At 43.0% G+C, this 256,377-nt stretch overlaps 2 protein-coding genes and 1 long non-coding RNA gene across 8 annotated transcripts; 1 reads left to right on the top strand and 2 right to left on the bottom strand.

Annotated features, from left to right (window-relative positions):
• Nucleotides 1-15,736: 15,736 nt before the first annotated feature.
• Nucleotides 15,737-65,482, bottom strand: TINAGL1 (tubulointerstitial nephritis antigen like 1). 3 transcript variants are annotated; one of them, XM_034413356.3, is made up of 13 exons: nt 64,994-65,246; nt 61,794-61,880; nt 59,910-60,242; nt 56,283-56,346; nt 44,412-44,504; nt 43,415-43,529; nt 40,777-40,900; nt 37,350-37,500; nt 36,255-36,444; nt 34,209-34,254; nt 31,187-31,310; nt 22,611-22,656; nt 15,737-19,554 (listed from the first exon to the last, which is right to left on the bottom strand). In XM_034413356.3, exons 3-13 carry the CDS (start codon nt 60,208-60,210, stop codon nt 19,411-19,413), a joined length of 1,398 nt encoding a protein of 465 aa, XP_034269247.1. In that variant the 5' UTR covers nt 60,211-60,242; nt 61,794-61,880; nt 64,994-65,246; the 3' UTR covers nt 15,737-19,410. The 3 variants fall into 3 exon arrangements, with proteins under 3 accessions (XP_034269247.1, XP_034269245.1, XP_034269244.1); XM_034413354.3 differs by lacking the exon at nt 64,994-65,246 and adding an exon at nt 62,861-62,936; XM_034413353.3 differs by lacking the exon at nt 61,794-61,880 and having other exon boundaries at nt 64,994-65,482.
• Nucleotides 63,009-109,003, top strand: LOC117663302 (uncharacterized). The gene is made up of 4 exons (XR_015729520.1): nt 63,009-63,660; nt 105,211-105,274; nt 107,889-108,106; nt 108,882-109,003. It is a non-coding gene; the product is annotated as an uncharacterized LOC117663302 (long non-coding RNA).
• Nucleotides 92,761-253,558, bottom strand: KCNQ4 (potassium voltage-gated channel subfamily Q member 4). 4 transcript variants are annotated; one of them, XM_087876806.1, is made up of 15 exons: nt 252,602-253,508; nt 176,003-176,093; nt 161,039-161,165; nt 158,740-158,915; nt 155,465-155,590; nt 153,480-153,590; nt 151,442-151,537; nt 136,753-136,841; nt 131,489-131,644; nt 119,742-119,959; nt 118,895-118,997; nt 117,661-117,792; nt 116,446-116,581; nt 95,957-96,080; nt 92,761-93,034 (listed from the first exon to the last, which is right to left on the bottom strand). In XM_087876806.1, exons 1-15 carry the CDS (start codon nt 252,946-252,948, stop codon nt 92,997-92,999), a joined length of 2,070 nt encoding a protein of 689 aa, XP_087732932.1. In that variant the 5' UTR covers nt 252,949-253,508; the 3' UTR covers nt 92,761-92,996. The 4 variants fall into 4 exon arrangements, with proteins under 4 accessions (XP_087732932.1, XP_060547398.2, XP_087732931.1 ...); XM_060691415.2 differs by lacking the exon at nt 92,761-93,034 and having other exon boundaries at nt 94,582-96,080; XM_087876805.1 differs by lacking the exons at nt 92,761-93,034; nt 95,957-96,080 and adding an exon at nt 98,811-99,789 and having other exon boundaries at nt 252,602-253,558.
• Nucleotides 253,559-256,377: the final 2,819 nt, after the last annotated feature.

Genomic DNA, 256,377 nt, shown 5'->3' with positions numbered 1-256,377 from the left:
GAAGTGGGGTTACTCTTCCAAAGCACAAAAGACACCATAGAGAAAGGATTTAAGGAAATTATGGAAAAATGGAAAATACCATATGAGGGATGATGAGTAAAGAACACGACCTCCAGGAAAGGGAGGAGTCAGCAGAAGAAACGAAGGAAGAAGACAAAGAGGAGATAACAATGAAAACAACAGTGATTGATGAATTAAATCAGAGGGAAAATGTATTAAGAGAGTTGGAAGAGGCAGGGGGTTGGACTAGAAGACCTCCAAGGTCCCTTCCAACTCTGTTATTCTATTCTATTCTATTCTATTCTATTCTATTCTATTCTATTCTATTCTATTCTATTCTATTCTATTCTATTTCAAAGGGAGATAGGGGTCTGGGAAGAAATATTGGGAACTAGGCAATGGAAGAGGATAGAGGTGGGAGAAATACCCAGATTGAACAGCCAAGAAGCAGATTCTGACAGAAATAGAGATCGAGGAGAGGAATTTGGGAGGCAAGTTTTTTTTAAAAAAGCATAGCAATTAAAGTATTGAAGCGGACAAGGGACGACGCATAGATGATTTTTCTTCTCTGTTGTTTTGATTTGCTATCCTTTTTCTCGCTCTTTATTTTCTTTTTTTAAGCTGGTGACCTGATTAAAAGGTAGGATAGAAAGAAAATGTGTTTTTTTAGTAAAAGGTGATATCAGCGGTGAAATCCACCTACCTTTGCTACCGGTTCGGGAATGGGAGTGGGCGCGCAGAGGGTCAAAAATGGGACATAAGGACATCCCAGCAGGTGGGTGGAGCTTCCCGCTACCGGTTTGCATGAGCCAGATCAATCCGGTCAGATTTCACCGCTGGGTGATATGATTAAAAGTTAGAATAAGTGATAGAAATAAGAGAAGGGGGAATGTTACTGTATCAGGGGTGAAATCTAAAATTTGTTACTACCGGTTCTGTGGGTATCCAGCTTTCCTTCTGCGCAGAAATAAAATATTGGATCCCAGGTTCCTCTATCAGCGCGATTATTGGCCCATCGTGCTGGGTAAAATGAACCAGTGTTGGGCTGGGCTAACTATGCATGCAGTAGATCTCTTTTAATAGAAGATGCTTAAGGCATCATAAACGGGGTCACGCTCCCTCCAAGCTGGATGCTGTTATTGCTCATCAATTCCAATGGACACGTTAAAGAGCTGCCTTGCCATCACATTGGAGTAAAGGCAGTGTTGTGACCTAGGCTTCCCGAGTCATTAAAACACACGAGTAGTCCCAAAAACCTCTTTTATTGCAACAGCTGTGAATTACGTTCATTCACAGCTGAATCCCAATTAGTTGCAAAAAGTCCTTTGGGAGAAGTCCTTCGGGATAATCACCCACCTTTATCTCCCTTGACACTCTGCCAAAGACCTACCTGGCAAAGCCCCACGGATTCCAGAATCAAACAGAGATGCCGACTGGGAACAGAATTAACAACATTGCTTTTCTGCAAAGGGCCCACGTGCCTTTGCTCCTCTTTTAAGCCTGATTGGAGGGGGGGGCAATCATCTCCAGGCCTTACTCCAGAGTCATCCCTTTAGTTTTAACTGTTCTTTCCTTTTGGCAGCTCTGCGCATGCGCGCACTAGGAACAGGCTCCCCCTGTTCCTCTGCCTCTCTGATATCTGACTCTGGAGGCTCCAGAGTCCACGCATAACTCCCAGATGGCCCTGGCCCCATCTCTGCCTCTGACGCACAGCCCCTCGTCCGAGCCTTCCCCAGACTCCAGGACTGGCCCATGTTCCTCCCCAGCCTCCTCATTGTCCGACTCCGCTGCCAGCTCCCCAGGCTGCTGGCAGACTACAACAGGCAGCAGAAACCTGCTCAGGAGAATGCTGTGCGGAAAGGACCCAGCATATGAAAATTGAATTTTGCTTAGATAGCATTAACATCAAGCCCAACAGGATAGTTTTGAAACAGAACAGAGACTCATGGCGAGAGCACTATGGGCAGCCTCCTCAGAGGGCAGAGATTTCACAGATGAATGGCCTGGCCCTGTATCAATCCAGGACCTTTGCCCTTCCTCCCAGCAAAGCAAATAAAAGGCAGTTCAAGGCTCAAAGTCATGCAGAGCAGCAGCCTGCAGCCTTATAGGGAACTTTAATTATGGAAATAATTTATAGCACACTAAGACACCCCCCAGAATACAATTTGGGAGTTGCTGCTAGATGAGTTAACCCTTGAAATCTCCCTGGAGTCAATTCCTGGTTATGCAGTTTTCATGGCAACACTACGTAAGTGGCCTGACCTTCCTTCTGGAATGGCCATTTTGACTTCCCAGCCTAAACTCAACGTATCCTAAACAAGATGGATAAAGAGAGAGAAAGGGAGAATGGATAAATAATAGATAGAGATGAATGAATAGTTGGATGTATGGATCAGGAGTGGGTTCTACTTACCTTTACTACTGGTTTGCCTCGTGCCTGTGTGCTCTCTTCTGAGCATGCGCAGATCACCTATGATGACGTCCGGGTCAGTGGGCGGAGCCTCCCATTGGTTTTACTACCAGTTCTTAAAAACCGGTCCAAACCGGAGGCAACTCACCAGTGGCATGGGCGATAGAGAGCTAACAGAGAGATTGATTAGATAGATGATAGATAGATGATAGATAGATAGATAGATAGATGATAGATAGATAGATGATAGATAGATAGATAGATAGATAGATGATAGATAGATAGATAGATAGATAGATAGATAGATAGATGATAGATAGATGATAGATAGATAGATAGATAGATGATAGATAGATGATAGATAGATAGATAGATAGATAGATAGATGATAGATAGATAGATAGATAGATAGATAGATAGATAGATGATAGATAGATGATAGATAGATAGATAGATAGATGATAGATAGATGATAGATAGATAGATAGATAGATAGATAGATAGATAGATAGATAGATGATAGATAGATAGATGATAGATAGATGATAGATAGATAGATAGATAGATAGATAGATAGATAGATAGATAGATGATAGATAGATGATAGATAGATAGATAGATAGATGATAGATAGATAGATGATAGATAGATAGATAGATAGATAGATAGATAGATGATAGATAGATAGATAGATAGATAGATAGATAGATAGATAGATGATAGATAGATAGATAGATGATAGATCGATAGATGATAGATAGATGATAGATAGATAGATAGATAGATAGATAGATAGATAGATAGATAGATGATAGATAGATAGATGATAGATAGATGATAGATAGATAGATAGATAGATAGATGATAGATAGATAGATAGATAGATAGATAGATAGATGATAGATAGATAGATGATAGATAGATGATAGATAGATAGATAGATAGATAGATAGATGATAGATAGATAGATAGATAGATAGATGATAGATAGATGATAGATAGATAGATAGATAGATGATAGATAGATAGATGATAGATAGATGATAGATAGATAGATAGATAGATAGATAGATAGATATAGATAGATAGATGATAGATAGATAGATGATAGATAGATGATAGATAGATAGATAGATAGATAGATAGATAGATAGATGATAGATAGATAGATGATAGATAGATAGATAGATAGATAGATAGATAGATAGATAGATGATAGATAGATAGATAGATAGATAGATAGATAGATGATAGATAGATAGATGATAGATAGATAGATAGATAGATAGATAGATAGATAGATAGATGATAGATAGATAGATAGATAGATGATAGATAGATAGATAGATAGATAGATAGATGATAGATAGATAGATAGATAGATAGATAGATAGATGATAGATAGATAGATAGATAGATAGATAGATGATAGATAGATAGATAGATAGATAGATAGATAGATAGATAGATAGACAGACAGACAGACAGACATCATGGATGCATAATAGATAAGAGAAAGAGATGAAAAAATGATAGATAGAGATGATAGATGAATGAATGGATGGATTGATAATGATAAAGAGAGATGAGAGAGAAAATAGAGAGAAGATGGATGGGTAAATAGGTAGATCATAGGTAATAGATAATAGAGAGTTAATAGAGAGAGATAGTTATAGAGAGATTGATAAGGAGAAATGATGAATTGATGGAGAGAGAGAGAGAGAAAGAGAGAGAGAGAGAGAAAAAAAATGGACAGATATAGTACCTATGCATGCCATAAACAGAAAAACCCAAATGTAATTTTCGAAAAATAGAGAACTTGCAAGTTAGGGAAAAACAGCTTACAGCACAGAAAAATCTGTGTGCTGGCATAATTGCTTAGAGATTCCTTTTGTATTTATACCACGAATTAAGAATAAAAAGAAATAACTGTCACATCAGATTAATGCAGAATTTTCTCATCCATCTCTTTAGCTATGAATCATCTTCATCAACCCAGACATTATAGTCTGATCAAAGAAAAGCAAGCCAGATCATTTCAAAGATGGGGTGCCTGTTTGAACTGCCTTTGGCTGGGTTAGATGTGGCCCTAAAATCAACCCTTTTCTATGTGGTTTTCCCCTGAGTTCAAACACTTTCAATCCACACTAATACACTACAATTTCTATGGATTATTTTGCTTTTGGCATCTTGGCATTTTCTCTTTTGGACCACAGACATCCTCTCCTCACATCACCTACAGAAAATATTTTAATTTTCAATCCCCAATCCTGCTTCTCTTCTCCCAAAATACTCTCCAAATCTTGGCAGAAGCCCATGAGAGATTTCAGTGTGTCTCTAGCCCCACCTGCAGGATAGAAGCTGAACTGCATATCTGGGACCTCATCAGAAGGTGCTCTGATGTTCCATAACGAACAAAATACGATTTGTGGCCCTACAGGCTGTCAAAATAGTATAAATCCCTAGTAGGCAATTAAGGGCTGGGTGTAAATTTCAGTGACTGGTTTCTATAAGCTCACACAAACCACTATTAAATTTATATTGAGGTGGCCAACTGAAGTTAGGCAGCAGGAAGGGGTGTTTCAGTGATAAGCAGTGATTTTAGTAATAAAAATGGACTTCAGCAATTTCAAGATTTCTTGGCATTTTGAAAGCTGTGTTGGATTTTGAAAAGTGTTCCCGTTGAAAAGTTGTGTTTTCTATTTCCTGCTTCCATGCAACCTTTCCCAGTTCTTCCCTTGGGTTCACACTATACATTTGTGCAGCAAAGTTGCAAACTTAATTTAACTTCAGTTTCTACCATTGTTGCTCAAACCAGGGGTGAAATCCAGCAGGTTCTGACAGGTTCTGGAGAACCGGTAGCGGAAATTTTGAGCAGTTTGGAGAAATGGCAAGTACCACCTCTGGCTGGCCCCAGAGTGGGGTGGGAATGGGGATTTTGCAGTATCCTTCCCCTGCCATGCCCACCAAGCCACAGCCACAGAACTGGTAGCAAAAATAAAATAAAATAAAAGTGGATTTCACCACTGTCTCAAACTGTGGTGTGAACCAGACCTTGTGAGGGTGGGGGGATAGTTTATGATTCAGTGTATTGTGGAAAGCCAGAAAATATATTGCAGAGAGTGAAAAGTTGTGAGTTACAATGGGTAAACATCAGGTTCTAGATCTCAGAAGATGGGCCATTTGTCTATGTGCCTAGCTCACCCCCTGACATCTTTCTCTAAACCCAGTGAGAATTAAGGTGCCTTTCGAAGTAAATCTATAATTTTTCCTAATCTGATGTGGTGTTTTAGTGGTTTGCTCTGTTTTAACTGCTGATATAGTTAAAGAGCCGAGGTGGTGCAGTGGTTAGAGTGCAGTACTGCAGCTACTTCAGCTGACTGCTAGTTCATTTTCTTTTCATTTTTTTCATTTTATTTAATTTGTATACCGCCCTACTCCCGAAAGACTCAGGGCGGTGAACAGGCACAGAATAAAACACATAGAATACAAAAATTAAGAGCAGAAGTAAAATCAAATTAAATCAATTTAGCCCAAGACAAATTTAAAACCCCGGGTAAGAACAAATTAAAATTTACATGAAAATTTACATGAAAAAAAAAAATGGGAAAAGTTAGGCCAGACCAGCCTGGTGAAATAAAAAGGTCTTAAGAGCGCGGTGGAAGGTGTGTAGATCCGGGATCCTCCGTATCTCCGGGGGGAGCTCGTTCCAGATAGTAGGTGCCCCCACAGAGAAGGCTCTCCCCCTGGGGGCTGCCAGCCGACATTGTTTGGCCAACGGCACCCGGAGGAGTCCCTCTCTGTGAGAGCGTACTGGCTGGTGGGAGGCCATTTGCGGCAGCAGGCGGTCCCGTAAATAACCAGGCCCTAAGCCAAGGAGCGCTCTAAAGGTGGTAACCAAAACCTTGAAGCGCACCCGGAAGACCACCGGGAGCCAGTGCAGGAAAGGTGTTACATGGGAGCGCCACGTCGCTCCCATAACCACCCGCGCGGCCACACTCTGCGCCAGTTGGAGCCTCTGGGTGCTCCTCAAGGGGAGCCCCATGTAGAGAGCATTACAGTAGTCCAGGCGGGAAGTGACGAGGGCATGAGTTCAGTAGGTCAGCAGATCAAATCTCACCGGCTCAAGGTTGACCCAGCCTTCCATCCTTCCGAGGTGGGTAAAATGAGGACTCAGATTGTTGGGGGCAATATGCTAATGCTAATGCAATATGCTATACGCTAACTTTGTTAACTTTGTAAACCCCTTAGAGAGGGCTGTAAAGCACTATGAAGCGGTATAGAAGTCTAAATAATAATAATAATAATAATAATAATAATAATAATAATAATAGTAATAAATCGTGAGAGAGCCAGTTTGGTCTAGTGATTAAAGTGCTGGTCTAGAAACCAGAAGACTGTGAGTTCTAGTCCCGCTTTAGGCATGAAAGCTGGCTGGGTGACTTTGGGCCAATCACCAGAATATGGTGAGTACTTAGTCCCGCCCTAGGCATGAAAGTTGACTTGGGTGATTTTGGGCCAATCACCAGGAGACGGTGAGTTCTAGTCCCAGTTTAGGCATGAAAGCCAGCTGGGTGATCTTGGAACCACTTTCCCTTTCTCAGCTCAACCCACCTCACAAGGTTGTGGTTATAGGGGAAATAGGAAGGAGTATTAGATATGCTCTAATTTTAGTTATGCCTTGGGTTGTTTATAAACAAAATTACAAAGAATGTAAATAAAAAATTCAAAGTATCACAATTGATTAATTTCTAGAGAAAATCTAGAGCAAGCGTTTCTCAATCTCAGCCACATTAAGATGGGTGGACTTCTTTCTTTATTCTTTATTGGCCAAGTGTGATTGGACACACAAGGAATTTGTCTTTGGTACATAGGCTTTCAGTGTTCAACTCCCACAATTTCCTCAGCCAGCATGGGAGTTGTAGTCCGCCCGAGGTTGAGAAATACTGCTCTAAATGTGTTTAGCAGAGTAGATTACATATTCTCGGCAAAGAAAGACATTTCTATCAGTGTTTAAAATGCAAGGAGATTAAGTGACACATAGATATGCACACTGGGAAAATCTGGACTACACATCAATTACTGCAGACATTCAAATCCGTCCCGAAGGCAAACCCTCCTACTTATTCATGTGGATTCACACATTTATTTAGGATATATTTAATTGTCCTTTAACAAAAGCTCCCAGAGCAACCTAACATAAAACGATAAAAGCAATAAAGAGCTAAATGGAAGGAAGCAGTCAGAAAAAGAAGTTAAGACAAAATCAAACCTGCAGGACAGAAAAACAAAGGGTTGGACATCTGCTGACCTTAAGGCCTACGATACTCAGGTAAACTGATCGAAATGACCCAACATCAGTGTGGGTGCCAGGTGGGCCTGGCTGAGAAGAGGCTGAATTTCTCCACCATCTGGACTCAGCCTTTCTGTCTCTGGTCAATCGTTCAACAAGATTGTAGTGGGAAATGTTTTTTACATTTATGTTTTTGGTGTCAACTAGAAAGAGATTATATTTTCCAACAAAGGATTTTTTTAAAAAAAGTTCCACTGCAACAGACAAGATTTTAAAACTGCAAAAACCCACATTCTACTAAAAATGGTTCTTTCCAGGAACATGTGGCTGCAGTTCATAGCCAAAATGTTGCATCTTCTCCTGCCTATGTGCCTATTTCACTGTATTTCAGACATCAATACATTAGAGAAGGTCCAGAGATATTTTACTAGAAGAGTACTCAAATCCTCTGCTCAAAATAAAATTCCCTATTCCACCAGGCTTTAAATTTTAGGCCTGGATAGCCCTGAACTACGCCGTCTACCTTCCGACCTAGGCTTAGTACACAAGATTATCTACCATAATGTCCTACCTGTTAATGAATACTTTAACTTCAACCGTAATAACACAAGGTCTATCAGTAGATTCAGACTCAATGTAATTCGCTCTAATCTTGATTGTAGGAAATATGACTTCTGCAATAGAGTAGTAAATGTCTGGAACACTCTACCTGATCCTGTTGTTAGTCTCTCTAACCCCCATACCTTTTACCTTAAACTGTCTACCGTGGACCTTTCACATTTCTTAAGAGGTCCCTAAGGGGGAGTGCATAAGTGCACCAGTGTGCCTACCGTCCCTGTCCTACTGTCTCCATTTATATGTAATCATTCTATGTGTTTATGGCTATGTTTTGCCTATTTTATGTGATTTCATCTTGCTTGTGTAGGAAGTTAGCACCCACCCCTTTCCTAGAAGAATGAAATATTTTAGGAAATATTAAAAAGGTAGAATATTATGTTTCCCTGGATGAGAAATGGAGAAGCATGTTTTAAAAATGAAGGAGCTCCCACCTTCTTGCCCCCCACACCCTTTGTCAATGGGCCAGGGGCAGAAACTCAATTCCCTCCCATCTGTGTCAATGGACCATCATCTGCAACACAATAGGACTCATCTAGCAACAGAAACTCACTAGATGGCACCTGGGAAGATTACATCAGCCAGCAAGGCTAGCTAGCTAAGACCCTCACCCCTGGGAGTCTGACAACCAATCAGGATACTCTTTCGGGGCCCCAGGAAGTTCAAAGCCAGAGAGGGCATAAAATCCGGGGACTCGCTGCATCTCGGCCCTTTTCTGTTCAGGAACTCAAACCATGTGATCCTGTCCACTATTAAACCATCTTTCCAAGCAGCCTCCATGTTTCGGGTGTCTTTTTCCCCACTTGGATCTGAACCCAGAAGGATATTTCTTCTAACACTTGGAATATTCTCCATCCAGTTCCATTTCCTTTGGATGCTGTTTGATTCTGGAAGAAATACTGGATTCTTTCTTTCATTAAGCATTTTTTAGGAATGTATGGGGCTGCTGCTATCGATACCTTATTTGGCAAGGGTTGGCTAAGCTGAGAAGTTTTTTTTCCCTACCTGGTGTCAGAGTGAGAAACTTAGTTCCCCAAACTATCCCCTATCACCTGGAGAAAAAGCTCTCATTAAATTCAGAAGATGGCAAGGAATCTTTCTCTTTGTTTGCACACAATGAGCCAAATGTCCTGTATGATAAATGCGTTGCCCTAGTTTCTCCAGTGAGCCATATGCAAGTGAGCCACCGGGGGCAGTGTCTACCATGAGTTCAATTCAGCGTTCTATTTCCCCCTATTCAGCCTGCAATATGCAAAGAGATCCACCACAAGGCAGAGCTCTCCAAATCTGGCAACTTTAAGACTTGTGGACTCCGACTCCACAAGACCTGTTGAATTCCACAAATCTTAAAAGTTGCAAAGTTTGGAGACTCCTGTTCTACAGCTTCAATATTTACCCTTTTATGGCTCTGAAGCCTGCAATACTCATGTAAGTCATCAGGGGGCAGTATCTCCTATATGATGAATATATTGCCTTTTTTCCTCATTGAGAAAGGCAAGTGAAACACCAGGGGGCACTACGTCCTATAGCAGTGATGGCTAACCTTTTTGCCATCGCGTGCCAGGAGCGGGGGGGAGGAGGGGGTTGCACCCATGCGTGGCCACACCCATAATTCTATGCGCCCCACCCCATGCATGTGCGTGCAACCGCCCTGCTCTCCCCCCCCCACTTCTGGCACCCGATGGCACGGTGGGCCCAGTAAGCCCGTTTTTCTCTCCCCCCCAGCCTCCAGAGCCTTTCTCATCTCAGAGAGTCCAGGCTTTTTAGGTTGTCTGAATTAAGTTTGATTGAAGCCTGGACTCTCTGAGATGATGTAATGAGGAAGTTTGTGCTGGGCCATTCCTCTTGTGTCTTAATGGCTTTCTTAGTTTGGATCTTGAGTGAGAACTGATCCTACTATTCTACCTGCCCTGTTTTCCCCAAAATAAGACACCCCCTGATAATAAGCCCAATTGGGCTTTTGAGCGCGGGGCAATAAGGCCAAGTACTTATTTCAGGGTTCAAAAAAAATATAAGACAGGGTCTTGTTTTCGGGAAAACACAGTAATTCTGCCTTTGTTCAAAATACCCTGTCTTGAATGAATTACCAAATCCATATTTCTAAAAGCTGGCCTCAGTTTAGTACCTGCTTGGGGGGGCAGGGAATTGTCCTGCTCTGAGTTTCTGTTTCCTTTAAGATTTTCTATTTCTCTTTTAGGGGAAATATAATATTCGGCCCTTTTAAATGTTTCTCAAAGTATTCCATTCTTCTAGGAGAGGGGTGGGTGCTAACTTTCTATGGGAGTTTAGGCTATTAGAAAGGAACGCCAAAATTTTGGAAGAATCCGTTACAAAAACACCATTGAGTAAAACAGTAAGAACCGTAAGAGGTTTGAGAAATGCCATCAGAGACAGAAGGAGGAGGAGGAGGAGATGGTTTTGGAAATGCATTCAGAGGCAGTAATCTTAACAGTAACAGAGTTGGAAGGGACCTTGGAGGTCATCTAGTCCATCCCCCTGCTCACACAGGAGACCTGTACTAGGGATTTGAACCGCCAAACTGCCAACCTTTCTGATCGGCAAGCTCGGTGTCTTAGCCACTGAGCCACCTAGTCTGCTTAGCTCAAACTGATCTGGCAGTTCTGTGGGACCACTTATTTTTTCTGGTCCTTGGGGCTTGGTGCCTACTCTGCAGGAGACCAGAATCCTGGTTTCTGCAGCGACTTAAAAAAAAAAAAAACAAGCTTGGTTTTCTGATCAACTTAGAGAAGATAAACCTGAAATTGATCAGGCCAGCCCTGGTCCAATTCATGTCACTGAAAGTCTAATCAAGGGGTCTGTTGCACTGGTGGTCCACAAGAAAATTTTGGTGGTCCGCAGAAAAATTATTTGCATTTTTTATATTGCACTAAATTAGGGGTCCTCAAACTACGGCCCCTGGGCCGGATACGTGCAATGAACGTTTGTGTTGCTGCAGAGAGTCTCCCCCTTTGGAGTGTTTTTGTGTCGGTCAGAGGGGGAAAGAAACTTGGGATCTGCTTCAGCCTCCTGGTGTGGGGCTTTGGGCGAAGGCTGGAGGGAAGCGCCGCTGGTGGCGAAGAGCTGGAGGGCCTCGTTCCAGTGGGAACAAGTCACTTTTTTTTCAGTCCTGCTGTTACTTCGAATGGTTCCTAAACAAATGGTTGTAAGTCGAGGTTGTAAAGAAAGGGAAAATTGTTGTCCTTCTAATAAAAATATGGAACTTGTCTCTCAAATATGGCTTAGTGCCAGAGCATGAGAATTTGGCCAAGTTTTAAAAAGAGAACATTTTTTTTTTTTAGGGAGACAAGGAGAGATCCAGGAAATTACAGGTCAGTCATTTTAACATCAATTCCAGGAACTTTAGGAGAAACAATACACTTAACAAAAATAACTCCTACAGAGGAAGAGTCCTTTCTGATGGACAACCAACCGCCATGAACGCTGCAAGGATTGAGTCTGCCTCGCAATCAACGGGCACCAGAATAGAGGCAACCCAGGGGTGAAATCCAGCAGGTTCTGACAGGTTCTGGAGAACCAGTAGCGAACAGTTTGAGCAGTTTGGCGAACCGGCAAATGCCACCTCTGTCTGGCTCCAGAGTGGGGTGGGCATGGAGATTTTGCAATATCCTTCCCCCTGGAGTGGGGAGGGAATGGGGAGGGAATGGGGATTTTGCAGTATCCTTCCCCTGGAGTGAGTGGGAATGGAGATTTTGCAGTATCCTTCCGTTGCCATGCTCACCAAGCCACTTCCACAGAACCGGTAGTAAAAAAAAATGGATTTCACCACTGAGGCAACCCTATTAATGTTGAATGGTTTCCCTTTCAAAGGACCTTTGACAGAGTTTGCCTGGAGTAAACTGAATTGCTCATAGATGGGAGTCCTCAACTTACAGCAGTTTGTTTAGTGTCCGTTCAAAATTACATCACTGAAAAATGTGACTTAGGATCATTTTTCACATTTATAACCATTGCGGTTTTCCCTATGGCAGGGGTCAGCAACCTGTGGCTCTGGAGCCGCATGTGGCTCTCTGGCCCCCTGCTGTGGCTCCCTGACACTCAAAATATGCATCACAACCGCCAATGTACGACACCTGCCGGCAGACAATTTATTGAGCTTTTCAAACCCCCCGGTAGGCCAACCACGGATAAATCCAAGAAAAGAAAAGTTTCAGAAGAAAACAGAACATTTAATTCAACTACATATGCTAGTTTTGTGGCCGCTCAAGAAATAGTCAGGCACGGGAAGGGTTTTGTGTCTCCCGGTGTTTTCTTTTCTGTGGGAAACAGGTCCAAATGGCTCTTTCAGTGTTTAAGGTTGCAGACCCCTGGCCTATGGTCACCCAATCAAAATTCAGAGGTGTGGCACCTGACCCATATTTATGACGGTTACAGTGTCCTTGGGGGAGTGGTGACTTTCTGACAAAGTCAACGGGGAAGCCAAGATTCACTTAAGAAGCGTGTTACTAATGTAACAACTGCAGTGATTCACTTGACAACCGTGAACAAGAAAAGTCATTAAAATGGAGCAAATTTCACTTATAACAAATGTCCCACTTAACAACAGACATTCTGGTCTCAGTTGTGGCCGTAAACCGAGGACTACCTGCAAAAGAAACTGAATCTTCTGAAAGTTCCAGTGCTTCTTCATTTTTTGAGGAAATTTTATTTATTTATTTAAAACAACTATATAGCATTATGTATAACATACATTATATCTATAAAATTTGCTATATGGTATTATGATATATATGGTATATGTATATTATGATAATGTAATGTTGTATTACATATAATGTTATAGCGATAGTGTTTGACTTACAACCATTTGTTTAGTGGCCCCTGAAAGTTGAAACGGCATGGGAAACTGTGACTTACGACCAGTCCTCATAGAACTGTCATAGCATTCCCACCGTCACATGGTCAAAATTTGGGCACTTGGTCCTGACAGCTGTGGCAGAGGCAGTTGTAGCCTCATGTGAATGCCATTTGACACCTTCTCAGCCGGTTTCTGTCCTGCAAAGTCATAGGAAAAAGCCAGGCCCACTTAACAAGTGCAGTCATCCTCTTAACAACCAGGGAACTTGCTTGGCAACTGAAATTCTGCTCCCAGTTGTGGTCCTAAGACATTGAGCTCGTCGATCGAAAGGTCGGCAGCTCAACGGTTCGAATCTCGAGTGCCGCATAATGGGGTGAGCTCCCATTCTTTGTCCCAGCTTCTGCCAACCTAGCAGTTTGAAAGCACATTAAAAAAATGCAAGTAGAAAAATAGGGACCACCTTTGGTGGGAAGGGAACAGCGTTCTGTGCGCCTTTAGCGTTTAGTCTTGCTGGCCACATGACCACGGAGATGTCTTCGGATAGCGCTGGCTCTTTGGCTTTGAAACGGAGATTAGCACCACTCCCTAGAGTAGGGAACGACTAGCACATAGGTGCGAGGGGAACCTTTACCTTTACTAAAGTTTAAAAGAACCAATGAGTTGTGTGAATGAAACTACTAGCTCTTCAACGAATATGTTGTGTAGAAACATCATCCCAGTCTACTTGAAGGTTATAGCTTGTAGGGAAACTAGAGGATAAAAACTGTGCAGTTCCTGCCAGAAAATCAGAATAAATCCCCCTATAGTCAGGAACAACTAGCATGTATGTGCGAGGGGAACCTTTACCTTTACCTTACCTGTGTTTGTGTGTGTGTGATTGTGATAGAGAGTGATGGAACAAACCGACTGTGACTCCTTGCCTATTTGTGTTGGCTTTGTGTGCCCTGATTAAGTGGTCAGCATTCAAAACAACGCTCAAGGACAAAACAGATCTTCCCTTGTAGCTTGAAAGAGCCAAACACAGTGGAGAGGAAGAAGGGGCCTCAGCACACACGTAGACACACGTGCACACACAAACATGCACGTTCTCACACACACACACATGCATGCACATACACACCTGGATGTGTATTTGCACACACACACACACACACACAGATACACACTGTCCCTACAGCCAATGCTCTGGGTTGCCCTCTTTTTGGCGCTAAGGGCTGCAAAGGAGGATTTCCAAGGTGACAACATCCCAGCACAACAGGAAGCGAGACAAAGGCAGGAGTCCTTATCTCGGCTGCCCAGCTTCCCAGGCTTGGCCTTTCCACCCATGAAAGCATTCCGATGGAGAGGAAGGGAGCCAAGTATGCAAGTCCCCCCCCTTTCCTAAATGAGGAGTTGAGCAGGGGTGCAGGGGCCAAAGAAGCTGCTTCTGAGCCTTTACTGGCGGTGATCCTTCTGATTTGGCTTCATTTTACGGTGCTTAACGTGCAACCCGTCATTTGGAGGTCCACCTAAGACACCGGGATCTGCTCTAATTCAGATGTAACAGTGGCATTTTCAACTATTTCATTTGTACTTTTTTTTTTTGTTTTGGCAACCCCAGCAACTTCAATCTGGATAATATCTGGATTTTCAGGCTTTCTTTCCCTTCGCAGCCAAAGAAAATGTACTCTTGCATTCCGCTGCTGATTTGCTATAAGGAGCCCTTATAGGGAAGGGAAGAGTGATGGGAAAACTAGAAACTTGGTATCCTCGTCACAAATTTATCGCGCTCCTGGGGGACAAGGAAAATATGAACAAAATGCCAATTTTCCTACAGCAAAGCTCTGTTTTAAGTCTCCCACTTTCACTCCCTTCATACTTTTTATTTACAGCAGGGGGCAGCACTAAGTCAAAGCAGACTGAGCCCCAAGCAGGGAGAACAGCAAGGAATTGTACAAACTGTACAGAAATTCGAAAAGCGTCCTAAAAGGAGGCCAGGGCAAAGCATATCTGAATTACCAAGAAAGCTATATAGGTATTTCACCAGGAACCAGCCCACTTCATAGGGATCTCTCCCCCCCTCTTTTAATCATCTCTTATCTATCATCTACCATATCTTATTTATCTGTCATCTCTCTCTCTCTCTCTCTCTCTCTCCTCTATCTATCTATCTATCTATCTATCTATCTATCTATCTATCTATCTATCTATCTATCTATCTATCTATCTATCTATCTATCTATCTACTGTATCAATCATCTCTCTCATCTCTCATCTATCTATCTGTCTATCTATCTATCTATCTATCTATCTATCTATCTATCTATCTATTTAATCTTTATTATCTCTCTCCCTTTCTCTCTTCTAATATTTCTACTCTGCTACCTAATGCTAATCTATATCCGTCGCATTTTCAGGCTTCAATGCCTTTGTGAAAATTCAGTAGTTCTTCATGGAGAAAAGAAAAAAAAAACCTCTCTACAAATAACTTTTGCAGTTCATCAACTACTAATTCTACAAGCTTTAAAAAATTTAGCCTAATCATCACATTTAATTCAGGAAGGGACCTAGATAAAACTTAGCTGAGAATCTAGGACAGGGCTGATAAACTAATCACACACAATTCCTGCCAGCATCTTCGATGCACTTTATTCACAAGAAACAAATAAACAAAAGCAAAATAATAAATACTGAAATTGAACTGCAGATGTTTCATGCTTAGTCAAGGTAGCAGTATTTTTCTTTTCCAGGAATAAAGATTTTTATCTGATAAGGGAATATATATATATATATGACATTTACCACCTGGGGAATTATGTTGGAGTTTTCCTTATTCACTCAGGTGTCATCTTTGATTAGGGAACAGGAAATTTTCAGAAGTTAAGTGGGATTAAAGTCCTGGGAGACATGAGACTTCTAAAACATCCCAAGGGTGCAGACCTAGACTGGGAAGTTGAAAAGGAATCTGAAAAAGGTCAATTGTCAACTACTTCCATAACGTAGCCAAGGAAACTGCCCAGGTATAGTTTAAGGATCACATCAGTGGTGGGATTCTACCGGTTCTACCTGGTTCGGGAAAACCGGTAGCGGCGGCGGTAAGAGGCTCCATCCACCTGCCCAGACATCATCACAGACTCTCTGCACATGCACAGAAGGCTCTGTGCATGCTCAGAGGTGGCGCGTGCTCACATTTGCGAACCGGTAGTGAAGGTAAGTGAATACCACTACTGGGTCACATCAGAGCTCAACTGAAAGGAGATTTTACCCTTTGGATACACATCTGAATCTTCACTTCTAGAGCACAGGCCCTAAGCAATGGATAGAATATACAGATAGGCTAGCATGGAAGGGGTTAGTCCTAGCCAAAGTTAGTGGCTGCAAAACTTACCTAAAATGGAATTACGGCTGCCTGTGGATGGTGGTTGCATGTCTACAGCCCTGTTTCAATTCACCGGAAGGAAATTCATCTTTGTTTGGCCTGGATTGGCCAAATGAAGGCCAATTAGACCAAATAATAATATATATATTAAGTGTTTTTCTATCGAGAGCTCTTGTGGCTCAGAGGTTAATTCAACTACCTAACATGCAGGAAGCCCAAGTTCAAATCCAGGTAAGGGTATGGCTAGCTGATGAGAGCTAAATAGCTTGAAATAGGTCTACACTACCCTCCCTTTATTTCTTTATCAGCAAAATATAAATTTTATATATTTATATATTTAAATAGGCATAAAAACGCCCCGCATTGAGAAAGCTTACTAGGACAGGACAGATTCAAGCCCAGCCTGATAAAGCTAGCTTTTTATCCTGCTTTGCACAATTATGTTTCAGTGGATCTGTTACAAATCTAGCAGCTGCGTTTAGGGACCATGCTTCCTTGCATTGGTTTTCATTTGATTTTGTCCTTTGGAAGCTTAGCATACAGTACAAGTCCATCTTGTGGGCTTTCTACCAATTGTTCCAATCCATAAAATGGGTGTTTTCAGTAACCAAGTTGAAAGCATCAAGGGAAGTTCCTCTTCTTTCAAATGCAGGCAGCTAAGCAGCCCATTAGACCAGCTTCTAATTGCAGCCTGAAAGCTAACCTTGATTGGTCCCCGTCTCCCCCCCCTCCCCCCCAGGACAACTAGGCCGAGATTCCCCTAATCTCTGCTTTGATCAGGTATTAGGAGAGGAAGCTCCATTTTCTCCCTTCATCCTCACATAAAAGAGTTTTCCGGCTCCATGGGAGGACTGCTAGCACAGGCACTTCTTCCAAAGCTCCCTGCCTCGGTCATGCGTGAACACGGGCCTTTTAATGCGCTTTTTTTCCCGCTTCTTTCAGACAAATGGCAGCCGCTCGGTGTTTACACTGGCGCTTGCAAAGTTTGCAGAATGGGACAAAACCAACCTGCCTGGCTGGCTGAAGGCCTCCCCTTTCAGCAGCCTTAAGTTCTCAACAAAGGGCCGCTAAGCCAAGGGAGGCTTAGCAGCCAGAGACTCTCACGCCAGCACGGAAGGTGCAGAGACGGGCATCCAAAATCAAAAGAGAAAAAGGAAAAGAAAAAGAGGAAAGGCAGTGGGGTAAATGGAGAGTGGCTTCAGGCAGGAGGATAAAAGTTTTCACGATGGGTCAGAGCCATGATGGTGCACCCGAGTCATCGGACTCAGCAAAAGTGGGCTTTCAGCTACGCGGCAGGGAAATGGGAAAAATAAAAATAAAAAATCCATGGGAGTTGAAACCAGGCAGAGGAGAGACAGGAGGAGGAGAATTTCCTCCTATTTTCCAGTTGAGATGGACCTAAAACAGGTGGCCTGGGGGCTGATTTGAGCTTTAGGCTTGGAAAGTCAACTGAAGGACTTTGGCAAAGCACCCAGCTGCTGAAGCTGTGGTGGAATTGCATTGTCTTTGGGGCAGCAATACCTCATGGTGGGCTGAACCAGGAAGCTTAAGAAACACAGGAAGTCCTCCTTCCATTGTCATGACACACAAGCAAAGCAGCTTGACCTCATCCTGGTGCTCTCCAGAGATTTGTGCCTTGATGTCCATAGATGGCCATGTTAGAAATTGTGGGGCTCGGAAGCCCAACCTAGCTGAGAAGGACTGTTGGAGAAAGGCGGGTGTGGCCTAAAGGGTATCAGATACTTATTTCACTTTGATTACTTTGATTACTGCCTTGAGTAGGGGTTAAACTAGAAGACCTCTGAGGCAGTGGTGAAATCCAAATTTTTTTTACTACCAGTTCTGTAGGTGTGGCTTGGTGGGCATGGTGTAGCTTGGTGGACATGGTAAGGGAAGGATACTGCAAAATCTCCATTCCCACCCCACTCTGGAGCCACCCAAAGGTGGTATTTGCTGGTTCTCCGAACTACTCAAAATTTCCGCTACCAGTTCTCCAGAACCTGTCAGAACCTGCTGGATTTCACCCCTGCCCTGAGGTCTCTTCTAATCCTGTCATTCTATGTTCTAAGATAGGATCGGCAAGAAACAACTTGTTCCATGTTGACAGAAAATCAAGGCTAAGCCAGCCTCCCCCAAGGCTAAGCTTGGCCTCTATCGAAATGGGTTGATTTCAGCCTATATAGCTATTCTTGAAACTCTTAGGACATGTTGCAGACACATAAAATGAGGCAAGGTTTCTTTCATCTAATTCATCCGCCATTTTGGAGTCCATGGCCAGACATACCTGCTAGGACTAAAAAGCCACTCATCCGTAGATTTACTACCTGAGATGCTTGAAAATTTGGCCCAAGAGGATGACAACTCTTTATTTTACCATGGTTGCCTCTGGGGAAGGTCATGCTAGAGAGGTCATCACTTCCAAGAAGGTTCTGTAAGGTAGATCACAGGAAAGACTTAAAAAAATATATGTTGGTTGGTCTCCCAGTCAGCAGGTTTCTTCAGATTACCTGCAACTTTCCATCCTTGGTAGGGAATCCTGGCAAGGTTTGCTTCTGATATCTCCAGGTCCCTTTGGTTGTGGGTATGTGAGTTATACATAACAAAATGTCAGATTGGATATCTTCTCTTGGTCCTTTGCAAGAAACTGTTTAGCACTTTGGTAGCCATTTCAGAAGTTCTCAGGTTTTTCCTCCCCACCATCTGAGGAAGGATCCTCCAAAGACTTCCCAGGTCCAAAATCCACATGATGGTTCTAGGCTTCCCCCAGAACAGAGACAAAGTCTTTGGAGGCCAAACCCATAGTAGTTGTGTCCTGTGACTGTTCTAGATACCAGATGCTTTGAGGAGAAGGAAACATAGGGCCAACAGAAGGAAAGAAATTCTTCCTGTTATCACAATGCAAGGTTGAAGGGTTCTTCTCATTTCTTGTGGTGCATATCTTCCATTCCAACCCGGCCCCAGACGCCCACCACAAAGGATTCGATCTCACACTCATTGATTCCTCTGGCAATGCGGAAGTAGCCATGTTCACCCCACGCCTTGCCCCAGGAGTTGGCTGCAATCTGAAGACAGAGAGAGAATAGGCTATGAAAGGGGTTTCCAACAGAAGAGCATTGATGTTTGTCTAATACTGGAGTTTTACATTTGTATACTTTTTAAAATGCTTACAACAACCCTCAAGCACAGGTCAATAGGGAACCATTGATCAATAGTGAGAGCCAGTTTGATAACTAATCATCTGAATTGGTCTCTCCGCATGTCATCCTTAGTGAAGCATGTAAACCAGCATCTGCATTTCCTACGTTGGATGAAGAGAGCACATTTTTCTCCTCCTGTCCTGGCCACTTTCTACAGAGGCACAATTGAGAGCATTTTAACAAACTGCATCCCTATTTGGTCTGGTGGCTGCAGTGCCTCAGATAGAAAGTCCATACAGAGAGTGGTGAGGACAGTGGAGAAGATTATAGGAAGCTCGCTTCTCGTTATTCAGGATACTGCTTATAAGCTCCATGTGCTTTGAGCTCAGAGCATTGTTAGAAACCCCACACGCCCACTTCATGGTCTGTTTCTGTTTCTCCCCTCTTGCCATGTACATGTATACATCCGAACTAGACCGTATTGTTTCTCTATGTCATATAATATATGTGGGTATATGCATATTTATTTATTTAGTCATGTTTATGTGGTACAAGATTTTATTTTAATGTATGCTGATTAGTGTACATTCAAAGTGACAATAAAGTTAGTCTAAGTCTAGAGGTTAAAGAACCAAGATAGAACGCAGCAGTCTGTGAGTTCTAGGCCCACCTTAGCTACGGAGGTCAGTCGGGTGGGTTTGGGCCAGCCTCTCTATCTCAGCTCACCTCACCTCGCAGGGTTGTTGTTGTTGTGTGGAAAACCAGAGGAGAAAGGTATGTTGGATATGTTTGCCGCCTTGAGTTATTTGTAAAAATAAAGGCAGGCTATAAATAACATGAATGAATAAACCAGTGTAGCCCTGTGTCTATGAACGTGAATCTGGGCAACTCCAGGAGACGGGAGGACAGGGGAGCCTGACATGCTATGGTCCATGGGATCACAAAGAGTTGGACACGCCTTCCTGACTGAACAACAACAAGAATTATGACGAAGGCGCTGGATGTCATCTCAAATGGGGGGTCTTGAATTAAGAGGAGAAAGGAAGAAATGAATAATAGCATCGGTGTGATGATATCTTCATGCCATTACCTTGATTTGTGTAATTGCCTTGATTTGTAGACCCTGGGACCAATGGTGACATTTCATGATGATGTCACTACACATCTGGATTGTTTAACAATACTGTAATTTGTTACAGGCATTTTATTTATTTATTTATTTATTTATTTATTTATTTATTTATTTATTTATTTATTTATTTATTTATTTATTTCAATTGGTTACAGGCATTGTTTTGTGGGAGCTTCCTTATAGAGATTAAGTATCATATATCCTAGGTCAATGATGGCTAACCTTTTTGCCATCGCATGCCAAAAGTGGGGGGAGTGCGGGGGGTTGCTCACGTGCGTACCCACACCTATAATTCTATGCCCCCTGCCCCCTGTGCATGCATTTGCAGCCCCCCGCGCTCCCCCCACTTTTGGCATGCGATGGCAAGGTAGGCCCATTTTTCGCTCTCCTCAGGCTCCAGAGCCTTTCTAGGAGGCTGGGGAGGGCAAAAATTGCCTTCCCAACTCCCCTGGAGGCCCTCCGGAGGCCGGAAACAGTCTTTTTCCTGACTTCCAGTGGGCCCAAAAGGCCCGAAAACCAGCTGGCCAGCGTGCACATGCACACCGGAGCTGAGGTCACGTGCCCACCGATATAGCTCCACGTGCCACCTGTGGCATGCGTGCCATAGGTTCGCCATTATGGTCCTAGGTAGTCCTCGATTTACAACTGTAATGGAGCCGTCCATCATGTTTGTAAATTGTGATTGGGTCAGGTGACTGACTCAATTTTATGACCTTTTTTTGCAGCGGTCATTAACTAAACCCTGCGGTCATTAATCAAAGCAATGGCTTGCTATGGGCTGGTGTTGGCAAAACTGTTGTAAAATGTGGTCATACTACAAGCAGCTGTAAATGCAGGAGGGATGCTGAGCACCCAAAATGCAGTCATGTGATTGTCTGTGGAGGGGGGCGGTCTGGACAGACCCAGATGTTGGAACTTCAGAACTGCCATAGGGAGGTCCATAATATCTTTGAACAATCGCTAAATGACCAGTTGTAAGTTGAGGATAAGGATAAGTTCTGGTCACTAAAGGAATCTAGTTAGGATAATAGGCCAGATTTTTTCAGAAGTCTAGTAATTTCCAGATGTATGGCCCTCAACTCCCAGAATTCTTTGCATTGGCTGAGGATTCTGGGAGTTGAAGTCCACGTGGCTTAAAGTTACCAAGACTGAGAAACACTGGCCGAGATGGAAACCTCTGCCTGACCTGGTTAAGTGAACTGTATTGAATTGTGATATTGTGAACCAGGGGTGAAATACTCCCGGTTCAGACTGGATCACCCGATCCGGTAGCGATGGAGGCGGATAGTTCGGAGAACCGGTAGCAAAAATCCCTGCCCCCCCCATTCCCAGCTGAGCTGCACAATCATCAGAGGCTTTTTTTTTACTTTTAAAAGCATTTTTTCTACAACCTCTTCTGCTGAAAAAATGCTTTTAAAAGTAAAAAAAAAGCCTCTGATGATTGTGCAGCTCAGCTGGGATAATCAAAGGCTTTTAAAAGAAAAAAACCCTCTGCCGATCAGGCAACTCAGCTGGGATCGGCAGAGCCTTTTGAAAGCATTTTTTACAACCTCTTTGCCAAAGAGGTTGTAGAAAAAATGCTTTTAAAAGTTACCAAAAAAAAATTGGCCACGCCCACCCAGTCACATTACCCACCACCACCACCAAGCCACGCCCACAGAACCAGTAGTAACAAATTTTAGATTTCACCACTGAGTTGAAGCCCACGTGTCTTATAGTTACCAAGACTGAGAAACACTGAGGGTTTCTAGATGGAAACCTCTGCCTGACCTGGTTAAGTGAACTGTGTTGAATTGTGATATTGTGAACTTATTGACAGAAGGAATACATCTTTGGTGATGGCACTCACCCAATATTTCCCTTTTGACCCATCCGGCTTCCGTTCTTCTCCCCATCTGTGGTTTAAAAAAAAAAGAGTTACATAAAAAAATAATAGAATATGAATATGAAGAGATATGTATATTAGGGGATTTCAATGCAATAATGGACAATGAGTTGGACTATAAACCTACAAAATTAAATAGGAAGATAAGAAAAACATTGCCAAAAACTTTTCCCACAATGATAGATAAATTAAGTCTACAATATGCTTGGAGGCGAAGCCATGCAAAAGAAAAGCAGTACACATTTTACTCAAATAGACATCTATCGTGGTCAAGAATAGACATGATGTGGATGTCAACAGAATTAATAGCTAAAATACAAGAAATTGATATTGGAATAAATGTATGGGCAGACCACAATCCAATAATAATGACATGGAAAGGGAAAAAAGGAAAAATGAGATGAACAGCTAACACATCTGTAAGGTTGCAAGATGGAGAAGACAAAGAGGAAGTAGGCAATCTAATCTTTTCAAGGTGGATATTAGGAGTTTTGAAAACTATACACGAAAGCACGGAAAAGAAACTGGAATGAACATGGAATAGAAAAATTAAAAGAAATGCAGACTCAATGGGCAATATTGACAATGTGCCATCATCACTGCTTCAAATTTTAGCAGCTACGTGGATTTTCTTCATGACAATCTGTCCCTAATCTGGTCCTTCAGATCTTCCAACATTGTACCCATCACCCCTATAACAAAGTCCATCCAATTTCCTGCCAATCATCAATTTTCTCCACTTTCCTTCTACCTTTCCCAGAATGACAAACTTCTCCAGAGAGCTAGAACTTTTCACACAATGTGTTCAAACAAGGAAAATTTGAGCCTGGACATTTGAGCCTCCAGTGAGAATTCTGGAATAATTTATGATCATAGGCCCAACCATTTTACTGTGTCCCTTTAAAATGTAGTCATTTTCAACAAGTTCGGCTATATATAAATTCTACTAATAAACACAGGTAGTCTTTACCTTAAGATGGATGGTTAGGAAATAGGAAAAAATAAATACATAAATAAAATGATTGGTCACTTAGCAACCATTCCAGGTTCCGTCAGATCTACTTGAGGGATACTTACAACCCAGATTTGAAGTTGCAACAGTCAGCCCCCCTCCCCCCAGTCATGTGATTGCACTTTGGGTGCCTTAGTAACCAGACTGCATTTATGGCCATTTGCAGCATCCCATGGTCACCGGGGTCACATTTTACAACTGTTTTACTGAAAACCAACATTTACTTCCAGTTTCCGGCCAAAGTGTGCCCATAACAAACCCTCAGCTTTCACTTAATGAGTGCAGCTGTTAGAGTTTGCAGCAATCCAACCAGCACACAAGTAAACAATTCAGCAGGATCCATTTATGTAAGAAAGTTCTTTATATACAATACCCATGCAGCAAAAGCCAGAACCAGAACTCAGATGTCAGCGTTCCAAATTATGTTCTCCTCCAGCGCTGACATGAATGAAAGAGGGAGAAGCTTTGCTTTAATGCTGAGATGAACTTTTACCTAGTTCCCTGCTCTTTAGTACATAGCGTTACCTGGGTGACAGAGGGAGGGGGGAAATTCCTGTGAAAAGAAAGTGCTTGGGACGAAGAGATGGGTCTGCACGATGGCCAATGAGACATTGGGGTTGAAGAACGGAAAGGGAGGGGTTTGGAAGGAGGGGCCAGTTTTGGCTGCACAAAGAGTTCAGGGATGTCGTTCTCCTCTTCTTAAATAATAAAAAGATTCATTAGAGACCTTGTGTTTGAGAATGAAGTTTATTTAAGATAGCAACGAAACCTGACATCAGAATCCAGAAGTACAGAATCAATATAATCATAGAAGCACTCGTATATATACAGATCAGTGAACCTAAGCCATGCCCAGGCTCCGAGCCATCTGGGTCACCAAACAGTCCCCATTGGCTGACCTGTTACCATGTCTATTCCAATTCATGAACCCTTATACACTGACGCAGCCATTTGCTTAACAACCACAGCGATTCACTTCATGACCATCACAAAAAGATTATAAAATTGGGTGGGTCACATGACACACCTGCTTTAAAACTGCCACGAGGTACAATCGTGATGGACAGGCTCCATTACGGTTGTAACTCAAGGACTACCTGTACACCCTGAATAAATAAGATTCCCACAGGTAGACTCCTTCTTCATGATTCACCTTGACTTCCCGCTGTGCAAGTGGTCTGCTGCAAACCACAGTTGGTCAGGAACCTTTGGGGGAAATGCTCCTGGTTCGGACCGGATCACCTGATCCGGTAGCGATGGCGGCGGCTGGTAGCAAAATCCCTGCCCCTCCCCCATGCCCAGCTGAGCCGCGCGATCATCAGAGGCTTTTTTTACTTTTAAAAGCATTTTTTCTACAACCTCTTCGGCCGAAGAAGTTGTTTAAAAAATACTTTTAAAAGGCTCTGACGATCTCAGCTGAGTTGCCTGATCATCAGAGGCTTTTTTTTTTCTTTTAAAAGCATTTTTTCTATAACCTCTTCGCGTGAAGAGGTTATAAAAAAAAATGCTTTTAAAAGGTAAAAAAAGCCTCTGACGATCCCAGGTGAGCCGCACGATCGTTGCGCGCCACAGCTGATCAGAGGAGCATAGCAGCATTTTGATATTCTTGATGAAATGAGTAACCGGGACAATCCTGTATTTGCTGCAGCTCAGAATTCAGGATAAAATGAAGCACATGGGCTGCCTGAAGCAAAGGTTTCCTCAGAGCAGTGGTGGGTTTCAAATTTTTTTACTACCGGTTCTGTGGGTGTGGCTTGGTGGGAGTGGCATGGCTTGGTGGGCGTGGCAGGGGAAGGAGACTGTAAAATCTCCATTCTCTCCCCAATCCAGGGGAAGGATACTGCAAAATCCTCATTTCCTCCCGATCAGCTGGGACTCTGGAGGCAGAGAATAGATGAGGGCGGGGCCAGTCAGTATTTTTACTACCGGTTCTCCAAACTACTCAAAATTTCTGCTACCGGTTCTCCAGAACTGGTCAGAACCTGCTGAAACCCACCTCTGCCTCAGAGCACTACATTTCAAACATGACTGGGGAATTCTAGAACTTGAAGTCCACCATCTTCAAGTGGCCAAGTTTGGAAAACACTGTCCTGAACTCATCCAAGTAGCGTGGTGGTACAAGGGGCTCAGTTCTCCAGATTACAACATAGAATCATAGAGCTGGAAGGGAGCTCAGAGGTCTTTTATTCCAATCCCCTGTTCAGTCAATTCCATCCCAGCCAAATGGTTCTCCAGTATATTTTTGAAAACTCCAGTGATGAAGCACACTTAATTCTGGGAGTTAAGCTGTTCCATTGATTAATTGTTCTCCCAGTCAGGAAATTTCTTCTTACTTCAAAGTTGGACCTCTCTTTAACAAGCCTCCATCCATTAGGTAACGGTAAAGATTCCCCTCGCATATATGTGCTAGTCATTCCCGACTCTAGGGGGCAGTGCTCATCTCCGTTTCAAAGCCGAAGAGCCAGCGCTGTCCGAAGACGTCTCCATGGTCATGTGGCCGGCATGACTCAATACCAAAGGTGCACAGAACACTGTTCCCTTCCCACCAAAGGTGATCCCTATTTTTCTACTTGCATTTTTTACGTGCTTTCGAACTTCTAGGTTGGCAGAAGCTGGGACAAGACACGGGAGCTCACCCCGTTACACGGCACTAGGGATTCGAACCACTGAACTGACGACCTTCCGATTGACAAGCTCAGTGTCTTAACCACTGAGCCACTCCATCCATTACTTTTTTGTGCAAATGCTGAGTGTTTTCCTGGATGGCTTTTGTGATCACCAATGTGAGGACAATGCAGCTCTGTTTGGGAAATTCAGGGAACTGAAGACCACACATCTTAAATTTGCCAAGTCTGGTGGTGGTGGTGGGGGGGAACCTCTGGCTTATCGCTTTGCAGCTTTCCTGATCTGCTGCAATCCAGTTCAAATTTTCCCTCAAGTGTTGCCCAAATGGTTCAGAAGCTGAGATGCAAAGATTGCCTTTAAAAGGCAACTGTGGTGTGTGTGTGTGTGTGTATGTGTGTGTGTGTGTGTGTGTGTGTGTATAGAAGGCATCATTGGAGGAAAGTTGGCTGACTTGTGAGGAATCCAGCTGCCAAGACTGTACTCTTGGCAGGGATCCAGAAGGTTTAATCATCTGCATTTCACAGCACAAAAGATTCGAAATATTTTCCACGACGCAGATAAAAACAGGCCAACTCTTTCATCCATACTCAGCACCAAAACAGAGATAAATACCAGCTTCGGACCATCCTGCCTGCTTCATTTTCATGACCGAGTTTGATCAAGTTCTAGACAGAGAAATTCTCATTTGTGTGGGTTTTTTGCCCCTAATGCTCCTCGAAGAACAATTTCTAGCAATTAATAATATTTATTCAGAAAATGACCAGCAAAATTTAAAAGAACCAACCAAACAAAATCAGAGTGAAGCAAATAAATATAATAAATCAGCAGCTAGCAAAGACCAGTTATGTCTTGCTTTCATTGAGGCAATAGAACATTTAGCTACTCCACACATAATCAATGGTTTTAGACCCTAAAGGAGAAAGTTCATCTAAAATTGATCTGGCCATCCAGGTTATTTATCTATTAAGGGTACAATGTAGATTGACCTAATGTCTCTGTAAAAAGGACAATGTTGTAAGACGTGTGAGACGGTTTCAACCTCCTTGTCATCACAGGGGCTAATAGGGGCAGCCACAGGGATTGTACCATATCTGTCTTGATGAAGTGCAGAGGGAAAAACGTTAAATCTAACTTTAAAGAATGCGATTGTCAGCTTAGGGAAGGTTAGATTTAGCAAGCAATTTTCTGGTCCCTGTGAGCTCCTGTTGATCATATTGAGGGAGCCTATTAACTTCAAGTAAGGGACGTGGTGTGGCTCAGTGGCTAAGACACTGAGCTTGTCAATGGAAAGGTCGGCAGTTCAGCGGTTCGAATCCCTAGTGCCATGTAATGGCGTGAGCTCTCGTGACTTGTCCCAGCTTCTGCCAACATAACAGTTTGAAAGTGCAAATAGAAAAATAGGGACCACCTTTGGTGGGAAGGTAAGAGTGTTCCATGCACCTTTGGCATTGAGTCATGCCGGATGTCTTCGGACAGCACTGGCTCTTTGGCTTTGAAATGGAGATGAGCACTGCCCCCTAGAGTCAGGAACGACTAGCACATATGTGCGAGGGGAACCTTTACCTTTACCTTTATTATAAATCGCAATAAATAAATAAATAAATAAATAAATAAATAAATAAATAAATAAATAAATAAATTAACTTCAATCTGAAATTCCACATCCCTTCTTCTTTAAATAATGAATGACTTGGCTTGACTGTTCCTAATATGATTTGATTGCTTATTTGTACCCTATGACTATCATTAAGTGTTGTACCTTATGATTCTTGATGAACGTATCTTTTCTTTTATGTACATTGAGAACATATGCACCAAGACAAATTCCTTGTGTGTCCAATCACACTTGGCCAATAAAGAATTATTAATAAAGAGCCCTTAAAACCTGCCTCTTTCCCCAAGCTTACACCAAATCTATTTGGAGTAGTGGTGAAGATGATGGCCTAGAAACCAGGAGATGGTGAGTTCTAGCTAGTCCCAACTTAAATATGAAAGTTGGCTGGGTGACTTTGACCAATCACCAAGAAAGGTGGACTTTGGACCACTCACCAAAATGATGGTGAATTCTAGCCCCACCTTAGGTACAAAAATTGGCTGGAAGACTTTGGGCTAATGACCAGGAGATGGTGAGTTCTAGTTCCCCCTTAGTCATGAAAGCCAGCTGGGTGTCTTTTGGCCAATCTTTCTCTCTGAGCCCAACCTACCTCACAGTGGGAAAAATAGGAGGAAGAAAGAGTATTAGGTATATTTGCTGCAGAATGTTAAAAAATGATAAATAAATAAAATAGATGGCAGATTTTTGTAGATAATTTTGATTGTGATAATTTTGTGTTATTTTTATATTTTATGTATTCTATGCTTTTACATTCATATTGTATGTTGCCCAAACTCAGGATGGAGTTGGGCAATCTATGAATTAATTAAATAAATAAATAAATAAATAAATAAATAAATAAATAAATAAATAAATAAATAAATAAATAACAAGCTAACTAGTCTGTTTTTAAACCATCCAAATGAATAGTAATCATCATTTCATCTTGGGATAATACTTACCTTTTACAGATAAAATAATGCAAAGGTATTTCAAGGAAAGAACATAAATCTGGACGATTAAAAAAATGAATATTTAAACAACAGTAGTGTAAAAGCTGTCCAAAAAAACTGTTTTAAAAAATCAATTTGAAATCACCTGTTATCAATGTGCTATCAGTAAATGGCAGATGCTAACAGCTGCAGGACTCTGCCTGGCAATTGTGTGGGTGACAGTAGCTATCTAAAATGAACAGGTTGAGATAAATTCATCACGGTGGCCAGGAACATAGAGAAGAGAGAGAGAAATAAATGACTTTCTTTTCAGCTGTCATATAGAAGGGGCAATAAAGGAACACATCTCATAGGTTAATGGTGTGTAGTGTGAGAGGAAGTTATTCATTTCGCCTGTCTAAAATCTTTTGCTCAGCATTGCCAGCTGACTCTCAGTCTGGTTACAGAGAAAAAGCTATGAGAACTATGTTTTTACTCCATGCCGTACATGACTTGATCAACTTCAATCTTTAGTTGACTTTTTCTAAGTGGGAGGATCCCAAACTTCCTAGCCTTTTCTTAACTAAAAATGTTCCAGTTGCCCCTTTCCAGCCTGTTATTGTCGCTTTAGTCCTTTTTCAACCAGAATGTACAGAGTATCCTAACATAGACATATAACAGATTTGTAGAAGACAGGGGCGTCCTCAAAGGACGAGTATAAAAGTAAAAATTATGGTTGTGATGGTGTGGTTGAAAATCTGCCTGTTTTTTTATAGCAATAGCACTTAGACTTATATACTGCTTCACAGTGCTTTGCAGCCCTTTCTAAGCGATTTACAGAGTCAGCCTATTGCCCCCAACAATCTGGGTCCTCATTTTGCCGACTTCGGAAGGATGGAAGACTAAGTCAACTTTCAGCTAGTCAGAATCGAACTCCTGGCAATGAGCAGAGTCAGACAGCAATACTGCATTCTAATCACTGCACTCTCACAGCTCTTTATAGGTGACACTAAGTATGTATGAGACAGAGTATGTGTGTTTGTGTACATGCATTTTTATTAGTACTATCATTTTGCAAAATTTCTACCTGCATTTGGAGTTGCATTACCTTTTGTTTCCTCAATGAAAATGGGTTAGTATGAAGTTATAAATCACCTAGGATTGACACCTGGAAATTTTAACAAATACTAAGTAGTATACTGTTATAATGTATTTGTCAGCACTTCAACCTGCATTTACTCTAGTGCTGTAGAGAGGGGGCAGAGGGGGCAGCTGGCAAGAGGACGCTTGACATTTCACCTACTTATTTTCCTTGAAGATAATATCCCCTAGGAGATGAGAGGGAGGGGAGGACATTCCTGGGAGCTTAAGTAGTAGATATGGGGAGAGTGATTAGGAAGAAGGCCAATGAGACGCAGAGATTTGGGGAACGGAAAGGGAAGTTTTGGGGTCAGGAAGTCAGAGTTGGCTACGACATGATCGGGGGCAGATTGTCATGCTTAATAAAATGAAAGATTTCTTCAAAGACTATCTGTTTGGAAATGCAATTTATTTTATTTGAGACGATATCGAAACCTGACAGTATTAAAAATATCGATAGAGTCGAAACAGAGTTCTGGCTGGTTCTGAAAGACTGGATTGGGGTAGACAGAGAGCAAAATTTATTGCTCTAGAACAGGAAAATAATGAATTTCTAACACATTTCTAGGGCCAATAAATAATTGGTAGGATGATGAATTTGAGAAAAGCCAGATGTAAATAAAGCTACAAACCTCCAGAGAAGGCCCATAATTTCATATATGCAGGTAGACTCACTGGAGAAGAGCCTAATGCTGGGAAAGACTGAGAGCAAAAGAAGAACGGGACGGCAGAGAACGAGGTGGCTGGATGGAGTCACTGAAGCAGTCGGCGTGAGCTTAAATGGACTCCAGAGGATGGTAGAGGACAGGAAGGCCTGGAGGAATGTATCCATGGGGTTGTGATGGGTCGAACACGACTTCACAACTAACAACAACAAGCACTCAACTTACAATGGTAATAGAACCTGCCCATATGACTGACCTGATTTTATGACTTTTTTGTGATGGTCATTAAGCAAACGCCGTGGTTGTTAATGCTATGGTCCTTAAGCAAACCCATTGTCATTATGAGGCATTTTTGCTGAAAACTGGAAATAAATGCTGGATTTCAGCAAAAACATCATAAATCAAGTCAAAAACTAACTGTAGTTTTGAGTTTTCCTGACACTGTTATCTACTGCTGGAACCGCAGTGCCAAAGCAAACACAACTTTGACATTTCTCATTAGACAAAGTATTCACTCACAAAGGGACACCTTGGATTTGGGTTTCTCATTGACTTCTAGTGATCTCACTCACCCAGTAATTTTGACAGAATGGGTACCATGTCGACGGTACTGCTCTGGCTTCCCAGCTGCTACTGGAGTATGCTGATAAATCCCACTTTGATACACAAAGAAGTCTTCATGCACTTCCATGATGGCTGCAGAGGAATGGAAAGGAGGTAAATTATGGATCTAGGCTAGAAAAGGATCTGACATGAGCACTCTATTCTTCATAACTCAAATACCAATATTTCTGGGCTCACCCACACTACAAAAGTTAGGGAACTTCTAAAGCTTCTAAAGATCAGCCATAACTGCACCTTAGGGTATCTTCCACCCCGATTTCCAAGATGTCTGGTTTTCCCCAGTTCAAGGAGAGAGGCAATTTAGATCTAAGGAGAAATTTCCTGACAGTTAGAACAATTAATAAGTGGAACAACTTGCCTGCAGAAGTTGTGAATGCCCCAACACTGGAAATTTTTAAGAAGATGTTGGAAAACCATTTGTCTGAAGTGGTGTAGGGTTTCCTGCCTAGGCAGGGGGTTGGACTAGAAGATCTCCAAGGTCCTTCCAGCTCTGTTATTCTATTCTATTCAACTCATAAGAACCCAACCTTGGAAAGTTAAGGATGCCCACTTAAGGAAGTGGGACGGAGGAGGGGCAGGAGGGTCACAGCAGGGTGAAATCCAGTAGGTTCTGATAGAGAACCGGTAGCAGAAACTTTGAGTAGTTTGGAGAACCGGCAAATACCACCTCTGGCTGGCCCCAGAGTGGGAAGGAAATGGAGATTTTGCAGTATCCTTCCCCTGCCATGCCCACTAAGCCTCATCACGCTCACCAAGCCACGCCCACAGAACCAGTAGTAAAAAAAAATTGGATTTCACCACTGGGTCACAGGAATATTGTGGACTGTTCCAACCAAAAAGCATTAAAATAGCATGCAAAGAACAGCTTTGGGCATCCAACAGGTTGGAAAGTTTGTTTCCTCAGCTTGCTTCTGAGTTGCCATAATGCCAGTGGTATTTAATCCTGAGAGGTTTTAGAAGCAAGCCTGGGCTGTTTCCTGATTCATTATTGGCCCAGATTACTATGGCTGCAAATGACTGTCCAGAGAGAGTGTTGCTCATTTTCCTTTTCCTGGTGACCTCCTGGGCAAGTCCACACAGGTTTTTAATAACATTATGGAAAAGTTTTCTTATTGCTTTCTTCCTGGAGTTTTTGTTCTTTTGGCTTTCTTGGTATTTCCTTGGTAGACAGCCCTGGTATTTTCCATTTCCCACTGAAATGAGAACCAGTTAAATCCTGGTTAATTTTGAGCCCAACCAAGCTTTGCTAGGCGCCACCACTTTCTTGCCCAGCCGGCCTTTGTTCACCCAGGTTTAGGCTTCAGCATGTTGTGGGAATCCAATGATAGTCAATTATCTGTGGCTAAGAATGGCTCCTTAAAAAAAAAACAGATCTCCTTTGACTCCTTCATTTATTTAATATTATGTTGTCTTTGGTTTTCTGTTATAGCCCAATTCAAGGATATTTCCTTTTGCCTTCTGGAGAACAGAAAAGTGGATTGTTGCTTTCTAAGCAGCTTAAGATTTGAGAGACTGTTGGGTAAATAGTTAGCTGCAAACTTCTCCATTATAGGTGAGCATAACTTCACCAAATCATAAGCAGGCTGTTACAAAGAAAATTAGAATGTCTGTATGGGAATAAATAAGTTAAATACAAAAAAAAAATATTGCTGGAATTAGCTTTCTTAGATCGCAAGATCTAAAATGGACACCCAACATCAAAAACGTTATCAAAAAAGCACAACAAATAATGTTCTTTCTGCGCCGACTCAGAAAGCTCAAACTGCCCAAGGAGCTGCTGATCCAGTTCTACAGAGGAATTATTGAGTCTGTCATCTGCACCTCTATAACTGTCTGGTTTGGTTCTGCAACCCAAGACAGACACAGACTTCAGAGGATAATTAGAACTGCAGAAAAAACAATGGCTACCAACCTGCCTTCCATTGAGGACCTGTATCCTGCACGAGTCAAAAAGAGGGCTGTGAAAATATTTACAGACCCTTCACATCCTGGACATAAACTGTTTCAACTCCTACTCTCAAAATGACGCTATAGAGCACTGCACACTAGAACAACTAGACACATGATCAGTTTTTCCCCCGAATACCATCACTCTGCTTAACAACTAATTCCCACAACACTGTCAAATTATTTACTAAGTCTGCATTACTATTAACCTTCTCATCGTTCCCACCACCCATCTCCTTCCATTTATGATTGTATGACTGTAACCTTGTTGCTGGTATCCTTACGATTTATATTGATATTGTTTCCTGATTGCTTATTTGTACCCTATGACTATCATTAAGTGTTGCACCTTATGATTCTTGATGAATGTATCTTTTCTTTTATGTACTCTGAGAGCGTATGCACCAAGACAAATTCCTTGTGTGTCCAATCATACTTGGCCAATAAAGACATTCTATCTATTCTAGCTATCTAGATTCTTTCCATGCATAATTCTCACGGAGTTCTCTTTAGTAAGATTTATTGAGATGAAGTCAATAAGGTTACAAGAATTCCAGCCACTGGATTATTTCCAATTTAAAACCATTACATCCCTGTGAATTTTAGGGCAGAGACAGTGGTGAGATTCAGCCAGTTTGCATCATTTCGGGAGAACCGGTTGTTAACCTCTGAGCAGTTTGGCAAACTGGTTGTTGGAAGAAATCATTAGGGCGGAGAACCAGTTGTTAAATTACTTGAATCCCATCACTGGGCAGAGACCTTCTGATTTTCTTTCTGGCAACCTTCCTACAATCTCATGAGAAAGAAGGTCTGCTCACTGACATTGGAGGAGCTTGCAACGGATTATTTACATAGCGATCTCTTGATTCTTAGTAGTCTTGAAATAAATCATTTCCAAAAAAAAAAAAAAAAAAACCCCAGATATTTTACTAATAAAGGGGCAACTCAGCCACCGCTTTGCAGTACAAATCGTTTCTCCTTTGTGTGTCTTTCCACCCTGATGGGTATTTCAGAGAGCCTCACCTTGCACAGGTCCATTTTCCATTAACTCCTTCATGATCTCTTTCTCCTGCAAAGAAATGACAGATGTTAGATCAGTAGAGAATCAAAAGCAATTATTTATTTCTCATGGCTTCTCCTTAGACGAGGAGCTTATGTTCTGATCAATTTAAGGGCCAAGTTGATCCTATTAACATGTTTTTCTACTTTGGTGCTTCCCAGTGTCCATCATCATCATTAACCCCCATGGTTAGTCAGGGGATTGATGTATACTGTAATACTGGCATTTAGAGAGTGCCTGATTGAACTGAAAATTGATATATAATCATGCTGATATTACTTAATAATGGAGACTACCAAGGACTCCCTTAACTTTCTTCACTTTTCTCCCAAGAATTTCAACATAAGTTTTCAGAGATGCAAAAAGTTAGCTCAGGGGCAGGTTCAATTTCAGAGTTCCTTGCTTTGCTGGGCTTAGGTAGCCCATTGTCCTACCAAAATAGAGCCTGGTGCATCCAGTTTTGACATGCTGTATCAAAATGGGTGACCATATTCTCCCAGTCTTAGTGGAGTTAAGCCACTGACTACAGGTAATCCTTAACATATGACCATAAGAATGGTGGTGGAACAATGGTTAGAATGCAGTACTGAAGGCTATCTCTGCTGACTACCAGCTGCCAGCAGTTCGCAGTTCGATCCTGACATGGCTCAAGGTTGACTCAGGCTTCCATCCTTCCAAGGTCAATAAAATAATGACCCAGATTGTTGGGGGATGATAGGCTGATTCTGTAAACCGCTTAGAGAGGGCTGTAAAGCATTGTGAAGTGGTATATAAGTCTAACTGCTATTGCTAAGTGCTATAGGTCACCCATGTGACCTACCCATTTTACTATCTTTTTTGAAGCAGTCGTTAAGCAAACACCATGGTTGTTAAGCAACAATTGCAGTTGTTAAGTGACTATTGTGTTTGTTAAGTGAACCAACTATTCACTATGGGCCAGTTTTGCTAAAAAAACAGAAATAAATGCTGTTGTTTTGGCAAAACCTTTAATTAGAGATGTTGTTTTATTGTCCTATTAATTTTTTCCTTCCCCAATAGCAAATTGTTGCTGTAAACTAGTTCACTTTTTTATTATACCCTTTTTATTGTAAAGATTGATCAAAGACTGTAATAAATTTGATTTGCTGACCACTCCTCCAGGGGTGAAATCTACTTACCTTCCCTACCAGTTCGGAAGGGCATGCGCCCCGCGGGTGCTAGCTTCACTCGCATGTGCATGTGCATCAAATGTGCGCGCCGACCCTCTGTGCATGCGCAAACCCTTCTGTGCATGCGCAGAGGGTAAAAAACAGGTTACTTCCTGGTTAAAACCAGGAAGTAACAATGGCTGGGCGGGTGGGAAGCGCCTTGAGCTGCCGTCGCTACCGATTCGTCGAACCAGCGAATCGAGCTGAACCGGGAGCATTTCACCCCTGCAGTGTTCTACTTAAATCAAATAACAATGCCTAGTCTTATTTCCATTTCCCATAGACCCTGACCCCTCCTCAGAGATTTTACCAGCATGCTAATAAGAATAAAAAGGAGCCTTGATGGCACAGCGGACTAAAGTGCTTTTTAAAGTAGCACTTAGCTGCCAGCTGCCTGCAATTATTGCGCATTCAAATCTCACCAGGCTCAAGGTTGACTCAGCCTTCCATCCTTCCGAGGTAGGTAAAATGAGAACCCGATTTATGGGGGTAATAAGCTGACTTTGTATAAAATAGAACACTGCTTGGGGGGGGGGGGCGAAAGCCCTACTAAACAGGTATATAGAAAAATATGAAGGCTATTGCTTAATGCATTGTAAGCCGCCCTGAGTCTCCGGAGAAGGGCGGCATATAAATCGAAGAAAGAAAGAAAGAAAGAAAGAAAGAAAGAAAGAAAGAAAGAAAGAAAGAAAGAAAGGAAGGAAGGAAGGAAGGAAGGAAGGAAGGAAAGAAAGAAAGAAAGAAAGAAAGAAAGAAAGAAAGAAAGAAAGAAAGAAAGAAAGAAAGAAAGAAAGAAAGAAAGAAAGAAAAGGCAGGACTTACATTTGAGGAGAGACGATATGCAGGTGTGGATTGGTAGATCTCATTGGAGTCAGTTTGTGAGTTGGGGCAACGTGCTGTGGCTTGCCTCTTCCCCCTGCCAGTGGACCGGGTGTGCATCATGCAAGGTGGACTAGCATGAGAGCTCTCCTTTTCCTGGCTGGTAAAGGGGTAGCATTCATCGGTCACCACCCTAGAAGGCCCAAGGGAGAAAAGAGAATAGTTTGGAGGTGTCTTGGAACTCAGGACTCATGACCAGGCTCACTTCCAAAGATCAAACTGTTTGTGAGCTAGCTTAGCAGTGCTTGAAGATCATGGTGATAAATAGCAACCTAGAAAAATGTGATCCAGACTGTTGACTAACACAAAGCCATTGAACCATAGAATCATATGCTGTCCACCCTCTACCCTATGTTCTCTAAACATCTTTCTCCTGAACTTCTGCAGGAAACCAAAGATTGCCATACAGAATACAGAACAACAGAGTTGGATTGAACATTGTAGGTCTTCTAGTCCAACCCCCTGCCCAAGGAGACCTTACACCATCCTGGAGAAATGACTGTCCAATCTTTTTTTTTTTTTGAAGCCCTCCAGTGATGGAGCATCCAAAACTCTGGGAGTTAAGTTTTCCATTGATTAATTGTTGTCACTGTCAGGAAATTTCTCCTTAGTTCCAGCCAGAGGTGGGCTTCAGCAGTTCTGGAGAACCGGTAGTGGAAATTTTGAGTAGTTTGGAGAACAGGTAGTAAAAATTCTGACTGGCCCCGCCCCCATCTATTCGCTGCCTCCCGAGTCCCAGCTGATCGGGAGGAAATGGGGATTTTGCAGTATCCTTCCCCTGGAGTGGGCTGGGAATGGAGATTTCACAGTATCCTTCCCCTGCCATGCCCACCAAGCCATGCCAAGCCCACCAAGGCACACCCACAGAACCGGTAGTAAAAAAATTTGAAACCCACCAATGGTTCCAGCCATAGTCTAGTCTAGTATGTTGTACTCTTGGAAATGAATGTCCCTTTCACTATTTCCATGCTGCTGGCCTCACATAAAAATCCGAATTGTCCCAAGCTCATTTGCAGAAAAGGACCATCGACCACTCACCCCCTCCTGCGCAGGAACCACCAGGCTCCATCCACGCGGCCTCCATTGCAACCTTGTTGGTGGCGAGTGTTGCAAGACAGCAGGTTCTGGGGGGACAAGGCAGGTGTCATGTGTCCCATGGAGTGGATCGAGATCCGGTCAGAGGCCACCGCTGGAGAGAAAAAAGAAACTTGTGGTTAGAAACCTGTTGTGTTCCTTCCATCCAACTCTCCAGCTGCAGATCCAGGATTGAAGAACAGGAAAGGGGGAACTGAAGGTCAGTGAAGAGAGGGACAAAAACATTTGAAGTGCAAGTCCATAAGCATGAGAAAAAGGAATCGGATCGTGCTTCAGAAGGCTAATGCAAAACACATCCATATGTATCTCTAGACCAGTGGTGAAATGTAAAATTTGTTTCTACCGGTTCTGTGGGCGTGGCTTGGGGGGGTAATGTGACTGAGTGAGTGTGGCCAACTTTTTCTTTTTAACTTTTAAAAGCATTTTTTCTACAACCTCTTCCGAAGAGGATGCTTTTAAAAGCCTCTGATGATCCTAGCTGAGTTGCCTGATCATCAGAGGCTTTTTTTTTCTTTTAAAAACATTTTTTCTACAGCCTCTTCAGCCTAAGAGGTTGTAAAAAAAAATGTTTTTCAAAGACTCTGATGATCAGGCAACTCAGCTGGGATCGTCAGAGGCTTTTAAAAGCATTTTTTTCAGCCTCTGATGATCGCGCGGCTCAGCTGGGCATGGGGGGTGGGGCAGGGATTTTTGCTACTGGTTCTCCGAACTACCCGCCGCCATCGCTACTGGATCGGGTGATCTGGTCTGAACTGGGAGTATTTCACCCCTGCTCTAGACCCTGCAAGTACTTAAGAGATTTTCAGAAGCCAATCAAGGCTAAGTAGGAAGAAGAAATTCTCCTGGAAGTCAACAAGTCTTTGGAGTCAACAAATCCAAAGAAACTGAGGGCCCTGTAATTTGATTCAGGTGCAGATGATATGGAGCTATAAATGGACTGAGTATAGATACTCGTTGACTTACAGTCATAATTGGAACCAGAATTTCCACTGTTCAGCAAGTCAGTTGCTTAGCTGGTCAAATCCAATTTCATGACCATTTTTTTTTGCCACATTGTTAAGTGAATCGCTGCAATTGTTAAGTGAAGCACAGGTTTGTTATGCGAATCTGGCTTCCCTCAATGACTTTGCTTGTCGGAAGCAAAGCCTCTGAAGCAGGGGTGGGTTCTAAATTTTTTTACTACCGGTTCTGTGGGCATTGCTTATTTTGTGGGTGTGGCTTGATGGTCATGTGACAATTCTTTAGGATTTAGCAGAGGTACTGGTCTACCAGGCTTTTAACTGCTTGCAGAGCTGTACCGGTCTACTCATTTGTTTTTGGAGGCACCGGTCTACTCATTTGTTTTTGGAGGCACTGGTCTACACATTCATTTTTGGAGGCACCGGTCTACTCATTTGTTTTTGGAGGCACTGGTCTACACATTCGTTTTTGGAGGCACCAGTCTACTCATTTGTTTTTGGAGGCACTGGTCTACTCATTTGTTTTTGGAGGCACTGGTCTACTCATTTGTTTTTGGAGGCACTGGTCTACTCATTCGTTTTTGGAGGCACCAGTCTACTCATTTGTTTTTGGAGGCACTGGTCTACTCATTTGTTTTTGGAGGCACTGGTCTACTCATTTGTTTTTGGAGGCACCGGTCTACTCATTTGTTTTTGGAGGCACTGGTCTACCCATTTGTTTTTGGAGGCACTGGTCTACTCATTTGTTTTTGGAGGCACTGGTCTACTCATTTGTTTTTGGAGGCACCAGTCTACTCATTTGTTTTTGGAGGCACTGGTCTACACATTCGTTTTTGGAGGCACTGGTCTACTCATTTGTTTTTGGAGGCACCAGTCTACTCATTTGTTTTTGGAGGCACTGGTCTACCACCACACTGCCTTTTAATACTGATCAGCTATAGGGCAGCCCTTTGAAGCCCCGCGGCAAGAGTTTAAACATTTTTTTTCCTTCTAGCTGATCAGCTGGGACTCAGGAGGCAGCAATAGATTGGGGCTGGGGCCAAATAAAAGGTAAGAATAACATGGGGGGGCGGAGGGGGGCGGGAGGGCCCAGCTCCCGAACAAAGAGAACCGGTTCGGTGACGTCATATCGTCACCGCTACTCGCTCGGCCAAACCGGGCCAAACCAGGAGGAACCCACCACTGCTCTGAAGGTCACCAATCAAGATCACCTGACCCCAGAATGCTTCAATCATTGTAAATACATGCCAATTGCCTACCATCCCAATTTTGATCATGTGACCATGGGGTTACTGCGAGGATCATAGGTGCCAGGACCGGTTGTAAATCTCATTTTTCAATGTCGTTGGAACTTCAAATGATCACTAAATGAATGGATTGTAAATCAAGGACTATCTCATAAGTCTGTCTTTCAATGTGCTTAAGTAGGAAATGAGAACTGGCAACCTTTTGAAGGCCAAGGCCAGTCATTCATGCCTTAAGGAGCTACATGCCACCAAGTGGGTGGGGGCCATACCACCTATGAAGTTGGAATAGGTTTGGAGGATGTATTTTTTAAAAAAAAATATATATTTTGAGAGCCCTCAAAGGGCATAAGAAGCTGTTGTGACCTAGGCTCACTTAGTCATTATAGGACACAATTAGTCTCAAACAAAACTATTTTATTATAACAGCTGAGAATTACTTCATTCCCAGCTTAGTCCAAATTAATTCCAAAACAAGTCCTTCAGAAAAAGTCCTTCGGGCTTATCACAAGCCTTTATCTCCTTTGGCATCCTGCCAAAGGCCTTTCTTGGCAAAGCCCCACAAAGTTCAGAAACAAGAGATGCCGACTAGAAAACAGATTTAGCAACGTTGCTTTCCTACAAAGAGCCCAAGAGCCATTGCTGCTCTTTTAAGCCTTATGGGAGGGGCCAATCATCTCCTGGCCTTACTCCTGAGTCGTCCCTTTTCCTTTAGCTGCTCTTGCCTTCTGGCAGCTCTGCGCATGCGTGCACTAGGAACAGGCTCCTCCTGTTCCTCTGCCTCTCTGCTGTCCAACTCTGGAGGCTCCGGAGTCCGCAAATCACTCCCAGATGGCCTGGCCCCATCTCTGCCTCTGACGCAGAGCCCTCATCTGGGCCTTCTCCAGACTCCAGGACTGGCCCATGGTCCTCCCCAGCCACCTCACTGTCCGACTCTGCTGCTAGCTCTGTGGGCTGCTGGTGGACCACAACAGAAGCAGACAATAGTTTGCACACCACAGTGGAGGACAACTTACCCTACTTACCCTGCACAGTCATTTGTCTAAATGGTATAAGGACTGCTATGTTGGGCAAGGGTTGGACTAGAAGACCTCTAAGGTTCCTTCTAGTCCTAGGATTCTATGATTCTATACTCAGGCTGTCACATTTGCATCCAAGGGTTGCTACCTGCTGTGGAAAAGGCCCAGGATCCCGCACAGTTGCCTTGATCGAGAGGCTCATGGATCATCCCAGACCATTTATCGGCAGCATTGAAATGGGAAGGGAGCACTTCATTGATGGCCATGTTGATCTGCAGAGGAAAGCAGAAAGAGAATGAATCACTCAATAAAAACAACAATTTTCCCAGGAGTCGTAGGAAAAGTGTGATGGGGGGGGGAAGGGCTATGAACATTCTGAGATCCCAACCAGATCCCCCACAGCAGGAACTGCTGTTCCATAAAACTTTCCGCAAAATGGTTGTTCTCCTTTATGGCAACTTGGAATGGAGACACTCAACCCTTGTCAATAACAGAGCAAGAGGAGCAGTGGTACAAGGAGGGTAAAAAGTTTAAGATGAGCAGCCACAACAGTATGATTGGAGCTCCACTTTTTTAGATATGTTGTGAAAGACACATACGAAGAAGAGGTTGAACTTACATTGCAGCGTCAAACCTACCATTTTTCTATTTTGAACCCTACCCCGCAGAGTATCTACTCCAATGTTTATCAAGGTGGCAACTTTAAGCTGTGTGGACTTCAACTCCCAGAATTCCCCAACCAGCATACCAGTTCGGGAATTCTGGGAGTTGAAGTCCACACAGTTTAAGATTGCCAAAATTGAGAAATACCAGGGGTGAAATCCAGCAGGTTCTGACAGGTTCTGGAGAATCGGTAGCGGAAATTTTGAGTAGTTTGGAGAACCGGCAAATACCACCTCTGGCTGGCCCCAGAATGGGGGGGGAATGGAGATTTTGCAATATCCTTCCCCCAAGAGTGGGGAGGGAATGGGGATTTTGCAATATCTTTCCCCCAGGAGTGGGGAGGGAATGGGAATTTTGCAGTATCCTTCCCCTGGAGTGGGGAGGGAAAGGGGATTTTGCAATATCCCTCCCCCTGGAGTGGGGTGGGAATGGAGCTTTTGCAGTATCCTTCCCCTGCCACGCCCACCAAGCCATGCCCACAGAACCTGTAGTAAAAAAAAAATAGATTTCACCACTGAGAAATACTGATCTATTCAATCAACAATATGCTTTTCTCTTGTCCATTTCTCAAAGTAACAACAATTTTCAGAATAGATTTAGGATTTAGCAGGAACTTGAGCAAGTTTTGCAATCCTTTTATTGATGAATATGCAGGCTGTAAGAGGACAAGTGGTGGAGTCTACACACATTTCCACACCCCTAGGCAGCAGCAGGGTGGTATCAGATCCCCAAGGCTGTAGGCTTACAAAACATCTCAATGTTCAAAGCATTTTTCTCTTTCATGGGACAGATTCCAAAACATGATATTTTCGTTCCTGACCTTCTTGCCACTCCTGTTATTGATTCAAGAGATTACAACCAGCATTCCACGTTTTGTAGAGATGCCAAAGCTGAGGGGTGCGTTTGTATGTGTATGCGTGTGTCTTCCCTTCAATGTGTACATTGCAACAGTCTGGACATTCTACTGTGTCAAATGCCAGAAGTCAACATAATGGAACAGCACTCTTCCTAGTCCTTGGATATCACTGCTACAAATGTGGCATGAAATATTTACTATATTCCGCTTAGATTCGACTTTTCCTCCGAGGATTTTAAAACACTGAAGAGCTATCTTGGTACAACATAGCAAACTGAACCTGGATTTACTGAATGGACCCAGTTCCTTCAATTCCCACAAAAACCACCGCCATAAAGCATTTGCCCTTCAAGGGCTCTGTGAATCAAATGATGTCTGTCTCCTCTCCTTCTTGTTTTATTCAGGTAATTTCAAGACTGGTCCTAATACTTCCACACAATTCATTTACCTAATTATTTAACTAACCAGTTTCTGGACTAATGTACTACACTGAATCTTTACATAATCAAAATCAAAGCAAACCCATATTGCACTCATAGGCCACATAGACCATATCAACCAATCTAAAAGATGGTAGACTAAGTTTGCAGCTTGGTTCTCATAACAAAGGGGATCTAATTATGAATTAATTCACTTTCTGGATTTGTGTAATACCCTAAACCACAAACACCCATCTACTCTCCCTTCCAAAAACCTTAACTAAAGTTTAAAAAAGGGGATGCGGTGGTTCAGGGACTAAGACGCTGAGCTTGTCGATCGAAAGGTCGGCAGTTCAGCGGTTCGAATCCCTAGTGCAGCGTAATGAGGTGAGCTCCCGTTACTTGTCCCAGCTTCTGTCAACCTAGCAGTTCAAAAGCACGTTAAAAAATGCAAGTAGAAAAATAAGGACCACCTTTGGTGGGAAGGGAACAGTGTTCCGTGCCCCTTTGGCATTTAGTCATGCCAGCCACATGACCACGTAGATGTCTTCGGACAGCGCTGGCTCTTCAGCTTTGAAACGGAGATGAGCATCGCCCCCTAGAGTCGGGAACGACTAGCATATATGTGCGGGAACCTTTACCTTTACTAAAGTTTAAAAGAACCAATGGGTTGTGTGAATGAAACTACTAGCTCTTCAAAGAATATGTTGTGTAGAAACATCATCCCAGTCTACTTGAAGATTATAGCTTGTAGGGATGAAACTAGAGGATGAAAACTGTGCACCCCAGGTGAAGTTCCTGCCAGAAAATCAGAATAAATCTAACAAATAAATGAGAAAACCACTTACATGAAGCTCATTCATATTCATGACAGATGTGGGAGGCTTGATGGTGCCAAGTCGATACCGAATGCCCTCCTCCAGTGTCATCCCCCAGAACTGGCTGTAGTTGGAAGCTCTCCAGCTAAAGAAAGACAGAAGACAATCTGCTAAAAAGACAAAGCTTGTCTCTGCCAAGGAAGAATACTCAGAATGAGCCATGGTAACATTTCCATCTCAGGTTGTAACATCTGGAATCTGTTGTAAGATGAGTTTGGTTCCCTCTTTCCTGGTTGCTAATTAGCTCAGAATGAAAAGCAGAAGTCCTGCTCTTCCTGGAGCCTGAACTAGTGAATGGGTTAAGCATCTAAGGCAGGGGTCCCGGACAGTGGTGGGTTGCTCCTGGTTCGGACCGGTTCGCAAGAACCGGTAGTAAAACCGGAGGGAGGCCCCACCCACTGCCCTGGATGTTGTCATCAGCGATCTGTGCATGTGCAGAAGTAAGGCACACACGCGAGCGAAGCTGGCATACGCGCGCGATCCCGTTGTGAACCGGTAGCAAAAGTAAGTAGAACCCACTTCTGGTCCTACACCTCTGGACCGCAGCCCACTAGTGGGCTGTGAGGAATTTGGAACTGGGTCACAGAAACAACAGGAGAGCACATACACATACACGTTCATCCCCACTTGTGTGAGCAACGGGCAAGCACATGCATGCACACACCATTCGCATGAGTGGCAGGAGCATGTGTGTGCTGCTCATGCAAACGGAGCTGCCTGTGTGCATGTGTGCAAATGCAGACCCATCCCCTCTCCACAAAGCCGGAAAAGTTGGGGAACTCAGATCTAAGGCAGCTGGTTTGTTCCAACTGGTTCAGAAAACATGAGCCTTAATTCCCAGCGATGGTTTTACAAACGCCCATGGTTTTGATTTTGAATTGATCTACAAAAGCATCTGGGATGCGACCCAAATTCTTCAGTTCAGCCCATGCTCCATCAATTCAAAGAATAGAATTTTTGTTCTTACCCATAATTCCCTCTGTTGATGGCATCGATCATGTCCCCATTGATAAGACAGACACGGTTTTCACACTCCCATTTGCCATGCCCATTGCAAGTACTGTGGAGAAAAGACGCAGAAAGGATCATTAAGGACTCAAAAGGAGACTGAGTTAATCCCAAACCCAAATCTGAGATCTGCAATTATAGGTAATCCTCAATGTGTGACCAAAATTGGGACCAGAACTTCCATTGCGAAGCAAGACAGCTGTTAAATCAGTCATACCTCATATTATAATCTTTTCTCGCACGTTTATAAGCAAATCACTGCTGTTTTTAAATGAATAATCTGTTGTTAGGCAAATGTGACTTTCCCTCATTGGCTTTGCTTGTCAGAAGCGGCTGGGAAGCTTGCAAAGGATGATCAGGTGATGCTGCAACCATTATAAATACGTGCCAAGCGCCTGAATTTTGATCACATGACTGGGTGGAGTGATATGAAGGTTGTAAGTGCAAGAACCCATCGTAAATCACTTTTTCAGTGCCATTGTAATTTCAAACAGTTGCTAAATGAATGGTTGTAAATCGAGGATTCTCTGTATATTTAGATGACATGTTTTTGACCTGTTGTTGGTTTGGGAGTATCAAATAAGGCAATGCCTGGTGTTTCACGCAACTGTCAAGATAGGAGTAGAGCAGTCCAAGATGGGGGAAAGAGTGGGAAAAGAAGGAAAGGAAGATGAAGGGAAGTATTGTGGCCCGTAGGCAGCCTGTGCAGTTAGTAGCTGATTCTGACAGCGAGGAGGCTGGTGTGGTGCTGCGCCAGCAGCCTGTGCAGCTGGCACTCGAGTCGGACAATGAGGAGGCTGGAGAAGATGTGGTGCCAGAGGCCGGGATTCAGCCAGGGCCTTCAGAACCTCCAGAAGCTCCCATAAGTGAAGAGGACGAAGAGGAGGAGCCTCTTCTCGATGCACGGGCATGCAGAGCTGCCTAAAGGCAGGAGTGGCTCCTCAGGAGGAGGTCTCCTCGAGAGTAAGGCTTGGGGCTAATTGGCCACTCCCTTAATCTATTTAAAGAGGAATGCCGACTGAAGCAATTTGCAGGGAACAACTTCGTTCACATACCTTCGTGTCTTGTCTTGCTTATCTTATCAGCTTCCTGCAAATTGCTTCTGGGAATTCTGCCAACCATAGTAAGCTTTCAGTCATTATTCTTTGAATTCTTGACGGCTGTTAATGCAATTAATTAACAGCCGTTGTTGTAAAAGACTGGTTTATTTAGTAAACTAAGGTTTGAACGGACTTTGTGTGTGCTGCGTTCTTTGGGGTCCATAGCTGGGGCAGAACAGGAAGGGAAGGGAAGGGAAGGGAAGGGAAGGGAAGGGAAGGGAAGGGAAGGGACGGGACGGGACGGGAAGGGAAGGAAAGGAAAGGAAAGGAAAGGAAAGGAAAGGAAAGGAAAGGAAAGGAAAGGAAAGGAAAGGAAAGGAAAGGGGGCAGGACTGATCGAGAGATAGCCAAAACTTTGTGCCAAACTACATGTTACACAGAACAGATTTTTACCTGATTTTTTCCATTGGCTGCATTCAGACTCTTAATCTGATTAACCCATTCTCTGACTTTGCACATACTATATTGAGAAGGATTGGGGTAAAAATGTTTTTATCATAATGAACTGTTCAAGATTAAAACCAACCAACCAACCAACCTAATCTAGCATATTGTGCCAAACAGCTGCATGGGTTGGCACCAATCTTCTTAAGGGGGTTGAGTGAAACCATACATCATACCACAAAAAAAAAAAAACTTTTGGACTACTTAAACAAGTGTTCATCAAATATGGCAACTTTACGTGGACCTCAGTTCCCAGAATTCCCCAGCCAGCATGCTGAGGAACACTGATTTAAACCAATAATACAAAAGTAACAGCTCAGGGACCATGTGTGATCTGGCAAGTATCCAGAATGCCTCAACACTTTTAGACTTCAGCGATTCCTGTACCATTTAGTGAGGCCATCTAACAAAGATCAAATAATCTCCTGCTGTTTGTTTCCAGGAAACGGAACCAAGACGGATGAAGGAGGTGTGGGGAGTGCGAGGAGGGCTCAGCAATAATTAATTGTTTTGTTTTTTATCTTTGGTGGAGGAAATAAAATTTAAAAATAAAAGGATATTTTTAAAAAGCTCTTTCCACTGGGATCTCAGCTCCACCACCTTTTCAAGGGCAGATCTTGACTTGCTGTGCAAGAGGTAAAGCTACCAGCCTGGACGACATCTTCAAATCACGCTGTTTGAAGAAGTTGAAGAACATTCTCAGAGACTCTTCCCATCTTTTTGGACTGTTGCCTTCTGGCAGAAGATACAGAACAATTAAAACTCAGACCACATGTTTTCTGAATAGTTTTTATCCCAGAGCTATAATTGCACTCAACAATGAACTCAAGGGCAACCATCAGTGAGCTGTTGGACAACATTACTTGTTCTGTTGTGTGGATGTTTGGGTGGTTTAAGGGTGGGGAATTTCTGGTGGGTGGGGTTGTGTTTGGGGATTGTTATGTGTGTTGGACCTGGTCTTTGGGTGTTAAGTGAATTTCATTGTATGGGTATACTGTGTATACACGTACAATGACAATAAAGTTGTTATTATTATTATTGGTTAATCTTTAGTGAGATTCACAGCCTTTGAGGCTGGTTAATAGCTCAGCAGCTCAAGTCCTAACCAAAGACCTAGGAACTGTTAAGGTATCGTCAGAGGATGTAAGCTGTTCCGAGTAAGGTGGTTTTTTGTAGAGTCAAAATGTTCAAGTCCAGTAAATTTAGAATTTCTAAATAGCGGGGTAGCCCTTTGGGGATTGCTCCAAGGGCTCCAATTACAATTGGGACAACACACGATTTCTTTTTCCACAGTCGCTCAACTTCAATTTGCAAGTCCCGGTACTTTGTGATTTTTTCTTGCTGCTTATCTTCAATCCGTGCATCACCAGGTATTGCAATGTCAATGAACCATACTTTTTTCTTTTCAACTACTGTTATGTCAGGTGTGTTGTGGACCAAGTGCCTGTCAGTCTGAATCCTAAAGTCCCACAAGATCTTGAGTTTCTCATTCTCTAAAACTTTCTCAACCTGATGTTCCCAGTGTTTTTTGCTGTATTCAAATCCAAACTTCTGGCACAATTTCCAGTGAATGATTTTAGCAACACGGTCATGGCGTTGTAGGTAGTCAGTTTGTGAAATTTTGCTGCACCCACTGATCAGGTGGTCGACTGTCTCATCTTTTTCATTGCAGAGGCGGCATTTGCTGTTGGTGGTAACATGTTGAATTTTTGCCTTCATGCAGTTTGTGGCTAGGGCTTGTTCTTGAGCTGCCAAAATAAAGCTTTCTGTTTCTTTTTTCAGTACTCCTGATCTTAACCAGTTCCAAGTTAGTTTCTGGTCAGCTTTGCCTTCAATACTTTTCAAGTATTGGCCATGCAGAGCTTTGTGTTTCCAATTTTCAGCTCGCTGCTCAATTACTTCTTTCTTATATTCTGCTTTTGTTTTAGTTGTCTTTAAAAGGCCTCCTTTATTTACTTCCTTAATCATTGGTTCTTCACTTTTCTGGATGTAATCATTCAAGCTGCGTTTTTCTTCTTCCACAGTCTGCTTTACTAGTAGGAGTCCTCGACCACCCTCTGCTCTTGGTAAATATAATCGGTCAACATCACTTTTAGGGTGCAAGGCATGATTCATTGTCATAAGCTTCCTTGTTTTTCTGTCCAAATTGTCTAACTCCATCTGGGTCCAGTCAATTATTCCTGCAGAGTATCTAATCACAGGTATAGCCCAGGTATTTATGGCTTTTATGATGTTTCCTCCACTCAATTTGGACATTAACATATTATTATTATTATTATTATTATTATTATTATTATTATTATTATTATTATTATTATTACAGTATACATAGCAAACGAGATGACCATGTTGAATTTCGTATCCCAAATCACTAGTCGAACACTTCCCAAGTGTTTAGGACTGTGTGATGTATTGGCGGATTATGCGAGCAGATCCCAGTAAGGTGGCCTTCTGCAGCTGACCAATGGTGATCTTGTCAGCGCCAATTGTTTTTAAGCGCTTGCCTAGGTCTTTAGGCACAGCCCCCAGTGTGCCCAGTACCACTGGAACCACCTGCACTGGTTTATGCCAGAGTCTCTGCAGTTCGATTCTCAAGTCCTGATATCTGGTGACTTTTTCATGTTGTTTCTCATCGATTCTGCTGTCACCAAGTATGGCAATGTCTATTATTATTATTATTATTATTATTATTATTATTATTATTATTATTATTATTATTTATGAATTGCCCTAAAAACTCATTTGTGTGTTTGTTTCTTTTTTTTTATTGAAAAAGTTTTCAAATACAAATTTTCCCCCCATTTTTCTCCCCCCCTCCTCCCTAACCCCCCCTCACCACCCATCCCCCCCTGTGACTTCTTCACAACAAAAACCTAATTCATAACAGATTATATAATATTTTACCATCCCCTTACTCCCTCCTCTAAATACTGACCCTTACTTGCTAATAATATTATTAATATTGTTAATTCCCCCTTTTACCATACATTTCAAAAAAAAAAACCATTCTACTATAACATTGTATGATAACTTCTAATTTAGCATAATATTATTATAACTCCCAATTTAGCAATAATCTGCCCTTTTTCTCCTCCCCCAAACTTATATCTGTATATTATTACAACATTTCAAAACAACCTTCCACTTTAAAACTATATAATAAATCCTACTTTAACATTTAATCTTTTGTGTATATTAATATAACATTTCAAAGCAGCCTTCCCCATAAATCCTAATTTAACATTTATTCAATGTGTGTTTGTTTCTTGAGCGACTGTGTCCATGTGCTCCGTTGGCAAACCTACTGCAAAAAAGCTGCTGGGTCTAGAACGGGAGTGCAAAGGTTTAACAGCAGGAGAAGTAAATGGGGTTTAAAAGGAAGACTACATTCAGTCTTCAAGCTGCTGTTTCTTTTCAGGCCAATGTTCTGGGTCAGACAGGCATAAGGACACACGCAAGCTGCAACATTCCCCTTTACTCCTGTGTGTTTGATGTAAGTTACTAAAAAAGGAAAAAAATGACATCAGTCCTTTCCTGCCCATCAATAATCTTTGGAGAGAAGTGGAGACAGGGGCACCCCCTCCTTCCCACTTCTCCTTTATGCATTGCCCATTCAGTCTCCTTCATGTCAAGTACAATTCCTGCTGACATCATGGATGGAGTGAGGTGGTTTTCTTGGCAGCCACACAGAGTAGGTCGGCCATGGCTTTCTCTTAGGAAGCATTTTGACTTCCAGATTGCAGCCTTAACAATCCTTGAAAAGCTTCTATTCACCTTCTTCCTGGGTCTTTCAAACCTCCTTGGTTTTTAGGGATCTACCAAGCTCAACTAATTGGGCATCCACTAGACCAGTGTTTCTCAACCTTGGTAGCTTGAAGATGGGTGGACTGGGGGATTCTGGGAGTTGAAGTCCACCCATCTTCAAGCTACCAAGGTTGAGAAACACTGCACTAGACCTTAGATACAGTGGTGAAATCCATTTTTTTTTACTACCAGTTAGGTGGCTGAGTGGCTAAGACACTGAGCTTGTCGATCAGAAAGGTTGGCAGTTCGGCGGGTCGAATCCCTCGTATAGTTCTCCTGCATGAGCAGGGGTTGGATTAGATGACCTCCAAGGTCCCTTCCAACTCTGTAACTGTTACCTGTGGGCATGGCTTGGTGGGTGGGCGTGGCTTGGTGGGCATGGCAAGGGAAGGATAATGCAAAATCCCCATTCCCTCCCCACTCTGGGGCCAGCCAGAGGTGATATTTGCCGGTTCTCTGAACTGCTCAAAATTTCCGCTACCGGTTCTCTAGAACCTGTCAGAACCTGCTGGATTTCACCCCTGCTTAGATAGCACAATGGGATCTAGTCCATTTCATAATTCTTTCATCAGATTCATCATGCCCAAGTTATAATCGCCATGCTTGGTGTTCCCATGTGATGCTTTGGTGTACTTTCTCCCAGTAGCTTCCTAGCAGGAGTAAACCCAATAATTTCATTCTGACTTTGTATAAAAGCTGACTTTGTATAAAATAAACAAAAGTATGAAGGCTATTGCTTAACGCACTGTAAGCCGCCCTGAGTCTCCGGAGAAGGGCGGCATATGAATCAAATTAAAAAAAAAAAATTCTGTATTTATTTGTATCCCACCTTTATTATTTTGATAAATAACTCAAGGTGGCAAATATACCTAACAGCCTTTTTCCCACATCAACAAACCTGTGACATGAGTTGTGCTGCAAAAGAGTGACTGATTCAACTGGCTTTCATGCCTAAAGCAGAACTAGAACTCACAACTTCTTGGTGATTGGCCCAAAGTTATCCTACCAGCTTTCATGCCTAAGGCAGGACTAGAACTCATGATCGGCTGGTTTCTAGCTTGCCGCCTTCACCACTAGACCAAATTAGCTCTCTTAGTATAAGTACTGAGCATGGACTACAAGCTACAAAAGTCTGAATTAGATAAGCAGTCAGGGAACTAAGTGGATTTTTTTTGGGAAAAAAATAACTTTAATTGTCAGACCGATTGCACCGTTAAGGCTGTGGCCTAACGTTCTGGAAAAACAGCTTTCCTGCAATTTCACTTCATTAAAACTAGTTCTACTTACTTAACTTTATTATGGGTCACAGACACAGAGCACATAAAAGGAAATACAATATCTAATACACAATATGGCATGCGTAACAGAAGGCTGGTAGTCATGCTTAGTCTGCTGTCAATAACACACAAATTCTACAGGCTGCAAATATAAACTTTGCAAATGAAGAGAGAACTTCAGATATTTTTACTCCCAAAGAAGCTGCACTTAGGCTTTTTCTGTCCAGCCTGGAAATAGGCTAGTCAGTGGTGAAATCCTGCCAGTTCTGTCCAGTTCGCGCGAACCGGTAGTGCCGGCGGCATGTGGTTTGATGAACTGGTAGCGGCAGTAGCACGAGGCTCCGCCCACCCGCCCGGACGTCATTACTTCCTGGCTTTAACCCTCTGCACATGTGCAAAGCCTTCTGTGCATGCGCAGAGGGTCAAAACTCAGACGTGACAATGGGGCAAGGGGAGCGAGTGCACGCACGCGATGTGCACACTTCTGAACCAGTAGGGAAGGTAAGTAGATTTCACCCCGTGGCTAGTTCTACTGCATGAGAAGCAAGGAAGAAATCCTTGCTAACTCCTGTAATTGACTGGGGGGCAGGATATCTCCTCTCTCCTCAAACTTTCCCTTTTTTCCCTTTATTTATTTGCTTCTGTTCCCACACAAAATATCCTTGAATATTGCTAGGATCCTGTTTCAATTTGTTTAATGTGCCTTCAGAACTAGGCACTTCAGTGCCTAATCAGGGAACCTGAGGGTCAGTTTGCTATAGTGGTTAAGGCACCAGGCTAAAAACTGGGATAATGGGAATTCTAGTCCTGCCTTGGGCACAAAGCCAACTGGGTAATTCTGGGCCAGTCCCTCTCCCTCTTGGCCCTAAGAAGAAGGCAATGGCAAGCCACTTCCAAAATCTTGCCAAGAAAACTGCAGGGAACCTTCCAAAACAAAGTGGGTTTAGCAGCTTTCTGACCCCAACTACAGAGACAGCAGTAGCTTTGCTTCCCAAGAAATCCCTATTATTTTTTATGGATGAACTAATTTCTAGTTTTGAAGCCTCGTTAAGCTTGGATTTACACAGTTTAAACCTAATAGAGCGGTGTTTCTCAACCTTGGAAGCTTGAAGATGGGTGGACTTCAACTCCCAGAATCCCCCAGCCAGTGCTGCTGGCTGGGGGATTCTGGGAGTTGAAGTCCACCCATCTTCAAGCTACCAAGGTTGAGAAATGCTGTAATAGAGGAAGGTATTAGCTGGGGAGTAGAACAGGAGAAGAGAGCCAGTCTAGTGGTTAAGCACTGGAATAGAGACCAGGAGACCAGTGGTGGTCGCTCCTGGTTTGGTCCGGTTCTATAGAACCGGTAGTAAAACCGGTGGGAGGCTCCTCCCACCCGCCACGATGTCATCATGGGTGAACTGCGCATGAGCAGAAGCACACACGAGCGAGCAAAGCGCACATGCACACGCGGTCCCATTGTGAACCGGTAGTAAAGATAATTAGAACCCACCCCTGCAGGACACTGTGAGTTCTAGTCCTGCCTTAGCCATGAATGCCAGCTGGGTGACCTCTGTCTCACTCTCTCACCCTAGGAAGAAGGCAATGGCAAACGACTTCCAAAATCTTTCCAAGAAAACTGCAAGGATCTGTCCAGGCAGTTGCCAGGAGTCAACACTGACTCAAAGGTGCATGTACATACACACACACACTCATACACGTTAAGATCTTGGTCTCTGGTTTTCAAAAGCTGGAGTTATCAGAAAAGTCTTGCTGAAACAAGCTAAGATATCGACTTAGAAGTTCATTGCTGTTGAGGGTGCCTGTTGAGGATGGTAATATTGAGGAAAGGTGCCCCCAACCCAGAAATACCATTGAAACGTTAAAACCAGAGGTGGTATTCAGCTGGTTCTGACCGGTTCTGGCGAACCGGTAGCAGAAATTTTGAGTAGTTCAGAGAACCTGCAAATACCACCTCTGGCTGGCCCTGCCCCCATCTATTCTCTGCCTCCCGAGTCCCAGCTGAACGGGAGGAAATGGGGATTTTGCAGTAACCTTCCCCTGCCATGCCCACCAAACCATGCCCACCAAGTCATGCCACGCCCACCAAGCCACGCCCACAGAACCGGTAGTAAAAAAAATTGAAACCCACCACTGGTTAAAACCTTTCATGGACCTTTGCCTTCATGAATTTAGCCCTGCCCCTCTTTGTTGTTGTTGTTAGTTGCGAAGTCCTGTCCAACCCATCGCGGCCCCCTGGACAACGTTCCTCCAGGCCTTCCTGTCCTCTACCATCCTTTGGAGTCCATTTAAACTCACGCCGACTGCTTCAGTGACTCCATCCAGCCACCTCATTCTCTATCGTCCCCTTCTTCTTTTGCCCTCAATCTTTCCCAGCATTAAGCTCTTCTCCAGTGAGTCCTTCCTCCTCATTAGATGGCCAAAGTATTGTACTAGCCCCTCTTAAAGCCATTCAGGTTAATGGCCATCACCAGGATATGCAGTAATGAGAGGTCCTTGGTGCTCTCTGAGCTTGTTTTCTTACAGATATTTCATTACCCAACTAGGTAATGTCATCAGTGCTACCAGTAACAGTGTTAGTTTGGGTAATGAAATGTCCTGCAAGGAAACATCCAAGCTCAGAAAGCACCAAGGACCTCTCACTTCCAGCTACAAATATTCTTCTTTATCGGTGCAGAAATGAATTTTACAGAATAATGGCATGGAAATTCTGACGTGATATTAAATATCATCCTCTACGTCTGGCTTCCTTTGAAGGGCGCTGTCCAAATTTGGCTTTGCTGGCTGGCTGGGAAAGGGAGTCACGGTCCAACACATCTGGCAGGGCCCAGGTTGGGGATGGTAACTGTGCAGGCTGCATCTGGGGGATGGAGCTGCATTTAAGCAGCCACCTTGGCCATGTGGAATACAACTCTCCCTTTCACAGAAGATTAAGAAACACTGATTAAAAACTTTTTGCCTCTTTGACAAGGAGCCCCAAGCAGTATTAGCTACCCTTCATGCAATGCTTGGCATTTTCATTTGGTCCAAAAATCCATACCCTCCCCCCTTCTTCCCTCCCCCTAACCCTCCAGTGACAGCAAACGTTTCTCCTTTTATGGACTGGGTTAGCAAAAAGCAGCTCGTACGTTTTTCTGAGAGTTGGTGCTGAGAGAGGCCGGTTTCTGGAAGCATCCCAAGGTGGGAAGTCCTTTAAGGAAATGCCAGCTGGAAACCAGACTTTCTGAAGTCTGGTGCTTCTGAGGTCAAGAGAGAGACCCAGCTTGGCCAGTTGGTGGCTCCGATTCTGGCTTGCAGATCAGAACTCTCCTGATTCGACACCTGCTTCGAAGAACAGCCCCAGATTCAGCAGGGAAGAAATTCTCTCCCATGATTTTGAAAGAATAATCCCACCTTTTCTGAACTGATTGTTGACAAAATTAAGATTGTTGTTTCCATTTCATCCACTTTAGCCTGTGGCTGTATTCATATAATCGCCCAGAGTCCCTTGGGAGTTGGGCAGCATAGAAATGTGACAAAATAAATAAATAAATAAATAAACAAACCCTCTGAACTGGGACAGTGAACAATCTAGCTGTGATTCAATTTCTGAAACCTAGTTGATTTTCACTTGGTTGTTGTTGTTTTTTTTCCTCTAACACAGCTAAGTGGTGGTGTGAATCCAGGCTGTTCCTTGGTTTAGGACTCAGCATCTTGGCTAAATCCAGAAATCAGTTCCTCAAGGAACTGTATTGAGCAGTTTGTATGAAAGGCAGTCAGTGGAAATGAGACGGATGGCAGCTGAAACTCCAGTTTCAAAGCTGTCGTGCCCAGTTCTGTTCAGTGTATCTGTGTGGCTCGGAGTAGTCAGGAGCCCCGGGCACTTGGGAACGCACATAATTCAAATTCCTCTCCATTTCAAAGTTTCTCCCCTTTGCTCCCAACCATAAACAGACCCACAGGCCCTACTAGGAAGTACACCCCCACCCTAGACCTTTAAGGCAGTCCTTGGCCTTATGGCCTTCATTCCTTTTATAGGACCTCTAAGCTCATTTCAGAGGGGGAAGGCATTGGAAACAAGGGTGGGGCAAGAGAGGGAGAATCGGGAGAATGGAAAGAATGGAAAAAGAGATGAGGAGATGTGCCTTGCCTTCATTTTGTCTTTTTTTTTTTAATACTATGGAACTACAACACCCAGAGTCCCCACTCTTAAGTGTTGGCAGGGAATTCTCAGAACACAACTTCCAGATCTATTATGTAGAGATCGGCAGTTTTGCAGCCCTTCAAACTCATGGGCATCGCACTGATTTGGGGAGGACTGTCAGCTGTATTAAGTTACAGTTCTCGTTATTCTTCAGCCCACAGAATCACTGAGTGGGTGTTGTAGTCCAATACTTCTGGAAGGGATTCCGATTAAAAAAGGCTGCTTTGGACTGCACATTGACTCATTAACCCACAACAAGCCCAAGGTTAGAATCTGGTTTTCCCTGAACAGATGGTGGGTTGAGAAAAGTCCTTGAACAAACCAGGTTTGTTGCTTCTCTTCAACCCCCTATTTGACTGGGAGGTGGGAAGCTACCATGTTACATTTCCCAGAGCATCCAGCATCACATAACTCCAAGGCATGATAGGAGATTAAAAATGGGAAGATTTCAATTAGGGGTGTCCAACCTTGGCGACTTTAAGACGTGGACTTCAGCTCCCAGAATTCTATACTGGCTGGGGAATTCTGGGACTTGAAGTCACAAATCTTAAACTTGCCAAGGTTGGACATGCCTGATTTAAATGAGGACTTTCTAACCACTTTGCCATTTTCTCTGGCCATCCAGTAACATGGGGGACCACGACCACCTCCAGAGCTGGCCCTGATCCAGAGTATTTGAACTTTTAACCACAAGGAGTCCCTTTCTATTTTTCCAAGGAAGTGCTGCAAAATTTCTTCCAATGTATTGTGGGATTCTGGTTCATTTTTTTTGGCTCTTGTGGGAATACAGTCCTTGACTTGGTAACATTTGTTTAACAACCATCCAAAGTTACAACAGCACTGGAAAAAGGGACTTATAACCAATCCTCGTGCTTACAACCATCACAGCATCCCTGCAATCACTCATCAAAATTCAGCACTTGGCAACCAATGTGTATTCACAACAGGTGTAGCATCCTGTCTGCCAGAGCAAAACTGAGAGAAGAAACAGACTGAGAGCCCAAACAAAACTAAAGACTTACCATAGGTTGCAATTATCACGGTAAGTTGCTCCAGCATGGAACTTGATACCATTGCGAATGCAGTCTGGGGGGGAAAAAAAGATGCCAGAACAAAGAGAGTTAGTCTACAGAACTCTATATATTGTAAGATGGCGCAGCATTTAGACCAGAACTGTCCAACCTTGGCAACTTTCAGATTTATGGACTTCAACTCCCAAAATCCCCCAGCTGGCCATGCTGGCTAGGGTATTCTTGGGGTTGAAGCCAGTGGTGGGTTTCAATTTTTTTTACTACCGGTTCTGTGGGTGTGCCTTGGTGGGCGTGGCATGGCTTGGTGGGCATGGGAGGGGAAGGCTATTGCAAAACCTCCATTCCCACCCCACTCCAGGGGAAGGATACTGTAAAATCTCCATTCCCTCTCCGATCCAGGTGAAGGATACTGCAAAATCCCCATTTCCTCCTGATCAGCTGGGACTTGGGAGGCAGAGAATAGATGGGGGCAGGGCCAGTCAGAATTTTTACTACCTGTTCTCCAAACTACTCAAAATTTCTACTACCGGTTCTCCAGAACTGGTCAGAACCTGCTGAAACCCACCTCTGGTTGAAGTCCACAAGTCTTAAAAGTTGTCACGGCTGCAGACTCTGATTCAGATTAATTTTTTGAAGAGGCAGCAAAGTCCTTGTTCTGCTATTAGCCAAAATCATGGATATGTGCGTATGTATGTATGTATGTATGTATGTATGTATGTACGTACGTATGCCTGTGGCATCACATGCATCATGTAATGGCACAAATGGCATGAATTGTGTGGTTGATATCAGTTGCAAGGCAAATTACACCATCTGGATGACTTTTGCAATGGCATCACAATGCCAGTGAGGCCGCCACAGTTTGTCCTGAATGCTTATGATACAATGGCTTGCGGAAAACCTGGCTTATTATGGGGTGATCTTTCATTCAGGGGAACTAGAGGTTGGAGACTTTCCCCTTTGGCAGGCAATCTCTCCCCTCTTGCATCTGGAATACACTGTTCCTTAGAACAGTATTTGCGCAGGTGGTAGCCTCTGGGCGATCACTTCCAGGATTCCAGGCAACAGGCCCTGGACATTCCAGATCAGGGGTCTCCAACCTTGGCAACTTTAAGACTTGTGGACTTCAACTCCCAGAGTTTTCTAATTTTGGCCTCCCACTCCCTTTTTCATCTGAACAATTACTTATAGTTTCAGGACCCCACTCCCTCATAAATATACATGGATCAGAAAAATGCCTGAGCTTTTTAACCTATCCAAAGGGTGGTGGGAAGCTTGTAAAAGTTAAACTGTATTTAAAACCCCACCATTATTCAACAAGGTTGGGTGGAAATGGATCCAAAGTTTGATTTGATCCAAGACTTCCACCCAGAAAAACATTTTGAAGGTTAAACTTCAGGTCTTGAAAATGTAAAGGGTTGTACTGAGACCTCAGCTGCATGGAACAGGACATCTTTCAATCACAGAATGTTCAAATCCAATTTAATTTTTAAATTCCCTGGCTTAACTTTTGGGAACTATTTCTCTACAGTTCTCAGAAGAGTGGTAGACCAGACAGGCATTTCCTTACCTGCAGGATTTTTTTGCCTAATAACTTATTATGGTTTGCCGCATAGTCAGTCAGATGTTTAGATTGGGTTACACTTCAAGACACCTGTTACTATTGATATTACCTTTGCTTTCTTTTGCCACGATCATTCTACTATTTGCAGATTTTTAGATTTTGTTACTTTCTCTATTCTTTCTCTTCTATTCTGCTATCTCTTAAAGCAGCATTTGGGTTAATATCCTGGGTTTAGAGAAAAGGCAGATTGCTGAGAGCATCACTTCCAGCCTCTTCATTAGGAATCCAGTAGAAAGAGAGCTATTGTACCAAAGCAAGAAAATCAGATTTTCCTTATTGGGGGCCAAGGAAGATGAAGGTTGCTGCAGAAGTGACTTGTATCCATGGTGGGACTGATTGTGGTTGTTGGAAAGGCTGTTTCATAAACCCAGGAATGACCTCTGAAATGTGGGTGGGTGGAAACCCATATGGATTTAGCAAGCAACAATACAACTGTACATTCACACTGCTCAATTTTTGAACTTATTTATAAAGGTTTATAAATCCTAAGGGTGAACACTCCTTAAACAAAAATGAGTGACTAGTTTGTAATATTATATATCAATTAAATAATAGTTGTGATGCCCCTCCCCTCCACAACATGTCAGTTTCTCTCATTGTCTTTTAACGGATGCATTATTTATTTTTAATCCTTAGTGAGCCACCAGAGTTGTTCACAAGTCTGTAGCTTTAAAAATTGAAATAATAAATAAATACAAAGCTATATTACTGTACTACTATTGCAGAAAAGAACATTATAAATCCTTTAAAAAAAGAAAAACAAAGTAAAAAGGGAAAAAAAATATAAAACAAAACTTCTTTTAAAAAGTACATTCGCATACACACAGAGAGGGCAAAAAAGTATATTGAATGGCAAGTGTGGAATTCTTTGTGCTTTCCAAGTTTCTTCTTGGTAGACACTATCAAGAAGAAAACCACACTCCCATCCAATGCTGAAAGAGCAAATCTGTTATATATAAACAGACAGCAAACCTCACTCCCTTTCAGCACTGATGTTATTACCTAGTTGGGTAATGAAACATCTGCAGGAAAACAACCAAGCTCAGAGAACACCATTGGCCCCACAGTTCATCCCCGAACTACAAATATTCTCTTTTATTGAATTGCAAGTATAAACAAACAAACAAACAACTAATGGCAAGTAACAGCCCAGGATAAGACTGGTGGTAAGAGAAGGTGTAAGACTATAAGATTTAAAGACCTTCTTTCCATTCTGATCAGTCCTGCATTCACCATTAGAGTAAGGATGTGCTTAGGATACCAAGGGAAAGGGAAACCACAGAGTCCCCCCCCCAATCACGCCATCACTCTGCTAAATAAATAATTCCCTCAATACTGTCAAATTAGTTACTAAGTCTGCATTACTATTAATCTTCTCATCGTTCCTATCACCCATCTCCTCCCGCTTATGACTGTATGACTGTAACCTTGTTGCTGGTATCCTTACGATTTATATTGTTTCCCTATGACTATCATTAAGTGTTGTACCTTATGATTCTTGACGAATGTATCTTTTCTTTTATGTATACTGAGAGCGTATGCACCAAGACAAATTCCTTGTGTGTCCAATCACACTTGGCCAATAAAGAATTCTATTTATTCTATTCTATTCCATTCCATTCCATTCCATTCCATTCCATTCCATTCCATTCCATTCCATTCCATTCTATTCTATTCTATTCTATTCTATTCTATTCTATTCTATTCTATTCTCTATTATTTATTCTTTTTCTAATTCTAATTCTAATTCCGTTCCATTCCATTCCATTCTATTCTATCCTCTATTCTTAATTCTAATTCTAATTCTATTCTAATTTTTTCACCGTTTTCAGCCCTGAAGGAATCTTAGCATCTTGTCACTTAACCAATGGAAGGGCCAAGGGGAACAGGCTTGGGGTATCCATCAGTTGGCCTTAATCCAGACCTTATTCTGATTCAGCAGGAAATTCCTGCAGTACCTTCAAATCAGGTGTAACTTCAGATCCACAGCTTACCTTTCTGCACTGGATATGGTGGTTCAATGCCCAAACAGTATTCCCAAAAATCAGGGCAACAGTCAGAGATGGTTCGGTTGCAGAAGAGATCACAGTAGCAAAGGGTATCAAAGTAGGGGATGGTGCAGGCGTCATCCCTCCCGTGACAACAAGCATCCTGCCGGCCACAGTACGAGCCTTCTGCATCCCGTATCCCCTGTTCGTGCAATCCAGGTGCCAGTTCCCTCCGTGTACGATGCACCCGAGCAGGAAGTGTCTCACCCATCAACAGCAAGGTGCACAGAAGAATCCAGCTTTTCATGGTGTCTTCTGAGTTACTGAATCCCAGGTGTTCTGGAGAGAGGAGACAAATAAATCTGGAATCACATAGCACAACTTCTACCTAGCCCAGTCTGCTAAGAACAGACCCCCTTGGAAAGATATGAATTGCCCACAGGTGAACTGGAAAGCACTGGGAGAAGCATTGATTCTTTTGCAAGTATGTTTCCTAAACTGGATCATCAGGAAGCAGAGGGCAAATATTCTCCTAAGAAATTTTGCTAACTATAATCACATACAACCTGAGGTAAATCCTTCAAGATAGATCAGACCAGGAATTCAATAACATGCAGGTCAAATGTTTTTGTTGTAAAGCTATAGGAATAGAATCTTTTTGTCTGAATATGTTTCCCCCTCCCTCCCTTTATCTTTGGGAGAACTAGGAAGGGTCATGTGTGAGATGCTTCCTCAAGTTACATTCCTGTTCAAACTCAAGTTCCTTTTATCTGGACAATATCTTGGTAGCAATTTTTCCTCCTGTCCCTCAAGGCCATTTCCTCTTTCTTCTACTCCTGGTTTTCACCTGGATTAGAAATTCCAGGACAATAGGGGAACCAACTACCTGGAAGGTAGGACTAGCCCATTCGTTCTGTATTACAGCCATCAAAACTACATGAAGGCATCCCTGTCAGGTGCAAGCAACCAGATCCATATATGAAGGGTTCAGGTTCATTGTATTTTACCTATAATACAAGAATCTCCCCAGGCTACTTGCCTTCTCTTGTGAATAAACAGATAAGGACCCATGGAATCTGCCTTCCATTGAGGACCTGTATACTGCCCGAGTCAAAAAGAGGGCTGTGAAAATATTTATAGACCCCTCGCATCCTGGACATAAACTGTTTCAACTCCTACCCTCAAAACGATGCTATAGAGCACTGCACACCAGAACAACTAGACACAAGAGCAGTTTTTTCCCAAATGCCATCACTCTGCTAAACAAATAATTCCCTCAACACTGTCAAACTATTCACTAAGTCTGCACTACTATTAATCTTCTCATCGTTCCCACCACCATCTCCTCCCACTTATGACTGTATGACTGTAACTTTGTTGCTTGTATCCTTACAATTTATATCGACTGTTTCCTAATATGATTTGATTGCTTATCTGTTCTCTAAGACTATCGTTAAGTGTTGTACCTTCTGATTCTTGATGAATGTATCTTTTCTTTTATGTACTCTGAGAGCATATGCACCAAGACAAATATCTTGTGTGTCCAATCACATTTGGCCAATAAAAATTCTATTCTATTCTATTCTATTCTATTCTATTCTATTCTATTCTATTCTATTCTATTCTATTCTATTCTATTCTATTCTATTCTATTCTAAGAGGGTGTCAAACCTTGGTCTCTTGCTGCTGTGCAACAACTCAAGACTAACTCCCCGCTTGATCCCTCCTCCTTGCCTGGCTGGGAGTTTCCCGACAGTCCAGGGAGTCACCAGGAGTTAAGGTCAAGAATACCTTTGCTTCTAACCAAATATTCTACAAGTCCCCCTTGGAGTCTCTTGTCCTGTCCTTTCTAGCACTTTAGCATGGGTAAGTTTTCGGTGAGTGTTTTACCTATAAAATTCCAAATCCGGCCTTAATCATTGTCATGTCCATCGCTGGCCCCACCATGTCTCTTGAGCACTGGCTTCCTAACCAGCTCTTCAAAAGAAAGATTATATTCAGGTCATTGTCCTGTTTACACAGTCACCCAGAAAAGCAAGCAAAAAGTTTGAACTCTCAACCTGAAAGAGCTCACTTGAACTGGGAGGGGAAAAGATACTCAGAAGCTGGTATGTCACAGCAAGTTAATTCTATTACTCTTAGGCTCCTTCAGCTTCTCACTTTACCTTCACCAGTTGGTTGGTTTCAAAATTTTTGTACTACCAGTTCTGTGGGCGTGGCTTGGTGGGCATGGCAGGGGAAGGATACTGTAAAATCTCCATTCCCTCCCCACTCCAGGGGAAGGATACTGTAAAATCCCCATTCCCTCCCCACTCCAGGGGAAGGATACTGTAAAATCCCCATTCCCTCCCCACTCCAGGGGAAGGATACTGTAAAATCCCCATTCCCTCCCCACTCCAGGGGAAGGATACTGTAAAATCCCCATTCCCTCCCCACTCCAGGGGAAGGATACTGTAAAATCCCCATTCCCTCCCCACTCCAGGGGAAGGATACTGCAAAATCCCCATTCCCTCCCCACTCCAGGGGAAGGATACTGCAAAATCCCCATTCCCTCCCCACTCCAGGGGAAGGATACTGTAAAATCCCCATTTCCTCCTGATCAGCTGGGACTCGGGAGGCAGAGACTAGATGGGGGTGGGGCCAGTCAGAATTTTTACTACCGGTTCTCCGAACTACTCAACATTTCTGCTACCGGTTCTCCAGAACTGGTCAGAACCTGCTGAAACCCATCTCTAATGTGAACTAATCAAAAAGCAGAAAACTACAAACCTAGAACACCCAAATAAACCTGCTTGGGGGAAAGGTGTTCGTACAGAAGAAAATCTGGGCTTGAAGTCCTGCATCCCCTGTTTCGGAAGCCATGTGCCAGGTAGCCACTATCTCCACCCCTTTCCAAGGAAAGCCTCTCCTGCCCTTCCCCAACTTCCCCAAACCTTCCCCTCATAAGGAATGAAGACCTCCTGGATGATCTCAGCCTGTAGCAATGCAGTAGAGTCACCAATTCCAAAAGCAGAGGCAGCAGCGGTGGCCACCAACTCCGGAGGAAGGAGCTAAAGGTCAAAAGCCAAGGAAGGCATTTCCTCTGCCTTTCTCGTCCACCTTTCACTTGGTCTTCCGGGATGCAGGGGGAGTCCCACCGAGCTTCGAGTTTCATTTTGATTAACTTTGCTCCCTGACCTCTCTCAGCAAAGTCCAAGGCAACCGAAGGTTTGCTTTTATACACATGTGCCTTATCTGCCCCGACCAGCAGTGTGAACTGTGGGATCTCTGGCTTCAGAGGTATGTTCAAGCTCAGAAAGGATTCGTTTCTTTCTTTCGCTTCATTTCAGAAGCATTTTGACAGGGGCAGCAGGAATATGCAGCAATCTCAGAAGTCTAGACTGATCTACTAGAGACCTCCCAAGTCCCTCTGGTGACCCAAGGAAGGTTTATAGAGTTCTTAAAAGCTGCACTGATGGCCATCTAGTCAACAGGTCTGTTTTGCTGCCCCACCCAGCTACACCGGATGAAGGAAATCTACGCCTGGCCGGCCACTCAAATGCAAACATCAGCTGCATGTTTTAAACTGAATACATGGCAATCTGTCTAAGTGCTCAGAGTCCACCTCTACTTGAATGCTTAACTAATATGGATTTTTTTTTTTTTAAAAAAAACCCAATTCTGAAGCTTTAGAATAGCACTGGGAAAATGGTTTATAAAATGGGGAAATGCCCTTCTAAAATGCTTTGCATGCCACTTCTGTCACCTTGGGAGAAAGGTAAGTGTATTCTTTCTGAAATGATTCTCCTAACCTTTTGGTTTTTTTAGATCTTGATGAGCTTCCTCTGACAGAAAGGGGATAAAAATCAAGGACATCATCATTTAGGGCTGATCGATCAATCCATTCTTTTGTTTCAGTACTCCTGAGTCTTAAAGAAATGCATGGGGTATTTTTATTCAATAAAGGAGAATATTTGTAGTAGCTCAAGGTTGAAATGAAGGGTCCTTGGTGCTCTCTGAGGTTGGCTGTTTTCTTGCAGATGTTACCCAAACTAGGTAACAACACTCACTGGTGATATTACCTAGTTTGGGTAATGAAACACCTGCAAGAAAACAGCCAAGCTCAGAGAGCACTAAGTACCCCTCATTTTAGAAATGCCTTTCTCCAATATTGTTACTGGCAAGTAGCGTTGCATTCTTTCTTGCCTGTTCAGCATTTTAATCACCTGCTGTGCCCATTTAAGCCAGTTCCGCTTGATCAAACACCAGGGCTGGGTTCACACACTGCCCTTCACCTGCTTTCAGAATTAACCCATTTTCGGGAAGGAGAATCACCCAATGCACTATTCCTGAAACGATCCAAATTGCTTGGAGTTCGCACAAGGCGCTCAGCTATCTCAAAAAACGAACCGTTCACATTCACCAAGCTTGGCATAGAGCAGAAAAAGCAAAGGCAGTTTTGTTTTTTTTTAAAAAAAAGTTAAGGTTAGGCGTGCTTGAGACTCCAGCCAAGAGACCACACCTTCACAAAGCTCCAGAAGGAACAGAGATTTCGGCTTTGAGGGGGTCCAAACCGGAAAACTTTGCAATGGAAAATCAGGAGTTTTCTTTCTTTTATTAAAAGGCACCAGCGCTCTGCTCACTTCATCAGATGCCTCTGTGAGGGGCAGCTCCTGAAAGTTTGTGCCATTTAATAAAATTTGTCTGCGGAAAACGGTGCTATTAGACATCCTCAGATTTTTCTCGCCAGGCAAATTAACACCGCTCTCCTTGCGAAGGAGTTCTCCTTTCAGATTCGGAAGTAGATAGGAAGATGCATACCCAAAGGACGACTTAGCATCTTCTGGAGGGGATGTCCTTCTTCACCTTTCAAAACGGGGAGCATCAGCGGACGAAACCCCCTTCTAGCTACTGGCCAAATCTCGGGAGCCCTGCTTTCCTCCCGGCTCCTGAGACTGCATTCCCCATCATCCCCACCCCCTCCCCGGGCCCTAACCTGCCTGTAAGCATCAGAGGAAAGCAAGGCGGAGAAGGCGAAAGAAGAGAAAGTGAAGTGGGAAGGGGGGGGGAGGGAGAGAGAGGGAATTTTGCCCCGCCAAAACGCTTTGTACCTGGCGCGTCTCTGCGCAAACGAAGCGCTCGGTCTCTCCGTCTCTGCCTGAGCGCGCCGGGCCAAAGTCAGGCGTCGCAGGCGCGCGTCCCTTTCCCCTGGTCGTCCCGGCCCTCGCCCTTATATGGAGTCGGGGACTCCCAGCCCACCTCCCCTCCCTCGGGCCCTCCCTTCCTGCACACTTCGGAGCCCCGAGAGAGGGAGCCAGGTAGGGCTGGCGGGCTGGTGGGCAGACTGACTGGACTCGCTCCTGAGATCCAGTGGCAGAATTCGAGGCTCAATCCGAGCGCGGCTCGGTGCCAACCTCGCCCGCCGGCCTTGAAGCAGCCGCTCTCCAACTTCGGCTTCTCCTGGAAACCGCTGCAGCTGCGATAAGCTACTGAGGATGCGGTCAAAAAAGTCAGGATGGCGACCGCAGCGGTTTTTATACGCATCGCATATCTTGTGGGCATCCTACAATAGGAAGGGGCATCGCGTGAGCCTCCGCAACGGGTCGTTGTAGACCACTCTGGCGCATCCAAAGCAGCAGAGGGCAGGACAAGCAACAATGGTTGGAAAACTAATCAAGGAGAGAAGCAACCTGGAATTAAGGAGAAACTTCCTAACAGTGAGGACAATTGACCACTGGAACAGCTCGCCTCCAGAAATCGTGGGCGCTCCGTCACTGGAGGTTTTTAAGAAGAGATTGGACAGCCACTTGTCTGAGATTGTAGAGGTCCTCCTGCTTGAGCATGGGGCTGGACTAGAAGACCTCCAAGGTCCCTTCCAGCTCTATTCTATTCTATTCATCTTTGGAGACCCACCTCTAATGAGCCCCCCCCCCCCGCTGGCTCATTTGATACTATCAATGGGCCAAACTGGCTTACCTCCCCAAGTCGGGTGATCCTGGAAGGAGAGGGGGGTGGGAAGGAGAGACAAGGGAACCCTTCCAGGTGGTCAATGCCCAAAGCTTCATGGCACTGTGGGATGGTGCTCAGGAACCCCTTAATTGTGTGGCGTTAAGCACATAATGCATTTGCTTGCCATACCAGGCTTGACTGTGGCTAACATACAGAAGACTCCTTCCTCCTATTTTCTTCACAACAACAACCCTGTGAGATGACTTGGACCAGAGGTGGGTTTCAGCAGGTTCTGACTAGTTCTAGAGAACCGGTAGTGGAAAGTTTGAGTAGTTCGGGGAACACGTAAATACCACCTCTTACTGGCCCCGCCCGCATCTATTCTCTGCCTCCCAAGTCCCAGCTGATCGGGAGGAAATGGGGATTTTGCAGTAGCCTTCCCCCAGGAGTGGGGACAGAATGGAGATTTTACAGTATCCTTCCCCTGCCACGCCCACCAAGCCATGCCATGCCATGCAACACCCACCAAGCCACACCCACAGAACCGGTAGTAAAAAAATTTGAAACCCACCACTGGCTTGGACTGAGAATGACTGGCCCAAAATCACCTAGCTGACTTTATGCCTAAGGGGGAACTACAACTCACCATCTCCTGGCGATTGGGCCAAAGTCATCCAGCCAGTTTTCATAGCTAAGGCAGAACTAGAACTCTCTGTTTTCTGGCTTCTAGCCTGATGTCTTAACCACTAGACCAGTGGTCCCCAACTGTTCCAGCATGATGGACTGGTGGAGGTGAGGAGATGGTTCTGTGCAAGAAGCAGGCATGTGTGTTCACATGCACAGGTCCATTTGCACAAGTGGAGCTGCACATGTGTGCTCGCCCACCGCTTGTGCGGACTCGGTTCCGAACGGGCCATGGCCCCGTAGTTGGCTGCGGCCCAGAGATTGTGGATCTCTGCACTAGACAAACATGAATACAGCCTGACTCAGAGTCAACTCTGACTCTGCTCACAATAATCAAAGTAAAGAAATGTATTTATGTAAGAAAATGTATATGGCCACCCAACTCACTCTCAGTGACTCCAGGCAGTTTACAACAATACATTGCAACAGAACTGGTAGAAGATGAAGAAGGCAATGAAGCAAAGGGTCCCACTCTCTCTCTTATACCAAAGCCTGGGTGAAAAGACTTCATGGCAGGGGTGAAATCCAGCAGGTTCTGACAGGTTCGGGAGAACTGGCAGCAGAAATTTTGAGCAGTTCGGAGAACCGGTAGTGGAAATTTTGAATAGTTCAGAGAACTGGCAAATACCATCTCTGGCTGGCCCCAGGGTGGGGTGGGAATGGGGATTTTGCAGTATCCTTCCCCTGGAGTGGGGTGGGAATGGGGATTTTGCAGTATCCTTCCCCTGGAGTGGTGTGGGAATGGGGATTTTGCAGTATCCTTCCCCTGGAGTGGGGAGGGAATGGAGATTTTGCAGTATCCTTTTCCTGCCATGCCCACCAAGCCACGCCCACCAAGCAACACCAAGCCCACCAAGTCACGCCCACCAAGTCACGCCCACAGAACTGGTAGTAAACAATTTTGGATTTCACCACTGCTTCATGGCACTTGTAAATAACAACAAGGAGGCTGGGGAGTGCAAGGGCTGCTGCAGGGAAGGCGCACTTCTGGGATTCTGAGGAATGATATGGTTGAATTGAAGGATTAAGGAATACTCAAAGGAACCCAGAGCATGTAGTGGGAAACAGGCCATCTTGCAAGTAAAACTGGGCCCCATGTTGTGTAGGGCAAGGGTCCCCAACCCCCGATCCATGGATTGGTACCAGTCCGTCGCCCATTGGGAACCAGGCTGTGCAACCAGCAGGTGAGTGCGTGAAGCTTCATTTGGGCATGCACTGGAGCTAGTTGCGCATGTGAAATTATCTCCTTCCTCCTACCAAAGGTGCGGTGTTGCCCCTTGCTGCTGTCGTTGCCACTGCCGCTACCTGTTCTGCCCCAGCTATGGACCCCAAAGAATGCAGCATACACGAAGTCTGTACAATCCTTAGTTTACTAAATTTTCAAACAAAGGCTGTTAATTTATTGTTAATTGTTTTTTTTCAAACAAAGGCTGTTAATTAACTTTCTTAACAGCCTGCAAGAATCCAAAGAATAAATAATCTTAATCTTACTATGGTTGTCAAAAAACCCAGAAGCAATTTGCAGAGAATTAAGATCAAGGCACGAAGGAGAGGGAACGAAGTTGTTCCCTGCAAATTGCTTCAGTCGGCGTTCCTCCTTAAATAGGCTAAGGGAGTGGCCAATTAACCCCAAGCCTTACTCTCGAGGAGACCTCCTCCTGAGAGCCACTCCTGCCTGTTGGCAGCTCTGCGCACCCGTGCATCGAGAAGAGGCTCCTCCTCTTCGTCCTCTTCACTTATGGGAGCTTCTGGAGGTTCTGAAGGACCTGGCTGAATCTCCGCCTCTGACACCACATCTTCTCCAGCCTCCTCACTGTCTGACTCGAATGCCAGCCTCACAGGCTGCTGACTCAACACCACACCAGCCTCCTCGCTGTCCGAATCAACCATCAGCTGCACAGGCCACTGACGGGCCACAACACTACCGGTCCATGGAGCCAGAAAGGTTGGGGACCACTGCTGTTCGACTTACATCAGTTCATTTAGTGATGGTTCAAAATTATAACGGTGCTGAAAAAGATGAGTTTATGGCCGTTTTTCACACTTAACGACCGTCCCCTGAATCCCCATGGTCACGTGATCAAAATTAAGACGCTTGGCAACGTATGACAGTCGCAGTGTTCCAGGGTCACGTGATCCCCTTTTGCAACCTTCTGAACAAGCGAAGTCCATGGGGAAGCTAGATTCACTTAACAACCGTGTCACTAGCTTCATGACTGCAGTAATTCGCTTAACAACAGTGGGAAGAAAGGTGGTAAAAATGGGGCAAAATTCACTTAACAACAGAAATGTTGGGCTCAATTCAGAGGTGGGTTTCAGCAGGTTCTGACCAGTTCTTGAGAACCGGTAGCCAAAAGTTTGAGTAGTTCGGAGAATAGATAAATACCACCTCTGACTGTCCCCACCCCCATCTATTCTCTGCCTTCTGAGTCCCAGCTGATTGGGAGGAAATGGAGATTTTGCAGTAACCTTCCTCTGGAGTGGGGTGGGAATGGGGATTTTGCAGTATCCTTCCCCTGGAGTGGGGTGGGAATGGGGATTTTGCAATATCCTTCCCCTGGAATAGGGAGGGAATGGGGATTTTGCAGTATCCTTCCCCTGGAGTGGGGAGGGTGTGGAGATTTTGCAGTATCCTTCCCCAGGAGTGGGGAGGGTGTGGAGTGTTGCAATATTTTCAGGATCAGACTCAATAAAGATAATTGGAGTTAGAGCTTTAAATATATTTCTTTTTAATTATGATAGGCATTCTATATTCACTGAATATTCAAGGTAGAAGCGACGAGAATGGTGAGGGTGGCTCCTTATATATACAAGGGGTGGAGCTAGGAATGGGAGTGGTAAGTTATGAATACATTAAAGTCCAAAGAATAAGTTAACCTCTGATGTTCCATATATACATTATTTACACATTGGAGAATAAGGCATTTACATCTGACAAATCCCCCTCTAAATGCCGGTTCGTTACACAACACCAATTACATTCTGATTCAGGACAATATAATACATATAATTTAGAAGTTAAATATTTGTGTTGTTTAGAAGGTAAGGGTTTTGTTAATATGTCAGCTAATTGTTCAGAAGTATCGCAATGTATTGCTTTAATGAATCCGTCTTGAGACAGTTGTCTCACATGCTTAAACTTTATATCAATATGCCTGGACCTTTGTCCAATTGCATCGGATCTGGATATTTCAATGGCCGCTTTATTGTCTTCATGCATAATAAATGGTAAGGTGGGTTTCTTCCAAACATCAGTGATCAGATCATTGAACCATACAAGGTTATTTGCAGCCTTGGACAAACAAACATATTCCGCTTCTGTAGTAGAAGTGGCTACTAGTTCTTGTTTACCAGTATACCAGTAAACTGGACAATCATTCAATAGAAAAACATAACCAGAAGTACTCTTTCTGCATGATGTATCACCAGCCCAATCTGCATCAGCATAACAAGTAATTTTTGGTTCTCTGTCATTATTGGGTTCCAACATTAAACAAAAATCTAATGTACCCTTCAGATATCTTAGAATTCTTTTGACAGCTTCCCAATGATACAAGGTTGGTTTACTAACATATCTTGACAATAGATTGAGAGGTAATGCAATATCTGGCCTAGTCCAATTAGATATATAAAGGAGTGAACCTATAACTGATCTGTAAAATGTGTTGTCTTTAAACTCAGGGGAAGATTCATCAGTGTTTCTAAGGAAATCAGTTTGCATAGGGGTGTCACAGGGGCACCTGTGTTAGCATTATTTAAGTTACATTTGTTTAGGAGTTCGATGATTTTATCTTTCTGTGTAAGTTTGAATCCCCTTTTAGTTTTGTTAATTTGCACACCAAGGTATTTATTCACTTTACCCAGAGATTTCAGTGAGAAGTGTTCATTTAACTTATTTACAAAGATTTCCCTGCTCTCTTTATGCTTTCCAATGTATAAAATATCGTCCACGTAAATTAATACAAATTCAATATGATCATTACTCTTTTTTACAAAGAAACAGTTATCAGCAGTGGTGGCGTTGAAATCCATGGTCTTAAGTACTTTTACCAAGCAATCGTACCATCTTTTGCCGGATTGCTTTAATCCGTACAGACTCTTATTTAATAACCAAATTTCGTTCTTATTAGTGTATTGACTGTGTGGTGCTCTTACATATATTTCCTTATCTAATTTTGCATGTAAGTATGCGGTCTGTATGTCATATTGGAATACGTCCAGATTGAGTGCAGATGCTACTACAAGGGCTGTTTTGACACTCTCTGTTCTCACTGTGGGTGAATATGTATCAGTATAGTCTTCTGGATATTTTTGTGCATAGCCTTGTGCAACTAGTCTAGCCTTGTATAAGGTATTGCCTCCTTCTAAGTTCTTAATTTTATAAATCCACCTGGTACCTATAATTGTTTTATCCTTAGGTGCGATCGCAGGTGTGAATACATTTAATCCTTGTAAACTTTCCATCTCTTTTTCCATAGCTAGTTCCCATTTTTCTCTTTCTTCATGTGGAAGTTTCAATACTTCTTCATATGTATTAGGTGTTATTTGTTCTCCATTCATATGCATTATGTAATCTTTGTATTTATTTGGTATTTGGTTTCTATTGTTTCTAATAGTTCTTTCAGGCTTGCTATGGTTATCATGCAAATATCTAGCTTCCTTTTTTGTTAATGTGTCTGTCTTTATTTTATGCTGACTATTAGTCCAAGTTTTGGTTTTGTTCTTACTTTTGTTAATATTTTGATTTTCTGTTGTTCCTTCCTCGCAAGATATCGTATCTTTACATTTATTAGGAAATATTTCATTAAGGTGCAATTTTGACCAATTGGCCTGTTCATGGAACACAGCTGTTCTGGATACTATAAATTTGTTATTACTATCAATAAATCTGTACCCTTTGGTTCCAGTTTCGTATCCCATGAATCTTAATCTCCTGGATACGTTTTCTCCCTTTCTCCTCAATTGTTTAGGTATGTGTACGTCTGCAGTGACTCCAAATATGTGCATGTGTGATAATTTGGGTTTTCTATTGTACATCACCTCATATGGTGTCTTATTCACAATACTGGACCAGGTTCTATTTTGAGTGTAATTCGAATAATGTAATGCCTCTGACCAAAATTGTTTGCCTAAACCAGCATCCTCTAATGTGCACCTAATCATGGTTTGTAGTGTGGAATTTTTCCTCTCTGCAACTCCATTTTGAAATGCAGAAAAAGGATTGGACGTGAAATGTAACATTCCTCTATCCTTTAACCATTGGGAGAATTCTTTAGACATGAACTCACATCCCCTATCTGTCATAATTTGCTTTATTCTGATATTATGTTGTGTTTCTATACGTTTGTAGAATTCCTTAAATTTCTGAAATGTTTCATCCTTGTGCTTTAATGTGTAAACAAAACCATATCGGCTGTAGTCATCCACTATTGTTAGGAAGTAACGTTTTCTATAGGTAATTGAGGGACTTAATGGACCAACTAAGTCCATGTGTACCAAATCAAAAATATTGTTAGTTGATCTGTTAGATTTTTTTGGTCTGGGACTGGTTTTTAGTTTGGTGGACTTACATACTGAGCATTCCAAATAATTTTCACAATTTTTTATTTTGACACCTTCTGCGTGTTCAGTCATTTTTTGTACTACAGGAAAGCTTGCATGTCCTAACTTCCTGTGTAAGATGTGAGCACACTCATCATGAATTGGTTTACCTATTTTTGGTTTCTTTTCCTTGTATGTATTTTTGTGATCATGAGTTATTCTACACTCATCATTGTCACTGTTACTGACATTTTCATCATCTGCTTCAATACAATCTTCCATATTTGAATCAATGTTATGTAAACATCTTTCTATAGTTATCAGATAGGGTAGACCTCCTTTTATCATTACAGTACCTACATTTGTTTTGTTCTTTTCTATAGTTGCTTTCCCCTTTGAGAAAACTATATTGATATCAGATTCTCTGCTTAATTTTATGGCACTTAGTATGTTGTGAGGTATTTCTGGGATTAATAATACCCCCTCTATTTTCCCTAGACCAGGCAAGGTCACATTTCCTTTGCCTAGTACTTGAACCTTTTCTTGATTAGCTACCTTTATCACAAACTTATCTTCTATAAATGAAGATAATATACTTTTGTTGTTGGTGGTGTGATTTGTTGCACCAGAATCAATAAGCCAATTGTTATTCTCATCCTGCTGTGTTCTGATGCTGTCTTGTTTATTTAGCCCATTCAGTGACCCAGATTTCCTCTCTTTTGAATTTTCTCTACCCCCTCTACCTTCTTTGTAATTTGGTGGGCTTCTATATTTGTGTCTATCTGTGGAAGATTGTCTGTAATTATATTTGCTCCTATATTCTGGTCTATGTCTCTCTCTTGAGGCTTTGGGGCAGTCTCTTCTACTATGTTCCCTGGATCCACAATTGTAACATCTAAAGGCCTCATTATGTTTATCTTGAAAGACTACTTTCCTAAAAGGTTTGTGGTCTGTTTGGTTACTGGATCGATTTTTTCTTGAATTGTCTTCTGCTATCAATTTGTTAGATAGACTTTCTATGGATAAATATCCCAAATTAATGGTATCTAAGTGTGACATAAAGCTATCCCATGATGGATCAAGTGAATTGATAATAACACTTTTCATTGTTTGATCTGAAATCACTTCCCCCCTCAATTGTAGCTCAGCTCTTATTTTGTTTAGATTTATCAAATGCTCACTTATAGAAACCCCTGGTTTTACTCTAGAGGAAAAGAAATCCTTAGACATTCTTGTGGTTGTAGCTACGCTATCGCTGTGAAATAGATTAAACATGCATTGAATTATTTCTGATACAGTTAGGTTTGGTTTGATGCTATGATACATTGCAGGGGACACGCTAGATATTATTATGAAAAATGCTCTATGATGTAAACAATCTATTTTTAAAGTCCAAGGTCTTCTTGGAGGGCTAGTTATAAAGAATAGTAAATTTTCTTTCATGAAAATAACCTGAAGCTGTTGGTACCACTCTTGTAAATTAATGCCATCAATTCTAAGTTTTGGGAAGTCACTGGGTAAGTTACCTACATTATTCTGTCCATTACTTACAACCTGGGGCAGTCCGTGATCTCTCAAGTGCAGGAAATTACAGAACGGCATTGGGATGCTTGCAATGAGTCTGCGCGGTTCTCTGGCCAGTTCAAGTCCTTCTGGGTCGTCTACGTAGTTTCGCACATGCGCGTTGCTCATTTCTTCTTTGGTGGCGTCGTGGAAGGTTCTCTCCCTTTCAGCTCTCTCGATCCGCTCCTCCTCAGATGAGTCGGTCTCTGGCTCGGTTTTTGGGGTTCTGGTGGTGGTGACGGTTCTTTTCTTCTTTTTGTGTGCGTTGGTATTCAATTTTGTCTGTGGTGTAGGGCGAAATCGGCATGGCTCTCTGGGCTCGGGCGTCGTCGCTTTCGAAGTCAGGATGGGAGCGTGCAGGTCTTGAGTCGCCGGTTTGATTTCTTGCTTCTTCGTAGATGTCTTGGTAATCTTCAGTCTTGGCCCAAAAGCAGCAAAAAGCGTTTTCATTGCTGATTTTACTTGAGATTTTGTTAAATCGTCTTCACTTTCTGATTTTGGATCATCTGAAGAGTTTGAGACTTCTTTCTCACTTTCTTCGTCTGATAGTGTTTTTCGCGCCAGAAATTTTGAACTGAGCGTTTTGATTGGCTCTGCTTCGTTCTCTTTTGAAGTTCGTTGAAACCAAGATGGCTGCCATTCAAAATTTCGCGCGGGATCACATCTTTTCTTTTTAACAACTATTTTCTCAGTAGTCATCTCACTTACGGTTTTTTGATCTTTGGGTTTTTCTTTAATGACGTTTTTCTCTCTCGCTGCTCCGCTGTTCTTCAGCATCTCCTGGAGGTCCGCGATGAGACTTTCATCATTCTTTTGGCTTTTTAGTATCTTTAATATCTCTGACCTGAGTTCGTTATTTTCTATTTCGATTTCTTTCTGGTCATTATTTTCACTCATTAGTTCTTCTTCTTCAGTGGTGTATTCTTCGGATTCTCTCGAAATCGCATTGGTGGATTCGTTGATCATCTCTTGATCAGTTTCTATTTCTTTGCTGTAGGCCCTGGTGTTGGGCCTATCTTTCTTGGACATTTTTAATTACTTATTGAGTCAATTAACCATCCTCTGCTACCAGCTTGTTGCAATATTTTCAGGATCAGACTCAATAAAGATAATTGGAGTTAGAGCTTTAAATATATTTCTTTTTAATTATGATAGGCATTCTATATTCACTGAATATTCAAGGTAGAAGCGACGAGAATGGTGAGGGTGGCTCCTTATATATACAAGGGGTGGAGCTAGGAATGGGAGTGGTAAGTTATGAATACATTAAAGTCCAAAGAATAAGTTAACCTCTGATGTTCCATATATACATTATTTACACATTGGAGAATAAGGCATTTACATCTGACATGGAGATTTTACAGTATCCTTCCCCTGCCATGCCCACAAGTCATGCCATGCCCACCAAGCCACGCCCACAGAACTGGTAGCAAAAAAAATTGAATCCCCCTGGCTCAATTGTGGTCGTAAATCTAGGACTACCTGTAAAGAATTACCAGAAGAAACTGGCACCCAGTACAGCTCACAAAGCAGTGGTGTCCCAGGAGCATCCTGAGGCAAGTCCATAACTGCATTCCACACACTGGACCAGCTGAGCAAATGAATTATTTCCTGGGCAAGGTTGAGGCTTCAAGGAGTATTAACAGGGATCAAAAGAAACACCTATTCGCTCTTGGCAGACCTAAATCTCACTTCCACCCAAGCAGATTCTTTTCTTTCTTATTTTCTTTTTTAAAAAATAGTCTTTATTCAACCTTTTTTAATTTTTAAAGCATTTTTATAGCTTTCAACTATCGGTAACACTTCAAATTTCATAATTCCAATTTATGGCCTATTATTTTATACATTATGTACACCTTTAAATATATAATATCCTTTACTATAATCTATTTTTGTTCTTCATTAACATCGATTTTATATATTCTTTATATATATATATATATTATATATTATATATATATATATATATATATATATATATATATATATATATATATATATATATATATATATATATATGTTTTCTCAGGTTTTCGCGTGTGTTTGTATGTAGGTCTTTGGTTATTCGGGTCTTCTCCCACGTAAAATTGGAAGTGTCTTGGCGACGTTTCGACGAAGTCTCATTCGTCATCTTCAGGCTGGTTTTCTCGGCTTCGTGCTTCCAGGAGCAAGACCCGAATAACCAAAGACCCATATATATATATGGGTCTTTGGTTATTCGGGTCTTGCTCGAATATATGTGTATATATATATATATACACACACACATATTTCTTTTATCCTTTAACAAGTTTTATCATATTTATAAAAATATATAATTTTCAATTTAACGTACTTTCTATATCATCTTTATGCATCAATTTTACTTCTCATTTCAAGCATTTCATGTAAATTAGGGAGTGACCCTAACAGTTTGAGATCATATATTTTCATAACAGGGATGTTATCATTCAGTATTATTTTTAATTTATTGTATGTCTATTGCTGGTCGATGACCGTAATAAAGTTTTTATTCTTATTCTCATTTCAAGCCATTGATACTACATATTCCAACTTTTGTAATACTCTGATTCCTCTCTATCTTTAAGCTCCATGGTTAATTTATCCATTTCTGCAAAATCGAGGACTTTTTTTTATTAACATTGCGTTTGATGGCATATTTTCCTGTTTCCAATTCTGGGCAAATGTAATTCTTACTGCTGTTGTAATATGAAGTATAATATATTGAGTCCTTTTACTTACATTTCCTTTTATAATACCCAATAAGAACAACTCTGGCTTCATCTCAATTTTTTGTTCTGTAATTTCTTCTAACCATTTTTTAATTTTCATCCAATATTTCTGGGCTTTTGGGCAGGTCCACCACATGTGATAGAATGTCCCTTGTTGGTGGTTACATCGAGCAAATTCTTTTCACGGGCATTTTTGCTTCATTCAACAAATTCCCCTTTTGTTAAGAGACCACAGACACTACTCCTACCCTTTCTGCCAACATTTGCACATCTTGTAACTTTTCCCCTTCTTTACTTAAATCCATTCTCCCTTTCTGCGGGGTGGTGAATTCAGTAACTTGTTTAAATAGATTAAGGGATGGGTTTCTCTTCTCCACCTGGTTAAATAACTTTTTAGATCTAGACTTAAATTTTTTCGAGAAGAGATCTTCCCTAGATAAAAATATGTTTTAAAGTAGGGTGGTAAGGAGGTTAGGAAGCAGACAGAAATTCATTCCTGGAGATGTGATGGATGAATAGGCATTAGTTGCACGAGTCAAATAGGACCTCCATGTTTGGAAACGGCATAACTCAGTTAATCAGGGAGAAAAAAAATAGTTTCAAAAACCCTCTAAGCTCCATGTTCTTTTTACCTGCTTCACTGAATGGACCAAGTGGATCAGGGGTGAAATCCAACAGGCTCTGACCGGTTCTGGAGAACTGGCAGCGGAAATTTTGAATAGTTCGGAGAACCGGCAAATACCACCTCTGGCTGGCCCCAGAGTGGGGTGGGAATGAGGATTTTGCAGTATTCTTCCCCTGCCATGCCCGCCAAGCCATGCCCACAGAACCGGTAGTAAAAAAATTTGAATCCCAATACTGAAATGGATTCTCAGGTGTAAAAGTGAAAAAATTGCAGGTGGGGTGCAGTCTGTAGGACGGTGTTTTCAAATTTAGCAATTTTAAGCTGCAACTCCCAGAATTCCCCAACCAGCCAGGCTGCAGAATTCTGAGAATTCTGGTTGAAGTCTATACAGCTTAAAATTGCTAAAGTTGAAAAACACAATAATAGAGTAATACAATCTACAGTGAAAGAAGACTCATCTTTATTTAGCACGCACTGTCACACACGCACGCACACACACACACACGGGGTGGTGGTGGGGAAAGAGACTTTAATTTCAGAGGAAGGAACAGGATGAATTGAAGTTGCCCCTCACCTGTTGGGGGGGGGGAATCACCCGATAATCCAATTCTGCTCAAATTTCCATTGACAGGTTGCTGCCCTCCCTCCCAGCAGAATTTAGAGGCAATATCTGTGCTTCAAAGCCAGATTTCTTCCCCAGAGTGAGTAAAGCTATTTTAGCAAAGGATAACTGGTGGGTTTCAAATTTTTTTACTACTGGTTCTGTGGGTGTGGCTTGGTATGGGCATAGAATGGCTTGGTGGGCGTGGCAGGGGAAGGATACTGTAAAATCTCCATTCCCACCCCACTCCAGGGGAAGGATACTGCAAAATCCCCATTTCCTCCTGATCAGCTGGGACTTGGGAGGCAGAGAATAGATGGAGGCGGGGCCAGTCCGAATTTTTACTACCGGTTCTCCAAACTGCTCAAAATTTCTGCTACCGGTTCTCCAGAACTTGTCTGAACCTGCTGAAACCCACCTCTGCAAAGGATGTTTCAAAGGGAGGATTCCCCAGCCTGGTAGCTACACCCTCATTTTGCTGTAAAGTGTGCCACACCGCGTGCCATCTCAGACGACAGTCTGTGCTAAGGCAGAATGACATAATGCCTGGCGGTGTGAATGCAAGTGCAAGCCCTGCGCACGGAAACCGGGGATTTGTGCGATTTAAAATTAAAATCTATAGGCAGGCTGCCAACAGTGACCTCAGGAAGTTGAAGGGGAGTCAGACAGGCTGGTGGCTGCTGGTTCAGGCTGGTTAGAATAGGAAAAGAAACGGGTGGATTTAGCTAAATTCAGAACTGGCCAGAGCTTGGCCTATTTTTTTTTTAATAAGGTGACCAATAGTCCTCCTTTAGGGAGGACAATCCTTCTTTTGTAAGTTCTGTCCTCTCTCGAAAAGTGTCCTCCTACATGTCCTCCTTTTCGATATTTGAAGACTAATCTGTAAATCTCTTCTTCCTGATTCATGAAGTATCTCTCATTTTTAGAGGGCGGTTGAGTAAGGCTGTCCGATCAACGCACATAGAAACTGTTATCCTCACTTGTTTAGATAAATAGCCAGTAGTAGCAATACTACTGTGTTTTCCCAAAAATAAGACCCTGTCTTATATTTTTTTGAACCCCAAAATAAGCGCTTGGCCTTATTTTCGGGGAGGTCTTATTATTTTGGGGTGTGTGGAGCAACATGGGGCTCCTCTTGCCATCTTACCTGATTTTTAGCTCTGCGTTTAAATATTTTTGGGGAGGGCTTATTTTTGGGAAAAGGCTTATTTTAGCGCATGCGCTCAAAAGCCCGATTGGGCTTATTATCAGGGGATGTCTTATTTTCAGGGAAACAGGGTAATTGGTGGGAATCTGGGTCCAAATAATCATGCATTATTCCATCAATTCAATAGTTTTTGTGAAGTGAATATCTTAGAGGAGCCCTTGTATACAAGAGAATTTAAGGATCCAAAATATAACTGGGCAGGTTTATCTACCAGATAGATCAGAGGTCTCCAACCTTGGCAACTTTAAGCCTGGCAGACTTCAACTCCCAGAATTCCCCAGTCTCCCCAGTTGGAGACCCCTGAGATAGATGACTGCTCCAGGGGTGGGTTCTAATTTTTTTTAGTACCGGTTCTGTGGGTGTGGCTTATTTTGTGGACGTGGCTTGGTGGGGGGGGGGTAATGTGACTGGGTGGGCATGGCCAACTTTTTTTTTTTACTTTTAAAAGCATTTTTTTCTACAACCTTAAGAGGTTACAGAGAACAATGCTTTGAAAAGCCTCTGCCAATCAGGCAACTCAACTGGGATCGTCAGAGGCTTTTCAAAGCATTTTTTTTACCACCTCTTCGGCTGAAGAGGTTGCAGAAAACAATGCTTTGAAAAGCCTCTGACGATCCCAGCTGAGCCGCGGGATCTTCAGAGGCTTTTTTTTTTTACTTTTAAAAGCATTTTTTTGGCTGAAGAGGTTGTAGAAAAAATGCTTTTAAAAGTAAAAAAAAAAAGCCTCTGATACATGTGTGAGGGGAACCTTACCTTACCTTAACCTAACTAAATTTGCAACACAAGTAACTCTCAATTTAAAACTGGTCACTTAGTGACCATTTGAAGTTGCTGTGAATACCCCCCCTCCCAACAAAGGGACTTACAAACCAGTTCCAAACTTCCAATGGCTGCCCCTTCCCTTCCATGGTCACGTGATTGCATGTCGGGCACTCGGCAACCGTACTGCATCTATGCTCAGTTGCAGCATCCCACAGTCACATGGCCACATTTTATGACATTTTTGCTGAAAACCAGCATTTATTTCTGGTTTTCAGCAAAAATGGCATATAGCAAACAATGGATCCAACATTATAAGCATGGTGCTTGCTTAATGACCACCACAGAAAAAGATTCTAAAATTGGGTTGGTCACCTGGGTGATCTGCTTTACAACTGTCATAACTTATGACTGTAATGGGCAGTTACAGTCTTACTATGGTCGTAAGTCGGATATGTCCTACTGTCCATCTGCCCACCTCACTCTTTCCCAGGGTTGCCCAACCTTGGCAGCTTTAAGACTTGTGGACTTCAACTCCCAGAATTCCCAGCATGGCTGACTGGGGAATTCTGGGAACTGAAGTCCACACGTCTTAATGTTGCAAAGTTTGGACACTTCTGTTCTAGTCTCTTTGGAAGATAACAGTGGTTTCCTCTGCGTGGCCTAGGATAGACCTGCCAATGCCCCGTTGCACAATTCCAAATGTGAAGTTCTATTGCAGCAATGTTCTCATTGCACAACAGCACAACTGTCACTTTTGCATTACAAAGGAGAAATTAAGGAGAACTGAAAGCCAGTTTTTGTAAAGAGCTGGGGGAACTGTCTTCTAAGAAAAGGACAAAGGAAGCCACCTGTTCTGAGTAAACCGTGATGGCCCAGCCTTACCCGGGCTGGTGAGCCTAGGAAAATGCAAAATGGCATCCCTGAGTCAACCCTTGAGGTCAAGTCCGAACAAATGTTACTGAAGCAAGACCTTCTATAGCATCACTTCCCTTCTTCTCTCTCGCTCTTGCCAAACAAAGAAAGAAAATGCAGAACAGAAAAGTCAGAAGTGGCTGAAAAATGCAGTCAGGTGAACCTTTGAAATTTTTCCACTGACTGAGTGTGCAACGTGCAATGTGCTGAATTTGCTTGCTAAACTAACCCGCTTTCTGGATTCCCCAATATGTAAGATGGTAAACTAATCAATCATGCTGGCTTCATGCCCTGAGACCACAATTGTTGTGGTCCGCCAGCGGTCTGAAGAGCTGGCAGCAGAGTTGGACAGTGAGGAGGCTGGGGAGGAACATGGGCCAGTCCTGGAGTCTGGGGAAGCTCAGACAAGGGCTCTGCATCAAAGGCAGAGAAAGGGCATTTGGGAGGCCTCCGGACATGTGCTGCCTCCGGAGCTCGGAGTCGGATCTCAGCGAGGCAGAGGAACAGGGGGAGCCTGTTCCCAGTGCGCGCATGCGCAGAGCTGCCAGAAGGCAAGAACAGTTAAAACAAAAGGGACGACTCGGGAGTAGGACTTGGAGATGATTGGCCCTTCCCATAAGACTTAAAAGAGGAGCGAAGGCACATGGGCCTTTGCAGGAATCAACATTGTTAAATCTGTGCAAAGTTTAAAGCCTGAAGCTCTGTTTGATTCTGGACTGAGTGTGGCTTGGCCAATTAGGTCTTTGGCAGCGTGTCAAGCGAAATAAAGGTGGAAGATTATCAGCTTTATCCCGAAGGACTCTTTACAACTATTTGGGACTCATCTGTGAATGAACAGAATTCACAGCTGTTAAAATAAAACAGGTTTTTGGGACTACTCGTGTGTTTTACTGACTCAGGAAGCCTAGGTCAGAACGACAATGACCCAAAACTGATAAAAATAAATGTTTAAAATTCACACTAAACTATAATTTAAAAGAAAAAAAAATATAAGATGATGTATCATTTGTATTAAACACTGGATAAGTTATCTAGAATGCATAAAGGTATTTCAAATGAATGTTGAAAATATAAATGCAAAGATGGGACCTTGTATCATTTATGGTGGGTATGTGATAAAGCATAGAAATATTGGAGTAGGATTCATATTTTAACACAGAAAATTCTTAAAGCGAAGATAAAGATGAAACCAGAAACTTTTCTTCTGGGTTTAATGGAAAAAAAACTTGGGGGAAAAAATTTGGAACTTTGATCTTATATATGTTGATGTCAGCAAGACTACAGTAGGCTGTAGTCTTGGAAGGAAGGACAGTTCGATTCCCACCATGGTCAAAAGGCTACAGAAGCTGATGCAGTTGGCAGAGATGGCTAAATTCACTGTTTTGATCAAAGAAAAGAATATAAGTACTTTTGTTGTCACACGGAGACCGTTTCTGGACTTTGTGTTCGAGGTGGAAAAAAATGAAACTTTGACTTTGGGTTTTACTGATTAGATAGATTTGTTGTTATACAAATGGTTAGTTTATACTATTATGGAAAAATAAAAAAGTTGAGGTTAGATGTGAATGCTTTATTCTACTGCAACAGTCGGAAGTCAACACTTTTTTTTCTTTCCCCCTTCCCCTCCTCACTTTTCTTTCCCCTTCTCCCCCTCCCCACTGTGTCTTCCTATTTGCTTTTGTATTTTTTTTTAAATTTCATTCTATAATGTAATAAAATGTTGCAGGGACATGGTGGCTCAGTGGCTAAGATGCTGAGCTTGTCGATCAAAAGATTGGCAGTTCAGCGGTTCGAATCTCTAGTGCCGTGTAACGGGGTGAGCTCCCGTTACTTGTCCCAGCTTCTGCCAACCTAGCAGTTCGAAAGCACATAACAAATGCAAGTAGAAAAATAAGGACCACCTTTGGTGGGAAGGGAACAGTGTTCCGTGCCTCTTTGGCATTGAGTCATGCCGGCCACATGACCATGGAGACATCTTCGGACAGCGCTGGCTCTTCGGCTTTGAAACGGAGATGAGCACCACCCCCTAGAGTCGGGAAAGACTAGCACATATGTGCGAGGGGAACCTTTACCTTTACCTAATAAAATGTTATTTAAAAAATTTAAAAGAAGAAAATGGATGTGGTGACATGGCAAGGCACTCCCACCCCAATGTAAGTGCATGGGTCATCACAGTTTGCCCTCAATGTACATTTGGTCGTCTGCTGTCCAGTTGTGCCCCATGTCCTCCAACACATCTTTCTCTTGGGCTTCTGCAGGAAACCAAGGATTGCCATAAGGTAAGGTAAAGGTAAAGGTTCCCTTCGCACATATGTGCTAGTCTTTCCCGACTTTCCCGCATCCCCTAAGGATTGGCATACAGAATAACAAAGTGGAAGGGACATTCAAAACAGAAGAGCCTATGCAATTCTAGACAAATGGCTGTCCAATCCAGTGATGGAGCACTCACAACTTCTGAAAGTAAATCATTCTACTGATTAATTGTTCTCACCATCAGGAAATTTCTTCTTGGTTCTAGGTTGGATCTCTTTTTAATGATCTTTTACCCATCACTTCTTGTCTTGGGGTGTTTGGGAGAATTGGTTGAACCCCTCTTTTTTGTGACAGCCCCTTAGATATTGGAAGATTGCTATCACATCACCCCTAGTCATTCCCAGTTCCTACAATCGTTCTTCATATGTTTTAACCTCCAGACTCTTAATTATCTTTCTTGCTTTGTGCAAGATTGTGTGAATTTATTCTCTATAGTGCCCAAGGGCAGAACTAGATGACGTCATCAGTGTTACAAGGAAACAACCAACTCAGAAAGCTCCAAGGATCCCACAGAAGAAATCCAACATTTCCATTGACAAGTTAGGCTTCCATCCCTTGGCCGAGAGAGATTCCCCTTGGATGCGTACATTGCAAAGGGCAGTTAGTTGCACACATGAATTGTGAAAGGCACCAGCTCTCATCTTTGACTGTCATTTTAACGGACCGTCATTATGGATCTCTTCCAAGCTTTATTCGCCTTCATCTTTTCATTTCTGTTTATTTAACCAGCTACCCTCTTTGCTGGAGCCCTGTCTGCCTTTCACGCTACAGGGAAGATGCTTAACAAAACATTTTGAGAGCGCCTAAACGAAAGCTTCTAAAGCAGCAGAAAACTGGCTTTAGCTGCTTTCTCAGCAAGATGGCATGGCTGGTAGGTACCCTCCTTATTTTCTTTTCTTGCCAGGCAAAAAAACACATCCCTTCTTCATTGTTTTCACACCCGGCTCAATTTCCAATGGCCAATTTGCGTCAGACCAGAAGGCAGTATATATTGCATGATTTCCCAAAACTATTTATTGCTTGGTATTTTTATTTTATACTCATTTTCTTCAATTTAAAAAAAAAATCCAGACATGTCCATGATTCCAAAAGAGTTTATTTACTGGGTAGTTTAGAAAAATAATCAGGCATTCTGTCATTGATGCACAGAGTTGCTTTTGAAATGTTGAAAAATTTCTCTAGCATGAAGCAGAGGTCTAATGCAGGATATCCGACCTGTGTACTCCCAGCTAACTAAGCTTCTTCTGATCTACCTGGCTTATTTGTTTAGAAGATGTTTTTAAAAGGAAAAAAAAGGTATTAAAACTTCAGCTTTCTAGCTCTATTTTTATTTACACAGATGTTCTCCAGAGGCCCCATGGACGTCTTAGGAAATGAAACAGCTGGATGGTGGGAGGCCAGAGCTTTTCTGGGGAGGGCAATCACTTGTCCTCAAAAGATGAGAACAAAATGGGGAAGGAGAAACCTCATGAGATGTTGCTAGATGGGGGAGCATCTACACCAGCTTGTCTTCTTGCCTTCTGCAGGTGTCTGTAGGCCCGTTTTATTTATTTATTTATTCATTCATTTATTTATTTATTTATTTATTTATTTATTTATTTGTTTGTTTATTTATTTGTTTATTTATTGTTTTGTTTTGATTTATATGCTGCCCTTCTCCGGAGACTCAGGGCGGCTTACAATGCGTTAAGAGTTTTACTACTCTTTTAGAAATAGAGGAATCCTCAACTTACCTCTGTTAGTTTAGTGACCATTCAAAGTTAAAACAGCACTGATAAAAATGACTTATGACTGTTTTTCCAACTTCTGACCATTACACCATTCCAGTGGTGGGACTCAATTTTTTTTTACTACCGGTTCTGTGGGCGTGGCTTGGTGGGTATGGCAGGGGAAGGTTACTGTAAAATCTCCATTCCCTCCCCACTCCAGGGGAAAATTACTGCAAAATCCCCATTTCCTTCTGATCAGCTGGGACTAGGGAGCAGAGAATAGATGTGGGCAGAACCAGTCAGAGGCGGTATTTACCAGTTCTCCGAATCACTCAAAATTTCCACTACCGGTTCTCCAGAACCGATCAGAACCTGCTGAATACCACCTCTACACCATTCCCTGTGGTGACAGGGTCAAAATTAAAATGCCTGGCTATTGGCATGTATTTATGACAGTTGTAATGTCCTGGGGTCATGTGATTACTTTTGGTGACCTTCTGACAAGCAAAGTCAATGGGGAAGCCAGATTCACTTAACACAATGATTCACTTAACAACTGTGGCAAGAAACATCGTAAAGCAGGGCAAAACTCACTTAACAACTGTCTTGCTTAGCAGTGAAAAGTTTGGACTCAGTTGTGATCATAAGTCAAGGACTACCTGTAGAAGATTCCTTTCCGAGTGGTCCATTTTCAAAGAGCTGCAATACTTTATTCTTCAAATCTGCCTACAAGCAATTACTTGTTCCTATAATAGAATAATTCCTCACCCCCACTCTTCCCCCAGCTTTGAAATAATTTCAGCCATTGTTTCCTGAAAACAGGAAAGTGATACAGGAAGACCGTTCTTTTAACCCAGAAAGTGCTGATCCAAGTGAGGAATCTCCCAGAGCTTAACTGTGTCGGGACCAATTGGAAATCTCTGACAATGGACCAATTGGGGTGCAAGACTTGGACTGGGTTTCCCTCTTTGCTTTTGCTGTCAAAGAACGCTTGATCTTGATTTCCAACTGAGAATTCCAGGAGAGTTAAATATTCACCAGGATGACGTTGTTAGAGCAAAAAATAAAAATAAAAATGTACAGAATGCCAGGAAATATGACTCATCGGTGAAGGGCACGTGCCTCTAGACATGCTTATCTGCAAGACCACGGAGGATGGGGTGGGGTGAAGAAACGGAGATACCAAAGAAGGGCCTTGGTTTCTTCCACCCATGTTCTCTGTACCAAGTCTGTGCCATGTGAATAATTAACTTCTGTAACTCAGTCATAATTTTTAGCTGTTGGTCTTGCAAAACCTTCTCAAGGCATCTTTCTAGTTGTTTAAAGAATGACGAGTCCAATCAAAAAAATCGCCTTCCTGGTGTTCAGCATTACTTTGATGCCTCATCTCTTCCATATTTACTCTGTTGAAGAAGCACTTTTTATATTCATTTTTGACCTATGAACACATGGTAGCAGTGCTGAGCCCAGAGTTCCTGGAAAGCTTGAATAGTCAGCCACAGATTCACGTGAGCCATTTCAAACTATTTAAAAAGACAGTGTGGGACAATCCTGCCTTCCTATCACCCATATGTGAGCATCAAATATGGTATGAAAAGGGAGGGGTGTGATCTTTAAAAACTGAGCACATGTTGAAATTTGACACAGTTCAGAAAAATCTCTAAATGGGGATCCCCATTTTTGGACACCTTCTAGCAGTGGTGGGTTGCTACCGGTTCTCCCCAGTTCTTGAGAACCAGTAGTGGAAATTTTGAGTAGTTCGGAGAACCGGTAAATACCACCTCTGCCTGGCCCTGCCCCCAATCTATTTGCTGCTCCCAAGTCCCAGTTGATCAGCTAGAAGGAAAAAATCAGGGCTCACTTGACAAAGAAGAGAGAGAGAAAAAAAACAAGACACCTTAGCTTTAAATTGGGAAGCCAAGAAGCCTCCCATCTGATTGGCTACAACCGATCCGCTCCTTGTAAACCGCTCAGTGGTGGTAGATTAGCAACTGAGGCCAAGCTGCCTGAAAGTGGTTTCCGATGCTTTCGGTGGTGGCAGAGCGGCAAAAAACTGTTTTTGCCACGGCACTTCAAAGGGCCACCCTACTGCTGATCAGCGGTAAAAGGCAGTGTGGTGGTAGACCAGTGCCCTCCAAAAATAAATAGGTAGACCAGAATGCTCCACCGGTATGCTCCAAGAACAAATGGGTAGACTGGTACAGCTCTGCAAGCAGTTAAAAGCCTGGTAGACCAGTACCTCTGCTAAATCCTAAAGAATTGTTTATCACATGACCATCAAACCTTGCCCACATAATAAATCACGCCCACAGAACCAGTAGTAAAAAAATTAGAACCCACCCCTGCCTTCTAGGTGCAGTGATTTCAAGTTCTAGGGTATTTCCTGATGATCAAACTTTCTGTTGCCCACTTCTGATATTAACTGAGGATGCAAATTGGGGCTGCTTTGATATAAAGGTTTCCCTGTCCAGTCATGTCCAATTCCAGGGCATGGTGCTCATCCCCATTTCTTTAGCCAAGGGAGCCAGTGTTGTCCAAATACATTTTTCTTGGTCATCTGACCAGCGTGACTATATGCCAAAGGCATACGGAATACTGTAATCTTCCCACCGAAGTGATACCTATTCATCTACTCGCATTTTCATGTTTTCAAACTGCTAGGTGGAGAGGAGCTGGGGTGAGGACAGGAGCTCACCCCATTACGTGATGTTTGGATCTTGAACCCAGGCTATCAGTTTTCCAACTGACAAGTTCAGTGTCTTAAACCACTATGCTGCTTTGATACCATGTTTCCGCAAAAAAAAAAAAGACCGGGTCTTATATTAATTTTTGCTCCAAAAGACGCATTAGGTCTTATTTTCCAGTTAGGGCTTATTTTGGGGGAAATACAGTACTAAATGTGTCCGTCTGGGTGACAATCTTAACTAGGGCTTATTTTTGGGCTAGAACTTATATTATGAGCATCTTGAAAAATCAAGCTAGGGCTTTTATTTTTGGGTTTGGTGTCAGGCGGTCCTCCTTTCAGTACTCAAGAAAGAAAAACCCCGACTCCATTTTCATAGAGAAAGGTACTTTTACTGAGTATGAACTGAATGCAACCAAAGAAAAGCAAGGTCTGAGGCAATAGGCGCGAAAATCACATATAGAAAACATCCTTAGAACCCTCCCCACAATTGTCCAGTGAGGATTATCCAATCCGCATCCCCCCCTAGGGGCTATGTGGGGTGCAGCTTCCGATGGTGCCATTCTCCTGGTGTGCCACGATGATCGACCTTGAGTCAGTGGTGGGATTCAGCCAGTTCGCACCACTTCGGGAGAACCGGTTGTTAACTTTCTGAGCAGTTTGGTGAACTGATTGTTGGAAGAAATCATTAGGGCAGAGAACCGGTTGTTAAATTATTTGAATCCCACCACTGCCTTGAGTGGTTATCAGTGTTCTTTCCAGCTGCATAGAAAACGCTGAAGAAAACTTTCTTCCCTCTTCTCCACCAGCTCACTTCCCCCCTTCCAGACATTCAAACAGCTCCCCTCTCCCCCCATTACAATGGCAGCTGAGCAATCAAGCAATAAAACAAGTGATGGCTGACATTGGATCTTATTTTCAGGGAAACACGATCTTTTCTTCTGCGCATGCTCCAACATGGCGATGCCGGCCTGAGTCGCTGTCAGGACGGGCAGCATTTTGGGGGTTTCGGGGTTTCTTGGGGCTGTCAGGACCATCGGCAGCTCCACCCCCGCCTGGGAGAGTTTCCCCTCAACCTGTTGAGGGCTTTTTCGCCCTCCGGAATGCTTGGGTGAGGGGAGGCAAAGAAGAACGCCGCGGGAGGCTGCAGGATGCCGCGAGGCGCCCCGTGAGGAGGATCAGGGAAATTGGCTGCAGCGATGCCGGCTTCTTCCCCGCTCACTGGTCGGCGGCTGTCAGAACAGCGGCGACGACGTGGCAGGACCAATGGTGCCAATGGTGGACTGAGGGCGTTCTGGCACTGGCGGTGGAGTTGCGGAGTTGCAGCGGCAATGGCAGCCGCTGCGCAGCGATTGGGAGGGGATGTTTTAGCTGGATAAAGATGGCTGCGAAAAAGGGTGAGGTGGAAGTTGTTGGACATTCGATGCTGGCGGAGAGGCAAAGCGGAGGTCGCCAACGGAGGCATGATATGGCTCAAATGACGAGAGGGGATGGAAAGATCTGGGGTTGGAGAGTCCGGTGGATGGCTCTGGGATGGGGCCTCCATGGGTGGCCTCTCCTCCCCCTCCTCCCCCCCCTTTCTGGCCCTGTTATCGGCCTGGGAGTCAGCCTTCCTCCCCCCCTCCCCCTCTCCTCTCCCTTGTGTATACATCTATCCTCCTACGGAATTACTGGGCAACTACTGGGCAGCTTTATTTGTACCCCGCTTCAAATCAAATCAAATCATATTAATTACTTCCATCGAAACTCCCGGCAGATGGCGACTTGGACAGTATTTTGTGGACCCTGAGGGAAGTTGGCTGTTTGAACCATCTTTTATCAGAAGGGATGATACCATCAAATTCCTTGCCTTTTGGACATCTGGCCGGCCACTGTGAGAGGGTGGCTGGGAAAAAATTTTTCTCCCGCTGACTGTATAAACCAACTCCTTCCGCTGCTGTGAGAGAGCAGGGGATTCCGGGTTGCTGCTTATAAAAAGACCTTCTGTCCTAGGACTCTGTGGACCCTACCAAACTGCTTTCTCATTCTGATCTTATTTGATGTACTCGGCGGCGGAGCTATGTGCACTGCGAGACTCCCCCCTCTCGCAGGTTTGGCCCTCCACTCTATCGAGGGCCTACCTTAATGACGGGCTTTGGAACCCCGAGAGGTGGCATGGTGCGAGAAGGGGGTTGAGGGGTTTTTTAGCTAAATTTTTAACCAAAATTTTAAGGGGACCCGGGAGGAAGGGAGGGGGTTGTAAAAGTGGACCCGGGGGGGTTCAGATAGCAACTGAGCGGGGTGATGGGTCGATTGGCTGCAACAGAGGGGTCGTGAAAGGAAATTTAACCGGGGAGCAGGGGGATGATAGGATGGGCTGTGTAATTGAAACAATGAGTGGGAGGGGCAGGTATGACTGGCGCAGGGGGCCATATCATGTGCTGGGGGTGTGCACATGCTGTTTACAAGTAATTACGCACCCTGGCCCCCAATGCGCGACTCGTGTCCTCGGTTGTGCAGAGTCTCAGGCCCAGGGTCCGCGGCTGATGTTGTGTAATGCCAGGTCGGTCGTTAATAAAGCCCCCCTCATTTGTGATCTTATTTTAGAGGGGGGTGCGGACCTGGCAGGTATTACGGAGACCTGGTTGGGCCAAGAGGGGGGGGTCCCCCTCGTTGAAATGTGCCCACCAGGTTTCCATGCATTTCATCAGCCAAGGGCCCAGGGGAGGGGTGGGGGAGTGGCGGTGATTATTAGGGAGAGTCTTTGTCCGAGGGAGACCACTGTTCCTCAGATAGCTGGATGTGAGTCCCTCTTTGTGAAGTGGGGCCATGGGGTGCAGATGGGTTTGCTGACTGCGTACCTGGCTCCCTGCCACGTGGCAGCGACCCTGCCCGAGCTACTCGATGTCATTGCCGGGGTGGCGGTTGACACCCCCAGACTTATTGTCATGGGGGATTTCAACCTTCCGTCTGCGGGTGAGGCGTCAGAGGCGGCCCGGGAGTTCATGGCTTCCATGACGGCCATGGACCTGACCCAGTTAGTTCAAGGCCCAACTCACATAGGGGGACACACTCTGGACCTGATTTTTGTCTCTGGTCAGTGGTTGAATGATCTTGGTAGAGGGGACCTAGACATCAAACCCTTGTCATGGACAGATCATTCGCTCCTTCACTTAGACTTTCCTACCGCTTTCCCCCGCCGCAGGGAGACGGAACCAACCAAATGGTTCCGTCCCAGGCGCCTGATGGACCCCGAAAGGTTCATGATGGAGCTTGGGCCGTTTCCTGAGACTCTGGCACACGACTCGACCGAAGAGCTGGTGGCCGCCTGGGAGAGTGCGGCCGCCGGAGCTTTGGACCGCGTCGTGCCTTTGCGGCCTCTGACCCGATGCCGATCTCAATTGGCTCCTTGGTTCTCTGAGGAGCTAAGAGAGATGAAGCGTCGGAAAAGACGCCTAGAGAGCATTTGGAGGACTAGTCAATCCGATTCCGACCGGACACAGGTGAGGTCTTATATCAAGACCTACCTAGTGGCGATAAAAGCGGCAAAATCTAACCATTTCTCCGCTCTTATCGCATCTGCAGAGAACCGCCCAGCCGCCCTGTTTAGGGTGACCCACTCCCTTCTTCGGGGGGGAGTGCAGGAAGATCCCTTGCAGGGCCGCGCTGAGGATTTTGTGCAATTCCTGCATGATAAAGTCGCTCGGATTCGGGATGGCTTGGACTCCGATTGGATGAGTCCAGGGGAGGAGACAAGGGCAGGCCTTGAGAATATTATCTGGGAGGAGTTTGATCCTGTGGCTCCCGAGGATGTGGACAGGGTTCTGGGTAGGATTAGTGCCGCCACATGTTTATTGGACCCGTGTCCCTCCTGGTTGGTACTGGCCTCCCAGGAGGTTGCACGAGGCTGGCTCCAGGGGATTATAACTGCTTCTCTGAGTGAGGGTGCCTTTCCCGCCGCCTTGAAAGAGGCGGTGGTGAGGCCCCTCCTCAAGAAGCCTTCCCTGGACCCGGCTGAATTAGCTAACTACCGTCCGGTCTCCAACCTTCGTTTTGTGGCGAAGGTTGTTGAGAGTGTGGTGGCACGACAACTGCCCGGGCACCTGGATGAAGCTATCTATCTAGACCTGTGCCAGTTGGGCTTCAGGCAGGGGCACAGCACAGAAACGGCATTGGTCGCGTTGGTGGATGATCTCTGGAGGGCTCGGGACAGGGGTTGCTCCTCTGTCCTAGTCCTATTAGATCTCTCAGCGGCTTTTGATACCATCGACCATGGTATCATGCTGCGGCGGTTAAGAGGGTTAGGAATAGGGGGCACCGTTCTGCGGTGGTTCTCCTCCTTCCTCTCCGACCGCTCGCAGTTCGTGTTGGCAGGGGGGCAGAGGTCGACCTCGAGGCATCTCGCATGGGGAGTGCCACAAGGGTCGGTCCTCTCGCCCCTTCTGTTCAACATTTATGTGAAGCCACTGGGTGAGATCATCCGTGGTTTTGGGGTGAAGTGTCATCTGTATGCTGATGATACTCAGCTGTACATCTCCACCCCAGACCACCCCAACGATGCCCTTGATGTGATGTCTCGCTGCCTGGAGGCCGTGCGGGTCTGGATGGGGAGGAACAGGCTCAGACTCAACCCGTCCAAGACCGAGTGGCTGTGGCTGCCGGCGTCCCGATATAGTCAGCAGGTGCCATCGCTGACTATTGGGGGTGAATCTTTGCCCCCCACAGAGAGGGCTCGCAATCTGGGTGTCCTCCTGGACGCACGGCTGTCTTTAGAAGAGCATATGACGGCCGTGGCCAGGGGGGCCTTTTATCAGGTTCGCCTGATCCGCCAGTTGCAGCCCTTTCTGGACCGGGACGCCTTGCGCACGGTCACTCATGCCCTTGTCACCTCCCGGCTGGACTATTGTAATGCTCTCTACATGGGGCTCCCCTTGAAGAGCACTCGGAGGCTCCAACTGGTCCAGAATGCGGCCACGCGGGTGGTTATGGGCGCAACTCGTTGTGCCCGCGTGACACCCCTCCTGCGCGAGCTGCACTGGCTCCCAGTGGTCTTCCGGGTGCGATTCAAGGTGTTGGTTACCACCTTTAAAGCGCTCCATGGCATAGGACCCAGGTACCTTCGAGACCGTCTTCTGCCACCAATAGCCTCCCACCGAACCAGTCCGCTCCCACAGAGAGGGTCTCCTCAGGGTGCCATCAGCCAAGTTATGTCGGCTGGCGACACCCAGGGGGAGGGCCTTCTCTGTGGGAGCCCCAGCCCTGTGGAATGAACTGCCCCCGGAAATACGCAAGATCTCCGACCTCCGGGTGTTTCGTTGTGCATTGAAGACCCTGTTGTTCCGCCAGGCCGGGCTATCGACATGATAATTTTAAATTGGGGTATTTTAAATTTTTGGGGTTTTAAATCGGCCAAATCTATTTAATTATTTTAATTTTTAATTATTGTTGTGTCTTGTGTTTTTAAATTGGCTGTACACCGCCCTGAGTCCTTCGGGAGAAGGGCGGTATAGAAATAAAATTATTATTATTATTATTATTATTATTATTATTATTATTATTATTATTATTATTATTATTATTATTATTATTATATATACTACTAAAACATTTGTGTTTGTTTGCAATCTCCAATTGGGTGAAATGGTGCATCATAGGGCAAACGTTTTTGAATCAATGTACCTCAAAGGGGCTAATTTAAAGAATGCATCCAAAATCCAGCTTCTGTGGAATTGAAATTTGGCAACGTTGTGGCCACTTCAGTGCTACCGCAGTCAGCCACAGTAACATGATCATCATTTGCAACACTACTTGCCAGCTTCCTACAAGGAAAGTCAATGGGGAAGCTGGCAGGAAGTCAGAAGATGCGCCTACTGTCATTGCTTTTTTGCCCATCTGTAAAATAAGGAAAGGTTTAGGTAAGGAAATATCTCTGAAATGCAATGGGACACAGGTTATCTAGTTGCTTACAAATCTGTAGAACTCATGTAGAACCATCAGCCAATCAGCATTTGTCATTCCTGGTCAATACTGGTGCAGAAATAAGTGCTCAGCTGTTATCTAGGAACTGGTATTTTCTCCTTCCTTCTCAGTGTCACACAGAAAGCCTTCTAACTTAAAAATAATAATAAAATGGTCAATTACTAGTATTTCTCCTTGGCATAGTGGTGGCAACACTCATTATCTTGGTATGATGATTGTTTCTTGTGTAAGCATGCCTGGATCCCAGGAATGGGGAAGTGAGAGGCCCAGCGTCCCCTTCCATAGCAGCACAGACTCTATAGGATGATTTGGTCTAGTGAGAGACCCAGAGAGAGCAGTTTGGTCTGGCGGTTAAGTCACCAGGCTAGAAAACAGGAGACTGTGAGTTCAAGTCCTGCCTTAGCCATGAAAGCCAGTTGGGTGACTCTGAGTCAGTCACTTTCTCTCAGCCCAACTCACCTCATCTTACAGGGTGGTTGTTGTGGGGAAAATTAGAGAAGAAAGGTGTGCTGGATCTGTTTGTCGCCTTATATTATTTGTAAAAATAATAAAGGTGGAATACAAACAAACAAACAAACAAACAAATAAATAAATAAATAAATAAAATGCATTTCAAGCAGCAATATGTTCTAGTTCCTGCAGCTGAATTTCCTGCTGTTTTCCTCCTTTAATGATGTCCAACACAGGGCCCCCATGTCAGGAAAGGACTTACTCACAGCATGATGTGATCAACAGGGGGCTCACTCTATACCTTGTTGGTTCTCTAACAGTGTTTCTCAACCTTGACCTCTGTGCTGGCTGGGGAATTCTGGGAGTTGAAGTCCACACATCTTAAAGTGGCCAAGGTCACAACACTGATCTATACTAAGATCTGGAAATCCACCAGCAAGCCTGGCAATTGCAGAGAACTTTAGGAGTTGAAGTACACACATCTGGAGACTGAACAGATTGGGGAAAGCTATACTAAAACAATGGCACTTCACTTGGTAATTGACTTAGGTCTGATGGATTTTTGAAGACTGTAACTTTATTTATGTATTTATTTACTTACCAAATCCAGAGCAACTTAAAACAATGTCCTAAAATGCTGTACCATTTTACACAGTTACACAATACACAAGAACTATATCAGTAGTACATGTAATTATTAGATAATAATAAATTTCCTCAAAATAAAGATGGCAAACTGTCATTCCTTAAGGACCTTCTTTCTGGAAGAGTCTGGTCTAAAAGCTTCTAGAGCCGTAATGGCGAACCTATGGTACACGTGCCACAGGTGACACATGGAGCCATATTGATGGGCACACGAGCTCAGCTCCGGCACACATGTGTGCACTGTCCAACTGATTTTCAGGCCTTCTGGGCTCACCGGAAGTAGGGAAACAGGCTGTTTCCTGCCTCCGGAGAGCCTGAGGGGGCTGGGGAAGGCCCATTTTTTGCTCTCCCCAGGCTCCAGAGCCTTTCTAGGAGAGGCTGGGGAGGGTGGAAATGGCTCATTTGCTGACTTCCGGTGGGATTGGAAGGCCTGTTTTTTGCTCTCCCCAGGCTCCAGAGCCTTTCTAGGAGCCTGGGGAGGGCAAAAACGGCCTTCCCCACCCCCACTTCCACCCCCAGAGGCCCTCAGGAGGCCAGAAATGGCCTGTTTGCCAACTTCCAGTGGGACCGTTTGCCAATGTCCGGTGGGACCCCCCTGTGCTCTCCCGTTTTTGGCAAAAAGGTTAGCCCCACTGTTCTAGAGGATCATCACAGAGGAGACCAGACTGATTCATCTCTAGAATTGGGTACCAACTCAAATACTCAGACCATTTTAGGTGGGTCAATTCCATTTGGAGTCAGTCATCCTACAAGGATCTGTTATGCCAGGTAGAGCTGGCTTTATAAATCAAAATCATTTGACTTGCACTTAGACATTTACTGGTAGCAAGTGCAAGTTCTGCAAGACAGGTATAGTGTGTTCATAACGATTAATAAGTGGGCTACCACATTTTGAACCAATTCAAATTGCAAGTACTGTAGTCTTCAAAAGCAGACCCGTGTAGAGTTCTCTGCAGTAGTTTAATAGCATGGGAACAAGGGCATAAGCCAGTGTAACCTGGTCCTAGAAAACCAGTCGTTTTCATTTTTTCAACATTGGCAAGTCAGTCCTCAGAGTGTGGAACACCATTGTCCCAAACAGTTGAACCTTTGATGGTAAGAATGACTCTATAGAGCACTGGACACCAGGACAACTAGACACAAGAACAGTTGTCCCCCGAACGCCATCACTTTGCTAAACAAATAATTCCCTCAACACTCTCAAACTATTTACTAAGTCTGCATTACTATTAATCTTTTCATCGTTCCCATCACCCATCTCCTTCCACTTATGACTGTATGACTGTAACTTTGTTGTTTGTATCCTTACGATTTATAGTGATTGTTTCCTGATTGCTTATTTGTACCCTATGACTATCATTAAGTGTTGTACCTTCTGATTCTTGATGAACGTATCTTTTCTTTTATGCACACTGAGAGCCTATGCACCAAGACAAATTCCTTGTGTGCCCAATCACACTTGGCCAATAAAAAATTCTATTCTATTCTATTCTATTCTATTCTATTCTATTCTATTCTATTCTATTCTATTCTATTCTATTCTATTCTACAGAACCGCTGAATGTTGGACTAGATTGAGAGAAAAGAGAATGACCAGGGAGACTTTATCTTGCCTGCATGACAATGGCTACGGCTAATTCCAGGAAGAAATGTCCTTATTGAAAGAGGGGAGTTTTGCTTTTCCCCAGAGGCCCATGAGGAACACAAGAGGTAAAAGACTTCTCATCCGCTCTCTCTTACCATCAAAAGTACATGAGCTGCGGATATGAGTCTCCAAGTGGTTGGACCTTCCTGAGAGACAAGCCAACACCCTTGTCTCCTTCCCAGGCAGTGGAATTGCTACTTCTACATTTTCCCATTTTTCCTGTGAAGAGAAAGGAACCTTGTGGATTAGAGTTCAATCAAAATAGCATAAACATTACTTACTGGCGATGACCTTTTTTTAAGGACAAGGTCTCTGGAACGCTTGCAAGGACACTAAAGCAACAGCAGCAGGACAATTCTTCCAATGCCATTTTTAGGACCAGCTTTATATAACTGACTTCCAAGAGGAAGAAGTAATCATAACTATCCAACACTTGCATAGGTTAGGTGATAAAATGGAAAAAACAGATCTAGGTCAAACATGTGCCCAGAATTAAACACGAGTCCAAGTTTTTCAGAGGTATGCATTGAAAGATTATATTTGTCCCACCAATGGTTGTCTGTGCACTTATTGCTATCACAAACTTTGCAGCACTATATTGTTAGGAAGGCACACACACACACAACCAGAACACAATTTCTGAGTGCTAAAAACATGCAGAAAGGAAAGTGGCGGGGGTGGGGGTGGAATAAAGGCTCAAGAATTGCATATTGATAATTGCATGTGGTCTTATCAGGCAATGCACTGCAAGAACCAAGCCTGGTCTTGGATGATAATCTAAAAGATGAGTGAAAGCATCTTGCAAAACTTACTGAATCATTACTTAAGAAGAGAGATGGAGCAGAAATGACTGTGCTTGGAAACGTCCCCCACTGTATTGATCATGCTTAGATTGAAAGGACTATGATTAGGATTCCATGAGTTGTAAATATAAGCTTTTCAACCCCTTTGTCCATCTTACATTGACCAACAGGAAATAGTACGTGACCAATTTCATCCTCAATGGAACTGATCAGATAATACATGGCCTATCCTATGAGAGTCAAACCCAGGGGTGAAATGCTCCCGGTTCGGACCGAATCGGCCGATCCAGTAGCGATGGAGGCGGGTGGTTCGGAGAACCGGTGGCAAAAATCCCTGTACCACCCCCCCCCATTGCCCAGCTGAGCGGCACAATCATCAGGGGCTTTTTTTATTATTTTTAAAAGCATTTTTTCTACAACCTCTTTGGCCAAAAAAAATGCTTTTAAAAGTAAAAAAAAAAAAAAAGCCTCTGATGATCGCGCGGCTCAGCTGGGATCATCAGAGACTTTTTTTAAAAAAAGAAAGAAAGCCTCTGCTGATCAGGCAAGTCAGCTGGGATCATCAGAGGCTTTAAAAGCATTTCTTTTACAACCTTTACAAAGAAGAGGTTGTAGAAAAAATGGTTTTAAAAGTAAAAAAAAAAAAAAAAGTTGGACATGCCCACTCAGTCATATTACCCCCCCCCAGCCACGCCCACAGAACCAGTAGTAACAAATTTTACGTTTCACCACTGGTCAAACCCTCTACAGCAGGGGTGTCTGCTACAACTGGTGGCCTGTGGGCCGATGCGTCACATGCAGGCCACGCCCACCCCAGCTCCGCAAAGGGGAAAAATGTCACGATACGTCATGTGATGCCACGAGTTTGACAATCGTGCTCTACAGGTATCATTGCACTTTAGATGACTATATACAATCATTAGCTTTAGAAATTATCCAGGACCTATGCTCATCTAGCTAGCTAGCTAGCTAGCTAGCTCTATCTATCTATCTGTTGTCTATCATCTATCTATCCCTCTATCATCAACTGTCTGTCTGCCTCTCTCTCTCTCTCTCTCCATCCATCATCTAATCTAATCTAATCTAATCTAATCTAATCTAATCATCTATCATCTATCCATCCATCCATCATCTGCTTATCACCCATCTCTCTCTACCTAGCTACCTAGATATCTCTGTCTATATATCATTTATGTATATATGTATGTATGTATGTGTGTGTGTGTGTCTATCTATCATCCATCTATCCATCCATCCATCCATCCATCCATCCATCATCTACTTATCCCCCCCCCCCTCTCTCTCTCTCTCATCTCATCACTGAGAGCTTAAGATAAAATGGACCAATACCATTCTAATAGATGTTCCTTTTTGAAGATGTACAGTTATATTCCTGGTTTCTTTGTGAGAGGAACACCTCTTCAAAATCTGAAGTCAACATCCCTGTGAGCTTGTGTGCAGTTTTGAACAAACCTTCATATGTGTGAAGAATACAAAGTCTCAGTCCTACCTTTCTGCCTCCCTCTTCTCCCATCTCACTAGCAGTGCACTGAAATGCATCATTAGATAGTTTTAATTGTTAGCAACAAAATTATTAATGTGACCCGTCATACCAAAATAATGAGATGGGTTACATGAAGGTAAAGTTTTGAAAACACAAGGATAAAACCAGGGAGTTCCATATCACCTGAACAATTCAGAGAAGCAGAGGATGATTGAGGAAACTCCAATGGAAGGAAATCCAGAGCAGAAGATTTCTGCATTCACAGAAGACATAATTTGAATTTATTTATGATTGTAATCAATCATCAATATGTTCTCTCCCAAAGATCTTACCAGAAGCAAAGTTTCACAAATATCTGAGATCTAAGTCTTATATATTATTATTATTATTATTATTATTATTATTATTATTATTATTATTATTATTATTATTATTACTACTACTACTACTACTACTACTACTACTACTACTACTACCCCTTGAATGTTTCTCAACCTTGGCAACTTTAAGATGTGTGGACTTCAACTCCCAGAATACCTTAGCCAATATGCTGGGAATTCTGGGAATTAAAAATCCACACATCCCAAAGTTGTCAAGATTGAGAAACGCTGGCCTGCCGGAAACTCAGGTGAACTCTAGATGTTTGTTTGTTAGTTTGTTTGTTTATTTGTACAAGGAAACAAGTAACAGTATAGACATAGACATGGACACATGAAAAAAAATTGGCACAAATAAAAGGATATAAATAGGCAAAACATAGCCATAAACACATATAATGATTACATATCAATGGGAACAGTAGGATAGGGATGGTAGGCACGCTGGTGCGCTTATGCACACCCCGTTAGGGACCTCTTAAGTAGTGGTGGGTTTCAAATTTTTTTACTACCGGTTCTATGGGTGTAGCTTGGTAGGCATGGCATGGCTTGGTGGGCATGGCTTGATGGGCATGGCAGGAGAAGGATACCGTAAAATCTTCATTCCCTCTCAAATCCAGGGGAAGGTTACTGCAAAATCCCCATTTCCTCCCAATCAGCTGTGACTTGGGAGGCAGAGAAGAGATGTGGGCGGGGCCAGTCAGAATTTTTACTACCGGTTCTCCGATCTACTCAAAATTTCCGCTACCGGTTCTCCAGAACTGGTCAGAACCCGCTGAAACTCACCTCTGCTCTTAAGGAACATGAAAGGTCCACGGTAGACAGTTTAAGGTAAAAGGTATGGGGGTTAGAGAGACTAACAACCGGATCAGGTAGAGTGTTCCAGACATTTACTACTCTATTGCAGAAGTCATATTTCCTACAATCAAGATTAGAGCATTTAGTTTGAATCTATTGGTAGCCCTTGTATTATTATGGTTGAAATTAAAGTACTCATTTACAGGTAAATAATCTTATGAACTAAGCATAGGTTGGAACATAGAAGGAGTAATTCGAGGCTATCCAGACCTAAAATTTCAAGCCTGGTGGTATAGGGAATGTTCTTCAAATGAACCAGGGAACAGCGATTGAGCAATGTCAGTCCAGATATCAGAACCTTCTTCTTGATGTGGCTGCTGATCCACTGATATTCTTGGAGTGCGCTCAGGTTGTAAATCCTCAAGCAACTTTTGACACAGCTCCCCCTGGTAGACGAATGAAAGTGCAAATAAATTCCACAGAGGTTAACAAAGGTGCTCCTTTGAAAATTTAGAAATATGTCGGTGGAAGATCCGCTCTGATCTACGAGCTGTCAAATGCTGGCCTGGGCATGCTAAATAAAGCCCTTGCTTTATGCTTGTCCATTAATAATCTTTATTCTTTGAAGGGAACATTATTATTGTTGTTATTGTTCAAAACCTCAGCATTGGGGGCACATTTGGATAGATGTGTGACTGGCCCTCTATGAGGGAGATGGGCAGTTTCGGAATTTGATAAATAAACAAACATACATCAATCAGCCCAGAACAAACAAATGGCATTTGCTTAATGACCACAGAGATCACTTTACAACTGTTGCATTTGCTCAATGACCACTGCAAACAAGTTCATAAAATCAGGTCAGTCACATGACCGATCCCATTTATAATGATCACGAGTTAAAACCGTGATGGGCAAATTTTGTTACTATCTGCAATGAGATAGAGGACATAAGTCAATTGCAACGAGAAATGCCAAAAAAAAATGCCTATACTGATGCCGCAGCTTCTGAGTCCTCTTCAAATTAGGGATTCTTGGTGCTTTCTGAGCTTGGCTGTTTTTTTTTCAGACATTTCATTGCCCAAACTAGGTAACATAATCAGTTACCTAGTAAGGAGTGGGGTTTGTGAATTAAAGTAGAGCATCAAGAACCCCTCATTTCAACCCTGAGCTACAGTTGTTCTCTTTTATCAGCTCTTCAAATTATACAAATGTTGTGTCAAACTGAATAGGAAAAATGGTTTCCCCCTCCGTGGCATCTATCAACTGAAGATGGACCCGCTGACTGCCCCTCCCCCTCCTCCCAGAGAATTCATGTTCCCAAAGACGTCCCCAGATAGTTCAGGCATTCAGAGACTGAAGCTCTGAACTCTGTCAAACAACAGCCCTGTTCTTTTCCTGGCTAACCAGAGGAAACTCACGTCTGCCCAGAATGGTCACACAAAACCTACATTGTCCTGATGCACATTTTCTTGAGATGCTTCTGAAGTCAGAGCCTGTGGAATGAGTGGGTGAATGTGACAAATATGACTCTTGGGAAGGGGGGAAAAAGAGATGTGCGAGAGCCTGAAGTTGGCACAGGGATGGTGTAATGGTATGTGAGAATGACCTTGGGAAACAAGGGGAGGGGATGCTGCCTAGGGAACTATTAAACAAGAGAGGCAGTAGCTCCCAGTGGCTAAAAGGCCAGAGGGAAAAACTGAGGAAGGATCTTCCCTAAAGGATCAAGCAGTTAAAAGTGCCGGTGGGAGTTTGTACCTTGTTGTGGTCCACCAGCAGCCTGCAGAGCTGGCAGCAGAGTCTGTTCTGCCCCAGCTCCGGATTTCTGAGGATATTGACACACACCAACAGTCCTTATCAAATTTATTAAGTAGCAAGAATAAACAAGACCGGCAAAGGTTGGCAACCAGCCCAGAAAACAAGATATGATAAACCAAAATATTCTGATAGTAAATACGAGTTGTTTCCAGCAAGAAAGCACTAGCTGCGTGCAACTTAAATAGGCTAAGGGAGTGACCAATTATCCTCAAGCCCTACTCTCGAATAGACCTCCTCCTCCTGAGAAGCCACTCCTGCCTTTGGGCAGCCGTTCGTGCTCGAGCATTGAGGAGAGGCTCCTCTACTTCGCTCTCTCCACTTGAAGGAACCTCTGGAGGTTCTGAAGGCCCTGGCTGAGTCTCTGCCTCTGGCACCAAATCCTCTTCAGCCTCCTGGCTGTCCGATGCGAGCACTGGCTGTGCAGCTGCTGGTGCAACACCACATCAGCCTCCTCGTCATCGGGATCACCCACAATCCGCGCAGGCTGCTGGCGGGCCACAACAGAGTCAGACAGTGAGGAGGCTGGGGAGAAACATGGGCCAGTCCTGGAGTCTGGGGAAGGCCCGGACGAGGGCTCTGCATCAGAGGCAGAGATGGGGCCAGAGCCATCTGGGAGTGATGCACGGACTCCGGAGCCCCCAGAGTCAGACATCAGAGAGGCAGAAGAACAGGAGAAGCCTGTTCCTAGTGCACGCATGTGAAGAGCTGCCAAAAGGGAAGAGCAGCTAAAGGAAAAGGGACGACTCGGGACTAAGGCCAGGAGATGATTGGCCCCTCCCATAAGGCTTAAAGGAGGAGCAAAGGCACTTGGGCCTTTTGTAGGAAAGCAACGTTGCTAACTCTGTTTCCAGTCAGCATTTCTTGCTTGTTTCTGAACTCTGTGGAGCTTTGCCAAGTAAGGCCTTTGGCAAGGTGTCAAAGAAGATAAAGGTTGGTGATTATCCCAAAGGACTTCTTCCGAAGGATTTATTTTGCAACTAATTGGGACTCAGCTGGGAATGAACGTAATTCTCAGCTGTTAAAATAAAATAGGGGTTTTTTGGAACTAATTGTGTCTTGTGATGACTCAGTAAGCCTAGGTCACAACATACCTTCAGACATGCAAGGTTCTGTTAATGCAGCCTTACAATAAAGTAGGATTAGCTCATCTAGTCATGTTTCCTGTTTGGTTTACCCAGGAGAGCTGACATCAATCTTGCAAGTCTAAAAGTACAGACCTCCCACTGCCACTTTTAACCTTCTGATCCATCAGGACAGGTCCTTCCAAGAGTGTCTTCTGCTGACTGTTAAGCCACTGGAGGTTCCTCCCCTTTTTTGTCTGATTGTTTTGTCTGATTATGGATAAGACTAAAAAGTAAGCATAGTAGGGAGCCGGTTTGGTATAGTGGTGAAGTCACCAGCCTAGAAATCAGGAGACTGGGAGTTCTAGTCTTGATTTAGGCAAGAAGCCAAATGGGTGACTTTGGGCCAGTCCCTCTCTCTCAGCCCCGGGAAGAAGAAAACAAGGGTAATCCACTTTCCAAAATCTTGCCAAGAAAACTGCAGGGACTGGTCTAGCAGTCACCAGGAGTCAACACTGACTCAAAGGAATTAAAACAACAACAACAACAACAAAACAAGGAATAAAAGTACATAAACATAAAATTAATACAACAATAATATAAATAACAGTGACAATCACTAAGATTAGGTCTTATCATCAGTCATAGATGGGACAAATACTATAGAATGAATGAATAGAAGCACAACATTGGACAACGGAAGGATACATCAGAAGGAAAAGAAATAAAGGGAGACTAGTATAGATCTATTTCAAACTATTTAGCTCTCATCAGCTAGCCATAACCTTACTTGGATTTGAACTTGAGCTGCCTGCATGTTAGGCAGTTGTATTAACCTCTGAGCCACAAGTTCTCCCTTCATTATCTTGAGCCAGGGGAGAGATTAGGTGTTTTTCTATCGAGATACCTGGTCCCTCCCACATGCTGGGGTAGACCAGGTGTCTCGATAGAAAAACACTATGTATGTATGTATGTATGTATGTATGTATGTATGTATGTATGTATTCCACCCTGGCAACTTTAAGGTGCATGACAACTCCCAGAATTTCCTAGCCAACATGCATCTGAAAGTTGCCAAGGTTCAGAATTCCTGATATGCAGTAGACAGCCCCTCTTACTAACGTCTTTAGCCATCTATGAAATTGTTCTTATCTGCTTTTTTCTCCATTGATTTTTTTATCTTTTGTTCATGCTTGACCATTCATTGCCTTTTATCTAAACTGTAGGTCATTGCACAATTCTTTGCTCCCAATTAACTTCTACAGAACTTCCATTTTCCCTTTCATGTTTGGTTTGGTTCCACTTTCGCTTTGGAACTTTCTCTTGTTCCTTTAAGCTGGGCCTATCTCTTTGATAAGTTGTCTTATCTTATTAAGTTTATGTCTGATTAGTTTTTTGAATTGTTTCTGTTGCACTGAAATAGAAACGTCCCAATGCTGAATGAGCTTTCACTGACATAGAGTATAAAGGTGCTTTTTCAACTGAATGTTGCCTTTTGAAAAAGCACATTTGGGACAAACATAACCAGAATGACTGAGAATCTCCACAGACAAGGCAGAGTATAGATAATCCTCAATTTACAACCATTGTAGAAAAAGGGAGGAAGCCACACTTGGAATATTGAGTCCAGTTCTGATCACCATGATACAGAAAAAATGCTGAGACCCTAGAAAGAGTGGAGAAAAGAGCAACAAGGGTCTGGAGGCTAATTTGTACAATGAACGGTTAAGGGAACGAAGTATGTCTAGTCTAACAAAGAGAAGGATTAGAATGTACACAATAGCTGTCTTCTAGTATTTGAGAGGCTGTCACAGAGAAGACAGGAGGTCAACCTATTCTCCAAAGCACTTGAGAACAGGACAAGAAGAAATGGGTGGAAGATCATTAAAGAGAGATCCTAACTGGAACTATGGAGAAATTTCCTGACAGTGAGAGCAATTAATAAATGGACAGGTTGCTCTCCAAAGTTGTGGGTGCTCCTTCACTCCATCCTCCATTTGTCCAGGATAGTACATGGTCTCCTGTCTTGAGGCAGGGGCTTGGACTAGAAGACTTCCAAGATCCCTTCCAGTCCTATGATTCTGGGATTCATTGCAATGATTATGGCCATTATCTTGACTTCTTTGATCCCCTGTGGACACCCCCAAGGAATTCAGCTCAAATCGACATTGCAATATTCAGTCCCATCTTGAGGAAGACTGAATCAGGCATTGATATAATCAGCCCAAGCTCTCTATTTATAGATTGTAAATTGTAATTTGCTTTGCCTGTACATACCATGCTCATTATTTTATGATTTGTTATGTGGTGGTCTCTTCATTAGAATGAATAAATGGGGACTTTAAAAATATTGCCAGTATTTTGGAATGTGGTAAATGGATCCTGTGCAGAGGTGGGTTTCAGCAGGTTCTGACCAGTTCTGGAGAACCGGTAGGGGAAATTTTGAGTAGTTTGGAGAACCGGTAGTAAAAATTCTGACTGGCCCCGTCCCCATCTATTCTCTGCCTCCCAAATCCCAGCTGATCAGGAGGAAATGGGGATTTTGCAGTAACCTTCCCCTGGATTGGGGAGGGGATAGAGATTTTACAGTATTCTTCCCCTGCCACGCCCACCAAGCCACACCCACAGAACCGGTAGTAAAAATTTTTGAAACCCACCACTGATCCTGTGCTGTAAACCACACTGATTGATGCAGAGAAGACATATTAGTTGGAAAGCATAGCTATGTTGTATCTGTAAATCAGTAGAATTTTAGCAAGCCTGGTGATTTTTGCAGATTGCTTTCTTCTCAATTTCACTCTGTCTATTTTTAATACAGAGATGTTTTCTGTAGGAATTCCCGGAAGACGTTTGTTCCAGCATTTCCTATATTTGCCAGCAAAATCGAAGTAAAAATGCATTACATGTCCATTCTTCATTTTAATGATGTTTATGCCTTTATTATTTTTTTATAATTTCACTAGTATTTTATCCTGCCTTTTCTTACAGGAATGTAAAGAAGAGAGACATGTCCACTCCACCCTTGTTTTACTGGACAACGTAACCCTGGCAGGTAGGTGGGTCCTTTTTCTTAGCTAATACAATCCTGGGTTGTATCAACAGAGGCATAGAATCAAGAACACGTGAAGTATTAGTACGACTTTATAAAACCCTATTAAGACCACACCTAGAATACAGCAACCAGTTTTGGTCACCATTTTACAAAAAAAGATGTTGAGACTTTGGAAAAAGTTCAGAGAAGAGCAACTAAGATGATCAAAGGCCTGGAGATTAAAACATATTATTTATTTATTTATTTATTTATTTATTTATTTATTTATTTATTTATTTATTTATTTATTTAAATTTGTATCCCGCCCTTCTCCTAGTGGACTCAGGGCGGTGCACAGCCAGAACTAAAACACATAATACAAAATTTAAAATTTTAAAAAGAATTATATGACTTTGGCCCAAAAATTTAAAACATTCAAACTAAAACCTATTGACAATTTAAAAGGCTAAAAAAAGGGGGGGGTTAATTTAATTTAATTTAATTAATTCAATTTATATGCCGCCCCTCTCCGAAGACTCAGGGCGGCTACAGGATTTGGGTTTGGCTAGTCTAAGGAAAAGAAAAGAAAAGGGGTGACATGATAGCAGTATTCCAGGGGCTACCACAAAGAAGAGCGGGCGGGGTTCAAATTATTCTACAAAGCACCAGAGGGCAGGACAAGAAACAATGGTTGGAAACTGATCAAAGAGAGAAGCAACCTGGAATTAAGGAGAAACTTCCTAACTGCAAGGAAAATTAACCAGTGGAACAGCTCGCCTTCAGAAATTATGAGCGCTCCATCACTGGAGGTTTTTAAGAAGAGACTAGACAGTCACTTATTTCAAATAGTATAGGTTCTCCTGCTTGAGCAGGGGGCTAGACTGGAAGACCTCCAAGGTCCCTTCCAGCTCTATTTTATTCTAAGTGAGACAAAGTGATGAACCCAAAGACACACAGTGAGTTCCATAGACTAGTAGGGCTGAGAAGCAGGTTCCTCTGGTCCAAATACAGGTAGATCTTGACTTAGCAACCACTCAAAGTTCTGATGGACCCAAAAAAGCTACTTATGACCAGTATTTTAAATTCTAGCAGCTGTCCCCCCCCCCCGGGTCATGAGCCGAGGTGGCGCAGTGGTTAGAGTGCAGTACTGCAGCTACTTCAGCTGACTGCTAGTCCAGCAGATCAGCAGATCAAATCTCAGCGGCTCAAGGTTGACTCAGCCTTCCATCCTTCCGAGGTGGGTAAAATGAGGACCCAGATTGTTGGGGGCAATATGCTAATTAGCATACTATCTTTGGTGTAAGCCGCCCAGAGTCCTCGGAGAGTGGGCGGCATAGAAATACGAATAATAAATAAATAATAAATAAATAATAAATGATAGCATTTTGGGTACTTGGCAATTAGCCGGCATTTACAGCTATTTGTAGCATCCTACACTCATGTCACCACAAATTTTTTTGCTGGAAACCAGCATTTACTTCTGGTTTCCAGGGAGAAATGAGGGTTGTAGAGAGTAGGTTTGCTTAATGACCTTGGCATTTGCTTAATGATTGTTCCAAAAAGGTTACAAAATCAGGTGCAGTCATGTGATGACTTGCTTCAGTGGTGAAATCTGAACTGGTTTACTACCAGCTCTCTGGCCACGCATGTGTGCAGTGTGCCAAATGCGCGCTCCGTGCACACATGCCCAGTGCATGCCAAACATGAACTGCGCATGTGTGCACATAGTGCACGCCAAAAGGAAGCTTGGGAAGGTAAGTAGAACAGCGCGAGGAGGTGATCAGCTGCGGCGCACGATCATGGGAACCTTTTAAAAAACTTTTTAAAAACATTTTTTACTACCGACTCCGGCAAATAGGCAGTAAAAAAATGCTTTTAAAAAGTAAAAAAGAGGTTCCGATGATTGCACAGCACAGCTGGGGTTTTTTTACTTTTGAAAGCATTTTTTTTACTACCTCTTCGCCCAAACCAGTAGTAAAAAAATACTTTTAAAAGTTTAAAAAAAGGCTCTGACGATCACAGCTGTGCCGCACGATCATCGGAACCTTTTTTTAACCTTTTAAAAGCATTTTTTTTACTACCAGTTCAGGCAAATAGGTAGTAAAAAAATGCTTTAAATTTTTTTTTAAAAAAAAAGCTCCGATGATCGTGCAGCACAGCTGTGATCGTTGGAGCCTTGTTTTTTTACTTTTTTAAAGCATTTTTTTACTATCTATTCGCCCAAGCCAGTAGTAAAAAAATGCCTAAAAAGTTTTTTTTTAAAAAGTTCTGACGATCAGCTGAGCAACACACTTTTTTACTTTTCTAGCATTTTTTTACTTTATGCTTTAAAAAGTAAAAGAAAAGAAAAAGTTCCGACGATCGCGCATTGCTCAGCTGATCATTGGAACTTTTTAAATATATTTTTTACTACCGGTTCGGTGAACCGGTAGCATTTTTTACTACCGGTTTGGGCAAACCGGCCCAAACTGTAGCATTTCACCCCTGACTTAACAACAGGCATGATTTACATGAATCATAACTATAATTTCAGGCTCAATTATGGTTGTAAGACAAGCAGTACCAGTACCATGCCTGAGACTCATATGGTTCATGGTTTATTTTGGTCCATTAGTTGTTTCTTTGTTTTTTGCAGGTCTAGAGTCAACAGCAGTGTCAACACTGAGCTTCCTGGAAATATTTTCTCTGATAAAACATTCCAAGGGGTGTGTAGAGCTCACTCTGGCCTTGTTTGCAGAATGAAGCCTGCAATAAAACTCTTGGCTGGACCAATATAGAAACCCCTGGGAGTGAATAATTTGAGTCCTCCTGTCAGAAAACTCACAAAAGAGAGGGAGGGGCAGAGCAGAAAAGGTAGGCAGAAGGGCCAATCAAGGGCATGGTTGGTGGTGAAAGGGGTGGAACACTTATCAAAAAGTGTTTTTTTTTCTTTCTTTTCTCTCTTTCTTTTTTTTGGAGGGAATACTGTATAGAATAGAAGCAGTCTTTGAAAACCTGGGTATGGGAGATAATAAAATAAAATAAAATAAAATAAAATAAAATAAAATAAAATAAAATAAATAATAAAATTTGTGCTAATCAGCTCTCACCTGTTATTTGGGCTTTTGTTGCTGTTGTTGAGCTAAGGGGAAGTCTGCTCTTTTGTTGATAAACTGCTTTATCCCCAATAATCCCCCCTCATTATTTCACCATCCCAGCAGGGCTATCAATAGTTTTATTGCAAATTTTATACCCTTAAAACATTCCAGAATTAGTAACAGTCGTAACTCAAATCCTACAATTTGGTAAATAAGAGAGAAAACAGGGGAATGGTCCTCACATCCAGATAATTCATGTTGCTTATAGAGATTTTCAAAACATATTTTATGGGTATTTTCCTAGTTTCCCACAGGAATTGGAAAGCCAGTTAATTTAAATAAATAATAAAATTAAATAATAAAATTAAAAGGTGCCCCAAAAGCAATAGTGAGTAATGATGTTAATACAACCTTCATGATGCCAAATGATATAAACAGTAATTTATATCATTCCACCAATGGTTTAGGGTTACTATGAAGGTACTATAAACCCTCAATGGGGAAAGGAACTGAGCTTTTCACAAAGCCAAATGTCTTTTTCATACCAATAGGAAATGCACTTCATTTCACCTGGAAAAAGAATGCTCCCATTTGTTTGCCAGAAATCCCTAAATCCAGGAATCTCAAATTAGGATGCTTGAGGTCACTCATTAGGGAAGAAGAGAAGAAGACATGATAAAGGTACCAAACCTATTTTTGCATAATATATTTCTCACTCCCCCCCTCCCTCCCTCTCTCCCTCTCCCTCCCTCCCTCTCTTCTTCTCCCTCTCTCTCTCTGTCTGTGTCTGGGTATTCCTTTTGTCTTTCACCCATGTGTTTAAAAACAGTTTAGAAAAGCAATGGCTCCGCTTAGAGGCAATGAAAAGGAATAACCAGAGGCTTTTTGTTGTTTTATTCAGTTTTGCTAAACTGAAGGGAGCCTTTTATTGGTAGGATTCACATAGCAGCTAAGAGAGAGGACAGGAGAGATGGTCTTGATAAGAAGGGAAACCCAACGGGAAACAAATAAGTTATGCATGTGATAGACCAGCGTTTTTCAAACTTAGCATCTTTCAGATCTTTAGATTTCACCTACCAGGATTCCCCAGCCAGTACGGGAGGAGTTTGCTACCTGGGTATTTTGACCAGGGTGGGAAGATGCTCTAGAGCAGGGGTCTCCAAACTTGGCAACTTTAAGACTTACGGACTTCAATTCCCAGATTTGCCAAGTTTGGAGATCCCTGCTCTAGACAGAAGACCATCCCTCGTTAAAGACTTTTAGATACTAGCCAGCACCTTAAATTATATTGGCAAACAATGTGGCATCCACAATATTAGTAGCTGTGCTAAAGTGGTTCTCATCCACTAACATGATAGCCAGAGATGGGTTTCAGCAGGTTCTGACCAGTTCTGGAGAACTGGTAGCGGAAATTTTGAGTAATTCGGAGAACTGGTAAATACCACCTCTGGCTGGCCCCGCCCCCATCTATTCTCTGCCTCCCGAGCCCCAGCTGATTGAGAGGAAATAGGGATTTTGCAGTCATCTTCCACTGGATTGGGGAGGGAATTTATTTATTTATTTATTGCGATTTATATGCCGCCTTTCTCCCTAGGGACTCAAGGCGGCTTACAAAATGACAACTTCAATACAAATCACAATACAATACCAAATTAAAATCAGTAACCCAATTAAAAAACGATTTAAAATTATACCAGTGTACCCCCAAACGAATCAGTTTAATTGGCGGAAGAGCCACGTCTTCAGCTCGCAACGGAAGGAAAGAAGGTCGGGGGCTGTCCTGAGCTCAGTGGGCAATCCATTCCAGAGGGTCGGGGCTCCCACAGAGAACGCCCTCCCCCTGGGGGTCGTCAGCTGACATTGTTTGGCCGACGGCACCCTGAGGAGGCCGACTCTGTGAGAGCGCACAGGACGATGGGAGAATGGCTGGAGATGGTCCTGCAAGTACCCCGGGCCTAAGCCTTGAAGAGCTTTATAGGTGAGCACCAGCACCTTGAAACGTATCCGGAGTGCTACCGGTAGCCAGTGCAGCTCACACAGGAGAGGTGTTACACGGGAGTATCTAGATGCCCCCATAACTACCCGCGCGGCTGCATTTTGGACTAGCTGAAGCCTCCGGACACATCCCAAGGGCAGCCCCATGTAGAGGGTGTTACAGTAGTCCAACCTAGAGGTAACAAGGGCGTGAGTGACCGTGGCGAGGGCATCCTGGTCTAGGAACGGGCGCAACTGGCGCACAAGATGGACCTGTGTGAAGGCCCCCCTGGTTACGGCCGTCAGATGGTCATCTAAAGACAGCCGAGAATCCAGGAGGACACCCAATGAAGATTTTACGGTATCCTTCCCCTGCCACGCCCACCAAGCCATGCCACGCCCACCAAGCCATGCCACGCCCACCAAGTCACACCCACAGAACTGGTAGTAAAAAATTTTGAAACCCACCACTGATGCTAGCCATTCGCCCTCCCCTTTTTTTGTGTGTGCACCAGCTGAAGTTTCAAAATAGTCTTCAGGGGCAGCTCCACGTGGAAATCTTTGCAGTACTGCAATAATGTCAAGAAGGAATGAGGGTGTAAGGTCCTCTTGCTAAAACCTTCCATTCCATATATTAAGTTATACTCTGATCCATTTGTACAATGTAAACATAAACCAAATACTGTATTATGCCCAGTTTGGATCTTTGTCAACCAACCCTCCATTTATGTTTGAAAATGTTGGCTGCTGTGCAGTTTGATCTTCTCTTCAGATCATTGGCAGTAGGAGAAGGAAGAGGAGGAGGAGGAGGAGGAGGAGGGGGGGGGGGGAAGAGGAGGAGGCTTTTTGCTCTACCATCCAACCATAGTACCTTTCCTTCCCAGACCACTTTTTCAGCCTTGTAACAGCAAGTCAGAGGACACTTGTTCTTCTCCAGCCCTTCACCTCACTTTAGAAAAATTAAAGAACCATCCTTTTCCAGATATTCATTTCTCCCAACAAAGATCCCATAGAATCTCCCATGAGCAAAGAAGTAATGAGACACACAGGCAGTCATCTACTGAAAATTTTAATGAAACAAATAAGTTAATAAGTTAATAAAGTGAGGTAACTATGCATTGTCTCAGAAACAAAATTTATTAGGAAAACTACCCCGAGGCCCACCTTATTGTCTTTGGCTGGTCAAAGCCATCCCCTGCTCCCTTCCTCCCCCTCTTGCCCTTCACCATGCAGCCCCTCCCCTATTTCTGGAGATGACCATCCTGGATGAAGACTTGGGTGTGCTCTCCAACGAGGGTGTATTCAGTGCATTGAGAGGAGAAGAGTCATAGTCTGATGGGGGAGAAGCTGGGAACAGCTCTCGCCATTTCTTCAAGACACATGCATGGACATGCAAAGTGAAGATGCAGTTGGGCAAGTGGGGGACTTTGGACATGCAGCCTAAAGGAGATGTGAAATGAAAGCTGGGCGTGTTCTATGGAACAACTCAACCACAATGGTGTTGGCAGAGTTAGCTCTGAGAAGATGGGAAAGTCTTCCAGATTTAATTCTGTTCTCTCCCAGTAAGTTAGCATTCTCCCACCAGATGCCTTCCAGATACGTTCTATCACCATTCCCATAATGCCCACTAGCTGCCATGCGAGCTATAGCTCAATACAATTGGAAAGCCAGTATCTATGCAGCAATCATAAAAGTGAGAATGACAAATGAAGACATTCAATAGAAAAACAGGACTTCTGTTGGTTCTCTTGTTTAAAGTTAACAAGACAACCCACCAAGGAGCAGATTTTGGTAGCTAAGCAGTGATCCAAGCAAAAGGACTGGAAGGAAGGGGCTGTTTGGACTCAGAACATGTTCTGGGATGGGTCTGTGGTTCAAAAAAATCCAAGTGAATGACCATTGGGAAGAAAACCGTAACCACAATCTGTGCCAGGAGCATGAGTAGAGACTCAACAAAGAAGTCACAGACAATCCTGGCTGATGATCTATTCATACATTGCATTGTATTCAACATAAACCTAAGAATGTTCTGTTTTTCAAATGCTGGGCTCCTAAACACTGAATGTGCCAAGATGGTCTGCTTGTGTTATTGATCTTTCCCAAGTAAAGCACACTCAAGACCAAAGTCCCCCATGAAAGCTGCAGAAGTTAAAACTTAGGCAGATGGGCAAGGGGGAAGGTGAGATCTGAAGGGCATCATCAGGTGGAATAATGGAATAATTGGAACAATGGTGCTTCATATCCTAAAACGGTATTCCTCAATCCTAGCCACTTTAAGATGTCTGGACTTCAACTCCCAGAATTCCCCAGATGAATTCTGGGAGTTGAAGTCTAGACATCTTAAAGTGGCTAAGGTTGAGGAACATTGTCTTAGAAAGACTGCAAGGGAGAATGCCTCCAGAAAAACCCTGGATGGAAATTGTAATCCAGGGATCTTCTACTAGTAATAGAAAGGATGTGCTCACAGCTGGTAGGAAATTTGAGTCTAAAGTAATGATCCCCCAACGTGTGGACCCCAGATATGTTAAATTTCAAAAGCCCAAGCAGTCATATTAGAAACATCATCCAACCCAACTGGAGGACCTCAGCTTGGGGAGGGCTACTCAAAAGCTACACCAGAGCACTGATAATTCTACAAGTGTATAGTACCTGAGCCAAGCTCTACCTTAATTCACTGTTGTTGAATGAATGGGAAACTCACACACACATACAAATACACACACGCAATTCCCTGGGAGAGAGCAATACTCAACTCTCCCTCCAGAGACAGCAAGCTGATGAAATTCCCCCTGAGAACACCAGGACCCATGATTCTACTCTTGGCTACCTGAATTGAGTTTCCTTCAAGGGTGCACATAGAAACCCCCAAATCCCTGCTTACTTCCCAGACAGAGAAGGCACCTTAACCACTGCTAAAGATTGGTTTCAGGTTGCATATTCAAGACAGTTGCATATAGTGGTGCCCATCTCCCCCTAAACATGTTTCCATTACGTGGCAAGTTCCACTGTGTGCTCATGAACCCGGGGGGTGGGGCATAAAGTGATGCCTGCTACCTGGTGGAACGGGGAGCTAAAAGAGAAGTAGAAAGGTGCTTGAAGGCTGCCAAGAGTAGGGTTAGGCATTGCCAGTCATTAATTGCTTCTAAATGCAAAGACAAGAAACCACATTCAGTCAAGTTGCAACGTCCCTTGTCGAGCACGGCTGAAGAAAAGAGTAACCTAGCTTTTGCATAGCTGAATAAAAAGACATCGTCAACCTGGGTTGCCCAGTAAAGTCAACGTCTAGAGTCGGTGGTTGTCATGTCATGGCTGTCACCATTTGCATGGTTTTCCTTGATGGGTTGGCCATCACAATGACTCAAGAGTCCAAAGTGGCCATTTCATCTTGACTGCTCTTTGTCAAAAGAGAATTGATTTCCTCGGTAGCCTAGAGGCACCTGAAAACTCTGGAGTTAACTGGGAACCATGGCAGATGTCTACAGGAGGCTGAGAGGTGAAAGACAGATTCCTCTGCCCATTACTTCAGGCTAACAAGGCTTGCCTCCCAACAGAGAAAGCTGCTGACTGAGTTTTACATTCTATCACGACCACTGGGGGAAGCCCAGAAACACTGGCGAAGTTACGGCTGACAGCTGATGGGTGCTGGGACCACCCTGCTGCTTCAGAGGCCTAACAATTTGTCTACATTTGCTCTAAATGCTCTGGTGCTAGTGGCTTTGCCCCCAATTGGAAGACTTCAAGTAAAGTTGAGGTGATCGTTCTGGTGCAAAGGCAGACGAATCTGATGGGGAAACACCAACAAGGTGAGGCTGGAGAAGATTTCGGCTCAGTCGAGCACGGTCCATAAGAGTAGTCAGGAATTGTCTCCCAAGTTCTCCTTTGAACGAAAGACTCCCTCCCAGCCTCTCCTCCCCGCATGTAGCTGGTGTGTGGCTGTTACACAGCTAGTCTGGAGAGGCCATGTTAGTCAATGTTGGTGCTAGCCGATCGGGAGATGTTCAAGGTCTGAGCTGAGACAGAGATGTCTTCATGGTCCACGGGACTATGATAGTCAGAGGTGATGTCCGGTTCCCCACTGCGAACTGGTATAGCAGTCAAGCTAATGGAGTTGATGGAACCCTTCCGTAGGCACTGGGAGTAAACGCCTAGCAACAAGTCCAGCTTGTGCTCAATAGACTCAACCTGGAGAGAGAGAGGGAGGGAGAGGGAGGGAGGGAGGAGGGGAGAGGGGGAGGGAGGAAAGGAAGGAAGGAAGGAGGGGGAGAGAGCAAGAGGGAGGGAAGGAGAGAGGCAGTGGGAGGGAGGGAGGGAGAGAGGGAGGGAGAATGGGAGGGGAGGGAGGGAGAAGGAGAGAGAGAGAGAGAGAAAGAGAAAGATGAAAAACTCCCCAAGCTCTAAAACAGAGGTCTTGGTAGCTTGGTAGCTTTAAGATTTATGGACTTCAACTCCCAGAATTCTCTAGTCAGCTGGCTGGAGAATTCTGGGAGTTGAAGTCCACAAGTCTTAAAGCTGCCAAGTTTGGGGACCCCCTGCTCTAAAACATGGATCTAAGTTATGAGGTTGGACATTTATTCTTCAGAATCAGCAGCTATAAAATGAAGGGAATTCAGGTGCATAAACAGGGAGTGGGGGATGTCCAAGAATTTGATAAGGCAATGGTGAAAAAGGAGCAAAGCTTCAGCATTCATATAGGTAGGTCTGAGATTTTTTAGATTTGGGGCAGAAAATCTTTAATTTTGTTTTTAACTGTGCAAATCCTATTCTTCCATTTTCACTACAGGCCGAGTGCCTTATTCCAGGAAAAAATACCCCAAAGCATCATCAAACTTGGGCTGTAACCTGTGTAGGGCAACCACAAGTTGGGCCCAGAATTTTGGGGCAGTCATTAAGCAAGTCACCATGTGACCAGACTCAATTTTATGACTGTTTTAACAATGATTGCAAAGTGAGTCGCTCTGGTCATTAAGCAGTCCATGTGGTCATTAAGAGAACACAGCATATTCAACGGGCTGCCAGAAAACAGCAAAAAAAGTTGCAAATTGCATGTTTGGCAGAATTAAAAGTCATGTGGATGCAAGGGGCAGCACAACATTTAAAATGATCAGAACTGCCTTCCAGACCAGGGGTCTCCAACCTTGGCAACTTTAAGACTTGTGGACTTCAACTCCCAGAATTCTGGGAGTTGAAAAGCTCAATAAATAGCATACCGGTGGGTGTCACCCATTGGTGGTTGTGATGCATATTTTGAGTGACAGGGAGCCGCAGCAGAGGGGTGAAAGAGCTACATGCGGCTCCAGAGCCACAGGTTGCTGACCCCTGTGTTGGGCAAACCCATAAAAAGAATTAATTCAGCAATCAGGTTGAGCATATTAGAGTCATACAGCCTCTTCTTTCCTAAGAAGAGGATGACGAGGATCAATTCCTGGCTTGTGAACCAAGATCTAAGAAGCCTCCAGTGGAAGCTACAGTGACGTCACATATGACATGAAATCTTGATGCACACAATGCAAGTTACCCATTCATGCCATCTGCATGAAAATGTCATCATCCCCTTGAGGTCACTTGTGGCTACCTCCACAGATGCTCATGATGCCTTAAGGGGTTGAACTAGAATTGAAGAGGTCCAAGTTCAAGTCCATCCTTAGCTATGGAATCACCCCACTTTCAGACCAACTCATTTTTAAAGGGAAAAATGAAGGAATGCATGTTGCGAATACCATCAAGACAGTGGTGGGTTTCAAATTTTTTTACTACCGGTTCTGTGGGCGTGGTTTGGTGGGTGTGGCAGGGGAAGGATACTGTAAAATCTCCATTCTGTCCCCAATCCACGGGAAGGTTACTGCAAAATCCCCATTTCCTTCTGATCACCTGGGACTCGGGAGGCGGAGACTAGATGGGGGCGGGGCCAGTCAGAATTTTTACTATCGGTTCTTGGAACTACTCAAAATTTCCGCTACCGGTCCTCTAGAACTGGTCAGAACCTACTGAAACCCACCTCTGCAGCAAGAGCTCTTAGACAAAAGGGGGATGGAAATCTAATTATCCAAGAAATGAAATTTAAGATCCAAGCAGTGGCCTGATCACATCATGTATAAGGAGCCCACCTCCCTTTACCCATGTACCTCCCAGGCCCAGCCTTACCTGCTTTTCCACTTTTAGTACTCGGCCCATCATGCTGAGATCATCCACCAGATCGACCTCCAATGGTGCTTTTTCCCCTTTCTCCCGTGTCTTCTTATCCATGGTGAGACCTCCCCGGCCCACAATCTGATCCACACTGGAAAGAGTGAAGGGAGAGATGTGGGGGAGATGATATCAGGTGAAACAAAATGAGGCTATCTGGGTCACTTGGGAAACTAGATCAAGACAAGGACAGTGGTGAAATCCATTTTTTTTACTACCAGTTCTGTGGGCATGGCTTGGTGGGTGTGGTTTGGCTTGGTGGGTGTGGCTTGGTGGGCGTGGCAGGTGAAGGATACTGCAAAATCCCCATTCCCTCCCCACTCCTGGGGGAAGGATATTGCAAAATCCACATTCCCTCCCCACTCTTGGGAAAAGAATATTGCAAAATCCTCATTCCCTCCCCACTCCTGGGGGAAGGATATTGCAAAATCTCCATTCCCACCCCACTCTGGGACTAGCCAGAGGTGGTATTTGCTGGTTCTCCAATTTCCGCTACCGGTTCTCCAAACTACTCAAAATTTTCACTACCGGTTCTCCGAATTACTCAAAATTTCTGCTACCGGTTCTCCAGAACCTGTCAGAACCTGCTGGATTTTGCCCCTGGGCAAGAACATTAGGTCCACCTCTGAGAATTCCACCTGAAAGGGCTTTTTCTGTCTAAAAGTGATTCTGTCACTTTCTAATATACTCCAGAACTGTGTATCCCCAACATCTCTGCATAAAAATAATTGCAACAGTTCTCCCAAAACCTAAGTCTTTAATACCGTGTTTCCCCAAAAATAAGACCTGTCTTATATTTTTTGAACCCTGAAATAAGTGCTTGGCCTTATTGCCATGCGCTCAAAGGCCCAATTGGGCTTATTATCAGGGGCTGTCTTATTTTGGGGAAAACAGGGTAGCAGAAGGTGGGGAAGGACCAACTGCTTTTGCTTTTCTGCCCAAGTGGCTGTGCAGATGTTGACCATCTTTTTATATTTGTCACTGGGATTCTCTCACAGTCTCTTGTCTGCAGCTGCATCATAAGCCTATGAAAGAAACTCAACCAATCTGTAGTTGCTTCTGACCCTGCTCCCCAGTTGTAGTCTTGCCACCAGCACCATCACTAGTTTTGGCTTTTCAAGATGCTGGGAAAAATAACCCTGGGCACCACTGAGCACCAGTATTTCTCCTCACCGTGTCTGGAGACTTTTGATTCTGCCAAGCATGTCCAGGTGGCCAGCTGAGTATTGCTCAATCACATCCTTAACATCATATGGTCTCAGGGTCTCCTTGAACTTTCTTTTGGCTACTAGGAATTTAAGAATTCTGCAAGAAAACATGCTTATTTTTAAAAAAATTAAAATGCAAGGCACCAAAACCTGGAGGAGAGATCTAGGTAACCTTTTACTGGTCTGGGTAACCTTGCATGGCATATTCCCATTTAGTACCGGTAAGTGCTTTTCAGAACTGCTGGTGGGGAGGGAACTCCTTAACCACAGATGCCAAAAATGCAACCTGAAAGCAGGAGATGCTGTGGCCCAATCTTCTTCAACCCAGTGTCCCCAGATTTAATCAGATTTTAAGCCTATAGAACAAATAGACTTTCATATTTAGGAGTTTCAGGTCAACCACTTCAACTGAAGTTCAACAAAGACCACAGCAAATTCTAAAACATTAACTAAATGACTCAGGTATAATCACCCAACCACTCTGCTCTCCATTTTAAAGGACCAAAAATTTAAAGGCAAAAATTGCATCAGTGTCAAAGAGTGTAGAATTGTTGAGCCTACCAAAGGCTTTCCTACTTGAACAAAATCAAGCACAATTTTTAAGATCTATTCTGGGGCTGGCCTGAATACAGTGGCAGTAGTAGTCAGAGCCAAAACAATTACCCCCACTCCATCTATCCTAAGAGTAATTCAAGTATTTTGTTATTGCTGGAGCAATCTCCCAATGGAACTTGATAGACTACCAAAAATGCCTTGAAGGACAAATGGACACACTTCAACCCATCTCATGGATCAATCAACTTCAAGGAGCAAAAGAGAGATCATCACATCTTCTAATTGTGAATTTCACTGTCATTCCTTTCTTACTGCTAATGTACAACTGGAATCTCTCCCTTAGTTTCAGGGATTTCTCCAGGGCAAGTCTGCCTAAAGTATATATTCAGCATGAGACCCTTTCCCTTCTTCCTTTAAAGCCAACTCTAATTGGCTTTAATGTCAATTTCTTTAATCTCAATTTCTCTTGAGAGCAACATCTAGGCTACAAAAAGGCTATTCTATTTGGCTGTGCAATCCCAAATGCTGAAACTTTGATTTGAGAGGACCAGATGCTTCAAAGCAAAGGAAGGATTTCTCCAGAGGCCACCTTGTGAACCCAAACCTGGAGTTCTTAGCTTTGATTCCAGCTTTACAGAACTCACCTGACTGCTCGGATCAAGGTCTTTACAGTAGGCATGATGTCTTCAAAAGTCAAGTCACATTGATGGGTCTTCTCCTCACTACTTTCCTCTGTAGGACCATCAGCTGTGGATGGAAACATGACTTGGTGGGAGGACTAGCCTCTAGGTCAGGGTTTCCCAACTTTAGTCATTTCAAGATATGTGGACTTCAGCTCCCAGATTTCTTCAGCCACTGTGTTGGCTTTGAAATTCTGAGACTTGGATTCCAAACATCTTAAAAGTTGCTGAGGTTGGAATGCACTGTCCTAGGGGAAATGTGTGGAATATAAACATAAGAAACTATTTAATAAAATATACCAAATAGTAAAACTACCACTCCCTTGGATTGCAAGGCGATCAAACCGGTCAGTCCTAGAGGAGATCAACCCTGACTGACTGCTCTTTAGAAGGCCAGATCCTGAAGAGGAAACTCAAGTACTTTGGCCACCTAATGAGAAGGAAGGACTCACTGGAGAAGAGCCTAATGCTGGGAAAGATTGAGGGCAAAAGAAGAAGGGGACGACAGAGAAGGAGATGGCTGGATGGAGTCACTAAAGCAGTCGGCGTGAGCTCAAATGGACTCTAAGGGATGGTAGAGGACAGGAAGGCCTGGAGGAACATTGTCCATGGGGTCGCAGACACGACTTTGCAACTAACAACAATAACAAAAACTACCACATTTCGAACTCTTCAGAAACATAAGAAGAGATGGAATAAACACAAATAATTCTTAGCAAGCTTGGTTGATTTCCTCTTAAAATCAACTATTATGAATTAAAACCATATGAAAATTTCCCAACCTCCAGCTTTGGGTACTTCCAAAATTTACCATCCACTGGTGTCCGAGGCTTCAGTCTCAATGAGGTCCGGAACTTGGTCCTGTCATTGAAGCTCCAGCTCTTCTGTACCTTGCTGGGGCTGATGCCTTCGTTGACGTTCTCTGTACTGGGGGAGCGATGGAGTGGAGGCACCAGATGCTGCTTCCCCCGGCTACCTTGCTTCTGAGAATTGCTCACTCGGATGCGGTCTTTGAGTCCCATTTTATTGCTGGAAAGGGTTTAGAGTGGAAGTTAACTGAGGAACGTGTGAACTGGGGAGGATGCAAAGCCACAGCTGAAGGGGGCCCTAGACTCAAATCTGCTGCACTCCTCTGCTTACCCTTTGAACAGGTTACAGTTTTGATCACAACAGGCTCATTGGCCCTGAAATCCTATACAGCTCAGATAGTCCTCAACTTACAACTGTAACTGAGCCCAGAATTCAATTATAAGCCATACTGGTTGTTAAAAGGGTCACCACACGACTGTGCCTGATTTTATGACTTTCTGAGGCAGTTGTTAAGTGAATCATGCCTGTTATTAAATGAGCACCATAGTCACGAATACTAATAGCAATAGCACTTAAGACTTATATTCCTCTCCACAGCCCTCTCTAAGCGGTTTACAGAATCAGCATATTGACCCCAACATTCTGGGTCCTCATTTTACTGACCTTGGAAAGATGGAAGTCTGAGTCAACTTTGAGTCATTCAGAATCGAACTCCTGGAGTGAGCAGTGAGTTAGCCTGCAGTACTGCATTCTAACCACTAAGAGATCTATTGTGTACAATGAGCGTTTTTTGCTGGAAATTTGAAGTAAATGCCTATTTCCAGCAAAAAAAAAACAAAAAACAAAACCATCATAAATCACAGTCATATGACTGTGGGATCCTGCAAATGAGGATACCAAGTGTCCAAAATCAACCACATGACTGCAGTGGGGAGGGTCTTATTGAGACTTTATATCTAGGTTGTAAATAGCTCCATGGGGGTCTGTCATAACTTTGAATGGTCGTAATTTGAGGTCTTTATGTAGAAACCCCTAAACATGGATGAGAATCAGAAGGAAAGTTTGGTCCCCAAATATAAACACTTGGAATAAAATAACTAAGTATTTTAGCAGATCAGCATTCAAACCTGAAATAATACTTTAGTCAATGAGAACTTCTATCCTGCACTATTTTTTTTTTCTGTATACACAGTAATACTATAGTATGTCTAAGCTGCCTCCTTATGTTTGCTTCTGTTTCGCTGTGCAGTGACAGTCTGCCATGAACTCTCAGGAGGGTTGACAGGACAGGCAATGCTTTGGGGAAAATGAAAGTGACTTCTGTATCTCCCTGAGATGCTGCTTCAAAGTCAACCAACTGGGAAAGGAAAGGAGCTGCATACTAACCTACACTTGAAGTGACTATTCTGAAAACATCTTGCTTGAACCTGATTGGTCATTGGCAAGGGGGGGCGGTCAGCAATGGGAGGCAGTTAAGTGAGGGAAAGGTTGAATTTAGGGGGTTTGGTGCATGATTCTCAGTTCTGGCTATGCATTACTGCTGTACACTTAAAACTATACTTTTGTCAACAAATGGAGCTAAGGATCATTTCCACTTAAATAAGTGTTTCTCAACCTTGGTAGCTTGAAGATGGGTGGACTTCAACTCCCAGAAACCCCCAGCCAGCGCTGCTGGCTGGGGGATTCTGGGAGTTGAAGTCCGCCCATCTTCAAGCTACCAAGGCTGAGAAACACTGACTTAGATATTTAAGTAGTGGCAGGACTGAGAGTGTGTCAACTTGATCCTCTTGTAGGAACCTTGGTTTTGCTTTTCTGGAGATGTGCTCAACGATTCCCCTTCCGATTGAGGGGCCAAGGATTGTTAACTAACATATATCTCTCCCACTACCACCAACTTGTCTTTGCAGGTAGAAAACAAGCATATAAGGAAGGTAAGGTTTCCCCTGTAGCACTAGTTTTCTGTAAAAGATTAAATAAAAAGTCTCAATAAAATATTTTTAAAAATATTTTTTTTAAAAAAAAAAAGTCTCCATGCAAATCCACACCAACTTCTCTGCAGCACCCACCTCATTGTAGAATTTATGACTTTGGTGCAGTGCCTTCATTATCCATTTGTAGGGACTACAGGTTGGACCACAAGTCAAGCAGCTGATTTCAGTTAGAGAAAGGATAGAGGAAAAGGGCCCAAACTAGCTCATGCCACAACTCCATTCATAGTCCGGAGCCCTTTCCAAAATACTTGCAATACAGATTGAAAGGAAACAAGCAAACAAATCAAACATGAAACGTTAGAACAATTAAAAGATGAAGAGACTGAAAGACCCAACAAGACCAGGGATGCCTGCAGAGGAGATGTTTGGAAGCTCAGCAAGCTCAACACAAGATAAGCTGGCTGAGAGCTTTATTTAAGATAAGGCCAATAAACCAAGAACATCTTCCTTGATAGCAAGGGAAGGCCTACAGCCCAAGCAAATGTGGCTGTGGAAGGAAGAAGCCATTTTCCCCAGATAACACTTCTCCTTCCTTCCTAACAAGATATTTGACCCAACAGAAGAGAATACAGTGTAGCTCAGGATTGAACTGTGGAGTCCTTGATGCTCTCTGAGCTTGGTTGTTTCCTTGCAAACATTTCATTACCTGACTTAGGTAACCTCATCAGTGCTAGCTTTCTTTTGCTAGAAGAGACAGGGGTTTGCTCTCTACCCCGTTTCCCTGAAAATAAGACATCCCCTGATAATAAGCCTAATTGGGCTTTTGAGCCCATGCGCTAAAATAAGCCCTCCCTCCCGAAAATAAGCCCTCCCCGAAAATATTTAAACGCAGAGCTGGAAATCAGGTAAGACGGCAAGAGGAGCCCCATCTTGCTCCATGAGCCCCAAAATAATAAGACCTCCCCGAAAATAAGGCCAAGCGCTTATTTCGGGGTTCAAAAAATATAAGACAGGGTCTTATTTTGGGGAAAACATTTATTTATTGGTTCGATTTATATGCCGCCCTTCTCCGGAGACTCAGGGCAGCTTACAATGCGTTAAGCAATAGCCTTCATACTTTTGTATATACCTGCTTAGTGGGGCTTTTGCCCCCCCCCCAAGCAGTGTTCTTTTTTATACAAAGTCAGCTTATTGCCCCCACAATCCGGGTCCTCATTTTACCTACCTCGGAAGGATGGAAGGCTGAGTCAACCTTGAGCCTGGTGAGATTCGAACTCGCAGTAATTGCAGGCAGCTGGCAGCTAAGTGCTACTTAACAGCACTTTAGTCTGCTGCACCACCAAGGCTCTTCCAAGGCTATATACAAGTGACTTGTCCCTCCTAGGTTATGATCTTATTTAGTTGGGTAATGAAATGTCTGTAGGAAAACAACCAAGCTCAGAGAGCACCAAGGATCCTATGCTTGTCCCAATTTGCCTATTTGTTCAAAGTATCGGGGAGGATTCAGATGGAGATGGGTCTGTGGGGGACAAGAGCTAAAAAAAAAAAATCTAGATGGCAGCTACAACCATGTGATTGAAGCCCTGTGTCCTTTTTACATGCACATCACTTGCAACTATTTGTTGTGGCCTCGCCCTCTGAGCCTGTCCCATCGGAGGAAGAAAGCTCCGAGCATGAGGAAGAGGAGTCAGACAGGCCTCCCTCTCCAGGCCCCTCCCCTCTGGCATTGTCTCAGGTGCCGGCCGAGGGAGAGGAGATCAGTAGGGAGACAGCTGGCTCGGATCAGAGTGACGAAGAAACATCATTCCTGGACGCACGCCTCCGAAGGCGTGATAAACGTTTGCAGCAGCTTAGGAGGCATGCTAGGGATTAGAACTGAGTCACTGGACCACACCCCAGAGACTATATAATAGAGGGTGGTGGTCAGTGATCCTTGTGACGAACAAAAGTAAACCTTGGATAGTCACTAAAGCCTCGTTCGGAACTGCGGAGAGAAATATTGTTTCTGCTTGGACTTTTTGCACGTTAAGTACCTTATCTTTCTGTTTGTGAAAATAAAGGCATTTGGCAGACGGTGTGTCTATCACTGCCAAGTGGGAGATAAGACCTGGGTGCGTTCCAAAGTGTTTCCTTAACCCTCGGCTGGCTGCGTTTGTGTGTGTGTGGGTACGGGGACAGATCACTATTAGGTAGATAAATATTTTGTTTCACACAAGTGCAAAGGGGATTGTGGGTAGTGGTGGTGGTGAAAAATCTCAAGCCACATCAGTAATAAAGTCCTGCCCAGGGGTGAAATCCAGCAGGTTCTGACAGATTCTGGAGAACAGGTAGCGGAAATTTTGAGTAGTTCAGAGAACCGGCAAATACCACCTCTGTCTGGCCCCAGAGTGGGGTGGGATTGGGGAGGGAATGGAGATTTTGCAATATCCTTTCCCCCGGAGTGGGGAGAGAATGGGGATTTTGCAATATCCTTCCCCCAGGAGTGGGGTGGGAATGGAGATTTTGCAGTATCCTTCCCCTGGAGTGGGGAGAGAATGGAAATTTTGCAATATCCTTCCCCCAGGAGTGGGGAGGGAATGGGGATTTTGCAATATCCTTCCCCCCGGAGTGGGGAGGGAATGGGGATTTTGCAATATCCTTCCCCCGGAATGAGGATTTTGCAACATCCTTCCCCCGGAGTGGGGTGGGAATGGAGATTTTGCAATATCCTTCCCCTGTCACGCCCACCAAACCACGCCCACCAAGCCGCGCCCACAGAACCGGTAGTAAAATATTTGAATTTCACCACCGGTCCTGCCCCTTTCTGAAATGTGTTGCATGTGCAATGAATGTAAAAAAAAAAAGGAGGGGCTTCAATCACAGCATTGCAGTTATATCCTTCCAGAGGAATCTAACCCCTGTTAACCCTAATCAAAACTAACATATGTTTCAGTTACTAACTTTAGCTAACTCTACCTGAGGTAGTTTGCACTCTCAAGAACCATGGAAATGTTTGCGCTAGCAGAACGTTCAGCTTTATGAATTTGTTCAACTAACCAAATCACTTGGGTTCATATCACAACCCTAAGTCACTGGAAAAATTAACCAAGTTAAACCTAACCAATTGTAGCATTTTTAGTAGCCACAGCCAAATAGATGAAATAGGACAGCTTTATGATATGCCATCTCAGATGGTGTCTTTTTGGATGAGGGATCCAGAACCAAAATGCAAAACACAAATTGCTTTTCCTTTTCAAGGATGTTTGGTCCCTCAGTTCTGCTCAGAACCAAAGAGAGAACTCCACAGATCCAAATGGCACTTGACCTAACAGATCCAGCAATGGCTTGGCCAAGAATTTGACTTCGGTGGCAGAGCTTCTTTTTCTTCCCACCCAAGCAGAAAACGGTAATTTCTGACCTCACTGTTAAATTTCTTCGCTAACCATTTCCCACGGGCCTAAGATAAACATAAATTATAATCCCTTGCTCGCAACCATTGTCTCCATCCTACTCAGCTTCAAGCATGCACTGAATAGCACTTTGGGCTCATGTCTTGATCAAGGGTATCCACCAGGTATGATGATTAAAGGTGGCCACAATAGTAAAATCAAAGTTCTGGATGGACCATTGCACCTAGAAAACAGGCAAATCTTCATGTCCCTGTCATTAACCACCAGCCTGAAGACATTTCTCTTTCTCTTCTTCTTGAGTTGGACAATTCTGCTTCCAGCTGGCAAATAGAAGATTACAAAAACAAAAACTGGTGGCTATCACCTCCTTCTTCCTGTTTGATTTTGCTTGCCATCATTCCTTTTGGCAGAGAGGAAAGGCATAGCAGCCTTAAAAGGCTGATTGGTCACCAAATGGGAAGAGTCAAAAATCTAGAATGATGGGTTGGTGAAAGGGGATGACACAGTAGAACAGTGTCTTTGTGTGTATGTGTCAGGAGTGGGGAAATCCCAGCATCTGAGAAGAAGGAAGGATAGAATTTTACCATCTGTAAAAAAAAAAACAACTGTTCCCTATAGCTCTTAGGGAACTGGCAAAATCAGAAGCCCCTGATTTTGTGGACATGGAAAGTTGTGCAATGTCAGCTTAGCCCCCAATGTAGAATTGCCTGTGATCCAAAGGAGATGAAACGGTTCTTACTGGACTGAAGGGGCATCCAATGAAATAGGAAAGGTTGCCTCACCCATGCCTAGCATAAAGAAATCACCGCATTGTGGACCTCAAGGCCATCTATAGCTCAAAGCATGAAGAAATGCCTCCAGATTTATAGGAACTGCAAGGTCCAGGAAATTAATTCCTCTTTTCAGCAAGGGTCTGAGAATGGTGGAATGAAAGCAAGATAAAATTGGCATGCAGAAATGCCAGTTGCCAAACTTGGTTCAGAGAGAGAGTTTGGTGTAGCAGTGAAGCATCGAACTAGAAACCAGGAGATCAGGAGTTCTAGTCTCACCTTAAGCACAAAGATAACTGGGTGACCTTGAGTCAGTCCCACTGTCTCAACCCTAAGAAAGGATGAAATGGCAACCATCTTGCCAAGAAAATTGCAGGGACTTGTCCAAGGCAGCTGCCAAGAGTCCATCTTGGCTCAAAGGTACCACCCACATCACAAAAAAAAAAAACCCTTGGTTAGCTATCTTAGAGCCATTAATGGACATAATTCTCACTGCGCAGCTGGCTAAGCAAGGAATCACAAGTGGCCTTTTTCTCCATAAAGTTTGTTTAACAAAATATCCTGTTTGCAATGGGGTTTAAAGCTGCAGGTATGATTTGAACTTAGGGAAATAGTTGATATTTCAGAAATCCCATCCCATTCCCAAGTAACACCTAAGCAACATTTTTTGACCAATCCTCCAACAAGCACCAGGTTTTTATTGGATACCTTTCGTGCGTTGTTCCCCCAACGTGGCTTCATCCAGCTGTGTTGGACTACAGTGGCCCAAAAGCAGTAGTTTAGGGATGAAGGGCTGTAGTACAAGAGATTTGGAGGACAACTTTGGGAAAAATGCCTTAGTATTTCAAAAAGAGAAAATGACAAGAACTGAATTGCTATACTTGCTTTACAGAGGTGACTCTATACCAGTTCAGGAGCCAATGGATTGATTCTTGGGAATTGTTTTCCTCACTCCCAAGAAATATTTTTGTCATGCTGCAGTAGCTTTCATAATTCAAGAAGATACATTCCTGTGTTCTAAAGCTACTAGACCTGCCACATGTCTGGCTCGCTTTTGCTACATTAGCCCTGTGAAGATCTGAGATCTCCACCTGAAACAAGCTATGAAGGAATAAGGTAGCCGCAACAGCACTGGTCTCTGGTCACAGCCATGGCCCAGCAGATTCCAAAAAGAGAAGTGAAGACCTCTTTTTTTTAATGAATCACAGGCGGATAGTTTGTCATCTAATTTGCAAGAATGTCTTTGCACAATGACTGGAGGCATTGTGAAAGGGTCACTCTGGGAGGCACCATCACAATGATCATTCACCTGCTAATTTCTCACCATCTTGCAAGAATGCACCGTTGAGATCATCCACATTTCCCATGGAGGAAAACTGGCAGCTCTTTTTGGGCTGTCTTACTGGGCAGCATGGTCATCAGTGTTGATTTTCTTGAGGAACTTCAAAGCAACTCTGCATTCTCAGGTGAGTTGCCTTTTTCCAGGAAGGGCAGAGGACCCTGTTTTTTCCACCTTGGATTGGAGATTGTTCCAACAGCCAGTTTTCAATCTCCAGAATTCCCCGTTCCTTTAGTCTTTCCCCCCATGCAGCTCAATTAAGAAAACTGGAATAACTTCAGGGCCAGCCCTAGGGTAAAATTTCCAACAAGGTCAGATTCCTTCTTCAGCTGAACATAGTTTGGGTGAGACTTCTCCCATGACAATCGCCAAGTCTTAATGTCATGGACAGAAGAAAAAGGGCATGAAATTGTACATAATCAAGATTCTTTCAATACCTTTTACTGTATGGTTCAATTTGACAAGCCAATGGACTAAGTCTAAATCTTTCCAGGACTGCTAGATTATCCAGCCAAGGTGTTCATGGATTGCATCCATATCTCAAATCCAAATCTGTCCATTTGTAAGAATTGGAATCACTACATCTGGAAGGAGGAGGGAGAAGTTCCTGTCTTCATGCATTCATGTTTCCAAGTGGCTACCACTGGCCCTAAGAGTTATTCCAGACCCAGAATATAATCAGGCAGCTACACGAAGGTAAATCTCCAGCACAGCTTTATACTTTTGTCTGAAAGTAGAACCTGAGGAAACCAATCTTTCTGATTTGAGATTTGGGAGTATGAAAAATCAGAGAGAAACACAAAAACTCCCAAAATAAACTGAAGCGAGGTTGAGGTACAAAGTGTCATGATGGTGGCCCACTAGATTACTATCTTGGCCTGAAATGATTAATCGCATTCCATATTAGACCAAACCTTCAACCATCAGGTACTGTTGTCCATTAGGTTTACTCTCCACGACTCAAGGAACATAGAACCCTTTTAGAATCATTTCATAGTTGGTTGCTTTGGGAACCTGGACAAATTCTCCTGCCCTACATTTTAAACATCCTAAGAAATCCATAGCATGTTGAAGTGTTTTGACTTCTTTTAATTAATCCAGCTAGTCTCTTAGTGTCATCAGAGGTCAACATAATGTGGCTGGGATGGTTGGGGCAAGGATGCAGAAGAGAAAAGAAGCAGAAAGTTTTAGAAGAAAGGAAGAATTCAGAAAGTGTTAAGTAGGAAGTGGGGTCCCTGGATTCTTTGTCTTCTGTCCCAATGTGGCCCATGTTGAATCCAAGTGCATTTGTTTTGAATCTTGCTCGAAAGCTGCACTGGAGACATACCATTATTTTTTTTCAGGAGAGCAAACGTATCTCCACCCTAGAAGGGCATCATAACAAGTGGGAAGGAAGGACATCCCCATGCACTTCTCCATTGCACATGATTTTTACAGCATGCCCTCTCGGATATTAAAAAAAAGGGAAGGGTTTGAATCAATGGGACAACATAATGCAAATAGAGTATGAACATCAAGTCAAGTCCCCAAACATCTCCTGGACAGCAGATCCAAAGCCTCGGTACCTCTGTTTCCAGCCGGTGGGAATCCGAAAGAAATTTCTTTTACTACTAAAGATCTGGCTAGAGAGAGGAGAAGGAAAACAAAAACAAAAACAAAAAAACCAAGAACAAAAAGAAGAGGGGGGGAAGAGAAGACAAGAAGGAAAAAGAAAGGAAGAGAGGGGAAAAGGTTAGTAAGGGGAAGGACAGAGGGGAAAGCCATGCTGAGGCCAACAGGACTTGATGAATGTTGTGAGAGCACCATCCACAGAACACCTCACTCAGGACATCCCAAAATTCACTATGATTCCCAATCCCATCATTGATATGGACAATTCACTTGGCCTCCATGAAACAAGCCAGCATCACCAGAGCTTGCTGGAGGAAAGCTTGGTTTTAAAAATGATCAGCGTAGTTCAGATCTGGAAATGGGCATATTGGCCAAGAAGATCACATTACTCATGTTCTTCTTGTCTATTGATAGCTCTTCCCAATATCTCCATTAAAGGGTCCTCCTCTTGACTTGTGAGGAAACCCAAAATAGAATAGCGTTTTCTGTTCTGTCAATCCCAATTGCTTCTTACAATCAGTTTACAACCAGTCCTCTGCTCTGAGACCTGGCTGCTTTTTAATATGAGTTTAACAGGTCTTCTGCACAGGCAATGAGCAAATAGGATGTCTCTCTGTTGCTTTCCTGGGTAACCATTCCCTAGACCTGTCATCGTTTCTTTATGCTTCTTTTGAACATAAGTTCATTGCTCTTCTGGAAGAGTGCTCAGTAGCCTTAGGACCACTGTTGATAGGTGCTGGGAAAACTATGCTAGGGAGCAACAGAGAAGCGCCTCTCATTTCTACTTTCTTGTGTGACTTCCACATCACCACTGATGGGGAGATGCTATTCAAGTTGATCTAAGCTTCTGAATCAGGTATAAGAGGTGATTCTACTTTGAAAGCCTGTTGTCCAAATCAAAATAGACCTGGAAGACTCTTCCCATGGAGTGAAGAGTCAACCTAAAGTGTCCATCTGACTGCACCAACAGAATGCTTGGTGAAATATGCAGTGGTGGGATTCAAATAATTTAACAACTGGTTCTCTGCCCTAATGACTGGCTGGGTGGATGTGGCCATGATGGGTGTGGCCAGGGGGTGTGACAGGCAGCACTTGGCCTCCTGCAACCCACTGGGAGCAAAAATAGGCCGCGGGGGGCATGCGCCCTCCCCGTGCCCCATTTTGGGTCTAGTAGGCCTCCCTGCAGCCTCCTGGGAGCAAAAACAAGCCGTGGGGGAAGGGGAGGGGCAGAGAGGGGAGGGGCCAACCAGCAATTCAACAACCGGTTCCGCTGAAGTGGTGCGAACCGGTTGAATCCCACCACTGGAAATATATCAGCTTGTGTTCATAACAAAGCTTGTAAAGGTATTATGGGGGAAATATTTTTTTTACACTGGAACAGCCAAAGGTGATTTAACACTAATGTCCTGGGTTAGGGACATGATGAAGACATGTGGACATGTCTATGGAGATTCTCAATCATTCAGTTCATTATTGTCCCAAAGGTGCTTTTTCTAAAAGCAACTGGACTTGATTTTTTTTCAGTTCAGTTCCAAAATTGTTAGATTATACTAATTATATTGTTTCTTGCAAATATAATTATAAATCATGTTTAAACCTTATGGGGGCTTAAGACAACCTTTCCCCCTTAAAAACCCTATTCCTTCAAGAAAAAAACAATCTCATGGAGACTTTTTTTTCCTACTTGGAGAAGTGAAGAGAGAAAACACTACCCTTCCTCACATCCCTGATTCAGATGTTTGGTCTTTCCACTTCCGGTGACACCACAATGTGAATTAGAAATATCACTTGAGGACCTAAGGAATTATTGTAAAATGTGGGCCCTGGTTTCCTGATTTGACCTCCCTTGTCTCTAAGCATTGATGCAGCAAACAATTCCCTTAGTCCCCTTGAGTTATTTCCATTTTCAGTGCTGCTTCTCCTTTCACCCTCCCCAACACGTTATTGCCCCCTACCTCAGCAGGAGATTCAGACCACCAGCACCTCTTGTAGGAAAACCTACCGTCCTGCTGCCTCCCTCTCTCTGAGGAGGGAATAAAAGCAGACGCCGCCATTTTAAAGGGAAGGGTTACCTTAGGCGCAAACACTTGGGTGACGGAGCTTCTTCTTCTATCCAGCTTCCGGAAATGAATAGGGAATGGAGAAGTGATGAGAAGATGGTCAGAGAAATAGGAATCAAGGGAGGCAGAGAGGAGGAGGAGAGAGAGAAAAGATGATGAAATGAGGTGGACTGCAAAGGAGACTTGGAAGAAGGTGGAAACAGTCCAGACCCAGCCATACTGACTCTCTTTCTGGAAAGAAACTGGTGCTGAAAATGTTTTGCCACAAGTCCTGCTAGAAAATGAGATTCTGGGTTAGCCATGATGTTGTGTGTGTTGGGTTCATCTTTTTGGTGGCACCACCTAGATTTCTCCCTTGAAAATGTAACTATGAAAATGATCCCAGGGTGGGGGTGTAACGATGGCCTCCAGCCAGAAGAAAGAGATAAAGAATTGTGCATGGTTCTGCCTTTCTTTCAAGGGTCAAGGAGGAACCCAACGGAAGCCAACTCAACTCGTACCACATGTAGAAACAAACAAAGGAGTAAAACCAGGAGGGAGCAGCAGCACAAGACAGAGTCCACACACCAGAGAGAAAGAGAGAGAGAGAGAAGGGCATGAGACACACCAGGGGCACGAAAACGTGCAAGGAGGTGGCATCAACCCTACCTTTCTCCTGTGCAAAAAGTAGGAGTGGAGGCTTTCAGGCCAGAGGTGAAGGAGTGATACGACGGTGGAGCTCCATCAGGAAATTTCCTCACCTGAGAGATCCTAAGCCCTCCGTTGCGAGCTCGGTGCAAGTTTTCAAACATAGGGACCAGTTCTCTAGGGTTGGGTTCAAATAAAAACATGGAGAAATTAAAAGCTTTCAAATGGGAGAGAAAGGTGGGAAAACAAGCAAGCAAGCAAAAAAAGTAGAATGTCAAGGAAAGTCTTAAAATGGAAGGGGATTAAGAGAGAGAGAGAGAAACAGAGAGAGAGAAACAGAGAGAAAGAGACAGAGAGAAAGAGACAGAGAGAGAGAGGCAGAGAGAAAGGCAGGAAGGAGAAGCAATGAAAAACCTAGCAGAAATTTAACAAAATTAAAACAAACATATTTGTGGACCACTGCCCATAAATTCTTCAGGAAAAACTTGTTTTTTTTCCCATAGGAGAAAATAATAGGAATCACCTAATGGTTTTGTTTTCTTGATTGACTTATCTGGATAGACTACATTGATTGGCATTGCTTCTAGAATTACGGTACACGTCTAATGGGTTACACTGGCCTCTGTTCACATGTTTAATTTAACTCCAAATCTAATTTAGAAATTAATCCATTTCTTAGTTTGTGGAATATGTGGAACTATAAATCAGCCAAATGGCTTACATGCATAAAATACACTAAGCCACAAAAAGTGAACGATCAAACTGTCTAAACTTAGCAAACAAAGCCAAATTTGTAAGTAATTTGGTTAAGTGTGTTGTAGAAACACTAATTTATGAGCACAAGTTCCAATTTTGGGAGGACAGGTGAACAAGTTGTCATGAATTACCATAATTTTGTTCCGAGTGTAATCCAAGCTGCAACCCAGACATTCTTCAGATCTGTAGAACATTTGATTCAGAACTATCTAAGGCAACAGTACCAATCAATGAATCTTACCATTAATTGAAATATTCAGTCTTCAATGCTAAACAATGCCCCATTTCATACTGTTGGATTGTTCGTCATTGATAGTGTTCAGTAATAAACATTATTGAATTCAGGATGGCTATGAAACTTATTCTATATATGTCTCCCAAGGGCAGGTAAGCATACAATAAATATACATGGCAACTGAAATTAGTTCAAAAGGTTTGCAAAAGGAAGAAGCAAGACAAAAGGGATGAAAAGCTAATGCTGGCCAGACTTCCATATTGGACTTTGGCTTGGAAAATAATTTGATATGGAACTAATCCCACAGAAGAACTGTCAATTCTTCCTCATTGGATGTCTTCAAGTAAAAGATGGAGTGCTGGACTGTTCCACCAACTCTAGATTGTGGGCTCCTTGGTACTCTCCAAACTTGGTTGCTTTCTTGCAGATGTTTCATTACCCAACTAGGTAACATCATCAGTGCTAGAAGGGAGTGGGGTTTGCTCTCACTTTATATACAAGTGGCTTGCCCTGTCAGTGTTGGTGGAAATATTCTCGGCGGTTCCTTGACTAGCCTGTTGTTCCTTGTTTGACTATTCGTTTGAGCTGGTATTTTCTTGATTGGGATATTGTTTACTTTTCCATTGTTGGTCTAGTGTTAATTTTGGTGTTAATATCTGCTTATCTGTGTGTTAATTGCTGGCAAGGTTTTTTTTTTTGTTGTTGTTGTTCTTTTGTTTCCTTTTTAGCTTTTTTATTGCCTTTTTGGAGTGGTTTATCTCAATGTGCCTGTTGATGGCTGATCTGTCTATGTGCCAGGTTCCCAGAAATTCTCTAGCATTTTTGGACTTAGCTTGGTTTTGGATGCTCAGTTTCCCAGTTGAAATTATGGTGATGTCTATCCATGTGTTGTGCAATTAAGGAGTCTTCATCATGTCTTTTGACTGCTAGTTGGTGTTTCTGGATGCATTCTGTTAGTCTTCTGCCTATTTGTCCTGTATGTCAGAGATCACCAAGGACCCTACAGATCAGTCTTGAGCTACAAATATTCTCTTCTGTTGATACAAATCTAGATTCACTATACTCAATAGCAACAAGAAGGCTAATAAGATCTCCTCCATATCTGACTCTAGGGCCAAGCAGAATCTGAATTTAGGAGTCAGAGTCAAAGAGTACTGGATAGCCAATATGGCTTGAATATAAGGGCATAGCCCAAAAATGATCTAAGAATTACAACTGGCGGAGAGTGCTTTGCTTATAAAGTATGTGCTATTGGTGCTAAGTTATATTGACTTTCACATCATTACTGTTAAGCTCTAAAATTATTTGCATCAATGGGTCAAGTATAAGTAATTTGAAGCAAATACTAGGAGGGTTTTCCTTTTTCATAATGATGTTTCTCTACAGAGGACACAAAGAACTTCCAACTCATAAGATCTTCCATTTGGACCAGTGTAAATTGGGGTGGAGATCATAGTCATCATTAAAACAACACTACTCCAGATCAGTGGTTTGTCCATGAAGGAAGAAAATAGGTCTCCATACCATGGCCAGGTGCTCTGGACTATCCTATATATATTTTTGGGGGGGAGGGGGAGAAAGAAAGATGGGGTGCAATTTCATGACCAGACCACTGAATAGGGGAAGATGTCTTCTCCCTGATGTTTGGCCAATGTTAATCTTTGGAAGTTTCCACTTAAGCAATACTATCCATCATAAAGGGGGCAGGTTTTGCATAATCTATTCTTTCTCCTTAGTGCAGAAACAGTAGCCTTCCTGGAAAAAAAAAAAGTTTTCTTATGAATTTGGTCAAACCCACCAAAATTTGCATTCAGCACTGAATGAGTCTGCAATTCAAAAAGCTTCACGATGCAGCTTCCAAGCCAGTGTCATGTACATTCAGACAAAAGTCCTTGAGATAAAGATGCTTGGTATTGTATTTTTTTTTAATGTCTTCCCCCCTAAAAAATGTCAGATATTTTGAAACAGGGAAAAAAGTGAAATGACAGCCTAGGCCTCCTGATTCTTCTTTTAATCCATCTTTCCACATAAGGGGAAAGTGTAGCCGGTGATAATAAATCTACTGCAAATCTTCTCTTCCCTTATTACACTGGTTAATGCAATTTGTGATTTACCAAGCCACACACGGTAGTCGTGTGGCATGGAAGTGTATGGAAGTAAATCAAGGGTGTCATCTTCTTGGTCTCCTTGTTTATTCAAAAGATCCATGGGAAGGACCCTATGCCAAAAGTAGCCAATCATGAGCTGTAGAAACTTTGGTCCTTGTTACCACATTTCTTCTCACTTACTTTCCCCACTTCTATCTTCCTTCCTATCACCTTCTCCTGTTCTTGGAGGAGGATCTAATGTCAAGATGTCTATCATGCCTGCATGATTCAAGTTCCACCCCTTTTTACATGCAGATGCCATCTTGCCATTTTTATTTCTCCCCAGGTGGACACTCAGACCCTCCAAATACAAGTTTCCCCTTATTCTATAAGGGACACAACCATGAGTTTAAGTAATTGTGGTTTCCAGTTCTAGTAGGAATGAACTGGTGAAGTGGAGTTGAAGTCCCACCTTTGGGGAAGGACATGATGTGGTGTTCTTTTGGTGAGATCAGCCTCTTGCACATAGTGTTCTCAAAGTCAATTAGTGCTATCTGTCTTGGAGGTGCTGAGCCAACTCCCCACTTAAACACAACTCCTAAAACAGGGATGGCCATGGGCATCACAATCTGCAAGATAGTAAGGATGGTGTCGCTAATGAAGCCCCACCCCTTTTAAATATATGCACGCATTATGTTCCATTGTGATGCTACATCTGTCACTTTACAGATGTTAGCACTCCCCATAGATGCCTCTCGATGCTTCTCAGTGAAATTCCTGAGTATGCCCACTCAGTCCCTCTGCTAGTTGCTTTTGGATGTACAAGCCACAGCTTTCCCCCTCAAATAATCATTTTTAATTGTTGTTTTGTGCTGCTTCTGCCTGTTTGGTCTTTAGTTTTGTTTTGATTTTTGAAGGTAGTCACTTGATTCCACAGAATTTGTCTCCTTTGTATTTTCATCTTGTTCTATGTTGAAGACAACTGCAAACCTTCTTGTGTACTAAACATTAGAAAAGTGGGAGATGCATTTAGAAAAATAAGACACAGAGGTTCTTGTGGGCTGCCACAGGCTTCTGCTTGAGACTATGAAAACGTGGTCAAATAAGTCTTGCAAGAGGGTGGCTTTTTGATTGAATAAATTATGCTTAACAATAATATTCTACCCTGCATGTATATGCACGTGTGACCCCATGCATGTCTACATGTATGCAAAGGTCCAGAATCACACTCCCATTAATAGCCCAGTTCCTACCCTCATACCTCTCCATTAGTCTCCATTGCAGCTTCCACCACCTAGAAGATCCTGGAGCCCAGTTTGAGTGGAGGAAACATCACATGTTATGAAAGATGTGGATGGAATTATGATGCCTTATGAAGAGGGCACAGAATCTGAACATTCAAAACCCAGCAAACATGTTCAAAGGAAGGGATTTTCGAAGCCTCAGCCTCACTGGTTAATCCTTTCCCCATGGCCAGTTCCTTCTTCTGCAATGAAGCATAATTAATCTACCACCTTCTCCTGATGGATGGGATTTAAACATTGGGATTGGATAAGAACTGATTTATCAAAGGAGCTCTGTGTAAGGCAATGGCCACTTGCAAGGGAGTTGAAGGCCAGATGAAAGGCACTTCGCTATCTGTCAAAGCAGAAAACAACATCTCCCCACCATCAAAAGATAGTTAGAAAGAAGATCAATGGGATCAAAGAAGCTAAAGGACACATGCATCCAATTTCTAGATTCTGTAACCTAATCCTGCTTTCCTTTCCAAAAATTTAATGAATTAGACTCCAAGAGAATCTAGCATTCTTGACTGTGGGCAGCTGCTAAAGTTGCCTGACACTCACCTTGAACCAACACAAGAATATCAGGCACCAAATATCCACCATCTACCACGGATAGATGCCAGGAGAACAAGGCCACCATACAATCCCCATTAATTTCTCTGCCCTGTTCTCCCATAAAGTGACTCATTAATTTCCCTGGAAATGTGGCAGCAACCAGAGTAGGAAAAAGAGGCATATTTAACCCTACCGATTACTCGCACAAGTTTGGCTCTCTCTGATCTATTTTCCCTACTTCGGTCCATCTCTTTGCAATTACCATCAACTTGCTCTTTCTGTTTCGTTGGTTATGATTTCCAAGGAACACCTGCCCCCAAGCTCTAACTGCCATCCCTTGAACCCCCAATGTAACTTCACACATACCTAAAAGATGGAAGCATGCTGTCATAGTAACACCAGGTAGCAGTCAGGTAGGATCGGTTGATGTCTGTGGAGTAGAGGCGCCAAGCAGCCTAAATCAAGGAGGAAGAACAGGAGAAGAGAGAGAGGTCAGAGCTAGACCAATTTAAGAGGGCTTCCTCTAATGTCTCCACCCAGCCTTAATGAAACAGGTAAGTAGAGTGGACCCCAATCCCACCCCTGGCATTCCTGGTTTGATGCATTTCCTTGGCGAAAGATCCCCAAGGGAAGGCTCAGATGCTCCAAGGAACAAGGTCATATGCATAGCACAGCCAGAGACAATTGGAAAGTCAGAACTTGAATGAAGAGATTAAAAATAATTTAATTAAAAGATTAAAGCTTCAAATAAAAGCATAATGGCCTTATCTTGCTAAACTCTAACCCCGGCTATAAAACACAGGCAGTATTTCTCCCAATGAGCTGCTTTTTCTCATCATCAGTCACCATCATTGGGTATTAATTCAGCCAAATTTATTTAATTCATTTTATTCGATTTTAAATTTTGTATATCTATGTGTTTTATTTCATGGCTGTGCACCGCCCTGAGTCCTTCGGGAGTAGGGCGGTATAGAAATTCAATAAATAATAATAATCATCATCATCATAAAGGGAGTCTTACCAAGAAGTCAAATAAGTAAAGATGACAAAAATACAACTCATAACTATGACAAATTTCAAAAGATGCAATAGCTTAAAGCAATGGCAGCATCCAGCTTCATGGCCCTTAATAAATACTTTAAACAATCAGCATGAAATATTGCTATTGTTCTCTTTGCTGGTTTTTCTGTCAGTATAGAGAAGCTAGGAGCAGGAGGAGAACTGGAGGAAATAGTGAACTGGTACCAAAAGAAACAGAAATGGGGTAGTGATGCTGCTCATCATCACGACCATCTTCACAAACCAGAATCCTGGTGCCTGGTGCTTTTTTTCTCCCCTTCTTCTAATCAGCATCCTGCTTATGATGAATTAACCAGGTTGACCTTCCTCCTAATCTCATCACTGTAAAACTGAGGCTATGACTTTGGTTAGAAGTGGCTCATGAAATCATAGTTAAGGGAAAACGTGGCATCCATTGTCTAGGTTGGCTGTCAGTATGTACGTGAAACCAAGTTAAATAGTAGGAAGGGAAAGGGAATAAATATTACTCTGACAAGTCCTGTAGTGGAGGGTAGAAATATTCACCAGATTGGATATTTCTAAATCAGAAATCCACAGACTATGGTACAGTGTCCACACAGGTCAAAAATGGAGACAACTTTTTTCTCTTGAGTTTGACAACATCTGCATGACCTTGTCAATGACTGTGTTTTCTGAATTGGACTCAAACAAAAAGCCCCCTTTTAAATAGGTTTTGTCACAGAGATGGGTAAAGTTGGTGCATCTCCTGAAGCTTTGCCCTACAACCCCCATCTTTCCAACCAAGAAGACCAGAAAAGCCTCCTTCATTTCTTTCAACATCTCAATACTAGGCTGTCTTCATTTCACACCTCTTGGAGGACATAGGCCAAGACCAAAGCCATGGAGATGATTGGACCTGGGCAGGGGTGGGTTCTACTTACCTTTACTGCCAGTTCACAATGAAATCATGTGCGCCTTGCTTCTGCGTATGCGCAGATCACTGATGATGACATCTGGGGCAGTGGATGGGGCCTCCTTCTGGTTTTACTATCGGTTCTTGCGAACCAGTTTGAACCAAGGGCAACCCACCACTGGACTTGGGGTGTTCCACATATAGGATTATTACTAAGAATGTGTGGAGACCAGGGGTGAAATCCAGCAGGTTCTGAAAGGTTCTGGAGAACCAGTAGTGGAAATTTTGAGTAGTTCAGAAAACCAGCAAATACCACCTCTGGCTGGCCCCAGAGTGAGGTGGGAATGGAGATTTTGCAGTAACCTTCCCCTGCCATGCCCACCAAGCCACGCCCACCAAGCCACACAATGCCCACCAAGCCATGCCCACAGAACCAGTAGTAAAATAATTTGGATTTCACCACTGGTGGAGACCTTCTCTCTCTCTCCCCCCCTCTCTCAAGAACTCTCAAATTGCAGCCACTCTAAATCTGGAGCTGCTTCTGCTGAGCTTTTTCTGGCTGATTGAGGGAAGGTGGGCGGGGGGGACTCCATTAGAGATTAATTATCAAGGAGAAAGAACAGGCAGACATATCCTGACCTTCTGGAAAAGAGGGGCTGTGTGAATTGGCTGTTGGTATCAGATGGGAAGAGAACAGCATCCTCACTCAGGAAAGAGGAGGGCAGAGCTGTGTCCCTAAGATAGTCTTGTGTGCCAAAACAACTGCGTGCATCCCTTTTGTCTTGCCCACCATCCATTTCCAGCTGTTGTTGGAGGCCTGTCAGCCCAGGAGTTGAATGGCAGGGCAAGGCTGCCAGAAGGAGACCTTTTGTTGCATGGATCCTCTGGACCACAGAGATAATGTGGTGTCAGAAGTTCCATCTTTCTGACCACAATAGCAAAGGAACCAATCCAGACAGGAGAATGATAGGGCAGAATATTGCCGGATCAGAAGTCATTCTTCAACATAGAGTGCAAAGCCAGAGAAGCCAGAAAAAGGATATTTGGATTTGAGTTTGCGGCTGGGGAAGGAAATGGGACTGGAAAGGAGGTCATGAATTAGGAACTGCACAGGAACTGTACAAAGCATAACTCAAAAGATGGAAAAATAAGGAAATACTCATAATGAAACAATGGATTGTGAAGGTGGCAGAGCTAACAGACAATACCCCTCAACACTGTCAAACTATTTACTAAGTCTGCACTACTATTAATCTTCTCATTGTTCCCACCACCCATCTCCTTCCACTTATGACTGTATGACTGTAACTTTGTTGCTTGTATCCTTACGATTTATATTGATATTGTTTCCTGATTGCTTATTTGTACCCTATGACTATCATTAAGTGTTGTACCTTCTGATTCTTGATGAACGTATCTTTTCTTTTATGCACACTGAGAGCGTATGCATCAAGACAAATTCCTTGTGTGTCCAATCACACTTGGCCAATAAAAAATTCTATTCTGTTCTGTTCTGTTCTATTCTATTCTATTCTATTCTATTCTATTCTATTCTATTCTATTCTATTCTATTCTATTCTTTATCCTAATTCTAATTCTAATTCTAATTCTATTCTATTCTATTCTATTCTATTCTTTATCCTAATTCTAATTCTAATTCTAATTCTAATTCTCTTCTGTTCTCTTCTATTCTATTCTTTATCCTAATTCTAATTCTATTCTATTCTATTTTATCCTAATTCTAATTCTAATTCTATTCTATCCTATTCTATTCTATTCTATTCAATTCTATTCTATTCTATTCTAATCTTCATTCCTATGTTATTCTATTCTATTCTATTCTATTCTATTCTATTTGACTTGTTTGACTAAGGAGTGAATAACAGTTACTTTTAGAGAAGTCTGGAAACCCTTTATGAATTTTTTTTCTGCTGAAAATGGTGAAAAAGGAATTGGTGACTTTGGGATTTATTGATGAAAATGTTGTGTTTATGGGGAGGAAAAGAGACCCATGACATGCAATTTGTGACCGTTGCAAAGAAGATTCTTTAATTATCTTTCTTTTTCTTTTGTTATCGTCCCTTGTTCTTTTGTTTTTTTATAACTTTCTTCTTTCTACTTTCTTTTTTTTTTTTTAGTATTTCCACAGCTTTCTAAATCTTATGTAAAATGTTCTCTTAATAAAAATTATTTTAAAAAAAGAAAGAAGAAGAAGAAGCAAACTGCTAACTCAGGGTCTCAGCTACTTTTGGAGGAAGGCAGGGGGTCAGGAAGACTTCCAAGGAAATTTTAGAAATTTACTTGCTCAGCAGTAGAGCACTAGGCTTTGCAATTATTCTTCCAAATGCTGAAGAGGTTGTCCAAAAAAAAAAAATTACACCAGTAATTTTTTAATTTGTGATGGTCATGTGATATAACTCTTTGATGATTTTTTTTTTTTTTTTTTTTTTGCAGATTTTGCAAATGTCATCACTAAGCAAAGAATTGAACGCTCTTCAGCGTTAGGCTTATTAGACTTCTTTACAGGACCAAACCATCAGCTTAAAAATAAAAAACTTATTATCTGTTTAATTTTAGCAGCAGCCAAAACAATCATTACGCAACATTGGAAAACTCTACATAAAACGATTGAATTGTGGATTAGCAATGCCTGTTCAATTGCCACGTTAGGAAAAAAAAAAATCTCAGATAAAATAATGAGACTTCAGAGACAAAAAATAGGTCTGTTGGATATGTCTGCCACCTCGAGTTATTGGTAAAATGAATAAAGGTGTGATAGAAATAAATAAATAAATTAAACACCAGAGTTTTATTGGATTTTATGGTTTACCTTAATAGCAGTAGATTATGCCTTGGTATCCCCTTTATTTATGGTACATTATATATATATATATATATATATATATATATATATATATATATATATATATGTGTGTGTGTGTGTGTGTGTGTGTGTGTGTGTGTGTGTGTGTGTGTGTATAGTTAATATTTCGGGTTTCTTCCCGTGTAATTGTGGATATATCCCTAAAAGGGTAGAAGCGACGTTTCGGCAGAATCCCATCTGCCATCATCAGGCTTATGCCAGTAGTCATTTTGCACTAACTGACGTTGGAATTTCAAATCTGGTGCTGGTATTCAATGGCAGGATAATCAGAGAAGCAATAGAAATGGAAAAAAGACCATATTGCATGAATAAACGGGATGACACTTCACGTCTGCCTACTATTTGGAAACCTGCTCTCATAGATAGACGAATCTTGACACCATATGTGGAACATGGACCAAACATTGCACAAAAAAATCCCAACCAAATCATATTCAAACCAGCCACAAAGATAAAGCCCTGCCACCTAGTGGAGAAAAACCGACCATACACCCGAAGCCAAGCCAATAAACACATACTGGGACTCCCAACCAATCAGAATGAAAAGGTGGAGCCATCCCAGAATACCAGCACCAGATTTGAAATTCCAACGTCAGTTAGTGCAAAATGACTACTGGCATAAGCCTGATGATGGCAGATGGGATTCTGCCGAAACGTCGCTTCTACCCTTTTAGGGATATATCCACAATTACACGGGAAGAAACCCGAAATATTTTTTTTTTTTTTATTGCAAAAGTTTTACAATTACATTTTCACCCCTTTTTTTCACCCCCCCACCTCCCTCCCCAAACTTCCCGTCCTCCCTAACCCTCCCTAACCCTCCCCCCCCAGACTTCCCTATTATGTACTCATAACTAATAACACTGATATATATACCTGAACCCATCCCTCCCCCTACATAATTTTCCCTCTTTGTCTCTTTATATTAAAATATTTCTAATACATTGTTTTCAAATAAAAGCTATTTGATACTTTCTAATTTGGTATTTGTTCTGAACATATTCTATCCACCTTTTCCATTCCCATTCATAAGTCTCTTGTGAACAATCTTTTAAATATGCTGAAATCTTCGCCATCTCTGCAAAACTAGCCATCTTCGAAGTCCATTCCTCGATAGTAGGCAAAGCTTCATTCTTCCAATATTTACCTATCAACAATCTTGCTGCTGTTATCATATACAATATTAATTTTGTTTCATCCCGTGTAAAACCCTTAACTATGCCCAATAAAAACAATTGTGGAGAAAATTGAATTTTTTTCTTCAAAACATTCTGCATGACCCACCATATTTTTATCCAAAAAGCCTTAACTTTCCTACAGGTCCACCAAACATGATAATACGTAGCATCCAAACATTCACATCTCCAACATTTTGGCTGAACATTAGGGTACATACATGACAACTTTTTAGGATCTAGATGCCATCTATAAAACATTTTATAAAAATTTTCCCTCAAATTCTGCGACTGTGTAAATTTAACATTCTGAACCCAAATTTTTTCCCATGTTTCCAACATCACTGGTTCTTCAAAATTTTGTGCCCACTTAATCATACAATCTTTAACTAATTCCGTTTCTGAATCCCTTTCTAGCAAAACATTGTAAAGCCTTTTAATATGCATTGGACCTTTCTCTCTTATATGTCTAACCAATTCTTCCTCATGCAACATAATACCAGTTTTTTGGTCCTCTTTCCATCTCAATTGTAATTGATTATATTGTAACCAGGTTAAATTAATCCCTTCGTCCAACAGTGTCTGCAATGTCTTCAACTGCCATCTGCCCGCATCTGTAAAAAGAACCTCTTTGTATAAAAACCCCCCGAGTGACATTATATTTGTATTCCACAAGGTATGACCAAGATCCAGCCATAGCGGTATTTTATAATCCCATTTGAGTCGGTGCTTCTTCCAAACTCTCATCAAAGAGTCTCTAAGTATATGACTTTTAAATACTTTATCAACTTTGTCATCATAAAATAGGTAAGCATGCCATCCAAATTCAAGATCAAAACTTTCTGCATTCAATATTCCAGCCTTTTTACTTCCAAACCAATCACTTGTTAAAGTTAAAGCTGCTGCATCATAGTATAACTGTAGGTTTGGAAGTTTAAGGCCTCCTCTTTCTGGAACATCTTGCATAATTTTCAATTTCACTCTCGGCTTTTTCTCGTTCCAGACAAACTTATTAAGTCCAGTTTGCCAAACTTTCAGTTGTTTATCACTTTTAAGCACCGGAATCATTTGAAACAAAAACAGAAATCTTGGCAAAATGTTCATCTTAACTGCTGCTATTCTTCCAAGTAAAGACAGTTGCAGCTTTTTCCAAGTCTCCATGTCTTTCTGAACCTCTCGCCACAACACCTCATAGTTATTTTGAAACAATTTCATGTTTGATTCTGCAACCTGAACTCCAAGATATTTTACCTTAGGTACAATTTCAAAACCTGCCCTCCTTTCAAACTCATGTTTACGATCTTGTGTCATATTTTTGACTATCATTTTAGTCTTTTTTGAGTTCACTCTGAAACCTGAAACTCTACCATAGTCTTGTATAATGTCGTTCATCAAGATTATTGATTCCATTGGTTGTGATAGGGTAACCACCAGATCATCTGCAAATGCCTTTACTCTATAATCCTCTTGCCTTATCATTATGCCTTTCAAAATTTTTGAGTCCCGTATTGTATTTAGCAAGACTTCCAATGTTAAAATAAATAAAAGTGGGGACAACGGACATCCCTGTCTTGTTCCTTTTTCAATTTTAAACTCTGTCGTCAAACTTCCATTAATAATAATCTGTGCTTTTTGCTCTTGATAAATTGCTGAAATTGCCTGTGTAAACTGGTCCCCAAAGCCCATCTTTTTTAAAGTCTTTAGTAGAAAATTCCAATCCACTCTATCAAAGGCCTTCTCCGCATCCAAAAAGACCAGCACTGCAGAAATCTGTTTATTCTTATCAAGATATTCCAATAAGTCTATTACTTGCCTTACATTGTCCTTCATATATCTACCCTCAATAAATCCCGCTTGGTCCTCATGAATCACCTTTTGGATTACTGGCATCAACCTGTTGGCTAATACCTTCGCGTAAATTTTATAGTCTGTGTTCAAAAGAGATATTGGTCTGTAGTTCTCTGGTTTTTTAGGACCAACTTGTTCTTTTGGTATCAAAGATATATAAGCAGTTGTCCAGGATGGGGGTATTTTACCCCCTTGTTGAATATTACAAAATAAATCTCTAAGTTGTCCCACCATTTCAGCTTGTAAAGTTTTGTAATACACTGCAGTCAAACCATCCGTGCCAGGAGCTTTGGCTGTTTTTAGCTGTTTAATTGCTGCTGTTATCTCCTCCTCTGTTATAGGATAATTCATTCTTTCCTTTTGTTGATCAGTAATTTTTGTAACTCTCTTATCCTTTAAATATTTTTCTATAAGTCCATTCTGCACCTCATCTTTGGCATATAGTTTAGTATAATAATCCACAAAAGCTTCTTTAATTAGTTTTTGTTGAAAGATTTCTTTTCCTCCAATATCAATACTATCAATAGTCCGTATACTTTGTTTTTTCCTCAATGTGTAAGCCAACCATCTGCCCGGTTTATTAGCATTGCAAAATGTATTATACTTCGCGTATTGTAAACTTGTTGCAACTTGTTCCGCCATAAGCATTTGGAATTGGTCTTTCAAAAGTTTTATAGCACTTCGTATTCTTTCATCTGTTGGGTTTTTAATAAGTAACTGTTCTTTATTCTTTATTTCCATTTCCAACTCAGATCTTTTCTTTTGTCGGAACAGTCTATGTTTAGAATTCATGTAGATAAGTACCCCTCTCATATAAGCTTTACTTGCATCCCAAACAATTTCAACTGGGGTACCTTTATTCAAATTTATTTCAAAAAATTCTTTCAAATGCTTTTTAAGTTCTATTATATTTTTTTCATATCTAAACAGGTTCTCATTTAATCTCCAAGAACGTCTCTCAACCTTATCCATCTCGATTTCTATCCATACAGGACTATGATCAGTCAAAATTCTTGGAAAAATCTTTGTTCTTTTTGTCTTAACAAGTAGATCATTTGACAACAAGATAAAATCAATCCTAGAAAAAGATCTATGTCTATCAGAAAAAAAAGTGTAATCCAATTCATTTGGGTTATGTATTCTCCAAACATCTTTTAGTTCCATATCTTCTTTCATATCAAAAAAGGTCTGTGGTAATCTAATTCTAGACTTTGCCAAGCTCTTTTTATCTAATTTAGAATCAATTACTCCATTCCAATCTCCCATAATTAAAATAGATCTGTAGTCCCATTGCAATATTTTAGTATGTAACATCTTGTAAAAATAATCCTGTTGTTGGTTGGGAGCATAAATTCCAATCAAAAGAATTTGACCATTTGCTGTAAACAATTCAATTGCTACAAATCTACCATCTTGATCTACTTCTATAACTTTTGCTGTTAATTTTTTATTTACATAAATAACCACACCATTCTTTTTCTGCGAAGTTGAAGATATATAATGTGCTCCTAGTTTTGAGTTTATCAAATATTTTTGATCTTGAGTTGTAATGTGCGTTTCTTGTAAACATATTATATCATTATTAAATTGTTTCAAATATGTAAATAATTTTTTCCTTTTCTGTGCTGAATTCAACCCATTGACATTCCAAGATAAACACTTAAAGGTCATTAGCCTCTTCATGGAGCGCGGAGCAATATGCTTGAAGTTGATCCACAAGCTTCGATCTCGCTCCTCCCATAGCGCCAATCTCTTGTGCAGTGCTCTTAACTGCCTTCTTGTCTTGTCTTTCCTGTTGTTGTTGTTGCTTCTGTTTAAGTAGCTTGGATTGAGCTCTAGTTATACGTTGATCTTTAACTTCAGTCAACTGAATCAAATCCAAAATTGGAGAAGAATCCAGCGATGGCTCACTCAGAATACCTCCTTCTGCACCTTGCACATTTTCTAATTCCTGCTTAGACTGTTCTTTCAATTGCCTCTCTTCACTCTCCTTAATCTCCAGAACTGTAGATGTACGTGGAGATGGTGTTCTTTCCATAAGAATAGTACTGTAAAAGTGTTGCGCCTTCTCCACGGTATTCAACCGATATCCTTCTCCCTTATATCTGAAAATTACCCCAGCTGGTGCGTCCCACCGGAAGGGTATCTGTAAATTTTTCAATTCCTTAACAAGAAAACCAAATTCTTTTCTAGCTTTCAGCATTTTAGGAGGTAACTCTTTAAAAATTACAAGCCGTGAGCCCCCCACTTGTATAGAGGTGTGAAAAGATTTTTGCAGGATATCATTTCTAATTTCTCTCTCAGTAAAGTATATGACCACATCTCTGGGTAATTGTCTTTGCCTGGCCACCCAAGAGTTCACTCTGTAAATTTTATCTATTTTATGAAATACCAAATCAGGATTAACTTGTAAAATCTTAGCCAGGGCTTCAGAGCAAACTTGTCTCAAGTCCTGTCTTTCCTCCTCTCGAATTCCCCGAAGCCGTATGGCAAATTCCATCGCCCGGAATTGTATCATAACAATCTCATCTTCAATTCTCTGCATTTTATTGTCAACTTCATCAATTTTATAATCATTGTCTTTCATCCTAACATTAACTTCTGATTTAAATTCTTCAACTTTAAAATCAACTTTCCCAATAAAATCTGCCAGGCCAGACGCCACTTCTGATATTTTTTTGGTCACCATAATTTGATTCTGTTTCACCATGTCTTTAATTTCATTAATTTCCTGCAAAAATTCCTGATGTGATTTTTGAAGTTCCTGTTGTGATTCTTGAAATTTATCATCCAAAGTTTTAGAAATAAATTCTTTTAAATCTGCCACATCAAATTCTTTTTTCTGAGTTTGTAGCTGTTGAGCAGGGGGAAGTTGCGTTTGCTGTTTGTGTGTGGGGGATCCCCCCCTAATGCCTTCCCTTCCTGCTTCTTTGAAGCCATCCTGGCTCGTGATCTAGTTTTTCTAAAGAGGGAGGTTCCTTTTCCTTTCCCTCCTGCACAAAGACTTCTAAAAAAGTCCCCCAGATTTGATCAAACAAGGGTTAAAATAAAGCAAAGTCCAATATTGAAAGGGGAAAAAATTTCCCAGTTATTTCTCTTATAACAAGCGAGGCAGCTTAGTAGCAACTTGGAAACTTTGTAGCAAAACAAAGTAACTTCACCAATCCACACTCGCTGGCTCGTTAACTCTGAAGCTAGGCGCCATGTTTTTTCAAAGCACTTTCACTCATTTGCATTTTCTCAGATTGAAAAGTCAACAAAGTGCTAATACTTGCGTTTCCAAATTTCAGGATTCAGGTAGTTTCGCTGTTTATTAAAGCTGGTTCTTTCGCTTTAAGTTTCCTGCAGCCGGCTTGTTCTGCAGAAGCAGAATCGTCCCACGCCGCCCGGAGTCTCAGCAGGTTGGAAGGGAGCCGCGCCTGTTTCCTCCCCAGAAACGATTCCCTGGGGGGTTACAGGGGCTCGACCTGTGCCCTGCTATCTCTCCTCCAACAATCCTCAGGATTTTGAAGTTTTCGAGCCGCTTCTCGATCGCGAAGCGGCTCTACAGGCGGCGGGGCTGGCGGAGCTTCAAAGAGCGCCGCCGTCGCCGAAGACAAGGAAACCGGAAGTCCCCAAGAAACCCGAAATATTAACTATACACACATACATACCCGTGAAAACTTACATAAATATATACACACATATATATATTTTTTTTATTCTACTGCACGGAAAAAAGTCAGAAGTCATCACTTATTTCCCCTTTCTTCTTGCACTTCTTTCTTCTTTAACATTGGCTTCTAATTTGTATTTTATCTTATAAGAAACTTTAATATTTTTAGAAGACCTCGTAATAATCTTTTTTGCATTTTATATAGCAATAGCACTTAAACCTATATACTACTAAGAGCCTTGGTAATACAGGGATTTAAGGCACCCTGTTATTAAGCTGGTTATTAAGACCAGCTGCCTGCAATTATTGCAGGGTTCGAATCTCGCCAAGGCTCAAGGTTGACTCAGCCTTCCATCCTTTCTAAGGTAGGTAAATTGAGGACCCAGTTGTGGGGGCAATAAGCTGACTTTGTATAAATATACAAAAGGATGAAGGCTATTGCTGAGCACATTGTAAGCCGCCCTGAGTCTTTGGAGAAGGGCAGCATATAAATCAAATTTAAAAAAAAAAAAAACTTCACGGTGCTTTACAGCCCTTTCTAAGCGGTTTACCAATTCAGCCTCTTGCCCCCTACAATCTGGGTCCTCATTTTACCGGCCTCGGAAAGATGGAAGCCTGAGTGAACCTTGAGCCGGTCAGGATCAAACTCCTGGCAGTGAGCAGAGTAAGCCTGCAATACTGCATTCTAACCACTGCGTCACCATATATCTTTTTTTCTTTATACATACAGTTATGTTAATGCAATTACCTGATATTGCTTTTTTTAAAAAAATTAAGTTAAAACACAATATGCCTTGCCTTGAAAGCTCTTAGGTTCCAACTGGGGCACACACCCACACACCAGTTAGAAAGGCTGTGTTTTGGGGTTCAGACAAAGAGTGCGGCCTGGTGGAATGCTTCCTACATATTTACTTAAAGGGCAGTATCTCCTGATTAGACACAAGGGCTCTTTTCTTTCCATTCTATGGCTTTTATCCAAAGATTCTACAGATTTCATTAGGGAGTTTACCCACAATCCAGTTTTTTACTACTGGTTCTGTGGGCGTGGCTTGGTGAGCATGGTGTGGCTTGGTGGGCATGGCTTGGTGGGCATGGCAGGGGAAGGATATTTCAAAATCTCCATTCCCACTCCAGGGGAAGGATACTGCAAAATCTCCATTCCCACCCCACTCTGGGGCCAGCCAGAGGTGGTATTTGCTGGTTCTCCAGACTACTCAACATTTCTGCTACCGGTTCTCCAGAACCTGTCAGAACCTGCTGGATTTCACCCCTGTCACAATCCTTTTCAGAGAACCCCCTCCTCCCATCTTTGGCTATGCTCTGCTAGTCAGACACGCCCAGAGTAAAGTCTTAACTCAACATTAGTAGAAAACTCGACTGGCAGAATAATTTCTGTCCTTATTACCCATCCCTCTTCTGCCCACCCCACCTGTTTTTCCAGGCAGTTCCAATCACCTGACTTTCCTCCAAGGAAAGAGATGACACAGCTAGATAATTTTACTTACCCTGAAGCTGCCCTTGGATGGTGTCCAAATGAGGGGGGGCAGAGATTACTTTATCACTAGTGCAGCTAAGGACAATTTAAGGTGTTCTCATTGCAATGCTGGGTATGGGGCTAAAAGCAGGGTCTGTAGTTAAGGCAAATAAAGGTGTTTCTACAAGTGGGAAGAGTTGGTAGAGCTTTCCATGGCAATGTGCAGAGGGGGTGGGGCAGGGATGAAATCCACCAGGTTCTGGAGAACTGGTAGTGGACATTTTGAGTAGTTTGGAGAACCGGTAGCGGAAATTTTGAATAGTTTTAAGTACCGGCAAATGCCACCTCTGGCTAGTCCCAGAGTGGGGAGGGAATGGAGATTTTGCAATATCCTTCCCCTGGAGTGGGGTGGGAATGGAGATTTTGCAGTATCCTTCCTCTGCCATGTCCACCAAGCCATGCCCACAGAACCGGTAGTAAAAAAATTTGAATTTCACCACTGGGGTGGGGAATGGCTTCGAAGACAGAAGAAAGGGTGGCCACCAAAGTAACTATCAGATAAGAAGGACTTGAAACCAGGCCAAGAAATTAACTTGAGAAAACATCTCGGACAAGCCCCTCTTTAATTTACATTGAAGGAGGTGGACAAGACTTGCAAAATTCTGTTACTATAGGTGTTACAATAAAAACAGTTCAGACATACAAAGCCTTCTTTCTTACTCTCATCTACTTTGTAGGGCTGACATGTGGGCAGAAATCCTGCCCCGGCTCTGCCAGGAAAGAGAAGAACTTATTTTTACAGGTATCACTTGGTATCTACCTCCTCCTGTAGTCCTAGAGGTTCAGGAATGAAAAAGCTACAGGAAAATTTAAATCTGACCTGTCAATCAGACTTAAACCTTTCAGTACAGATCAGGGGTGAAATGCTACCAGTTCACCCGAACCGGTAGTAAAAAATGCTACTGGTTTGCCGAACCAGTAGTAAAAAATGTAAAAAAAAAAAAAGTGCCAATGATCAGCTGAGCGACATGCGATCGTCGGAATTTATTTTTTTTAACTTTTTTAGCATTTTTTTACTACCAGTTCAGGTGAATAGGTAGTAAAAAATGCTTTAAAAAAGTTTTTAAAAAGGCTCCGACGATCACAGCTGTGCTGTGCGATCGTCGGAACCTTTTTTTTTTTTTTTTACTTTTTTAAAGCATTTTTTACTACCTATTTGCCCGAGCCGGTAGTAAAAAATGCTTTTAAATTTTTTTTAAAAAGGTCCACATGTGCGCCACAGCTGATCAACACCCCTCCCCCACACTGTTTTACTTACCTTCCCAAGCCTCCTTTTGGTGCGCACTGCATATGCGCACATGCAGTGCACATTTGGCGCATGGCATGCATGTGTGGCCAGCGAACCAGTAGTAAACCGGTTCAAATTTCACCACTGGTACAGGTAATAGATAGAGCCACATGCCTCTAGCATATGCCAGCTGCCAACTGAACTGCTAAGAGAAGAAAGGAGCTTTGCCAATTCTCTTCTCCTGAAGAAATAAAATTTTCATTCAAACAAAGAGAATTGTGGCAGAGTACCTCATAACTCCAGGAATGTAGGAAAATGAAATAAGGATCATTGAGAAAAAAACATAGGGATTTCTACTATGCAATGTTTTTCAACCTGGACAACTTGAAGACATATAGACTTCAGGTACCAGAATTCACCAGTCAGCCATGGTGTATGGAGAATTCTGGGAACTGAAGTCCACACATCTTACAAGTTGCCAGGTTGAAAAATACTGTGCTAGAGAGAGAGAGAGAGAGACAGAAGGGCCAACCACCACATTCAGACATGCATGTGTAGGCACATCATTATATCTGCAATACTTTGAAGAGGCTGTGCTTTTCACAAATATACATGCGTTTGTTAATATTATCCAATAGTTATGGAATGGAGCTCCAGAGCACAAACCTGCAATTGCTTGAGGAAAGAAACTTATTCAAACAGTCTTTGGCTTCTAGCATTCAACACATTCTTTAAACAAGGAGGGAAGGAGGAAAAAAGAGGGGGGGGGGAAATCCAGGATCTTCCTTCCTTACTCACTTGGATCAAGTTTGCTGCAGGTGTTCTTCTCTTCTCAAAATGTTTTTGTCGATGTTGCTCTTGGACTTTGAGAGCAAACCCTGAGCCTAAAATTCCCTGTGTGAAAAGACAAGCAACAATGGACCCTTCAAAACAGCAGTTAAGTTCTAACTAAAAGGAAGCTCTAAGAAATTGGGGAATTTGTACTATTTGTTGAGAAAAAGCCAGCCATCTAGGATGATGAGAGGTCAAATGTCTAAGCCAAAGAGATTCCCAATATTTCAGCATCTTTCTCAGGGGCTTAAAGACCTTCCAGACAGTCAGCTCATGGGGACAACGAGCGCACAACTATGAAATTCTTCTTCTCCTCATTTTTTGTAAAAAAAGACAAAAACTACAGATAATTATCAGCAGCTAGCTAGCTAGCTTGGAGACAGCCACTTTGGTGACTTACAGTGGTGAAGGCACCAGGCTAGAAACTGGGAGACTGTGAATTCTAATCCCACTTTAGACACTAAGCCAGTTGGGTGACCTTAAACCAGTAACTTTCTCTCACCCCTAGGAAAGGAGGCAAGTGCAAACCATTTTTTAAAAAAAACTTGTTAAGAAAATTGCAGGGACTTGTCCAGGCAATCTACAAGAATTGGACATTATTGGGAAAGCTAACTTGGACTGATCTCAAAAAAGCTAAGATGGGTCTAACTTGGTTACTCCTTGAGTGAGAGAGTTCTTGAAGACCCCCGGGGCTATAGAGGGCATTAGAAAGTTTAAAAAATATCCCAGAAGGAGATTAATGACAAACCATTAAACACACACATTCATGTAGTCAATGGGAATCAAATTCAAGGAGCTTTTCTCCTTTTCTCTAAGGAGCTCGGGGTTGTGTGATTCAGATCACATCTTATTTTTATCCCCAAACAACCTTATGAATTGATTATAACTGAGACTGATGGGGTGGTGGATCACTGGCTAAAAGAGAGCAGGGAGTAAAAAGCCATGTCACATAGACTTGCTCTGTTGGAGGAAACATCCTAGATGAGTTTAACGAAACCTTATCTACTGGTCCCCAAGGGAATGTAGCCAGACTGACAAAATTCTTCTAATATAGGTGATCAACAATAAAGAAACTGCTTTGGCTTATTCATGAAATTATTCTGGTTTCTTGCACCTGATAGATGGGCCTGAAATTATCTAGTGAGATTCCATGGTTGAATGAGAACTTGCACATAGAGGTCTATGTTCTCTGTCACAACCAATCTACTACCCTGAGTAGTAGTAACCGCCTATCCCTGAAGCCTGGCCTAGGAGAATACTAGCATTTCCTGTGTCGGATGAGGACAGCACATCTTTCTCCTTCTGTCCTGGCCACTTTTTACAGAGGCACAATTGAAAGTGTTTTAACAAACTCCATCACTGTTTGGTTTAGTGGCAGCAGTGCCTCAGATAGAAAGTCCATACAGAGAGTGGTAAGGACAGCAGAGAAGATTATAGGAAGCTCGCTTCCTGTTATTCAGGATACTGCTTATAAGTGCTATGTGCTTAGAGCCCGAAGCATTGTTAGAGACCCCACACACCCACTTTACGGTCTGTTTCTGTTGCTCCCATCTAGGAGGAGCTTCCAAAGTATTTCTAGCAGGACTGCCAGATTCTGTAACAGCTTTGTTCCCTATGCCATCCATCTGGTAAACTCACAATATTCATTTTTCTCACCATGTACATGTATACAATCGAACTAGACTATTGTTTCTCTGTGTCGTATAATATATGTGGGTATTTGCATAATTTTGTATTTATTTATTTATTTTGTCATGTTTATGTAGTGTATATTGGAAGTGGTGAGCCTCGGAGAGCTGCATGCAATGAAATTTCATTTTAATGTATGCTGATTAGTGATTCAAAGTGACAATGTAGTTATTTAAAGTCTAAATTCTAAATCTCCCTAGGGCAGCTATGCTGGCTGGGGAATTCTGGGAGTTGAAGTCCACAAGTCTTAAAGGTCCCAAGTTTGGAGACCCCTGCCCTAGGGACTCAAGCATTCTTCCTTCTCATGGGGACTCACCGCAGGAAGGGCAAAGAAGGAGATTCCCAGCAAGGCGAAGCAGGCTGTCAGCACCCGGCCCAGCCATGTTTTCGGAACCTTGTCCCCGTAGCCGATAGTGGTGAGTGTGATCTGAAATCACAGAAGCAGATAAATTTTATAGGCACCTTTTTCTTAGGGCTTCATTACAGCAAGTATGGTAGCTAAATTTTGTGTTGCTGTAATGAAAGCAAGATATAATTGGTTAAAGACATATCCATCTTTGTTTTAAATATTACTTTTGGCCCAGTACATCTTAACTGATAACTTATAAGGATCTATAGTTTTTATTTTATAATTTATAATCACGAATGTTTTATATTTAATTATGACCCAGGTAATAACTATATAACCTAATAATGGAGGAGTGAATAAATGTTATGTGATTCATTCTGCTAGTTGTTAGTATACTATAGTTGTGGTCCGCCAATGGCCTGTGGAGCTGGCAGCAGAGTCGGACAGTGAGGAGGCTGGGGAGGAACATGGGCCAGTCCTGGACTCTGGGGAAGGCTCGGATGAGGGCTCTGCATCGGAGGCAGAGAAAGGGCCATCTGGGAGGTACGTGCTGTCTCCGGAGCCTCCAGAGTCGGACCTCAGCGAAGCAGAGGAACGGGGGAGCATGTTCCCAGTGCGTGCATGCGCAGAGCTGCCAGAAGGCAAAAACAATTAAAACAAAAGGGATGACTCAGGAGTAGGGCTTGGAGATTATTGGCCCCTCCCACAAGATTTAAAAGAGGAACAAAGGCACGTGGGCCTTTGCAGGAAGCAACGTTGTTAATTCTGTGCAGTTTAAAGCCTGAAGCTCTGTTTGATTCTGGACTCCGTGTGACTTTGCTAATTAGGTCTTTGGCAGCGTGTCAAAGGAGATAAAGGTGGGTAATTATCAGCTTTATCCCAAAGGACTCTTTACAACTATTTGGGACTCATCTGTGAATGAACAGAATTCACAGCTGTTAAAATAAAAGGCTTTTGGGACTGCTCGTGTGTTTTACTGACTCAGGAAGCCTAGGTCGGAACAACTATTGTTTTGTATGCTTTTGCTTTTTTACATTTTTGCTGGTCAGCGTCCCAAAAAATATTATTGATTGGTTGATACCATGACCATTTCTTTCCTGGCATTTTCCATCCCTCTGGACCCACAGCAAAATCCACTGCTCCTGATTCCTGCCCCAATTTATTTATATGTATTAAAAATGTACCTGCATGGCACAGGGTTCTTGATAGAAAAAAAAAAGAAAAATATCTTACAAAGGAGATATCTCTGTTAGGGAATGACAATACTAGTTGCTGGTTGGGTTGCAGACTTTCAATTTACAGAGTTTGTTTCCCAGTCTAGCTGTCCATCTCATTTCCATATCTTGAAGATTAGCCATCCCCAACTTGATCTTCTCCTGATGTGTTGGGACATCAACTCAGCATTGGAGGCATTTCCAGGAGTTCCAGTTCCAACACAACCGGAGGTCCCAAATAGGGATACAGATATCCAGATCATACTGGATCAGAGGTGGGTTTCAGCAGGTTCTGACCAGTTCTGGAGAACCAGTAGCGGAAATTTTGAGTAGTTCAGAGAATCAGTAGTAAAAATTCTGACTGGTCCCACCCCCATCTATTCTCTGCCTCCCGAGTCCCAGTTGATTGGGAGAAAATGGGGATTTTGCAGTAACTTTCCCCTGGAGTGGGGAGGGAATGGAGATTTTACAGTATCCTTCCCCTGGAGTGGGGTGGGAATGGAGATTTTATAGTATCCTTTCCCTGCCATGCCCACCAAGCCATGCCCACAGAACCAGTTGTAAAAATTTTTGAAACCCACCACTGATCTGGATGGCTCCGAATGCAATCCTGTGCTGATCCTGATGTTTTTGGTAGCTTTCTACTATTCATTCCCATGTCAGTTTGTTCTTAGGTTTTCAGTTCTTCCTCTTGCCTAGCCAAAAAGGGGCCAGATTTTTTTTTAAAGACACACTTACCGTACCCCACCACAGGGAGTCTGCATAGGTGAGAAAATCATCATTGGCATCTTTTTCCACCAGGTAAACCAGGAAAGAGGAAAAGATAAGGACAAGGAACCCAATGTACCATGCTGTGATCAGCTCCTGCCAGAATCCACCAGAGAAAAGTAGATTTCAGCAACAGAAACCAAGAGAAAAGACAGAAACCTGCCTAAGGGTCCTCACCATCGTCACTGAACTCAAAACAGAATGCATAGTTCTTCTTCCCATGTCACCCGCACAGCTCCAATCTACAGGTAGTCCTCGGCTTACAACAGTTCGTTTAGTGACCATTCAAAGTTACAACGGCACTGAAAACAGTGATTTGTGACCGTTTTTCAAAGGTCCACCCTCTGTAGCATCTGCACGATCGTGTGATCAAAATTCGGACACTCGGCAACTGGTTTATACTTACTTATGGTGGAAATGTCCTAAGGTCATGGGATCCCCTTTTGCGACCTTTGGACGAGCGAAGTCAGTGGGGAAGCTGGATTCACTTAACAATCAGATTACTAATTTATCAACTGCAGCAATTCACGTAACAACTGTGGCAAGAAAGGTGGTAAAATGGGGCAAAGTCCACTTAACAAGAGAAATTTGGGGCTCCCTTGTGGTTGTACGTCGAGGACTACCTCTACCAAGCTGTAAACGGACTTGAACTTTTCTGGTCCTGTTTACCAATTTCTCCATTCCACCACCCTGGCCTACTGGAAAAACTAAGGAAATGCCAAAGGCTTCACCAAGGTTCAGTCTGCATACCTGAAAGTTAAGGGAAGAAAGGAGCTAATAAACCCCATTTCATCTCTATTTTCCTACACTGAGGAAAAGCACCTGACTTGTTCATGCATTGGCAGGTAGATAAGATGCCAGTAGAAGTGACAGGGTTACTGGATAGCTAGGCAAAGTTGGGAATTGGACATGAATGCCAACTGATTGACCCTGTCTCCTTTCATCCCTCACACTAATACATGATTGATGATACAGGGAGAAATAAAAATGCCAAGAAAGGTCACATTATTTAAAAAAAAGAAAAGAAAAGAAAAGGACCATCTGCCTGAATCATGGAACGTTCTTGTATTACTACAGACACAGACACAGACACAAAACACAGACACACCTGGTGATTCCCTGGGGCATTTGAGAATTGGAAGCTTTCCCTAGGGAGCTCTAATGTTACTATACTTTCATCTGTCTGGTTTCTAATTGATTCCACTTTGTAGAGACTGTCACACTTATGGAAAGACCCTATCACATCTGCACAACACTTGCACAATCCCTGTTCAGTACAGGTTTTCCAGTTGAGCTTTCTCAAGGTGATGCAATAACTGCATGTCCATCTTTTCTTGGTGCCAGGGAACCACTGGATATTTTCCACCACACACCTAGAACTACATGGCATGGGCATGGGGATGGGGGTACGGCAGAGGTGGTATTCAGCCGGTTCGCACCACTTCGTACGAATGATTGGCAGAAATTTGGCCAAGGTCACTGAACCGGTAGCAATGGCCGGCTGGCCAAGCCCCCGAACTGGTCCCCCAGTCACCGCTCGCTCGCTCGCCCCACCCGCCATGTTCGTCGCCACCATGCTCTTCATGCACATGTATCCCATTGCCTTGCAAGTTCAATGGGATGCGCATGCACAAAGAATATGACGGCAATGGCAGCAGCTTTTTCCGTGACCTCTGGTACTTTTTGGCAGCCTGCAGCCAGCCACTGCCTCTTTGAGAGCCAGCCACTTTCTTTCTTTGCCAGCCACTTTCCAGTAGCAGCACCTGACTGGGGGCCGCTGAAAACTCCAGTCAGCTCTGGACCAGCTGCCACGGAAGGTAAGCAGCCCGAACAAAGAGGCAGTGGTGGGGGAGGAAGTGGGGCAAGGGCTGGGGCCGCTAAAGGAGGGGAAACAGGGGCGACTGGTGAAGGGAAGGCGGGGATAGATAGGTGGAAATTCCAACAATTTCCCTACGTCTTCCTGTGGGCGTGGATAGGTGAGGGAGGTCATGTGACTGAGTGGGCTTGAGTGACATCAAGTTGGGCATGCCCACTCAGTCACATGCCCCCCCACCTAGCCACGCCCACAGGAAAAGGTAGGAAATTTTTTGGAACCCACCACTGTGGGACGGGGCTGCAGAATACAGTGAAAGAGAGTCAATGTGAAAGCTAGCTTTCTTGCAAAGAGGCATGGACCTCGTTAGAGATACCTCCAGGAAATTTCAGTCATTTCCTCTCAGGAACTGGATGCTTCCCTGCAAAATCAGGACCCAAGTGGAGTAAATAAGTTACAGCATTGCAGAGACAAGCAGTCTAGTTCTGACAGAGATCAGCTTCTACCACCAGGAAGAATCTAGGTCCATGTGCATGCAGAGGCTGAAAACTTATTTCTCCTGCTCTTTCGTAATGGATTCTTTTTCCCTATTGTACTCCTGCTGGCTGACTGGTGGCAACTGGCCTGTGCTTCCAAAATGGTTCTCTGTGTAGTCCTCATCTTCTGCTTTGAGAACTCCAACCTTCATACCTCATCACTCCCTCCATCTGCCAACATAACTGGAGAATATCAATGAGGATGGAGCCCAAAGAGGAACACAGTAGTTCAAAAGACAGACAGTCCCATGCGCAAGAGAACGATGAGCTCCATTGGTTGCATGCAACAATAACTTTTAAAAAGAACTTATGAAATAATTGTTTCTTTCTGATAGCCTAATAAGGGCTGGAAGTACTTGCTAACTGGAAAACATTGAGTGTCAAATGAAGAAAAAAAATGGGGTATGGAAAGATGAAAAAACAATGAAAAAATAAAAAAAAACATTCTGGAGAAGAGCATATAGGTTGGCCTAAATATGAGCATGAAGATTCCTGCTGGAAGAAAGTAAATCTGTGATATTTTGCTGTAGAACTTGCTGCTTCCTGATCTCAATGTGGAATCATCTGGAACTTCTCAGGAATCTCTCTGCATTGCACTGGTGGCCCTCTATGGAACTACATTTCCCAGCAGCCCTTGGCCAGTGTGACCAACGGTATCTCTGAAACGCTGGAAAGCCATTGATTCTCCAGTCTTCTCTGCTTTTACACAAGAACTTCTTCTGGGATGAAGCAGATTTGGGGACAATCCCTGAACTTCCCGTTGTGTTCGGTTATTTCAATTCCCTGCAATTCCCTCTCCCAAAATGGAAATAGAAGAAAAAACAAGTGTCTTTATTTCCGTCTCTGAGAGCAGTTTTCTGTGCCTTGCTTGAGCTGCTACGCCTCCAGGGACTCACCTTGCTATGGGCATAGACCACTGAGCCAAGAAGCTTCCAAGTACCGCCACGGCGGTCCATGCGCACCATGCGTAAGATCTGCAGGAAGCGCATGCTGCGTAGGGCCGAGGTAGCAAAGATGTTCCCCTGGGTGCCAGCTGCAATGACGGCCAGAGAAGCAATAAAGACGATGAAATCTGAAGCACAGGAAGAGAAAGGAAAGAGAGGGCAACTTACAATCTGTGATCTAAGCAGTAGCTTGATGGATGCATTGCCCAGACATCAGTTCCTTGGGTGCAAAGCAAAGAAACCAACCTTTAAAGAGGAGCTAAAAGTCACCATTCGATCAAGCATACCCTTACACTCGTTGTCCTCTATGGGAGTTGTCCTCTATAAGAGATGGTGCCTCTGAATTATAAAAGCAGATGAAAAATATGATGTTCTCCACAATACGAGGTTGCTCTTCTGTGTCGTTTGGGTAGTTCTGAAATCCCTAGGGAACCTTAAAATATAAATTAGCTTGGTGGACTTAAGTATCAGTCAAGGATTCAAAATCAATAGTCAAAAACAACGGTGGTCTGAAATAGCCTCTGGGTATCTACAGAACCATGGCTAATCAGGAGAAAATAAATGGCAGCTGTAAGATGAAAGGCACCATCTCTATAACCGTATCACAGAGTAGAGACATCTGAGATGACATCAAGGTTTTTGCACAACAAAAACGTTCAGTCTTTTAAAATCTCTTTGGGGTTAAAGGCTGGGTAGAAATAATTAAGGGTTTTCTTAACAATTATGCGCATAACTATCAGAAGGACAAACCCAGGCTTGAGAAGAACATAATTCACTTGATATTGGGGGGACCAGGTATGTTTCCTGCATCCAGACTTTTCTGATAACCACAGCAATGGGGAGAAGGTGTCTTCCCATCTTGGCCCCAAGAATATCCTGCTCCCAGTCCATTCCACCTATTTTCTCTGATTTAAAGAGAACATGGAACTTCATTTGGGTAACATAGTCAATTCTCCTTCAGGCACAATTTCCTGGAAGATTCATGGATAACCTATGTCAGTGTTTTGGTGACAATACAGAAGTGGTTTTCCATTGTTGTTTTCCTCAACATCTTTGTCTAACCTTGATATTCCCTGGTCCTGTCCCAGCCAGGTCCTAAATAGATCCAAACCCATTTAGTTCCTGTGGAGACCAAGTTGGCCAAATGCTTTTGTCTTCTACTCAAATGGTAAAGGAGGTCAGATTTGGGGGTTATACAAACTCCATGAACTGCATAGTTCAGATGACTTTGGGTGAGGCAGATTTAAGTGCTATAGTTTACATATCTGGTGGGCAGAGAAGAAACTCTGCAAAGATGGGCTTTCCAGGGGTTGCTGAATTTAAACACAAGCGGCTTTTTCAAATGTTTGGAAATAACCGGAGTTGAAATCTTACATACTTTGAAGTCATCAGCCTAGAAGTCATTTTACATACCTGGAAGTCACCATGCTAAGCAGCGGTGAAATGTAAATTTTGTTACTACTGGTTCTGTGGGCATGGCTTGGTGGTGGTGGTGGTAATGTGACTGGGTGGGCGTGGCCAACTTTTTTTTTACTTTTAAAACTATTTTTTCTACAACCTCTTCAGCCGAAGAGGTTGTAAAAAAATGCTTTTAAAAGGCTCTGCCGATCAGGCAACTCAGCTGGGATCGTCAGAGGCTTTTAAAAGCATTTTTTCTACAACCTCTTCAGAGGTTGTAGAAAAAATGCTTTTAAAAACCTCTGACGATCCCAGCTGAGCCATGTGATCATCAGAGACTTTTTTTTATTATTTTTAAAACCATTTTTTCTACAACCTCTTTGGTGGAAAAAATGCTTTTAAAAATAAAAAAAAAGCCTCTGATGATTACGCGGCTCAGCTGGGCATGGGGGGGGGGCCAGGGATTTTTGCTACCGGTTCTCTGAACCACCCGCCTCCATCGCTACCAGATCAGGCGATCCGATCCGAACCGGGAACATTTCACCCCTGATGCTAAATGTCTAGAGTAAGCACCGAGCACCTAGACAAACTTACTTACTGTAGTTTTTATTTAGGAGTTGTGTTTATTAATGTGTGGTTCGATGCGTTGAGTGCATCTGGAAAATAGGACAACTCCATGTGTCATGTGAATGTAACCAATAAGAGTCAACAACTACAAATGGCAGTTGCACAGCTATCTGGAGTACAGAATAATGGACCTTTTTCCATTCTCATTCCTCCTCTTCCCCCCAATAATGATGGGACACATCAAGAATCCTTCTGACACGCCTCTTTGTCCCCATCAGATGCTTACCGATGACACAAAAAGGTTTGCGCGCAAACCGGAAACGACCTTGCCATCCTCGATAGCGACAGCAGCAGCCCGCCGACCAGACACGGACAATGTATTCCACTCCAAAAACAACAATCATGACAAATTCCTACAAGGAGAAAAGAAAGGCAGAAAAAGCCAATGTGAGAGTTTTTTTGCACGGAGAGCAAGCACAGAAAGAGTGGTCACGAAAGCCCCAATTTACTTGGAACACTTTAGAACAGGGGTCTCCAACCTTGGCAATTTTAAGCCTGGAGGACTTCAACTCCCAGAATTCCCCAACCAGCAAATATAAGACAAGGTCTTTTTTTGAGGAAAGCACGATAGGTAGGTAGGTAGGTAGGTAGGTAGGTAGGTAGGTAGATACTGTAGGTAGGTAGGTAGGTAGCAGTGGTGGGATTCAAATAATTTAACAACCGGTTCTCTGCCTAATGATTTCTTCCAACAACCAGTTCACCAAACTGCTCAGAAAGTTAACAACCAGTTCTCCCAAAGTGATGCAAACTGGCTGAATCCCACCACTGGTAGGTAGGTAGGTAGGTAGGTAGGTAGGTAGGTAGGTAGGTAGATAGATAGATAGATAGATAGATAGATAGATAGATAGATAGATAGATAGATAGATAGATAGACAGACAGACAGACAGACAGACAGACAGACAGACAGACAGACAGACAGATGATAGATAGATAATAGACAGACAGATGATAGGCAATATATTTAATAAAAAAATTAAAATATTGCTAAGGAGTTATTTGCAAGAATTTTGGAATAAAGAACAGGACTGTTACATATTAACAAACCAGTGGCAAATATTCTTATAGAATATTCAGAATGTTTTTTTATCATAAGGTGAGACTAATTCAAACAAAAAAAATTTTTTTTTTCTACCTTACCTTTATGAGAGCTTTTTAAAGGCCTGGTTGTTGACCTGTTAGCCCTTTGAGATAGTTCAGGCAGGAAGCACCACAATAAATCCTGGCCCTATCTTTATTGTAGAGTTATAATAACAGAATGACAGTATTTCTCTCATCCTTTCTTTTTACTCTCTAGAAAAACAGAGAGAGGTCCTTCTGAAATGCTCCCCATGCCTTCCCCTCTTCTGTGGATGATATATATTTTACATGTCAGTTGTCCAGTCTGTGGCTCTTTCTTCCATCTCCCAAGGTCATTGCCACATACCATTACACAACCTCCTTATTATTGAAAAGTGTAAATGGCTGACAGGAGACGGGTCTGTCCCAATATTGCCCTGTTTCAATTCAAAACCCATCAGTGAGTTCAGCTGGTCAAAAAAGATCAATACCTTTAAAGATGTGGATGTACTTTTGAATTACTAAGGAAAGACTTATGGACGTATTACTATATGAAGACTTGAACATTTAATTGAACAGTGGGGGGTTGGGGGCAGGAGTGGGGCTTACTGTTTGATGTCATAATGACAGTGTGAGTCCAAATTTAATATCCAGGATGGTTAATATAGGATTGCTTTTTTGTTTACAAAATGACTCTTTATTGATATAGCGCAAAGACAAATCAATATTGTTCAGTGTGCTCAAGGTTTAAGCATGCCTTGAAAAATTAGGCCGAATAATTTCCCATACGTGAATCACCATACATCATGCTTTTGCTGTTTCTCTTTTAACTTTTCTCCCTCGTCTCTCCACGTCTGTCTGCCATTCTTCTTCTTTCTTTTGATTTTGAAAACATTTTTTCTGTATTTTAAAGGTAGCAAATAAAAGAAACTAAAAAGAGAAAGAGAAAAGATATTCTACCTTTGAATACCTAACAAAATAGCCCACCCTCTGGAATCAACTTCCCTTGGGGCTTCGGTTGGCCCCTGACCTTCACACCTTTCGCCGCGAATTAAAAACTTGGTTATTCGAGTCCCCCGGCCTGGACTGATGGGGTTTTTACAGGTTTTTAATTGTATCTGATTTAATTAGGCATTTTAATTTGTATTATGGATTGTGGTTTTATTGTTGTGAGCCGCCCTGAGTCCGTTGGAGATAGGGCGGCATATAAGCCTAATAAAATAAATAAATATAAATAAATAAAATGAAATTCAATGTAGAGGAAAGTAAAGTCTTACACTTAGGTAAGAAAAACCAAAAGTATACATATAAACTGGGGGGAACCAGGCTTAATAGCAGTGATTGTGAGAGGGATCGTGGAGCCTTAGTGGACAATCAGCTAAATATGAATCAGCTGTGTGCAGCGGCAGCTAAAAAAGCCAACACAATCCTAAATTGCATTAACAGAGGGATACAATCAAGGTCAAGTGAGGTACTAATACCACTCTATAAAGCCTTAGTAAGACCACACCTAGAGTACTGCATCCAGTTTTGGTCACCACACTATAAAAAGATGTTGAGACTCTAGAAAAAGTGCAGAGGAGAGCAACCAGGATGATTAGGGGACTGGAGACTAAAACATATGAAGAACATTTGCAGGAACTGGGCATGGCTAGTCTAGTGAAGGGAAGGACCAGGGGAGACATGATAGCCGTCTTCCCATATTTGAGGGGCTGCCACAGAGAGGAGGGGTCAAGCTGTTTTCCAAAGCCCCCGAAGGCCAGACAAGGAATAATGGATGGAAACTGACCAAGGAGAGATTCAACCTAGAAATGAAGAGGAACTTTCTGACAGTGAGAACAATCAACCCATGGAACAGAAATTGCCTTCAGAAGTTGTGGGAGCTTCATCACTTGAGACTTTCAAGAAAAGATTGGACTGCCATTTGTCAGAAATGGTGTAGGGCAGTGATGGCTAACCTTTTTGCCATCACGTGCCAGGAAGGGGGGGAGATTTGTGCGTGTGCGTGCCCACACCCATAATTCTATGCGCCCCGCCCCGCCCCCTCCCCCCCGGTCCTGTAGGGTCTCCTGCTTGAGCGGGGGGTTGGACTAGATGACCTATAAGGTCCCTTCCAACTCTGTTAAATCTGTTAAATCAAAGGCTGAGGGAATTACATTTGAATTTCACAACCCATTTGCCCATTTCCAAAGACATCTAGCAATCTGAATTTCCGCTGACTTGGAAAAACTTGTCACGGGGGAAAGGTCAGATAAAACTCTACTTCTGTTCTTCTTATCAAGGAACTCTCTTCTTCTCTTTTATAGTTGCCACCGTGGTGTTAATGACCCAGCATTTTGACCAGACTGCACAGAGGCCACAATCAGAAACGAGAACTCCAAAAGGGCAGGATGGCATAGGGAGCTGTTTGCTAAATATAAATGTGCTCGTTGCAACTCATTGATCCTCCCCACACAAAGGCCGGACCTCAGCAAAGACATCTTTGGAGCACAGGGTGGCATTTCATGCTGCTGCTGCAGATTCACTTTGGAGCAGACATTTTGGGGACACGTCAGGAGAAAACTTGGCGTGCAAAGGCCTCCATGGAGGCAACGTTCCCTGGGGAACAATTTGCTTTCCTGATGGGGATCTTTTCAAAAGCTGCCTGGGGCTAATACCAACTGTGACTGGTCATCTGGTTATGAGGCTTTGCCCTCCCTTGAATCCTTGGGAAGTTGTGAAAGCTCACTCAGGTAAACTGCTCAAGGTAAATAGGGGGCTACAAAAGATGGATAGTTCAGGTCTGATGAGACATAAAGTGACCATTTAAGGCAAAGGTCTTCAAACTTGGCAGCTTTAAGACTTGTGGACTTCAACTCCCAGAATTCTCCAGCTGGCTGGAGAATTCTGGGAGTTGGTCCACAGGTCTTAAAGCTGCCAAGTTTGGGAACCCCTGATTTAAGGTGTGGAAGAGACCATCGGAGAGAAGTGGGGTGGTGGGAACAGGAGAAGACAACCGAGTTGAAGGAGAATCCATAACAACTGAGAGTTCAACCCTCTTGTTCCTGAGTTCTCCTCCTTATCTAGTTAGCCAACACAGTTCATGTTTTAGGATGATGGGAGGCGGATTCTAAATGAGGATCAATCAATCAATCCTTTTGATGACAGCATTAAATTGATGCACTAAATCCAGAAACTGATTCTGCAATCTTCCAGCTTCTCAGGCTGGTCTGTCATCTTTTTTAAAAAATGTCTTTCCAGGATCAAGAGTTTCTCTTCTCTGATATTTTTCCATTTATTCCTCAGTTCTTTATCACAAGTTAACGCTAAGATATGAGCAGGGGTAAAATGTTCCCGGTTCGGCCTGCTTTGGCCGAACCGGTAGCGATGATGGCTGGTGGTTCGGAGAACCGGTAGCGATAGTAGCTCGAGGTTCCACCCACCCACCCAGTCGTCATTACTTCCTGGTTTTAACCAGGAAATAATCTGTTTTTTACCCTCTGCGCATGCACAGAGGTCGGTGCGTGCACTTCCAAACCTGTAGAGAAGGTAAGTAGATTTCACCCCTGGATCTGAGGCTACCCAGTATTTCTGTTTATGCTTAATCTGACTATTTTGAATAGCAGAAGCTGTTGTGATTAAGATAGGGCCCTTTGCATTCGAAGTAAGGGCTCTACCAGAGGCCTATGGCTTTTCTCCCGGATGGTGGACAAATGGGCACAAATGCCCATCATTCCTGCTCCAATGGGAAATGCAAAAACCTGGCCCTGCAGTCTTGCCCCCCAACTGGTCTCCCTGCATCCCTCCTTGCATGAATCAGAAAGGGCCTGTTTTCCTGCAGTGTCAGCTGTGGCCTCCTTGTCACCTCCCTCTCTATTTTTGTACAAACAGGTACCTATTTTGCTTACTACGGGAAAGTCACACGGACCTTCTTAATTTAGTTTTCATCTCCGTTAGAAGAAAACTAGTGTCAGCTATTTCTGAGAGTTTGGGGAAAAGTTGCTTAAAAAGAGAGGTATCTTTCTTTCTGAGATTTTCCTTCCTTCCTTCCTTCCTTCCTTCCTTCCTTCCTTCCTTCCTTCCTCCCTCCCTCCCTCCCTTCCTTCCTAGCTCTTTCCTAGCTCTTCCTTCCCCCCATCTTCCTTCCTTCCTTCCTTCCTTCCTTCCTTCCTTCCTTCCTTCCTTCCTTCCTCCCTCCCTCCCTCCCTCCCTCCCTCCCTTCCTTCCTAGCTCTTTCCTGGCTCTTCCTTCCCCCCCATCTTCCTTCCTTCCTTCCTTCCTTCCTTCCTTCCTTCCTTCCTTCCTTCCTTCCTTCCTTCCTTTTCTTCCAACTGTCACTTGTTTTTTTTTCCCCTGTGCAGATGAAAACAAGCAAGTTGTGCTGATGGCGGAAACATCCAATTCATTTGTCTTTCTTCTTCAGCCAGTCCCTTCCATGAAACGGGACTTTCCTTCTTCCCTTCCTAAGAAGTAGTAAGAGATCATCCTATTTCCAACAGTGAAGGCTTCACTGAATGTTTCTGAATGCTGCAGGAATTATTTATTTATTTGTTTATTTATTTATTTATTTATTTATTTGTTTATTTGTTTATTTATTTATTTATTTATTTATTTATTTATTTATTTAATTTATTTATTTATCAAAAACCACATAAAAACATCATCTTTCCAAACGAATTTTTTTCAAAATCTCAATATATGACAAATGTTCTTTCCTCTAACAAAAAACAAGTATATGTATATTTTAGCCAAATTTCATTTCATATATAATATTTCATCTCCATGCTTTATTATCTATCCATTGATAAAATAGCTCCCATATCAAATAATATTGTTTATCTTCCTGTTCTCTTATTTCAAATGTCAATCTACTCATTTCAGCACAGTCCAATATTTTCTTAATAATTTCTTCATCAGTAATTATCTTCTCTCCTTTCCAATTTTTTGCAAATACAATTCTAGCTGCTGTTAAAATATTCACAATTAAATATTGTAATTCTTTATTAAATGTCTCTGGTAAGATCCCTAATAAAAATTTCTCTGGTTTAAGATCAATATGTCTCTTAGTCATTTTTTCCAACCACGTGTGTATCTTACTCCAATATCTCTTTGCATCTCCGCATGTCCACCACATGTGGTAATAGGATCCTGGAGTCTGATTTTATTTATTTATTTATTTATTTATTGTTGAACTCTGACTCATGTCTTCGTTGATCATCTCTTGTCTCCTCTCTGGTCTCTTCACTTTCTAATCCTATCAGGTCCATCTGGTGTCCTTCCTGTCCCTGCTTGCCAGTGCCTCCTCCTCCTCCTTTAAACCTTCTCCCAGTTCCTTGTCCCTTAATTGCAGACCAAGCTTCCTCCCATCCCTGCATCCATCACTCTGTTTTCCTGGTGCCTCCCTGCCAATTATGTTCACTTATCCAGCTTCATCATCCAAAGCTCTCCGAGGAATTCTCTTTCCCCAATCAGTACCACCTCATTGCCCTTGCTGCCTTTCCTTGCAGGGGCTTTAAAATTGTCGTTTCTGCAGGAGCCTCTTAAATCCCTCTGCAAACAAGCCCAAACTCAAACTCTTGCTGTCTTTAATTTGTGGTAGGTCAGCTGGAACAAGTGCCCTTAAATTGCTGCTTTGTGACAAAAGTGCCATTCAGCCCTGCGATACTAGAGCAATAAATCAATAATTACAAGATCTAATAAACATTTGCATTCCTCTCCTTCTGCCACAAAGTATGTTTTTTTCTGCTAGAGTTTCTCTTTTTGAAGGTAGCTGAAATTTTGGGGCTGAGGATGGAGTTTTCCTTATTTCCGGCCTTGCCAAATCGGTCTCTCCCCTCTAACTTTCTCCCACACACAGCTATTAATCCCAACCATAACCTTTCATTAGTGCCAATGGGAGATTTCCTTTTTGGGAAATCTAATAGCAAGAGGGGCTGCACTGGAGCGGAAAAGAGTTACCTCGTCCTTCTGAAATGCTTTACAGGTAGTCCTTGACTTACGACCATCCGTTCAGTGAGCATTTGAAGTTATGACGGCATTGGGAAAAAAAAAGACTTATAACCAGTCCTCAGAGTTGTAATCATCTCAGCATCCCTGCGGCTATGTGATCAAAATTCACGTCCTAGGCAACTGACATGTATTTACAGCAGTTGCAACATTGGGGGGAGGATGTCACATGATCACCCTTTGCAATCTTCCCAGTGGGGCATTCAGCCAGCAAAGTCACGGGTGAAAGATGGTTTCTTTTAACAACCGTGTGATTCACTTAATGAGCACAGCAAATAAGGTTATAAAACTGAGTGTAACTCAATGACATCACTTCGCAATAGAAATTCCAATTGTGGTTGGAAGTCAAGAACTATCTGTAGTGCCCTCTCTACGTCTGTATTTTTATATATTAGCCACTAGGAGGCAGTACTGGTTCAACTTGGTCTGGACTCAGAAGCTAAGCGGTGCCTCTGACTTGGATGGGAGACCACGATGAAATCCCAGCATTGGAAGCAAAACTGGGGATTCTGGAAAAATAAGGAAACAAAAGAATCTCAGGAGGAAAGTTTATCTCTTCCATAAAATGCTTCCATGCTGTTTCCAAGAAAGCTGCACAGATCTCTCCCTAAAGATACCAGAAGTCAAGCTTAGCATCAGTGGTGAAATCCACTTACCTTCGCTACTGGTTCAGGAACGGGAGTGCACGGCATGTGCAGGGGGTCAAAAATGGGACGTAATGATGTCCTGGCAGATGGGCAGAGCCTCCCGGCGCTACCAGTTCGTGTGAGCTGGATATATCCGGCTGGATTTCACCACTGCTTAGCATCCAATTTTAACAGCAGAATAGGCATCCTCCAGACTAAACTCTTTAGGTTAACTCTGTCTCTCAGGCAGCCTGTTAGAGGCCAAAGAGAGGGGCAATAGAATAACTGAGTTCTAGTTATTCTAAAACTCACACCTAATGGACAGAATCTTGCCAAATTGAAGTTATAACCTTCTAACCTGTTACTTACATATAACTTGAGAGATATTAATGTGTGGCTACCCTGAATCTCTTTCCTCCTCCACCCTCTAGTTCAGGATTGTGCATTCATCCAATGTTCTCAAGGAGTTCCAATGAGTGACTTTCCAGGATCTCTTTCTTTCAAGGCCAACCAAGACTTTTGGTTGGAATTTCTAGGAGTACCACTGCCTGCTTACCTTCCGCGGTGGCTGGTCCAGAGTCCGGAAGGCAAGCTGACCAGAATTTTTGGTGGCCCCCAGCCAGCTGCCGCTGCTGGAAAGTGGCTGGCAAAGAAGCCAGGCCACCAAAAAGTACCAGTGGAAAAAGCTGCTGCTGTCATTGCCATGTTCTTCAAGCATGCGCATCCCATTGGACTTGCAAGATAATGGGATGCGTGTGTGTGAAGAACATGGCGGTGACGAACATGGCGGCCGGGATGAGCGAGTGGCGACTGGGAGACCAGTTCAGACATGGTTCAGACATGGTTCAAGACATGGTCAGCCGGTCATCGCTAACGGTTCGACGACCTTGGCCAAATTTCTGCCAACTGTTTGCACAAACCGGTGTGAACCGGTAGCAACCGACCACTGGGAATTTGGTGGAGTCTCTTATCAACTCCAAGGTCTCTCCATCACCCACCCAGCTGGATTGCCCCAGCTCTTGAAGATCTGCTTTCATTTCTTAAAGAGAGATCCTCACAAAGGAGCCTCCTCTCAGTCCAGGATGGCCCAAGATCAGGGGTGGGTTCTACTTAACTTTACTAGCAGTTCGGATCGTGTCCGCACCCACACATGCTCTTCTGCACATGCGCAGAAGCTTCTGCATATGCGCAGATCACCTATGATGACATCCGGGTCAGCGCGTGGAACCTCCCGCTGGTTTTACTACCGGTTCTTGCGAGATCCATCAGGAAAGTGGTGCTTCCACTGGAGAAGGGAAGAAGCTCTTGTATGCATTCATTCAGAGGTGCAGAGCAGAACAGCTTAGGTAACATCTGCAGGATTGCCCCTCCTATTCAGCCAAGGGGCTCTCCACCTCTGGGGCTATTTCTGCTTTAGCTCCCAGAGTGGACAAGCCTTGTCCAGCAGGATATGGTCAAAAAAGTCAAGACAGTGTGAAGTTCCATTAATGTTTATGGATATCACACCCGCAATTGCTTTTTTAAAAAATTAACTTGTGTTTAAAATTGTTAAAATAATAAAATAATGAAATGAAATGAAAAAGTCTACCCTTAACAGTAACAATGTACTGCAGAAATACTCTTTGGAATAATGGTGTAATGCAGTGGTGAAATCCAAATCTTTTTACTACCGGTTCTGTGGGCGTGGTTTGGTGGATGTGATGTGACTTGGTGGGCGTGGCTTGGTGGGTGTGGTAGGGGAAGGATATTGCAAAATCTCCATTCCCACTCCACTCCAGGGGAAGAATACTGCAAAATCCCCATTCCCTCCCCACTCTGGGGCCAGCCAGAGGTGGTATTTGCCAGTTCTCCGAACTACTCAAAATTTCCGCTACCGGTTCTCCAGAACCTGTCAGAACCTGCTGAATTTCACCCCTGGTGTAATGGTATGCAGGAAAGACCTTGGGAGAAGGGAGGCAGAACTAGGGAACTGTCAGATAAGAGTTGGGGAGCCCACAGCTGCATAACGGGCAGAAAAAAGAAATACAGAAAAGAAGTTTGCTAATTTCTCTGGCTGTAAAAGAGAGGGCAGGAGATTTCTACATTCAGACTTGTAAGATTCTGTTAATGTAGCTTTACAATAATGTTGAATTAGCTCATGATGTCTGTTTCCTGTCTGATTTACCTGGGAAGGCTGACAGGTTATTTGAAACTGAATGATTTGGAACTGAGTCTCTACTCTCCAGAGGTTCATTTTGTCCTAGCCCTGCTGGCCTTTTATACAGTGTTAAAAACCTGCTTTTCCCTCAGGCATTCAGGCTAGGATGCTAAATGCATCCATCTTGGAAGATGCTATGATATGGCTTGACAAACAGATGGTATGTCTGGGCTTTTAAAATTGTTAATGGTCATTTTTGTTGACTGTTCTTACTGCCATGTTAGCTCAACACAGCCACCCCAGCAAAATAAATAAATACTACATATTTATACATACAAATATTACAGGTTTATATTAATATATAAATATTTCAGTGGTTGAATCAGTGTTCCTCAACTTCAGTGACTTTAAAATTGTGAATTTGCTGGCTGGGGAATTCTGGGATCCATACATTTTAAACAGTAGTGAGTTTCAATTTCGGCCACTACCTGTTCGCTCGTGGGCGCATACATGCTCAATGCTTCTGCACACGTGCGCAACACTTCTGCACATGTGTGTGGCTTCTGCACATACGCAGAGATGTCCAGGTGGGTGTGCAGAGCCTCCCACTGCCACCGCTTCCAGTTTGCATGATCCGGGGCGAACCAGTAGCAACCCGCCACTGATTTTAAAGCAGCTGAATTTGAGAAAAACTGGACTATATGAACTGAGCAAACCACCAAAAACAAACCCATTAATTAAGAAAAAGTGCTGAGCTTGTCAATTGAAAGGTCAGCAGTTCGAATCCCTAGTGCTGTGTAACGGGGTGAGCTCCCGTTCCTTGTCCCAACTTCTGCCAACCTAGCAGTTCGAAAGCACGTAAAAAAATGCACATAGAAAAATAGGAACCACCTTTGGTGGGAAGGTAACAGCGTTCCGTGCACCTTTGGCATTTATTCATGCCAGCCACATGGCCACAGAGACGTCTTCGGACAGCGCTGGGTCTTCGGCTGTGAAACGGAGATAAGCACTGCCCCCTAGAGTCGGGAACGACTAGCACATATGTGCGAGGGAAACCTTTACCTTTACCTTAAAGCCCACAAAATAAATATAAATACCTATCATGTATAGAGTTAATTCAATTGGTATTAGGCCCAAGCATACAGATAGGACTCTGTGGGACAGAGAGATCCAATCAAGTTCAGTCCGATGGTGGATTGCTACCAGTTTGCCCCAGTTCGGGCAAACCGGTAGCAGTGGCAGTGGGAGGTTCCACCCACCTACCCAAATATGATCTGTGTATAGATTGGATAGATAAATGTATTAATAGTAAGTAAGAAATATGGGGAGAATATTATAATAAATGAATAATATGGGGAGAATGTTATAACAAATAAATGGAAAATATTAAGAAATGATGAAGGTCAGAGGAGTAAGAAGAAGAAACCACAAAAGATGTACCTAGATGATATACTGAATGATTGATTATGTATTGTATGTTTGTTTGTTTTTAAAATAAAAAAAATCATTAAAAAATACGATCTGCGTATGTGCAGAAGTGGTACACGAGTGAGTGAAGTGAGCGTGCGTACGCACGCAAGGTAAGTGAAACTCACCTCTGGTTCAGTCCTTTATTTACTTACAGCTAATGGACAGAATCTTGCCAAACTGAAGTTATAACCTTTTAACCTGTTACTTACATATAACTTGAGAGATATTAATGTGTGGCTACCCTGAATCTCTTCCCTCCTCCCCCATCTACTCAGGATTGTGCAATCTCTTGATCTGGGTCTCTTTCTGGGAAACCTCTATGTTGCCACCACCCTCTGCCCAGGGCTTCTCCAGGTGCACATTCCATTACAGTTGAGCTTATTATCAAACCAGGATCATGGAGCCACACCAGATGTCATCTTCTCTCCCAAAATATTCCAAAATGAGAGACCAGACACATGTCTGGATTGCCAACAGTTGGAAGAGAAAAGAGTGAATCTCTGCAGATCTTATTCCTGCTGCACAGGAAGCTATGGATCAATGGGTGTGAAGTACTTCTAGGGCAAAGAACCAGGGCTGAAATCCAGCAGGTTCTGACAGGTTCTGGAGAACCGGTAGTGGAAATTTTGAGCAGTTTGGAGAATCAGCAAATACCACCTCTGGCTGGCCCCAGAGTATGGAGGGAATGGAGATTTTGCAGTATCTTTCCCCTGCCACACCCACCAAGCCACTCTCACCAAGCCATGCCCACAAAACCAGTAGTAAAAAAAATTGGATTTCACCACTGCAAAGAACCCATTCAATCTGTTTCTGTAGGAGCTGCAGGCCCATCAAAATCTCATGGGGAAGGAAGACACAGGATCCTGCCTCCAAACAACCAGTCTGCGAGCTATATCTGGTGGGCAGGCATGTTAATCCGAAGCTGTTGTCAGGCTCCAAAACCCAAGAAAGATACAGGATACAGGTAGTCCTTGTGTTACGACCGCAATTGAGCCCAACATTTATGTTGCTAAGTGAAAGATTTGTTAAATGAGTTTGCCCCATTTTACAACCTTTTTTGCTACAGTTCAGTGGTGGATTGCTACTGGTTCAGTCCAGATCTTGTGAACCGGTAGTAACATCTACTACTCTGGTAGGTCTGGTAGTTAAGGCACCAGAATTGTAATCTTTGTATTCTATAGCTGGAACACACCAGCAATCAGAGCCAGAGCATCTTCAGACAACATGCTCAAAAAAGTCAGGCCAAAACATAACAGTACCATTTGTATGACATGTTAAGCTTGGTTACAGTTCATCTTGGCCAGTTTCTTAGTAGTTCACAGTAGTAGTTTACAGAAACGTTCAAACACTGCTGGTTTGGTTCCTTCAGGTTCAGTGCATTGAACGAACCAGGAAAATTAAGCCAATTTAGTGACCAAACTTTCCTGGATGATGTGATTCCAGCTTGGCTGTATTTGTGGAAAGAGAGCTTACAACAACTGCAAAGACCATGCGGTCTTGGAATCCTGGCAAACGTTCTTCACCAACTTGCCCCACCTCACCCCCTCTCGTAGCAATGAAAAACAATGACTGTAAGAATTTCTCTCCTGTTGTGGTCCACCGGCAGCCTGTGGAGCTGGCAGCAGAGTCGGACAGTGAGTGTCACTGTGTTATTTGTTTGCCAAAATTTGAAGAAATTTTGCATCATTGCAACATGAAAGATGCTAATACAGGACGCATACCCATGCAAACAGATTTTCACAACTTGGCACATGAACCAAGTCCTAAGTTCGAGGATCAAACACTTTATCGTTCAGTTATTGGGTCACTGTTGTATATTAGTAGTTGGACTAGACTCGACATTGCACTTAGTGTTAATCTCTTGTCTCGACATGTAGGTAAGGCAAAACAGTTTCATTGGACATGTGTTAAGAAATTATTGAAATACTTAAAACACACTAAACATATGAGGTTATTGTTAGAACCGACACATATTGATTATGCAGAATTATGTTGTTATGCAGATTCTGATTGGGCGAGTGATAAGAAATCACGTAAAAGTACTTCAGGTTATATGATGTTCTTAAATGGATGTCCTGTTTACTGGCATGTGCGAAAACAGAATTTTGTTTCTTGTTCATCTACTGAGGTTGAATATGCTTGTGTTTCAGATGCATGTAATTCTCTAATGTGGTTTGATGCTTTGGTCACAGATATCTGGGCACCCCCGAGCCGACCAATCACCATGATGGAAGACAATGAATCTGTGGTTTATATTTCTGAATCACATTTCACGAGTTCTAGGTCCAGACACATTGACATCCGTTACAAAAATATAAAACAATTAGTGAAACAAGGTTTTGTAAAATTGCAGTATGTGCCTACACATGATCAGATTGCTGATAGGCTCAACAAACCACTTCCAGCAGCTCAGCACAAGTATCTGCGTAAGAAGATGTGCCTTATCTGATGGCTATACCTGATGTCTGCTCAACTGACAAAGAAGGGGTTGTCACTGCATTATTTGTTTGCCAGCTGAGCTTCCATTCTGAGCATTACGGTAGACTGCCAGAGAACCTTATCAAAAGAGATAAGACTGTCTTGTGATGTCTGAGCTACTGCGCATGTCCACATTCTTTCTTTTCTAACTTCCTGGTTCTTCCTTTGTCCGTCTGTGTGATAAAACTGCCGGTAAGATGTAGTTAGCTAGTTTTGTACTTTTATAATAAAATGTTTCTTAGAATATATACTTCGGGTTTTCTTTCTTTGAGAGTATACTCCATGGAAAACAAGATTCATACACCTCTAATTAATTACAGTTTCCCCAGGGGGGGAATGGAGCTGATTCACGCTTTGACAGTGAGGAGGTTGGAGAGGAACGTGGGCCAGTCCTGGAGGCTGGGGAAGGCTTCGATGAGGGCTCTGCATCAGAGGCAGAGAAGCAACCAGGGCCATCTGGGAGTTATGTGCTACCTCCAGAGCCTCCAGAGCAGGGGTGAAATCTACTTACTTTCCTTACCGGTTTGGAAGCGCACGTGCCCCATGCACACATCAATTGCGTGCGCAGACCTTCTGCGCATGCATAGAAGGTAAAAAGTACATTACTTCCTGGATAAAACCAGGAAGTAATGACACCCGGGCGGGTGGGCAGAGCTTCGCCGAACCAATGGCCAAGATCGCTACCAGACTGGTCGATCCAGTCCGATCCGGGAGCATTTCACCCCTGCTCCAGAGTTGAACATCAGCGAGGCAGAAGAACAGCAGGAGCCTGTTCCCAGTGCATGCATGCGCAGAGCTGCCATAAGGCAAGAACAGTTAAAACAAAAAGGATGATTCAGGAGTAGGGCTTGGAAATGATTGGCCCCTCCCATAAGACATAAAGGAGAAGCAAAAGCACATGAGCCTTTGCAGGAAGCAACTTTATTCATTCTGGTCGGTTTAAATTCTGAAGCTCCGTTTTGACTATGTGCTCCGCGTGACCTTGCAAAGGTAATTGCCAATTAGGTCTTTGGCAGCGTGTCAAGAGAGATAAAGGATATCCAGAAGGACTGTGGCAGACTTCTGTCAGACTCTTTACAAACTAATTGTGACTCATTACGGGCTCTGAATGAACATAATTCACAGCCGTTGAAATAAAAAGAGGGTTTTGGGGACTAATTGTGTGCTTTTTACTGTCTCAGGAAGCCTAGGTCAGAACATCTCCCTATACTTACCTACAGAGAAGTTGGTAACTGTAAAGCTCAGTTACTAAAGCAAAATGCATGTGAGTCACTTCCCATGCAATGCCCAAAAAAACCACCATTCAACCAAGAGGCTAAGACAATGGCTGGTTTCTCAGAACATGTGGAACCTCAAATGACTCAGTCTGGCTTTAACCAAACAATATAGGAAGAAAACCCCAGAAGGTTGCTGAAGAAAGAAGGAGGTCTCCCTTACCAGGATGAAGAGATACTCATTGGCAAATGTATGATGCTCAGGAATAGTTGAAAACACAGATAAAATCAGACAGCTGAAGACCAGGATAAATCTGCAAGAACAAAAAGGAGAATATAGATTAGCCCAAGCCAGAACCCCCAAGAGTTATTGTGTCATGTGAAAACAGGACTTTCTGGTATCACAACTTGTCTGAGAATCAAATCTTGGAGTGAGTTAGGCCAGTGTTCCCACTCAAACTGCGCCAAGCCTGATAAAAAATGTGATTCTGCCCTCAAGGTTTCTCATGATCCTCTGGGGATCCCAACTCATAATTGGAAAAGACAAAAACAAAACTCCAAATGATCTAAAGAGGTTAGGGAAATGTCCTGGAAACAGCAGAATGAAACCTGAGAGACACAAATGCAAGCTTCTTCACTTGGAGAAAGAAGCTAAACCCACAGTTACAGCTGGACACTAGTTATGCACAAATAGAATGTTTGTTACAACGAGGGTTGAATATAAATCACCAATGTAATCTGGCTGCAAAAAACATTTCAGTTTTAGACTGTAGTAATAAAAAATATGTTTTCCAAATTATAAGCTATATTAGCTGTACTTTATTCGGCATCTGTTGGCTCCCATCTTGAGTACTTGACACTTGACAATTCTGGACACTGGGTTGTTTTTTTTTTTTAATTTATTGAAAAGTTTTACAAAAAGTTTACATATTTCCCCCCCCCCTTCCCTAGCTCAACCTCCCCCCTCCCCCCTCCCCTTCCCAGAACAAATTACAGGGTATAAACTTCAACAATCATAATCAATCCTAATCTAAACAATTATGATATTTCACATCTCTTGTTTCTTCAATTCCCTAATTACCCGCCTAGCTTTATTACTTAAAGACACACTAAATATCTATATAATCATTCATAACCTATCTGCAATTTCTTATTCCGATATTTATTTTGAATATAATCTATCCACCTTCTCCAGTCTCTTAAATATCTTTCATTTGAATGATCCTTCAGGTACGCCGAGATTTTTGCCATTTCCGCTAGATTTATAACTTTCATTGTCCACTCTTGGATTGTAGGTAAATCTTGCTTCTTCCAATATTGTGCCACCAACAGTCTTGCTGCAGTTATTAAATTCAAAATCAATTTAGTCTCTATAACTGTACAATCCGTAACTATACCCAAAAGAAACAGCTGTGGTGTAAATTTCAACCTCTTTTTAAGAATATTTTGTAAAATCCACCAGATTTTAATCCAAAACGCTTTAACCTTTTTACATGTCCACCAAATGTGAAAATAAGTAGCATCCTCACAATTACATCTCCAACATTTTGGTTGTACATTCGGATACATACGAGATAACTTTTTTGGATCTAGATGCCATCTATAAAACATTTTATAAAAGTTCTCCCTTAAATTTTGCGCTTTGGTAAATTTCACATTTGTTACCCATATTTTCTCCCACGTTTCCATCATTATTGGCTGTTCAAAATTCTGCGCCCATTTTATCATACAGTCCTTAACTAGCTCTGTTTCCGAGTCCATCTCTATCAGTATATTATACAATCTTTTTATATGCATTGGGCTTTGATCTCTAATTTGTTTAATTAAATTTTCATCACTTTGTATAACACCAGTTTTCTGGTCTTTTCTCCATCTGGCTTGTAATTGTACATATTGAAACCATGTTTGAATTATTTTCTCCTCTTTCAACACATTCACAGATTTTAATTTTAATATACCTCCCTCCATAATGAGAATATCTTTATACGTAATTACATCCTGTCTACATTCTATACTCGTATTCTTGGACACTGGGTTTTTTGAAAGATACTGAAAAGCTGGAACGGACATAGAGAAGATAATACCACTCTATAAAGCCCTAGTAAGACCACACCTAGAGTACTGCATCCAGATTTGGTCACCACACTATAAAAAAGATGTTGAGACTCTAGAAAAAGTGCAGAGGAGAGCAACCAGGATGATTAGGGGACTGGAGACTAAAACATATGAAGAACAGTTGCAGGAACTGGGCATGGCTAGTCAGAAATGGTATAGGGTCTCCTGTTTGAGCGGGGGGGGGGGTTGGACTAGATTATCTATAAAGTCCCCTTTAATCTGTTAAATCTGTTAAAGATCAGGAGCTAAGGAACTGGACATGGTTTGCCTTAATGCTAGGATTGAAGGGATTTTCCATAGATAAATTACTTCAATGATAATTATTATGATTAGCTTCAACCTCTTTTCTATCATACAGGAGCACAGAATTTGGAATGCCAATCCTGAAGTTCCAGGAAGGAAGACCTAATTAAATGCTAGGAGGGGAAATGTAAGACCTCTTTGATAAGGAAACCATTTCCCCAGACCTGGGACAGACTTCCCTTTATTGAATGGATTCAGACAGAAGATGGATAACCATCTTTGTGGGATGCTTGATTTGAGATTCCTGCACTGAGCAGGTGGTTGGACTCAATGGCCTCTTACAATAGTATCATTCCGTGATTCTCTCTTGTATAAAACAGGTAGGGAAGGAAAGTTGGGTTAGCTGAGCCCAAACCCTAAGTTAGCAAGCAGTGGTGAAGACCTCCTCCTAAGTCAAAACCTGGAAACTTGGTGAAGTGCAAATAAATTTGTGTCAGTGTGGTGAGGTGGTGAAGGTTTTGAGATCCCAGTTCTAATCCTCTTTTAGTTCCAAAAGCTTCCTGGGGGAATTTAGGCCAGTCCTTCTTCTCAGTCTCAGCAACAAGGTAGTGTAGTAGGGAAGGAGTTGGGTTAGGACCAGGAAGACACTGAGAATTTGAATCTTAGGATCCAAGAATCTGAAGGAGCCCTTCAGGCCATCTTGTCCACTACCCTGTCCAATGCAATAATCTAAATTAAAGCATTCCTGATAATTTTATATTTAACCTTTGCTAGAATACACCCAGAAATGAGGAGCCCACCACTTCCTTTGATAACTGGTTCCATTATCAAACTGACCTGTTAGGACATTTTCTCCTACTATTTTCTAATCCCTTCTTCCTTGAACACTGAATTGAGTTTCCACCTTCCAAGCTTTGGGGAATGGGGCAGCAGCACTGCAAGCCATGATAAAAGAGAAATAGGGCATTGAATTTTCATTTGCCATATATCAAGGGGCTGGATCAACTTTGAATGTGGGGCTATCCTCTCAGAGCCTTGCTCCATCCCCCAGTGACAAGTACTATGTCACATCCAGACCTGTTTTAGCTTGAAGGAGACCTTGACTTATGTGGATCAATGCCCATCTGTTCAGATGGAAATGAACATTGCTGCCCATTAGCCATTCATTTGGAAGAAGCATCATTGTGGACAAAAAGGAACAGCCCCACAAACAATGTGGTTTTTTTTCCTGGTTATCTCCTCTAGACTTGTGGTTTGCTTCTTTCTTCTGCCTTTTGGGTACAAACAATTTGGATATGAGCAGCCACTTAGTCCATAAACTAAAAAAAGGTCCATGTTTTAGGTGCATCTACCAAACTGCAGGTGTACACTTTGTTGATAGATGGCAGCATGGGACAATCAGTTGTGTTGGAGAAACTTCCAAAGTTGATCCTTCTGGGCAATGGCTGATCTTTGATCATAACAATAACTTTGATTTGAGGGTTCCGGACCCAAAATATTCTGAGCTTAAAATGATTGTTTATCAGCGTCAGGAGTTTAAGAAAGAAAATAAAACATTCCAGGCTCTAGGCTTTTCCTCATGTTTCATTTCCTGTATTTATCTCTCAAACATACATCTACGATGGAATCTTCTTAAAAATTTCTCCCACTTGATGCTAACTCACTCAAAATACAACTCTTGTTTCATTTGGGGATACTGATACTAAATGGAAAAGCTTCAAATCATCCTCTGAGGTGTGGAATAAGAGGAGGGGGAGTTATGATCTTGGGATGCTCCCCACAAACACACATAGAAATAAATCTATATTAAAGAAAGGTAGCTAATGCCCTGAGTCACACCCAGAAGAAAAAGGTTCTACCCTAGATCAGTTCTTTAGGAGTTAGCTTTTTATCTGCTGCATATTATTTTATTTTATTTTTAATCTGATAAGCAAAGAATTTCAAAATTGGAGTGTCTTAGCCCATCACTAAGGAATACCAGGAAAGGCCCACCTTTCATTCTGCAGAGGTATGAATGCACATGGGAGAAAAAATATTCATGCATAATGGCAAATAGAGATACAAACATTTCATATATGCTTCAACCTTCTAAAACAGAGGTCTTCAAACTTGGCAGCTTTAAGACTTGTGGACTTCAACTCCCCGAAGCATAGCTGGCTGGAGAATTCTGGGAGTTGAAGTCCACAAGTCTTAAAGCTGCGAAGTTTGAAGACCTCTGTTCTAAAATGTGTTTAATAGCATTATCATCATCAATGTCATTTCGTATTTTTTCCTAGAAGTCAAGTAAGTGTTCCTCAAGAATGGTGATATTACTCAATTAAGGAGGAGTTGAGGGCCACCAGGAAGAGACACCATACAAAGGAAGCTTGAAAGAGTTCCTTTTGTTGCAAGAAGTTTGACTTTTTTTCCTCTTTCTTTTCAACTATGCTTAGCCCAGTTAAGGTGCTTACGTATTGTTGTTGTTTTGCATCAGAATAGGAGAAAATGAACCACTCTTTCTGGCAAAGACAGAGGGGCATCTTGAGGACTCAGTAATGAATATTTAAGGAATACGTGCAGTCCTGGGTCCTACGGATTGCAAACAACATTCTTTCCAGCCATACAGTCACACCACACTTTGTAATTACCCTTGTGACAAACCTGCCAAGTTGAATGGCTAGGCTAAGAGAAAGGAGCTCCATGACTGAACTTGGTCTAGATCAGTGTTCCACAAACTTGGCAACTTTGAGATGTATGCACTTCAACTCCCAGAATTCCTCCACCTGGGAATGTTGGGAGTTTCAGTCCACACAATATTAACGTTGCCAAGTTTGAAAAACAGAGATAGATGAAGGACAAGCTTGAGGAAAGCAGGAGGAAACCCATACCAGAGCTGTGACATGTATTTTATAAGGCAAACACTGATGACCAGAAGGGTAGGACAGTGAAAAGGAAACACGCAACGTACAATCAAAACAGATTCATTAATATAAGATGTTGCAATGACTACTATTAAAAGATGTTTTTTGAAAAGTAAAAACAATACAAATTTGCAAAAACAGAAAGTAAGGAAAAGTGATACCTAAGAAAGCAATGAAAGAAAAAATAGGAAAAAACAAAGAAAAAAGATATGGAGTGACTTCCAATCTTTATTTACTTAAAATGCATTTATATTTTATGCTCTCTTTCTAAGTTTACATCATGTCTCCCTTCTTTCCACATTCTACCCTTCCTAATCAACAAACCCATAAATCACAAGTTCATTTTTTTTTTCCATTTCAGGAAAAAAAAATCCATAAACTGTTTCCAGTCACTAACAAATGTAGTTATTGTCTTTTTCCTAATCGACAAGTCAAATTTTCCATCTCTGCAAATTCTGTCATCTTCACCAACCATTCCTCCATTGTGAGTAAAGATATGGCAATGACTGTGAGCTATTTAAAAACAAAAATCCACAAACTTCTAGAAAGAGGTTCATTGACAATTGCATTTTCAGTCTGCTTGTAAGAAATGGTCCCTAGGCGAATTACATGAAAAGAGTACATACAATCAAATCCAATCCCAGACAGCATAGAAAATAATTTAGAAACATTTTCTCCAAAAGCCTAAAATGTAAACTATACAGTCTCTTGGTCTTAGCCAAGATTATCCATCAGGGAGAGGGGGTGTTAAAAGAAAATCAAGATGGCGTCCATGATTGAAGTATAAGTAATATATATATATATTGGAGTTTCTAGGTTTGTTTTAGCTCCAGTGAGCCAGTTTAAACAATGTAATATTGCTTTTATTGATGTGTTAAACTGTGATTAGTATTATAACAGACTTGTTAGACTTCATTAAAGAGAAAAGCAGTAAAGTGGAACTTCTATTTTCAAGAGAAATATATCTCAGATGCTAATAGAGGGGAAATCACTATATTTGTGATGCATTTTGGTTTGGTGATGGCTGGAAAGAAGATAGATGTAGAGAGTAAAGAAGAAGACCTTTATGGAGATATGCAGATGACCATCAAAGTTATCTTCCTTATTCTCCAAATGAATGAGCAAAATGCAGCTAAGTTCTCCAATCAGGATGAACACCACAAAGTTTTCTGATTGTCAAGAATCTAGATTTAGATCCAGATTTAAACTTGCAGGACCTAAGGAAACATGACTTTTAAAAGTCAAAAGAGGTTGACAGGTTCTGTGATAGGAGACCATCAGAACATCCCAGAACAATCAAATAGACTGAGAAAACCTCCCCCTTGCCCCCTCCCAACATTCAGAAGAAAATAAGGCATATTGCTTTCATAGCCTGCTAACAAAACTACATGGATGCAGTTATCATCACATTCAGAGAAAAACAGAGATAGCCTTGAAGAAGCTACAGTATTTAGCATATCTGGAACTTAGCCTAGGAAAACAGGAAAGGATGAGGGAGAAACTGAAGATTGACTCACTTTAATTTAAGAGGGAGTGGAAAGAACCACTGCCAGATTTCAAGATTCTACTATTACAGTTTAATAACACAGGAGTGTTATTAACAAGGGTTTAGGTGGCTTAGTCCACCCCTCTTAAAGTCATCAAAGTTAAGAGACACTGTTAAAGGACCTCAATATCTTTACGCTTGAGACTTCCTGGCTCAATGTGTTTGGCACCCCATGTAGCATCACCAGATGCGAAGTCTACCAATCCAAATCATTGTGTGATTAAAACTTAAATTACAATTCCATGCAACCCCAAGGAAGTTTTAGTCGCCCTTCTCTGTCTGAATATGCACAGACCAGGGATGGGTTTCAGCGGGTTCTGACCAGTTCTGGAAAACCGGTAGCAGAAATTTTGAGTAGTTCGGAGAATCGGTAGTAAAAATGCTGACTGCCCCCAACTATTCTCTGCCTCCTGAGTCCCAGTTGATTGGGAGGAAATGGGGATTTTGCAGTAACCTTCCCCTGGAGTGGGGTGGAAATGGAGATTTTACAGTATCCTTCCCCTGCCATGCCCACCAAGCCACGCCCACAGAACCGGTAGTAAAAAATTTGAAACCCATCACTGGTGCAGACCCTGGAATTTATTTACTTAATTACAAGTTATTAAACTAAAATACCAAAAAAACCCATCCCAAATCCAGTTAAAAAGGAAGCACCCAAAATATGATTAATAGCAAACAATAATAAGCAAAATAAAAAGGCGGAAATCGTGCAGGCATATCAACTGCAGATCAAGTATTAAACAATATATGAAAATTGCAGATTAGGGGAAAAGTTCAATTCTTGTTAAATATGAAATCACAAAGGAAACCAGAGATTGGTTTATCTATTATATGAGGGGGGGGGACCTATTCTCATAGATTAGGTCCAAACAGGAGTTGGAATTCAGTGAAAATGTAGGAAAGGAGCAAGCAGAAGAAGAGAGGGTGGAGTTAAATGCATTATCAGTTTAGAGTCCTTGCATGGGACCCAAATCCAGCCCCCACCCATACCCCTTGATTTCTGTTGACCCTTATGGGGCACCAATTTAGTGCTGATGGTTAGTTGAGTAGATTCTTAATAAATCTTAAATGCTGCAACCTTATAAATAATCCTGAGCCTTTGTGTTTGACAGACATGTACACAAAAGCTAAATTTAATCTTAGCTTAATCATTTCATTTTCTGCTTCAACATGTTGAGAGAATCCACCGTATCTGGTTGGTTTATTTGCGAAGTGTTGAGCAAATCCAGAAGGAAGGAAGAAAATTAAGCGTGAATGCAAACTTTCCTGCAACATTTTTTTTTTCTTCAGTTAATAAACCTTTTCACCATTTCTAACCTTCCATACGGATTTCTTTTCTCACCTAAGGTATGCTTTTTATGGCTCACTTGCTTAGATTTTCAGCCTTTCTACTGGCAATTTTACTAGTTCCAACTGCTTAGGTTAGTTATTGTTGGTTTTATCTCTTAGTTACAGTTAACTGCTTTGATTTCCTTTTTAAAGCATTTAATAATTTTAAAGAATAAGAAAAACAACATTCAACTCCATGATCGGACCTAAAATCTTTTTAGTTTCAAATCATAAATGAAATGTTAATGAAATATTAGAGTGTTTCAAGTTATGGGATGGAAAATTTTAGAAGGAACTAGATCTGTCTTCCTTTCTCCTTCCTTCCCTCCCTCTTTCTCTTTTCTTTCTTTCTTTCTTTCTTTCTTTCTTTCTTTCTTTCTTTCTCTTTCTTCCTTTCTTCCTTTCTTTCTTTCTCTTCCTTCTTTCTTTCTTTCTCTTTTTTCTTCCTTCCTTCTTTCTTCCTTTTCTTTCTCCTTCCTTCCTTCCTTTCTCCCTCCCTCCTTCTGACTGTATAAATACAGAAACATTCATTTTTTGGAAATACTAAAGAAATGTGAGTCAGATGCTTTGCGCTTTTAGAAAGCGTCTTGCACCAAGTTGAAAACTGAAGCCCAGACCAAAAGGTGCTGAAAGAAAAGATTTGAAACTCATTTCATGCTGAGTTGGAAAAGGCAATGCCTGAAATTCAAACCCACCGGATTTCAATTCTGCCGATACTGGTTATTTCTAAAAGCTGAGACAACCTGCAGTCAAGCTAAATATATCAGTGTCTTTGCATTTCTTTTGACAAAGGAAAGAAGGGGGATCCTGATGCAGTCAGGAGAAATCACCTCAGTTCGTTTTAACGGGATGCCTCAACAGAGAATGCAAAAGCTTCCAACAAACTTTAAGAGAAACGGGAAGAGAGGAAGAGACAGAGATTACAGAATTGCAATCTTTCTTTTATTAATAATTGTATCAAAGCTTCCAAATACGAGACATTTGTAAGCTTTAACGATAAAGGACTAATACAAATTAAGAAGAATTTAAAAAGCAAAGAAGACCAAGAGAAAAGTACAGAGAAAAAGAAAATAAGAAAAAACATATTTAAAAAAATAACTTCCTCGTCCATCCAGACAAGTATTAACAACCTGGGTAATTTAACACCTTCTCTAGTATGTTAATTTTTTAAAAAAATATCTTCTTCTCATCACTCATCTCTTATCAACCAATACGATTGTAAAAACATATCGCTCAGCTCTAACCAGAAAAACCCTTTTAGGGCTAGCAGAAAAAATAGGATATATATATTTAACCTTAATCAAATGAATCCATTTCATTTTCCAACTTATTGCTTTCCCTGAGAAATAAAGCAATAGAAATTTCTCCCACTACATCGTCTGTTATTTATAAACAAATAAAGCCTCTTCATTCAATGCTGGTTTTAAAAAAAGGTCCATTAATAGCCACCAGAAACCACAACACAGGCACACATGTATATTAAACTCAGAATGGCAATGCTTTTAAGGCTGAGCAGATTGGAAGGTTGAGCATCAATTAATTGAAAAAGGGCTTGGTCCCGTTACTGATTTCCCACCCACTCCTGTCAAATGCTTGTGCTCCAAAGGATATGGATTGGCTATGCCAAATTCCAGGGTGGAGAGATCCTAACTTAGCCATCTACTGTCTTATTTAAAAGGCCAAACTTTGGCTGCAGAACCTCCAGACTGCAAAATGGCCTCTCGGCTGCAGAAAACAAGAACCTTTTGGTGATGGCACCCAATATTTTGGGACTTCCTGCTCAGCAACTTTGCTATTTTTATATTTTTTTTTAATACCGTGCAAACCCCCAGGTCATTGATTAGCTCCCAATAGCACCAAAGGTAGCTTGAATTGCCTGGCCTATGACTTCTTATTTAAGATTGCAATTGCTGTCATCCTTATCCATCTCCGATATCTTTTCAATGCTGCCCCGCATCCATTGTATTCTTCCAGCAACTCATGGTTCTTAATGGCACAGAGATATTTATAACTGCCTTCTACGAGAACACTTATTTGCAATTAAAATCACTGTCTTTACTGTTCTATCTGCCATTTTTATTTTGTCCTTTATTATAGATGCTTTTTTTTCCTCCTCCAGCTTATGCATTTTAGTATTTTAAGCCATCAGCCTTTCCATAGCCATTTCATAAAAGGCAAAATAGAAATGCTATATATAAAAACAAAGGCACTCCAGACATGGATTGAGATAGGAGCCAACTCATAGTTTTGGGCTGCTGCCAACATTGTGGGGTTGTGGTAGTCTAGATCACTTGTATATTTCCCCCTCGTTTGCTACATACTAGAAAATGGCATTATTTGATTCCGTACACTGAACACCCCCCCCCATCAGTCTCTTGCAACAATAAATCATAAAAGTGCACAGTTCCATGCCTGCTATTTGAATAGAGCCTTTTGCTCAAAAAAAAGGAACTGTAATATCCCAAACTGGACTAATTTGAAGTGTCAAAGCAAAGCACTGTGAAAGTGCTCGCTCGCTTTATTACCCAGGTGTCCTTAAAACAGAAAAGTATCTTTGGCACAATTAGCGGAGAAAGAAATAAAAGGGAAAACAAAGATTGCTGAAGACAAAGAAATGAGATGTGTGCAAAAATATATCTTCCTCCTGATTCAGCAATTCTAAATATGGAACATGGAAAGATTAGGCCACAAGCTTGCATAACGGCTTACCAAGACCATCCATCTCCCAGGTCAGCATCCCGCCTTAGAGACTTAGCAGCAATAACATACATGCATACACTAGACATATTTTTTTTTACTGATGATGTGGGGCAAAACAAAATGCTGAAGACTTTGACCACTCTGGAGGACATTGGTTATCCTTCCTAGCTTAAGACAAGGAGAAACAGCCCAGAGTTCTTACCAAGGAGAAATCAACCACTTCTGACTTTTGCCCATGCTGGCCATGTTTTCTAAGAGTTATTAGCCAAACCTAGTGGAGATTTGTCCATCCTTACTAAAGGATGTGATGACCTGATAATCCGTGCTAGAGATGATGATCCAACTTGATCACCATAGGCATGTTTTGTAGAAACCTTCTCTTTGTCCCATTTGTTGCTACAGCTCAAACTCAGCTGGGATGTTGATTAATCAACCATTGACCACAGGAAGCTGTGTTACCCCAAGGCAAAATGATCATCTCATTTAGCCCAATATTATTGCTCTGTTGAGCAAGAACTCTTTGCCAACAAGCTGTAATCTTCAATCAAACTTCAGGCAGGAAGGCAGTGCAGAGAGTGGTGAGGACGGCAGAAAAGATTATTGGCAATTCGCTTCCTTCTATCCAGGACATAGCATATAAGCGTTGCTTGAGCAGGGTCTGTGGGATTGTTTGGGAGCTACACATCCTCTTCACAACCTGTTTTCCTTGCTATCTTCTGGGAGGGGGCTTCGTGGTATCTGAAGCAGAACATCCAGATTCAGCCAGTTTTATTCCATACAGTAGCAACCTTGTGTACTCTCATGCTTCTTATAATGGTAAAGGAAGCTCATCAATTTTATATACAAACTGATTTTTTAAATCAGTTACACAAGTTTCTCTGGGAAGCCTGGAAAAACATAGGAACAAGATTTCAGCTTTAAACTTGATGAATCTCAACAGAGCTCTTTCTGGCAGGGAATTCTTTTTAAATCCATTTCAGTGAATCATCAATAGATAATAGTAATAATTCACCAATGGCATTCTACTTCATTAAAATTTCATTATATTAAATGAGTATGTTTTCTAGATTGGGTTGGCAATCTAGGGTGTAAACAAATAGCATATATTTTCATTTTAGTGGCAATATACAAAGCCTCTTTTTTGTTGTTGTTGTTTTAATCATTTGTTTTATATTTTGAAAAAATCACACAAAACAGCCTTTGTAAAACAATCGTCCAGCAGGATTAGTGTATATATTTTCTACAATAGGAAAAGAAAAACCTGCATGAAAATTTATTCAGTTTCTAATCTAAGAAGCCAGATGGCCCCTGGATGAAATGTATTCTAAACGATGGGAAATTATATTGGCAGGAAACTAAACTTCAGCAATACAAACATTTGAAAACCCCCATAATGAAAAATAGAGTTAGTTAAATTTGGATACCATTTATTGCACATATTTAAAAGATTTTCCTTAATAGATGGTCCCCATCGGCACAAATGTGATTTTGGACAAATATATTTAATGTTGATGATTAATCTGTAAATAATAGATACACTAAATCCCCAGTTATAAGCATTTGTTTATTTATTCTTTTATTTTTCCCCCTTTTCTTAGCTCTTATTTTTGTTCCTGATTTATTTTTGTAACATGTGTGCATGTGTGTGTATTTTCTTCCTAGCATTTTCCTACAAGTGCAAGATCCATTTTTGGTCTTGAAGGGGTTGGGTTTTGGGGGGGTTTTGGGGAATCAATCAAATGTTGATCCATTCATTACAGCAGGAATTTGAGAGTTGTTCAACAGCAAAATGGGCAGCATATATGGGCTTGGACTGGACTGTCTAAGAGATAGAGAGAGGGGGGAAAGAAAGAAAGAAAGAAAGAAAGAAAGAAAGAAAGAAAGAAAGAAAGAAAGAAAGAAAGAAAGAAAGAAGGAAGGAAGGAAGGAAGGAAGGAAGGAAGGAAGGAAGGAAGGAAGGAAGGAAGGAAGGAAGGAAAGAAAGAAAGAAAGAAAGAAAGAAAGAAAGAAAGAAAGAAAGAAAGAAAGAAAGAAAGAAAGAAAGAAAGAAAGAAAGAAAGAAAGTCAAGAAAGGGGTTTCAGTCCCGGCAGACATCTAAAAGATTATTCAAACCGTATCTTTTTTACTGATTGACAGCTAAGATCTCTGTAACTACTGCAGTGCATTCTACATGGGATTGTCCTTGAAGACTATTCAGAAACTTCATCTGACCCAGAATACACTAGTATTGCCCATCATGAAAGCTTCACATTATGCTCATGTGGCAGTTGCATTTTTTCCTAGAATATTAACTGGAGTTAAAGGGCACACTAAACGCTGGACTAATAGCATGGCTGAGGTTGTAAAACAACCCAAGGTTAATACTATTAAGTGATCAAGATTAAGTGATTAAGCACCGTGGGGGCGCAGTGGTTAGAATGCAGTATTACAGGCAAACTCCACCCACAGCCAGGAATTCGATTCTGAGTGGCTCAAGGTTGACTCAGCCTTCCATCCTTCCGAGATCGGTAAAATGAAGACCCAGATTGTTGGGGGGGGCAATATGCTGACTCTGTAAACCACTTAGAGAGGGCTGTAAAGCACTGTAAAGCAACATATAAATCTAAGTGCTATCAAAATGTTGTGAAGTGTAGTAAGTGGGTTGTAATTAATCCATGTTAAGGGGACGCAGTGGCTCAAGTGGCTAAGATGCTGAGCTTGTCGATCGAAAGGTCGGCAGTTCAGCAGTTCAAATCCCTAGTGCCACGTAACAGGGTGAGCTCCCATGTCTTGTCCCAGCTTCTGCCAACCTAAGCAGTTCGAAAGCAGGTAAAAAATGCAAGTAGAAAAATAGGGACCACCTTTGGTGGGAAGGTAACAGCGTTCCATGCGCCTTTGGGGTTGAGTCATGCCGGCCACATGACCACGGAGACGTCTTCAGACAGTGCTGGCTCTTCGGCTTTGAAACAGAGATGAGCACCACCCCCTAGAGTCAGGAACGACTAGCACAGATGTGCAAGGGGAACCTTTACCTTTACCTTTAAGACTGTTATGTGAATGCAGCCACAGAGTGGCAAGGTTTTCTCTAAAAAATATCTGGGCATCTTTAAGTTACTGAAGATAAATGAGAGGCAGGCAGAAAGAGTGGCCCAAGAAGCTCCTCTGCAGGGAAGGAGGGGGTGGGAGGTCTTTCAGTTGAGATAATGAATTTCTCTTTTCTTTTTTCCATGCTGAACTAAGAACTTGCAATCAGCAGGAACAGGAGTCGCAGGGACATAAAACCAACTATAAAGCCAAGTAAGAATATGAGGAAGAATACTTCCTCAAATTGCAACTCCTTGGCTTTTGAGATCTCATTGCTGCCTGGTAGAGGCCCACCATCAGTGGTGAGTTGCTCCCAGTTCGCACCGGTTCGCAAGAACCATTAGTAAAAATTTGTAGTAGTTTGGAGAACCAGTAATAACATTGGCTGGCCACACCCCCGAACCGGTCCCTGGCCCGGTCACCGCTCACTTACCCCGCCCACCTCATCAGAGGCTTTTTTTGGGGGGGGGTTTACTTTTAAAAGCATTTTTTCTACAACCTCTTTGGCTGAAGAGGTTGTAGGGGAAAAAATGCCTTTAAAAGCCTCTGGCGATCCCAGCTGAGTTGCCTGATTGTCAGAGGCTTCTAAAAGCATTTTTTTCTGCAACCTCTTAAGGTTGTAGAAAAAATGCTTTTATAAGTAAAAAAAAAAAAAGAAGTTGGCCACGCCCACCCAGTCACATTAACCCCACCAAGCCACAGCCACAAAATAAGCCATGCCCACAGAACCGGTAGTAAAAAAATTTAGAACCCACCCCTGCCCACCATGCACCATGTAAGATCATTTCCTTCATCATTGTTGTGGTCCGCCAAGAGCCTGCGGAGCTGGTAGCGGAGTCGGACATCGATGAGGCTGAGGAAGAACAGGGGCCAGTCCTGGAGGCTGGGGAAGGCCCGATGAGGACTCTGCATCGGAGGCAGAGATGGGGCCAGGGCCATCGGGGAGTGATGTGCGTACTCCGGAGCCTCCAGAGGCTGACAGCAGAGAGGCAGAGGAACAGAAAGAGCCTGTTCCTAGTGCACGTATGAGAAGAGCTGCCAGAAGGCAAGAGCAGCTACAGCAAAGAGGACGACTCGGGAGTAAGGCCAAGGGATGATTGGCCCCTTCCATAAGGCTTAGAAGACCAGCAACGGCTCTTGGGCTCTTTGTCGGAAAAGAATGTTGATAGACTTGTTTTTGTCTTGCTGCACTTATCTCTGGTTGGTGTCTTCTGCTTCTGAACTTTTGCCAAGAGAAGCTTTTGGCAGTTTGCCTAATTATACCAAGGTTGGTGATTAGACTGAAGAATTTGTGTTATGAAGAATTTGTTTTAATTTAGTTTGGACTATGTTGAGAATGAGTTAATTCTCAGCTGTTCTAATAAAATCTGTTTGTTTTGTAACTGTTTTCGTCTAATACTACCTACTTGGGCCTGGGTCACAACAATCATCTGCAGAATTTCCTCTCTGGCTATAAGCATCATATCATCCCTTTCAGCATTACTGTCTCCAGGATCTTCTCAGCGGGGCATCCAAATATCCAGGACTGACTTTCCCCACCAGATTGATCGATAGACCATCAAGTCGGTGCTGATTCTTAGCAACCACATAAATAGGTTTTCTCCATGGGGGATCGGTCCCTAACTTGGTCTTTCAGATCTTCCAATGGTGCATTCATCATCACTGTAGCTGAATCTATCCCATAATAATAGATAGATAGCGTCACAGAATAGTTTTTGAAATTATCACTATCATAGTATTCAGATCCAGCACAGCCAATGGTGGTTCAGGAGTGACATCCCACTGCTGCTGAAGAATTTCAGGTTGGAAAGAGGCTCTCTAAATCAAGCACTTTTCCATATATATATGATGACCAAGGTGGGTATCCATGTCCTGTGTCTGTGCATTTGACTTCTTTTTCTTAAATGAAGAACTTTGCATATCTCTGTCCCGTTCCACAATTTAATTTTCAGCTCTACCCTGTTAAAAAATCATTTAGGGTTATGGTTTGTATGCAGAAGACATACCTCCTAAAAGCTAAAAAATAAGCCAAAGAAGGAAGCTGTCAGAAGAACCAGCATCCTTTCACCTTGGGGAATGCTCCACGTCATGGTTCTCCCAGTCTTCTCCAATTTGGAAGAAGCACAACTTCTTTTATCCTCAGCCAGCAGGGGCTGTGATACGACTGTGGGCGATAGGAGTTGAGATTTGAGATTTCTACAGGATGCCAGGTTGGAAAACACCAATGCAGAGAAATCTATTTCTTTCTAACTTTAAGGAATAGCTCAGTGCTACCATGGGGAGAAGACAGGCAATGGAGGTGAGGGGGGATAGCAATATTCAACCTGTCTCGGTCCTCCTCTCAGACCTATCTGCATGCCCAGACTAAGACCTAATTCCCAGCAGTAAACAACAATGACATCATCTGAAACCAAAGGATAAAGAAAGAAATTAGAAAGAGCTAACACAGTTTTATCACCGGGATGAGCACTGCCTGAGCAAAAGTCGCCTTTTATGGCTGCCTTTTGCTTTTTCCCACGGGGGGGGGGGGGCTCCTTGCATTGTCAGAAACGTCACATTCCTCCAAACCACATCAAATAAAAGTTATCCATGTGAAGTTTCAGATGCCACCTAAGGTCAAGGTAACACCTCCCTTGAGCGACTCTCAACTCCTGGGGACTCTATGAGCCCATCCATTCGTGTGTTTTGGAGAATGTATGTTAAAGATGATACTCTGGCTTTGTTACTATCTTCTAACTATAAAGAGCAAAGCCATCAAGTTAGTAACAGAAGCAAAATATCAAGAGTTTTCCAGCTAGTTCACAATTCCTACTATTCTGCACACACAGCAAAAAAGACTTCTCTGATTTAGGTCAAAAACTCACTTGAGTTCCAACTTTAAGAGCCTTCTTCAAGCATTCAGTTTCAGTCAAGGTCTTCTAGTCCTTGATGGCTCATGGGTAAAATTGGTAGAAGGTTTGCTTGCATATTGGCTGTTCTTCCAGTATAGTGGCAGGAAGACCCATTCTTGTATAATTAGAAAAGAGACCAGCAAGTCATTGAGGCCTTCTTCTCCTACTTGTTCTGTCAGCAGAACTCACTAAGAATTTGGATGAAAGGGAATTCTGGGTAAAAAAAATGGATGGATATGGCTTTAAGAAATCAACAATCCCTCCACAGAATTTAGCTCCCATCATTCTCAACCAGCATACCTCGGTGGACTGAGGTGGTCTTACATCTTGCACTGAGTTAGTCTTCACAACCAGCCATAAGGCTCTTCCTCAGATCTTGTTTGTCACAACACAAAAGGCTTTACTAACTATTTTTGAAGGACGTATCCTCAAGATTTCACTACCACGTCATCCTGGTGCCCTAAAAAGAAGTCTTTAGCCGATCTAGACTGGAAGTGGTATTTTCCTTCTTCTTTAGGACCAAAGCTTTCTGTGATGATACTCTAGTCTAGAGCAATGATGGCTAACCTTTTTGCCATCGCATGCCAAATGTTGGGAGAGCACAGGGGGTCATGCACGCATGTGCCCACACCCATAATTCAATGCGCCCCCCCACGCATTCATGTGTGACCCCCACGCGCTCCCCCTGCTTTTGCATGTGATGGCATGGTGGGCCCAGTAGGCCCGTTTTTCACCCTCTCCAGGCTCCAGAGGCTTTCTAGGAGCCTGGGGAGGGCAAAAACGCCCCCCCCCGAGGCCCTCCGGAGGCCAGAAATGGCCCGTTTCCTGACTTCTGGTGGGACCAGAAGGCCAGTTTTTTGCTCTCCCCAGTCTCCAGAGGCTTTCTAGGAGCCTTGGGAGGGTGAAAACAGCCTTCCCCACCCCATCCAGAGGCCCTCTGGAGGCTGGAAACAGCCCATTTCTTGACTTCCGGTGGGCCCAGAAGGCCCAAAAATCAGCTGGCCAGTGCATGCATGCACACTGGAGCTGAGTTAGGGCAACACTCGCGTGCCCACCAATATGGCTCTGCGGGCCACCTGTGGCCCGCATACCATAGGTTCGCCATCACGGCTCTAGAGGCTGAGGGATGAATCTGGGTTGATACCATCAGAGACAATGATCAGCTTAACTCCATCTGGTCCAGTGACTCTGCTGTGGACATTGCCTTTCCCCATCCAATTGCTGGACACTGTGGCTCTCTGCCCCCGTTGGCTTTGTCTACAAGAGAAACTGGACAGCAAGTCTTTTTTCCTTTACATTGGAATATTGACCGGTCAGGAGATCAATAGATCTGTCAGCCAAGAACTTTGCTCTTTGGTATCCAGTTACATTCAGGACATTCTCTGTGAGTGTGTCTGGGTTGAGGGTAAACTAGTGAAGCAGGGAAAGTGTGTGAGATACACACACCAGCATGGAATGGGTGGTGGTGGGGTGGGAAAAAGCAGCTTTTAATCTAGAGTGGGAAAGCAAGAAGAACATGATGATACAGGATCCTCTGATTATATTTCAGCTCAGCTCTTCCTTTGATATAGTCAAATGACTAAATCAATAAAGATTCCACTCAATTCCATTCCATCTGTTCTATTCTATTCTATTCTATTCTATTCTATTCTATTCTATTCTATTCTATTCTATTCTATTCCTACTTCTATTTCTATACCCTACCCTACCCTACCCTATTTCTATTTCTATTTCTATTTCTATTATTTCTGTTTCTATTATTTCTATTTCTATTATTTCTATTTCTATTCTCTACTCTACTATACCCTACCCTACCCTACTCTACTCTACTCTCTTCATTCTTAGCAATTCGAATCACTGAGACAGACCTTTTTCTTTCCAGGAGGTGGGGAAAGGGTTATTTGACACAGATATATTGATTTTTTTGTTTCTCAGACAACTACTGTCAAATTCCCAGGAGACTGATAATCCTGTCAGAAGAAGACATGCATCCAAAACAGTGTTTCTCAACCTCAACAATTTTAACAAGTGTGGACTTCAATTCTCAAAATTCCCCAGCCAGTCATATAGGCATCAAAGCATCCTGGAAGACTTTAGGCCTATCTATCTATCTATCTATCTATCTATCTATCTATCTATCTATCCATCCATCCATCCATCCACCCACCCACCTCTCTCTCTCTCTCTCCCTTTTGAAGGAAAAGATGTCTGTCTGTCTGTCTGTGTCCGTCCATCCATCCATCCATCTATCTATCTATCTATCTATCTATCTATCTTTATCTCTATCTCTCCCTGGCCTATCTCATAGGGCAGACAAGGGGGAAATTGGAGGAGGGAGAGCTACCTTGAGTTCCTGAATATAAAACCAATAAATAAAATCTAAACAAATTAAGCACAGTGTCAGGGCCGGATTTTCCTATAGGCTAACTAGGCTTCAGCCTAGGGCCTCAAGATCAAGAGGGGCCTACATTCAAATTGTTAGCAAAATTAAAATTACACTTTCACTATAGGTGAAAGGGCCTCATAAGTGGAATAGCCTAGGGCCTCTTTTCATCTAAATCCGGCCCTGACAGTGGTGATCACTAAATGAAACCTTCTGGCTCACAAAAAGGCTACAAGATTTAACAACATTGTTAAATCTTGTAGAAAGAATATCAATAGATGAGTGATTGGATGCTTCTTATCTGAGAAATATCTTCAAAGGGAATCAAAAACACCTTACACGAGTCTTGCAAACAATGAAAAGTAGCTGGAGATGATGACTGAGCAGAATACACCATCCTTAACTAATGACTTGGGTCAAGAGTTGTGGTCGTGGGGGAGATGAGGGTCTGCAAGATCTGTTCCAGTTGTGGGCTACTCCCGGTTCGGACCGGTTCGCAAGAACCGGTAGTAAAACTGGCAGGAGGCTCCGCCCACCGCCCCGGATGTCATCATAGGCGATCTGCGCATGCACAGAAGCTTTCTGCGATTCCATTGCAAACTGATAGTAAAGTTAAGTAGAACCCACCCCTGATCTGTTCGGCCAAAGGCAAGAGTGGGGTCAAGAAGGGGTTGAGTTTGTTGGCTCATTCTTCCCCTTCCCTTACTGTCTTGTCTCTAGCATTCATGAGCAGAATTTGCATTGATAGAGAAGGAGGGATAGTAATTGCACCGCCTCATCACGATGGGAAGAACTGCTTGGCTGAAACTCCTGGGCAGCTTAATGCTCCCCTTAGAAAATGCAGAAGGACTTGCCGGCCTGCTGAATTATTAAAGAGCCCCCTGCCATCTTCCCATTCAGCATTTCTGATCTTAACCCTTTTGAAACAAGAACTCAAAAGGCAGGATGGGGATGTGAGAAGAGGTGAAACATCCAGAGACAGAGACCTCAGGTAGGCAGAGAGCAGCTGCAGAGGAAAGTGGACAGGGAGACAGAAGAAGATGGGGAAAAAATGATCTACTAGAGTTCCATAAGGGTCTCAAGGATCTCAGCATGTCAGCTCTGGTGGGGGGAATGGGATTTGAAGAAGCATGCTCAGAGGATGAAACCATGATTAAGGAAAGCTAAACCAAAGCCTGACCATACGTCTTGCTTAACCAAATCAGGTGCACTCTACCTGTTAATTTTGAATAGGGTTATCCTCGTGACCTGATCTATCATCCATCCCCTTTGATTTGTGGTCCACTGTATTGTATGAATCCAGAATTCATACAATACAGTATGAAATCAAAAGTACAGCTTTTGATTCTATCCTTGGAATCCACAGTCTAAAAGAATCATCTCAATTCTTGTGGAAAAGCACACACAAATTATTGATGCCTCTCAATCCTTCCCAATATGATCGTCTCTTTACTGCACTGACACTACAAGTCCCAGAATTCCATGTTAAGCAGGTGCCTGTAGAAGCTGCAGACTGTTGGGGACAGTCACTGTAAAACTGACTTCAAAAGCAATAGTATGAAGAGAATGCACAGGTTCCCGACTCTAGTTTTTTCTACTTCCTGTTTACATTCCAGTCCCTCTCTCTCAGCACAATCCAACCTCACAGAGTTGTTGTTGTGGGCAAAACAGGAGGAGGCAGGAGTATTAGGTATGTTTGCCACCTTCAGTTATTTATAAAAAATAATAAAGGTGGGATCTATCTATCTATCTATCTTCATTGACAACTTTCAGTCTCAAAAGACTATGGCATCGTGCTCTGGAAAGAGGTCCTAAAACAGCATCCATCTATCTATCTATCTTTCTATCTATCTATCTATCAACTCTCTATCTATCTATCATCTATCTTTCTATCTATCTATCTTTCTATCTATCTATCTATCTATCTTTCTATCTATCTATCTATCTATCTATCTATCTATCTATCTTCTATGAAACTTAAAGATATTCTGGACTTTAGCATTGTATAAATAGGTGAATTTTGGGAGTTGAAGTTCACAACATCTTAAAGCTGCTGAGTCTGGGAAACACTAACCTAGCCCACTACACCAATGATGCAGTGGTGAAATCCAATTTTTTTTACTACCGGTTCTGTGGGTGTGGCTTGGTGGGGGTGGTGTGGCTTGATGGGCATGGCAGGGGAAGGATACTGCAAAATCTTCATTCCCTCCCCACTCCTGGGGGAAGGATACTGCAAAATCCCCATTTCCTCCCCACTCCTGGGGGAAGGATACTGCAAAATCTTCATTCCCACCCCAGTCCTGGGGGAAGGTTACTGCAAAGTCCCCCATTCCCTCCCCACTCCTGGGGGAAAGATATTGCAAAATCTTCATTCCCACCCCAGTCCTGGGGGAAGGTTACTGCAAAGTCCCCCATTCCCTCCCCACTCCTGGGGGAAAGATATTGCAAAATCTCCATTCCCACCCCCTCCTGGGGCCAGCCAGAGGTGGTATTTGCTGGTTCTCCGAACTGCTCAAAATTTCCGCTACTGGTTCTCCAGAACCTGTCAGAACCTGCTGGATTTCACCCCTGCAATGATGGTGAATCTATAATATGCGTGTCAAGGGTGACACACCACAATGTTCTGGTGATAGGCCAGCAATCACTAATACCTGATAACAACTATTCTAGAAAGCATGCCCTGTTCTTGCACGTTTTCGTAAACTGAGGTGGGTTCTCACATAGCCCTTCCAGAAGTCACGTGGGAGGGCCATCTTCTGCGGTCCTCAAACCTTCTGAAAATAAGTGTGTTAGTTTATTTCATTTTTGTGATAATTTGATATTTCTTTATATAATATCTAACACCACACGTGATTAGACCGGATTGGATTTATTTTTAAATAAATGAATATGTAAATAATTGTTTTTTCTTTTGTTTGAGGGTAGGGCAGTGACATGCAATCAGAGTTAAGTTAGGCTTTTTCCTAATTTTTGACATGCCAAGCACATAAGGCTCACCATCCCTGAACTATACAGTGCCTCGTCCCCTTCAATCCATCAGAAAACATGATTCAGCTCTTTAACTGCCTTCTCTTTGGTAACTAGCATACAGTGTCTCCGTCCTTCCATCGGCCTTCCTTCCGAATATATGTTTTGCATTTCCCTGGCCATCTTAAATGTCCTCCTCCAAAGTCATTCTGTTATTCCGTGCTGCCCATAATGTGCATTCTCCTGACCCAGATATAGCACTCTAGGTATTGACTAATGAGGAAGAAAATAGAATTTTCTCTTCTCTGAAACTAGGGAGGTGATTGGCAGTCGAAGAAGCAAAACAAAGCAAGCAATTCTGATGGCTTAAAATAAAAAGGTAGAGAGCTTCCTAGAGAATTGTTATTTTATGTGCTCTGATTAGCTTTGCTTAACCCAGCATTAACAGCAGACAAGCTAAGAATTACAGCTCCAGCAGATCCTGGGTTAACGAAAGCAACTCTGAAGTTGGGAGAGCTTAAGAAGAATTTGGATCTTCACAGATGCATGGAATCGATCTGGGGACAAAAAGCAAGCAAGGATGCCAATAACACAGTGCTTAGCCTACGAGTTTCCATCAAGGTGGACACCAGTGAGAGCAGAAGTATTGTAAGAGTTGGAAGGAAGCTAAGAGCTCTCTTAGGTCACTGCAGGATGTTGAACTTAGTGGTTTTCCATCTGAGCCTACAAAACTCTTTCTTTGACCCTCCCACTCCCACTTAGTGGACAAGCCAACATTGATGGGAAGAGCAGCTTCCAGAAAGGAAGGCTTAGTACATCCAAGATTTGAGCACTATCCACTCTTAAACTTCACAAAAGCAGGTAAAGGTTTCCCTGTCCAGTTGTGTCCAACTCTAGGGAATGGTGCTCATCTCTGTTTCTTGGCCAAGGGAGCCAGAGTTATCTGAAGACATTTTCCATGGTCATATGATTAGCAAAGCTATACCCCAGGGCACATGGAACATTGTTATCTTCCCACCAAAGTGATACCAATTTATCTACTTGCATTTGCATGCTTTCGAACTGCTAGGTGGGCAAAATCTCAGGCAAGTAACAGGAGCTCACCCTGACATGCGGTGCTTGGGTCTCGAACCCAGGCTGTCAGCATTCCATCTGACAAGCTCAGTATCTTTAACCGCTGAGCCATCGCACCCCCTTATCACAAAAGTATCTTAAGTAAAAAAAATCTTGCATCATTTGGATATTTTTTTAAAAAAAATACCCACCCACCCAGACATACCAAAGCAAAGTCTGGGTGAGACTACCATTTATAGTTAACTGAAGAAAGAACAAGGATTTCATGTAAACCTTTAATCAGATCAGCTCTAAGCCCCGTGTCGTCAACACACCGAGTGGAAATGATCAAAACTGAAAACTTAGGCAATTCTAAAAGGAAGGAGAGAAAGCAACAAAGCAGCTACTGCTCCACAACCAAAGATGTAGGCAGCTCCGCCTGGCTCCTGAAAATAGCCAAGCACAAAAATCCACTACCCATAAATCTTTTGATTCCATGCGAACATGTCCCATGCAATACAAGGCGCCTGCTTGCAATTCACTGTATGTTTCCCACTGTTCCTTCGGGGAAGGGCTGGCTCAGGTGCTTAGCTCCTCAACCACAGCAAACTAAGAGCCTAGCCCTTATGGTGGCAGAAATATTGCAAGAAAAGGGCAGGCCAGTCTGCTTTCATCTTCATGCCGCTCACAGCCCAGGAGTGAAAGGAAGCCGTTCTCTGCTCTGTGAACCACTGAATGTTATGCATGCATCTCCTCGGCTGGCAGGCAAATATCTAGGCTAGGAGATCTCCATATATGGCAAGGGAATGTCATTGCATGACACAACCAAGCTCTGAAACTTATTCCGTAGCAAAACTGGGAGTCTTTATTTTCTCTGCAAACACTAGATACACATTACTGCCTTCATTTATAGAGTCTGGAGACTGTGATCTAGAAGGTGCTGTTATAAGTTTAACCTCTGTTTGCAGCTGGGAACAGAGCAAGTACCTCAATCTGTGCCTTCGCCAACCATCTCAATATTCTTAAAGGATCTAACCGCAATAATTATTTCACTCTAATTTTATATATGTATTTGTTGATTTATTTATTTAAAACATTACTGTAGCTGTCCATCTTAAACCAAACTCCGGGCAGCTCCTGGCTTTAATACAGTACATGATATTTCAGTTTATAGGCATAATGCATTTTCATTCTTTCTCTGGTAGTCATGAATACAGATTATGCAAAAAGCTATTTGTATGAATTGTGCTACGGCACAACCCTGAACACAGGGTTCCTCTTGAGATTACAAAGATGCCTCTGAACATGGACAGAATAACTTTCTTATGCTGTCTATCATGATGAGTCCTGTGCTGCAACATTGGAAGCAGTAAAACAGAAATTGTACGCAACTACAGCTTCTTAGCCTGAGGACAAAATGCTTAAATAAGACATCCTCATTTCCCCATCTCCACTGTATGCAGGATTCAGCTTCCAGGAGGGAGGGAGGCAGGCAGGCAGGCAGGCAGGCGAAAGATGAGAGGAAGGGGAGGGGAGGGGAGGGGAGGGGAGGGGAGGGGAGGGGAGGAAGGAAGGAAGGAAGGAAGGAAGGAAGGAAGGAAGGAAGGAAGGAAGGAAGGAAGGAAGGAAGGAGAAAGAAGAGAGGGAAGGAGACTCCACAACTATTATGTTGTTACTTGTGCACAGTTCTTGTTATGTATTAAGCATGCTTAAGGTTAGCCCAACACTTTGGCACCTTCTCCAATGTTTGGGGCACTAATTCCCTAATAAGAATTACTGATTGCTTGATCCTCTACCTTGGTCTTAGCATACTTAGATGCTATCTGAGCACAGCACTGGACAGACCAAACAAGGTTTGTATTTGTATTAGGGCAACAACAGTTCCTGAGCAGAGGAAGCCAAATGGCAAAGTGGGGCTGGTTTCCCAACCATGGGAAGAAGTGGCATCACCTTTCCTCCTGTTCTCCAGACATTTAGTCCCTGGAGCTTCTGGGCTGGAATCAGCAAATGCCTTTGAGGATGTGGGGAGATCCTTTGCCCCCTGAAATTGTGCTGCTGATGTGTTCTCAAAGGCTGAGTAGAGAATTGTCCCATCATTTACAGGGAGCTGAGTTTGGATGCAGCTGGCTTCTGTTCGTGGACTGTGAAAAATGCCGGATCACTGCTTTACTGTGCTTAGTAGTTAGGAAAAGTTTAATTGACTCACATGAGCTGAGCTGAATTGAGTAGTCAGATGATAATTCCGAATTACTACTTCAATCTGGGCAGATGTGATCTGAGACGTCGGCAGATGACATCCAAGGAGGTCCACAGAAATGCAGTAAAATGCTAAGAAAATCAGCCAAGTTTCTAGCAGCAATTCAACTATCTAGCATCGTAGGCCTTAGTTCATTTGGCACCACACTTCTAACTAATTTGGCTATCAGCATTTTTTTTCCCTGCAGATTAAGCGTTTCCTTCATTTTAATGACTCCAAAAAGTAAGATCAGGCTTCATTTCTGATGACTCACACAGGCATTCCCAAAAAATGGTGCTCCACCGCTCCTCTTCAAGCAGTTTAAAGGCTACTTCAGCTCCCACCCAATTTATTGGAAAGATGGAAGTGACATTTGAAGGGGGTGTCAATGGTACCATAGACTCAGCCATGAAGATGGTGGAACACCAAATAATACAGATGTTCAGAGCAGCCCATCAACTTAAGTGCAGTAGCTTATCTCTACAATGGGACCCAAAAAACGATCACTATTAATTCACTACAAAAAGTCTCTCCTGAGTTTTCTTCAGCTTGTGATCCTGAGAATTGCAATCTCCTCTCAGTGGATAGGACTGGATTCAGATCAGATAAAAGGAAACTCCCATCTCCTTTCTAATCCCTTCATCTCCTCCATCCCTACTTCCCCCGTCCAAGACCCACACTTCAGCTGGTCCCTGGACTGGAGTTTCTCAACTTTAGGAACTCTTTGGCAATCCCTTCCACACTGAGGGCAGATACATTCTGTCCCCTGCCCAACCCCCAGATTTCACTGGTTCCGGGACTGCCTCTTTGCCTCGGCCTGTCGAACGAGTGTCTCTTCGAATTGGAGGCCATGCTGCGTCTTTAGCCTCCAAGCTGAACGATCAAAGGTCAAGGTTTCCCAGTCATTAATGTCCATTCCCAAGGCCTTTAAATCCCTCTTGCAAATATCTTTATATCACAGCTGTGGTCTCCTTCTAAGACGCTTTCCCTGCACTAGTTCTCCATACAGGAGATCTTTTGGAATCCGACCATCAGCCATTCTCACGACATGCCCCAGCCAGTGTAGACGTCGCTGTTTCAATAGTGTATGCATGCTGGAAATTCCGGCACATTCCAAGACTGCTCTATTTGGAACTTTGTCCTGCCAAGTGATGCCAAGAATACATCGGAGACAGCGCATATGAAAGGTGTTCAACTTTTTCTCCTGCCATGCGTAAAGGGTCCAAGACTCACTGCAGTACAAGAGTGTGCTCAGGACACATATAGCTGCTCTATAAAATCCTATAAAATCTTGAAAAGAGACAGATTTCCACTCAGGATAAAAGAAAATGTTTCCTTCAAGGTATACAAATTCTAGGAATTACAGGAGGATACCCAGGTGAGTGGGTTCCTTGACATTTCTAGGAAATCAATTTATCCTAGTTTTCTTCCAAGATTTTCTTTTCCTTCTTAACTTTCCATTCTCTTGAAGCTCTGAAATTCCAACCAGTTACCCATCCATGGACTAACCATGGCAACCGAAGTTAAATGTCTGAGATCAGCCAAGGTCAGCTACAATGGAGAAATAAACAGGCAGGATTATGCAATTTATACTAGTAGTCAAAGTGTTAGAAAGTCAGACTCAAGTGACATTTAGAATGCATCCTGGGGAGAGAAATTCCTCTTACACTTTTTCTTCCCTGTTTCAAAGATGATGAAAGAGAATCTGCTTTAGCAAGTATTTCCAAGAAGCAACAAATGTTGGAAAAAATCTCACAGATTAAATTGGGTATGTTTGCACTGAGCGGGCAGCACTTCACACAAGACCCTTCATCTGCTTGTGTATTTAACCTCTTTTCTGAGGGTTCGTGCAATCCACTAAACCATCAATTAAGCAAAGTATTTTATCTCACCCATTTGATTGTGCTGTTGTGTGGTACATTTTTAATCTGGGTATATTTTTAAACCGTTGACCTAATAAACATTACGGTTAAGTAAATGGGTTGGCTTCACACCACACATTAAGGCTCAGCAAACAAGAAAGCTAATGTTAAAATTAACTAGATAGCCTGTTCCCCCTGGGGTCATCGTTTCAGAGATGTTTCCTTATCTAAACAGAGAAACAAAATGACCACAAAACTGACTGCAAAAAAAAAATCAGTCGGAGCCAGAGCGATTTCCTATTGGCTTCCCCATTGAGTTTTCTTGCTGGAAGTTGACAATATTAATTGGAAATTTTTCCTTCCTTCCTTCCTTCCTTCCTTCCTTCCTTCCTTCCTTCCTTCCTTCCTCTTCTTTTCTCTTTTCCCTCCCTCCCTCCTTCTTTTCTCTTTTTCTCTTCTTCCCTCCCTCCCTCCCACCCTCAAATTTCTCCTGGCTGTGAACTGGGAAAGTTATGTGTGGGCGCACAAGAGGTGCCATGCAAGCCAGGAAGCCTGCGTGGGTGTGCGCAAGAGATGATGCATAGGTCTGGGAGGGCACATGGGTGAGTGGTATGAGTTGGGAAGGGTCCCAGCCCCAGGGGTATGTGGGTGGTGCGGTGCACCGAGGTGGTGGTGGAGGTGGCCCAGGTCAAACAGGTTGTGTGGGGATCATGGTGGTGTGTAAGAGATGCCTCATTGCTTGGGAAAGCCATGAGGGCAGCATGGGTTGGGAAGGGTGCCTGGAGGTCCTTGGGCGTGCCTTAGAAGTGTAGGTCAGAGATGGAATGTGGGGGGCAGTGTTGGTCATGTGTATGAGGATGCCCAAGGGGTGTCAAACATACCAGAGAAGAGTAGCTGGGGCTGCATTGGTGTGCAAGAGGTACTATGCTATGCAGGTTGGGGAAGGTACACGGGGGTCATGGCACAGGTCAAGGAGGATGCCTGGGAGAAACCATCCCCCCCAGTGGTGAAATTCAATTTTTTTTACTACCGGTTCTGTGGGCATTGCTTGGTGGGGGTGGGGTGGGGTGGGGTGGCTTGGTGGGCGTGGCAGGGGAAGGATACTGTAAAATCTCCATTTCCACCCCACTCCTGGGGGAAGGATATTGCGGACTTTTAATTTTATATTGCATTAATGTCATTGTGTATTTTACTGTTGTGAGCCGCCCTGAGTCCATTGGAGATAAGGTGGCATATAAATCGCATTAAACTTAAACTTAAACTTAAAATCCCCATTCCCACCCCACTCTGGGGCCAGCCAGAGGTGGTATTTGCCGGTTCTCCGAACTGCTCAAAATTTCCGCTACTGGTTCTCCAGAACCTGTCAGAAGCTGCTGGATTTCACCCCTGATCCCCCCTCTGAACATTTTCAGGACCAACGCTATTATTCCAGCTAAGGAGAACCGTCCCCTTTCAGAATAAGTTTGGAGAATTCAGTGACCAGTTACAACATGCCATTTTGTCTCCAACAATAACCAAGACATCTGAGGACCATCCAGAGAAGAGTCAAAAGTAAGGCTCCCAACTCTAGACATCTTCATCCCTGAATTTTGCCAAGAGTCAACCCAAAGGAAAAATTCACAAGGCCTTCCTCAAATGAAAAATACAGGAACTGCACAGAAGATCATCTGAGTGGGAGATGTCAACTTTACTCATTTCAGTTTTTGTTTATTATTTTGTAGCACAAACCACCCTTCTCCTAACCCCTTTCCTGCAGAAACAAGTTTGAACAAGTTCTCTTAGCTCAGCTCCAGAAAGCGCTAAATTGGTATTTCACGTGAAATGTTATCCCTGCAGTTCCAAGAATGGAGCTATTAGACAGAGATGTTGTTTGCAAAATTATGCAGCTAAACCAGGGGTCAGCAACCTGCGGCTCCAGAGCCACATGCAGCTCCTTGGGCCCTCTGCTATGGCTCCCTGTCAGGTGATCCCACCACAGGCTGGCCCCGCCCCTCGCTCTCCCCTCCCAGTCACTCCTCGCCTGGCCTGAGAAGGTAAGGGCGACGGCGGGGGATGGAGAAACGGCCAGGGCAGAGACAGACAGATACAGAGATGGGTGGGGAGAGAGAGAGAGATAGACACAGAGAGAGAGGGAGAGAGGGGGGAGAGAGGGAGGGAGGGAGGAGGGAGGGAGGGAGGGAGGGAGGGGAGAGAGAGACATAGAGAGACACAGAAAGAGAGGGAAAGAGAGGGGGGAGGGAGGGAGGGGAGAGAGAGATATGTGAAAAGGGTTTTGTGATTCCTGGTGTTTTTTAACAACTGGTTCTCTGCCCTAATGACCGGCTGGGTAGGTGTGGCTAAGGGGGATCAGTAACTGGTAGAAGTGAGTGACATTGAATTGGCCACGCCCACCCAGGTTTTGTGGCTCCCGGTGTTTTCTTTTCTGTGGGAAACGGGTCCAAATGGCTCTTTGAGTGTTTAAGGTTGCAGACCCCTGAGCTAAACGATGTAGCAGCAGAAATTTGGAGCACCAGTGAGCTACTCTTTTCTTCAAGTATTTCCAAGAACTATAAGCAGTTCCCAAGAGAGCGCTTTGGTATCTGAGATGACTTCTTTATGATATGCTTGAGCTCAAGTTGGGTGCCTGCCTGTTTTTCTGCTTTTGCTTTAGACTCTCCAAATGGGATTAGCGTCCCAAGAAAAGGATCATCCAAAGAATGGTATTTGGAGGCATAGCACCGGGGGGGGGCACGCTATTAACTCGATCATTTGATAGACATTAGTGTCTAAAATAATAGCTGACTTTTTTATGGTTCATCACCCAGTCAAACAGATGTTTAGACTGGGTTTGGCATTTCTGTCCACCATTCAAGTTCTTCCCAAGGATCTAGGATAGGTAGATGTTCTTCTTTGATGATATTAAAGGTATTGTCGCAGGATGTAAGCTGTTCCAAGTAAAGCTGCCTGTTGGAATTGACTGATGGGGATTTTGTCAGTGCCATTAGTGTTTAAGTGGTGCTCCAGTTGTTTTGGAATTGCACCCCAGGCACCTATTACTATAAGTACTATCTTCGCTTGTTGTTGTTTTTTTGACACAGTCATTATATATCTGTCTGCAGCTGTTTGTATTTTGCTATCTTCTCTGGATTTTTTTCCTCTTCTCTTCTGTTATCTTCAGACATTGCCACGTCCACAATTCTGAGATTTTTGTCTTATTGACAATTATTAAGTCTGGGGTATTATGTGGCAAGGGCTTATCTGAATTCTGAAGTTCCAGAGCACTTTAGCTTCTTCGTTTTCTATAATTTTGTGTATTTTATGATCCCAGCAGTTTTTCTTTGTAGGCAAATGATACTTCTTGCTGATCTTCCAGCGTACCATTGTTGTTACTTTATCATGCCGTTGCTTGTAGTCAGTCTGGGTGATCTTCTTGCAGCAGTTTACCTGGTGGTCCATTGTTTCTTCGGCTTCTTTGCAAAGGCTATTAATTGCTGTCTTCTTTTTATTACTATTGGTAGTACTAATTCCTGGGCTAACACCCATTGGCTTTACACCCTTTATCCAAAGCAGCTCTAAGCTGTTTAGCAAAAAGTCACATGTAACAATGGGCAGCTAAAAGGAAGGAAAAAGAACTGAATGAATAAAGAGGTTAAACTTCAGACAGGGATGTCTCTGTGGTGGGAATAAAAAAAATTAAGATGTGTCTGAACTAAAAAGAGGGGTGGGCTTTCAATCCATACTTGCAGCCACAAGTTCACTTGTTTGAATTCTGCCTTCCACACACACACCAGCATCGTTCAGCTAAATCTTGACAATATTCAGTTGTCATTTGTTCGATTCATATCAACCATAGTTCTTGTTGAAAGGATCTGGGGGTTCCATAGACCATAGATTCGACATGAACCATCAGTGTGCTGCATCTCCCAAAGGAGCCAATGTAGTCTTGGATTGCATTAACAGAGGCATAATGTTGACATCACCCTGCCAACAAAAGTGTGTATAGTCAAGGCGATGGTTTTCCCAGTTGCAATGTATGGCTGTGAAAGTTGGACCATAAGGAAGGCTGAGCGCCAAAGAATTGAGGCCTTTGAACTCTGGTGCTGGAGAAGACTCCTGTGAGTCCCTTGGACTGCAAGGCGATCCAACCGGTCAGTCCTAGAGGAGAACAACCCTGACTGCTCTTTAGAAGGCCAGATCCTGAAGAGGAAACTCAAATACTTTGGCTACTTAATGAGAAGGAAGGACTCCGTGGAGAAGAGCCTAATGCTGGGAACGATTGAGGGCAAAAGAAGAAGGGGACAGCAGAGAATGAGGTAGCTGGATGCAGTCAATGAAGCAGTTGGTGTGAGCTTAAATGGACTCCAGAGGATGGTAGAGGACAGGAAGGCCTGGAGGAACGTTGTCCATGGGGCCGCGATGGGTCAGACACGACTTCACAACTAACAACAACAATGTTGAGATCATGGGAAGTGATTGTTTTTGATCTATATTGCAGTAGCCAGGTCACACCTGGATTAATGTGTCCTGTTTGGGTCACCAAGAAAGTTGCTGAAGAACTAGAAACAGTACAGAGAGAAAACGCAGAAGCTCAAAGGCAGGCTTCTCTAACAAATAGTTAAAAGACCTGCATATAGCAATAGCAATAGCACTTAGACTTACCATATTTTTCAGAGTATAAGACGCACCTTTTTACCCCCCCAAAAGGGGCTGAAAATTTAGGTGTGTCTTATACACCGAATGTAGCCCTGCCCACCCACAGGCCCCCACCCTTTAGCCTGTGCCTCGCAGCAGTTACCTTCTTGCAAGCAAACAGCAAGAAAAACAGCCCCTTTCAGCTTCAGCATAGGTTAATTAGCACAAGTTGATTAGATCGGCCTCCTGACTCTCAGATGATTTGCTCTCAGCTGTTTTGCGCAGGGCTCTGTTGCTAGCTGCAAAGAGTGCTGGAGCAGATTTTTTTTCCTAGCTATGCTGAAAAAACGAAACTGAAAATAAAGCAGGCTCTGCTGCAACGTGACAAAATGAGGCAAAAAGAGATTTTTTTTCTTTTTCCTCACCAAAAAAGGTAGGTGCAAACAATGGGAAATTTTGGGCAAAAGAGGAGAGTTCAAGATTTTAAAACACAAAAGAAAAAAAGCTCTATTTAACTAGGGAATTGTAATAATTGAGATACTATTAATTGTATATTGTGTTGAAAGCAGAAATGGTTAAGTTGTGGTTTGGAGGAATATATGGGGAAAATTATTTGGTTTATTATTATTGGTTAATATAATTAATTGATTTGTAAGAAATTGGATTGCATGGAAATAATCGGAATATTCGTGTTCATATTGATTAATATACAAAAAAGATAGTTATAACTAATTGATTTATATAAAAATATTGAATTTGTTTTAAACAATTGTAATATTAAATAATTAACCAATGTGAGGATGGATATAAAAATAGATGACAATGGGAAGGGGTATAATATAGAATAGAAGGGAAAAATTGAATTTGATTAAGATTAGAGATGAGAATGAAGGGTAATATTGATTTTTTTAAAAAAAATAGATGAGGAATAAATATGGCAAAAATGAAATATAGAAATTGTAAATTTAATTGAAATGACTAAACACTGTTTAAATTTGTGAACCAGCCAAATACTCTGTTCAAAGAAAATACATTGTATGTTTGTATGTGTGTTTGTCTAAAATATAAAAAAAACCCTTTTTTTAAAAAAAAAACAACCAAAAAAGGTAGGTGCGTCTTATACTCCAAAAAATACGGTATATAGTGCTTCACAATTTAATCAATTGGCCAGGATTTTTTTTAATGATATTTTCTGGAGATGGTGGATTTTAATTCCCGCCATCCTTTGCCAGTCAGCATATCTACACAGACCTCAAGATAAGCCCTCGTCAAAGTTGGGCTGCTCTGTTATTCTCTTTTGCAATAGGGCATAACAATACTTATGTGGTTTATTTATGTAGCTTTGTAACAAAACTTTATAACAGAGGTCTTCAAACTTGGCAGCTTTAAGACTTGTGGGCTTCAACTCTCAGAATTATCCAGCCAGCTGGCTGGAGAATTCTGAGAGTTAAAGTCCACAAGTCTTAAAGCTGCCAAGTTTGAAGACCTCTGCTTTATAACTTTCTCTTAACAGAACATGTAACGTAAAGTTTAGACAGCTAGCATGCTGGCTGTCTTTTTAATGTAATTATAGCATAGCCTCTAACTATTGAGACATTAATTGTTTTATTATTTACATGAATAATATTATCATCGAGTTAAAATTGAGCCAAAAAGAATATTATTATTTACTATATTAGGCTCAAGTGCCCTTCATTTCCACCTTATGGTAAGAACTCAAAGAATTCAAGGCAATTTCTTGTATTTGATTTTATTTTTGATATGTGTGTGCCATAATCTTCAACTGCTTCCAGTGATGTAGTTTCATGGATTTTTTAAAAAAGCTGTTTTGTTCTTTTTTTATCCGTAGAAATACATGATGGAGATAAACAGAAATATACCCATTTAATAACGAAAGAAACTGGAGCCATGAAATAAACTTGACTATGGTCACAGCAGAGCAGCCTGGGATGGGAATTCACTCTCATGAATTCACCTGTCTACAGGTGAAAAACAGAAGCAAATGCACTGCACATAACCAACAGAAATTCAATTGCATCAAACATTTCCATTAAATCAGCCAACAGGGAAGAAAGAAAAATAGAGACCCAAATATGACTATCTAGAAACAAGTCCTCAGACCATAAGCAAAGATAAATAAATCACCAGAGGAATAATTGTCAAGGAGATTGCAAAACACAGGCACATACTAGGAAAAAATGTCTGAGAAAAAAAAAACTGTCTCAATCAACCAACCATCAAACTGATAATCCATGTTTTGGTACATTTGTATTGCTGAACTAGCCCTACTCAAAAAAAAAAGGACATTTTATTTTGTTCAATCTCCTCTTTTCCCCCTAACAACTTTTTTCAAATTAAAAAAAAAAAAACTTGCTATCCAATGGGGAAAAAAGGCCCCAAACTTTAGCTTCAAAAATGTAGATGATGTCAGAAGTGACAGTTTTAACAGATTAACAGAGTTGGAAGGGACCTTACAGGTCATCTCGTCCAACCCCCCGCTCAAGCAGGAGACCCTACACCTGAGATGGCGAACCTATGGCACGTGTGCCACAGGTGGCACATGGAGCCATGTTGCCTGGCATGCCAGCTCAGCTCCAGCGCGCATGCGCGCCCGGCTAACTGATTTTCGGGCCTTCTGGGCCCACCAGACAGGCTCTCTTAGAGAGGCTCTGGAGGCTGGGGACAGCAAAAAAGTCACTTCCTGTCCAACCGGAAGTTGGGAAACGGGCCGTTTCAGGCCTCCGAAGGGCCTCTGAGGGGGGTGGGGAAGGCTGTTTTCGCCCTCCCCAGATGCATAGAGAGGATCTGGAGCCAGGTGAGAAAGAAAAACGGGCCTACCGGGCCATCACGTGCCAGGACCGGGGGGGCGGGGGGGGTGCATAGAATTATGGGTGTGGGCACGCACACGCACAAACCTCCCCCCTTCCTGGCAAGTGATGGCAAAAAGGTTAGCCATCACTGCCCTACACCATTTCTGACAAATAGCAGTCCAATTTTTTCTTGAAAGCCTCCAGTGATGGAGCTCCCACAACTTCCAAAGGCAACTTCTGTTCCATGGGTTGATTGTTCTCACTGTCAGAAAGTTCCTCCTTATTTCCAGGTTGAATCTCTCCTTGTTCAGTTTCCATCCATTATTCCTTGTCTGGCCTTCAGGTGCTTTGGGAAACAGCTTGACCCCCTCCTCTCTGTGGCAGCCCCTCAAATACTGGAAGATGCTCCCATGTCTCCCCGGTCCTTCTCTTCACTAGACTAGCCATGCCCAGTTCCTGCAACCATTCATCGTATGTTTTAGCCTCCAGCCCCCTCATCATCCTGGTTGCTCTTCTCTGCACTCTTTCTAGAGTCTCAACATCTTTTGTATAGTGTGGTGACCAAAACTGGATGCAGTACTCTAGGTGTGGTCTTACTAGGGCTTTATAGAGTGGTATTAGTACCTTACTTGATCTTGATTGTATCCCTCTGTTGTATCCTTTAAGTCTTACTTAAAGTTTTTGGTGGCTTACTGTGTTGGGTGAATCTAAATGTTTCTGAAGCAAAGAAGTAGAGAACTGTTGTAGGATTGGTAATACTTTTTAAAGCTCTGGTTTTGGAAAAACAGACAGATTCTTAAAAATCTCTATCAGGCTCTCTCAGAAATGAAACCAAAACGTGAGCCACTGTTCAGAATTTGATGTCCCCCAAAAGTGAAGATATAAGGCAGAGGTCTTCAAACTTGGCAGCTTTAAGACTTGTGAACTTCAACTCCCAGAATTCTCCAGCCAGCTGGCTGGTGAATTCTGGGAGTTGAAATCCACAAGTCTTAAAACTGCCAAGTTTGAAGACCTCTGATATAAGGCATTTAAAAAGTTCCTGCTTAAATAAAACAAATAAGAATGTCCAAACCAGGGGTGGGTTCTACTTACCTTTAGTACCTTTACTACCGGTTCGCATCATGCCCGCGTGCCACGGGTCCAAACTACACAGAAGTAGTGTGTTATGCAGAAGAAAATAATTCTAATGGACTCTAATGTCAAGTAGAAACATATGAAAAATATAAAAAGCAGGCTCTTTGTCAAGTTGTATTACAGAACTTCCACCAAAATTCTCTCCAAGACCTGATGAATTGGGTTTAAAAAAAAAAAAACATCCTCTACAAATGTGCTAAACCAGGAGCCGAAAATAAAGTTCCTTTTATTCCACATCTGGGGATGAATTTGTTTCCAAAAGGTATATGAACATTTCTTAGAGAGAACTCACATTATACTGGAGCCCCGTAGATTTTCAAGCAGGAAGATCTCCCAAAGACGTTCATAAGAAGTTCCATAAAGAAAAAAAATGGAGAAATGGGCTGAACTTCCCTGGAAGGCATCTTCAATCATCTCTCTGTCATAGCAATTACTGAGACACCTGACTAGGGTGATGTGTGGCTGTGCCTCAGAGAAGTTTTGTCAAAGAACAAAACCAGCCCCCTGTGCTGGACATGTCTAAAAATCCAATGCAATGGCTACTGAATGGTTAATAGAAATGTAGGACTTCCTTAGAGGCCTTCAGGTATCTAGAACCATAAGACTAGAAAATAGAGCTCACTCAATGACCCAGCCCCTAGCTTGCAAGACTTATCACTTCAGTGTCCCTTCTTCCATCCCACCCCCATTATTCCTCAAATAAAACCCCCAGAAGAGGAATGGCTTTTGCCAGCATTTGGACTCATGTTATCTGGCCCAAACCCAACCCACATTCACCCTTGACATTCCCAAGGGAAGGGCGTAGGGACTTCTTGGCTGCCTCTAAGTCAACACTCAACTCCTATGGGGACTGGAAGGGCTGCTTGCCTCTTGTATAAACAACGTGTCTTATAAATCCACGCATGTCCTGGATATAAATACCCCCACTGGTGGAGCAGCATTTGTTTTCATGGGTAACCATGGCAAGGGCTGCGAGCTGTTGTTTTCCTTGCCTGTGTGTTACACTCCAGGCCTGACTACCTCAGCACTGCAAATGCCAAAGAAAACCTGCAAATTTGCAATCCCCTGAGGAAGCTGGCTCCAAGCCCAACTCCAGCTTTGCTATCTTACAATCAAACAGGCCAAATTTTATAATACTCTGTTAACTTTGGAGTAATTAGATCCAAACATTAATCCAGTGCTACAGAATTGCCCCGGGCATAACCTTCTGCAATCATTATATTCCTTAATTTCTTGTATCTGGATCTTATCTACAGATGGAAACCCCCAACTGTTAAACGGATGAAAGCACTGCAAATCTGGAGAGGAAAACTATAAACAAGATACAAGCCATCTATTATGTCCGAGTGATTATGATATTAAGTTTTTATTAAATTAAGCAGAAAGTTCATGTCCGTTTCACTCAGCCAGAAGAATGGCCCAACGGGATAGTCTGCTTTCTTGTAAGCTGTGGGAAGGCAAGTTTATTTTCCCATGGTGCTATAGATATTTTCCCGGTTGCCTTCTGGCCTACCAGCTCCACCTATTTTTTTATTTATTCATTTTTTTTTTAAAAAAAATAGAAGCTTCTGAAAAAAGGCCATCATCTTTGTTTATAAGAACATCTTTGGGCTACTCAACAATGGATTTTTAAAGGAGTGAAAGTGCTAAATAGCTAATGCCCAGTTTTGTTCACAAGAAAAGAGACTTCCCCATTTCCTATAACGAACAAAAGCCCTAAACCCAGAGTTTAAAAACCCACAATCACTATGGTCATGTAACAGACCATGTCCATACAAATAAGCCAACGTGTAGCCCAAAAGGATGGTTTGAATCAGATAGCAATAGGAACAGCACTTAGACTTATATACCGCTTCACGGTGCTTTATTTTATTTTATTTTATTTTTATTTGATTTATATGCCGCCCTTCTCCGGAGACTCAGGGCGGCTTACAATGCCTTAAGCAATAGCCTTCATACTTTTGTATATTTATACAAAGTCATCTTATTGACCCCACAATCTGGGTCCTCATTTTACCTACCTTAGAAAGGATGGAAGGCTGAGTCAACCTTGAGCCTGGTGAGATTTGAACTTGCAGTAATTGCAGGCAGCTGATGTTAATAACAGTGCTTTAGTCTGCTGCGCTACCAGGGCTCTTTATAGCCCTCTCTAAGTGGTTTACAGAATCAGCCTATTTGCCCCCAACAATCTGGCTCCTCATTTTACCCACCTCGGAAGAATGGAAGGCTGAGTCAACCTTGAGTCACCATACCACATATGGTGATTACCATTGAAGCCCAATGACCAAATCCTACTTTTGTCTAGCTAGATTTCATGCATAAACTCAGCTCTAAGATAAGAGCATATGGGAGGAATAGAAAGCGAGTAGAACATAAAATCATTGGGCTGGAAGGGACCTCAGAGGTCTTCTAGTCCAACCCCTTGCTCAAGACCGGAGACCTCATACCATCCTGGTCAAATTGTCTTCCAATCTATTCTTGAAAACCTACAGCAATGGAACACCCACAATTCTGAGAGGCAAACTATTCCGTTGATTAATGGAATTTCACTGCCAGGAAATTTCTCCTTAGTTCTAAATTGGATCTCTCTTTAACAAACTTCTACCCATTATTTCTTGTCCAGCCCTGTTGAGCTTTGGACAAGTGGCAGGAAACTAGCATCCTTATCCATCCTCCCATTAAAAGCTGGCAGCTACCCTGTTTCCCCCAAAATAAGTCATCCCCTGATAATAAGCCCAATCAGGCTTTTGAACGCATGGCAATTTCAGGGTTCAAAAAAATATAAGACAAGGTCTTATTTTCAGGGAAACACAGTACATTTTGTACCTTCGTGATCTTTCAGTGGCAGCCACTGTCCTAAAGGGTTGACTACTAGCCCTGCCATAAGAAATGGATGATGGATGGATGATTATGTGCCATTCAAGTCATTTCTGGTTTTTAACAACTCAATAGATTTTCTCCATCATCTCTGCCTAGCCTGTTTGTTTCTTCCCAATAGTACACTTTGCCATCCACCATTGCCAGTCATCCACTTTGCTGTTGGTTGTCCTTTTCCTCCTTTTCTTTCTTTCTTTCTTTCTTTCTTTCTTTCTTTCTTTCTTTCTTTCTTTCTTTCTTTCTTTCTTTCATCTTTCCAAGCATTATAGGCTTTTTTTTTCATAGAGTCCTAAGGTTGGAAGGGACCTTGGAGGTCTTCTACTCCTGCTCAAGGCAGAAGACTTTATACCATCATAGGCAAATGGCTGTCCAATCTCTTCTTGAAGACCTCCAGTGATGGAGCACCCACAATTTTGTTCCATTGATTAATTGTTCTGTCAGGAAAGTTCTCCTTAGGTCTAAATTGGACCTCTTCTTGATTTGTTTCCATCTGTTGCTTCTTGTCCTGCCCCCAGGTACTTTGGAGAGCAGGTTGACTCCCTCTTAACACAAAGAAGAGGAGGGTCCATCTCAGTAGTGGGTTTCAATTTCGGCCGCTACCGGTTTGCTCGAGGGCGCGCGGGTGCTCACACATGGGCACTCACACTTGGGCGCAACACTTCTGCGTATGCACAGAAGCTTCTGCAAATGCGCAGAGATGTCCAGGTGGGTGGGTGGAGCCTCCCATCACCACTGCTACTGGTTCGCCTGATCTGGGACGAACCGGTAGCAACCCACCACTGGTCCATCTATTCTGCAAAGCATCTGAAGGCAGGACAAGAAGCAACAGGTGAATAGAATAGAATAACAGAGTTGGAAGGGACCTTGGAGGTCTTCTAGTCCAACCCCCTGCTTATGCAGGAAACCCTATGCCATTTCAGACAAATGGTTATCCAATCTCTTCTTAAAAACTTCCAGTGTTGGAGCATTGACAACTTCTGGGGGCAAGTTGTTCCACTGATTAATTGTTCTAACTGTCAGGAAATTTCTCTGTAGTTCTAGGTTGCTTCTCTCCTTGATTAGTTTCCACCCATTGCTTCTTGTTCTACCCTCAGGTGCTTTGGAGAATAGCCTGATTCCCTCTTCTTTGGGGCAGCCCCTCAAATATTGGAAGACTGCTATCATGTCACCCCTAGTCACCTTTTCCAAAGAGCTTCACATAATGTGTCTGAAACCATAAGGAAAGAGATTTTGGAGAATTTGGAAAATGAAAGCAAGATAAAGGCTTCAAGTCTTAATCAACAGTCAATCCTTATGGTTGTCCAGTTTTAAAATGAACGCCGTGCTTTAAATTACATATTTGGAGAGCATCTCACATGTCTGAGTAATTTAATCAGCTGGTATAACTGTACATCTCAAGTAGTGACTCTGGGCAGCAAATAATATTAAAATAAAATTAAGGAAAATTACAATCACAAATACCAAAAAAAATCATGGATAACGCAAAACAGGTGAAACAGCAGCTATTTAACCAGGGCTGAAACACTGAATTGCACTTATCAAGATGGATGGAGGAAGAAGACTCTTATTTCATCCCTGCTGACTGTTTTGCTCTCTTCTCTGAATCCTAAAAGATGCTCAGATATTGTTTTTCGGAAGGAAGGAAGGAAGGAAGGAAGGAAGGAAGGAAGGAAGGAAGGAAGGAAGGAAGGAAGGAAGGAAGGAAGGAAGGAAGGAAGGAAGGGAGGGAGGGAGGGAGGGAGGGAGGGAGGGGATGGGGCAGGGGGGAATAAGGAAGGAAGACAGGAAGGGAGGGAGGAGGGAAGAAGTTGGATGGTAGGAAGGAGGGGAGGGAGGGGATGGAGCAGGGGGAAATAAGGAAGGAAGACAGGGAGGGAGGGAGGGAGGAGGGAAGAAGTTGGATGGTAGGAAGGAAGGAAGGAAGGAAGGAAGGAAGGAAGGAAGGGGATGGAGCAGGGGGAAATAAGGAAGGAAGACAGGAAGGGAGGGAGAAGGGAAGAAATTGGATGGTGGGAAGGAAGGAAGACAGAAAGGAAGACAGGAAAGAAGACAGGAAGGAAGGAAGGAAGACAGGAAGGGAGGTAGGAGGGAAGAAGTAGGAAGGAAGGAAGGAAGGAAGGAAGGAAGGAAGGAAGGAAGGAAGGAAGGAAGGAAGGAAGGAAGGAAGGAAGGATTTCCAAAATGCAGTGACAACTTCCCACAAGGAAATTCAATGGGGAAAGCAACAGGAAATTTGCTCCCATTCCACTGATTTTTTCTACCTGTAGACATTCTATTTTTTAGATAAGGAAATACAGTACAGTATCTCTGAAATGACGACCCAATGGCCATGGGTCCTCTAGTTCTTAATCAAGTCAACTGACATGCTTTGTTTCCTAGAGCGCTCTGCTTCTGATCTGTGGCAGGTATCAACTCAGGTGAATAACAGAGGGGCCCCATTCATCCAAGTCATTTAACCTATATCAGTTTTGCTGAACTAATCCATTTACTGCATATGCACACAGGAACCAGTTGCCTAACATACCAAGCCATGAAAAAAATTGCATGAGCCAAAGTTAGCATGCTGCCCAGATCCACTGATTATGTGGGTTGCAGAAACGGTGCTGGAACAACAAGAGCAAAAAAGTGTTTCTCCTTCAGCCTATCACCTCCTTACCCCACACCCTGGCATTAGTGTGCAGGAGGTATCTCTGTTTTTTTTAAAAAAACAACCATTGCCATTCATCACCAAAGACACACCCCGGCGTTTTCTCTTAACTTTCTAGATCAGTGATGGCGAACCTTCTTGGCACCAAGTGTCCAAACTGGAATGCTCATGCATGTGCACGCCAGAGCACTGGAAACCTGAGAACCAGGTGGCCGGTGCGCATGCCTGTTTTTTCCCCATTTTTGACCATTTTTCGGGCTGTTTTCAGGCCATTTTTGGCCCGAAAAACTGCCTGAAAACAGCCCAGAAAATGGCCTGGAAAATGGCCTGAAAACAGCCTGAAACTGGCCCAGAAAACAGCTGGGTTTTTTGCCATTTATTTGGTTATTTTCCGGCACCTCAGCACCCACGAAGAGTAGCTGAGAAGAGCAGAAGAGCAGCTGGCAATGGCACGCGTGCCCACAGAGAGGGCTCTTCGTGCCAGTTCTGGCACATGTGCCATAGGTTCACCATCATGGTTCTAGATTTAACTTTCTTTTAACTTTCTTAAGTTTCCCTCAATGCATTCACAGGCATCTCACCAGGGTCTCGGAGAGAAAAGCTGAGGCAGCATCAAGCTGACAGTGGTGGAGGCAGCCTGATGGAGGCAAGCAAGGAAAGGGCATTGCAAGTTGAAACTGGGGCAGTTTTAGGAGGACTTGGCCTGTCCAACCTAGCCTAGCCTAGAAGTTCTTCAAGAATTTGTTCCTCGTTCTCAGCTCCTACTAATAATGTCCCTCCAAAGAACCCCATGCATTGTGCTATCCAATCGTTTGGTAATGGCATCTTCAATATTGGGGTGCATATGCAATGCAACAGGTAGGCCTCAACTTACAACAGTTCATTTAGTGACCATTCATTGTTACAGCAATCACTGAAAAGAGTGACTTATGTCCATTCTTCATACTTCATACTTCAAGAACCGTGGTGGCGCAGTGGTCAGAATGGAGTACTGCAGAAGGAAGGGAGGGGAAATAAGAGTAGGAGAAAAGGTTAGATAGGGAGAAAGAGAAGAGGAGGGGGAAAAAGGAAGAGGAAGTAGAGAAGGAGTAGGAGACGAGGGAAGAAGAAAGTAGGAAGGATAAAAGAAGGGAGGGAGATGGAAGAGAATGAGAAGGAAGATTGCTGTACAATAAAAAAAAAGATGAAATGGAAGAAAGGCAACCTCAAACATGTTTAAATGTACCAGGATAAAGAATGAATTTATAAAAAATAAAAGAGAATAAATATGAGTAAAAATAGAGAAATTAGAACTTGAGGGCGAATGAAGATGTTGTTTAAATAAATAAGCGTAGAAATATTAAGGTATGATCAAAAAACATGGAAAAAGAAGATTTTGGCAGAAATTGTAACAAAGTAAAATGTATTTGGATGTGATAAGTTGTATAAGATATGATATGGCCAATACTCTGTTCATAAAATATGTGGAATATGGGTGGGTAGGGAGGGGGGAAATCAATAAAACTTGATTCAAAAAAAAAAAAGAGAGGAAGAATGCAGTACTGCAGGCTGCCAGCAGTTCAGCAGTTGGATCCTGACATGGCTCAAGGTTGACTCAGCCTTCCATCTTTCCGAGGTGGGTAAAACGAGGACCCAGATTGTTGAGGGCAATAGGCTGACTCTGTGAACTGCTTAAGGGCTGAAGCGGTATATAAGTCTAAGTGCTATTGCTATTGCTATTGTCCTTCCTTCCTTCCTTCCTTCCTAACTCTGCCCACTTCCAGCAGTTCGATCCTGATCAGCTCAAGGTTGTTTCAGCCTTCCATCCTTCCGAGGTGGGTAAAACGAGGACCCAGATTGTTGAGGGCAATAGGCTGACTCTGTGAACTGCTTAAGGGCTGAAGCGGTATATAAGTCTAAGTGCTATTGCTATTGCTATTGTCCTTCCTTCCTTCCTTCCTTCCTAACTCTGCCCACTTCCAGCAGTTCGATCCTGATCAGCTCAAGGTTGTTTCAGCCTTCCATCCTTCCGAGGTGGGTAAAACGAGGACCCAGATTGTTGAGGGCAATAGGCTGACTCTGTGAACCGCTTAGAGAGGGCTGTAAAACACTGTGAAGTGGTATATAGGTCTACGTGCTACTGCTATTAAGACCATTGCAGTACCCAATATTCACGTGATCAAAATTCAGATACTTGGCAACTGGTTCATATTTATGATGGTTGCAGTGTCCCCAGATCATGTGGTCCCCTTTTGCGACCTTCTGACAAGTAAAGTCAATGGGGAAACCCAGATTCACTTAACAACTGGCTTATTAACTTAACCCAGGAGTCTGCAACCTTAAACACTCAAAGAGCCATTTGGACCCGCAGAAAAGAAAACACCGGGAGCCACAAAAACCCTTCCCGTGCCTGACTATTTCTTGAGCGGCCACAAAACTAGCATATGTAGTCGAATTAAACGTTCTGTTTTCTTCTTTTCTTTTCTTGGATTTATCCATGGTTGGCCTACCGGGGGTTGAAAAGCTCAATAAACGCATGCAGGTGGGTATCACACATTGGCGGTTGTGACACATATTTTGAGTGACAGGGAGCCGCAGCAGAGGGGTGAAAGAGCCACATGCGGCTCCAGAGCCACAGGCTGCTGACCCCTGACTTAACCACTGCAGTAATTCACTTAACAACTGTGGTGAGAAAAGTCATAAAATGGGGCAAAACCTATTTAACAAATGCCTCACTTAGCAACATACATTTTGGGCTCCGTTATGGTTGTAAGTCGAGGTCTCCCTGTACAGGCCTACCTGTATAAGGTGACTCCCAGCGTTACATGGGGTCAGCAGACAATGCAAAGCCAAACAGGAAGAAAAGCTAGAAACAGCATCACTTTGCACATGGTGAACTACAGCCATCCCAGGGGTCTTGGGGATTCTGAGACAGGAAGAGTAGAGAGGGTATTAATGCATTTTATGTGTATAGTAGATAAATTACCCTACCCTTCCCTGGTTTGAGCTACACCTGCATCTCCCATCCATCCATCCATCATCTGGCAACATCCCCTGACAGAACCTAGCTCGAAAGGGCCAGCAAAACTCAATAAAACTCTCCAGGGTGACTGCAAACCGATGTAAATATTTCATGGCAAGCCTTCTGCGTGACTCTCCGCCGGCCCCCATCCCATCCATCAAAGAGCCAGCCCTATCAAGCAAGGAGAAGTATACCAGTGTGGAGGGCACATAGGGAAGTTTTTGTAACACGCAGGTCAAAAGCCTTTGGGGAGCTTGCCCTGCCTCAAAATAAGAAGTGAAAATTCATCTACTCTGCAGGTAATCCACCCTGTGTGCATGTGTGTGTGTGTGAGAGAGAAAGAGAGAGACAGAAACCTAGATTTCTAGGATGTTCTAGGTCAGTGATGGCGAACCTTGTCGGCACCGAGTGCCCAAACTGGAATGTGCATGCATGTGAGTGCGCCGGAGCGCCGGAAAGCTGAGCACCAGCTGGCCAGTGCGCATGCCTGTTTTTTGGCCATTTTTTACTATTTTGGGGGCTGTTTTCAGCTGTTTTGGGGGCCATTTTTGGCCTGAAAAACTACCTGAAAAGAGCCTGGAAAATGGCCTGGTTTTTGGCCGGTTTTTTTGGTCATTTTCTGGTATTCCAGCGCCCACGAAGAGCAGCTGAGAAGAGCAGAAGAGCAGATGGTGATAGCGCACGTGCCCACAGAGAGGTCTCTGTGTGCCACCTCAGGCACGCATGCCATAGGTTTGCCATCACAGTTCTAGTACAATCTCCTCAGTGCAGGAATGTTCATACAATTCTGGACAAATGGCTGTTCAATCCTTTCTTGAAAATCTTCAGTGCTGGAGCATCTACAACTTCAGGAGGCCAAACGTTCCACTGCTTAATAGTTCTCCCAATCAGGAAATTCCTCTTTAGTTCACTGCTAAGCTTCCACCCATGAATTCTCATTCTTCCTATCAACCTAAATATGCAAGTGTATATACACCGAGAGAGAGAGAGAGAGAGAAAGAGAGAGAGAGATCCAGACACACAGAGAAAGGCTGGTACATACCACCCCATCCAATAGATATATCAGAAAATGACTGTTCATATCTCCAGTGATAAGCCTCCATCCCCCCAAAAAAGTAATGTGAATCCTGTCCCTCCCACTGAAGTCAGTCTGGACATGGTTAGGACAGGGGTCTGCAACCTTAAACACTCAAAGAGCCATTTGGACCCATTTCCCACAGAAAACACCGGGAGCCACAAAAACCTTTCCGTGCCTGACTATTTCTTGAGCAGCCACAAAACTAGCATATGTAGTTGAATTAAATGTTCTGTTTTCTTCTGAAACTTTTCTTTTCTTGGATTTATCCATGGTTGGCCTACCGGGGGTTGAAAAGCTCAATAAATTGCATACCGGCGGGTGTCACACATTGGCAGTTGTGATGCATATTTTGAGTGACAGGGAGCCACAGCAGAGGGGTGAAAGAGCCACATGCGGCTCCAGAGCCACAGGTTGCTGACCCCTGGGTTAGGAGAACTGAAATCCAGCACAGCCAGAAGGTATGACGATTGGAAGAACACAAATATACTAACTCTCCAAAGTGCAGAGGGGGTGGCAAGCGAACCTGTGTTTGAAGTATCCCATCCTTCTCTTCCATCAAGTGATGGAGCTGTATCTTTAAAGAAGGGAGAAAAACAAAGATGAAATTCTTTGGCACTTGGCAACCAAGGTTGTTGGCCAGCAGAGGAAGAGCAATGATTAGACAAAGTACGGAAATGTTTGCACTGTGATTAATGCTCTGTAATTGATACACTCTCGTTCCTCTGGTATACTTTTATGGATGCATTTCCAATAGACCAGCGTTTCTCAACCTTGGCAACTTGAAGATGTATAGACGTCAAGTCCCAGAATTTCCCAGCCACTCTGGGAATTCTGAGAATTGAACTTCAGGTTGCTACGGTTGAGGAAAAAAACTGCTGTAGACACTCAACACAAGGGCAGGATTTGTCTGCTTGTTTGGTCCGAGATTTCTTTTCCGCAGTTACATATCTTTCAATGCTTTGCCAAGAGATGGGGAGTCTTAGTTGACCAGAGAGGCAGAAAAGAAGGTGACAACTGGCTTCTTTCTGATTGATCAACATGTACAGAGTGGTTGGGTTTATGCAACAGCTCAACCCTGGTTGTGTCTGGGTTTTCTCTTTGAGAGTCTTAAGTCTGGACTAGTTTTCTTGCAAAAATGTTGAAAGTGGTTTGCCCTTGCCCTCTTCTTAGGGCTGAAAGAGAGTGACTGGCTCAAAGTCACCTAATTTGCTTCATGCGTAAATCAAGAGAACTCAAGATCTCCTGGCTTCAAGCCCAGCATCATCACAATCTTGACTGCTGGTGACCACAAGTTCCTGCAATTTTTCTAGCAAGGTTTCGGAAGTGGTTTCCATTTCCTCCTTCCTCGGGCTATGAGAGAGGGACTGAACCAAAGTCACCCAGCTGGGTTTGTGGACAAGACAGGACTGGAACTCCCAGTCTCCTGATTTCTGGCCTAGTGTCTTAATCACTACACTAATTGTTGTGTTCGCATAACACACTATGTCAAAACAAAGATATTATGGCTTAATGTCAAAGGTGCTTTTTCAAAAGGCAATTGGGCTTTCTTTGTTTTTGCTTGAAGATGTTTCCCTTCTCATCCAAGAAGTTTCTTCAGTTCTGATTGAATGGTGGAGAATGGAAGGATCCACCATTCAGTCAGAACTGAAGAAGCTTCTTAGATGAGAAGTGAAACATCTTCAAGCGAGAAGAAAGTCCAACCATGACCTGGATGATTGAGAATCTCCATAGAGATTACAACTTAATGTGATAGCCTGGTCCACGCAGCATACAATACAATACAATAACCAGGTTTCCACAACTCATAAATTATAAATTCTCCAGTCCTAGTTTAGCCTAGTAGTTTATTATATTATGAAGTACAGGCCTTTCTCCTTCTTATCCAAGTTCACAAAATACATTCAATTAAAATGGCATTGGGTAATTTGTGAATCACTGAATTCACTATGCTCAGTCAGGCAAATGTGTTTATTCTTTAAAGCAGTGTTTCTCAACCCTGGAAGCTTGAAGATGGGTAGACTTCAACTCCCAGAATCCCCCAGCCTGGCTGGGGGATTCTGGGAGTTGAAGTCCACCCATCTTCAAGCTACCAAGGTTGAGAAACACTGCTTTAAACGATGGGGTAGCATGGTGTGCAAACTCAAACAACGATTCACTGTAACTCCACCAACTGAAACAAGGTACAAATCAAAAGGAGTCTCTTAGAGACTTCTGGGAAAGAAATGGTAAACTGCAGAACCAATGACCATGGTGAAACGAAGGGTCAAGCCAATAGATCTGGTTTTTGAGATTCCTCTCTGGAAAAGGAGAGGACTTGAGATCAGTCATAATGATCCCAGACAGTTGCTTCCCATAAGGAGAGAGGTCTCCAGTCTGTTTAGAGCTCTTGAAGAGAAAGGAATAGCCATCTTGCTCAAACCACGGATAGGATACAGTGTTGGCATACTTCCCTTTATAATCACTTTCAGAAATTGCTCGTTAACTGCTTTTCACCTGTTAGGAATCTTCAGATCAGCAGGTTTTATAGCACCAGGTGAATTTTCTTCAATCCTTACTGAAAGAAGTTTTAAATCCAAATTTAAAGTTGTGTCTTTTTTAAAAAAAAATCTTCTTTTTGGGAAGAAAAGAAAAAAAAAGATCAGAAAACTTTATTTTCTGAAAGGCATAAGCCCACATATTCCCAAATTATGTGTCCTGGCATCCCAGAATTATTCTAACTGTTCCCCAAGGCACTTTGGTGCACAGTTAAGGAACCTCTCGTTCAGGGGTATCCAAACTTGGCAACTTTTAGACTTGTGGAGTTCAACTCCCAGAATTCCTCAGCAGCCATGCATGTTCACAAGTCTTAAAGTTGCCAAGTTTGGAGATTCCTGCCTAGTGGCACCATGGGAAAAAAAAAATACTGAGGCATTAAGGGCATTGTGACACAAGAAATTTTGGAAACCTCTGGCACAACCTTGTTTAGCTCTCCTAGACCAACAAGGGTTTCCTCCTACAATGAGAGCCACTTAAGAAGGCTTTCCTGGCCAAGACTCTATAGACATATTGAAAGGAAGGTAGGAAAACATAAACATTGATGATCCAGATAAGAGTCAGAAAGCTTAAGGTCAAAGATCTCCCTCTCCTCCATCCCTATTAGCTGACTGGCGCAAATAGGGATCACATTCCGATAGTTTGGAGGAGGAAAGATTGCAGGAGCTGCATAGTTTATGCTTCACCTTTTTTTTGTACTTCTTCTGTCCAAGTTATAATCTCTTTTTAGGATTTTTCTCAGTGGTGAAATCTAAATTTTTTTACTACCAGTTCTGTGGGCATGGGTGTGGTGTGGCTTGGTGGTCATGGCTTGGTGGGCGTGGCAGGGGAAGGATACTACAAAATCCCCATTCCCTCCCCACTCCTGGGGGAAGGATATTGCAAAATTTCCATTCCCAGCCCACTCTAGGACCAGCCAGAGGTAGTATTTGCCGGTTCACCAAACTACTCAAAATTTCTGCTGCCAATTTTCCGAACTGCTCAAAGTTTCCACTACCGGTTCTCCAGAACTTGTCAGAACCCTCTGGATTTCACCCCTGATCTTTCTCCACACTCCTTCTGGGAGACCTTTGACCTTCCGATCAGCTTGAAATGCAAGCAGGAATGATTGGAGAAACTCGGGCTGAAGTCTTATCAGACACCACGATAACATTGGTGAATGTGAAAACACCACTTCTCCTCCTTTAGTCATCTTCCCCAACCTGGCACCCTTCAGATGTCAGGTCACCCAACTCCCAGTCCATAGACGAAGAACTGCGCTGTCCCAAAAAAAGGAGGATCTTAGCCCAGAATACTTTGAAGGACACCAATTGTGGGAAGATTGCTTTAGCATAGCACTACCTAGGTAGCCATGTTGAGCTCCTAGGAGAAAGAACAAGGAGAACAAGCAAACTAAACTAAAGCCATTCTGACCTCAGGGGAAAGAACAGGACAGAATTATCCGGATCTCTATATTCAATCACAACTTTAGCAGAATTACTTCCGACCTGCCTTCCATGGAGGACCTGTATACTGCATGAGTCAAAAAGAGGGCTGTGAAAATATTTGTTGTGACTCTGACCCCCGAGTCCGTCTTATCGGAGGGAGAAGACACTGAAAATGAAGGAGAGGAGTTGGCAAAGCCTCCCTCTCCAGGACCCTCCTCTCTGACAATGCCTCAGGTGTCTTCCAAAGGAGAAGAGATAAGCCAGGAGCCAGGCATCTCCGAGCAGCCGCAGTTAGACAGCGACGGAGATAAGTCTTGGCTGGATCCCCACCAGCGTCGGAAAGACAAGCGCACGCAGAAGAGAAGGAGGTGTGCCAGAGATTAAGCTGAGTCACTGGACCACACCCCACAGGGGATAAAAGGGGGTGTGGTGGCCATTCAGGCTTTGTGACGGACAAAACTGAACAGCTAGCAAGTCATACTGTGTCTCTGGAACTTCATTATCTGCCTTCCTTGGATTTATTATGGACTGGACTTGACAGTTCTTTGGCTTTGTGAATTTATTTTGGTTTATCTGACAGAGGAGGAACACCTCCCTTTGTGAGTAAAGTTTTTGGCAAGCAGCTACTGGGTTGCTGCCAATTCTGTTATCAAAGGAAATTATTGTCTGCAAGTTTATTTTAACTCTTGGTCGACTGCTGGTGTGCGTATGTGAGATGGGGACAGAACATTTACAGACCCCTCGCATCCTGAACATAAACTGTTTCAACTCCTACCCTCAAAACGACGCTATAGAGCACTGCACTCTAGAACAACTAGACACAAGGACAGTTTTTTCCTGAATGCCATCACTCTGCTAAACAAGTAATTCCCTCAACACTGTCAAACTATTTACTAAGTCTGCATTAGTACTAATATTAATCTTCTCATCGTTCTTATCACCCATCTCCTCCCACTTATGACTATATGACTGTAACCTTGTTGCTGGTATCCTTAAGATTTATATTGACTGTTTCCTAATATGATTTGATTGCTTATTTGTTCCCTATGACTATCATTAAGTGTTGTACCTTATGATTCTTGATGAACGTATCTTTTCTTTTATGTATACTGAGAGCACCAAGACAAATTCCTTGTGTGTCTAATCATACTTGGCCAATAAAGAATTCTAGTCTAGTCTAGTCTAGTCTAATCTAAAATCAAATCAGAGCAGTTTTGATACTATCTAGCCAAAGGTACTCATTTTAGGCCTGACCACAGAATTCAGTATCAAGATCTCCTTGACATTCTGAGGAGATTTCATGTTCACTTTTCTAAGTTTCTAGCCTTCATAGCTAGGAGGATGTACTTTGAAGTGGACAAAAAACACCTCCTGGTGTATCCAAAGCAATCAGCCTACCTTCCATTGAGTTCAGCATCTTCTGTTATTTACTACTTCCCCACTGAAACCCCGTAAGTAGATAACAAGGCAGCGGAAGCAAACGAACTTCACAATTTAGTCAACAATTGTAGAATTCAGTTTTTCAGGCCACCCCGTTTTAAGTGTAGCACAACTCAGATCTATGTTGATGTCACCAGCAACACGCATTCTTGCTAGAACCAGACTGCGCACAACCCTACAATCTTCAGTATCACAATTCACAAGCAGGATGAGAACATGATGCTCTTTGCAAGATCGACAACCAAGCCAGCCTCTTACTTTAGGCATCCAAGTGGCACTTGGACATCTTGGTGGGGTGGCTTTCCTGTCGTCCAAACCCTTTCGAAAGAGCAGACGCCACAGGCTCAACCTTGAATCACTTGTGGGGTAAACAATGGTGAAATTCAATTTTTTTTATTACTGGTTGATTCTGTGGGTGTGGCTTGGTAGGCGTGGTGTAGCTTGGTGGGTGTGACTTGGTGGGCATGGCAGGGGAAGGATACTGCAAAATCTCCATTCCCACCCCACTCCAGGGAAAGGATACTGCTAAATCCTCATTCCCTCCCCACTCCTGGGGGAAGGATATTGCAAAATCTCCATTCCCACCCCACTCGGTATTTGCCACTTCTCCAAACTACTCAAAATTTCCGCTACCAGTTCTCCAGAACCTGCTGAATTTCACCCCTGGTGCAAAGCATGTCTCCTAGCACACAGCAAAAATCTCTGCTTTCTCTGTCCCCACCCCCTGTTGCCTATACCATCCTCTCTCTGCTCATCCACTGCCTTTTATTAAGTTGCAACAGTGGGACACTTACATTCCAACACAGTTCCCTAGCATGCTGGAGAACAAGGGTTTTCATAACTATTTCAAAAGAGGTTTTGGAGCACCATTTGTCATAGTTCTGGCAGCCCAGCTGCCAGGTGGCTCTTTATAATTAAGCATCCTGCTATTATCGTAACACGCACCAACCCAGCACTGGCAGATCTCTGCACCTCTCCAACCTTCTCTATCCTCACTCACCAGCAAATCTCCCCCCCACTTCACTGCTGGGGGAAGGTGGGGAAAACATTCCCTTCTGACGGCGCTTCCTGCTGACAACGTAGCTTTTTATTTTAGCTTCTGGAGAATGGGGATGCAAACACCCAAGAGTTTGGCTACGTCCCTCTGCACTGTTTGAATCTGGAGCTGGGCACAACCTCTAGATCATAGGCCCCCTCGCTGATGCCATCCTCAGAACATCATGCTGGGCACCCGCTGCTTTCCACCGCTACAGCCTGAAATTCTCCCTTTGGTCCAGCAGAATATTATAAAAATCAGGGTAAGCCAAGGCAAGCGTGCTTTGAGAAAAAGACAACAACCAAGAAGACAGATGTCACAGGTGAGAAGACACTCCCTCCATCCTCTCCTGGAGCTACACTCCATTGTTAAACCAAATACTGGTGGCTGTAGAAGACTGTGAAGAATGCAGGAGCTGATAGAGAAGAAAATAATGACAGCTCAGTCCTGGAAATGTGTGAGAAAGAGACTCAAAATAACCCCACCTTGGTTTTCTTTGGTATAAGAGGAGGCAAAGAGAAACATTGATAGCCTATCAGGTTTCTGTTATTATACCCTACAAGATAAAGTAGCATTGTGATTTCTTGACGGGTGAATTCCAGCCAGATCTATCTGGTTCACGCGAACTGGTAGCGCCGGTGGCGGGACGCTCCGCCTACCTGCTGGGACGCTCCGCCTACCCACTGGGACGTCATTATGTCCCGTTTTTGACCTTCTGTGCATGAGCAGAAGAGGCTGTGTGCTCACATTCCCGAACCGGTAGTGAAGGTAAACGCATTTCACCGCTGTATCTTGACCTAGCCTACTCAAATGCTAAGAGTGGCTGACCCAATCACCATTGTAGGGTTGTGTTCATATTACACTAAGCCATAATGAGGCATGTTTGCTTTTGGCTACCATTAAGCACTGTGATTTGTCACTGCCATCAAACCTTTAACTATAAATCTTACTTCAGCAAACCATGGCTTAGTGCAAGGTAGGGATGATTGAGAAAGCTGTCCAGAAACAAGAGTCCATCAAAACCACACAGGCCAGGTCAGTGGTGAAATCCAAATTTTTTTACTACCAGTTCTATGGGCGTGGCTTAATGGATGAGGTATGGCTTGGTGGGTGTGGCTTGGTGGGTGTGGCAATGGAAGGATACTACAAAATCCCCATTACCTCCCCACTCCAGGGGAAGGATACTGCAAAATCCCCATTACCTCCCCACTCCTGGGGGAAGGATATTGCAAAATCTCTGGAGCAGCCAGAGGTGGTATTTGCCAGTTCTCCGAACTACTCAAAATTTCCGCTACTGGTTCTCCAGAACCTGCCAGAACCTGCTGGATTTTACCCCTGGGCCAGGTCATAGAAATGGGGCAGAACCAAGATTCCAAATTTTGGAGAAACAGAGAAGCTTGGACTTCAGCAGGGTGACCCAATTCCTGCTGAGGATTAAAATGAGCACTTTTCCCACTGATCTTTTTGTAGAAGATCCAGGTGCTTAAAACCTAAGCCATTTTTAAGTGGCTGCTGTTCTGCAAACATTAACAAAAGGATTATGAAATGTTTTTTTTTTATATAAATAGGAAAAACAGATCGTAAGTAGTTGAAAAGCACAGCCATAACTTCTTCCTCCTACGTGGTAGCTTCAATTTTCCTGAAAGGATGAGTGAAGGATAGATTTATCTCTATGACTGCTGAGTGCATCCTAACAAATATATTAGGGTTGACATCAGGTTAAGGGGGTATCCAGAACAATTGACCATTTCAACTCACAAAGCAACATGCAATCTGAAAGGCCTCTTCAAGAATCCCCTTCATCTGAAAGGAGATACCACTTTCTCATTACAGCTGATGACACAACTCTGTTTTCAACATGTGTGAAGAATTACCACTGCTATGACATCTGCAAAGGACCCTGGGAAGAAGCGAGCAGGGCAATCGCTTGATGTGGCCAAAGGAGTCAGGCTGAACTAGTTTGTTGATTTCATTCAGGGTGCCTCTCTCAGCACATTCACAACTTTCATCCGTGGAACGACAAAACTCTTTCTTTTATCGAAACCACAGTAGAGTCAATGAAAGTCAATGACAGTCAATGAAATGTTCCTCAACTTTGGAAACTTTAAGGTGGGTGGACTTCAACTCCCAGAATTCCAGGAAGGGGGGAAGGAAGGGGAAGTAGAGAAGGAGTAGAAGAAGAGGAAAGAGGAAAGTAGAAAAGGATAGAAGAAGGGAGGGAAGAGAAAGAGAGGAGAGGAGAAGAAGAATTGTTGTAAAACAAGGAAGTTGAAATGGTAGAAAGGCAACCCCGAGAATGTTCAAATTTATTAGGATGAAGAACGAATTAATATGAAAGTTAAAAGGGAATATATATGATTAACAATGGATAACTAATTGAAATAATGTTAAGAAACTAGGATTTGAGGGCGGATGGTGATGCTGTTTATATAATAAGTATAGAAGTATTAAGGTAAGATAAAAAAGTATGGAAAAAGAATATTTTGGCAAAAATGGTAACTATGTAAAATGAAATTGGATATGATAAGTTGTATAAGATATGATACGGTCAATACTCTGTTCATAAAATATTTGTGTGTGTGTAAGAAAAAAATCAATAAAACTTGATTTTAAAAAAACTCCCAGAATTCCCCCAGCCAGCATGCTGGCATAAGTTCCTGGACCTCCCTGGCTTCAACTGCTGTCACTTTGTCATCTCAAAGCCTAAAAAGAATTCACTCTTCCTTAGTAGATTCTTTCCATATGTTGGGAATGTAGCTCCCATGATTTCACCCATCATCACCTTTAGTCCTGTTGACAAGGAATTATGGGAAAGCTATGGTCCAACACTTCTGGATAGCATCAGGATGAAAAAAGCTGGGAGATGGTGAGACTTTCTAACTAGGAATCCGAAAGTGGATCTTCCCAGTTAGAGGTAGCAGTTAGCCATGACTGCAAATGGTCCTGATGGCAGATGGGGAATCAAGAGAAAAGGCTGAGGTAGCCTGGTGGCACCATAGCAGTAGGAAATCTCCTCCTCATCTGCAAAATTCCTGGACAAGTCCAAGCGGTGCTAAGCAATTGGCCTTTTCCTAAAACTGAAAATAAAAATGACTTTTCAGATCATGATCCTCTCAGAGCCTCTTTTTTCGAGAAGAAAGAGGTTGGGTTAGAAGGATCCCAGCAACTGAATATTTCCCAACATCCATACATTTGGGGAAGAGGGGGGGTGTCTTTTCCTGTCTTATTTTTTTTTTTTAAAAACACACATCTTTCTATGAACGAGCAAACTGGCAGGTGTGTTCAATAATATTGAAGGAGTTTTCAGGTGACTTCAGTCTGGGAGCCAAACATCAGCCTGCATTTTGATATCACTGTCTCCACAACCAGATTGATATACTAATGTATGCCCCCAAAGTTAGCCTGCTACTTTCATTGGCCCATTGTCATTTTCATGTCCTGCAAAGAACTTTGGCAGGGAGTCAATCTGGCCTGAGATTGCTTGTTCCAGCAGGCCCAGAACTAACCCAACTTAATGCCACCAGAAGAGTTCTGTCTTCTCAAGACCATGTTGGCTGAGGATCTGAAGCTTTGAGCCTCAGGCACACCTGGAAGGACTTCAGGTTTTAGTGACCATGGTCTAGAGCACAGATTTTTTGGACTGGCATCTTCAGAGGCATGGGGGTCTGCTGCGAAGTCCACAGGTGACTCCGTAGACCACAGGTTGCATTTGAAAACCCTCCTTGGGGTACTGTTTTTTTATTAGAGATGGGGAAAGATGACTCTGCCACCTTCATGGTTGTCATTGTTGCTCATTTGCTAAGCAGTGTCCAGCTCTTCCACCTGCATTAGATGTGCACAAGGCACCACTTTGGAGAATTAAGACTTTTTGCAAATTTAAAGGGGATAAAGGTTCCTGGGGGGGGGGAACCTGAGGAACCATCTCAACTCAATAGGATTGGCCCAGCCCACTTGTTCCAGTGCAAGAGGCATCCTGAAGACCCCATAAGTCAAGGAATTTTGGCTGATGGGGTCCAGGAGCCTTTTCTGCTCCTACTTTCTGGAACATCATGCCCCTCAAGGTGAGATTCACACCTTTTTGGCCTTCTGAAAGGGCCTGAAGACCTGGCTCTGCCAATTGGCCTGGGGTCCCAATGTGGTTGTGTCATTGTGATATTGCTTCTTTCTTTAATTTTAAGGTTAGCATTTATTGTTTTAAGGTTTTAGATTGTGTTTTTTCTTTTGTTGTAAGCTGACTAGAATCATTTGATGGGAGATATATAAATTAATAAACATATTTTTTCCAGAAATTGACATATCATTAATTCCCAACTCAAGGGTCACCCCTAGAGACTAGGTTATGACACCTAGATATGACATTTTGGGATGCGGGAGACTAAACCACCCATCCCATCGATCTCCATGAATGACAGTCCATCAAGCTAGATGTCCTCCATCAGTCCCATTGAAATAAATGGGATTGTGTCTTGGAGAATTTCCTAGTAGATTGAATGCAACAGACAGAAACAGCTTTCTTCCTGCCCCCTTTCTCCACCTGCACCCCCATTAGTTTCCTGAACACAGAGATCCAAGAAAGGAGACAAAATCTGCTGAGCAAGATTTTTATGTTGGTCAGGACAGAAGTAGTATCTCGAATCCCCAGGTGTGTAAACAACATTTGCAAGGCCACACAGTTTGTGTTAAACAGTATAACCAAAGTACCAATAAAAGTAAAGGTAAAAGTTTCCCCTGTCCAGTCATGTCCGACTCTAGGAGGTGGTGCTTATCTCCCTTTCTTAGTCAAGGGAGCCAGTGTTGTCCGAAGACCCTTCTGTGGCCATGTGGCCAGCAGGACTATATGCTGAGGTGCCCAGAATGCTGTTACCTTCCCACCAAAGTAGTATCTATTTATCAACTTGCATCTGCATGCTTTCAAATGGCTAGGTTTGCATGAGCTGGAGCAAGTAACGGGAGCTCACCTCATCATGCGGTGCTCCGGTCTCAAACCCGGCTATCAGCTTTCCAATTGACAAGCTCACGTCTTTAACCACTGAGCCCATCATGCCAATAAAGGGTTTCAATTCCCCTGTGGTCATCAGTTCACTTGCTCTTTTCCATCGCACCCTGAACTTCAGATTAGAAAAGATGAGATTTTAACAAGAGATCTAAATAGGTGGACTTCTAAGGAGGGGTGAAATGCTCCCGGTTCGGACCGGATCACCCGATCCGGTAGCGATGGAGGCGGGTGGTTCGGAGAACCAGTAGCAAAAATCCCTGCACCACCACCACCCCCATTGCCCAGCTGAGTTGCGGGATCATCAGAGGCTTTTTTTTAATTTTTAAAAGCATTTTTTCTACAACCTCTTTGGCCGAAAAAATGCTTTTAAAAGTAAAAAAAAAAAGCCTCTGATGATCGGGCGGCTCAGTTGGGATCATCAGAGGCTTTAAAAAAAAAAGAAAACTTCTGCTGATCAGGCAAGTCAGCTGGGATCGTCAGAGGCTTTAAAAGCATTTTTTTTTACAACCTCTTCAGCCAAAGAGGTTGTAGAAAAAATGGTTTTAAAAGTAAAAAAGAAAAAAAAGTTGGTCACACCCACTCAGTCATATTACACTCTCCCCCCCCCCAATCAAGCCACGGCCACAGAACTGGTAGTAACAAATTTTACATTTCACCACTGCTTCTAAGCCTCTAAATAGGTATGAATCACACACCAATAACATGAAAACAGATCTTCAGGCTGGGGCAGGAAGAAGGGGCACATTCCCCTTCTAAAAAAGACCCCATAATTTTCATCTTCTCTTATGGCTTGGCTTAATGAAATTTTCTGGTGGAAAAGGAGAAATTGGGCTGAGGCGTTTGGTTTCTTTTCTTGCAACCATCTCCCACTTCCAAGCAATTAAGGGCTGAGTTTGGGGGACACTTAGGAAAAAAGACAACCATCCAACAAGCAAAAAGGAGAATAGAGGAATGGAATCTTGTGCAAACACTGAAGAGATCAGGCACGATAAAAACTAGAAAAAGGGTGAGTCGGTTAGAAAGTGCAGCAAACTTTGGATCCACTTTGCATTCATTCTCTTCCAGGTTAAGAATTGCAAAAAGGAGATTTCCCACCTTCCTCCCAGCCAGATTCTGGGGCTTGGAAACATTCATAGAGACCCCACATCAATGGTGAAATCCAAATTTTTTTACTACCGGTTCTGTGAGCATGGCTTGGTGGGCGTGGTGTGGCTTGGTGGGCGTGGCTTGGTGGGTGCGGCAGGGGAAGGATACTGCAAAAATCTCCATTCCCATCCCACTCCTGGGGGAAGGATATTGCAAAATCTCCATTCCCACCCCACTCTGGGGCCAGCCAGAGGTGGCATTTGCCGGTTCTCCAAACTACTCAAAATTTGCGCTACCGGTTCTCCAGAACCCGTTAGAACCTGCTGGATTTCACCCCGCCCCACATAAATTTTAATAAAATGCAGGCACCCATTTTATCAGCTTGGACTTCTGTCCTATCAGCTTGGACTTCACAAAAATAATAAGAGAAGAAATAGCACTCTTCTCCAGCAAAATGGTGAAATTGGAAGTCCTGTTCTCTTCCCCCTTACAGCTTCTTTCCTAAAGTTTTTATGTCTTTCAGAAAGTTGGAGTCCTCCCAAAGGCTGTCAATACTTCTCCTGCTCAGCTAGCCTAGGAATATTTTAGCTACAAAAGGAACAGCACTTGGAGGACAACTGTGTAGGTAGTTTACACAAGAGTTATTAATATAGTACCCTCCGTGTACTGTACAATGTAAACAAAATTTGGGAAAAGAGAATTGCTCTCATCCAGGAGATCCCTCGCTCCAGTAGCAGAAAAGAAACCCATGGAAAGGGACTGCCTTGTTACCAGTGCATGGAGATACTTCCCATGGTGCAAATTTGGCCTACAGGCAAAATGCTCCAGGCTAGAAACCAGGAGATGGTAAATTCTAGTCCAAAGGTCTTCAAACTTGGCAGCTTTAAGACTTGTGGATTTCAACTCTCAGAATTCTCCGGCTGGAGAATTCTGGGAGTTGAAGTCCACAAGTCTTAAAGCTGCCAAGTTTGGGGACCCCTGTTCTACTTCCACCTTAGACATGAAAGCCAGCTGAGTAACTTTTTGCCATTTTCCAGGAGATGGTGAGTTCTAGTTCCACCTTACAAAAGCCAGCTGAGTGGTCCTGGGGCAGTCACTTTCTCTCAGCCAAATTGACCTCAAAGGGTGGTTGTTGTGGGAGAAAGAAGGAGTGTTAAATTTAATTGCCACATTGAGTTATTTATGAAAATAATGAAGGCAGGATAAAAGTAAATACAATACATAAATAGAAATAAAGTCCACACCGCTAGAACAGCCTGCGAATGATACAGCCATGTGGAAACTGGGGAGCACCATCAGTTGGGAAAGAACCATGAAACCAATCTATCAACATATCTAAATGGACACCAGGTTGGAAAAATGTACAAGGTTACAAGAAGAGAAAGGAGCTCCATCACCCAACCTATTTAGTAATGCAAAGGTCTAATACTCAAGAGGATTTATCTATGGAGATTCTCAGTCATCCAGGTCATGGTTGTCCCAAAGATGCTTGTGAAGAAGAGTTTTGGATGAGAAGCAAAACGTCTTCAAAGAAAACTTAGAAAGTCCAGTTGCCTCTTGAAAAAGCACCTTTGGGACACTCAGAGGATTTGCAGGCAAATGACAAATTTACTTCCAATAATAATAATAAGAGCCTTGGTAGTACAGTGGTCTAAAGCACCCTGTTATTAACACAGCTGCCTGCAATTACTGCAGGTTCAAATCTTACCAGGCTCAAGGTTGACTCAGCCTTCCATCCTTTCTAAGGTAGGTTAAATGAGGACCCAGTTTGTGGGGGCAATAAGCTGACTTTGTATAAATATACAAAAGTATGAAGGCTATTGCTTAACGCACTGTAAGCCGCCCTGAGTCTCCGGAGAAGGGCGGCATATAAATCAAATTTAAAAAAAAATAATAATAATAATCATGGGATGACTTTTTCTATCAGAGTACAGTTCAAGACAAGAACTGCTTGTATTTCAGAAAATGTAGTTCTACCAATGCTAAACCGAAGAGAGATTTCTTTTTTCTCCTAAGGAAGAGTATACCTAGGATGCCACACATTAGAATAGAATAGAATAGAATAGAATAGAATAGAATAGAATAGAATAGAATAGAATAGAATAGAATAGAATAGAATAGAATAGAATAGAATAGAATAGAATAACAGAGTTGGAAGGGACCTTGGAGGTCTTCTAGTCCAACCCCCTGCCCAGGCAGGAAACCCTACAACACTTCAGACAAATGGTTATCCAACCTCTTCTTAAAAACTTCCAGTGTTGGAGCATTCACAACTTCTGGAGGCAATTCATTCTATTGATTAATTGTTCTAAATGTCAGGTAATTTCTCCTTAGTTCTAGGTTGCTTCTCTCCTTGATTAGTTTCCACCCATTGCTTCTTGTCCTGCCCTCAGGTGCTCTGGAGAATAGCTTGACTCCCTCTTCTTTGTGGCAACCGCTGAGATATTGGAAGACTGCTATCATGTCTCCCCTAGTCCTTCTTTTCATTAAACTAGACATACCCAGTTCCTGCAACCGTTCTTCATAGGTTTTAGCCTCTAGTCCCCTCATCATCTTTGTTGCTCTTCTCTGCACTCTTTCTAGAGTCTCAACATCTTTTTTACATCGTGGCGACCAAAACTGGATGCACTATTCCAAGTGTGGCTTTACCAAGGCATTATAAAGTGGTATTAACACTTCATGTGATCTTGATTCTGTCCACATTGTGTATAATATTTCTTGCAAAAGCGATTTCTGTTTTGCATGGATTTTATTTCTTCCTCGTTTTTTGTTCACCCTGATATTATTATTTTTTTCAGCTGTAGGATCACTCAAACAGGTTCCCAGTTAACTTAGTGCAGAAATATTTTTATAACATAAAATGAAAACAAATAAGGGGTTAACATGGGTTCTTGAGTTACAATCCTTTGTTTCATGACCGATTGAAGTTACAACAGCCCTGAAAAAAGTGACTTGCAGCAGCCCTTGCACCTATGACCGTCACAGCATCCCCATGCTTATGTAATCAAAATTCAGGTGCTTGGCAACTGGCATGGATTTACGACAATTGTAGCATCCCATGGTCATGTGATCATCATTCGCAACCTTCCAAATTCAGTTTTCAATTGTTGTGACCTAGGCTCAAGTAGTTATTACCAGACACAATCAGTCCTAAACAAACATATTTTATTAGAACAGCTGAGAATTACTTCATTGTCAGCTTAGTCCAAATTAAGCCCAAACAAATTCTTCATAAACAGTCTTTCGGTCTTATCACCAACCTTTGTCTTCTTTGGCACCCTGCCAAAGGCTTTTCTTGGCAAAACCAGACAAAGTTCAGAAGCAAGAGACGCTGACAAGAAACAAATGTAGCAACGTTGCTTTCCTACAAAGATCCCAAAAGCTGTTGCTGCTCTTTTAAGCCTTCTGGGAAGAGCCAATCATCTCCTGGCCTTACTCCCGAGTCCTCCTTTTTGCTTTAGCTGCTCTTGCCTTCTGGCAGCTCTTTGCATGTGTGCACTAGGAAGAGGCTCCTCCTGTTCCTCTGCCTCACTGCTATCTGCCTCTGGAGGCTCCGGAGTCTGTGCATCGCTCCCAGATGGCCCTGACCCCATCTCTGCCTCCGACTCAGAGCCCTCGTCCGGGCCTTCCCATGACTCCGGGACTGGCCCATTGTCCTCCCCAGCCTCCTCACTGTCCGACTCCGCTGCCAGCTCCGCAGGCCACAACACCAATAAGCAAAGTCAATGGGGAAAGCCAGATTTGGTAATAGCAGCACAATTCATTTAACAACTCTAGTGATTTGCTTAACAACCCTGGCATCAAAGGTTGTAAAATTAGGCGTGACTCATTGAACAACCTCCTTGCTCAATCACAGAAATTCTGGCCCCAACTGTGGTCCTAAGCTGAGAACTGCCTCTATTGCAAGTCAATGATAAGGCTGAACTAGAATCTTCTTTGCTCAAATGCCACAGTAGAAAGAATTCTAATTCAGCCTAGAAAAAGATGCAACCAGGACCAAATTCAGTAGGAGTACCTGTCATTTCTGCTTTTTTTTTTTTTAATTTGATTTATATGCCGCCCTTCTCCGGAGACTCAGGGCGGCTTACAATGCGCTAAGCAATAGCCTTCATTCTTTTGTATATTTATACAAAGTCAGCTTATTGCCCCCACAAACTGGGTCCTCATTTCACCTACTTTAGAAAGGATAGACGGCTGAGTCAACCTTGAGCCTTGGAGAGATTGGAACCAGCAGAAATTGCAGGCAGCTGTGTTAATAACAGGGTGCATTAAAGGGAATTCATGGGCCAGATATTCAAACCCAAGGATATAGGACAGAGAGCAAACAGTTTTTCCAGCTCATTGCCCCGATCCATGTCTTCCACCAAAACAGCTGCTTTTAGACAAAGACAAAAATCAGGTAAGAGGTAATCTTTGGCCCAAGGCCTGGATAAACGAGAAAAAATCCAATTCATATAATTGATTTGATTTGGAAAAATCACTCCGTGATTCAGATTGATTTTTGGAATCAATCTGGATCTATTTCAATTGAATACTGGGTTGATTTGGACTAATGCCAGTTCTGCACAGGTGGAGAAAAGATCCAATTGGATTCAGCTTTCTGATTCAGTTCAGAGATCTGGCTAATTCTCCTCTACACTGTCACTTCCCTTCCCAGAACTGAAGCCCAATTGATTCTGTCTACCTTATCACATTATCTATCTACCAGTGGTGAAATTCAAATTGTTGTACTACCGGTTCTGTAGGCGTGGCTTGGTGGGCATGGCAGGGGAAGGATACTGCAAAATCTCCATTCCCTCCCCACTCCAGGGAAAGAATACTGCAAAATCCTCATTCCCTCCCCACTCCAGGGGAAGAATACTGCAAAATCCCCATTCCCTCCCCACTCCAGGGGAAGAATACTGCAAAATCCCCATTCCCTCCCCACTCCTGGGGGAAAGATATTGCAAAATCTCCATTCCCACCCTACTCCTGGGGGAAGGATATTGCAAAATCTCCATTCCCATCCCACTCCTGGGGGAAAGATATTGCAAAATCTCCATTCCCACCCCACTCTTGGAGTAAAGATATTGCAAAATCTCCATTCGCACCCCACTCCTGGGGGAAGGATATTGCAAAATCTCCATTCCCACCCCATTCCTGGAGGAAGGATACTGCAGAATCCCCATTCCCTCCCCACTTCAGTGGGAAGGATATTGCAAAATCTCCATTCCCACCCCACTCTGGGGCCAGCCAAAGGTGGAATTTGCCGGTTCTCTGAACTGCTCAAAATTTCCACTACCGGTTCTCCAGAACCTGTCAGAACCTGCTGGATTTCACCCCTGCACAGATTATGTTGATTTCCTCACCTATGAAAACCAGTGAAACCAGTAAAAAGTGTGCTGCCTATCCCAACATCTAAACCTAGAATGCATAGCATGACCCAGATTGAAAGGGAAAACTAAACTGATCGGGAATCCAACCAGTGCCCAGGCACCAGATGTACCTAATAAAAAAAAAGACCAGCCCCAATTAGCACATGGTATTGACTCTTGTGCATTTCTCCATTAGTTTCCTTCACCTTTCACCAGATGGAGAGAAAAGGGGAAGGAAGACCTCCTGGCAGGGGAACAATTAACACCTGCTTTTTGATTTATAGCTTTCCTGCTTTCTTCAAAGCTTGCAGCAATTCCAATGCTTACAGACGTTGAGCTAACTAATTAGGTGGAAAAGAGATTCCAATTGGGCAGAGCAGATTTCGTCTCCAACCCCTTCAAATTAAGGTGGCCTATATAGCCCCCCCCTCCCCACCCCGAGGCCAGAGGGATTCAGAGGTCACCAGTAGTCATCCCATTGGCCCTTTGGCAGGTTAACCTTTTTGGTTGAACTCAAGAAAAAGATGCCATATCTGACTATGGAAGCCAGATCATTAAGGCTTGTGGGTGCTTTGTAGAACAACGGTACTCATTTCTCATTTATTTACTTGTTGGATCTACCCAGACATCCTTTCTCACAACCATGACTCTGGGAGGCTTACAACATTTAAAATAAAACAATATAGGAAATATAAAATTTATGAAGAAAGATAGAAGCCACATCACAGGGCTCTAAATAACAAGCCCACTCTCGGGTTCATGGATTGAGAGCAGCGGTGAAATCCAAATTTTTTTACTACCGGTTCTGTAGGCGTGGCTTGGTGGGCATGGTGTGGCTTGGTGGGCGTGGCAGGGGAAGGATACTGCAAAATCTCCATTCCCACCCCACTCCAGGAGAAAGATACTGCAAAATCCCCATTCCCACCCCACTCCACTCCTGAGGAAGGATACTGCAAAATCCCCATTCCCACCCCACTCCTGGGGAAATGATATTGCAAAATCTCCATTCCCACCCCACTGTGGGGTCAACCAGAGGTGGTATTTGCCGGTTCTCCGAACTGCTCAAAATTTCCGCTACCGGTTCTCCAGAACCTGTCAGAACCTGCTAGATTTCACCCCTGATTGAGAGCCTCTGAAAAGCCAACGGGGTGGGGTGGAGGGGGTGAACCTGTCTTTTGAGAGAAATGGTGTCCACAAGGGATGATGCAGCAGCAGAACACAATATGAGAACCAGAGTTCTCGTGACTTGTCTATGGAGATTCTCAACCTTCCAGCTCATTTTTGGGCGAAACATGTTTTTCCCAGAAGTAACTGGACTTTCTTGGGTCCCACCCCCACCCCCCGTTTTTTAGAACTTAAAAGCCTCTTGGATGAGAAGTGAAACATTTTTTTTGTTTGTTTGTTTTTAATTTGATTTATATGCCGCCCTTCTCCGGAGACTCAGGGGGGCTTACAATGCGTTAAGCAATAGCCTTCATACTTTTGTATATTTTTTAAAAAAAACCCAAGAAAGTCCAGTTGATTTTTGAAAAAAAAAGCACTTAACAATGGGGCAAACTCACTTAACAAATGTTTCACTTAGCATCAGAAATCTTGGGCTCAATTGTGGTTGTAAGTTGAGGACTACCTGTAAAGCAAATCAAATATCTTTATTACAGTCTTTGGTCAGCCTTTACGGTAGAAAAAGAGAAATAGTTTAATGGAACAAATTGTTAGTGGGAGGGGAAAAAAATAGAATGATAAAACAACTTTTATAATTAAATGTTTGGCATGATTGTGTGACTTGATGAAGATATTTGACCACCAGGTATCCAAGTGTAATGTTAGCATCCCTTAAAAACATAGAATTAATCAGTCTGACCCTCAAATTCAGAGATGATGTGGGTGATCAGAGCATGCCTTGAGATATCACAAAAACGACATATAAGAACAAGGAAGAGAGTTCCTACATCCCTGGAGCCACCAGGGCTAAGTCCCTGCAGATAAGTATTCCCATGAAATCTTCCTGCCAGCAGTTTGGGAATTTAATTAATTTATTTCCTCTAGAGCCCATATTGGTGGGCACAAGAGTTCAGCTCTGGCGTGCATGCGTGTGCCAGCCAGCTGATTTTTGGGCCTTCTGGGCCCACCAGAAGTAGAGAAACAGGCTGTTTCCTGCCTCCGGAGGGCCTCGGGGTAGGGAGGCTCATTTTTCTCTCTCCCCAGTCTCCAGAGCCTTTCTGGGAATCTGGGGAGGATGAAAACGGCCTTCCCCACCCCCACCTAAGGCTCTCTGGAGGCCAGAAATGGCCCATTTGCCAACTTCCGGTGGGACTGGAAGGCCCATTTTTTGCTATCCCCAGGCTCCACAGCCTTTCTAGGTCCCACCGGAAGTTGGCAAACGGGCCATTTCCGGCCTCCAGAGGGCCTCTGGGGGATGGGGAAGGCCGTTTTCGCCCTCCCAAGACTCCCAGAAAGGCTCTGGAGGCTGGGGAGAGCAAAAAACGGGCCTACCATGCCATCGCGTGCCAGGAGTGGGGGAGCGGGAAGGGTCGCGTGCGCATATGCAGGGGCGGGGCGCATAGAATTATGGGTGTGGGCATGCATGCGAACCCCTCCCTGCTCCTAGCACACGGTGGCAAAAAGGTTAGCCATCCCTGCTCTAGAGTCATTAAAATAAGTGATCGTTTATTTTAAAACAAACAAACAACCAAACCAAACATCACCACCCATAGTCACACTGTGAGTGAGATGGGCAGTCTCTAAGTTTTATATCCAAATAAATAAATAAATAAACTGCAGGTACTTTATGCAAATCATAAAATGCAACTACATTCAGGGCAGAACAATGTACCCCCTTTTTAAAAAGTGGGAGGAATTCAGAACCCCAGTGGTTATTTATCTGCTGTGATGCTTGAGTTTATAAATATGCTAACGCAATACTTCTCTGTCGTTTTACCTTCTTTGCCCCAAATCACTTATCAGAAAGTCCATTTCATCCCACTTTGAGCCAGTTTAAAAGTCTCTGTTGTGATTCGGTAATGGGTTTGTGTGTGGTTATCTAAAGAAAATCCACTTCCGTAATTTGCCAGCTCTGGAAAACATTACACTAAAACATTTTTTTTTAAATCAGAACAAATGAGAAATACGTAGAAAAAAGCAATTCTGAGAACGGAATTTTAATATAATAACATTTCGGTTTGAGAAGCAGACACATTAAAAATAGGAAAAATGATGAAAGGTGATGTTTGACCTTTCAAAACACGTTTGTTTTCTTTTTTTTAAATCAAACAGTATTTTACAAATTATCCGATGTTATTTGCGTTGAGGAGGGGGAGGAAGGGAAATGCATGTAAGAACTAAAACATTTGAAACTTGACTCATGTTGTAATTTTTGTATAGCTGGTTGTAATGGCTTTTAATACTATTTTAATATAGTTTCCTGCTCAGAGTCCCTTGTGAAGCTCACGTATGGTTTAATCAGCCATACAAACTGATGGAATAAACATAGATGTCTGATGAGGCCCAGGGTGGCAGTGTTAAAGCTTAACAGAATAACAGAGTTGGGAAGGACCTTAGAGGTCTTCTAGTCCAACCTCTGCTGGTAGACCTATGGCAAGTGTGCCACAGGTGGCACACAGAGCCCTCTCTGTGGGTATGCCAGCTGTCGCCCCAGCCCAGTTCCATTGTGCATGCATGCACGCCTCTCAGCAGCTAGACGGTCTTTGGGTCTCTGCTGTGCATGTGTGGGGAGCGGGGAGCGGGGCGCAGAGTGTGCGCACATGCATGCATGGGTGGCAGGATGCATGCATAGGGGGCGCTTGCATTGCATTTGGGGGGTTCACACACGCATGTCCCCCTGCACCCCATTTTGGGTCTGGAAAGCCTCCTGCACCAAAATGGAAGCCAAAAAAGGCCATGGGGGGCACATGAGCAGAGGGGATGGGGTGCCTGCATGGGGAACACATGCACATGTGCAGGGGTGGGGCGCATGCATGAGGGGGCACTTGCATTGCATTTGGGGGGATCAGGCAAACACGCGTGCATTCACGTCCGGGCGGGCATGCTTTGGGCCTCGGAACCAAAAAGGTTAACCATCACTGCCCTATACCATTTCAGACAAATGGCTGTCCAACATCTTCTTAAAAACTTCCAATGATGGAGCATTCACAACTTCTGGAGGGAAGCCGTTCCACTGATTAATTGTTCTAACTGTCGGGAAATTTCTCCTTAGTTCTGGGTTGCTTCTCTCCTTGATCAGTTTCCATCCATTGCTTCTTGTCCTGCCTTCTGTGTTAAGATCTGTGGACTTCAATTCACCGAGTTCCCCAGCCAGCACAGATTTTAAAGTTGCCAAGGTTGAGAAACACTGGTCTACAAGATGCTATTCTAGAGGAAAGACAGAATCTTCCAAGGTGTAGGAAGAATGTCCTCATCTTCTTTATAGTGAGTTTATTAAGGGGGGACCTCGTTAAAGAATAGAATAGAATAGAATAGAATAGAATAGAATAGAATAGAATAGAATAGAATAGAATAGAATAGAATAGAATAGAATAGAATAGAATTTTTTATTGGCCGTGTGATTGGACACACAAGGAATTTGTCTTGGTGCATATGCTCTCAGCGTACATAAAAAGAAAAGATACATTTGTCAAGAATCATAAGGTACAACACTTAATAATAGTCATAGGGAACAAATAAGCAATCAGGAAATGTTTCTCTCCAGATTTCCTACCACTTGCATTACCATTTATGAGATAAGCCACCAAGAGACTCACCTTCTATCTCGCGATGGTTTATGTTTGTAGGGAAGAGTGTAGAAAAGAGCAACAAAGATTATTAGGGGCTAGAGGTTCAATAGATGGTCCAGTTGCCCATTTGCTTTAACCCAATAGAGTAGTATTTCTCAACCTTGGAAGCTTGAAGATGGGTGGACTTCAACTCCCAGAATCTCCCAGCCAGCACAGCTGGCTGGGGGATTCTGGGAGGTGAAGTCCACCCATCTTCAAGCTTCCAAGGTTGAGAAACACTGCAGTAGAGGTTAAAACATATGAAGAATGGTTGCAGGCATTGGGTTCACCTAGTCTAGTGAAAAGAAGGACGAGAGGTGACATGATAGCAAGTGTTCCAATATTTGAAGGGTCAACTTATTTTCCAAAGCACCATAAGGCAAGACAATGGATGAAAACTAAACACAGACAGAAACAACTTAGAACTAAGGAGTAATTTCCTAACAGTGAGAACAATCAACCAGTGGAATGGCTTGTGTTCAGAAGTCGTGGGTGCTCCATCACTAGAGGTTTTGAAGAAGAAATTAGACAACTATTTGTCTGGAATGGTATAGGCCAGTGATGGCTAACCTTTTTGCCATCGTGTGCCAAAAGCGTGGGGGAGCGTGGGGGGGGTTCGCACCCACATGTGCCCACACTGATAATTCAGTGCACCCCGGTCCCCCCACACAGGCACATGTGACACCCCTGCACTCCCCCCACTTTTGGCACGCAATGGCACGGTGAGCCCAGTAGGCCCATTTTTCGCCCTCCCCAGGCTCCAGAGGCTTACTTGGAGCCTGGGGAAGACGAAAACAGTCTTCCCCATCCCCCTGGAGGCCTTCTGGAGGCCAGAAACGGCCCATTTGCCGACTTCCGGTGGGACTGGAAGGCCCATTCTTCGCTCTCCCCAGCCTCCAGAGCCTTTCTAGGAGCCTGGGGAGGGCAAAAACAGCCTTCCCCACCCCCCTTGAGGCCCTCTGGAGGCTGGAAATAGCCTTCTGGTGGGCCCAGAAGGCCTGAAAATCAGCTGACCGACACACACATACGTGCCAGAGCTGAGCTAGGGCAACGCTCGCGTGCCCACTGATATGGCTCTGTGTGCCACCTGTGGCACGCGTGCCATAGGTTTGCCATCACGGATATAGGCTGTCCTGCTTGAGCAGGAAGTTTGACTAGAAGACCTCCAAGGCCCCTTCCAACTCTGTTATTCGGTTTACTCTCCATTCCGTTCCATAGCCTCTCACAGAAGTAGTGGAAGAAACACAGGGTATGACCAAAGAGAGGTGCAGATTGCAGGATTTGCACAACATGCTAAAATTGTGCATGTGCATCTGTGTGTGTGTGTGTATACACGTTCATGTGCAAACCATATTTCTTTGGGGGAAAGGCTTATGAGAGGGAAGGGCTGCCCTCGTCCACCTGTTCTTTTTCTCCCTTCAGGCCAAGCAAGGCAATTCTATACAACCTGTTATAGGATACTGGGCTGCTTAGAACGAGTTAAAACACAACAGATCGAAGTTCAATAAGCTAATCAAATTAATAAATAAAATTTAGTAACAGGAATCCTAACAAATCAAGATGAAGAAGCCCAATGAAATGCCTGTTTTTAAAATGCCCTGCTTTTCTGGATTCAAACAGACCTTGATTACGGTAGATGGCCTAGAAATTCTCACCTTATGTGCTTCAGAATGGGAAACGCTTAGCCGGAGTTGATCAAAATATAGTTGATATCTTTGCCAAATAGACCCCACTACATTATGGCTAGGGTGACAAAGATATGGTGAACCACGAATCAAGAAAGAATTCTTTGACTAAAGGGGGTCTTGAACCACCCTGGCTCCAAGTTAATGAAGGTTATAGCTGAGCAGCATCAGGATCCAAGGATCACTTTTAAAAGTTTGTTCAAGGGTCCTGAAAAGCTACCCCTGAGCTACTTGTTTATCCATGTAGGCTGGGGGAAAAATGCCATTTTCTGTAGACTTCATCTTGCAATATAAGGAATCACTAGAATAGAATAGAATAGAATAGAATAGAATAGAATAGAATAGAATAGAATGGAATGGAATGGAATGGAATGGAATGGAATGGAATGGAATGGAATAGAATAGAATAGAATAGAATAGAATAGAATAGAATAGAATAGAATAGAATAGAATAGAATAGACAGAGTTGGAAGGGACCTTGGAGGTCTTCTAGTCCAACTCCCTGTTTAGGCAGGAAACCCTACGCCACTTCAGACAAATGGTTATCCAAACATCTTCTTAAAAACTTCCAGTGTTGGAGCATTCACAACTTCTGGAGGCAAGTTGTTCTACTGATTAATTGTTCTGTCAGGAAATTTCTCCTTAGTTCTAAGTTGTTCCTCTCCTTGATTAGTTTCCACCCATTGCTTCTTGTCCTGCCCTCAGGTGCTTTGGAGAATAGCTTGACTCCCTCTTCTTTGTGGCAGCCGCTGAGATATTGGAAGACTGCTATCATGTCTCCCCTAGTCCTTCTTTTCATTGAACTAGACATACTCAGTTCCTGCAACGTTCTTCATATGTTTTAGCCTCCAGTCCCCTAATCATCTTTGTTGCTCTTCTCTGCACTCTTTCTAGATGGCCACTCCATCACCATGCCTTATCCTCGTTAACAGAGATGACCCTCCCAAAGTTAATAAAACGAACTATTTCTGAAGCCTGCCTACAAAAATTAAGGCGTCCAAATCCAGGGGGGTGGGGAAAAGAGCAGAAGAATGCAAACAATTGTTCCTCAAGTTAGCACCATGATGATGAGCTTCTATATTGGTATGTGAGAAAGACCCTGAGGAACAGGGGGAAGAGATGCTGCCTAGGAAACAAACAGATAAGACAGAGCATAGTCATAGCAGCTGCAAAATGGGCAGAAAGGAACCTCCTTAGCTTCTCAGGATATAAAGGAGACAGAGGGGGATTGGTACTTTCAGATTTGCAAGATTGATGTCAGCATTCCTAGTTATACCAGACAGGAAAAAGACCCAATGAGCTACCTCTTCTTTATTGTAAAAGCTACACTAACAGAATCTTGCAAGTCTGAAAGCATAAATCGCCCGCCATCTTCTTTTCAGCCTGAGAAGTTAAGAAGGGTCCCTTCTGTCCTGAGTCTCTTTCTCTGTCATGTAGAGGAAGGCTGTATCCTCTCTTATCTGATCATTTCCTAGGCAGCATCTCTTCATCCCCTTTCCTTTTCTCAAGGTCTTTCTCACACACCATTACACTTTTGAAGGGGTCGGCAAAGCAAGGCGAGATGGGGGTTGGAAACTACATGTTACATATCTCATCATGCAAAAGCCGCCATTATGCATCATTGCACGATTACGTTATGAAATGTGTGATGGCATCATGTCATAGCTTCTGCTACATGCATATGACCAGCCCTTAAGACAGTATTTCTGCGCTGCTGGCTGGGGGATTCTGGGAGTTGAAGTCCACCCATCTTCAAGCTACCAAGGTTGAGAAACACTGCCTTAAGAGTTTTAGTTCTAAAGGGTAATTATTGTATGGCTCACATCGCATCTTTAATCTGGTTACTTGTTCCCTTTTCTGGTTTGCACAGTCAGAAGTCAGTTCAATGGGCTAGGTTCCACATGACTCAAAGAACTAGAATAAAAACTTATCAAGTTCATCAAGTTAAAGTTTATGCAACTTTAATCTCTGAATAAAGAATTTGAGATTCCTGTTTTGCCCAGACACTAGGGAAAGATATTAACATCAGGGCCAAAATGTTCAGTTGATCCTGGATTATATCATATTTAACCCAAAACAATATTTTAGATTCCTTGGATCCCACTGAGTTTATATAGCAAAGGCTTATGTAAATCATCAGGAGATAAAATGAGATTAATGCTTCGTTTAAAGATATGTTTGCTCAGCCCCTATTGTTGCTCAATTCTGGGAGAAACATGTATTATCTCAACTTTCAAACTTGATGTAGTATTCTCAGAAGTTCAAGTCCTTTTGAATTACATTCCCAATGCTTGGAAATTGATATGTGGACAGAGAAAGCAAATTCTCACTGCCCTATTTTGTACTAAAATATTTATTCTTCCTTGTTTGAAAGGTAAAACATATGGCCCCCAACTATCGATTGTCTGCAGAGAGTCTCTGATTAGCAACTTAGGAACAAATCACTTTTCATTGAATGATGAATAGAGTAGAGTAGAGTAGAGTAGAGTAGAGTCGAGTCGAATCGAATTGAATCGAATCGAATGGGAAGAGGCTTGGAATAAAAATTATAAATTGACCAGAGCTGCGACGTATAAGGAGAATCAGTATAAAATGCTCCACAGGTGGTATCTAGCACCTGCCAGACTAGCCAAGATGTTTCCCAATATGCACCCTAGTTGCTGGAAATGTGGCTATGGTCAGGGCACCTTCTTTCATATGTGGTGGACATGCCCTGAAGCGAAAAGATACTGGAATAGAATTTGGAGATGGCTACAAGAAATAATTGGAGAAGACATAGAATTGACACCGGAAATATTTCTCCTGGGAATAGTAAAGAAGGGGTATGGAAAGAAAAAGATCCATCTGATAATACATATAACCACAGCTGCTAGACTGGCGTATGCAGAATTCTGGAAAGAGAAAACCCTGCCACCAGAAGAACTTATAATTAGGAAAATACTGGAGTGCGCAGAGATGAGTAAATTAACGTATGAAATAAATAATGAGAACTCAAGAGTATTATACTGTGTGGGAAAGGTGATATGAATGGATGAACGACAGAATTAAAAAAGGAGTATAAGGTGCGATAAATAAATAGCAACAAATAGTCTAAGTGACACCAGATATATTTTATGTATATATGTATAAACACTGCAGATCCGATGTTAATAGAAGTGAGATTCTTTTTTTGTATATATATAAAATTCAATAAAGTATATTTTTTTAAAAAAAGAATAGAATAGAATAGGCTGGAAGGGACCTTGGAGGTCTTCTAGTCAAGCCCCCTGCTCAAGCAGGAGAACCTCTACAATCTCAGACAAGTGACTGTCTAAACTCTTCTTAAAAACCTCCAGTGTTGGAGTGCCCACGATTTCTAGAGGCAAGCTGTTCCACTGGTTCATTGTCCTCACTATTAGGAAGTTTTTCCTTAATTCCAGGTTGCTTCTCTCTTTGATTAATTTCCAATCATTGTTTCTTGTCCTGCCCTCCGCTGCTTTGGAGAATAATTTGACCCCCTCTTCTTTGTGGCAGCCCCTCAAATACTGGAATACTGCTATCATGTCACTCCTAATTCTTCTTTTCTCTAGATTAGTCAAATCCAAATCCTGCAGATGTAATTGAAATTCTTATGTACAATTTGTATATATATCCTTGTATAGGCCCTGTTTTTTCCTTGCTTCCTTCCTTCCCCCCTCCTTCCCTCCCTCCCTTCCTTCCTTCCTTCCCCATTCCAATCTTCTTCCTCCCCTCCTTTTCTCTTCCTCCTCTGCCTCATTCTCTAGGCTTCTTTCCACCAGCCATCAAATCTTGAACTTATTATTGTATCTTAAATTCAATTTCTGGAGAAAGCACTAGGAAATGAATGAAGTTACTAACTGAAGGCGAGCTGATTTAATTTTAGAGAAGGTTGGAAGGAACCAGAATGGGAAATGAACTTCATCCCCATCGTCAATTCAATATAATTTTGGATTAGTACTTGTTCAAAACTTTGAAATCAGTTGGGTGCAAAGAAAAGACTTAGGAGGAGGAGGGAATCTACCAGCCACTGTTATATGTTCATTTTTTTTACACTTGTTCATATTTACTGCAAATTAATTAACTATCGTGGAAGGGTTAGCAACAGAGTCAAAATTAACTAAATTTTAATTTGATCAAGGTTATTTTAGATGGGTCATTAGAGGTTAATCTCCTTGAAATTTAAATAAATCCTAGTAATTATGTCTAAATTTAAATTGACTGCTGTAAATGAGCCTATGCAGATTTGCGTCTCCTAGCGTGGGTGCACTTCAGATAAATATTTTTTTATTATGAAGCTAAAGTATATATCTGGAAATATCTGAGCTGGAGATTAAATGGGAAAGCAGCTGGGATGCTAGAGGAACTACAAGGCTGCAGCAAAATGCAAGATCAAATCCATCTTTAAAGGCACTTTTTAAAATGTAAACTAAACACTGTGGGAGGGTCTGAGTAGCTTTTTTTTTCTCATCATCTTCCATCTGCTGAAACTTGTTGGAAAGTTCTTTGGGAAAAAAGTTGGAACATCCTGCTTAACTTGGTCAGTGAATTCATCGATGCAGGTACCTAAAGCTAACCCAGCCTATCAAAGAAAGAAGCAAACCTGTCAAAAACAACCAGATTAGCATGTTGAGTAAAAACAGGATGTGGGTTTGTAACGGAGCGGAGCCGGTGAAAAGCAGGGTGAAGTTGCTGACCGAGTCACTCTCTGGAACTTACACAACTCTTAAAGCACAGGGCATCTTCCCAACTCAACTTCTCTCCGTTAAAAGCCAGGAGAGCTTTAGAGTTACATAGGAAAAAAAAATCTTTGTGCCAATTATTTCTTGATCCTTTCATCAGCAAGAAGAGAAGCTTCTCGGTTCCAAATTGTCCAGGGTTGACCGTGTCTCCCTTGATGATGATTCCAGCACTCACCAAGGATTGGTGAGCTCCTAAACCAGGATATCAAACTGGGGTCTCCATCCGCAGGATGACAATCTAGCTTTGATTATATGATACAAACATAGTTTCTTCCTGGAATTGACTTGTCACTTTGGCAGCTAGCTAGACAGAGTAGAAAAATCATGGTAGCTCCGTGCTTGTAGGAAGCGCTTCAGGATGGGGTGGAACATCATTTATTTATCATTTTTTAAATTATTTATACATTTTATTTATTTATTATTTATTAGTTCAATTTATATGCCGCCTTTCTCCGGAGACTCATTTTATTTGCCGCCCATCTCGTCTCCAACAACTTTGGGCGGAAAAACATGGACGATTATGCAAGCAATGGTAGACACCAGGGGCATCTAGGAAAGGATGGGCACAGGTAAGCATCTATCAAGATCTTGAAGGAGGGGGGAAGGAGGACATACTTTGCTAAAGAATAAATCAATCTTTCCATGCACTGTGATTCATCTTTCAAGCAAGCCTATTGACTCCTGCTTTGGGCAGGGGGCTGGACTAGAAGACCTCGAAGGTCCCTCCCAGTCTGATGATTCTAGTGCTTCTTATAAGTCAGAGAAAAAGAAAACAAGGCAAGTGGGGAGAGGGACAGGGAGGGGGTATTTACTCTTTCCTTTACAGTGATTGTGAGATGTGGTGGCTCAGTGGCTAAGACGCTGAGCTTGTCGATCAGAAAGGTCAGCAGTTCAGCGGTTCGAATCCCTAGTGCCACATAACAGGGTGAGCTCCCATTACTTGTCACAGCTTCTGCCAACCTAGCAGTTCGAAAGCACATAAAAAATGCAAGTAGAAAAATAAGGACCACCTTTGGTGGGAAGGGAACAGCGTTCTGTGCGCCTTTGGCGTTTAGTAATGCCGGCCACATGACCACGGAGACATCTTCGGACAGCGCTGGCTCTTTGGCTTTGAAACGGAGATGAGCACTGCCCCCTAGAGTCAGGAACGACTAGCACATATGTGCGAGGGGAACCTTTACCTTTACTTTTACCTTTACCTTACAGTGATCAGAATGGATTGTCTGAAATCTGCTTTTGAATTTTATAAAAGTACAATCTGAGGATGGAAGAGGATGGGAGAGACCTTGCTAATAAACCTTGTCCAGTCTGGCTAAGCATTCTGAAGTGATGGGTCCAGCACACCTGGTGAGCATCCTTTGGGACAAAGCTGCCTTCCAAGGATCCTTGAATCTAGCAATAGCTTCCCATTTAGAAGCAGTGCAGTTTAGCCTCTTCTATAACTGCCTTGTGACAGCTTCAAAGGCAGCACTCTCACACCCAAGCATACTTGCAAAACTTTGCTCTACCTTATTTACCTGACAGGTGTGGATGGATGTTTGGCTCAGCTAATCTAATCTATATGGTCCTATCAAGAGCAACCGGCACACACGGTTTCAATAATTTTGTGAACCTTTGAAAGAATTACTGCATAACTTTGTCTGCACCCAACTCCAGTTCATCGAGACAGATGGAGCACTGTCCTAAAACAGTTTATTTGATATACTTTCCAACATTTAACCAAGAAATGAAACAGGCATAAAGTTTTTGTGTAATGTTTCTTTTTCTTAAGTTTCTTAAATTACCACCATTCTCCCCCCCCCCTCAAAAAAAGGAGGGGGTTTCCTCTCCCAAGATTTAAACTATATGGTAGCGGAATCTGACTTTGCATCTTAATTTGCGTGGGTATCAGCTACAGAGAGGAAAGACAAAAATAGAAGCTGTGTTCTTGCAAGGCGCTCACTTACCTGGCCACTTAACAATCTAAGGACAATGTTCACACAAGCTAAGTTTGCCTAGTATCAACCTTGGTTAATTTCTTTAAGGTTTAGCCAAGGGCACGAATTCAACCAATTTGGCTGGTTCTTTGCTCTGTACCAGGCTTAGAAAATGGGTCAGTTCGGTAAGCGGGTTCCCTGCCTCGTGTGAACAAAACCACCGGGACACCTTCTCCTAACCACGGCCCTCTTACCAGACCAAAAGAGTTCAGTGACTCTGACACGCGGGGCGAGGGGAAGCACTACTGACAACCCAGCAGAAGATCCCAGGGACCGACCGGGATCCCCTGAAACAAAGTTCTGGACCGAAGAAGGAAAGACAGGCCGAGACTCACATGAAAGCGTGGTAGATGAACGCCCAACCTCGGGGTCTTTCCAGCACGTTGTAGAGGCAGTTCTGAAGGCGACGATATCGCTTCTGCGACGTGGATCGAGCTCCGGAACCCCCGCGTGGGACCGGTAAGGGGGTCCCGAGGAGTCCCAGGCGCCTGGGGCTGGATCCAGCGGAGGCGGCGGGGGTCGCCTCGCTCTTCTCGGTCTGCACGGCGGTCAGGGCTACGAATTCCACGCGCGGGGCTTCTCCGCCGCCGCCACCACTACCACCACCGCCGCTGCTGCTGCCGCTGCCGTGGACCGCGGACGGAGGCAGCACGGAGCGGTCCCCGCCTGGAGCCCCGGCCATCGCGCTGGGCAGGAAAGGCGAGCGCGCTCACGGCATGGAGAAAGCTGAGTTCCGCGGCAGGTCAGCCCGGCATGGCACGCCTACCCGGAGGGCTGAGGGGCTCCGCTGCGATGCTGCCCGCTGGCGCCAGCCCTCCGGAGCCGTCTTTCCCTTGGCAGGGAGGATGGAGACTGAGCCTCGCTCGGCCGGGCTCAGGAGGCAGACGGAGCCTGAGACTTGGCCACGGGATGCGCCCTGGGCGCACACGGGAACTCTTGCCGAGCAGCCTTGCGCGCTCCCCGCCGGTTCTTTAAGCCACTCGGGAAAAGCGTGGGGAGGGTTAGAGGGTGGGTGGGTGAGAGAGGCAAGTGGAGGGACGCGGATCTCCCTCCCCGCTTCCTCGGCTGGATGCTGCTTCTCCGCCTACGCCCAAGTTTAGAAGAGTTGCCGGCTTCGCGTGGCGCTGCGCTTTGGAGAGCTGGGCAGTGTCAAGAGCGCGGCCGGAGAAAACCGAGGCGGCAACAACAGCAGTAACAGCGATTTCTGCCGCCGCCACCGCTGGCTCTTTCTCCTCCTCTTCCCTCGGCCCCTCTCCATCCTGCTGGCTTCTCCACCTGCCTTTTGCTTCCCCGACTCACATGGCATCCTTCTCTCCCCCCCCCCCACGCCCTCCCTCCCCCCCCACAACCCCCGCCTCGCCGGCTCGTCTTTCCGACGACGCTGCAAACCCTCGACGCTGAAGGGGCCGGGCGCCCAGCAGCCAGCCACGCCTGCCGTCTCTGCCTTCTCCTTCGCCTTCGCCTTCTCCTCCCTCCCGAGCAGGCGACTAGCCGCGGCTGGAAGGAAGCGCGACTTTCAAGCTCCGACGGGGACGCTGAGGTGCGCGCCTTCTTCTTCCAGACACGAACGAGAATGGAAAAGTTCCTTCAAACGAGCCATCGGTCCCCAAGTTTCTGCTGTCTGCCGGGGGGGGGATTTCTTCTTTCGTTCAGCCGGTCCTGCGCCCACATTCGCGATTGCCCACTCATCACGGCCAATTCGCCACAGCCAACTTGCCATGGGCGACTCCGGCGCGGGACTATTCGCTACGGAACCAAAGTTACATTAATGGAATAGAATAGAATAGAATAGAATAGAATAGAATAGAATAGAATAGAATAGAATAGAATAGAATAGAATAGAATAGAATAGAATAGAATAGAATTTTTTATTGGCCAAGTGTGATTGGACACACAAGGAATTTGTCTTGGTGCATAGGCTCGGAGTACATAAAAGAAAACATACGTTCATCAAGAATCAGAAGGTACAACACTTAATGATAGTCATAGGGAACAAATAAGCAATCAGGAAACAATATCAATACAAATCATAAGGATACCAGCAACAAGGTTACGGTCATAAGTGGGAGGAGATGGGTGATGGGAAGGATGAGCAGATGAGAACATTAATAGTAGTGCAGACTTAGTAAATAGTTTGACAGTGTTGAGGGAATTATTTGTTTAGTAGAGTGATGGCATTCTTGAAAAAAGCTGTCCTTGTGTCTAGTTGTTCTGGTGTGCCGTATCCTATAGCATCGTTTTGAAGGTAGGAGTTGAAACAGTTTATGTCCAGGATGGGGAGGGGTCTGTAGATACTTTCAGAAGCTCTCTTTTTGACTTCGTGCAGTATACAGGTCCTCAATGGAAGGCATGTTGGTAGCCATTGTTTTTTCTGCAGTTCTAATTATCCTCTGAAGTCTGTGTCTGTCTTGATATTAACGTTATGTTAATATCGAAGAAATGGTGGAATAGAATCATTAAAGAAAAGATACCAAAGGAGGAAATGTGACCAACAAAAAATAAAAATATTTTTAAAATTATTTTAAATTATTCAATGGAATGGTTGAATTGTCTTGTGGCAAGTTGACCACAAGTTGGCTTTGGCGAATTGTCCCGTTCCACCCGAAGCAGGCCTCTTCCCTGCAAATCCAAGATTTGGCTCAGCCTGATGGGTCTCTTGGTTCTTTAACCTCTGAAATGTGTTTCCAGGGATTCAGCTTTCCCTTCGAATAAAAGCAGGTTTGCCCTCATGCTGGCCCTTCCAATCTTTTGGTTAAAGGCAGTGAAGACAAACACTCGGGTGACTGAATTTTATTCAAGGAAATGTCTTTGATTAAAGGCAGTTGATTTAATTGCTTCCTCCATGGTCATGATTAATTACAATTAGCTGGCAAGTTTGGAATGAGGAGGAAGGCTGTTGAAGGCGAGGTCCGCTGGTTTGTGTACCCATCAGACGAGGGAAAGCAAGGCACAAAGCAAAGTGAACAAAATGGGGCTTAAATTAAGTGTAAAGAAAACCAAACCAATGACAGCAGAGAGAGCAGGGGTCAGTAACCCGCTGCTCTGGAGCCGCATGTGGCTCTTTCATCCCTCTGCTGTGGCTCCTTGTCACCAGTCGGCTCCACAATTGATAGGGCCTTTGGTTAGGACAGGTAGAGGAAAAACGACGCCGTGCTAGGAGGAGACTCTATGGTGGGGGAACTGGACTTCCGGTCGGCTCCAAAATTGAATGGGGGGGCTTCTGGTTAGGACCTTTGTGGCTCTTTGAGCGTTTAAGGATGCCGACCCCTGAGGTAGAGCAACCAACCTTAGAATTAACAGCATAGATAAAGAAATGGTGGAGAGATTCTGCCTTTTAGGATCAACCATCAGCTGTAAAGGAAGAAGCAGTCAAGAAATATGCCACAGACCAGCAATTGATCACACCACTGCAAAGGCCTTGGAAAAGGTATTCAAATGTTGTGATGTGTTTGTACCTACAAAGATCAGAATTGTGCAGGCCATGGTGCCCTCTGTGACATTCTATGAAGAGCTGAGGTGGTGCAGTGGTTAGAGTGCAGCACTGCAGGCTACTTCAGCTGACTGCTAGCTGCCGTTCAGCAGTTCAAATCTCACCGGCTCAAGCTTGACTCAGTCTTCCATCCTTCCGAAGTTGGTGTTGTGACCTAGGCTTCCTGAGTCATTAAAACACACGAGTAGTCCCAAAAACTCTTCTATTGCAGCTGTGAATTATGTTCATTCACATTAGTTGCAAAAAGTCCTTCGGGAGAAGTCCTTCGGGATAATCACCAACCTTTATCTCCTTTAACACTGCCAAAGACCTATTTGGCAAAGCCACATGGAGTCCAGAATCAAACAGAGATGCCGACTGGAAGTAGAATTAACAACATTGCTTTCCTGCAAAGGGCCTATGTGCCTTTGCTCCTCTTTTAAGCCTTATGGGAGGGGCCAATCATCTCCAGGCCTTACTCCCAAGTCATCCCTTTAGTTTTAACTGTTCTTGCCTTCTGGCAGCTCTGCACATGTGCGCACTAAGAACAGGCACCTCCTGTTCCTTTGCCTCTCTGATATCCAACTCTGGATATCCGGAGTCCATAAATAACTCCCAGATGGCCCTGGCCCCATCTCTGCC

This window comes from Pantherophis guttatus, chromosome 10 (genome assembly GCF_059756535.1).
Source record: "Pantherophis guttatus breed Tessera chromosome 10, ASM5975653v1, whole genome shotgun sequence".
NCBI classification, from domain to species: Eukaryota; Metazoa; Chordata; class Lepidosauria; order Squamata; family Colubridae; genus Pantherophis; species Pantherophis guttatus.
This window is presented reverse-complemented; position numbering and strand designations above follow the sequence as displayed.

Excerpts from the sequence above, each read along its gene's own strand:
- TINAGL1 (XM_034413353.3), bottom strand. The coding sequence starts at position 60,210 with ATGAAAAGCTGGATTCTTCTGTGCACCTTGCTGTTGATGGGTGAGACA. Across the intron at positions 43,530-44,411 it reads ATCAACAGAGGGAATTATGG|CTGGAGAGCTTCCAACTACA; the intron begins GTAAGAACAAAA and ends GTCTTTCTTTAG. Across the intron at positions 40,901-43,414 it reads TGAATATGAATGAGCTTCAT|ATCAACATGGCCATCAATGA; the intron begins GTAAGTGGTTTT and ends TTTCCTCTGCAG.
- KCNQ4 (XM_060691415.2), bottom strand. The coding sequence starts at position 252,948 with ATGGCCGGGGCTCCAGGCGGGGACCGCTCCGTGCTGCCTCCGTCCGCG. Across the intron at positions 176,094-252,601 it reads TTCATCTACCACGCTTTCAT|ATTTATCCTGGTCTTCAGCT; the intron begins GTGAGTCTCGGC and ends TTGTTCTTGCAG. Across the intron at positions 119,960-131,488 it reads ACTTTTTGCACAGGAGAAAG|CAATAAAATGGGACTCAAAG; the intron begins GTAGGGTTGATG and ends AACCCTTTCCAG.